General features: G+C 39.2%; 1 protein-coding gene across 2 annotated transcripts; it reads right to left on the bottom strand.

The window, feature by feature from the left end:
* Positions 1 to 60,369: 60,369 nt before the first annotated feature.
* Positions 60,370 to 261,024, bottom strand: LOC5570655 (homeobox protein B-H1). Of its 2 annotated transcripts, none has more exons than XM_021851348.1 (3): positions 260,271 to 261,024; positions 102,198 to 102,429; positions 60,370 to 62,460 (listed from the first exon to the last, which is right to left on the bottom strand). In XM_021851348.1, exons 1-3 carry the CDS (start codon positions 260,476 to 260,478, stop codon positions 61,857 to 61,859), a joined length of 1,044 nt encoding a protein of 347 aa, XP_021707040.1. In that variant the 5' UTR covers positions 260,479 to 261,024; the 3' UTR covers positions 60,370 to 61,856. The 2 variants fall into 2 exon arrangements, with proteins under 2 accessions (XP_021707040.1, XP_021706985.1); XM_021851293.1 differs by lacking the exon at positions 260,271 to 261,024 and adding an exon at positions 177,743 to 178,967.
* Positions 261,025 to 288,358: the final 27,334 nt, after the last annotated feature.

Below are 288,358 nucleotides of genomic sequence, written 5' to 3'. Positions count from 1 at the left end.
TGTCACTTGATTGCATCGTAATCAAGAATTCTTATGTGAATTCATTAATTTAGAGGCGTTTTGCAAAATCAGATACTCAAGGTTTATCCGATCAAATTGGCTGGAACCCATTATGGCGTTGTTTTGGTTTTGTTTTACGTAGGATTGGATTGATTTATTTTAGATAGGTGAGGAGGATGGGACGAATAATATTGCATTTTCTTTGAAGTTGAATTTTCGATGAAAATCCATCTAATTTTCGAATTAAGATATTTGTATTAGTTTATTGGTTGCTAAACCATCTGACAGTGAACAATCTGTTTTTCAAATCCCCTGAATGGAGTCATATAAAGCCAAGAGAACTCCTAAAATTATACAAGAGCTAATGTTTAAACTGTTGATAGTTTAAATCAAACATCAGGCTCACATTATCAACTGTTCATATTCTTCGACATCTTTTTATCTCGTATTATTAGGAAAATATATACAGGAACCAAAACAAATAGCAATAAGTAATATTCGATTGACGAATCATAATTAGTCATTATTAATTTATTGTTGAAAAATGTTAGTAATGTAATATGTCAGTATCATAGACACTTAAAACAGAGGTTAGAGCTGAACAAGCACAATATTATTCACTCCTATTCTTGTTTACGTTCGAAAACAGTTTTTCATTTACGCCAGCAAAACCAAGTAGGAATTCTTCCATCACATTTAATGAAAAAGGATATTCTGAAGTAGTGATCAACTGGAGAAAGCAATGAAATAATTTGAAAAACAAAAATACTGATTAACAGTGTATTAATAAATCAGTTGTAATTACAGTTAACTCTCCCTTACTCGATATTGAAGGGACCATCGAGTTGAAGAGGTATCGAGATACAGAACACATATTTTTGAAAATTTTAAACTTTTTATAATTTTGACAAAATACATTCAGAATAGTTATTTTCACGTAAAAAATAATACAATTTTACCACATTTACCTATGTGACACTTTTTACCGTTCAGCAAAAAATAAAAAAATAGCACCCACAAATTGGCAGTTAACTTTATTTTTACTATCAATTTAATCATAAAAATCAAATTCATGAAATTTATTTACGTTTGGAGGACATTTGGAACTTTTCATGAAAATATCGGGTTAGAGAGGTATCGACTTACAGAGGTATCAAAGCATGCTAGATTGAAGGAGAAGGATTAAAATTAAATTACAAAAATAAAAGTTACAAAAGTTAATACATCAACCATTAATTTTCCTATTTATGGATTTAATGCATTACCAAACGTTCTGATCCGTGCTCCATTCACGCCCAAAACGAGCGCAGTCATATCACATTCCTCTAGCGTTCACTAGCGTTCTTGCGCGTCGAAGCATCAAATGATCTTCACAGAACTCTTTGAACCTCTTCGCTTCTCCTTCAGTATACCAGGTAAGCGCGTTTTCCATATAGTTTGCATTGAGAGAGCTTTGACTCTTTTCTTTTCTCTCCTTTTATCCCTTCTCTACTCCTGCAATATGTCATCGCCCTAAGAGTATCCGATTACTCCAAAAAGGAGACGAAAACGGTGATCTTTAGTGCATACAAACTTGTTTGCCATTTATATCCAGCAGATCTCAAGTACTATGTTTCGTGTATGATGTGTTCAAATCTTATGAAAGCGCCAACTCGAACGACTTTTGATGCTAATGTTCCATCGAAAGAAGTTCAAGTTGGTGCTATAATTGAATAAGAAGAGTCACAGAATTTAAAATCATGACGTTTGTGCCGTCGCATTTTGGTACTAAAACCTAGTGGTCCCATATTACGGAGTTTCCGGTGGTCATTCCGGTGCTCCAAAAGGACCAAAAGGAATAACCATCCATTCATTTTTTTTTTTTTTGAAAAAATACACCCAAACATAATAAATTGTTAGTTGGACACAATTCATTTGGTTTTGGGGCATAAATTCGAGTAATTTCATCGAATTGTCCAGATTTACTACCTTCCGGGACTCCAGGAACCGGTTCCGCATGAACCATACTGGGCCGAAATTTTCAAGGGATGTGCGCTGGTATTTGATTCCTTATTACAGATAAATTTTATGCCAAAATGTCCATCAACCGAATAGTACCGATATGAATTACATATACAAAACTGCGATGGAAACTTACTCTTCGGATGTTCCGGGTTTCCAGAACCGGGTATGAATAAGTAAATGATGTGAGAATCTTTATTCATAGTTCACGTGAATACCTATTCAACAATATGAGGACGATTCAGATTACTTCTTTAGTTACGAAACTACACGTCGTCAAAGTAAGGGTCTCTTAAGGGGCTTTTTTCAGATGAATCAGGTTTCCGGTAACCAAAGCGACCCAATTCCGGATCTCCGGAAGGGTTTCTGAAACTAGATATGTGTACCTTTCATATAAGCTCAACAGAACTCAATTCGGTTAACACACTGATTTTTTCGAGCTGTTTAAATTTCCGTGTCGAAAATGACCCAAAGTCAGAGTTTGTACCTTTTTTATAGAAGCTCCCCTAGGAGTCATTCAAAACTTTTGTTTCCGCAAAAATAAAATCCCACAAAAAATAATTGTCATAAACCCTCACATTGCTAGGTTATTTCAATCAAAAATTACAATGATTTGAATTTTTAAATGGGTCAAAAAAGTCCCTAGGTGCTTACTAAGGTAAAGTTTTAACCCAAAGTCCGTAAAAAATATTGAAAAAAAAATTGCTCCAGACCCCCCGACCGATTATTTAACCCAAAGTCCGTAAAAAATATTGAAAAAAAAATTGATCCAGGCCCCCCGACCGATTATTTTTGTTTTAGTTGCAAATGAAAGGGGACAATTATGGCTTTCTTGTGTCAAAATTTCAGACATGCCGAATTTTTTGTTTTGAAATTGCTCTACGAAACACTCCGTGTTAGAAGACTGTTTGCATTTTGACTCCCATACAATTTTTATTGATTGCTAAAAATTGCTGAGAAAACTTTGAAGCATCGAAAAGAAAACTTCTTAAAATTGGATTTTTGTCGCTGTCACGGTCATCCTTTTGCTGTCGTTACCACAAGGCTTTTCGTCATTACAGAGGTGGTAGCGACTGAGTGCCTTAAAATGAGGAAATTAGAGACCTATTGCCTGAAAAGTGACCTAAAAAGAACCAACAAGAGGCCGGAAAGTGATTAAATAGGAAACAAGAAAACGAAACCTTATGAATCAATGCACGAGTTCATTATTTGAGCTGGTTGGTTTCCACTATCCGCTGTGCTGGCGTAGCCATCGCTTTCGCTGTCCTGACCTTTTGTGCCTATGTTCTCTGCGCCATTCAGGTGTTCATCGTAGTGCTGCTTCCACCATTTGATCATCTCGCGTCCGTCCGTCAAGATGCTCCCATCTTTATCCTGGCACATCTCAGCTCGCGGCACGAAGCCTTTACGGGATGTGTTGAGCCTCTGATAAAACTTTCGCATTTCTTGAGAACGGTACAGCAACTCCATCTCTTGGCATTTTACCTCTTCCAAGCAGCGCTTTTTGTCCCAGAATAGTCGGGTTTGCTGTTTCCGCTTCAGACAGTATCGTTTCACGTTTTGCCGCGTACCATGCTGCAGCATTGCAGCCCGCGCTGCATTCTTCTCCTCTAAAACCTCCTGACACTCTTCGTCGAACCAATCGTTTCTTGAACTCCGTTCCACATATCCGACAATGCTTTCGGCAGCGTCGTTAATGGCTGCTTTGACTGTCCTCCAGCAGTCCTCAAGAGGGGCCCTATCAAGCTCTCCCTTATCCGGCAACGCTGCCTCAAGATGCTGCGCGTACGCATTGGCGACATCCGATTGTTTCAGCCGCTCGAGATTGTACCGAGGCGGGCGTCGGTACCGTACATCGTTGATGACGGATAGTTTTGGGCGCAGTTTCACCATCACCAGGTGTGGCCATATTATTGGAGGCGGCAAAATCTATCAGTCGTAGGCCGTTCTCGTTCATCAGCCGGTGGGCGCTGAACTTTCCAATCGTCGGTCTGAACTCCTCCTCCTGGCCAACCTGAGCGTTCAAATCTCCTATGATGATCTTGACGTCGTGGCTTGGGCAGCGGTCGTACTCGCAATCGAGCTGCGTATAAAATGCGTCCTTGTCATCATCAGTAGTTCCGGAGTGTGGGTTATGCACGTTGATTATGCTGAAGTTAACGAATCGGTTTCAATCAACTCACCTGTAAAAAAATCTGAACTGCTACGGCAAATGAAATGTAATATGTTGTTAACACAATGTTAATAAAATCTTAAATTTGTTTCATCAAATTAGGATGATAGTGTTGTCTAACACAGAACACCAAGATATAAGAGATTGATGTAATGTTCACAATGATACTAATGAAGAAATTAAAAAAATAAATAATCGGCCCTGGATTCTTAACTTGCACATTCGTTCATTGATCGGTCATCACGCGTATTTGCTTATCACCCATCACTATGAAAGCTGTTCCTAGCTCACGTGTGTTGCCGCAGCTCTGGTAAAAAATCATAGACAAATGGGAAGATATCGAGATGTAGAACATCGAGATGTATTAGCAGCAAAAATATGAAAATTGTTGCAAATATGTAAAGATGCAATTTTCTCATCGAGATGATTTTACCAAAGAGACTCCGACTCTAGTTACTATGATTGATTTCTCAACGCAACGGAAAATCCCAATCACTTTATCCTATAATACATGCTCATCAACCTACCAATTATCACACATGTTTGAATAAAGGTAAACTGCAGTTGCGCCCACGATAAGCCACTTCCCGCAAGTCACAACTGCACCGCAGCCAATTTACTTTTCAGGTAAAACTAAAAATCATTTCCTTGTAGGAAATGATTAACCTACTAAATGAATTTGATTATCCGCAACAGTAGCTCTTCCATGTGGGTAGAGGTATATATATATTTTTTGATTGGACGTGGCCGCGCATCAGGCAGCAGAGGAACCCATTATTGTCGATGTTGGAACAAAACAACAACAATGCGTTATAGCCTTTCACAGAAAACGACGCGCACTGAAATGGAAAAACAGTGGAAAGAACTATGCTAATAGATTAATGTAACATTATCGCGAGTTGGCGCGTGAATAGTGCGAACCAAGCGAACGAAAAACAATGAATTTGCGCTTGCGGCTCAAACCGATGCGATGGGCGCACCAAGCCGAAACATTTTCATTAAATCATCCGGTTTTGTCGACGGGGTTTGGGACCCATAAAAGGGGGAAAGGGGCCTTGCAGAAAAAAAAAGATCGTCTTGGAAATTGCATAATCCATTTTTCAAAGCCTCCTACGTCCTACCCGGCCCCGCCGAAAGTCTAAATCAGTCAGTCAGTGGGTGGTTGTTTGTGGATTTATGCCTACTGCGTTTAACGGTGATCGCCATAAGGAAAAAGTGCTCATATTTATTTATAATGTTTTTCTCCGCATGTTTCGAGCGATGTTTATGATTTTCAGTTTAATTCATTTTTCCATTCATTGTTATGCTTCGACACGGAACAACTCGGTAGCTGAAGTGGTGCTTCCAATCAACACCTAGGAAATATGGGCGCAGCTTTGGAGAATAATCTACGATTGGCTCCGGGTTAAACATGTCTGTAATTTATAATGTAAATTAAGTGGAGATGTGTAACGTTTGAGTGGCGTATGTATAACATTTTTAATCAATAAAAAAGGACGTTCCTCTACATTAAACTGGCCCAACTCAGTATGGGAGAAAAATAGAGTTGTATGATTCCACGGGGCACCCCCCAGGATTATTTCTCGGAGTTAGAGGAAAACTTTCTGAAAAAATCAGCTCATTTGGTCGTGCCATGAGCTAGCGCATTTGATTAGAAGTTAATATGGGATTTTCAGCTCAAACATATGAGCAATAGCACATCATCTACTGTTTGGTTCAGGAAAATTGATGATCGCGTTCAATTGGACCCAGAATGTCGAAAACACTACTTGATGTAATAGCGAACAATATTGTAGAAGATTGTACCATGATCAAAATTAATAAAGTTGGTGTTTTAACCATCTGAAGTATATCATGCAATACTGCTTGTATTACTTCAACATAGCTTGGAGGTAGCCACTAAGCGCATCATAGCCACCTATGACACTGGCCGCGCTGAGGTACATGTCGCATGCATATAAGTGACTGTACGGGAGTGCTTCTAAGAATGGGGTACCGTTTCAAAGGAATGGAATAAGCTTGGAAAGCGTCTGACTTCAACGGAGGTTTATTAGCAAGTGAACAGTTATGAAAAATAACAAGCTCTTAGTTACTAGGGTCGGGCGTAGCCAGGGATATCTTGATTGTTTAGCTACTTAGATTACACCCCCTCTCAATCAGATAATCCAATCTTCATCTTCAGGGTCTTAAACCGGCTGAACTCCAGGGCCTTTGTAAAAATATCCGTCAATTGATTCTGCGTCTTGATGGGTTCAATCTTAAGCATCCCGGAAGCTACATGATCACGCACGAAATGATGCTTGACATCTATATGTTTGGTGCGTTTTGTCTCCAGGTTCTTCGCCATACAAATGCAACTACGGTTGTCCTTGTACAGGGTAACAGGTTTGGTGGATTCTTGAAGGCCTTCAAGTATTTCTTGCAGCCACAAGGATTCTGCAACCACTGCACTAAGCGCGATGTACTCCGCCTCGCTAGACGAAGTTGCAGCCGTGGTTTGCTTCTTACTGCACCAGGTCACCGTGGATCCAAATACATCAAACAGGTAACCGCTTACCGATTTCCGGTCTTCAGTATCTGACGCCCAGTCGGCGTCAACGTACCCAACCAATGGACTACTAGTTGGGTTACGCTTGAACTGTAACATCAGCTTCTTTGTTGCTTGCAAGTAACGGACAGTTCGTTTCAGGGCTTGCCAATGCTCGACGGTCGGCTGTTGCTGGAAACGCCCCAGGTAGCCAACAGGATAACAAATGTCCGGTCGAACGCTGAGCATCACGTACATCAGTGATCCCAGCAACTTACGATATGGTTGGTTTGCGTCCGGTACATTTCGATCGAGCACCAGGCCTTTTTCCATCGGTGTACGAACAGAATTGCACTCAGCCATTCCAAAACGGGTCACCAGCTTTTCGATGCTGGCATCTTCAGAAAAAAGAAAGCTTCAGCTGCCCATGAAGCCCATTGTGACTATCGCCTCGTTGAATCGCTCATTCCAACATCTGGGAGATTGCTTCAAACCGTACAAGGACTTCACCAACCGACAGACTTGACCTTGTTTCGCAGCTACGCCATCCGGGACTTCCATGAAGATGGTTTCTTTCAAGCGACCGGGGAGAAACGCGGTACGAACATCCATTTGGTGGATCGCCGATGTACGCCAACTGCCAATACGGTGCGGATGGTTGCCAGGCGAACCACCGGAGCATACGTCTCTTCGTAGTCGTGACCTTGATGCTGGAGATACCCCTTCGCCACCAGTCGGGCTTTGTAGCGAACCGGTCTACCGTTTTTGTCCTCCTTCAGTCGAAACACCCACTTGGATTTGAGCGGTTTCACGTCCTTGGGGCAGGTCACAAGTTGCCAGACATTGTTCTTCTTCAACGACTCCAACTCGTTTGCCACAGCACGCATCCAATCGTCTTTGTCATCTCGGCGGGCGATTTCACCAAGCGTTTAGGGTACATCTGAGGACAATGGGACAGCAGAAATTGCTCCGTAACCAACGAAATAGTCGAGCAACTTACCCGGAAGTGTGCGCTCCCGATCGCTGCGCCTCACCATCGCTTGTCCTTCGGACTCGTGGTGTTCTGGTTGCGATGGGAGCGCCGAAGCTGTTGCCTCGTCCATATCATCATCGGAATCATCAAGCTGGTCTAGCAGATCTTGCTGGTCTGGTTCTTCGAACTCTCTTGCCACTTCTGGTTCTTGCGTAACGGGTTCGGCTTCGGCTTCATCATCCCCCTCTTTTTCGTAGGAACATTGGACTACCAACGGTGAATCTGTTGTGGCTTAATTGTCAACTTCATACGGAAAACGACCTTCATCGAACTTCACGTCCCGAGCCACGATGATCTTCTGATGAGTTCGATTCCAGAGCCGATAGCCATTCGGCGCGTAGCCGACCATCACCGCTTCAAAACTATTTGCGTCCAGCTTCTTTTGTTGCTGACCAAGCGAAGGCTCTGCATCCGAAAATTCGAAGCTTCTCCAGATTGGATTTCACTCCTAGCCACAGTTCCGCGGGGGTCTTCTGGACCGACAGGGCTGCCGTCGGACTCCGGTTCATTAGGTACACACCAGTCAAGGCAGCTTCACACCACATTTTTTTCGGTAATCTGGAATCTGTAACATTTGTCAATGTCCCATTAATATAAATTAAAATAATTTAATAAAATTGTAATAGTATTGCGTATTTAGGAGTTAGGTTTTTGTATTATATAAACTTATTAAAAATAAAACCGCCCATTGACACGCCGTCCGCTACCAACGTCGCTGGTTACCAGCTGCCACAACCACGATATGGTTGGTATACGTGGTTAGCCGGAAATGCGAGAGAGCGGGAGAGAAAACGCCCATAGCTGGGGGTTTTGTTGGAGCTCGAGCTCGATGGATGGGGCAATTGAAATTCAGCTAGCAAGGTGTGCGGATCACATAAAATCAGTCGAAGTGTTATAAATCGTGTCCGAGACAAGTTCTCGCGTGTGCGGTCGATAACCGGGAGCATACTGGGTCCCCCGAGTGCAATAATCCTTCAGAGGAGTCGGATAGTGCGACGATTGCGTTAATTTAAAACTACCTCCGAAACCGAGATACGAAGTGGTGTGTTAAAACAGCCAAAACTCCGCCCCTTTAACTGTGACGCGAGTGACCCACGTTTCGCGCCAAGAATTTCCGCGAGTGCCCTAAGTGTGTGGTGGTCGCTGAGACCGCGTCCCGATGCCCGTATCCGACGCCCATTCATCCACCGGCGGCGGTGACATCACTGCAAGCGGAGCGGCGGCGCGGGCGCAACGTAAATTGCTCACGAGTGGCAGAGTAGGCAGCCCCTGAGGTTAAGGTAGGTTGCATGAACCTCTAATTTGTTATAAATCTATAAGCATAGCACGTACCTTTTCGATGAGCGTTCGATTGAACCGCTCGGCCACCCCATTTTGTTGCAGGGAATATGCAACTGTCGCCTCGATTTGAATTCCTTTGTTCTTGTACCATTTCTTCTGCTCATTGGATCCATACTCCTTGCCTTGATCCACCGTCAGCTTCGAAATTTTCTTGTCAAAAGCCGCAGTCACCATTGCTTCGTATTCTCGGAACCGCTCGAAAACTTGACTCTTTTTCTTCATCAGATAAACCACCGAAAAATGGCTGTAGTCATCGATGAAAGATACGAAATAGCGTGAGCCATCCCACGCCGGGGGGTCGATAGTTCCACATACGTCCGAATGGATTCTCTCCAGAACCCGAGTTGCACGTTGACGAATTCCGTCGAAGGGCTCACGGCACTGCTTGCCCTGCACACATGGTTCGCAAAATCCGATCTTCTGTGGCTTCGTTCTGATACCTTCAACCATATTGTGCTGGACCAGCTTCGAGATTGCTTGTTGGTTCAGGTGACCCAGCCGACGATGCCACAACTCACTCACCTCAGCGTGACATACATTCGCAGAAGACGCTTGAAGCTTGACATCCAACTCGTACAAACTTTCTTTCAAGTACGCTGTAGCAATAACTGTGTTGTTTTTCTGCAAGGTAGCACCGAGATTTCAGCCTTGGCCAATTTCTTGACATACATCAAGTTGTCTCTTAGCTCCGGCACAAACAGGACTTCGTTGATCGTTATCTGAACACCCTTGTTGCTCACACCTTCGATGGTTCCTTTCTTTCGAGCTTCCAAAGTTTCACCGTCCTTCGCGACGTTGATGATGATTGGACTTGATAGCTTGCTCAACGACGAGAACACGGCAGCATCGTTGTTACCGTTTGTAACAATAAGCCTGTTAGTTTGTAAGTTTTTGTTTTTTCTATTATTATTATTTATATGTCTCCGTGAAATTTTAAATTTAAATTCTATTGCATGCCATAAAAACACCCCTACACCTGATATAAATTTAGTACACTACACTACAATAAAAACTAGCTATAAATAAATGTATGACAGTTAGAGTTCAGTGGAGGAAAAGTAAGAGAAAAAGACTACCCAACGATAGAGGGATTAGACATCGGAGAAGGATAGATTCGGTCTATTTCCTATAAGGATCCAATTCGAAGTGGACGTTAGAAGGTAAAAGAAAGTTAAAAGGAAGTTAAGAGAGTTAAGAAAGAGAAGTGGGGAGCGAAGAAGCGAATCAGGTATGCCTGTGACTGCAGAAAAATTGTTAGACCCTAAAAGGTTATATTCGTGAATTTAGGACCCGTGGAGTTTAATCCTGGAAACTCCTTCCGGATTGAATCCCTCAGAGCCCACTATGGCATTTGAACCCAGGTTGGTAGCAGAACGAAGCCTGCTCCAAGACCATTTGGCTGAGAACGCAGAACTCCGTGGCCGACGACCCAGTTTCGAAGGACGCTAACCTCCAGGACAGGTCGTTCTCAGGAGTCGAAGCTAACGAGCGTCCATTCCCAGCACCCCGTTCAGCTTTTCCACGCTGTCAGCTCCGCCGAACAAGCTCCGCAGTCTACAGTGCCGCCACCCCTCCAGGAATTCCCGAGCATACCGGCCGGTTAAGTAGAATTAAATTTAATCAATTACACTACACTGCACACCCACCACACAGCTATGTACAAATAGGGCAATATCTATATAAATAAAAATGGAATGGTGTTTGTATGTCACGAAATGGCTTACGAACGGGCCAACGGATTTGAATGATTCTTTCTCAGTTTTGTTCGTCAAGGGTTCCGACGTGTTTGTGTGTATATAAATCCCAGGATATTCACCGGGAAAGTTGAAAACGAGCGCGAAAAAAACTGTCATTTTATATGGGACGATCAAAAGCGTTGTTCAACAGCCTACTTGATGGCAAGACGAAGTTTGCCGGGACCACTAGTACAGGATAAATTGTGAAACAGTAAATCTTTCAATTACACCCAACCCAATATCCGAGGCCTGATTAGCCTAATAGAGTACTCCAGCCGACCTTGAGACCAGAGAGGTGCTCCAGATCGTGCTAGCCAAGAAAAGAGGTCCTTGACGCACCCAACCTCAAAAGGCAGGCCGTTGCTTAGCCAAGCTTGCCGAGGTCTTTGTCCTGGTAACCCACGTGTTGGCCAACCTAGCAGTAACATCGTTCACTAGATGATCGCTTGATCCGCTGTCTAGCTTGAAGCTCAATCGTCCGCCACTATTTCGGGCTTCACCTGTGCGACCAGCCATAAAACTTACCGCCTTGCTTCCAGATCCGCCGAGTAGCCGAGTTCGCTTCACTGGGGTTCTTCTGCCGGCAGTCCTTCTTCATGTGCCCTTTCTTGCCGCACTTATGGCACTTTCCGATGAATTTCTTCGGTCGATCCTTATTCTTCTCACCTAAAACGCCGTAGATTTCTCGATCGTGCTGTCCTGTTGCCGTTCGAGCTGCTTGACTTCTTCACCCAGAAGCCGTTGCTTCACTACGTTCAAGGTCAGGTTATCGTCACCGAGGTTCTCCAGAGCAGTTATCAACGGGTCATACCTTTCCGGGAGCGTACCAAACAGCGTTAACATCATATCCGGTTCCTTCAGTTCCGCGCCTGATACTCGTAGTTGCCGGATCAGATCGTCGAACCGCACCAAATGGTTCCGCATGGTTTCGCCTTCATGTAGCTTCAAGCGCATGAGTTGCTTCCGGACCAGATTTTGCGTCGCTAACGATTTCGTGGCATGGCTCTTTTGCAATGCTTGCCACATATGCTTAGCCGTTTTTGCTTCGCGTACCGTCTCCAGGCACTCATCTCCCAGGAACCCGATCAACCACGACTTTGCCTTCTTGTCCGCCTCGTCGAACTTCGCTTTTTCAGCAGCTTCTTCCGGGGCATCCTTCGTCAGGGTATGTTCCACTCCCATAGCGTCCAGGTACGCACGTACATGAAAACTCCAGTTATGGAATCCAGGACCTCCTTGGTATTGAGGTATACCGTGCACCGAATCCTTTCCCGACGAGCCCATAACCTCTTAGAATGGGGTACCGTTTCAAAGGAATGGAATAAGCTTGGAAAGCGTCTGACTTTAACGGAGGTTTATTAGCAAGTGAACAGTTATGAAAAATAACAAACTCTTAGTTACTAGGGTCGGGGGCGTAGCCAGGGATATCTTGATTGTTTAGCTACTTATATTACATAATTTTTTTTTTTTTTTTAATCTTTATTTGAGTGTATTTTAACGCACGAGGGCTAGTTCTACACTTATATATTACATAAGCCAAACTCTCAAAAACTGAAAAAGTAATGTAAATGAGATTAAATCCAGATACAACCTTCTGCAATTATGTTCATTAGGGTATCAACTAGTGTATTTGTCATTCTGGGCTTATTTGAACGCGAACGATTAGTATACGGAACGAAACAATGACATAGGATCAATTTTCAATATATTTGAGACGAATATCCCATATAAACTTCAAATCGAATGCGCCAGCTGGTGGAGCAACCAATTGAGTTGAAATTTTGAGATGAGAGAGCGTTTTTCTTACCCTAAGGCATATCTAGGGGGTGCCCCGTTGAGTTTTACAACTTTTTTGTTTAAGGGCCAGTCTACTCTACATGAATATTGTAACTCTTCAGAGGGAAATAAGAATTCCACTACTTTGAAAGTTCTCTTAGAACACTCAGATGAGTAGCAATAGATATTCGTCATCTTCGTCATACTCTATGTAAAAAGGAAGGGTAAAACAATAATAAAAATGCAAATGATTCGTGTTAATACTCTTCATTTGTGTTATCATTGTCATCTACATGCTTCGTCATCCTCCTCCTCCTGCAGCATCCATCCCTTGAGCAGCAATTCCAGCGAATTTCAAACGAAAATATGCGCCGACAATCCCTCATAATCGCCTCGCCAAAGTTTATTAGTCAAGCACATAATTCGAGGGGTGTTTTCCTACGGTGGCGGTTGCCTCAAAAACCTACTTAATGCAGAGGACTTCATCACCATTCGCCGACCACCAACCGAAGCGCGCAACCACCAAAGAAATCAACTGCAAGCCGATGAACGAACAGACGAGGCGAGGAATAATGTTAGAATAATGCCATTATCCTGCTATAAGCTAATACATTCATTCGGTGGTGGTGTCCCACCCTCGTCATTAAGGTGGTCCATTTTTAAACGATAAAACAAATTAAGCTGTGAAACAAAATTCTTTATATGAAGAAACCAACTTTTGCGATATGTGATGCTTTGTACATACGATCCCGTAAAAGATGTCGTCAAAAGACCTTATACGCACAAACGTTCACAGTAACACAAACTTTCTAGGGGTTCAAATGACCATATTTGAGAGGAAGGGGGTTAAGTGGGTGGTGGTTGCTTCGTTACTCAAGATTTTCGTAGTTTAATAATTATGGACCACCCTAATTGTCATCCTTGCAACGTCATCATCGTCAGCATCCACCCTCTCTCTCTCATAAAGGACGACCGTGTTCTGGTAATTTGTGCGCCCGGGAGGGTGATGGAAATTAAATGAGATTGTTATTGTTATTTATTAGCACTTAATATAGGACGTATTAGATAGATTATCTGCGTGATATTTCCCCTTGTCAAAATGTCGCCGCCGAAAGCGCGCTGCTCTCTCTCCCGAAGGGGGAGGACAAAACCCATAATGGATTTGTCAGTTTTACGGATGTGCTTCAATTTGGCTTGTTCCACTGATTGATTGCGAGTCGAACGCGTTTCCTTCTTCCTGGCAGGGCTGGGTAGCCATGTGGCAAGTCGTCTCCATTGTTTGACGATTCTCTGGGTTTACTTTACGCCCCCAGAGCTATCTGCAGTGATGCCAGATTTTCACAACATTGATTGCGTAGATTTGACCCACACTATAGAGAAGTTTTGTTATAATTCTAAAGGACCAATGATCAAATTGTAAACCATTCGGTTTATGATAGCATTCAATAGCATCTCCCAACACCAACAAACTATGCACAACTATGTAATATTGTCATCATAATCATAGAACTTATCGTTTAAAACCCGATTTTCAAGACGGCCAATAACCGCTTTTTTCCAAAACATTATTTGGCCCCTGCTTAAAACGGCCAACGCTCTACTCAAGAGGGCCTACAATCGGAAAATTTCGTAAACAGTCATTGGCCTTAGCATGGTGAGGCCATAGACTCTCTCTTGCTCATTCGTTGTAAGCAAAAAGGGCCAAGCCTTGGGTCAATGCACGCTCAAAAAATCATGTTGTCTATTAAAAATTGTTGTTATCAAAAAAAAAAACATTGAAAATGTTTTGAATTATTACGCGAGAGATGTTCGGTTCTAGAATTATCGAACCCGACAGCCCAACCCGAATCTGAACCCGATGGGTTTGAGTTTGATAATTCGGGTTTCGGGTTCAGATCGAGTTTGGAAAGCTACTGAGTAGTGTTTGATCCTTTACTCGCGTCAATTGCGGGTGATGTGAGCAGGATCAATCGTGTTGCGCGTCGCTCGCGTGGCATGATTTATTAATTTATTAGTGGCGCGGATCGCGAAGCAGGTAGCAGTGTTTGATCTTTTGCTCGCGTCAAATTATTTATCATGGTCTAATCGCTTATCAGAGTGAATCCTGTGACCCAACGATCCTCCCCATTAACGAACATCCCTCCCAGTAACCTTTGTGGAGATGCAGAGGCAAACACGGTCTCCAAAGCAAAGGTTACACACTAACATTCCTTCCTCCAATCCCACCTGACTGCAAGGACGTGGTCGGCGCCGTTATTGACCATGTATAAATAGAGGCACTGAATTATGCACACAGAAGAAGATTATGGCCAATCCCAGCCGGAATTCTAGTTGATTCTTTGTGCATTTTCACTGACTTTGGTCAATCACGGAATAGCAACCATTGATATGTGTAGTCAGTCTAAGCTAAGCTAAGCTAAGCAGATCGAGTTTGGAAAGCTACTGAACTAACTGCTGTGGGAGTTCGGGTTTGTAAACTGTCGGAGTTCGGTCGAGTTTGAATCGGGTATGAACACAATCTAAAAGCGTCCTTAGTTGTCAGAAATGATTAATGTACTATTTTGAAAACTAGGGTTTAATTCTGGATCGGGTTTGGGTTTACATATCGAAAATTTTCCGAGTTCGGGACCGGGTTTGAAAATGAATAATTATCTCGGGTTTGGGTCGGATCCAGGTTTGAAAATATAACAAAATATGTCACGTACGGATCGGGTTCGGGTTTTGACGTTGTGAAACCTACGTTTATTTATTACACACTTCAGAAATATTACAAAAATATTACTCATAAGATTTACATTTGTTAATGAAGGCATTCACTGTCAAAAGAATCATACTAGGACAACTAAACTGATGGTCAACTTTTCAGGTAACTTCCAAACCAAACAGTAATAGGGCCTGAAAATTTTCGACAAAATCCATTTTTTATTAAATAATGTACGGAGATGAACCTGCCTTGGGCTGAATTTCTCCATATTAAAGAGTTAATCGATTAATTATTAAATAACACGATAGAGCTTGTTTTTGGTAAATTTTCTCGCTCAAATAACGGGTATATCGCAATATCGCCAGATCAGCTGCACTTACACAATGAACTAACCAGTTAACTGTTTTGAGACTAACAGACACCCACAGTGTATAAGTGCTGGTAATTTTCCATTCTCTGGCAACAATGGCACCCTCCACGTCAGAATGCTGACCAATGAGGGGAAGGGGGAGGAATTGGCAGGTTATACCTCTGCAAGGTGTAAGGTGTAGGTGTAAGGTGTAGGGATGGTTATTTTATGGCAAAGAGGCTCGCTGTTTGGTTGACAGACTGCCTATGTATCAGACGTAAGGAAAAACGTGCTATAATGATGGGGAAGAATGGAAGCGTAAGAGTCTTCCTTAGCCGAGTGGTTAGAGTCCACGGCTACAAGGCAAAGCCATGCTGAAGGTATCTGGATTCGATTCCCAGGATCTTTTCGTATAAAATTTACGATATACGAATGCGAAAATGGAAACTTTGGCAAAGAAAGCTCTCAGTTAATAACTGTGGAAGTGCTCATAAGAACACTAAGCTGAGAAGGCTCTGTCCCGGTTAGAACGTACTGCCAAGAGGAAGAAGTCAAAGAAGAAGCGAGTCAAAGATTCATCTACAAAGTCCGAGGAAAGGAACGCGCCTGGGATTGAACCCATGACTTTTTGCTTATGAAGCAGAAGCGGTAGCCATCACACCACTAACCGTCACAACCCGCTCAAATAACGGCTAAAGCATATCTAAACTTTAACTTTATAAATGGATCCCAATTTGAATCTTGATCACTTTTGATCATGATTGACGTTTACTAAGTCGATCAGAACACCACAGAGGTTTCACTTTTTACCCTGGGATTGTGCCTGTTCTTGACTACGAAGGTTATTACCACAGTTGACCCTGTGCGTGAAGCTCTGATTTTTTACATGTTTCAAAACACAATTTTATTGAATTCTGCTAAGTGCACGAAGTTAGACTTTTGATAAGGTATAAAATCAGCAGCATATTGAGAAAAAATATAAAACTCAGAAATGCCTATCATCAAACGTTCATCAACATATACTGAAGAGTTTTTAAATAACCATAGTAGTTATTTAATTTAAGCATTTGAAATTTCACTTCCTATACATTGCCAAGTAAAATTTTCGACGCTTCACGCATAGAGAAAACTTGGACCAAAGGTCGAAAATCTTGTTTCAAAGAAGCAAGAATTGCTCACCAAACGAATCATTTTCGGCCTTTTGTCCATAAACTAACCGAGGGGTGTGACAAAATCTCACAAACCGAAAAGAATGTTTTTTGGACTTAAACCAACCAAAAAAAAAAAGTAAATATGTTTTTTTTGGCTGAACCCGTTAACGCCCAAGGTATCTCACAATTGGAATTCAGCTCCGTTTTTGTTATTCATAGTCGTATTCCCATAAATTAAACCTTATTTTACCAACAAATTTGAAGTCTATGGTGGGGATCCGAAAAAAAATCTTGAAAGTGCGTCGTCCATATCTAGTTGTTCTATAAGTTTATTTTCGAAATTAATCAAATATATTTTCATGCTCTTCGACCCATTACAATGTATACAAGTAGAAAAAAAAACTGCAGGTGAGGAGTAATTCATAAATTACGCCACGTACAGAAGAGGAAGGAGGGGGTTACAAGGAAATGTGACTACTCATATCAAATTGAAATCCATACAAAAAGTATAGAGGAAAATTGAGGAGGATGAATATGGCACAACTTTGCGTGACGTAATTTATGGACGTACCCTGATAAGGAAATTGCAACATAAAGAATAAAAATTTCAGAGGCGAAAGATGCATGCCAGAACTAAAATATTTTTTCTAGGTCAAGTTATCAGTATACAATATGGCTCGGATCTGACAGCGATCGAAATATATATTTGGTGATATCAGAATTTCGTTAGTGCTAATCAAAAACTAGTCCTTCAGTACAATGACAGTCAAATATTGGACTCCAACTATTACATGCTTTACAGACGTCAATATTTGAAGCCAACATTATTCGTCTATAACGTAGAAGTTACTGCATCACAGATGCATATGGTCTTAACCTGGGAGGGAGGCACAGATACTACACACGAAATATGACACAACACTTTTCCAAATTGCAAGATAATTCCCGCTCATTAACGTCAATCAAGGCAGGCTTTCGAAGAATCGCTAGTTTTCTTTTGTTGTGTACCTTTCTGGACAAACTTGGGAAAAGGGCCATTGTTTTATGTGCATCCAGTTTTGATTTCGATTGGAAAAGCGTAAAAAGATGCGTGTTTCAATACTTTATATTCGATCAAATTAAAAGATGCTATCGTGGCATTGCTTTTGGGTGTGCAGGAATTGATTTTCAACCGATTGTTGTCAACTTTTTTGAAATTCATAAATATGTTTTGATCGATTACGCGCTTTTCTCATGTTTTTCCATTCTTTAAGATCTGGGCTCACAGTGACAGTTCGTGACAGCAGAATCTCGGCTCACTATGCCGTACATAAATTTTGTATCGATTTCTCCCTCCCAGGTCTTAATACGAAGTAGGCCGTCATTGAAATTTGTACGCGTCGTTGACGATTGTTGCTCATTCATCTCCAGATTTAGAATCGAAGAAAATCAGTTAGTTTTGCACAGACACAGCTGAAAAAGTATTTGCTTACTTTACGAATGATAGAGCGTACAGTGATACTTTTTCAAGTCAATATAAACTATCAAGACTGAGTATTATCAGTTTAGAATTGCAAGCTGTAAAGTCATCATTGCTGCCAAAACGAATGACGACCGATAGAACCGAATCCACGCGGTTCAAGATTTTTGACACTAGAGCGGGCCAGAATACCTGGAGAGAGCATACGGAAGCGTGCCCGCTCAAATGTCACAATTCTTGGACCAAGTGAGTTCAGCAAGGAAGGCTCTTTACTGCTATTTCAACGTGTCTCTGGTTCTAAAAAGTAAACAACCAAACAAAATCACGACCAAACAATGGTGAAGGCGTAATAAATTTTCTCGAAAACATTCATTTTGGGAATTGGCTTGTTTAGGGGTATCCTGTTTTTTACATATTCTGATTCTACGTCACAAACTGAGTCAGAATCCAAAGTTTCATAATTTTCCGTGCCCTGGAACTATTTTTAAAATACGTTTGAATTTAGTATGGAAATCGCGTTTGAATCACCCCTCGGCAAATTTTACTTCGGGACGAGCTGTCATTATGTAAATTGAAATGTCATTGAGTCGACGTAATGAAATATTTTTTAATCATTTGTTATATCAAAATAAAGATATTGAAGCGCAATAAAATCGTGTTACACTTAGAAAAATGTGCTTTTTCGATCAAGCTACAAAGAACTGTGAATTTTTCATCACTAAACAACCCAATTTAGCAGAATTTTCGGATTAAATTGGCAACAACGCACTGCAGTAGCGCGTAGTATATAACTGCTTGCAAACAATATCTTTCAAGCGCATTTGTTACCTGTAATTCTGCGAAATTTTTTTTTAACTTTTCCACATTAAGCCATAAAACTGGTTCTTGATTTAGGTTGGCGGCTATTCACTTTGACTCTGATTTGACAGCCGCCCTTCATTCTTGAGGACGATTCAAATATGACGTCCATCGTTTTTCGGGATTTCTAGAAACCCCCCACCCCCATGTTCCCCCTCTGTCACGCTTTTTCCAACACCTAATACACGCATTGTCACACTTTCTTAGACCCCCTCCCCTCCCCAAAATGATGGACGTCATTTTTGGATGACCCATTGGAGTTCAGTTCATAGATGGATAAGTCAATTTGTCGGTTTTTTCGTTCTTCACTCCCTTCAAAAGATCATCTTCTTCATTCGTCGACTAGAAAACATATGTTTTCTTTTTTTAGCCTTCAATAAATGGTGTCAAGGTTCAACTAAAAATGTAAGGAGCATTGCATCCGAAATAAGCGATTGTTGCTTGAATCGATAGTAGGTATCCATTGTTTTGATCTAAGCAGACCAATTTCTTATTGGTTGTTTCCTTGATGTTTTGCACATAAGAGCAATTCCCAGCTAATATGTTTTATTGCGAAAATATCATCTTTAGTTGATCATCATTTTCGAAGATACCAAATTTTTCATCAGTGGACTTCAATATAGGAGAGTAAAATATTTGCCGACTAGCGCCATCATGAGAATGACTTCCGAACTACAGTCGACATCTCGATATCTCTCCCTATGTCGATGATTTCATAAGTCCCTTCAGTCTGCATACATTTTCACTCTCTATATCTCGATATCCTCCTTATCTCGACATCTCCATATCTCGATGTGTTTCTGTTGATTTTTTGTTCTCAATTTTCTCTTCGTATGTCGATATGACCAATATCGAAGGTTACTAGACCAAAGTTTTGGGATTCCAAACAAATTAGGAGCGCACAATGACGTATGTTTGTGTATTACTTTCTTGACAACGGAGTGTTTTTCAATCTAGTATTCATCAAAAATGTGTTCTTTGTCTCGATCTCTCCCTATCTCGATGGTCCCTTCGATATCGAGATGTGGAGAGGTGACTTTAATAAGGTTTTAGGCGAATAGCTTTCTTTGGATTGTGCCTGGTAGTGCCATTTATGTGATTTCTGAAATAATAAGTTTCCAGGCGAATAGGTCCCATTAAGTTCTTCAACTTCGTCAAAAACACTAACTTTGCATCCAATCACTGGATTGAGATATAAGCAAATAATATGTTTGTCTACCAGCGCCACCTTGTGAGAGTTTTCCAAACTACTATATTTCTGGGCGAATAGATCCATTTAGTTGAACACTTTTGTCGAAGACACCAATTTCGAATCTCATCGCTGGACTGATATAAAAAAAAAAATATTCGACCGCTAGCACCACCTTGTGACTGTTTTCCAAACTAATAAGGTTTAAGGCAAATAGGATTAATTTAGTTGTTCAACATTGTCAAAGACACAAACTTTGTATCTAATACCTTGATTGAGATATTAGCAAATAAAATCTTTGCCCACTAGCGCCCTCTTGTGAGTGTTATAAGGTTGTATGTAACTAACAGTGCCGGATTTGGGCTTCGGGGGGCCCGGGTCAGATCACTTTAAGGGGGGCCCTTGGTATAAAATAAGCGGGGAACATTAAGCACTACACCTCGTGATTGTCGCGTAAAATGAATCATCTGTAAGCAGTGTATCGAAAAGTAGTCGCAAACATTCAAAACGTTATAAATCATAGCATATTTGATCTTTTTAAAACCTTTTTCAAGCAATTCTTCATCACGATATCAAGAATTGAAGAAACTGAAAAAAATTGAATTATATGCAAAAATGAAATATAAATACAAAAAGGTTTATAAAGCTTTAAAAACAAAATCTTTTACAAAATTCCAATTTTTAAGTGTTTTCTGAAGATTTGATGATTTGTATTGTACAAAATTTATAAAAAAAATAGGAAGAACATGTTCTTTTATTTTATCAAAGATATTATTGTTCTTTTATTTTATCAAAGATATTATACAGCACGTAGAACGAATTAAAAAAAATTGCTCTTAGAAAAAAGTCTTTAAAAATCCTTTTTTATTTTCGTTTTTTTATAATTTTATCTCAAATGCTGGTTGATCAATTTTTCAATATTTTTTACACCATGTCATGAGAATTGTAACACAAAATATATTAACAAAAACAAAAAAACACTTTAAATTTAACACATTATTTTTTTTAGAGGTTTGCAAGATTTTCTTCGATAATTGTTAGTAATTTATATAATATATTTAAATTCTGTTGTTTTTGGTCAAAATTTGAGTAATTTCCAAGCCTTTAGTTGAAATTGTAATATAAAAATTATAGTAAATGCTAAGCTTTTAGTGAAAATTGCAATATTTTAACAAAACTAAGAAAATATTAATGCCGAATTTCAAAAATCTGGCGCAAATAGAAAAACGTACAGCAGAATACGGAAATGTTTCCGGTAGAGCTTCAGATATATTTGATAGAATAGTAGTTGCAGTATCTTGATGGTAAAATCAAACAATAGTATGATTTAGTATCTTCGTCTTTTCAAGATCTTTCCAGGACATAGAGCACGTAAAGTTGACAGTTTATTTTCAGATTGCTGTTACAGTTGGCTATATATTAACCCTACTAATGTTTTTAAGTTATTATATCAATAACCCTGATGGTTTTCATTGACGAATAGAAAGATTTTCATCTTAACTGAAAAGTTTGGATAAAAATCGGAATTTACCACTAACTTCACACTCCCAAAAAATCATTGGATTTATGCCTTTTGGGAGCGAGCCGAATTACGTGAATTTGTGTTAAATCTTAAATACGTTTGTATGTGATTCGGGATATGTCGACCACAGTTCCATCGTTTTCGTGTCCTTTGACATGTAAAATTATATTTTTCGTTCAATACATCTTTAAGGGCCTAGTTTTGTGTCGTTCCATCAAGAATTACGTCCATAGTAATTTTAATTATTTTAAGAGTGTATAAAATGACATAATATCATGTCATAATATCTCTGTTAAATATCCGATCGGATTTGTATATTAAATTCAAAATCATCAACGTAAAGAAATAATTCATAAAATTGTGTTTTAATTTTTTTTTCACTTCTCGGGGGGGCCCCTTGATCGGGGGGCCCGGGGCATTTGCCCCCTCGGCACCCCCCCAAATCCGGACCTGGTGACTAAGAATCATTTAGTTGTTCAACATTGTCAAAGACGCCAATTTTGTATTTTTAACTGGACTGAGATACAAGCCAAAAAAATCTCTGCTCACTAGCGCACAATTCTAGTGAGTGTTTTTCGAACTAATAAGTTTTTTGGTGACTAGATCTCATTCAGTTAAACACATTTTTCGAAGACACTAACGTTGTATATCATCACTGAACTGAGCTATAAACAATCAAAATGTTCGACCATTAGCGCCATCTTTTGAGTGTTTTCCGAACTAATAAGGTTTTAGGCGAATAGGTCTCATTTAGTTGTTCAACTATGTCGAAGACACCAATTTTGTACCTCATTGCTGGACTGAGACATAAACGAAGCAAGTATTTGTACGCTGGAAAGTTGTTTAATATGTTGCTTATACACTCCAACCTCTTTTTACGACCGTTTTTTTTACCGACGGTTCGTTTTACGACCGAAATTCATATTAACTACCGTTTTTATAAATGATCAATATCTCAATAAGTAATCAAAATAGAGGATCATGATGTTCAGCAACATTGTTCAGTAGTTCAAGGGCTAACATATGGTGGTCATTGAATTGCGGAATTCTGCCACTAGGTGCCGCTAGCGAGCATCGAAATTTTGTTTTGCCGATATCTCAGGATCCTGACCACTTAGAAAGATGGCGTCTTCGACAAAGTTGTTCATTAGCTCAAGGACTATCAGTATTCTAGCCAAGAGATGTGAGATTTTGCCACCAGGTGGCGCTAGTGAGCATAGAACTTTTGTTTTGCGGATAGCTTAGGATCCTGACCACTTAGAAATATGGCGTCTTCGACAAAATTGTCCATTAGCTCAAGGACTATCATTATAAAAGTTATGAGATTCGAAATTTTGCCACCAGGCGGCACTAGTAAACATGAAACATTTGTTTTGCGGATAGCTCAGGATCCTGACCACTTAGAGAGATGGCGTCTTCGGCAAAGTTGTTCAGTAGCTCAAGGACTATCATTATTCTAACCAAGAGATTCGAGATTTTGCCACCAGGTGACGCTAGTGAGCATAGAAATTTTGTTATGCGGATAGCTCAGGATCCTGAGCACTTAGAAAGATGGAGCCTGGCGACAAAATCTTGAATCTCTTGGCTAGAACAACTTTGCCGAAGACGCCATCTTTCTAAGTGGTCAGGATCCTGAGATATCCGCAAAACAAAAGTTGCATGCTCACTTGGTGGTGCAATTTCACTTAAGCAGTGTTGCCATCTACGAAAAAAATTTTGAACCCTGCATGAAAAACTGGATTACAGTTGAAGAGTATTGCTATGTTGCTAAGCATTATATTTTTCTGTTCCGCTCAAGTTTGATGGTTTTGATCTTTACTTTATTCTTCTTAAATAGTGTTGCCAGCCACATGAACATTTGTGATTCGGCCAACTGTATGGCACGCAACACTTCCTTCAACTTTGGTATTGGTATCGTTATCTTGGTATTTGCATATCACACCCCCATAAAATTGGCTCTTTTGATAACAATCGAGCAGTGTTGCCATCTATTACCAAAATATGAAAATTTTGGAAAGTTCTCAACCCAATTATAACCCTGATTTGTTTTACGACCGATTTTTTTACTACCCCCCGATAGCGGTCGTAAAAAGAGAAATTTTCACTACTAATACTTCAAATCAAAATGCATGCAATTGCAACATTGTATATTGATTTAACAAGTAGTTTAAGTGAGGGTGCTGAGACAATTAAATTCTGTTAAATTAGTATTGGTACAACAACCATTCTGATATGTATGACATGACTTCCCAAAGTGTGGGAGGAACGACATAAAGTTGTGCTTGTATTTATTTTGAACATCAAAACAAGATATTCAACGACATTTCAGCATCTATATAAGGTAAATGATGGCTTCGGCACCCTGAGGATATTTTCGGCAACACTAACTTATCGTCCTTGTTATAATTTATCTACGGAACAATGGTTACCTTCAATGTACTCAACATGTATACGGCGCTAAAAATTAAACTGTGAGAATAAAAAATATTAAGAAGCATCAAAATATTACCAAACAATTCTTAAGCTATTTCTCAGTTGTAAATATTTGAAACTTAACGTTAATTACATTAAGTGACATGTTCGTTGTTTGGTTTTGGTAAAGATTTGATATGAAGATGGCATTATCAATAAATAAGTATTTCAAGTATGTATTTGGTATGTACATCTTTGGCACTTAGAAAAGTGTTCATTAGCTTTTTAGATCCACATACCAAAAGTACCCGCATAGCAAAATACAGTTTGCCTTACTTTAAGAACAATAAACATCTTGTAACGGTTACTGTTAATGTATCAGAAATAGTTGCTTTTATGTATAACCATATGGACTTCAAAGCTGTTCACCATTTCAAACAGTAAGATCAACCCATACCTATCAGTAACAATATATGATACTGCTCTGATATTGTTAAATTATATGGAAATGGATTCAAGCAAGATATGGTGGAAATATACCGCCACCATTCGGCAAATTGTTTTTGTTTAAATTTGTGCAACACACTCACACATTTGCATTTGACAATATTGAACAACATTTTAACAGTTCGACAAATAGTTACATTTTGTTGGTATTTGTAGGCGACATTTAATCTAGCGTTGAGTGTAGAAAAAAAATCGCCGTCGGATTGCCGTCGAAGGAAAACTGTCAAGCTGTATTGTTTACTTCTTATTCCACTGTTAAAACTGTTCAAAGCTTGCAATTAATTTATAAAAGTCGAGTTAGAGTGAAATTAAGTTTGCAGAACAGCAATGCACATAAAAAAGGACAACTTCGATGGACCCAGTAAGTACAAAGATATTTCGCCAATCTGTTGGATGTTTGGTTCAAACTCAATCCCCGTAGGAACTGCGCACCAAAATCGATACCGCTTGCCGGATGGAGGAGGAATTCATCAATCTTTACAACGAAAAAGTAGCCAAGAAGCGGCATCAGATGACCCGGCTCTACATGGACAACGGTTTGCTGATGTCATCAGCAACATCCAGAAGTACTTCCAGGAACTGCCCCGCTTTGAACACATTATGAACACCCTGGTCACTCAGCCGATCATTGGCGACGTTGTGTCCTCGCAGCTGACTCATCAAGGTTTCGGGAACGGTCATCTACCAGGACAATTCTACCAAACCCTTCCAGAAGACATTCACGGTTACAGCCCAGGGCGACAAGTGGAAGATTGCGAGTGATTGCAGCGCTGCTTCTGGTTGTTGGATGCTATCTTTTTAGGGAATCGAACAATACATGGATGCATTGGATAGCGATATTCCGCGAGTTTCAGAAAGAATGAAAGAATATCCTTGAGGTGATATTTAACTTTAATTGAATCATCACAGGGCTGGTAGCGGGTCTGGTTTTCTATTTTAATTCGAGTCTTTAAAAAGTGCAAAATTAAGAGTTTGATTACGTGACTATTCATCTGATTCATCAAGGATTCTTCTCAAATTCCTCGAGAAAAAGCCTCAGGAATTTTCCTAGTGCTTGCATTATATTACATAACAGAATAGGATAGGGTAAAAATACAATAAAGCACCGTAATCTAATAATTATGCATACGTTATTTATTTCCCTTAGAAACATATGGTTCAAATGTATCAACACTGTTTGGCGTACATTGATTTTGCCGAAAAATGGACAGTATATCTACCTTTTGGAAAACTGTTGATGAGAAATTTTGTTCGAGAAAATCGACGTTTTCAAATGGTTACATAACTTAACCGCCTATTCCCCACATTGTGATTTTCCTATTTACCGTTTGTCGAATTGTTAAAAACGTTTCAGGTAAGGTGGATATATTGTTATTTTTCATTGTAACCAAAATCATTCAGATATTGTTGCAAATGGTTGTGGACCTTTCGGGAAACTGTACTGATATAGTTTTTGTTTATGCGGGTAGGCTTATGGGAATGTGAAGCAACTCTGTGATGAGAATCTTCTCAAGTTGGACAATAAAAATTCTTATATATTGCTTTCAATCTATAGGTTCAATGATACTTATCAATAAAATATTAAATTCAATTGTTAATATTGGGCACGGAAAGAGATATAATTACAAGTCGGTTTGTGCACATATAATAATTCATATAACAGAGCATTCGCAATGATCTCCGCATCCTAATCAGAATTTTTGAAGTGATATCAATAACGAAATTAACCTCGATGGAGTTTAACAGTAACAAATAATTAATTTGGCAATTTCTAATGGTATTTGCCATCGGATATTGAGTAAAATGATTTATGACCGCTCCGTAGAACAAATGGAACCACTGCACTGTGTTTTATTTTCTCGATTTCATGCGCTTTTCGAATAGCGCCCAAACCATTGATTTTAGCGATATAGTTTGTTCGGAGAAGTTTCTTGGTATATTAAAGCGCAACTTTTGACGAAAAAAGTTTTGTGATCAATCCACCTAGCAGTGAGATAGAAAAACTATTTTTTCAAAACATTTAGATAGACATATGGTGTCTTCGGCAAAGTTCTGGAATTGGCTATTTGAAACAACTTTGTTGAAGACACAATTTTTCTATCTCTTATACTTTTTGAGATATATGCCGTTGTATGTGAATGGCCCCTAAAAATCATATTTTTTATCATTACTTTTTTCCAAGATTTTTAACATTTTTTGGGTTTTCTACAAAGTTTTTTGTCATGGAAAAACCCGTGTTTTTGCTGAACATATCATCACCCTATCTTTTGAAGTAACAAAGTTATTCATGAATTACTCTTTTTTCTAGGGGTAGTTTAGGCCTCTATAACTGGCTTCGGCGCAAAATGGCGCAGACAACTCTTACAAATCATGAAATAACCATATCTCCCCTTTCGGCATTTGATAAAAACTTTTGTCTATAAGCGTCTTTGCATGGGTTTTTACTATTAAACAAATAAGCCCTATTAAAACGAATTCGACTGATAATTCTTTTACTTTAAGAGATAGAGAGGTGCAATGTTCAGCGTTTTAAAATGTTTAACAACTTTGTAGAAGACATGAAAAATTTTAAAAATTTAAGTAAAAAGTTATGAACAAAAATGATTTTAAATGAGTTTTTTCATACAAATTTATGTAGTTTATGTTAAAAAAATCGTAACTCTTTTACAAGATTTTTAACATTTTTCATGTTTTGTACAAAGTTGTTGAAGATCTTAAAACGCGTGTTTTTGCTGAACATTGCACCTCTTTATCTCTTAAAGTAAAAGAATTATCAGACGAATTAATTTTAATAAGACTTATTTGTTTGATAGTAAAAACCCATGCAAAGACGCTTATAGACAAAAGTTTTTATCAAATGCCGAAAGGAGAGATATGGTACTTTCATGATTTGTAAGAGTTGTCTGCGCCATTTTGCGCCGAAGCCAGTTATAGGGGCCTAAACTACCTTTTAAAAAAAGAGTTATTTATGAATAACTTTGTTACTTCAAAAGATAGGGTGATGATATGTTCAGCAAAAACACGGGTTTTTCCATGACAAAAAACTTTGTAGAAAACCCAAAAAATTTTAAAAATCTTGGAAAAAAGTTATGATAAAAAATATGATTTTTAGGGGCCATTCACATACAACGGCATATATCTCAAAAAGTATAAGAGATAGAAAAATTGTGTCTTCAACAAAGTTGTTTCAAATAGCCAATTCCAGAACTTTGCCGAAGACACCATATGTCTATCTAAATGTTTTGAAAAAAATAGTTTTTCTATCTCACTGCTAGGTGGATTGATAACAAAACTTTTTTCGTCAAAAGTTGCGTTTTAATATACCAAGAAACTTCTCCGAACATACTATATCGCTAAAATCAATGGTTTGGGCGCTATTCGAAAAACGCATGGAATCGAGAAAATAAAACACAGTGCACTGTGCAGTGTAGCCATGTCGTGGGTTATGGCTGTGCATCGTTCCTCCAAGATTTTCGAAATATCTCAGAGACCAGATGATCAACGAAAAAAATCGGCACATCTTCTTATTACAGAAGAGTTTTTAGGGAACTTGTAAACTGTGTAACTAATAACAAAAAATAACAAATTAATAAATACATTGATTCATGTAGCACAAGAATCGATTCAAAATAGATTTCATCCACCAAATTCGTAGATCGGTAGAAACTCTTCAATTCCGCAGATCAACGGAAGTTTCCATAGATCTGGCATTGCTGGCTCTCTCACTACGGGCAGGGATTTTACTTGAAGGCGGAAGCATTAACCGCACTCGGATCCACCTCGACGAGTCCTGACGACGCTGATATATGCTCCGTTCGTCAGTTGTCGGAAAAAGCAATCGAAAGCCAACAAGCGTGTAGCATATGGTTCGATACTGGATGATGAAGGGTGGAATTTTCCTGTCCTCCTACTTACTTCTGATTGTGTAGGTATCTGCCTATTGTGTCCCACTAGGGCACAGTAAAAGGCTCCATGTGTTCATCATGTATGTATGCGAGTGAGCGGAAAGAGAAGGATAAAGCTAATTCACTTATCTGCCAAACGACATCAAAAGGAAGTTTAAAGTGATTTGTCCTTCTGTTACGATGATCAAATGGTGCTGATTAGCTGAGCTGCGTAAAAGTAGGGGGAAGCGAGAAGCACATGAATATGATAAGCTGTTGATGAAGAGATTTGGGTTGAAATATGAGAATTTTTATACTGAAGTTGTTTGCTTTAGGGATAGAGCCTGTATGGTAGTAAAGAATTTGAAAGGGGAAGTTTTTAAAAGGCTTGTTATGGACACTTCAATTGGGTCCTAAAATTTTTAATAAAATCTTGTTTTTTTTTAACAACCCGAAAGAGCATGTTACTTCAACTACTTTAGCATTTTTTCCCGCTCAAATAACGGCTATATCATATTTAAACTTTAATTTGAAAACTGGGTCCATAAATGAACCTTGACACTTGAGATCATGTTTGACGTTCGCTTAGTCGACAAAAACACCACAGGGGTTTTAGTTTTAACATTGAGGTTGTTCCTATCTGACATTCCGGAAGGGACACGGAAAACAAAATACACCCAAAATTTAAGGTTTAAGCTAAGGGGTGAGACAAAATCTAAAAAAATGTTTTTTCGACTTAAACCAACGGAAAACATTAGAAAATTGAGTAAACACGTATTTTTTGAATAAACTTAAGCGTTTGGCACTAAAATCGGGACAGGGCTTTAGGACCCTATTTGTATTTATTCGTTATGTTTTTATTACACTCATTTTTAGGTTAACGTTATACCCCGTTAAGCGCCTGAAGTTTCTGATCTTTCCATATATTAGACTAGTAACTGTGTGGTTTGTATATCTTAGTGGAACATATATTTAGAGTGTATAGTGTATGTCCCCCGATTCGTTACGGGTAACTGTCATGTACCCGAGCATAAGGTAATGCTCGAATCGTCGGGATGTCAATTGCCAACCAGTGCATGGCAGGCCATGACTTTTCCTCTTTCATCGGCTAACCATTGGAGGCATCGGACGCATCGTAATGATCGGAGCCATTCTCATCCGGAGCAGCAATCGGATTTCCCACAATGGCGATCCTTGCCAGGTTTATTGCTTAGACAATAAATTGAACAATAAACGGTATTGCTGAGAGTTGCCTTGCAGGGTAAGTGATAAATTCAGAAGTGTGCGGAAATTGAAAAGTTGTGAAAAATCCAAAACAGATATAATGAGAGTGAGAGGGGATCGATGATTTTGGCTCGCAGCTCATTTAAGATGTAAACCACCGAACTTTTTATTGAATTGGTCCTAAAATTTTTAATGAAATCTTGTTTTTATTTAACAACACAAATGAGCATGTTATTGCAACTACTTTAGCAATTTTTCCAGTTAAAATAACGGCTATATCATGTTTAAACTTTAATTTAAAAATAGGTTCCACATATGAATCTTGACACTTTTGATCATGTTTGACGTTCGCTTAGTCGACAAAAACACCACAGGGGTTTTAGTTTTGACACTGGGGTTGTTCCTAACTGACATTTCGGAAGGGACACGGAAAACAAATTTTGAGTTTAAGCCAAGGGGTGTGACAAAATCTATAGAAACATTAAAAAATGTTTTTTCGACTTAAACCAACGAAAAACATTTAAAAAAATAGTAAACATGTGTTTTTGACCTAAACTTAAGCGTTTAGCACTAAAATTGGGACAGGGCTTTAGGACCATATAGGATAATAGGTACTACAACAAAAACGGCGTGCTATTCGCACTGAATTGATTTTAGTTAAGAAACTGAAGGCGTGTCTAGAAGATCATCGGAATTCTTGATTTTTGCTGGTGTTGCAACAAAGAAGTGTTAGGATGGAACACATGAACACCAAAGGCGTGTCTAGAAGATCGCTGAAATCATGCTGCATTGATTTGAGATGCTGGGAAAGGTGAGTTTAGAAAACCACCGCCTTGAGTTGGTGTCGGTTCGGATGCCGTAGGCGTGTCTAAAAGATCGCCGGAGATATGTTGAGTTGGCTTATGGTGTATAAGCAAAGGTGTGTTTGGAATACCACCGCTCAATCGGTTTCGGCTCGGATGCCGAAGACGTGTCTGGAAGATCGTCGGAATACATGCTGAATTTGGCATACGGTGCCAAAATAGGTGAGTTTGGAAAACCACCGCTCTAAATTCTTTCTCCTAAGGCGCGTCTTGAAGACCGCTGTTATGAATGCTTATGATTGAAGGTACCAAAGTACAAATCATTATGTAAGTTTCTGTTTGGATGCTGAGTGCGTATATGAAAGGTCGCTGAAATTTTGGCGGAGCGCATTTGAAACGCCGAAAGAGGGGTCCCGCAGACAAATTGAATTTGTTTATGAGTTAATTCAGAAGGTGCGTCTATAAGCCGCAACTAAATTACATTCGCCTCTCCACATCTCGATATCGAAGAGACCATCGAGATAGGGAAAAATCAAGACAAATAACAAATTTTTGATAAATACTAGATTGAAAAACACTCCGTTGCCAAGAAAATAATACACAAACAGACGTCATTCTGCTCTCCTAATTTGTTTTGAATCCTGAAACTTTAGTCTAGTAACCTTCGATATTGGTCATATCGACATACGGAAAGAAAATTGACAACGAAAAATCAACAGAAACACATCGAGATATGGAGATATCGAGATAAGGAGGATATCGAGATATGGAGAGTGAAAATGCATGCAGACTGAAGGGACTTATGAAATCATCGACATAGGGAGAGATATCGAGATGTAGAACATCGAGATGTGGAGAGTCGACTGTATTACATTTAAGTTTTAAAAAGAGAAACAAATATCAGGAAAACAGCTCCACAGATACGTATACTCAAACTTCAAGAGCAATCTAGGATAAAACAGCCTTATAATACCAGCGAAGAATCAGTGAGAAAAAGAGCGACAATATAAACGCATAACGGCTGAATGTCTGGAGAAACTTCAATTTGAATGAGCTTTGGAATAATGTTATGTAACGATTAACCTTAATGACGGGTCAACGAATTTAGATGGGATTTACCTAAGACAAGGGTAATGGATTTAAAACAATAATTACTGTAGGGCAGTCACTAAATTGGCCGTACCAGAATCAACAAGTATGGAAGCGGATTTGTTTTTAAGAAGTTTTCCACCTCATTGAATTAAAATGGCAACTAAATGGTTAACATGTTTAAACGATTATTTTGATTCCAAGTAATTTGGCCAGATTTTGTATCGTGATTAAATTTGAATAGTTGATATAGCAATAGTGGAGCTCGTTAGTAGAGGTCTTTTTTTTCTTGTTTTTTGTTGAGAGAAGAAGGAGAATGTGTGGTGTGTATAACTTAGTGGAACATATATTTAGAATGTATAGTGTATTGTTCCCCGATGCGTTACGGGTAACTGTCATGTACCCGAGCATAAGGTAATAGGCCTTTCCATTTGACGTTAAAAATCAGCTGATCTCGAAGCACTTTGACAGTTTTTGTATGAAAATGACAGGCCCGTGTTAGCATCGGCCCTCCACCGATATAAACAAATGCATAGATGGACCTGTCAAATGAAAAGGCCTATGCTCGAATCATCGAGATGTCAATTGCCAACCAGTGCATGGCAGGCCATGACTTTTCCTCTTTCATTGGCTAGCCATTGGAGGCATCGGACGCATCGTAATGATTGGAGCCATCCTCATCCGGAGCAGCAATCGGATTGCCCACAGTAACCCTAATCAATACCCAAGATTTTTCGAATTAGCAAAGGATAGCATAGAATAGACTGCCTACATGTCAATGATTGCTACTTCGTGATTGATCGGAACTGGTAAAAATTGCACTTCGATGCAAACAAATAAGGAATGGGACTTTACGCTTATTCTCGAAGTGCACATTTTAGCAGAACTCATATTATTGGTCAATAATGGCGCTGGACAAGTCCTTACAGTCAATTCGGATGGGGAAGGAATGTTAGTATGCAATGATTGTTGCTGTTAGAGATCGAGAATACTTCTGTATCCCTACAATCACCAAAGGAAGGGTGTTTACTAGTGAGGGGAGAAACATATCTGGGAGTATCCTTTAGGCGGAGACGCGATCCATGGATAAAAAGGAAATATACGACTCCTAGTTATTGAAAGAAGATAAAAAAATACATCAACATTCAAAATGATGTTTTTAGTAGGAACGTAGAAACGTGTTTTAGTATCCCGCTCTCCTTTTGATCATTCGCCCTAACTAAAAAGTATTTTGTATGAACCATAATCTTTATGCAGCGCACAGACGCTCAGACCAACATCGACTCCGCCCCCCAAGTTAGTCAAACCGAGTTACGTTGATGCAACCGTTTGACCGACTGTCAAAGTTCGTTTGCAGACACACGATATTTCTTTGCATGTTTTGGACAGGGTGGGTGTACGGCTGTCAACTACAAACAAAGCTCACCTAACAATCATCTCTCAAGCGGACCGGCCCAAACAGCACAGGTCAAAAACGCGGGACGAGCCAGGCAGCAAGTGCCTGATGCTTTTCAACACTCAAACAGCGGGATGTCTAGCAGTGATGTGAGCCACGCGAACACACCCACAAAACATGAACGGTAGGCGGTGCGCCTTGCGTATAACCCCCCCCTGGTTTTGGATGATCCCGGCAAGTCTAGTGAGTTAGTGATTGTTATTTTTCTCGAATTCTGTGGCTACGATTTTGTTGGCAATAATCGTAGCAAGGAAGAGCTGAACTTTGAAAACTTAAGTAGCGGAAGACATGGATATTGATGAAGGATTGCAGTTATAATTCGCACGAAGTACACCGGGAAAACTCTGAAATTATGAGGGGTCTCTGTCGGAAATATTTTGGACAGTCATCGATATTGCTATGGGATTTTTTTCAAACATTCTATCCAGAATCTCTAAGTGGTTTTCTCTAGTTTTTCTACTTCAAAGAATCCATGGGTTATGTCAAGGATTCCATAAACAAATCTTCCTGAGATTCTACCAGGAATTTTAACAATAATTCCTCAAGAAATGTATCCACAGATTTAACCAGAAAATCATTCGTGAAAAATCCTTCAGGCATACCTTCAGGTGACATACTTCCAGAGATTCCTTCAAAAGATATTCTACAAAATATTGAGGATTTCTTCTACTGATTCCTCCAAAGATCAATCCGAAAAAATCCACAAGTAATTTATTCAGTAATTACCTACAAGAATTCCACCAGCGATTGCTATAACAATTTCTTCATAGATTCCTCCAGGAATTCCTCTAGCAGTTAGTTCCAAGGGTTCCATCACGCGTAACACAGGAATCACATCACGAATTCTTTCAGATACTTCTCAAGGGATTCTTCATCACCAGAAACTTCCCTAGAATTTCACCAGATTTTTTTTTCTCAGGGCTTCATCCTAGAATTTCTTTTTAAATTCCAGAAGGAGTTGCTTCAGAAATTCTACGAGGATTTTCTGCAGAGATTGTTCAAGACATTTCTTCCAAGAAACTAATACATGGATCAAAAATGCCACCAAAAACTTCCACCAGGGATTGTTGCTATCAAATTTCTTCCAGTGATTCTTCTAGTAATTTCCCTAGAAATTCCTCAACAGATTCCTCCAGATAACCCTTCACCAATTTTCTTCAGAAATTTCTTCTAAAATTCCTACAGAAATACATGAAGGGATTTTCTCCAGGAACTCTTACAATGATTCTACCCAGAATTTAACCGAGGATTCATCATAGAGTTCCTCCAGGGATTCCACTAGGAAGCCCTCAGGAATTCCACGAGAAATACTGCAAAAGAATTCATCACAAATTCCTACTCTGGACATCAGCAGGAATTCCTTAAGAGATTCCATTTACAATTTTTTGAGAGGTTTCCCCTTGGTTATCCTGTTGTATTCTTATAGGGAATCTTTAATAAAATATTTTATTAATTCCACTAGTGTTTTCTTCAAAAAATCTTCCTTGTGTCTCTGAAGCGACTCTGCGAGGTATTCATCCCTGTACTTGTGCAGAATTACCTCAATAATCTACCATAAATTTCTTCGAGGATTCCCAAAGGAATTTTCCATCACTTTCTTCCAATATTTCTTGAAGGAATTTTTCGAAAGAATCCACCAGGAATTACCATAGAGAATCCATTAGGAACTTCATCAAGGATTGCATTTTAAGTTCTTCCAGAATTATATTGAGGAATATCTTCAGGAAATTTTCTGGGAATTTCTTCAGTGATTACTATGGTTTTTCCTCTAAGGATTTCTCAATAAATTTCTCCAAGAATTTATTCAGAAATTTTCAAAAAAAAAAAACTTCCAGGTGTTTCTTCTGGGATTGACCCTGAAGGCATTCAGAGAAATGTTTTGTTCAATCCACTGAGTAAATATCAGCTCATTCGCTGGAGGAAATCCTAGTAAAACCTTTCAAGTATTTTACGGTAGAACTTCTGGCGAAACACAGGTAGAAATTCTTGCGGAACTCCGGTGATATTACCTGTGTTAACCCTAGGAGAACTCCTTGTGAAATTGCTTAGAAAACTTCTCTCGCGATAAATTGCAGGTGAAATAATTAGAGAAAATACTGGTAATGTCTCTGAAGGAATTAGTGGTGGAATCTTTATAGCAAATTGTGGTCGATTTTCAGAGTCACGGTAATATACTAGGGGATCATCAAATTACATGTGAAATTCTTATAAGAAATTTCTGGTAAAATCACTGGAGGAATTCCTGAAAATTCCTCAAGAACCCCTGGAGCTATTCCGCGAAAAAATTCTTGGAAAAATACGAGGGAATCCCTTGATGATTTCCGGGATTGATTCCTTAAAAAATTACGGGAGGAATCCCATGATGAATTCCACGAGGAATCCTTTGAGATTATCCGGAAGGAACCTCTTGAGTAATTCCAGTGATGAAATCCTTATATGGAAATTTCTGAAAAAAAACCCTGGAGGAATTCCTGATAAACCCTCGAGAATCCTTGGAAGTATTACTCAGGGATTAATTCCTTGAGGTATTTCAGGAGGCATCCTTTCATTCATTGCGGGAGAAATCTCTTTAGGAACTCCGGGAGGGATCCCTTAAAGAATTGATGGAGGACTACCTCCCTTAAGGAACTCCTGATGAAATTCCAACAAAAACTCCTGCTGAAAGACTCAGAGGAACTCCCAATGGAATTCCAACAGAAACTTTTGATGGAAACCCTGGAGAGATTCCAGGTGGAATATTTGAAGAAATGCTAATGAAATTCTTGAAGGAACTCTTCATGAAATCCCTAGAGAGACTCCTGATGAAATCCGGAGAAACTTTCGATGGAATCTTTGTAGGAATTCATAAAGATATTCTTGATGGAATCCCTGGAGAAATTGCTGATAAAATTCGTGATGGAACTCCTGATAGAATCCCTAGAGGAATTCATTGTGATATCCCTAGAAGGAATCCTAATGGAATTCTTCGAGGAAATCCTGAAATAATCTCTGAAGGAACTCCTGGTAAAATCATTGGATGATTTCCAGGTGGAATCTCTGAAGAAATTCTTGATGAAATCCCTGGTGGAGCTCCTGATGAAATCCCCAGAAGAACTCTGATGGAAGCCCTAAAGGTACTCTTGACAAAATCCCTATAGAAACTCATGATGGAATCCCTGGAGGAACTCCTGATAGAATCCCTATAGGAACTTCTGATGAAATCCCTGGAGGAATTCCTGATAAGATTCCTGATGGAAGAGGAATTCCTTTTCATATCCTTAGAAGGAATCCTGATGGAATTCCTCACGGAACTCCTGATATAATCTCTGGAGGAACTCCTGATAGAATCCTTAGAGGAATTCCAGGTGAAATCTCTGAAAGAATTCTTAATGGAATCCCTGGTGGGACTCCTGATGAAATCCCCAGGATAAAACATATTTTTTCAGCCGAAAACACAGATGAGAATCGAAAAAAAAATGTGGCAACACTGGTTGTTCGTGGATGACAGCCGTTTCAGTCCTGTGGTAGGACCACGTAGTTTATGGACGACACCTTTTCACAAACGTTACGTCCAATAAACAACAATTCAACACTACTGAAGCGTTCAATTCGTTTTGGGAGGCATCAGTTCTATTGATGTTATTATACAGCAATTGAAATAGATTTTGTCAAAGAATCCCATTTCCTTCCAAAATGACAACACGTGTTCGGGACGACGCTCCATCACATTGATACGTCAATTTGTCCATCCATAAACACGCGTCATTTGCTCTGTTTACTCTCACTATCGAAAGAGCAAACGCGCTTCCGCACAACAACCATTTCATTTTCCCCTTCATTCCAGGCTCGATAAGTAAAAACCATTTGCTTCATTCGTCGTTACAAATCTATTTGCAGTTGATTACACTATTTTCCATACCGGCAGTCCAACATACCTACATCCATCATATATTGATATAATACCGATGTTAACACTTCATGCTCGAACACCTCCTGCTCCTTCGGTTTGCCGCAATGTTGCGTAGAGGTACCTCCGCCGCCACCTAAGTGTACTCGGTTTCCTCTATTTTCCTTCAATTAATATTGCTGGGCCTCTTGCGAACCGACTCTCAACGGCGACCAAATGGCGAAAAATGGCTTCCTCCCGTTTCCGCCACCCATATTCGATCGCAGTAGCCCCGGAAATTTCCCTTTATTCCTCCACGTGGAAAGGCAGCCTCAAACGCCTGCTTTGCCTTTTCCGATTTGGCTCATTAATTTTTCGGCGTTTTACAACGTGTCCCAGTTCTCCAAGGCCTCCTGCTGCGATGTGGACTAACAAAACACTAATTTCCAACATGCCTGCATGGTAAAGTAGCTTTGAATATGAAACGCATTTGGGCCTCCCCGAGCTTGAGGCAAAATTATGCGCGCGTTATGAAGTCTAACGATCGGTAATTGATTTTTTTTCGGTCGTTGATGTTGTTATAATTTTTCCTTTCGCTTCCGTCTGTTATCGTCGTTTGACATGATCGAAAGTTTGGCTTCCAATTTTTCTTCCACTGTGCTGGGACTGTTTTCCGATGGCTCTGCCGATAAAACTCAAATGCCTGCGGAAAGCATTGGCACGGTGCTTTATTTGCCGTTATTTAAAAAAATTTCAATTTTTTTTTGATCTGGACCCGCTCTAGTGTCAAAATTCTTCGACCGAGACATTTTAGCACACCAGTGGATAAGACCATAGTAACTCTGGAGAACAGCTTTCAATTAAAAATGACAAAAAACCCTAATGGAAAAAATACCAGCTATAGTTCCAATAATTATTTTGTGGCATTAGTAGAAAAAACGGCAGTAATCCTAAAAAACAATATTGGATGCTTCAATGACGATGAGTGTGATTACAAGTAATTGTATGAAGAATATATATAATATTTAGTTATATGGAGAAAAATGTCCAGCCATCACCTTAAAAACCAATAACAGTACATGAGTAGCTGACATCCTGTTGTTTCCGAGTAAAGTGGGGCAAAAGTTGTATAATCAAAGTTTCTAGGAAAACAATAGCAGTTGAAACAAAACGAATACCATACAGTGAATCTTCAACATATTGGCTATAATTTTGCTGAACAAACTTGTGTCAAAATATTCACCCATTTTTAGTTATAATAGTTTCAAAATTGATTGCCTTAACCCGTATAGGCCTGAGTGAACGAAAAATTACTAAAACTCTCACTGCTCATCGAATACTTAACGGATTTCAATTATTTTTTGTCAGTATACTGGTACACATATCTAGTTTCTGAAAGTGATCATAGGATCTCGGGAATGTTCATGTGGCCGGAGTTATTGCGGTGGATCACTGGGTCAGGTCGGGTGACAAGGGTTTTGTGCTTCTATGCCCCTGGAGGTAGACAAGTTTCAAGTCACAAATAATTTCCAGAATCGGCTATAATGTGGTCACTATATCAAATAGTTCTAAGAAAAACGCATCAACGTAAACCTTCTGATAACACTGCGGAACACGTTTTTGTCTCAAGTACCAAAATATCGCTATTTACTTGATTAAGGGTTGCTGAATCCAGTGCCGTTTTCAAAAATATCATAGCACGTCTAGTTTTTGAGATATTGCCGGTTGAAAATACAAAAATTGCCTATTTGAGCCTATTTGCATGCAAGTTTGCCGGCTTGTAAGGCAAGTTATTTGCCTAATTTGCCACATAACTTAAACTTTATACAAAATATGAGGGACGTGTAAATTTAAATGTCGTTGAGTTTTACTAGCTTCGGACCACCACGTGTAAATCGCTTGCTTTGTTTTATTTCTTTTCCAGCTGATTCCCCGCCCTCTTCTTCTCTGAGTTTGAAGACTGCAGCAAAAAAAAAAAACACACAGATCAATAATAACATCATATTGCACATTTTATTTCCACAAATAAACTTGTTTCCACACATTAGGATGCGTACTATTACCATTCCCAGCCCTGACCGTGGGGCAATGCGCAAAAATAATTCCCTCACTTTCAAATCTTCATAAAATGGCCAGTAAATGCCAACCAAAATCAAAACAGTGATTGCCAGAGCGGTGGGTGAATCATTACTACATGGAAACCCACTTTATAATTATGGAAAGTAATCTATCTTAATGTCCTAAGTGATCTCCGGCAAAGTTGTAGCCTGAAATATTTCGCTTAAAAAGAGTTTGTTTATTTTTCTATAGAAAATTATGACACAGGAATGAAGATCAAAGGTTGACCTTTTCCATAGTAATTTTCATATAAATTTTAAATGGCGTGTGTACAGCCAATTTTATTTGGAATCACTTCAAACTTTGGGAGGATGCTGATCACCAAACTAATAATATTATAAGCATATGGGGATCCAAAACTTCAGAATTTACATCAGTATAATGGTGGTGTAGGATAATAACTACATTTGTATATAAACAATCTGGTGTTAAAAGTCTTGATGGCTATTTAATTTGCTAATAACGGTGAATGAAGCACCGTGATTCGTACCTGAATAGGACAGGTGACTTTGTTCCGCCACATAGCAGAGTGGAACCGAGCAAGCGGAGGACTAGGACTACTTAGCGGCCACTACGGCTTTATCGGGGGTGCTTAATGGAGTGGATTTGTAACCACAAAAGTCGAATGTTCGACGCTAACTTGATGCGAGTGCGTGTGAATGATCCGTTTACGTAATGACTTGGACGCTTGTTAGTCGCAAGTTAGGTTTGGAAAAGCGTCATGTCGTGTATTAGTAGGGTTTCCTGTTTGAGATCCTCCTCCCTTGCGCCCATTCCTTCTTAGAGTTTTCCAGGTAATTAGGTGGGGAAATAGCCATCGCACCGGCTAGAGTCCTTTCTGGGCAAATTATTTACCACTTGGTTGTGGGTTTACGGTGGTGGTTATTTATCGGATTTTCCAATGAATTTAATGCGATTTTGCCACTTCACGTTCGGGATTTCTTCAGCAGCCTTAATCAGTTTTGAAACAATTCAATTCAATACTCAAACTATACATTTGCGTGAACATGAATTCTCAATCAATTATGTATTTAAATAGGAGTCAATATTTTACGCCTCGACAAAACAGAAAGTTACATGGAGGCTCAAGAATCCATCATTCAGTCATCAGAAATCATCAAAATTGAAAAACCAGTTTGTTTGTTCAATATTTAAGATGTTCTAAAGAGAATTTATCACTGCATTACAAATAGCAAGTACAATGCATTGATAGATTTTGACACATTGCTTCGGTATTTACAAAAAAACTGGTTTTGAAAATTTGTAAAACGATGATGGTTATTTACCTCTTAAAAATACAGCCCTATTATTCTCTCATCGTGTATGTCAAAAGCCAAATACAATTATGGGGATCCTATTACAGATTTCAGAGATAATCATGAAAATGTGTGATTTTTAACGGAAATGCAAAATGGCGCGTTAAGGAATTTAAGTTTCATAAATAAAACAATACTTTGCCAACTACAAATCATAATCTTTTTGAGCAATAACTTTGACGTTTTCAATTAATTTCATAGGTTATATTCAACCTTAATCAGATAATACATCAATTTTATTGAACTTGGAACTCCTGCAAACGCAAACCGTTTTATTCTAACTGCTAAATCTTCCATAGTTATTTACCTTTTTTTAAAAGACACTACACGTTAATGCTTCCAGTGGGCTAGTTGCCCTTTGAAGGAAGCACCACACTAGATAACGGACTAGCATGCAACGCCCAGTGGCACAGTCGGAAAACATTCCTCTCGAAAAGTTTTTCGGCCTGAGGCGGGAATCGAACCCACACTCCTTAGCACGATGCGGCTAAATGCCTCGGTGACACTAACCGCACGGCTACGAAGCCCACCTTATTTGGGAACTATCAATACATCGTCAAATTCTCTTGAAATTATTTTTATACTTATATGCAACAGGATCATTACCTATATATTTGCAGTTTACGAACCCTAGAAGCTATGCAGAGGAACTTTGTGAATAACTCATCATATAAGCATAATTCCAACAAGCTTTTAGTTTTAATAGGATAAATTGCCAAATTGTCCTGTAAGTGAAACCCTATACTATTTAAAGTATTTGCTTGCAACATGTACTTGCATGGTCGGAAAAATACTGAAGAAAAGTAGCGCACACTCTTCAGCACAAAGCGCTTAGTGCCCGACGAGACCGCGAAGTTTCTCAAAAAGAGCTCAGAAATGACATGTTCATAGGATTACCACTTAAAGGATCAATGGCTTCAAGACTATTTCCAAATAAAATAATCATTTATACTTCCAAAAAGCTCACCAGTGTGATTGAACGAGTTTTGAAAAAAGTATCAAGCAAAATTATTTATCTATATACTATTACTTAAAAACGTTGTTCAAGATTTTCCTACCTGTTCTTCCAATTTTCGAGAATAGACATTTTCGGTGACATTTAGTAACTAACAAAACATACCCCTTAACTTTTACAATGCAGTTTTTCTTCACGGAACAAGCCAAAAGTATATTGGAAAGCTAATTCCTTAACACCCCACTTATTTTCAAAACAAGACTTTTTCCATAAACATTATTGGAAGTCGAAATCTAGATAAAATTTTCAAAAATTGTTGTCTGCGTTACGATCTTAATTAAATATACATTGGCGTAGGAATAGGGGGGGGGCAGGGGTGCCTGGCCTCCTCCAGATTCATCCAGATCCCTTCCCTCCCAGAATTTTTGATGACAAAAAATAAACAAAAACGATTTAAGATGACGCAAAATCTTCTGAAATTGTGTACATGACTCTTGTTATTAACAAAAAAAATCGCTTCAGTAGTTACGTTATGTAATGTTGTACAACTATATTGAGAAAACCTCGTTTACGTTACACAGCATCAGCGCGGCTGTTCTGACTTCGGTGAATCGTGCGACAATCGAAAGCTTAACCGTTCGGCTGTCGATCGATTGATTACTTTAGAACCAGTTTCTTGTTACATGCGAGAAGCGCAATTTTCCGACATGTCCTTTGCAAAAAATACCGTGGTACCAGAAAGCGACAATATCCTGGAAATCCGATTCTCAAAATTCATTTTTTTTTCTGTATAATCCAAATAATGCTGCTTCAACATAAAGCAGCATATTCACTGCATTCTTATTTATCATGTTTTTTTTTTCATGATACCCCAATCGAGGTGTCCGGTGATAATGATTTCCCTTATGAGAATTCACTAAAAAAAATCCATACATTAACATCAGAAAATAAATAATCAAAAAAACAGACACAAATTTTGTCACAAAATTACTAAAAATACTACTACGAAAATTAAAATTTAACTTTCAAGGAATTTCGGCATGAAAAGTTTTTCATCAGATTAGTTTCTAAAAACAATGTAACAAAATCGGCCATAATGTTATTCCAGCAATAAATGCTATCTTGATTTTGATACAATGTTCGAAGTATTCGCATGATAAAATTTATTGCTTAAACTATATTATTTCAAGAGAACTTAATGTTTCAAAAATTATTTGATCAATGTCCAAAAGATTTGTAGCAAATTTTTTTCAAATAACTTTTCGATATTATGCATAGACTTTTTGTATTATCAAATTCCTCAAGGAATATTGAAGGGTGGCTTCAGAACTTTTGCAAATCTCATGGAAATTAGTCAAATAGTATTGTGGGACTTGTTCATACCTTCAAAGCGAATTCCTCCTGGTGGACATACATTCCTTCTATGTCTACTTTTTATTAGCAAGTTGATTCCGGAATACGTTCCCGGATTTGCCAAAAAAAAATGTTACTTCTATCAAATCTAATGCTGGGATATTTCACTGATAGTTATACTAGAAATTCTTCTGTGAATTTGTTTCAATGATTTTCCCAAAAATTTTATTACAAATTCTTCTGCGTCGCTCATTAATGGTTCCAAAATACATCACAAGTTGCGTCAAATTCATCTTTGCTTTTTTTTTCTAGAAATTTTGCTTTAAATCCCCGGTGTATTCATGAATTGGAAAGAAAATGTACCTTCGAATCTTCAAAAGAAATTTTTTGAAAACTTTTACTTCCAAAATTAGCACAGCGGAAAAGTAATTTGTAGAGAAACATGCAGCAAAATAACTGAGAAGGGGGAAAGGATATTTTAAGATATTCATAAAGAGTTTTTTTATTGATCTTTCCTAAAAATTTCCTTAGAAATAATTTTACCAATAATTGTCTGATTCCAAATTCGCATATTTTGGTGCGATAGGAGGCCGGAATTTCTAGAGGCTTTCTGGCAGAATTCTAGAAAACCAGAAGTCAAGGAAGGATAGATTTCAAGGATAATTTCTAAAGATTGAAGTTATGAAAAATTTCAGAATTTTTTAACGTATGGTTCCTGATTTATGAAAGTTCATAAGGAATTCCTCAACAAAATTATAAAGTAATGCACTGTACAAAAATTTGTTGCTATATTTCCGGCAATATTTCCGCATTTAACTTCTACTGTACTACAAAATAATCGATAATAGACTATTCAAGTGAGTTTGTTTGATATTTCAAATAGAAAAAAATTGTTTTTTCCTACATCAATATGTTCACAATAAAGTATCATGACACTTCGGAGTTCATACAAAATATTTTCTAAGATTTTAATTTTATTTTATTTTCAGTAAAACATCCATGCGTTTTAACACCTATATTTTTTATTATAAAAGACGATTATGAATTTGTTAATTATTAAATGCAATTATTAAAAATAAATACCTACAAAGTTCTTTCAAACTTTTTTTGTGTGTGTTTCTCTAGAAATCTGATATGGAGTGACTCGTACAGGAATTTGTAAAGCAATTCCTAAAATTATTGAGATATTCAGGGAGTAGTTTTCGAACCAAAATATGGAGAGTGGATAATTTTTTAAATGTTATTAATGAAAGAATCATGAGATTACCAATAAATAAAAGGAATTATTTCTAGAACCTTAAATAATACTTGATGGAATTTCAGGAGAACTTTTTTGATAAGTTCAAGAATAAATTGCAAAATCTTAGAAAATCGATGAAAACATTTTTCAAAAAAATTCTTTCAAGAATTTTTGTAGGCTTTTCTTTTGGGAATTTCGTTAGTGTGGTTTGAAGAAAAAAAATATCTGGAAAGTACTAAGATGAATCTCTCGTATTTGGTTCGGGAGAATCTTAGGGAAACAATAATTCAATTCTCAAAGACATCCATGAAAAAATACTCGGGAAGTCTTTGAGTATTTTCGTGGAAGAGTTTTTAAGAAAACAGTTCAACGGTTTCCACTAGGAACTTTTTAGGAACGTTAGATTTTTTTAGACATTTCTTATTTAAGCAAAGCAAAAAGAAAATAAAACAAAAATGCTGAGGAGGTTGTGAAGGAATGGGGGATGTTGCTCCTTGATTTTAGAGATATATAAAAATGCAGGTAGATCTGCGTTGATGATAAATTGGCTTATCAGTCTTGACAAAATTAAAAAAAAAACTGTGCTTTTATTTTGTCCAACGTTTCGGTCCGTTTGGGACCTTTTTCAGAGACTCAATTTTAACAGTTCCAAACAGAGAAGTTTGGATATTTTTTATTGTGATTTTTTCAAACAGAACTGTAGAGCTTCAAATGCAAACTGTTCTGAGAAATTCGTGGAATGAATCCTTGCTTGGTGATCTTGAAGACATTTTTTTTTTTTATAAATACTCAGTAATTGAATAAAATCCTAAACAAATTAATAATGAGCAACTGGTACGCGTATTTCGACCTCAACTGTAAGGCCGTCTTCAGTGTCGTGTGTGCACACATTATATATTTAAACTAGGTGTAGCCCCTAGGGGTACGCGGACCACCGGTTGGGAAGCCCTGATCTAGAATGCCAATAAACATACACTGAGATTTGTGAAACTAGGGACCGAATGTAGTACTAGAACTATCACTGTATTCTAAATCCGACTACTACGTCATTACTTCCGTCTTTGATCATCACTCTTATCACCGATTTAGAATCAGAGGAAAACGTTCATCGAAAGTGATCGGCTTCTGAAACGAGAACAGATGGTTGCAGGCAAGCAGCGAACAGAGAAAACAGAAAAAGGAAACTCAATTAGAGAAGGTGAGTGCCGCGAACGGGAGAACGAACGAAAAATTCCTACAATTGATGGATGGGGGAGAAGATTCGAGAACTGGAAGGGGAGCGAATATTGAATTTAATTGAAAGAAAATTACGGAATGATTATGTTTAAATACGTTACAATGCATCCGAACATCAGAGAGGGTCGGGGGAATGGTGTGGACGGGGAAGCACAGGAAGTAGAGAAACACACACAGTGGAGGGTGAGTGATGCGTGTTTGGAAGGCAACATATGTCATAATTCATCAACGTTACGAGTCGATGCGATGGGGAAAGAAAGAGAGCTGAAGCTTTGATCAGAGTCGAAGAGGCTTGTTGAGAGCGGTTTTTGGGGGTTTGAAATGAAAAGAAGGCTTCCATGTGTGGGAATCGATATGGTTGGAGGTGGAAGGGTGAGCCAGAGCCATGGATCGCAAAATTGAGTGGAAGTTGGGTTTTACAAGGTGGGAAAATAATTTGGGAAAACTCGTAATCTAATTAGTCGTGTACCGTATGGGGTGTTGCTTTGTGCGGCATGTGTTCAAAGGGAAACTTAATTAACCTTAAGTAGGTGTAGTTCCATCAAGATTTCTGTATTGACCATGTGGTAGAGCTCATTACTTAAATTATATTGCGCTCGGATATATAATGCAGTTTCAATCCTTTTTTTTTATTATGGCGCTCAAAGCAAAATGTGGTTAGTAACGTCTGATTTACTTTTCAGCCATACTAAAAGTGAATCTTCTTTTTCTTCTTTGCATTACGTACCATTACTGGGACATAGCCTGCTTCTCAGTTTAGTGTTCTTATGAGCGCTTGCACAGTTATTAACTTGGAGCTTTCTTTGCCAATACAATTCTGCATAATATTGTTGTGTGGACAGAAAATGCAAGTTGCCTTTCATTGAACAATTAAAAAAAAATTAAAATTGTTTCAAATTAAGCTAGAAATCTTAAAAAAAAAATGTTTGCCTCACTTTACTCTACAATGAATGTTGTTACTTGCTTTGCGGATTAGTGTCTTCTTCAGAACCCAACTAACAACTCTTACCCCCATAAAGCATGCATATAATAATGGTGATGACTACTGAAAAAAAAATCTTGCCCTGCTTGAGGCTAATAAGATGCTCTTTGGATTTCAATTGAAGTCAATGAATGATTAACAGTTGTATCAAAACTTTTCGAGTTTCGAAAGATTTTCATTCGACCTGTCAGAAAAGTTTTACTAATGTGCTGAACAAGACATGCATTCTTCCATTAAAAACCAACATGCTACTGAACAAATGAATCTGTATAAAGTAGTTTTAAAAATTCGATCTAAAGTTTTAGCTTCGCCACAGTTTAGCTCATTTCAAATGTTCAGCATGAGCATGATAAAGAATTGAGTAAATGTTTTAGGCAATCCTTATTCAACAACGTTATATTGCTTGAACATTTGTTCAAATAGAGGCCAAAATTACGATAAATATTCACATCGTTGGGCAATAAGTAGTCCTCTGAAATGAATTCACAACACAACCAAAGTTTCTACAAATGGTCAGAGTATCTAAAAATTGTGCTGTGCTCATAATACATACAGGAAATAACCGATGCCTGAAGGGATCATCGAGTCATGATAATATCGAGTCATAGAACAGGAATGCTTTGGAAAGGTGTTTGAGGGGACCATCATAGTAACCATGAAGTTTTGTTCAAGTATGGTTCCATGAGTCGATATCGAGTCATAAAGATTCCACTGTATTGAATAAGTTATCAATCATTAACGATCAACGCTCCGTCATCGTAATCATCGTCATCATCGAAACTTCAAAAGCAGTTTTTTCTGTTCAAAACTAAAAATTATTCGATGAAAATGTGTTCACTGTGTTTCAGTTGGAGAATAGAATACAACGAACACATTTTCCTGTATATTTTCTTGATATTGAACGAAAAAACTGCTTTGGAAAATTCAAATATCAATGACGGATCCTGCCCCCTTAAAGAAAAAAAAAACATTTTCCATGTTATATAAATATGTAACATATAATCAGTGCAATTGCGATTCAAGGGACAATCGAGGTGGCCATGGAAACTAACTCTTACTATGGTTTATAATTCAACACCGAGATACAGAATACCAAAGTACGAAGAGTTTCTATTCCGCAATAAAAGTTTATCACAACTTTAACAGAATATGACAATGGTCCCTCACCGCGTGCCCAACGATTTTCAACGGCTTTGCATTGCAATTTTCGAGAACTTTCTTCGTGTTAGTAAACATTATCGAACAGCATTCATAAAACAAATTCGATTTTTTGTTTATCATAACTGATTGATCACGGCGTTGAAAAGGTTACAACAATTTTGCCTTCTGTGATTGTCATGACAATTTTTCTTTTGATTGCATCATAATCCGCAAAAGTTGGGACAAACTGTTGTGAGAGCGTTTATTTTATTGTTTGTTTTTCGTCTGTTTTGATGACAATTTGATTCACTGGTTGTTTCAAACATAGATAAATTTATTATGAAATATGGAATGTAATTTAATAAAATAACAAAATTAAAATAAGAAGCAGAATATAACTCCACTAGAAAAAAATTTATTTAATTCAGATAATTTATTGAATTAAGATATTTCATTTAATTCAGATTGATTTTACTCTGTGAAAACAAATTTTATTTTTGTAATGCGTTTGTTCAGACATTGTCGAATAAAAGCTCAAACATGATCAATATTGAGCTACACTATGGACTAGACTGTTCATTTTATAAAGTGAAAATTTTGTTTCTGTTATATATGTTTTTATTCATAAATGAAATCGTAAACGGTTTTCTGTGTGTCGTTCAAATACTGTTCTAAGAGGTAATGAAAATATAAGATCTGGAAAAATGCTACTGGTTGAAGAACAAAATAGTTTTTTTCCGAAAACTCCCAAGAAAAGCTGTTATTCAAAGTTATACATTATTCATCGCATGCAAAATTACTCATTTTTATGAGCAAATTGTATGTTGGTACAGTGGGATTCCGTTTTGGGAATGCTCCATTTTTGGCACCCCCTAATTTTGGCAACAAAATGGATCCGTTTTTGGCAACATTCTTGAAAACCATTAAAATTTGTAAACTTTTGTAAATATATGTGTGTATTTTGTATTAGTCATTTGAAAAGCAAGTCAGCTTCATGGTTCCTGCATTCCAGAGCTCAATTTTTGTTGATATATTCTCAAATTGCACCAACTGCTACCTAACGCCTATTTATTCCGTGTGTTTGCTACGTTCCATGAAGTCATTAATCTTTGATTTACATGCATAGCATATGTAAAAGCAGCGTCGGGTCTCTAAGCTTTTTATAGATTTTTTTTTTTTGACAAAACCTAGATAAATAAATGACTTACAACCTGCTTCTATAAGCTGTTTCGCCGCTATGACGCATGCAAACACAGTAGAAACTACACTTTATTTTCAATAAGGTAATTAAAGGGTGCGGTGAATACGAAAGAGACTCTGAATAATGTTAGACCGAACTACAATTTGCTTTACGTTGGTTTGTTATGTGTTTATCACCGACGCAGTTCCTAAAAACGAAAACGACATTAATGTCACAATCGATAACTAAGTTTGACAAACAGCAGTACAATTTTTTCAGCATTCTAGTAACGAGAACTGTTTTTGATATATTACCTCGTTCGCCATAAAAAAAAATCGGGTAATCATATGGAACAGTTACGGTAACCATTATATTTTGGACCCCCTGGGCCATTTTCCTGTAAATTTCCCAGTTTAAATCGAAAGACCAACTCAATTCGGATGCCATTTGGAAAGATAGGACTATTCCGCACTTGCATCAACCATTTGTACATAGAAAATGTGTTTATTTTATCTGAAATTATTTAATTTAATCGGTTCATCCATGCAACCGTTTCAACACGTTACACACAGAAATTGAAGCCGTCAGAAATTTTACAAATGTAAACAAAAACTTTTTTCAAATGAGTGATTCCAAGCAACAGCACCAAAATTTGGTAAATTTTTTAATTCATTTTTTTCTATTGAGCTGAAACTTTGTACAGTTTTCCAGTTCCATCTAAATCGTCATTTTCCGATATCAAATCTTCAAGTTGAGTCACGACTAACTTTTCAAAAGGGTGTATGTGAAAATGGTTCAAAAATATTCAAAAAGCTGCACAGCAAAAACGGTTCGTTCGATTGTTAGACAACTAAAGAAACAAAGTTAGACAACTAAATAAAGATTCCAAAAAAATACACACAGTAAAAATAATTTTTTTTTTGCATTAAAAAACATAATTTTTGACACAAAAACTCAAATATCTCTAAACCCTATCGGAATACCAACGTAATTTTTTGAGGGAAAACGGTCCATTATATTAGCTATCTACCATTTGGTGATGGTAAACCAATAAACAAAAAAGTTATGACATTTCAAAAATGTCACAATTTTCACATTAAGTAGAAAAAAAAAAATTTTTCGGTGTAAATTATTACGGGAACCGCAGTTTGTTGCTGATTTTATTGTTAAGGGCCTTGCGTGAATGAAACAAGTCGTTTTCATGTATTCATTAGTATTATGTATATTATATGTATAAATATTATGTATATGTATAAATATTATATGTATATGTATATATGTATAAATTAAAATGAATTAACAGATTACACGAAAATAATTTTTTTTTTTTAGAGTATGATCGATGAGTTTCTAAATGTTATATATAAACTTTAAAAGTTTTGGATTTGGGTATGCGTTATGAGATCATGAAAACATTTTATTAATACTTATTTATTTATTTATTGTTGATTTGTTGAAACAGATGTCGCTGATGGTACCGTGGCAAGACTATCTGCACTTGGTACTTCTGGTAACTCCTCAGCTGTTGTCGGTGCATCTAGTAATTCCTCAGTTGTTGTTGTTTTCGAACTTCCTGCAACCTGATCCACCGATGATGTACAGATTGCCCGTTTGTCAACGTTTAAACGGCAGGACGTACAAATGCGTAAATTTGTATTCAATGTAGACATTGGAGCATAACCAGCCGCTTTCAGTTTATCTATGGTGCTTTCGGTGAGATTTCGTAGCTCTTTCGAACACTTTTTTTCTGCAAACGGCCTGCAACAGTTGAGAAAGCGACTACTCATGTTGCTCGTTAGATTTTAATAAACAAAATCACTTTTAAGTTTTTACTGACTAGTTTGGTGTCGTTTGCTTGACTGAAGAAAAATTTTACAATTTAATCTTTTATAACCATAGTGGTAGTATATTTTTAGCTTTTTCGTGAGTATGTTCATGGTATGTACCTATCATGTTTTTGATGTTGTTGAAGTTACTCGCTTTCTCCCAAATATGATTAACAAAGTCTATTCTCTACCAAGGCGGGTCTATACCCAGGTGTAATCAGATTTTAACTTTGTGGAGAAAACCAGCGCCGAGAAAACCGACCTGCTTTACGTATACTAGATCACCTGGGTATAGACCCGCCTTGTTCTCTACGAGGTAAACTTTTTGCAGGTAAACTAGTCGTATACCTGTATAGAAAACTTTGTTTGTAGCTTTTTTCTTCAATATTAGATTTCTTATAGGTTTCTTTTATCAAAAGGTTTCAACACTATTGAGAGAATTTTTCTTCAGTTACGTACAATAAAAAATATGACACTATCAAGACTTTAGATCACAACACTGGATCGCGTCTAACTTTCTAATAGATGCTATAATAGTTATGAATAATTAAATAAAATATCATGAAAACAACTTGTTAACCTCATGTGGTACCCTTAACAAAAAATTCAGCAACAAACTGCGGTCCTAAAAAAAATTAACAATAAAAAATAAAAAAAAAATTCACTAAGTGTCAAATTTGTGAAATATTTGAAATGTCGTAACTTTTTTGTTTATTGGCTTACCATCATTTTTTTTTTTTTTTTGAATCTTTATTTAGTTGTCTAACTTTGTTTCTTTAGTTGTCTAACAATCGACCGAACCGTTTTTGCTGTGCAGCTTTTTGAATATTTTTGAACCATTTTCACTTACACCCTTTTGAAAAGTTAGTCGTGACTCAACTTGAAGATTTGATATCGGAAAATGACGATTTAGATGGAACTGAAAAACTGTGCAAAGTTTCAGATATTTTTGAAATGGTCGATCAGAATCGACTTGCATGCCTCCGTGGAATCCCTCAAATGCACTAAAAGCGTAGAATTTCTTCGGCTTTCCATTGTCAATCGATTGATTAGACTATGGGCAAGTATATTATACAACCAGTGTCGTCGACTTTGTCGCCAAACGATACAAAATGCTGGGGGTCCAAAATATATACTTTGAGGGTCCAAAATGTATTAGTGTCCAAAATAATGAAAAACAGTGCTTCACAATTCAATTATTTTCGACATTTTTTGGATCCTACATGATCGTAGGGGCATTTTTATCTCATAGGGGAAGTTTTTCTCTACATTTTGGCATGTTTTTTGACTTGGTTACGCTGTGCAATTAATTAATTGGGACAAAAAACATAAATCACTTCCTTAAGGGGTCCAAAATACTGCCGTTACCCTACGTCTTCATTTCGTCTTTGCTACAGAGTTGGTAGCGACTGAGTGTCTTTACAGGAAGAACTTTGGAGACCTCATGCTTGACTGGAAGTAGACCGATGTGGGACCAGGAAGAGACTAAACAGAGACCAAAAAGGTCAAACAGGAATCAAAAACGAGAAAAAACGGTCCTCTCGTTCTTTTGTAAGTAATTTTTCAGAAAATCAGTCCAGACATTTTTCTAATAATATTATTAGGAGCTTTGTTTCAAATATCGACAATATTACAATCCCTGTATTCCCTATGGTGTGTTTGAAAATATATTTCATGACATTTTCTAAGATTTTCATCAGACACTAATTCAGCTTTTCAAGTCCAAAGATTTCTTCAGATATCACTCCAAACATTTTTTTCATGAGTTTATTTAATGATACGTTTACGAACTTCCTAAGGAATTCTTCCAAAAAATAAGTTTAAGATACCTGCTTGATCCTGTTATTTTTTCTATGGATAATCGCAGAAATTAGTCTAGAGTTTCCACAAAGAATTCCTTCAACGAATATTCCTCAGGAATATTGTAAGTGTCCTAGAAGTTTATCATGTGGTACATCCACAGATTTCACTAGAGTTGTATCCAAGATTACTGACAAGAATATCTTTATTCTTAATTAATTCAAGCAGTCATTTCTCCGTAGATGCACCCACGGATTTTTTAGGATTTCCTCCAAAATAATCGCTCAGGATTTCTGTGAGATTCCAACCAGGAATCCTTCATAAATTACTCCAGAGATCCCTCCTGAGTTTCCTTAAGGGAGTCCTCCAGAAATACTTCAAGAGATTTCCCATGGAAGTATTCAAGGAATTTTTCCAGGAATGTTGCCAGAATATCGTACAGGAATATTTTCAGAATTTTCGGAGCAACCCCTTAAAAGAGATCAATCTCTGATTTAACTTCTGTATAATTTCCCGTAAAACTATAACAAGGATCGCTAATAGAACTCATGGACTTTTAAGGAAGTCTTCAAAGTTTTCCTAGATAAATTACTATGATAACAGTTGAAGAAATAATGAATCGAATCCTCGTATCTGCAGCACACTAGTTCAGGTATTCAAGTCCGTTTTTTCTATGCATAATCTCAAAAACTACTCCCAGGATTTTACTAGGGATTTCTTCAACGAATCATTTAAATATTTCTCAAGAATAACATAAGCCCCCTAAGAATTCATCCTATGATTTTCCAAAGTTTTTCACGAGATTTCTGATAAACATGTCTTTATAAACCCTCTAATACACAACCCCGCCTTTAGACGGGATATCTTTTGAAATTTTGTGTATTTTTTCTTAGCTCGGAGGTCAAAATGATATTATTTTTGGCATAAGGCTTGGGTCATAGTACGCATATTAGGAAAGTTATATACGACTTTTGGAAAACTGTATTTCTTTATAACCTACAAATGCCTGGGTCTAATTAGAGTCTAATATATAATATAATACAAAAATTTGTATATTTGATATTTTTCTACAATCAACAATCACAGAAGAAGAGCTTGGTGTAATTGAAATGATTTCGAATCGATTTTTCCGTAACTTACAAGGAAAATAAAATATGTCCCGAAAAAAAAAATATTTTCAAAAGTACTGCAAAAACTTAAATTTATATTATTGACAAAAATCGGTACTCATAAGAGGCTTTAAGAAAACATGAGAAAGGATAGGGATGCTCAAAAATAAAAATTAGTAAAATCAAAAACCAAAATTCATGTATTTGTGAGTAAAAATAAATCATTGTCCAAAACGTGTTGAGATCGATCTTAGATAGCGAAATATGATACCAAGATCGAAAATAAAATAAAATAAGAATATCTCCCCTTTCGCCAAAAATAATACTGACAGTCGGGATGGAACCCCAATATTAAAGCACTTAAATTGACCGATTTAGAGTTTTTTTTTTCTAACGGAAAAATTTGATGGATTTAAAGCATTTTCCCCAATCAACGTAGGGTGGTCCAATAAAAATACGTTTTTTAATCTAGATTTTCTGATATGAACTACTCGTCAAAGCAATCTTTGAACGACTGGTATAATTGGAGAGAACGCAAATTTCCATGCAAAAAGATTGTTTATATCTATTTTAGTTTAAAAGTTATTGAAGTTTTTCTGATCAAAAAATCATTATTTTTCGAGGTAAAACAACAAACGAGGTAAAACAACAAACGGAAAGCAGTAGCGAGTTTCTTTGCTCATCAACTTACGCGTTTTTCAATGCTTTAAAAGTGTTTGTTATGCTGCTTTGAAAATGAACCACTCGAGATGGGGGTAATATGAACAACATGGCACTACTACTACTACTGGATACTACTGGATTTTATTTCAGATGCTGAGAGTTTTCCAGAGAAAATACAAAGACAGACATGGACCACCATCTAAATGGTTGCGACTAAACGTTCCATCGATTCTGGAATGTCTGTGAGATCTTCATTGATCATGAACCAGATGCCCAGAATCATGCTGCAACCCGTTCAATTTGAATGGTGTTCATTTTACCCCCACTACATGTTCATTTTACCCCCAGCATGTATTCATTTTACCCCCATGTATATGTTCATATTACCCCCCTTACATGTTCATTTTACCCACATGTTTGAAACATGGACTCTGTGGAAAGAAATTTTCAAAATTATAGTAATGTTGATAAACTTCTATTACTGGTATAATTGGAGAGAACGCAAATTTCCATGCAAAAAGATTGTTTATATCTATTTTAGTTTAAAAGTTATTGAAGTTTTTCTGATCAAAAAATCATTATTTTTCGAGGTAAAACAACAAACGAGGTAAAACAACAAACGGAAAGCAGTAGCGAGTTTCTTTGCTCATCAACTTACGCGTTTTTCAATGCTTTAAAAGTGTTTGTTATGCTGCTTTGATGAATATTAGAATTTAAAACGCTGGAGCGAGAAAAACATTTTTCGTTGGACTACCCTATGTCACCATACGCAAAAATCTCTAAATCTGTCAATTTAAGAGCAACAAAAATCTTTTTTTAGCAAAATTGCTCGAAATTGAATGACTTACAACTTTGTTGAAGCATGTACTCTATGGTTTCTACAAATAAGAAAGTAAATTATACCATATACCACCTTAATTTTCAATAACACCAAACAAAGGTAGTAGGCCTTGTACAAGACTTTGTACAAGACCGTTTTCGTCTAATGTTTCATTTTAATGCTCAAAATGCATCTTTCCGCGTAAAGCTGCTTTCTGGACCACCAATCCTTACACCCCCTACGACCCCTCCCTCTTTTATATGTAACGGAAAAATGTGTAGACATGAAGAGTCCAACCTTGGCCTAAAACGGATCTAAATGAGCTAGAAGGTTGGTGATTTCAGCGGATCAAGCGTTATGTGGAGGTGAAGGGCCTGATCGGGAATTTCCCCGCTAGGTGGCGCTAGTGAGTCAATTGTTTGTATCTCAAGATCATCATCAGCTAGAAGGTTGGTGTCTTCGACAAATTTAGCAGATTTGAGACTATCTTCAATTGTCTGTATCTCTAGATCCTGATTAGCTAGAAGGTTAATGTTTTCTGCAAAGCTGTTCAGCAGATAAAGAACTATATGACAGTGAATAGTCTGATTAAGAATTTTATCGCTAGGTGGCGCTACTAAAAAACAAAAAATCTTCAATTGTCTGTATCTCAAGTTCCTTATCAGCTAGAAGGTTGATGTCTTCGGCAAAGACATTCGTCAGATAATGGCCATCTAGAGTTGTAAAATATTTGCCTCAATGTATAGCTGTTCAGACATTATTACCAATGCGATTCAAACTGTTATGTAGTGTGCCAAAGCCTAACAACCTTAAAACGCTAATCAGATTTGGAATGACCGTTCAAACCTGATTGGGCGTTGCAAATCAGCACCAATATGCAACCATATTGTTGCTCAATATAATTATCAACTAATGTTGGAGTCTTCGGCAAATATATTCAGCAATACTGGCTTCAATTTTTTTGTATCTCAAGATCCTTATCAGCTTATTAAGGGCTATCTGGCCATGAAAAGTTTGATTGAGAATTCAACGGTTTGAAAACGCTAGTAACAAATGTTATTCAATCTCCAGTATCTCGTCATTATTTTTCCCCTCCAGATAGCTCTTAAGGCGAAGTAGGCCGTCATTGAAATTTGTACGCGTCGTTGATGATTGTCGCTAATTCATCTCACAGTTTCGAATCAAAGATAATCAGTTGGTTTTGTACTGACACAGCTGAAAAAGTATCAGCAAACTTTATGCATGTTAGCGCGTACAGTGATACTTTTTAAGTCAATATAAACTATCAAGACTGAGTTTTATCACTTTCAAATGCAAGCTGAAAAGTCATCATTATTGCCAAAACGAATGACGGGCTACTTAGCTTTAATCTGCTGAATCTTTATCGAAAACACAAGCCTTTTAGCTGATTAGGATCTTGAGATACCTAAAATTGAATAAAAATTGTAACTAGCGCCACTTAGCGGATGAGTTCTCAATCTGATTTTTCATCGCCAGATAGCCCTTGATCTGTTTAATAACATTACCGAAGACATCGAACGTCTAGCTCATTTGGATGTTGAGATATTCGTTTGAGGCCAATTTTGGATGTCCACGTTGTTTCCTTTACCTATAAAAGGGGAAGGGCTCGGAGCGGATGACTGTGTCGCTCAACTGTGGCCATATAAAAATTCGAAGATCGTCTCGGGCTTTTAAGAGTTAAGCAAAATTCGAATTATTTCAAAGAACTGCAGGAATAATCCCTGGATAACATTGTGTAGAAATTCCTTGCGAAATTTGTGGAGAAACTTCATACGGAATTCCTGGAAGAATTTCAGGAAGAGCTTTAGGAACAATTCCTGGGAGTAAACTTGAATTAGTTTATAATGAAGTCCATATAAAATTGTCTGTAAAATGACTGAAAAAAATTGGGACGAGTCATAGAGGCATTGGAAAAATATCTGGAAATCATTGTACAGTTCCTGGAATTTATTTCAGAACAATAGCCGTGGAAATTACTGGAGGTAGTAACGCTGGTTTCCATAGAGGAGTTCTTCTAAGCAGGAAGGAATTTCTGGATGTAATCCTGGAAGAATTGTTGGGGAATCTTCAGAGAAAAAGAAATGGTGATAGGAGTTTGATCAAATGTTAAATAAAGACATATTAGTCGGGCTCAGAACGGGTACCACTTCTAAAACTACATTTGGTAGGGGAACTGTGGGTAAAATGAACAGGGGGGGGGGGTAAAATGAACAGGTTTGTGTTTTACGGTAATTATGCTACATTTCTATGTAAAATATAGCACCATCCTTAATCCTCAGACTAGGGAACTATTTTGACAACTCTAGTGCGATCTAGAACTGTCAAAAGATGTAAAAGTAAACAAAAACAAAGTACACCTCTCCGTTTTCTTATATGATGTAAATTTTTACTCGTGGAATTTAAGGTTTTTATGACTAAAACCATCAAAAATCTTTTGAACCTCGTAGCACATCATATCCTTAAAGTATTTATGATAAGTAGACGGAAATGTGAAGTATTCTTATCTTCTAAATTTCTAGAACAAATGATTTGAATATGTTGATTCTATGGGGGTAAAATGAACCACTCGAGATGGGGGTAATATGAACAACATGGCACTACTACTACTACTGGATACTACTGGATTTTATTTCAGATGCTGAGAGTTTTCCAGAGAAAATACAAAGACAGACATGGACCACCATCTAAATGGTTGCGACTAAACGTTCCATCGATTCTGGAATGTCTGTGAGATCTTCATTGATCATGAACCAGATGCCCAGAATCATGCTGCAACCCGTTCAATTTGAATGGTGTTCATTTTACCCCCACTACATGTTCATTTTACCCCCAGCATGTATTCATTTTACCCCCATGTATATGTTCATATTACCCCCCTTACATGTTCATTTTACCCACATGTTTGAAACATGGACTCTGTGGAAAGAAATTTTCAAAATTATAGTAATGTTGATAAACTTCTATTTCCATCACAATATTTCAACTTGTTACATTGCAATAAAATCCTTCTTCAATTCTGAGCAAATGAAAAAGTATCTGACAGCTTCATAAGCAAGAAAACATGAAAATTGCTTAGGGTGTTCATTTTACCCCCAGTTCCCCTACAGCAAAAGGAACCCAAGCTTAACAGATCACAGTACTTTTTTCACGGCATTCTAGATTTTGCTCTATTACCACTTTAGGGCAACTGCAAGGAACATGGAGGTCCTCATTTTGTCTTTGGTATCACACTCGGAACCAAAGTGGCATCACAGAGAAACAGACGTAACACTTAGAACAAATCGCGATCAAAATCATAGTCGCGAAAACATGTACGCCCAATGCTAAAAACACTGTTGGTTGGCGATGGACCAACAGGTGGCGGTAGTGTGCAAACGTCAAACACGAACAAAAACGACGCGAGCGCTGCGGGTGGACGATTGACCATGTATTCGAATCGATCGTTAAAAAGTTGGTCGATGGATAGCAGTGAGAGTGTGACGTCTGTTTGTCTGTGGTGGCATCGTCGCCATGGCGACGCGTAGCAAACTAGATGATTTCTTTCAAAACTTATTCTGCGATCTGTCAAACTTGGGTACCGAGTGTAGCGGGATTTGGGGCAAGTGTGCCACCTTAAGCAAATTGTTCTCTAACTTTGTCTAAAGCTTAAAAAACCCGCCAATTCAGCATCACGATGTTAGTTTCACATCTTTTCATAAGCACTGTGCCATTTAAAAAGAAAATAATTTCAAAAAGTATTAGTTTTGGAGCTCCTCAAATATCATCCAAAATACCCTGATTTTCAACACTATGGGGCAAGTGTGCCACCCTTATGGGGCAAGACGGCCATCGAATGAACATTCATGTAATTCTACTTGTAATGACATTTTCATTATTTCCTGTTAATATTGCTAACAAAGCAGAGCCTAATTGACAAATTTAAAAATATTTTTAGGTTTACCGTCATGAGGGGATGCTTTAAAACAAAGTTCATCACATGTGGAACTCTCTACTTGTCGATTCGAATAACTAAAATCGTTTTTTTTTGTCCATTTTTGTTTACCAAATAGGTGGCACACTTGCCCCAAAAAGTATAGATTTCAACCAAAATGGATTTTGTATGTAAAACTAAATATTTTTTTCGTTCAAATGCCACAATTACTTACACATTTGTATAGCTTCACAATGTACAGTACGTTTGAAAAATTCGTTATTAATTTTTCTCTCATCATGCTATTTAGAAACAACGAAATCTTATAAAAAATCACAGAATTTTCATGGTTTTCACAAAAGTCGTTGTAAATACGTGAAAAATAGAGCAATTTGCGTCATATTTTGGCCATTGTATTATGGACCATAAGAGAACATATTGTTAAGCTCAAATAAAAAATATAGTTTGTAAAAATCAGGGGTGGCACACTTGCCCCTATGACACACTTGCCCCAAATTCCGCTAGTACCAAGATACCAAATGTAATACTAGAAGTGGTACCCATTCTGAACCCAACTACTATGTCTATTAGAGTGGTTCAAAAAATCGATTTTGCTCCACACAATTCTCTCGAATCAAAATTGAATTCTGCGTGTTCTCCCAAAATTTGAGCCCATTCGGGAGAAAATTTAGACTGCACAACCCCTCTAAAGTTTATATGGGCATTACTATGGAAAAAACAAGAAATTTATTCAATCGGTCATAGTATTGGCCCATGTGCTCTTAGGGATTGGAGCTTTGTTGTAACTGTGAAATACAATTGTCAGCTACAACTTTGCCGAAGACCGTTTTTTAAACGGACCGGTCAGTAATTAGTTATTGATTTTTGTAAGAGTTGTAAGACTTTAGCTATAATAATTAGGCTGTTCTTCAGGCATCACTAAATATATGCAGTAGAACGTAGTAGCCATGATTTGTGTGTGCTATCCTTCGCTCCAGATGCAGCAATGTTGCCTCTTTAGAAGTTAAATGAGCACTGTAGAAAAAATTGTGATTGGATATAAATCATTAATTAATTACTAACCGGTCCGATTTGAAAACGGTCTTCGGCAAAGTTGTAGCTGATTATTGCATCTCACAGTATCAACAAAGTTCTAATCCCTAAGAGCACATGGACGAACACTATGACCGATTAAATGAATTGCTTGCTTTCCCCATAGTTATTCCCATATATACTTTGAAGGGCTTGTGCAGTCGCAGTTTTCATCCGAAAGAATTCAAATTTTGGGAGTACACTCAGAATTTGATCTAGAATCGAATGAACTGTGTGGAGCAAAAACGATTTTTTGAACCACTCTAATGGCTATATTTCGTCTTTGGTATCACACCCGGTATCCAAGCTCAGTGGATCACAAAACATTTTTCACATTTCTCAGCATTCTAGATCTTGATCTATTACCTCGTACGCCATAGAATGTTGGGTAATTGCAGGGGAAATGGGGACATCTTGCAGGGGATACGTCAAATGATTTTCAAGAAACGTCAGCATGAGATTTTCGCCATGGTGACGCGTTGCAAACTAGATGACAAGTGACAAGGCATTCTTTCAAATCCAGTAATTGTATCAAAAGTAACAAAATGCTTGATTTTCAATAAAATTTTCATATTTATTAGCCGGTAATGCTCCATTCGTCCATCATCGTCAGTTGTTGCCGATGACAGTTTTTCATATGTATAACACAAGAATTTCCCTTACGATAATCAATCGCCCGTTGCTCCCGTGTCGCACGTGAGCTCCGCACAATCATTACGTCTTGATGCGTAAAATTGTTCACCTTAAATACTTTTTCAAAGTTTTGGAATGTTCCTGGTGTTCCTACTAGCGGAGAATGTCTGTGTTTTGTTTGAGTTTCTGTTTTGTTTCAGTGTATGCGTGTGACAAAGAGGGAGGGAGAGCAGTCTCCTTCGATCAGCTTACAGTTAGACGGAATATTTTCATATTTATATGTATATATAGATCAGTATATGTACAAACTTTCAATAACTAACTATCCGTTGTCCAAAGCCATTTGTCCCCGCGCGCGCTGAGCCTTTTTACTTTCGGAGGTTAAAATCACGTCGAATTTCTTCGTTAGTTTTTAGTCGAGTGTAAAACCTAGGATGGAGTTCCGCACCGACGCGTTCCTTTAATACTGGTTCACCTGTACAAATGTGTGTTTGTGTGTCTGTGTTTCCGAGTGAATTTGGCAAATCTGTTGCTAGCGGGTTCTGTTCTGCGATTTCGCTTGTTAATTGGATTAGGCTTTTCTCCCGAATTCAGCGATGCACGGGATTGAGCAACCATGTTGAAGCGTATAAACAAATTTTACAACTGTCAAATTGAAAGTAAACAATGAAACTATTTTTCTGGGGAGAGGGGCACAAATTTTACACAGGAATTTTACACTTATAAAATAATTAAATAATTACTCTTTCGAACGCGCTAATGATCATAAATTAAAGGCTACAGTTAATAAACTTTCCGTTCTCATCACTGCGCCACCGTTGCTGCGCCATCGTTGCCGACTAAACCGCGTTTCACTGGGTTTTGATGATCCACACTTTACAAGACCATTATCTACACATTGTTTCAACAACAAACTAATCGATTCCGACAACGACGACCGACAACGAAGGTTGGCGATTTTCGGGGAGAAAATCAAAAAACAGAATAACTATTTAAGTAGGCTTTGCTTCGGCTGCTGTTGCTGTTGCTATTGTTACACGATTCCTTCTAACGGCTTGCTTTGATATATTTACACTCACCAACACGCGCTCAGTGAAGCGGAACGCGAGAACTGCCGACGGACGGTGACGTTTGTTCGGGCGGGTCGAGAAGCTAACTGGGCTAAAGATTTTGACAGTTCGGGCATCTCAGATACCACTCGTTTGTGCTTGCAAACGTCACCACCCGAAGGCCATCCGACGCCCCTTCGTTTTCGCTAGTTAACCCTCGTTTAAAAAATAATATCTGCTTTAAATAAATGCTATTAAAAATAATAATCACTATTTCCTTCCTTACACAGATAATATCCTATATATACGTATATGAGTGTTCCTCGTCTTCTTCGGTATCACACCTCAGGGTTCTCAGACCTGTATGTTTTCGTCCTCGTCGTCGCTGGGCGGGTTGCTCTCGGACCGTCCCGGTGGGCTTCCGGGGTTCAACGTCGGACTTGGCGACCGCCGGGGTTGACTACTTAGACTACTGGTGCTGCCGTGGATGTTGTTGCCGTTGCCGCCACCGTTGTTGGGATTGCCGGCGCTTCCGTTGCTACCGGCGCCGACCCCAGGGCTTCCGGGAGTGTTCTGAGAAGCAACCGCTGCTGCTGCAGCCGCTGCCGCCGCCTGTTGACTGCTCGCCTGGTAGTAGCTGCTCAGCGTGGACAGCGACGTGGAGGCCGAGAGGTGCGGGAAGGGCGCGCTTGGACCGGGAATGGTGTTCAGCGTGCCCAAGCCCGGAACGCCCGGATAGATTCGGTACGGAAGAGGTTTCTGAAGGGCAGCCGCCGCTGCCGCATGCCGATAGTACGCGTCCACCGCACTCTGAGGAGCCCCTGGAGGACCGGCCTGAGCCGGATATGGCCACCCTCCCAGGTACGGGGGCCCACCGTAAAGCCGCTGAAAAGCAGCGTAATTCCCGGCTTCCGCTAGCAGCTCCAGTCCCACGGCCGTTTGTCGCTTCCATTTGGTTCTGCAACAGAAGAGAAAGAGAGAACACCCGTTTAATTACTTCGCTCCTTTCGTTCGGTGAATTACGACTAAATTAATCCGACCCCGCAGGGCTTCCGCCCCCTCCCGCCCATTTAAATAAACGACCCAATTAACATTTTTTCGCATTTCTCCTGCGGACATGTTCCTGTTGCAAGTGTGCGAGGAGCGGCGATCTATATCCGCTGATAACGAGCATTTAAATGGCATATGCATGTTTCACTCATTTACTATGCACAGGTTCATAACTTATAACATTTACCGCACACAGAAACACCGGCCCTGGTCGGGCGATGCTCACGGTTGGATGCATTTCAGTGCAGTCAGCGCCCCTAGCGGTGGCGGCGGCGACGGCGGAGGTGCCGTGCGTGTTTCTCTCACTAGCTAGCAAAACTGCACTCCGTTCTGTGTTCTAGACCCAGCTGAGAACATGGAACTTGCTTTCGGAGTTCACTCGGGTGTGAATAGCTTCGCGCGCCCCGCTCCCCGCCTCACCGAAAAAGGCGACGCGCCGAGGGCGGAGGGGCGGGATAATTATTTCAGAACCATTTTCAGCTTAATTGTTACTGCTGTTGTTTGAATTGCTGTCGCGCCGCAAAGCGGTGCTGCGCGGCAAGAAACGGGGGGCTTGCGCTGCGGTTGTTGTCGGATAAATGGCTTGTTTAGTGTGTACGCGATTTGCGATGCGATTGATGATTGACAAATAGTTAACGGCAGCAACAGATGCATGCGAAGTGAGCGGTTTCGATAAGAGGTGGGAAGCGGGAGATCTAGTAGGCTGAATTGATGCGTTGCAAGTGAAAGCACTAAACGCGCCTCGAGATGTGCAAGTACTAAACGGTTCGAGTTTGTCAGTTTCGTTAACTTGACAGAATGATGATAAAGGGCTGATTTTGCATGGGATTTTGACGCTTACTGTTCTTGTTGTTAACAAATTTCATGAAAAACTAACGAAGCACGATTTACAGATACAGGCTTTTATTTCCTGAGATCCCAGTAAATTTGTTCGCCGACTAATCAGCTATGCGAATCTCGATTAAAATTAGAAGAGATTCGGCATTCTAAATTAAGTGTGTAGATATTCGCATCTAAAGAAGATAAATCTGAGAAGAGAATATATGCAACGTTTATCCGCAAATTGCATGCGAATCCATTTTTGTTCAAGCAAATGGTAACAATTTACCACACCTCTCTCCCACATCGCCTACTTCGTTCCCCAAATCGTTTCAGAACAAAGCAAAGCAAAATGATCCCAAAGTCACGCTTCCCTCCTCTTGTGATGAGTACCCAATTCGCGACTCTCACCCGATCTCAGTGTGAGTGTGCGAAGGCAGAACCTAAACGGCCTCCCTGACAGTCATCAGAGAACGTTGTTGATGGCTCTCACTTTGCTTTGGCGTTTGGTCGGTCATGCAACTGCAACCAAAAGTGCATCCTCGCGCGCTCGGTTAATTGGCCTGCTGAACCATCGCATCGGAGCAATTACCTGCCGCCGGTGTTGTTCGCCATTTAGAATACAACAATGATGCACGAACCTACAACTCGCACGTAAATGAGTTTTGTAGAGATCTGAAAACGAAAATTCCCCCGTGGTGAGTTGCTTGCCCCTCACGCTAGGGTTGGCGATGCATATAATCACCACCGCGTCTCACCCCCAAACTCACCACTCACTCGCTCATAACAATCCATGAATAATTGAAATATTCATTACTCATTATTCAATGTTTTCAGGTTATGTCTGCCCGGTGCACGTTTTTTCCCTCCTGTTTTTTGTTCCGCACTCTCCGTTTTCGACAAACTGCTGTCAGCAATTGATGCTCTTCGCTCGCACTCGGCCTGCTTGGATCAACGAGTGTGTAATGATATTATTCCGATGCAAATGACGCTCGTTCTCGCTCACGCGTGCAATACACTCAATCATGCTTGCGTTGCTACTCCTACGAAAACTCTACTCAACAAAGTTGTTGTAGCAACGCGAGATTATGAAGATTAAGACTGTGCGAGGTAATTTGTACTATTCAATGCACTGCAAAATGCTTTGCAATCGAAACCCCGTTCGACTAGATCGGCTGCAGCCTACTTCGTTCGGGTTACACCGAGGGGTCAATCGTGAGTCGTTGCTCGTTCGCCTACGATCGATCGCCATGATTGACCGTTAAATCGTTTTGTATAGCCGTCGTCGTTAGTTGCATGCTGCTCCGTTTGGTGCCCAATCAATAGAGACAATTCCCAACCTCAGCAGCCATTTTCAATTTCCGACCAGCTCGCGGTGTCGCCGCGATTCGTGCTCGTGTTGAGTTTATGTGCCATTTAAAAACCCGATGCCTCTCGCTCCCGCCTTCGAACATCATTATCCCTGCTGTCTCGCTTCTCTGTATACCTATTTGTACGTGCGACGGCGCCCCCATGCTCATTGGGCACGTTTCCAGTTCATCGGTTTCCGAACAACGGAAAGCCATAACCTATAAACATGGAACGGGTCTCGGTTTCCCCCGGACTGCGACGACTGACTGGTAGAGTAATAAATAAAATTTGTTTGTTCCCGCCCTCGCTCGTTCACGCCGACGCCACCCGACGACACGAAGCGAGAGGCGAAAATCAGCGGGGGAGAACGACAATCCATTGTCGCACCCCCCGTCGAGCTGTTTTTGCAGATGGTGTCAATTACCGGTTCTTTTTTTAATTTCCCTAGAGGGAAAATTGTCAAAAAAAAAAGGTACTTGAGCGTCTTCTTTTGTAACAAAAGAAAGCTTTCGCATCGAAAAAGGAAATTCTTCGTCCAAATTAAGATGCCTCTCCGTCCCTTGAATCGCGGAATAAAAAGGAAACTCGTTAACAGCTTCTTTTCGCTGATTTGTCACCCTCGGCTGGATGGCAGTTTTGCTGTAATCATAACTTTTTAATTAATCTTTCGGACCGCGTTGCGATCAACCTGAATTTGTCGTAAAAATGGCAAACGGCGACAACGATAACTGCTATGAAAACGAAGAAGTTGAAAATTTTAATCGGTTTTCTTGTTGCCATACAAATGCACCGTTCGGTCGTCCCGGCTTCAAAAGGGATCTCTCAAAACTTTCATTAATCACCCTGTCACAGCAAGCCGTTTTTATTGCATCGCTGCCTTTTGTGAGTACGATTCGCCCTGTGCGCGCGATCGCTCTCTCGCCGCTCTTCCTCTCGCTTCCCTTGCACGGACATCGAAGTCAACGACGCGAAGTCAAGAAAATATTGTCACCTTTAATTCGTTTCCCCGTCGATTCCCGGGCCGATATCCCTCTTCCCAACTCGACGAAAGCGATTAATTTATCATCCGTCGTAGTCGTCTTCGTCGTCGTAGAGACTTTCTTATCCTCGCGAACCCCTTGTCGAACTGTCATCGCTTCATCGCCGTTGTAATAAAGATCGAATTAAGCTACCAGGGTTGTGAGTGTGGCAGTTGCCCTCCGGTCCCACTGTTATGGTATCAATTAATTAATCCATTTCACAGCTTACCCAAAACCGATGATATTCGTTGAATTGTTAAGTTGAAACACTACGACTATGAGCCGATTCGCGCTTCCGAGTCATCTACTGTGCCTACTTTGTTATTAACACCTTACAAGTGATGAAGCTATCCATTAAAAGGCTGTTGGCGATAAGAGTAATATCAAAGGCGAAATAAATACCTCCATGGGCAGCGTCCATTTATTACGTAACGCTTAAATTTGAAATTTTTGACTCCCTCCCTCTACCTCCGTAACGCTTTTTGTATGAAAAATTTCAAATTTTGGTATGAGTCGTAACGCTTGAGCCCCTAGAGCGTTACGTGATTTGTGGATGCCGCCATGTTCCTTGCAGTAAACCAACTTACTTTATCAATCCTACGAAATTTCACACGTTCCGCTCTAAACCAACTTGATTTTTCCCTTTAAGATCGTTTAATTTAAGGATTTACAAAACGGCGTTAGTAGGATTTTCAACTTTCGCAACCTAACCTTGACTTTCACAGCTCCGTTGCATGGAGAGACAAAATGACTTAACCGCGAATCAAAACAAAACACTACTTGAGTCGATTTTACACTGGTACAACAACGTTGTAAGTAACTGAATGAAACGGCTTATCATTTTGTCATATAATTTTTGTGGGAAACGATAGAAACTTCCTAGTGTTTTAACGCGAGCTGATTGCATGCAAAATTTAAGCGATGTACATGGTAAAAAAATGTTAAATGGAGGTTTCGTTTTACAACAGTTTTAGAGGACAGGTTGTCATTCTTCTTGATTAACATTCTCAAAACCGTATGAAAGTTACTTACGTCGATTTGAAAAAGTATTCAAGAAATGGTGAATTGGCTTGTTTACGGGTATCCTGTGTTTAACATATTCTGATTCTTCGTTAAAAACTGAGCCAGAATCCAAAATTTCATATTTTTTCGTGCCTTGGAACTACTTTTAAAACACGTTTGAACTTAGCATGGAAATCGCGTTTGAATCACCCCTCGGCAATTTTTACTTCGGGGAGAGCTGTCATTATGTAAATAGGGTCCTAAAGTCCTGTCCCAATTTTAGTGCCAAACGCTTAAGTTTAGGCCAAGAACACATGTCTACTCAATTTTTTCAAAGTCTTAAAAACATTTATTTTAGATTTTGTCACACCCCTTGGGTTAAACTCAAATTTTTGAGTTTATTTTGTTTTCCGTGTCCCTTTCGAAATGTCAGATGGGAACAACCCCAGTGTTAAAACTGTGGTGGTTTTGTCGACTAAGCGAACGTCAAACATGATCAAAAGTGTCGAGATTCATTTATGGACCCAATTTTAAATTACAATTTAAATATTATAAATCGCTTATTTGAGCGGGAAAAATGCTAAAGTAATTGCAGCAGCATGTTCTTTCGTATTATTAAATAAAAACAAGATTTCATCAAACATTTTAGAACCCTATTGAAATGTCATTGAGTCTTCTTTAATCATTTACTATATCAAAATTAAGATATTAGAGCGCAATAAAATTGTGTTACACTCAGAAAAATGTGCTCTTTCGAACAAGCTTCAAGAAACCGTGAATTTTTCATCACTAAACAACCCAAATTGGGCAAAATTATCTATCAGTTATGTACTTAGAGAGTGCTCATGAGAATGCTTAGCATAGAATCAGGATTTATCCGTTTGACAGTAAGAAGAAAAAGAAGAAGAAGCTGCATGATCACAAAAAAGAATAGAATAAGTGTGGAAGCCTGAGATGAACTCCAGAGCACTTATCCAGTAAGACATTTTATGTTCCTTGTAGTTGCCCTAAGCTTTATGGCATAAAAGGTAATCGAGCTAAATCGAGAATGCCGTGTACTGCGTTCTGTCAAACTTTTATCTCAAGGGGTCAAATACAGAACCAGAACTGGTACCCATTCTGAACCCGACTACTATGTTTCCATTCGTCTCTGGTTATCCCATAGTTCTGAACAGAATTTTTGGAAAAAGCTCTGACAAAATTCTGGTACTGTTAGTTAAATTTGTGTCCAAGTATTGATATAAACTTCGGCAGAAGTTCATCGTCGGCATCTATGTTTAAAATTTCAAATGAGTTTTGGGCCGAATACGAAAAGAAGTTGGGGCCCAGACAGCCGTAGCGGTAAACGCACAGCTATTCAGCAAGACTAAGCTGAGGGTCGTGGGTTCGAATCCCACCGGTCGAGGATCTTTTCGGGTTGGAAATTTTCTCGTCTTCTCAGGGCATAGAGTATCTTCGTACCTGCCACACGATATACGCATGCAAAAATGGTCATGGCATAGTAAGCTCTCAGTTAATAACTGTGGAAGTGCTCATAAGCTGAGAAGCAGGCTCTGTACCAGTGGGGACGAAACGCCAGAAAGAAGAAGAACGAAAAGAAGTTGATAGCTGAATAACAGTTTATACAGCGGAAAATAGGCTATATAAACAATATTTTAGCTGTACAAACTGTTATTCAGCAACCAATGTTACTTGGGAATGTTTTGTGCAGTTTGAAACGTAATTTTTGGAGATATCCATGAATAAATCTGTATGCTGTTTCGCTCAAGAGAATTGAAGAGAATCCTTGACTGAATGGGTCAAGAAATTTCCTACAGAGAGCCCCTTTTGAAATGACATATTTTCTCGGCTGCGATCAAAGGAATGCGATTTTCTTGACCATATCTGGGAAGAAATTTGCCATGCATAGGGATAGGCGATTGATATTCTTGTCAACAGCAAACCAGCCTTAATCTTCTCCATCTTTTCAGGAGAGATTGCCATAAATTTTTGAATCACCCCCACATGACGTTTCTTGGCTACACCTAGGACGGATACACTATAGGGCTCTGCACAAAAATCATCACCTCTCTTTCACTCTTTCACGAAATTTGTAAACAGCAAGGCCAGTAAACGTCAAAATCCCATACAAAATCAAAACAATGCAGAGGCCAGCAAACTGTGACAAGTTTAAAAATATATTAGAACATGGAAATATCAGCAACGTTCAAAATCTTCAAAACATTCTCCAACAGTGACTTTGTTGAATGCATTTTTACCGAATAACTTATTAGTTTTTAAAATAATATTTCTTTTTCAGCGATGGAAGTGCTGCTTATTACGAGCTGTGAGATTCATCATGTGTTGACTTGGCATTTAGCCAAAACCTGGATTTGACTGTTGGGCTTGAAAAGTTTTTCACATGACACCGACTTGAATTTGTGCAGAATTTCTACATAAGATTATTAAATTTATTAAGGACTCGATTCATCTGTATTATTCTATGTGGATGTAAGCGACGTAGGTGATCAAATATGAATATGAAAATGCCTGAAATATGAATAGAAAAATTTGTGTCTTTGACCTACGGCTTCAAAGCCATCATCTCCGAAATGTCAAACTTTAACTCATTGGATAGATGAGATAAAATAGTGACCTGTTTGGAAACTTAACCTGAAGTTAATGTTCTGTTTATCATGAATGTGAAAGTTTTTGAAATTGAAATTTAGGTTGATTGAAAAGTCGGAGTAGTGCGCAAGAGGAAGTATACTGTATTGGGAACGCAACATCAATTTTTATTGGCCAGTGATCAATGAATAAAATGCAGAATTTGCCTTTATAATAGTTCGCAAAGTTCCATGAACCAAATCGACACTATCTACAGAACTGAATTCACGTGATATGCATGGAGCTACACATAATTGGCAAGCTGTTTTCGAATCATTATCATTTTACCTTTTCTCTGAGTTTTGCTAGAGTCGTACTTTCACCACTTGAATTGAAAAGCTAAAAATACAAATTACTTATTATTGAATGAAGAAAAAATGAAATTCTGAAGATACTTTGGGCCATGAATACAATACGGATGAAAAAATTTTACAATTGAACAAACAATCTTAGATAACAGCCCACTAAGATACAGCTATAAAATCGGTAGGCTAGAAATGTCAGCTATGCATTAACCCTCGTTGTTTTATAGCGAGCGTAAAAGCTGACTACATACAAACGCTTACCACGTGGTATATCCAGGGACGAATAGAGACAAAGTAGTCGGGTTCAGATTGGGTACCACTTCTAGACTGCATTTGGTCACTTGGTACTGCATAAGGTACCCAAGTTTAACAGATCGCAGTACACTGTTCACGGTATTCTAGATTTTGCTTTATTACCTTATGTGCCATAAAGTTTAGGGCAACTGCCAGGAACATGGAGGTCTTTATTTCGTCTTTGATACATCTGTCAGAATAGCATAATACAATGTCTTATATCCAGCTTTTTACGCTAGCTATAAAACAACAGAGGGTGATTAGATTTTGACATTTCATGCCTACAGATTTTATAGTTCAGTCTTAGTAGGCATTGAGTTGCGTTTGTTAATTCAACTGTCTGGAATTTTCACTTGATGAAGCATTTCTTCGTATTCAAATTCAGATTTATACATTGGCTATATGTAATTTAATAATTTTAGGGGCGCAGTTCAAGGAATTCCTCGTCCTCATTGACTGAACACCTAACAAATGGTAAATCACTGGTGCTGCCTTAATAATCCCAGCAATATGGATTCAGACCTCTCCAAGACAGATTTCTTTTAATTCAGCCTCCAGATCGTAATAATTGTCATAACTTTGGAACAATGGTGGACAAAGCTAAAAAAATTTTGGCAAGTTTCCTCAAAAAAAGGGATCATCAGTCCACTAGTTTCTTGTCCCAGCACAAAAAGTGAGGTAACTTGAGCAAATACAAATATGATTGACCATATTTATATTTATTTATTGTTGATTTGAAAAGGCGTTGGAAAATGAACGGATACTGGTGCACTAGTTATAATAATGAAATGAAAACAGCATTAGGTCAGTCCGTAGGTGCTTTGCGCCTCGATACACGGAGAACAAAATATAGTGTTCGTAATCATTTTTCCGGTCAATTTAACTATATTTTAAGGTTAATTTGGAGATAACTAAAAATATAGTTGAATTGACACTATTTTGTTAAACATAACTATACCATATAGTTGTTGACAACTATATTTTTGATTGAATTTACAAGCGTCAAACGTCAAAATTTAACTATATTTTAGTTGACTCAAAGTGAATTTTATTGAGTTTACAATATTTTGCAATGTTTACTCAGCATTTTGTTCTGCTTTATCAACATATCTGAAAAGAATCGGTGCTGCTTTATCGATCTAAAAAAACATTGCAAAAATGAAAACAAAGGGCGAGTCGACAAACTTGATATGTGGTCTCCTGCGTGAGAGGTAGTCATCTTAGCACCTACACTATTCCTTGCAAGTTAGAAATAAGTAGATTTGTGAGCATGACTTGAAGTCTAGGGAGGTGAATGTTTCCGAATAGTGATAATTATCAAAATTATAATTGTTATAAGTACCAGTGGATAGCTCAACCAAAGAAGTGTGTGTATTTGATTTGACGTTAATTTAGTGTTGGCGTTAGTTAATTTTATTTCGAAACAACTATTTGTGCGTAAGTAAAAGTAATTGACAGGATTGTAATCTTAACATACAGAAATTCTTCTGCGTGTATGCTATTTGAAATTGCTCGATTTTCATCCTAAAATAAAAGAAAAGCGTGAGACAATTAAAAAATAAATCTGGTTTGGATTGCTTTGAAGTGAAATTTTTTGACAACCATACCCACGAAGTTTGCTTTGATTGAAAAGTGTAGGCATAGTGTAGGCAAGAAATGTCAAATGGGGATGATTCAAACTTTATAGCAAGCTAGCGTAAGGAGCTGGATACGCATATAGAGCTAATGTAATGTTTATTAAATGCTTGCATCACGCTAAAACACTACTGATGCATTTCTAGGACTCCTCTGCGACTGAAATGCTGTTATTCGGCGATTCTACATTTACAATGCTTTTGTAATGTGAATGAGCATTTCATATACTGATTATTAATGCAAATGATACAAGTCACGTGTGAAATAAGAACTTCACAGTTTTTACTATTAGTGATTGGGCAGCACCCTTGAAAAAAAGGCTTTTACATTTCATGGAAACGTTCCGAATTCAGCTCTAATTAAGCTGAATTATTTCCCTCGCAGCCCCTTCCCAGTAAACGTCCTCAGATCAATTTCACTTCTTTTCAATCAAACTCAAGTAAACTTTTCCGGGTTTAGCCTCACTTCACCTCAAATGCCATTTTCTCGCAATAACACCTCCGTTCGATAAACTTTTAAAAACCATTACCGAAACCGTCAACTAATTGCATTATAACCTCGTCGAATCGTGCGCAAATCTTCATCCTTCTCCAAGCCGTGGCCAAAGTTCGTTACAGTTGTCGTCACCTCCTCAATCGATCCGTTCCCCTTCTCTCTGCTTCCCTAGGTTCACCACCGCAAAAACTAACTATACACCCGGAGAATAACGAGCCGAGCACAAATTGGATTAGATTTAAATTCATTTCCTTGGTTTTGGGCAGATGAAAAACCGCAAAAACTTTGTACTCTTTGTACCTACCCCTTTGTAGCTCCCTCGTCTCATGAAGTGTCCATTCGTATGCCTGGGCGGTTGGTCGTTTGTTCCTAGGAACCACGCTTGTCTCCCACTTCCATTACCATTACCGGTCGGTTTCTATACGAGCTCTATATGAGGTCAGGTTTAACTGCAGCGATGCCAGATTTACAGAGCAACAACAGTTTTAGTACCGAATGCTTCTGTTTAGGCCGAATTCGCATGTTTACGCAATTTAAAAATGTTTTTCGTTGGTTTAAGTAAAAATAAACATTTCTTTTTCGGGATTTTAGATTTTGTCTCACCCCTTGGCTTAAACTCAAATTTTGATTGCATTTTATTTTCCGTGTCGTTTCTAAAATGTCAGATAGGAACAACCCCAGTGTTAAAAAGTAAAACACCTGTGGCGTTTTTGCTGAGTGTCAAAAATCAATGATCAATAGGGCCGTAAGAAATTCTGTTTAAAATAAAAGCACAATATTGATTTTCGTAGATTTCATTCACGGAATCTGTAGATCCGTAGAAACTCTTCAATTTCCCAAGATTTACGGATATTTCCGAAGATCTGGCATCGCTGTTCCACTCTACTGATGAGCTTACCCTAAACCCAGAACCGGGACGAGTAAATTATCTCCAGTGATTTACATCTATTTGATTTTGTGGTTCCCTTTTCTTCTCGCCTACTTTTCCGCAGATGTCCATGAGGAGAGGAGGAGGAGCTGCAGAGATCTGGTTCGACTAGGTACTATGACGAGTAGACCGTTGTTCGTTCATTGATAGTTTTTCTCCGCTTGCTTTGACCTGGATCTGGAGTCCCTGGGTCCCAACGAGCGATGAGATGAGGGTCCATATTATAGCAAAGCATGTTATAATCTTGTTGATTTAATTTGATTCATTTAATGGCACATTGCCGCGCACAATTTGTGAATGAATCCCAAGTCTTCGCCTTAGCCGCCGCCGCCACCTTCTGAGGAATGGGATATCCGGCACCACGCTTGAATGGTTAGAGATCTACGTGTATGTCTCTAGTTTAGTTCCTTCTTCTCGACTCGAGTCAAATCGAGTTAATCAATTTGAGGCTTCATCACCGAGAGTCCCATGAGAGGAGCAAATATTTGTTCCTTGGTCGACTTGGTGTAAACAAGTGGAAATTTCACGGACGATACTCGATCATTCATGGGAATGGAAACTAGACCACCGTGAACACCGTAGTATCTATCCCAGCTTAGACGAAGGCAAGAGGTGTTCGGTGTCTTGTGTGCAATGGCTCGTTAACTACCGTTCGGATCGATGAATGGATGGATCGGATCATCACTTCTCAGGAGACACATGTCGGACGTGGAGATATGGGGATGAAGGATTTGCATCAGTGCCCTCTGATGCGTTCGGTACGCTTGTTTACCGTCAAACCCCGGACTGGAATGTGGTTGATCTTCTACTTACTGGGTGCGGTGGCATTTCATCTGCCATTCGTTGCGATTGCGATCTTTGGGAAAATGACGAAGAAATTCGATCGGGTTTGTTACAGCGATCCAAAGAAGGTTATGCAGTTACGTTGTGGAGTAAATCTCTGAGTAGCGCCATTCACAGTAGTGAAATGAGTTTCATTCAACAAAATGAATTGATTATCGTTTGTCGTAATAAAAGATAACCTCTAAAGGATAAATATTTCCAGGGTTTCATATAATAATTTTCCTATGTATATTCCTGAGTAATCCGTCAAGACGTTCGTTCAGAATGTCTTCAAGATTAAAACTTTCTTTTTTTACCCTTCTTACAACCATAAGAAGGGTATAAAGATCGCTTGAAAAACCGACTTTTGATCCGAGGCCCGGAGGGCCAAGTCTCATATACCAATCGATAGAGCTCGACGAACTGAGCACATGTCCGTGTGTGTTTTTTTTTTTTTTTTTCATGCATCTCTAGGAGTTTTTTAAAAAATCTTCTCAAGACTGGCCTGTATTTGTTCATGCTCATGCCACAGTGTATGGTTTGGCACTGTGTGGGATTCGCAATGGGGCGCCTACCCACTAAAAAACAGTCTCCTAGGTACACCGTCACCGTAAAGAATTCTTCTCCGGCACCACCTTGCGGTATTACTTCGAAGAATGTCCGTGTGTGTGTGTGTGTGTGTATGTGTGTGTATGTGTGTGTGTGTATATGTGTGTATGTGTTACAAAAAATGTCACTCAATTATCTCAGCCGTTTGTCAACCGATTTAAACACTTTTAGCTTTAAAAGAAAGCTACAACATTCCCATAGAACGCTATTGAATTTCATTGCGATCGGACATTTCGTTACAGAGTTATGATTCAAACAGTATCGTGAAGTACTAGAAAAAGCATATTCTAATATTTTCAACTGTCTGCATTTTGATCGATATCTCAGCCATTTTTGAACCGATTTAAGTTCTTTTATCGGCTAATGAAAGCTCTGACATTCAATCATAAGCCTTCAAATTTTCATTGAAATCGGATTACTAGTTTCAGAGATATCATTGGAAGAATTTTATAAAGTACTGGAAAAAAATTTCTCTGAAATATTCATTTTTTTACATTTTGATCAATTTCTCAGCTATTTTTAATCCAATTTAAGCTCTTTTTTCGTCGAATGAAAGCTCGGATATCATTCACAACCATATTGCAACGAATTATAAATTACAGAGATAAAAATCATTATTTTCAAAAATCTCTAAAATTCCCCTTCTTTTAATTTAAACATGCACATAAATCTTAAAAAAATCGCTGGCAAAATCATTTTAGGACATCAATTTTTCATTTTTCGATATTATTTTACAGGATGGCAACATGGGTTTATAGACCCTCTTAAACTATGATAATAAGCGTATGAAAACTAATAAAGTTCGATATCCGCCTTTTGACGTGCAGTTTCCTGGACTTTTACGCAAACCATTAAACTATTAAGGCAGATAGAACATAGTCACAACATCCTAAAGTTTAGTTATACACTGGGGATTCGCTGGTTGGAACACGACTGCCTTCCATCTAGCGAATCCAACCCGTTAGTAGGAAAGACTGACAGCTGGTGAAAATGCTCCACACGAACGCATCTGGACAGCAAATCGCCACAAAACGCACATATACACTACCCGTCATAAATACGGACTCACTAAAATAAGTATTGCAACACTCAGCTGAATATTGAATCACCCTGAAAAGTTTAGCATCACCTCAAAACAGGTAATTTCACATTGCTATATCTCGAGATCCTTACGACTTGCAAAGAAGCGATCTTCAGCAAAGTTGTTCAAGGGATCAAGGACATCCGGAAAGTGAACAGTTTAGTTCACGATTTTCCCGCTAGGTGGCGCTAGTGAGCATGCAACATTGAGCATTTCAAACTAGTTCTAGCATGTGATCCATAAGAGATAGAAAGTTCGGGTCTTCGGCAAAGTTGCTCAGGGGTTCAACGACATCCGGAAAGCGATCAGTTTAGTTCGCGATTTTGTCGCTAGGTGGCGCTAGTGAGCATGTAAAATTGAGCATTTTGAACTAGTTCTAGTTTGTGATTCATAAGAGATAGAAAGTTTGAGTATTCCGCAAAGTTGTTCAGAAGGTCAAGGACATCCGGAAGACAAACAGTTTGGTTTGGCGCTAGTGGGCTTTTCAAACTAGTTCAACATTAAGTGAATCAGACCTGAAATACTCAGACCTGCAGCACTTGAATATAAAGCGAATCAAACCTGATACACTTGAATATGGACCGATTCTGACATGAATAACTTGGATATGAAGCGAATCAAACATAAATCACTGGAAATAAATCCTACATCTCTTGAATATGAAATCAATCAGACCCGAACTTTCTATCTCTGATGGATCACAAACTAGAACTAGTTCAAAATGCTCAATTTAACATGATCACTAGCGCCACCTAGCGGCAAAATCGCGAACTAAACTGATCGCTCTCCGGATGTCCTTGAACCCCTGAGCAACTTTGCCGAAGACCCGAACTTTCTATCTCTTATGGATCACAAGCTAGAACTAGCTCAAAATGCTCAATTTTTCATGCTCACTAGCGTCACCTTGCGGCAAAATCGCGAACTAAACTGTACACTTTCCGGATTTCCTTGAACCCCTGAGCAACTTTGCCGAAGACCCGAACTTTCTATCTCTTATGGATCAAAAGCTAGAACTAGTTCAAAATGCTCAGCTTTACATGCTCACTAGCGCTACTTAGCGGCAAAATCGCGAACCAAACTGTTTGCTTTCCGGATGTCTTTGATCCCCTGAACAACTTTGCTGAAGATCGCTTCTTTGTAAGTCGTAAGGATCTCGAGATATAGCAATGTGAAATCACCTGTTTTGAGGTGATGCTATACTTTTTGGGGGTGATTCATTATTCAGCTGAGTGTTGCAATACTTATTTTAGTGTGTCCATATTTATGACGGGTAGTGTACATACGCGTTTGTTCTTTATATGGAGACTTCGAAGCTATGATACTCAGACGTCAAAGTCAGTTTGACATTTTCTGTTGACATTTGAGTGCTTTTAGTTGGAATATTTTCCAACCAGCGAACATCCAACCATCGAGTCATTCCATGTAGCGGAACCCCAACGAGCGAATCCTCACTGTACTGGTACAAGGTTCCAAATGAATGATGAATAATAATTATCTCATACCTGTATGGAAATGTAAGAAGGGTTCAGTCTCACCATCGGTGGATTAAGTCAGGTTTTTAAGGAAATCTCCAAAAATACTTCTTAGAACAATCCAAAGTATTCTTTTCGAATTACACCGGTAAGTATCCCAGAAATTTTAGGTGAAATTTCATGTTAAATTGGTCGGTGCTCATACATAAAAATACGTTAAGGACTCCGAAAATTTAAATTTTGCCGATGATATTTTGATACAGATGTATCATTACGACACGACAAATAACGCAAATATTTTGATATTTCAAATTGCTGAGAAATCCTTTAGAAATTTTAGAAGAGATTGCTCAAGCAATCCCTTCCAAGAAACTAATACAGGAATTCCATAAAAAAAAATCCACTAATAATTTCCACCAGGAATTGCTCCTTTCAAAAATGTTCCAGTATTTTTTCTAGTGATTTCCCTAACCATTCCTCCATAGGCCAGGGGAAGTGGTTCACCTAGAGTGAATTTCTGTCAGAGAAAAAGTAGATTTTGTATGAGATTTGACAGAAAAATGAATGACAAGTTCATCCACTTCTCCTGGCCTATAAACTCCTCCATAAATTCCTCCAGAAAATCCTTTACCGTTTTCCTCTAGAAACTCCTTCAAAAATTTCTGCAGAAATAAAGATTGGACTCGAAAAAAATGCGACAATTTTTTTGGGTGTAACTTTTTATCGCATGGGTGAAATTAAGTGCTTTTTATGATCGCAATACGCAGTTGAAAAGAAATGTCATTTAAAACGGGAGTCGCTGTAGAAAATTTCTGCAAGGAATCAGCGAGAAATTTCTTTGGTGATTCCTTTTTCAATAGCAAATCAGACTCATATATAAAAAGTGTAGGTGAATTCCACCATTTTAATATCCTTAATGTCCGCCACCAACAAGCTCGATTTCTGGTAGGGATTAAGCGTTCTGACGTTTGACTTGGGTCGTTTGGCAGAAAATCGATAAGATCGATCATCAAACTTATCGATCAGCTCTCAAACGACCCGAGCCATACGTCAAATCGTTTTGCCCTACCAGAAAGTGAGCTCACAAATGGCAGCCATTAGCGCTCGTAAAAAACTGGATACTTAAAGCCAAGCGCAGTGGTGCGTATGTTACCAAACACTGCCTCTAAACCCCAATTTCCTTCTGCAGTCAATCTTGACCATACGGCTAGAACTTTGCTTCTTTATTTGCGACCTTCTTCCTACGATTTCCATTACCATATCGCAGCAAGCAAGGCTCTGGAACTTCGAAAAAATTTGCATACTACAAATCGCGTTAATTTCTGCTGCCTTTATCTACAAGCGCCAATTGACATGCAATAGTTAAACGCCGTCTTCCTTGCACGCCGTTTACCTACTACAGTATTGGACCATACAGTTGCAGCTGATTTCGATTTTCCATACAAAATGGTCAAATGGTGGACGATTAGATCTAAGTTATTCATGTTCCATTATGGATGAAATTTCCAAAATACTTCAGGCATAACTTGGATTTCATAACACAATTTTCAATGTTTTTTTTTCTTTCACTAGTTCCGGTTTGAACAAGGTGATTTTTTTGACTAATTTCAATAATGAAGTCCTAAAATTTCAATTAAATTTTGTTCTTATTTGATCACACGAAGGAGCATATTCCTGTAACTACTTTGGCAATTTTTTTTCCCGCTCAAATGACAGCCAAATCATAAATCAAGCCTCTCTTCATCGATCCTCTCTTTTGGTAAATAAAGGTGACAAGACGCAAGTTTGTCAGCGTTTTTCCACCTCAGGACGCAAGATTGCATCGCTGCCAAACGATCTGAAGTGAAAAAATGCTAACAATCCCGCATTTTACCACTTTTATTCACAGAAGAGAGGAATGATGAAGAGAAATCGATCATACGTCCTTAGTCAAGCACACGCTTGAAAGGTGCTAATTGACATTTAGGAAGATGCACGGAAAACATAATTCACTGAAAATCTGAGTTAAAGTCAAGTCACATAAACAAGAGAATATTGTTTTTGAACTTAAACCAGTACAAAACACTGTAAAATTAAGTAAACGTGTGTTTCTGAAGTAAGCTCAAGCGTTTGGTTTAAAAATTGAGATATGGCCTTGCTGCCCATAAAAGCATTTTATATAAAAAACCTAAAATGTTGCGAATGTATTGTCTAATACTGTATGCATCACAAAGGGTATTCCTCCGTCTTGGATCGTTCCTTCCTAAAACAACAGAAGTTTACAGGGCACCCGGAGCCAACCCAAACACTTAATAAATAACAATCGCACCTGATGTGGCGAACATGTTGGTCGGTCGCGTTGCCTTTAGTAGCAATCGCAGTAACCGAGACGCGAACTTTGTGCGATTAAACTAACACACCGTATCGAAACGGAGGGTAAATTTCGCTTACTTTCGCAGCAACAGAGTGGTCTGTTATCTTAATAGGGTCGCTGTTGCTGCTGCGGTTATTCTGCGGTTACAATCGTAAGAACTTTTATGCAGGACAAATTTGTCCACCAATTTTGCCTTCATTAGAGCCCTGCTGCTGCTGTTTGCCGCAGATTGCCGATTCCAAGTGTAATATGTGTGTAAAAAGCGGCACATTTTCCCATCGATAAATGACGTTGTGATTGCAGTGCCAGAGTCACTCACACACGTATCACATGTCGGTTGGATCGGTTTGATGATGATGGTTCGTTGGGTTGCTTTGTTGGTTGGTTGGGTCGCTCTTATTTGTGAGCCAATTTGCTGTTTGCCGTCTGATGCCCGGTCCAATCCGATGGCCAATTGTGGCGACCGGGTAATTTAATCAGGTATTAAATCATGTTATTTTTTCTGGAGCCGTTTGCTTTTTAGTTTTTCCCTTCCAATCGGCAATCGAACTCCCTCCGTTCGGTATACAGCAATAATAAATAAATTGATATCGCAAAACCGCAAACAATAAATCAAAGCCGTAATGACAGGTGCGCGTATGTTGTGTTGCCCCGTATGGTGCGGAGGCATGCATAGCGCTGCGTGTCCCGGATCAAACCTCGTCTCCGGCGGTTTGCGGACAAAAATAACGATTTAACATTTTGATCGCAAAACGAAATGACATAATTTGCATAGCATTTGATGCGTTCAAATTATGGATGGGGCCTGTTTTGTGCGGTTGTGGCCACTCACCAGGCTCTGCAACTGGCTACCTCCGTTCCTACGACCACCGCCTTCGTCGCCACCTCGCCGGACTGGCATATGGCCAGCGCGCTGTGGCCGCTCGGTTGCATAGCATATTATTGAAATATGATGATGATATGGTTTAAACGCAAATGCACGGTGATTTTTCCATTAGTTTATTTGTTCTATCATCGCTATGGCAGCCGAGGCCGAATCAACGAGTGTGTGTGTCGGTGCTTTTTGCTCATTAGCCAAATGAACGGGTTCGGGTTGGTTGGGTGCAATTGTGCCAATCCGACAGATAGAGCTATAGCTATTTACCGTTGCCAATCTGGTTTTGTTTATTGGATAATTGACGATCAGTAGTGCGATCGCATACACACACGTGGACCGCTGGTTGGCGGATGTCGGCCATTTGTGACGTTTGTGGCTTTCCGGTGCGAAAGTAGCAGTTGTCATCGGTTTTATTAGAATAGGGCACTAAAGCTATGTCCATATTTATTTATTTTATTTATTTTATTTTATTCTTTCATCTTCGACCGACTGGGTCGCACAGACTACTGGATATGCCAATAAAATACAATACATACATCATCACAAACGAATTACATGACGAAATAGAGAAAATATTGATATACGAGAGTTAACAATCATAAAATGAAAATTACAGTCAAAGTGAGAACATTGTACTGAATATAACAAATCATATTGATAATTGAGCTGCACGTGTAGATGGTCGCCACACTGTATCGAAGAAATCTCTGAAAACTCGGCATCGTACTCCACTGGGCCAATTCGAAGTCCTTAAAGCGGCATCTCGTAACTGAGCATTGACAGTAACTTTGAACGAAACGTAGTTAAGTGTGCGCACGTTCCTCCACGAGGGTACCAAGCATTTCACGTCAAATACATCCTTTGCTCCTAAGGATTCGCAGACCATTTTCCGCACTTCATCCGTTGTAACGTCTGGTGCGATGTTGGAAACGTATAATTGGAGATTTGTTTGATCGGGTGCTGCCACTAGGCTATTGGTTCCAATTTTTGTTGAAGATAACGGAGAAATTCTTTCATCGGTAAAAGTATCAGATTGATGAAAAACGATGTTTGGGTTTAACGGAGATGACGATGGTTGATTTGTCACTGCGACGCTATTAGTCATCATTCGAGACATCATTTCGCTTAGCCGGTTCACTTCTGTCTTCAAACAGTCTACATCAGTTCTCGTTGCAAATTCGTTCTCCTTTTTTTCGTGTAAAGCCTTTCGAAAACGCGAATGTTCGATGGAATCTCTACAGGAGTCGCACATCCAGAAAATATTTCGATGTAAACATGCACACCCCTCGTCATACGACAATCCTACGCACCTTGCATGGAAATAACGCTGATCTTCGCATAGTCCCTCACATGAAACAACTATATCAGCCTTGCACGTATCGCAGTAGGTAATCATTTTCGGTTTGGTCAACCCTAACCGTGCAGTGCAATTACACTATTTCAAAACCAGATGGCAGAACGATGCGTTAAGTAGGTACGACGTGAAAATAGAAGAATGTGCAGGATGGCGATTGTGTTGCTCGTTGTTGTGATCGGTGGAGACTGCTCTGCCCGGATTACGGATCGTGAAAATAATGAAGGCTGCTACTGTTGAATTGTTCACTTCGATGGAAACATTTACTTTGCGGAATAGAGGTTCACATAGCACAGTAAATCACGCCAGAATCGGAGATTTCAAGGACGTATTTCACGCAAATTTCACAGCAAAACAGGCGGTACACGACAAAAGATACAATCGAAGCGATACGTGTGTTGCAATTTAAGAACCAAATATTTAACATTTGGCCACAACACATGTTTACTTTAAACATTTTTGTTCGTTTAAGCCCAAAAACATTTTTTCCGGTTTTTGAGATTTTGTCACACCCTTTGGTTTAAACTCAAATTTTGGGTGTATTTTGTTTTCCGTGTCTCTTCTGAAATGTCAGATAGAAACAACCCTAGTGTTGAAAAGTTGAACCCCTGTGGCATTTTTGTTGACTAAGTAAAGCGGAGAAATTCGACAAAAGTTTAAGGACCCTATTTTCATGACATTCGATGGTAGCTATGGATATTTGCACATAAAAATCGATCATTTCTTGTTGTAAAATGATGGGTCCAAACAAAAGATACGACTAAATCGTTTCCGGGCCCATAACTGATTTCCTAATGTCCAACAAAACTTGTTGAGATCACACAGTTCTATAAAGACTTCAATGGATCATTGAATGTAGTTTTTGTCAGTGCTCACCGCATCAAAACAAAGGCGCCACTGTATATGGGATTTAACATTGTGACAGCATTGCTGTTCTGTCAAACACACAAGGCTACGGTGGCGCTATCTATGCTTTCCATAGCGGCCGTTTTGGTTATTTTTATGATCCATTGTTAGTTGATCTCTCATAATTATATCTATACAATTTGAAGTGTTCATTCTTTCTTTTAAAAATATAAAAAATAGTTAAAAAAAGGCAAGGCAATGGCAATAATTTATTGCCTGAGGCAAAGGTCTTCGATTATACGTGTGCAATAAGTGACTATTTCAAAGATTGTTGATTCGGTGAAGTTCTTAAAAAAAAACTATCACAAGAGCTCTGCAATCTAAGTCATCCAAGAATTTTATTGAGTAAAGAATAATATGTAGTCCTTTTGGTGTTTATTCCATTAACCTCTTGGACTATCAAGAATCTCTTCAAAAACAGATGCTTTTCACAACTTCAAAGGTGCTACTAAGCACGTTTGCAGATCTGGTGGTTTTTGCCTCAACATTACCAACAATCATGATCTACAAAATCCTCAAAATTTAATGTTAAATAAACTTTTGTATTACGATTCATGTTGAGTATATGTAACGTACATGGAATGTATCAAGAAGACAGCCGTTCTTCGATATTTCATCACGACTTTATTCCAGCTTTCCAGGCATATCTTAACCAATGCAGCACTTACGGAAGTATCGCTATGTCCATGGGCTCTTAGTCAGTCGCGTACTTCATCTTCATTGGTGCTTCAACCTCGGTATTTCCTTCCCAAATCCCAAGCTAAAGTAAAAATAAGTGTGGCCTGGGAAGCGATAGTCATGCTTTATGTTTACTTGTTCATTATTGCTCAAGATTCCCTGCCTAGCCTTGTCTTCGAGGGCAGTCTGAATAGGATTACCAAAAGAAAAGGAACGTGGATGTTGCAAATATTCAATCTACTAAGTATCTCGTAACCAACCTAACGCTTACGCTAATTTTCAATCAATTCTGTTTTTAACAGACTTCAGCAATACAAATGACAATCTATCCAGCTTTTCACGAGCGCTAATGGCTTTCTGGTCACAATCAGGCTCGCTTTCTGGTAGGGATCAGCCGATCTGTCATTTGGGTTGGCTCGTTTGACAGCTAATCGATAAGTTTTTGATCGATCTTATCGATTGGCTTTCATACGACCCAAGCCAAATGTCAGATCGCCTAGTCCCTACCAGAAAGCGAGCTTCGTTGTGGCGGCCATTGGCGCTCGTAAGAAACTGGATTATCTACAGATCTCCTGTTGCAATTGTAAAACTTAATGCCTAAAATTGGAAGACTTCTTGAGAGACCAATAGTTTTGTAAATTTTATGGAAATTCCACAAAACCAACTCAGTAAATTCTCCACAACTCAATATTGAAGAGACCATCGAGTGTCGAGTTACTTAGTCATTTTCACACTAAAACTTGATGGCGACAACACGCACCATTTTGTTCAATGACTTACGCCTGTTTTATACCAGTTTGAGATTGACCTACTTGCGTTACAATACGGTTCATGGTTCGAGATTTTCCAGCAAAAGTAAAACCCCAGCGAGTTTTTTGTGTCGACGAAGTAAGCTTCAAGATTGTCCAAAGTGTCACTGTTGATATTTCGATATACAGTCAGTGACATAAATGCTGTTTTTCCATACAAAATGCCCAGGTTTGGGATGCTGTATCTCAGCTTCTGGTAGTCCGAATAGGCCAGGAGAAGTGGATGAACTTGTCATTCATTTTTCTGTCAAATCTCATACAAAATCTACTTTTTCTTTGACAGAAATTCACTCTAGGTGAACCACTTCCCCTGGCCTATTGGCTGAAACTTGGATGACAAACTACAAATAACTAGAACTTTACCTGTAAGGGAATATTTACATTGCATTCATTTTACATAGAGTTTCAGAAGGTTGTTCAAAGACAAAAGTAAGTAACCGAGAGACTTTTTAATGTAATTCGAAAACGGTAAGTCGTGGAAAGTTGGTGTGTTCTGCAAATTTGTGTGACTTCTGAAATTAAACAACTTTGTGGAACAGACCAACAACCCACAGCTTACCGTTTTAGAATTAAATTATAAAGTCTCTCGGTTACTTACTCTTGTCTTTCAACAGCCCTCTGAAACTCTATGTAAAATGAATGCAATGTAATAATTCCCTAACATGCAAAACTTCAAGTTATTTGTAGTTCGACATCCAAACTTAGGCATTTTGTATGGAAAAACAGCATTTGGTTATGTCACTGACTGTATGTTCTTAAATTTGAGCGGGTAACTTTGTCTAAGTCGCAACTTCAATTCGTGAATTTTGATTGAGAAGTGGAGCTTCAAATATGAATTATGATTTCGAGAAAAACATCGATTAGAAATAATCTCACACCTGACCAGGGATGGGAAAAGTACTGTAGCAAACATTTACCACCTCTACGTTTACATGCTTCTACACGACCATCAAAATCCAAAGCAAACCATGACCACTCAAAACAAAAAAAATAAAAAAATCATAAAGGTAGAATGAAATTGAACTTGTTTACATGTTTCGCATCGGAATGATTGTGCTCTTGCTGTTAGCGCTAATAGATTTCAATTAGTTGAAAACACAAGCGAAATATTAGCGTTTGAATTATTTAACGTTTTTTTTCAATCATTCACCTCGAGATGGCTGCCCAAAAACGATCACAGTGGAGAGACAAAAACATTCAGGCCGTGTGTGAACCGTTGGCAGCGCAACGCGTGATGGTATTGATGCTGCTGCTGCTTTGTGTTTTGGTTGACTGGCAGAATCGATGAACTGTGGTAAGTTGTGGTCACAGTTCCCAAGTCAGCACCTGTCAAATATAATTCTGCTATAGGTCTATTCACATGACGTTCTAAAACAGCTGATCGGGAAGCTCTTTGACAGTTCTTCTATGAATATGACAGCCTCGTGTATGCACCGTTCTTCCACCGATATAAACAAATGCATAGACGGACCTGTCACATGAAAAGGCCTATCCGAGATCGGTTACTTTTGACGTTTAAACTGTCACTTTTAAGTTAAAAATAATTCACCAATGGATCATTGTAGGTAGCTCTTTTGACATTCACCACATCAAAACAAAGACGCTTCCGTTTAAGAGGTTAAACATTGAGATAGCATTGCTGTTCCGTCAAACACTGTTAAGATTGGCAATATCCGAACCCTCTTGTTTCGGTCAAAGTGGCCGAACCCCCAGCTGCCGATCTGCCATCGAGATGCGAGCACGTGCAGAGAGCGCCCCTTTTTCGAGAAAAGTTTTGGAGATATGAATTGCAATAACGTTAGTAGATGCGAAAACATAGCAGGCGTAGGAATTTTGTTTTGTCCATCTGTGTTTCGTTTCTGGCCGAAGTCTAGGACAGGACGTGACAGCTCAACTAAGACTGCCCAGTTGTTTTTCGGTCGATATTCTTGACGATACAAAAGCCAGTGCTACCAGTATTCATTTTAAGCAAATCTTGTTAACATGGAATCAAAAAAGGATTCGAAACAAAAAGACTTCATGAAAAATTTTCAAACTTTTTATGAAACTTTAATTTACGATCTAGCAACACGGCCGGGCTAGCAACAAAGTGCCCTGTTGAAATCCAACTCAGCGATGTGAAAGTTGGCCTTTGCCAAAACGACCAATGAGAAGTGGTCTTTTTTGACAGGCAATTGTATTCATTTTTGTACTGTGACCTGTCACGTCTTGTCTTAGGCCGAAGTAATCGTCTAGGAGGAGGACGAAATGGATTTCTCGAAGCTGGGAATTAGGCGTTTATCGTACGACAACTATGAAACCTGGACGATTCGCGCCCGTCAGGTGTTGGCTCGAGAAGTTCTGTGGAGTTACATTTGCGCTGAAACAAGGGATAAGGGAAGAACGATTGAATGGAAGACGAAAGATGAGTGAATGGAAGACGCCCAGCTGGAGATCATCAAAGATACAGGCACAGCAAGAGAGGCATTGATGCTGCTTATGGAGTATTGTATTAGTGGGAAAGGTTGCTTTGATCAAAAAGGTTTCAAAACTGGAGCTTGCGGAAGGCAGTGACGTGCGGCAACATCTGGTTGACTTTGATGACCTATTTGAAAGGATGGAAAATATTGAAAATAGCTTCTATCTTGGCAAGTTTACCCCTATCATATGAAAGCATGGTGAATCGCAGCCTTGCTAGTAAGATCGGTCAAGGTAAGACACCGTACGAAGTTTGGGAGGGTCGCTGACCCAACGTTTGAGATCTGCGTGCATTCGATTCCGACATTTACGTCCACGTGGACGTACATTCCCAAGGAACGTAGGAAGAAGCTCGAAGGGTAGTCCTGGAGAGAAGTATTCGTAGGGTACGCTGCCTGTGGGTACTGAGTATGGGATCTTAAGCAGAGAAAAGATCGCCATTGCGCGTAACGTTGTCTTCATGGAGGACGAAAGGCTAACGAGCTTGGAAGGGGATGCGGAACCGAAGTGTTGTTCTGATGTGTTTCCAAATCGTTCGAGTCGGAGCGATTCCGATGAAAACAGTGATGCTGAAGAAGAAGTTTCCGCTGTTTCAGACGGGTTTCGAAATGATGGACATAGGCCTTGTGCGAAAAGTTCTTCGGATAAGCCAGAGAGGATTTCTGTAGAATAGGGTCCTAAAATTGTTAATGGAATCTTGTTTTTATTTAATATGACGAAAGAGCATGTTCTTGCAACCACTTTAGCAATTTTTCCTGTTAAAATAACGGTTATATAACATTTAAAATTTAATTTAAAAAATAGGTTCAAATTTGAACCTTGACACTTTAGATCATGTTTGACATTCACTAAGTTGGCAAAAACGCCACAGGGGCTCATCTTTTCAACACTGGGGTTGTTCATATTTGACATGACATTTCGGGAGGGACACGGAAAACAAAACACACTCTAAAAAAAATCTCAAAAATCAGAAATAAAATGTTTATTGACCTTAAACCAACGAAAATCATTCAAAAATTGAGTAAATATGTGTTTCTAGCCTAAACTTAATCGTTTGGTTCTAAAATTAAGATAGGGCTTTAGGCCCCTATTCACTTTGTCGTTTCACCATACACCAGTGCAAGGCTGTTTCAGTGCCGATCGAGTGCCGTCTGCGCCTGAAGAAGCGAGAGGAAGCCAAACATACCGAGAATCGGTTGTATCACGTACGTGACATTGACGTCCAGGCCGAACTTGTATGCGGCAGTAAGCTTCCTAAGCTGGGTGCACGCGATTCGAGCACTGCGGTACATTCAAGGAACACTGGATTTGGGGCTAGTGTTCTCGGTGAAGAATTCGGCACCGGTAATCGAAGCTTTTGACGGTGCGGATCGGGCGAATGACCCTGTCGATAGGCGTTCGCTCACAGGATATGTCATCCGGGTATGTGGTTCAACTGTTGGCTGACTGACCAGGAACCAATCAACCATCACACTCCTCTCATCGGAGACTGGCGCTGAGAATCGCTGTATACGAGTTATCCAAAAGGAGCGTAATGCCGGTCAACGTCAAGCACCGATTCATCCGGGAAGAGATTCAGCGGAGGCATGTGGGCGTCCATTACATCCCGTCTGATGAAAAGGTATCGGACATCATGACCAAGGGTTCACCGCTAAGTTCGTTCCAGAAGCATAGAGCCAACTTGGGATTGGCATGTTCCGGACATTGAGCGGGGGTGTTAGGATAAGGTAATCCATCAGGACTTTACGCGATAGGACTGATAGCTATAAGTTTACATGCAACTGAAACGATAGGGTAAACAAACCATGCTAGTGTTATCAGAGCTTAACACTTTCTTTTGTAATTGAACGGTCACTCCGATCGCGGAACGTCAAAAGCTCGATCGCAGCTGTATCATGGATAGCCTGATAGGCCTTTTCACAAGACGTTTCAAATCAGCTGATCGGGAAGCTCTTTGACAGTTCTTCAATGGAAATGTCAGCCTCGTGTTTGCACCGTTCCTCTACCGATGTAAATTTAAGTAGATAAAAAAAAAACGAATTTAGTACTATACCATTTAATTCCACTAGAGTTTGTATCTTTTGACAGATACGCGTATTTCGACCTCAATTGAAAGGCCGTCTTCAGTGTCGTGTACTAGACTCGGCTGAAAACATAAAACATTGACACTTTTGATCATGTTTGACGTTCACTCGGTTGACAAAAACACCACAGGAGTTCAACTTTTTAACACTGGGGTTGTTCCTATCTGACATTTCGGAAGGGAAACGGAAAACAAAATACACCCAAAATTTGAGTGCAAACCAAGGGGTAAGGTAACTTGTGTTTCTGATCTAAACTTAAGCGTTTGGTATTAAAATTGGGACAAGACTTTAAGACCCTATTTTAACTGTTATTCTTGTTTCAGTAGGAAGTTTTCATGGTTTTACTTGCAGATTGTTGAATAGATTGTAGAAATTGCAGAATTTATCAGAAATCGACAGAATTCCGTAACAATCCAAAGGGAAAATCGATCACTGTAGATACGCCTTTATTATACACGACGCAAGACAGAATGAACTGTCATCCTATGGACTGAAATGTCATTGGAACAAAAAATTGAAATAATTATACCAATACCAAAATTGAGATATAATAGCATTCTAATATTGTGCTATTTCATCGCAAATTAACCCAATCGAATGACTGGAATCGGTTGGAATCGAAATGCTGTGACTGGTCGAACAAAAAATACTTCTAAAAATGTTAATATTTATACCTAACACAAGAACCTCTTAACAATCTCAACCGTCCGTGACAAAGCTTCCATTATTGAGTACCCCACCAATATTAATTCGAAACCGAGCAATAACAGTTCCGTCGTTCCACTCAACTCTGTCTAATTGAGAGCCACTTTGGGAACGATTCGGTGATTTATGACCGCGACCAAAGGGAACGGGTCGTCCTCGAGATTCACCACAATTGATAGTCGTCAACCCATCGAATTACCATCTAAATGGCGAGCTAACAAATTAATTTCGGTAATCGTAAAAAAATTGTCGCCGCTAGCGAGAATTGTCACACACAGAAAAAAAAACCCTTCTCGTGTGGAGAAAGATCCTACGGAAGCGATCCCGAGGACTTCGGAACTGAATCGAAAATGGAAATCAGCTCAACTCAACGAGAATCATAAATCGTTAATGCGTGCGCCGGTCGTTACTAATTTGAATTTGATTTATTAGCGCCTGTTTTTTCGGGCCGCACAATTCAACAATTTCGCTCGGTGGCTCGTCAAAAATTCATTCCACAGTAGTAGGCCGCGAGTGGTTGACGTTTTATGGCCCGTTTCGACAATCGTAAAAAGCCTCGAGTGTCGTACCCCTCTTCAGAAAGAAATTAACACAAAACTAACAAATTTATTCATACGAGATCTCTCCAGAGTCGTTGTCTGACTCTGTTGGCGTACATGTGCCTGTTTGCATGTGCCAAATTTGCATATAAACTATAAATTACGACGGCGCGTATGATTCGCCCTTTGCGTTTTAGTTGTACGCGAGGAGAGGGTGATAGCACAGATTAACAGATGTAACACATAGAACGATTTCCTTTGAAATCCATCGCCCACTTCACATAATAGGGTCCTAAGGTCCTGTTCCAATGTTAGTACCAAATGTTTACTTTAGAAATACATGTTTACTCAATTTTTAAGTGTGTTTTGTTGGTTTAAGTCCAAGAAACATTTGTTCCGGTTTTTGTGATTTTGGCACACCCCTTGGTTTAATCTCAAATTTTAGGTGTATTCCATGTCCATTCCGTGTCCCTTCCAAAATATCAGATAAGAACAACCCCAGTGCAAAAAAGTTGAACCTATGAGGCGCTTTTGTCGACTTCATGGACGTCAAACATGATCAAAACTGTCAAAGTTCAAATTTGGATCCATTTTTAAGTTAAAGTTTAAATATGATATAGCGGCTGTTTGACCGGGTAAAAATGCCAAAGTAGTAGCAAAAACACGCTCTTTCGTGTTATTCAATAATAACAAGATTTTATCAAAAAATTTAGGACCGTATTGTCACTTGGTGCGCAACAATACCTGCAGATGGCTCTAGTGAAAAACGTCAAACACGAAGGAAAACATTGCGCACGTCTCTGGTTGTGAAATATGTAACAAAACGAATTTAAAAACAAACGAGTGGTTTGATGAATAAGGGTGTTTCACGTACGTCCGTTTGTCTGTGGTGATTGCGATTGTCCTGCTTCTGCACCCGCAAACCGTCGATTTATCAAAGCCAATCCTGGCTTAAGCGACTGACTGTCGTTAGCAAGGGTGGTAATTAGCTTCAGGACAAATCTCCTCGTTCAGTGTAACGAGCATAATAGCACACCGGTGATTAATTAGCAGCCCTGTAGGGTCCGGGGACTTGACTATCAGGAGGTATGACCTCTTCGCCCTAACCGATTTCTTATCCGTACCTTCTGCAGGGCTGTGGTTAGCTTAACATCGAATATAAAAATTAAAACAAACAAATTTCATGGAACAATTTCAAACTTGATAAAAACTCTAATTTATGAACTATTAACACCGCCGGGCGGTCAACAAAGTGCCCTGTTGCACTTCAACTCAGCGATGTAAAAGTAGGCCTTTGCTAAAAAGAAGTAGTCTTTTTTTTACAGACAATTGGTTTCGTTCTTGTAAGTAATTTGACCTGACACGTCTTGTCTTAGATCTAGCCAAAATAGATGGATTACTTGTTGATTATTTTAGATGAAAAAGTGGCATTTAAGCGATTTCTTCACGATCGCTTAAGTCCTAAACCTAGCTTAACTATGTATATGCGCTCTTAAAAATAATGAAAACTACTCTGGACGTAATTCTGGTTATGACTGAATGGCACATGATGTAAGTGATGGAACGACACAAAAACGTGTCCGTGAAGACGTATTGAACAAAAAATGTAATTTTACATGTTAAAGGATACAAAAATGATGGAACCGTGATCGACATTTCCCGAATCAGACACTAATGTATTTGAAATTGGACACAAATTCACGACATTCGGCTCGCTTCTTTTATGTGCATCCCAAAAGACGTAAATCACATTATTTTTTGGTACTGTGTGGTTAAACGTGGTTTACAGCTTAAACGAAGATGAAGAAATTGGTCCTTTTTGTCTTAAAAAAGTGACTTTAGTAGAAATGCTTCCAAAATGGGGCTTCATAATGACTGACTTCAATACAGTCATCCGCTACCAGCCCTGCTCCTCTCACATAATCCCATTTGTCATTTCACACTTGTGTGCAGCACCTTCTGAAATGAGGACAGCGCACTCTGTGACACTTCGGACCCCGTTTGCCAGCAGGAAGCTAGAGGATTATACATGCACTAGGCCCCGGATCATTGCAATTTGCCTGGCGTCGTCGCCAACCGCTTCTTCCATCCTCCTCCTTTTCACGCTCGATCATAATTGGATTTCGGTAAGAGCTCACCTCACCCGCCCGGTATTGCGGCGCTTCCCATTCCCTCTCATTAAAAAGGATCTCTCCTTAAAAACCTTTCCGGAGTTGGTGCCGATGCTGGCGCCACTTCAGCCGAGATCCTGCTGTTGCCGATGTGGCATGGTAGTCGTCGTCATCGGCGCCGGAAACTGACTCAGCAACTCCCTCCTTGACGGTGGATTCTTTCTCCTGCTTCGGTCGGGCTTTCCACTGTATCATCTTCTAATTATTACCCGCTCTCGGTAGACCGAGAGCCCAGAGTTCGAAAGACGAAGTAGGCGCGCAGGCACTACTCGAGAGCGACCCCAAAGAGTGCCAAATCACTTTGATGCCCCTACTTGGATGGATGGAGAGCGGTCGACGGCAAGAGGCGGAAATTTGTTTTAGAGCTGCCTAATTGAAAGTGTCTGCGAGCAATCATTGATATCACTGCTGGTGTGGTGATTTTGTTTTCTCCCTCTGTCTCAGATGTTCCGTCTTTGGTTGGAAGCTTCTGGCAGCCGACAAAGGGTGTCCGAGTTTTTCAAAACTGATTCGCCTATTTGCCCCTCTACTCTCGGTCTAGGAGCAAACGGAGACGACGATGTTGTCGCTTTAACGAGATATCGCTCTCCAAATTGGCCTAATTTGTTGCGCTCTTTGGCCGGCGGTCACCGCCACCGCCGCAAGTGACCGCTTTTGTTTTAATTGCCGTTGCTTTTGTTCCTTCGCCATCAAACAACGGCGGCCGTTTCGGTACTCGGAGCAGCTGAGTGTGGTGGAGCTGTCCGCAGTATAATCACTTTTATCAAATCAGACTTTTGATTCATTAGTGTCGGTGACGTTTTGCTGTGATTTTCTGTTTGCTTGAAGCTGGTGCAGAGGAAATGAGGAGATTTTGTCCCAATCAAGATCGTTTTTACCGTAAATATGAAATTACTTGGAAGGTTTGAAAATAAGTCACTGTTGTTCAAATATTGGATGTCACAAATTCTTCTGACAAACCTACTAACAACCCGTTTTTAATATGAAAGAAATAAATTCTAATACTCCGAGGTCAGTTGTCTTAATTGATTTGTACTCGTTCGAAAATGAAAGCACGATGAGTACTTTTCTAACGGATTAATTTTTTTGAGTTCTGTCGAGATACCTATTTGAGCATCTCTTACTTTCACTCTTTGCATTGTTGTCGAAAGAGTGAGGATCAAAGCAACCCAAAACGACTTCACCCGTTTACTCCTTGATGTTCGAGTGATGTCGTGCTATTTTCGTGAAACACGGGCTCTGCTCTAGGCTTGACAGAAGCTCTTCTGCGGTGCAAAAATAAGGCGATTTCGAGGCTTTTCTGAGGAGTAAAAATTAAACGCAAAATTCAGTGAGCGAATCCTCAAACGGTTCGAGTGAGAGTGCACCGAAATGCGAAGATTTTTTATGGTACTCTTTCTCTCTTGCTTCTATGCTGACCCTTACTCACACTTTAAGGCGACACGGGAGACCGTGTTATTTCGCCTATCTTTCATCACACTTTAGCAATAATCATCAAAACTTTGTGAAAGCAAATCTCGAGTTTTAGTGAACCGATGAAGCTGAAAATGTATTGAGTTGTGCACTACATATATAGAATCATAGTGATACATTTTCGCATCGATATATGGAGTGGTTCTTGGAATTTGCTTCTTGAAATGGATAGGGTGATTATGATGACGTCCCGTGCGGCCTTAATAGAACTGTTGAGTGACCCGTCCGAACAAAACAGGCCTCGCGGAGTTGTATGCTGCTTTAGAGTATGCTACCGAACTCTGGTAGTGTTGAGAAGTATTATCAATCCTGTCTTTATGTAGACCTATTAGGAGATATTTGTGAAGCATTCTGCAGTGCCTTCTGTGGAGACTTCTTTGGAGGCTCTATCATGATCTCTGAGGAGACCTTCATGAAGATTTTTGTGGAGAACTCTTCTCGTGACATTCACTGAAGAAACAACTGCATTTTTTTTATTTGGAAGGCGACTCATACGAAAGCCTCCATGAATTTCCAGGTCATGAGATCCCGAGAAAGAAATAAATAAAATCTAATTATGGGTAGTACGCTGCCCATAACTGCATATTTGTAACATTCGACAAAAGTAGGCATTGAGTAATGGAACATTAAGTGTGCATTTTATGGCAGTATGGGAGAAAACTAAAATTTCTAAAAATTACCAGGAACTCAAAAGAGCTTATTTGAGGCTGATGTGTTGTACAACTGATATCGCATACTAGGTGAATAGTCAGAAAATAATTCTGATAGAAATTTCATTGCTATTACATTACAAGGCTCATTTATAATCTCAGTGTGACTGTTATGCGGTTATTATTACCAATGTGACAAAACAACTTGGTATTTTTTTCGAATTTTTTAGAACAATCTCACAGATTTCAGTAAGTTGATCGAAAGTATTTATCATTTGATGACTCTCCATGGTATTAACTCCAATTTGTCAAAAATGTCGAATGTGACTGTTATGCAGTTATGGGCAGTACGCTGTTCACAAGTTCTGTGCAAAAGGATAGGACAAGAAACGGTCAAGGAATGATCCTGCATCGCTGCAGAGTACGTCGGTAACGCCTGCCACACAAATCAAATGGAGCTGTCCATGAGCATAGCCAGAGGGGGACAGGGAAGAGCCGTTGACCTCACCTCCACGTGGTTTAAGCGAAGGTGAAGAAATCGGTCCTAAGTGAATGTCAAACAAGAGCAAATGTGGCATGAACCCATTTTTAAAATTAATGTTTAAATATTATATAGCCGTTATTTGAGCGGGAACATTTGTCAAAGTAGCAGAATACGCTTCATCGTGTTATTTGATGAAACAAGATTTTATAAAAAATTTAAGAAAAGATAGAATATCTTGCAGAGTTCATATAAAGCTCTTTCTTGTACGACTTTTAAAACAATTCCTGGAGGAATTTTCACGATGTAAACCATCGCCAAAGAAACATGACAGAATTTACGAACAGGCTACTCACAGTTCGCACCCACCAGCTCGAAAGAAAATGCCAAAAGAAAAAGCAAAAATTCGCGAACATTTACTCGCGAGTAATCAAACAAGGTAAGATTAATTATGGCTTTGACATACAAATCTATTGTATATCCATCAAATCCAATGTAAACAACCAGTTTTTATTAAAAGCTCTTTGAAAACCATATATCTCAAAAGGGCATCAGCTTTGTTTTTTTTTTCCAAAAGCGCAATTAACTCTAAGGGATGGTACACAAATTATGTCATGCTAAATTTCAACTTTTTCGACCCCCTCCCCCCCCTTTGTCACACTTTTTGTATGAGTCCTCTGAAAATTTTGTAAGGCTTGTCACGCTTGGCTCAACCCCCTCCCCCCCCCCCCCTTGGAGCGTGACGTAATTTGTGCATGACCCCTAAACAGCACCGAACACGTTCACGAATCACTTACGCTTCGTTTACTCGCGAGAACGACAGATGTGACTGAATCAGCACTCTGATGCTCGCGAGCGTTTTGTTTTGATTCTGTTCAAAATCAGCAGATAAGTTCGGAACTTTCAATCAATGACAAGATTTCTAGTACAATGGTTGTAAAAAATTTGATTAAAACCCCAGTTGAACTCCTCACACTTTTAATCCACTTCTTCATGGGAGTTTTTTGTAAAACTGCTGGGTTCATAATTGACATAACTATGCAAAGTACACAAGTGTTTCTTATTGTCGAGTTTCTAGAAGCTCTTTACACTGCAGTAATTTTTTTTTCTACGCTTTGCCTTTACTGATATTAAGTTTTTTACCTCATTCTATGCACACTTTTGTAGAGACTTCTGTGTTGACTTATGTGGAGACTTCTTTAAAGACTTCTGTGAAAATTTCAAAGAAAACAAAGGAAAATTCGTGGAGACCTCTTTTCGGAAATATCTGTGAAGCGTTCTGCAGTGCCTGCTATGGAGACATTTGTGGAACCCTCGATCTTGATCTGTGAGAAGACCTCTATGAAGAATTGGGTGGAGGCTCTTATCGAGTCTGCTGTAGTCATCATTGGAGAAATAATTCAATTGGCTTGTTTAGTGATTTCCAGTTTCTTAAATATTTTGAAGCTACGTTTAAAATGGAACTAGAATCCAAAATTTCACAATTTTCCAGGATCTGGAACTATTTTTAAAACACGTTAGAAATTAGTATGGAAATCACTTTTGAATCACCCCTTGGCAAATTTTACTTCGGGACGAGCTGTATTATGTAAATTGAAATGTCATTGAGTCGATGGATTGATATATTTTTTTATTCATTTATAAAATAAACATCATGTATATAAAATCCCAGAGTTGTCTGTCTGTCAGTAACGCTTTGAAATGTTTCATCGAAAAGTTTCGATGAACACTACAACAATAATTTAAGAGCACTACAACGGTCAAATTTAATATAAGAACATTACAATTGCAAATTGTGGAGCACTACAATTGCTCTTTGACAGAATATTCTGGAGTTCTTTGGAACTTTGTTCATTCCTATTCGTAGAATATTCTCGAACCCTTCATCATCGTCGCCTGTTAAGGAGTTTGGTTAATGACTAAGACATGAACAAATCAACTTCAAGCAAATTGTAATTTGGTCAAACTTGATTCGGGTTGGTTCAAAATTGAGTTCGACGTACAGTCACCCCACAGTTATGGATAGCACACAGATATGGATCAAAGTTGGCTCAAACGGAATATCTCATCGAAAAGAGTTGCAATTACGCAGAACACATTTTATCTACGTGATCCATACATCTGTACAGCATCACAATCGATCATAACATCTTCTAGCATATTTTACACACTTAAACAGACTGTGAGTGTTCGGTAAATAAATTTACTGAATCTGGTCGGTAATTCGTCAAATTACCGATATTTCGGTAAACGACCACTTTTTGACAGATTACCATCATCGAAATTACTGAATTTCGGTGAACCATGGCCAATCTGTCAAATATATTACCGAAGGATCTGTAAATCTTCAGTATTACCGAAAACTGTAAATATTGTACTGAAATTTCGGTAATCGTGCTCATAGATCACCGACTTCGGTAGATGGCTTGTTGACAGCGTTGAATCGTTTTTTTCCCGTTGCCGCGGAATTCTTATCGGTGCACGTTTTTATGTTTATTAGAGTTAATTTAACTAAATTGAAAAGTAGTCCAAATGTTATAACGATGGAGGTAAGTCAACTAGTCTATATGCATGTATAACGTATTAACCATCAACATTATTCGCAGTCCAGATCGAGGCCATATATCAGCGACGGTAGTTCTTGTATGCATCTGAAGCCAATGTATCGGATCGTGCTTCCACCGGTATCGCTTCAAGTGAAAATCATCGGGATCATCGGGTGCTCCTCTCCCCTCATTTAAATGGAATCTACCTTCACTTTTCTTTTTGTATTCGACGGAGCAGGATGCACGCAATTGTATGATTTGTTTGATAAAATAAAGATGATATATTGTGCATAGTTTGGTTCTTTTTCTTAGTGAGAATGTGAGATTCCGAGAGAAAACGTGAGCACCGAGATTACCGTTCTTCGGTAAACGATCACCGAACATTCGGTTGTTTTTGACAGCTGAGCTGTAATTTTCGAATTACCGACCGTTCAGTAATTAATTCGTTTACCGAATGAATTACCGACCGTTCAGCTGTTGAGATTTCGGTAAACGAATTACCGACTTCGGTGATTTGAGCTGAGTGTGTATTCTTCCGTATGAAATAAAATATCATCAATATCCATAGAATCGTTGGTTTATAACTGTGGGGCATTGAAACCCATACCACAGTTATGAATCTACGATAAGACGATTTCGAAAGAGACGCCGAAACGTATGCTTTCATTATCGCACCATTCGTTTACTTCACGAATAAATTGCTTTTATAGTGTTCTGATCCATAATATGAGTCGATTTGATCCATAATAAGGACCCTCCTGTTCCACTGATCCACATCTGTGGGATGGACAAAGTTTTAAATTTCTATCGAAATCGACACTTTTTTGTAAATAACCGCGATTTTTTATGTGTATTCTCGAAAACAACTATATTTGGCATTGCCAGGCGGATAATTTTGTTTTGTACAAGGTCACCATGATTTGTAATCATATTTTATTCTAAAAAATGACTCTTAGTTGATCCATAACTGTAGGGTGACTGTATTTAATGCAAGATAAACATGAATGAGATGAATGTGCACCAAATATTCGAGTTTGATTTTTTATTTTAATTTAATTTACAGTGAAACTTCCATGAGTCGATGTTCAATGACTCGATATCGACTCATGGATGCACACTTGAACAAAATTTTATGCTTTATACAGTTAAAGCTCCATGAGTCGATATCTGAAGGGACCATGGACTCATGGAAATATCGTGTCGTGAAAATAGATTCCTTGGAAAGCTGTTTGAGGGACCATCATAGTAACCATGAAACTTTGGTTTTCGTATGGTTCCATGAGTCGATATCGAGTCATGGAACATCGACTCATGGAGGTTAAACTGTATGATGATCCCTTAAAACAGCTTTCCAAAACATTCCTGTTCAATGACTCTATATTTCCCTGAGTCGATGGTCTTTTCAACATAACTGTCATTTTGAAAAATGACAATGAATCATAGTACACTGCTACAGCTATTCGGGAGAATATGCTAGAATAATTGGTAAGATTCTACTGTCTAATTCAAAGAATCTTCTGGAACTTTTGAAATGTTTCATAACAGAAGAAACACTGCAACAGCATATGAGGTGATAATCAGATTAGAACACTACAACAGTATTGAGGCCACGTGCTCGAGGGAGTATGGCCAGAGCATAAATTTAGGTGATTTTGCGCTTATCAGTATCATGCGATTTAAAAGTTTATACCGGATACCCCCGTTGGTTTGACCACGTTTAATCTGAACACTTTTTAATCTGTACACCGCTAATTTGAACATCGTTCAGATTAAAAATGGTTCAAACGTCATTTAGCTCATGGAACGGAGTAAAGTGAAATGGAACGCTGTGGAACAGAACGCAGAATCAAAACAAAACAGTGAAAGAGGTAACCAGAAACACGTTTCTAGGGTGACTAGATGTTCAAATTAAAAATGAACCCCGATGGTTTGCATAAGGTGCCGGTCAAATTAGCGGGGGTGCTTTTCGTTTCGTTGGAACGTTAAGATATAGAAGTGCAATAAAATAGTGATATGCATAGAAAAAAGTGCTCTTTCAATCAAGCTAAAAGAAACTGCGAATATGTCTTCACTAAACAACCCATTTAGTGCTGCAGAGCATTTTTCTGAACATTTTTCTGATGTAAAGTTTTCTCACCTCATTCTATGCACACATTTGTAGAAATTTTGGTGTAGACTCATGTTTTAACATGTGCAGACTTCTGAATAGATTTCTGTGAAAACCTCAAAGGAGTCCTTTGTGTAGAGTTTTGTGGACAATGTTGTGGAGAAGCATACAGCGGACTTTTGTGGAGCCCTCTGGGAGACCATTTCTAGACTTCTCTGCATATAACTGTGAAGAACTTCTCTTGACTTTTGTGGAGACTTCTGTCTGGATTTTTAAGGAGACCTCTATAAAAAATTAAGTGAAGAATCCAGATAACTGAAAGAAGAACTACGTTTTTATTTTATATTTACAAGATAACTTAGATGTAGAAGTCTACATGAGTCATAAGATCTCAGGAAAAAAATCTTATAAGCAGACCCAAGCATAAAAACAGTCAGCTCGTAATCATATGGGCCTTTCACGAATCTTTAGATCTCTGTGATAGTTTTGTTATCCATCCAGGCGTGATTTCGTTGCGACATTTTTCCACGATTAGGCTCAACGATTATCACAGTCCGATTTATTGCACACAAATCACACAATTGCGTATAGCAAGGTCCGTTTATCTAGGTAGGCTAACTGGCCAACTGTCAAAAATCTGAAACAACCTTTCTTATGACAGACCTTGCTTGAATGTATACAAGCACTACGAAAACGTTTGCCTGATTCGACAGTGATAATAATTTATTTATGAGTCTAAATGGATGCAAAAGTCGCAATAGTAGTAGCTGAACATTAGTACTTTAATAACACCGAGCGCATTGCCTTAGTCGCTGACATCTAAGTTAAAACCGGAATGACGGAACATAAGAGCATAACTTGTGGGCTTCGTAGCCGTGCGGTTAGCGGCGTCAGTCGTTTAGGCGTATTGTGCTACAGAGTGTGGGTTCGATTCCCGCCCCAGTCGGAGAAAACTTTTCGTCAAACGAAAAATTCTTCATTGGTCTACTGGTCGTATCGTGTATCCGTTGTCTAATGTAAGTTATGTTCAGTCTGTGCAGCTTATGGCTGAAGACGGTGTAAATTGTCTTTTAAAGTATCCACCAAGCATTTAGCGTTACAAATCATTCTAATGCAGTTCTTATAAATATTCGTTTATTAACGTTTGGCGGAATATCCAGCTTTTTACGAGCTTTTGGCGATTTGACGTTTGGCATGGCGGGTTGTTTGACAGCAAATCGATAAGCCAGATCATCAAATTTATCGATTAGCTGTCAAACGACCCAAGTCAAATGTCTAACCATTGAATTCCTCCCAGAATGCGAGCTTGCTTGAAGCGGTCATTAACGCTCAAAAAACGCTGGATACGAACCTGGGAAGTTGCAATTAGTAACATTCTTAGAACTAACCTAAACAGTTCTGTGAGGGATGCTTATATTTGGAGAAAATTTGTTCCTGTTTTTGAAGCTTGGGTATGAGTAAATATAGTCTCATAAGAAAACTACCAAAATGTCATGCAATCGTAGTCTGTTTGTAAAGAACTTAAGCTAAATATATTTTGAGACTGAACGCACTCCGATTCAATGAGCTATTGCAAAATGTGTATTATGTTAATGGATTATAGACAGAGTATATGATACTGTAAAGCTTAAGTATCTTAAAACGATATAGGTACAATTGAAAACCAATATCGAATGATGATGACAGTATAGACTACCATCTATTGTAGCAAGGTATTCACCGGTAGCAAAGATCTTTGCTGATGAAACAATTCTGACTGTATGACTATTTGTATAGCGTCCTAAAGCCCTGTCCCAATTTTAGTGCCAAACGCTTAAATTTAGGTCAGAATCACATGTTCACTCAATTTTTAAATGATTTCCGATGGTTTACGAACGAAAAATATTTTTTTCTGATTTTTGAAATTTCGTTACACCCTTTGGTTTTAACTCAATTTTTGGATTTACTTTGTTTTTCGTGTTCCCTCCGAAATGTCAGATAGGAACAATCCTAGTGTTAAAAAGTTGAACCTCTGTGTTGTTTTTGACGACTAAGTGAACATCAAACGTGATCAAAAGTGTCAATGTTTAAATTTGAATCCATTTTTATATATAATGTTGTCGTTATTTAAGCGGGAAACTTTGCCAGTGTAGTAGCAAAACCATCCTCTGTCGTGCTATTTAAGAAAATCAAGTTTTATCCACAGTTTTTGGACCCTATTCGATCATAATCCTGCCTGAAGGGCCAAAGCCGATTGGCGGACCCGTATGCAGAGACACTTACGCAAAACCAGCAAGGGACGAAGAGTCTCCTTCCAGAAGTTGGTTCACACAAGCTGTCGTACAATCAAGCTTTTGCTGGATAGAAAGACCCAATAGATGGGGAGAAAAGCCCATCCTCTTTCCATGAAATGTCAGCGATAGTTAGTTGAAAGTTTCACTCTTCCTATCAATCGGCTGACTATCGTCACTCCAATCGGGTGCCCTGATGGGAAAAGCCAATTTCAAACCATAAGCTGAATAGTAGAAACTGCAATCCAATAACAGTTTCAAACAAAACGATTACACCACAATGAATGGTGTGAATACAACACAAATATTATATATTTGATAGTTTATCAGAAGTCTAGGTAAAGTTTGAGTACTGTTCTATTGTAAGCGATACAGCTGAAATGAGAACCCCCTTATTGTACCATTAAATGAATGGTAAAAACAACAATCAAGTTACAATTCATAATAATAATAGATTGAATGGCTTGAAAAACATTCAAATACTATATACCATATGGTACACATAGAACTGGGTATCAAAAGAAACAACTGTCTTTGAATGGTTACGATACAATCGCGAAAGAAGCTTCGGTTAACATTCGCTGTATGGTTCACTATGTTTAATGTTATGGTTTTCCTATTGCTATTTGTACCATCATTCGTATGGTCCACATATTGTTACAAATAGTACAGTCACAATAGAATGTATGGTTTTCCCCAGAAACTCACCTCCGATTCTGGTACCAGGTCTTGACTTGCGTATCACTCAGGCCCAGCTTGTTCGCCAGCTCCATCCGGTCCTGCACGCTCAGGTACTTCTGCCGCTCGAAGCTCTTCTCCAGCGTCTGCAGCTGGTGGTCGGTGAAGGCCGTGCGGGCTTTCCGCTGCTTTTTACTCAACCCGGACGATCCGCCCAGGCCCAGTCCGTTCTTTATGCTGTTTCCGTCCTCGTCTTTGCCACCTGGAAGAGACAGAGAAATACAGAATGTCGTCACTATATAGTTCGAGAAATCGATTAGGAGCTTCCTACCCCTCAAGAAATAAAGAGTGGAATATTGTGTAAAATCATTCAAATACTTAACTAGCTTTGACACATTTCATTCATTTTTAATAGACTCCCGGATTGTACCCGGCCGGGTGCAGAAAAACTGAGCAATTAATCATTCTAGTGACTCACTCCTCCGGGAGCCTGGTCGACCACTTCTTCAACTCGCTCGTTCGTTCGAACTCGCAGGGATATCAATTATTATTCGAGAGCGAACAGTGATGGTGCAGTTTTTGCCACCGCGCGCAGTCTTAATTATGCTTTTAAATATTTATAACAATAATAACAATCAAACACGATTTCGATACGACGGCGACAACGACGCAAAAGAAGGAGGAGGTAAAAAGCACGCCAGGAGGTAAGCGAGCTACCGTGCTGAACATTGTTGTTGATGGCAACAGCAGCACTCATTGTGACATTTAAAAATCTATTAGGCTGCATTACGTCAGCGTTTTTCGATCACAATTGCTCCTGCCGGGAAGCGAAGCAGGGCGGGATTGGATGGTTCTTTTGAGGAACGGCGAACCGGGGAACCGGTTCAGGATGATGTGAGGATCAAAGTTTACGGGATGACAGAGGAATTATTGTTCAATGATGACAATTCTGTAGTATTGGCAACGCTGCATGGTACAAATAGGGTCCTAAAACCATTGGGCCACTGATTTGCAAAAATTGACTCGAAAAAAGTCAAAAAAATTGTCACCAATTTAATGACAATCATCGCTCATGGAATAATTCGCAAAGCATTTCCAACTGCAGAATTCTAATTGATGAGTACTCTTCAGGATATTTCTCAATTTAATGCTCTGATAGCCCTGCTTGTTTTTTTTCTCTTCTAGAAACCCTTTTACGATTGATTAGGTCTTAACCGACTCTAGCCACTTTTGTAGCCAACTGGTTACTCATATTAACTTAAATGTAGGAATTTTTTATCCTAGGAAGACGATGATTCTCTGATTTTGGCAACACTGCTTCGGATTTGTTTATTTTTTTTTGCCAACCGGAAAGTAGACTACAATTCGATGTACCGTATTTTGAGGCTCGATCGCGTTCCACGCTTTACGGAGCCGAAACTCATATTTTGTATTGTTAACATTCTATTGACTTTTTTACTAGTGATGAGACATCGTAGAGTCAAAAGTTTCGCAATGTTGATTATATACATGGTCATCATCCGATCTATTGGACCGAATTTGGCATAATTTGTTCGATTGAGATTGGTTGGATTGTATCAATCATAGCCTGACGTCAAATTGATCAAAAATATCGCAAAAATGCATTCCAATCCTAGCAATCCAAGCCATTCTAATCCGCGATCCATCCATAATGACGTCATAATGACGCACGCGCCAAGGGGTGCTGCAATCGGATGGTGATCATCGGTTCCAATCTTCCCGCCATCTCCGCCAAATGGTTAATCATATCGTCACCGCTTGATCCATCGTCATCCGCTTGGCCAAGATCAACACTGGACGTAATTTGCAATCGAAAATTGCCGAGTGTCGGCACATTAGTGCCAATATTAACTGCAAACTTAGGCAGCTGCTAATGGATCTGTAAACAGAGAGATAGGGAACGAGAGAGAGAGGAAAACAATCCCGGCCTACTGTGTTTGCCGTCGGCGGATTTGTGCTCGGTGATTAGGTCGGTAATTTTCGCACATACAGTTCTCTAGCAACGCAGCATGCGTTGCTTCTAGTTGATTCCACCGACAAACAGGGCTGGTAGCAGCAGTCGTTAAAACCAGAGAGGAATTAAAAAAGACCGGAGAGGAACTAAGAAAATAATTAGAAACAAAATGGTAATAAGGGAATAAAAGTTTTCTTACCAATGGGGTCCTCAAGCCCGGTTCCCATTTTAGTAAGATTGGGCCAGAAACACATGTTTACTCAATTTTTGAACGTTTTCCGTTGGATTTAAACCAAACAACAGATTTTTTTTCGGTTTCTGAGATTTTGTCACACACCTTGGTTTAAACTCAAATTTTTGGTGGTCTTCGTTTTTCGTGTCCCTTCCGAAATGCCAGATAGGAACAGGTAGTCCGATAGATTTGGCTCACGGTTTCGCGCATGTTTTCGTCGCCGGAGATTTTTTTTTTCCTGTTTTGGAGCGTCTTGCTTCGTAAAGCCCAAGCAGGACAGTTTTTACATTCAGAAATGGAATAGTGAAAAATGAAAAAGTGATTTGTTTGATTTGTGTCCTCAGTACTGTTGGTTTTTGGCTGCCCTAAGTTCACTGAACCATCCGGAAGTGACAGGCAGCACATAAATTTAGAGAATCAATCCGGTGAGTTTGTTCCAGTATGATACTTTTTCTTTTGTGAGCCTTCCGGATCGTTTTTGTCCGCGTCGTGGAACTTCTGATCGTTTCTTGAAAGGAAAATGTTATTTTCGGAGTTTGATAATTATGTTCAGATTGCGCATTCTGTCCGGGCGGGTGTTACGCAACTAACAATCGGTTGTGGATGCTTTTTAACCGTTCGATGACCCTGGAGGGATCAATTCTGCTTTTCGTATAATTTTGAGCAGAAAAACCGACTGTGTTATCCCAGGGTGTTTAGTTCGAACGCGCTTCCTTTCGTTTTTCGATTATCTAAAAATACAGTACCACCCAGTACAGTTTTTCAATGGGCACAGTACAGTTTTTCAATAGGCGTGATTTTTTACGCGTATCGGTATTTTATACAATCTGATGACCCTGGAGGGATCGGTTTTGCTTTTTACTGGTTATTGAGCAAAAATATTACTGCACAATCGACAAGCATTTCGCGAAATACTATTTATACTATAAATAAGCTATTGTTTTCTCTTTTGATTGCCGGCATTCAAAAGATTAATTTGAAAACGCTTAAACAACAAATATATATGGTCTATCGCCAGCTTTCTAGGCGAATCCTGACAATATACCTTCTCCAACCTCCAACTCCGTAGCACTTATGAGGGTGTCGCTGAGTCGGTGGCCTCTCATTAAGTAAGTGCTACATCAACATTTCCATCCCCTATCCCAAGTTACGGTAAAGATGGGCGTGGCCGGGAATAGCGATATTCATGCTTTTAGTATTCTTGTTTATGATTTGAACAAGGTATACTCCCCTGCCTTGTTCTTGAAAGTAGTCAGGATGAGATTATTAAAAAGAAACATGAATGTTGCTAGTATCCAATCTACGAAGTATACCGTAACTACGCTAACGCTAACGCTTCCGAAATGCCAGATAGGAACAACCCCAATGTTAACAAGTTAAGCACCAGTTTTTGTCGACTAAGTGAACGTCAAACATGATCATAAGTGTTGTTAAGGTTCAAATTTTGACCCATTTTTTATATTTAAGTTTAAATATGTTATAACAGTTATTTGAGTAGAAAAAAATGTCAAAACAGTTGCAAGAACACGCTCTATTGTGTTATCCAATAAAATCAAAAGATACCCTCTACCAGCCCTGCCCAAACGACATCGCATTCGTCGTCGATGATTACTGCGCGGCGAGATGACGGTAATGCAGACTGACATTAGTGCGCCGATGAAGCCGAACAAGCGGGCTTGCTCGCGCTCATGTTCGAATTAACGAGATTGGCCCGGTTCCAAAACGTGGGGGAAGGGGGGCTGCTGCGCCAATAATGTTGTTGGTCCATGATTTTCAGATTATGCGCTCCGATCGGGCTTTGGCGAAATAACGGGCGAACGATTTGAGAGAGCGCGCGTGCGAGCGCGGGGATCTTTAAGTATTGCCCATTCAATTAAAATTCATTCCAGACGGAGGTGGTTTTGTTGTTTTTGCCCCCCGATGATTGGCCGCCGCCGCCGCCGCTGTGGTGAAGAAATACAATTAATAAGCTGTTCGAGTCAGTGACTGCTGCTGCTGCAAAGGCAACGGCGACAGCTGCAGCGAAATCCTTGGCTGTGCACAGAAAGAATCTAAATGATTATTATGTGTATGGTTGCGAATCAATAAAACTATAATTACTCCGACATGACATGACAAAATGATGATAATTTTTAGCTTTTAAGTGATTTTCCTCGCTGGGGATGCTGAGATGATATCGCGACGAGCCCGAGTAAAAATTAACAGTTAATTTAATGGCTGAACATATTCAAATACTACACAGTTAATGGTTTACAATATAGTCTACAAGTATTGTTGAATGTTTCAGCGCATTTGAAACAAACAATATCTTTTTTTTTTTTTTTTGAAAAATAGGGTCCTAGAACTGTTGATACAATTTCGTTGTTTTCTCGATAGAGCGTGTTCTTGCTACAACTTTGTCAATTTTTTCCGCTGAATTAACAGCGATATCATATTTGAATTTTCAACTTGACACGTTTGATCATGTTTGACGTTTACCTAGCTGACAAAAACACCACATGGGTTCAACTTTTTAACACTAGGGTTGTTTCTATCTGACATTTCAGAGGGTACATGGAAAACAGAATATGCCCAAATTTTGAGTTTAAACCAAGAGGTGTGACAAAATCTCAGAAATCAGAAAAATGCTTTTTTGGACTCATACCAACGGAAAGTATCTGAAAATTGAGTAATAATGTATTTCTGGCCTAAACTTAAGCGTACCAAAATTGGAACAGAGGTTTTAGGACCCTATTTGCAATTGTTGTTTTGTATGAATAAATTAAATAATGTTTCCATTATTTATCTCGAGCCTTGCATTGTTGGGTGAGAGCACAATCTTGTTTTGAGTAAATTAGGCATGTTACAACGGAATTCCGTTTTTGGCATCTCGTGATTATGGCAACTCTTTAGTTTACGATAAAAATGAATTGCATGGATGACATATAGTTCAAATCTTCCAAAGGATGGGCCCAGCCCACCTAAGTCTTCCGGAAATCGATACAATTAAAATGTAAATTTTCTAGAAATTTTCTAAGGAGTTTATTATTGATCTACAAGAATTACCACAGATTTTGAACAAGCTACCCAAAGACCATGGATGGCCTTAAAGACTTGATGTCTGCTCTGAAGGATTTATCAAACAACACAAGTTGTTCCTGGAATGGTCATTCTAGAAAAAAGTTCCCCATAAGAGTGGCCGCTCTTCAAAGAAACTGTAGAAAATTCCACTTGAAATCAGGATGTGACATTCGAACCCACTTTATGATACTGCTTTTGTAAGAGTCATTAGAAGAGCAGTAGTGAAATATTTGGCACCATCGTCACGTAGTTGGGTATGTTTCTTGAATTTGCAGACGATATTGATGTAATTTAAACCATCATGTAAGACCATGATATGACAAAGTATTCTTTCAGTTACTGCTCGAGGGATATCACCAAACATAAGATAAGAAATCAAGATCGGATTTTTGAAGAAATCCTTCAAGAAATTACTCAAGCATTTTGAAAGTATTCATCTTTGAGTGCTTCTAACAATTCCTTCATTGATTTTACCACAATAATCTTCAAATTTCTCGCTAGTAATCCCTTTGGAAATATTTTAGCCATCAAGACATTACTCCACTGATCTTCCTTGGTATCTTCCGTTTTCTAGATAGAAATGGTTACCCTGGCCTTCTGACAGGACTTCATCTAACCTTCTTCTTCTTTCTGGCGTTACGTCCCAACTGGGACAAAGCCTGCTTCTCAGATTAGTGTTCTTATGAGCACTTCCACAGTTGTTAAGTGAGAGCTTTCTTTGCCGATTGACCATTTTTGCATGTGTATATCGTGTGGCAGGTACGAAGATACTTCTATGCCCTGGGAATCGAGAAAATTTCCTTTACGAAAAGATCCTCGACCAGTGGGATTCGAACTCACGACCCTCAGCATGGTCATGCTGAATAGCTGCGCGTTTACCGCTACGGCTATCTGGGCCCCATCATTATTCATAATTTGACTGATTTAATTATTCTTTATGCATTTACTTAAACGTTTCTCCACCAATTTTGATAAATCTTATTTTGGATTTCTCCTGAAGTTCCTTTACAAATTTCTCCATTGTTTTTTTTTACAGGTATTTCCTCTGGATTCCAAACAAAATTTTCTTCTAGTAATGCTTTGTGTATTAACTGTCATTCTTCTAGGTATATGCTTTAGTAATCTTACCACCTAGCAGTACATAAACATCGCACCTACAGTACTGCACAGGCTAAAGTACGCGTTAGCCGTTTTATCATACAAAATGTTCAAGATTGAAAGTGTGGATCTAAGCTTATAGTGATCTGAATGATCTTAAATTCAACACACTGGTTCAGAGCCCGAAATAAGCACGTTTTTTAGTTTTCGATGTCTTAATAGAATTTTAGAAGAGTTGGAGGGTATCCCTTAAGATTTATTTTAAGATAGATATATTTGTGATTTATCCACCTAGCACTGCAGAGCGAAAATATTTGTTTCTATATTTGCTTAAATCGAGTAGCTGTCTTCAGCAAAGTTGTAAATAATGATAATTAAAAAGTTTTTTCTCAGACACCAACTTTGTATGTTTGTTCACGAGTTACCGTGCATTTTATATAAAATACTCCAGTTTTTTTGGAATAACTTTTTCTAAAACAGTTTTAGCAAAAATGTTTTTTTTTCTAGAAAGTTGTCAACAATCAATAAATCATTGTTATTATCGAAGACACTAACTTTATATCTAATCGTCTTTTGAAGTTATTAACGATTCTAGTTTAAAAAATAGTAACTTTTTGTTTCAAAATATTTCAAAATAATCACTAGTTCATGGAAAGCTGCACCATAATGAAACTCTTTTCAGACAGGAGAGAAGAGACCAACCAAACTGTCAACACTAATTTTCAGCATGTGCGCTAGTATACAACTTGAGGCAGGCAATCATTGCAGTTATTCATTTTGTAGCTCAACAGAATACAATTTCATTCAACAAATTGCATTACGCTACAATAAATTGTAACAGAAGACCCAAAGGTAAGGTTTTGAAATCGTTCATTAGATATATAATGTATAATTTTGAAGTAACTGACAATCTTAAAACTAAAGAATCACTTAATGAAATTAAATGTAAATTTAATGCTTTTTTTGATCGCAGTTCGCAGTTGATAAGAAATGTCAGTCCAAACGGGAGTCGCTTTAAAACATTTCTGCAGGGAATCGGGTAGAAATTTCTTTAGCGATTCGTTTTCAGCAGCAAATCAGACTTATGTCGATGCGAGTTCATTATAGGGACCACATTCTGATATTTTGACACTTTTGGTCGTAGTAGGCTGTTTCTCAACACACTTGTCACTGAATAATGCAGTATGATAAAAGTTGCAACGGTGTACAGTTTTATAATGACTTTTACGAAAGGTTTTTTCATTATGCAATTGTTTTGATGTGCCTAATAAATCATGCTTATAAAAATGCGATGCTTGATTTTTATATGATAGGCCATGGCATCTCCGTTGGTTTGCTAACTTTTAATATTAACACTATTTTATTAGAACCTCGCTGATTTGTACATCATTAAAACTGATAATAGTTCAAACTTAATTTTGCGAATGGAACTGACTAAACCGAAATCGAACACAACAAAAAGAAACGAAAAATCGAAACAAATCAATCGAAGAGGTAACTACAAACATGTCCCTCTGCTGTTCGTAGGGTGACTAGAAGTTCAAATTAAAAAAGAATCCCGATGGTTTGCATGAGGTATCGTGCAGATTAGCGGGGGTGCACGGTATACTTTAAAATTGTCTTTTTAAACCGAACAACAGAAAATCGTTACTCTGGCTACCTCTTTGGTTGTTTTGCTTCTGTTCTGCGTTCCGTTCCACATCGTTCCATTTCACTTTTCTTCGTTCCATGAGATCATTGACGTTTTAACCATTTTTGATCTGAAAGACGTGCAGGACCTGGGAGGGAGAAACCGATACGAAATTTATGTACGTCACTGTGAGCCGAGATTCTGCTGTCACGAACTGTCACTGTGAGCCCAGATCTTAAAGAATGGACAAACATGAAAAAAGCGCGTAATTGATCAAAACATATTTTTGCATTTCAACAAAGTTGACAACAATCGGTTGAAAATTAATTCCTGCACACCCACAAGCAACGCCACGATAGCACCTTCTAATTTGATCGAATATAAAGTATTGAACCACGCATCTTTTTACTCGTTTCCAATCAAAATTAATATTAAATGCACATCAAACTATGGCCCATTTCCCAAATTTGTCCAGAAATATCGAAGGTACACAACAAAATAAAACTAGCGATTTTTCCCAAGCCTGCCTTGATTGTCGTTGGTGAGCGGGAGTTATCTTGCAATTTGGAAAAGTGTTGTTCAATATTTCGTGTGTAGTATCTGTGCCTCTCTCCCAGACTAGGGCCAAATAGGGTTGTTTAGTGATGAAAAATTCGCAGTTTTTTGTAGCTTGATAACACGATTTTATTGCGCTTCAATATATTAATTTTGATATAGTAAATGATTAAAATAGATTTAATTCCGTCGACTCAATGAAATTCCACATAATGACAGCTTGTCCCGGAGTAAAATTTGCCGAGGGGTGATTCAAACGCGATTTCCATACGAAATTCAAACGTGTTTTAAAAATAGTTCCAGGGCACGGAAAATTATGAAACTTTGGATTCTGGATCAGTTTTTAACGTAGAGTCAGAATATGTAAAAAACAGGATACCTCTAAACAAGCCAATTAAGAAGCATTCATATCTGAGGGGTGCGGATTCAAACATTTAGGTCGTTCAAATTGAACACAATCTTTTCCACGAGTGCTAACCGTTGTTTGTTTGCTTGTCTCGCACTAAAACAAGACGTGTCAGGTCAAAGCACAAAACTGAAACCAGTTGCCTGTCAAAAAAGACCACTTCTCATTGGTCGTTTTGGCAAAGGCCTACTTTCACATCGTTGACTTGCATTGCAACAGGGCGCTCTGTTGCCAGCCAAGCAATGTTGCTAGTTTGAAAATGAGAGTTTTTATCAAAAGTTTTGAAATTTTTCACGAAATATTTTTGTATTAAATCCATTTCTATTCGATTTCAAGTTTCTCGCATGTGCTCTTTCCATGCTTAAATAATAAAAAAATGATCTGAAAGCAATATGATGGGAATTATGTCAATTTTCTTAAAAATATCGCTAGTTTTGTATGTAAACCTGATCTTTAAATAATCCTCTATTGCACGGTATGAATGAAGCGTACAAGAAACGACAAAATTATGAGTCTTGATATTTGTATTTGTTCACAAGATTTGTTATAAAAAAATAGAATGCTGGTAGTACTGGCGCTTGTATCGTCAAAGTTATCGACTGAAAAACAATGGGTCTTGTCTTAGTTGAGCTGTCACGTTCTGTCCTAGGTCACGCAGGGAATCACATTTAAAATGCGCACTTAAAATACTTTACACAAAGCTTCATCAGTTTAATGCAGGAAACGAACTTAATAAATAGACTTAATCAGAAGGTTTCTAGTTGTATGTTAGTTTCAAACATATATCCACAGATAACAGACGTTGAAGTCTGTTTGTAAGACTGTGTAAGACAATTAACGGTCATTTTGAATGATAACACAAGCAGCAATATCGTGGTGGCGCTGTCATCGCTAAGTTTCCATGACGATGTCAGTGGTGAATATGAAATATTTCAAGATACCGATATTCACCACTGATTGACGCAATTCGCTCTGTGGCAGCACTAGTGATTGCAAGGAGTTTCAATTTGAATATTTACACAGGTTTTCAGAAAAAAAATTCTAGCATAAACATCTGTTATCTGTGATATATCGAACAGTTGTATTAGATTTTTGAATAATTTCGTCCAATCACAATTTTTTTTTAACAGTCGGTGGTCTTTGTGTTACATAAATTGTACAACAAGTTTTAGCGTGACGAAATCCTGACCGTACATTTCTAGGCATACTCTGATCATTTTTACGAAAATTTTAGTTTGACAGCAGCCTGGTTGCTTGTTAATTTTCAGTTCGCATCTCCCAGGTTCATATACATTCACAGACTAGCTGAAATCTGCTTGGAAAAGACCGTTCTACGTCTATTCCTTGGGTTTACAGACTTCTAATGGATAAGCTTCAGCAATATTTATAGTGATTCACCTACACTACCCGTCATAAATACGGACTCACTAAAATAAGTATTGCAACACTCAGCTGAATATTGAATCACCCTGAAAAGTTTAGCATCACCTCAAAACAGGTAATTTCACATTGCTATATCTCGAGATCCATACGACTTGCAAAGAAGCGATCTTCAGCAAAGTTATTCAGGGGATCAAGGACATCCGGGAAGCGATCAGTTTAGTTCGCGATTTTGCCGCTAGGTGGCGCTAGTGAGCATGCAAAATTGAGCATTTTGAACTAGTTCTAGCTTGTGATCCATAAGAGATAGAAAGTTCGGGTCTTCGGCAAAGTTGCTCAGGGGTTCAAGGACATTCGGAAAGCGAACAGTTTAGTTTGCGATTTTGCCGCTAGGTGGCGCTAGTGAGCACTTCAAACTAGTTCTAGCTTGTGATCCACAAGAGATAGAAAGTTCGGGTCTTCGGCAAAGTTGCTCAGGGGTTCAAGTACATCCGAAAAGGGATCAGTTTAGTTCGCAATTTTGCCGCTAGGTGGCGCTAGTGAGCATGTAAAATTGAGCATTTTAAACTAGGTCTAGCTTGTGATCCATAAGAGATAGAATGTTCGGGTCTTCGGCAAAGTTACTCAGGGGTTCAAGGACATTCGGAAAGCGATCAGTTTAGTTCGCGATTTTGCCGCTAGGTGGCGCTAGTGAGCATGTAAAATTGAGCATTTTGAACTAGTTCTAGCTTGTGATCCATAAGAGATAGAAAGTTCGGGTCTTCGGCAAAGTTGCTCAGGGGTTCAAGGACATTCGGAAAGCGAACAGTTTAGTTCGCGATTTTGCCGCTAGTGAGCATGCATTCAAAAATGAAGTGTCACATGACATGAATCATTTGGATATAAAGCGAATCATATCTGAATTAATTGAACAAGAGTGTAATCGGTCCTGAATTACTTGAACATGAAGTGAATATTACCTTGAACACTTGACTATGAAGTGAATCAGACATGAATCACATGAAGTGATTCTCACCTGAAACACTTGAATATAAAGTGAATTGGACATGAGTCTCTTGGATATGGAGCTAGTCAAATCTGAAACACTTGAATATAAAGTGAATGAGACCTGAATGCCTTGAATTTGCTTCAAAAATCAAACATCAATCACTTGGATATTGAACTTATCAAATCTGAAAAACGTACATAAAGTGATTCAAATCACTTCAACTTCCAAATGTCAAAGGATTTCTGAACAGCATTCTGGAAATTCTATCTTATCAAATTCATAATGTTTAGGTACAGTCATCCCTCCAGAGTAAACTGTTTCCTGAATGCCCTTGACTTTCCGAACAACTTTGCCGAAGACTCAAACTTTCTATCTCATCTGGCTCGAAAGATAGTATTTGTTTCATTTATTTAATTAAAAATGCGTACTGGCAAAATTAGGAACTAAAAAATTAGCAATGTGAATTAACCTGTTTTGAGGTGATGCTAAACTTTTGGGGGTGATTCATTATTCAGCTGAGTGTTGCAATATTTATTTCAGTGAGTCCGTATTTATGACGGGTAGTGTACACCTACAACTACAGGATCCCTCCAGAAATTGTTATGAAGATTTCTCTAGCGATTCTCCCAGGGATTCAGTATGGAAATGTTTAAATAATTTCTCAAGCTATGCTGAATGAAATCCCTAGAAAGATTCTTGTAAAAATTTTTCTACCGATTCATTCAGTTTTTTTTAGAGTAATAGGTGGGAAAATACTCCTACAGGAGTGCTTTCAGGAAATTTACAAAGATTAATTCTAGGGTTGAAAATGTGTAGAAATTTTTCGGAGAAATCGTACAAGTATTCTTCTTAAAGTTTCATGTTATTTTTTTTTCAGTAATATTTTAGGTCATTTTTGAACCACTCCTTCAAGAATTATTCCAAAGTTTATAACAGCAATCGCTCGATAAATTCTTCCAGACATTATTTAACTAAATTTCAAAGGAACTCTTTCAAAAATTTTACAAAAAAATCCGCCGGAACACTGCTTATAACATTTGGAGTTCTTTTAAATATTTCATGAAAAGTTATTGACCAAAATTCTCAATGGATTCTTTACTTTAAAGGTTTATTTAGGGCTCACGACCACTAAATACTACAGCAAGACTTTTTTAAGAGTCCAGAAGCAATTCGGAGATCTTCAGAAGTATTATCTCTTGTATGTATGTAATATATAATTTTTTTCAGGAATTCTCACCAATAATATCTGAAAAGTTCCTTAGCATTTCCTTGGAGACGTTCTTGAAGGAATCCTGGGAGAATTCTTTGAGAACTTCTTTTGGGAAATTTTTGGAAGAATATGTTGAAGAATCCCTAGAGGAATCTTTGGAGTAATCTCCTAAGTTATTTTTAAATGAACTTCTAGTTGTAATATTTGAGAAATTTTGATCAAAAGTAAAAGAAAATTCGAAACAACCCTCTAATGAATATTTTGAGTTCTTTGGAAGAATCGCTTGGATGAGTTCCTTTAGAAATGAATCTTTAAATGAACCCTGGAAATATTTTTTACGATATCTTTTGAAATTTTTTGGGTGATTTTCTTAAAGTATCCTAAACGAAAATCTTGGAGGAATTTTTTGGGAAGTTTTTTGAAGGAATCGCTCAATGAACTTCTGAAGAAATCCTCAAATGAATAACTGAAGGAAATTTCAAGCGAATACTTGAATTGCTTTATCGGAATGTCATCAAAAACATGTAGTAATATTTGACGAGATATGCCCACAGAAATTTGTAGAAAGGCCTTTAAACAAATGACTGGTTGAATTCTCTAAGGAATCCTTATTCAAGCGTGGTTCCTGTTCAGCTTCTCATCTGTCACGCTTTTAAGGCATGAGGTCTGCAAAGTTCATATTTCACACCAGCTCTAAAGTGGTCATATGAGCATATTACTCTTCATTAACATCTTGATTCCTAAATAAATACCTAGTTAAAAACTACTTCAAAAGTTCCATTAATTTCAATCACAAATCTTAATGTTGACAGATAGGAATGTATGATTTCGATTACTTGAGAATAGTCACATGTTAATTGAATGTTAGCTTAGCGGCGCACACTCCTATTTTAAAGGGCTCCCGAATATGACTACGCCACTGCTTCACACCATCATCATCTGATATCCATGTAGCACGAAATAGTATTATGTGCAACAAGAAGACGCTAGTGTGAAACGTTAAATACAAAAGAAAACGGCAGGCACGCCTCCTTTCGTGAGATATATATTGCAATTTTATGAAAATCTTTCCGTTTTACGGTTCAACGAAAAGCTACCGCAGCTGTCACATCCCTGATTTGCATTGGTAAATCATCAGTAGGCTTCAATGATACCTTGGATACCGTCTTGATGATTGTTGTTTGTTGCTATTTTTCATAGCATTTGCACTTTCAAGCATACTGTGATTAAATTGTTTGCTTCAATGATAGAATGATTTCCGAGCCTGCGGTAGACCTTTGACAGCTGCGGTAGAACTCTGCGGCTACCGTAAACCTGAAAATTTTCTTAACAACCGCAATACCAAAAGACATTTTTATTAACCGTTTAAAGCATGGCTGATTAAAATTTCGTCAGTGTTACGTCTGTTTGTCTGTGGCTCCGTTTTTGAATGCTTATAGAAACGCGATAGAAAAACAATAGATTTTATTATTATGTATAAAAAAAAATGCTGAAACCCATTCCATAAACGCAACATTAATTTTATCGCTTCGTTTTGAACTCAGTATGGATAATTTTCATAAATTTTATTTTTGAAATTTTATATTTGCTTTTGTAAAAATGCCATTTAAAATTAACTCAATGATACAAAACAATAATGGTAGGCGATTCATCTATATTACATTTCATATTATAGTTATCCTATTGGAAAGTAAGGTATAATGATAATAAAACCTATTGTATTTCAATAATATTTTTTATCAGGGATGCCAGAATTCATCAGTCGACCAATCCAAGCGAACGACGGAATGAAAGAAATTGTGTTCGCGCACCCCTCGTCGATGTCACCGCCTTGCCTGGTCCGTCACCATGGCAACTCGGGTTGATCAAGCAACCCAGGAGCTGCTTCGGTAGCAGCAGCTGCAGCACCAGGGTTGATTGGGTCGAGAGTCATGATAAATATTTTTTCGTCGGAATGCAAAATCGCGATTTCATGCAATTTGTATTAATTAAATGAAAACTTGGACTCGGATGGAGTAACGGTCAAACGTCAAGATGGCGACCGACGACGTTGTCGTCGTTGTCGGTGCTGCGGTGGTGCAGCTGCACCCAAGCTCTGAATCGAAACGTCAATTAGACTTATGTACTGGCAGTGCTAAATGGCTTGTTTCACAAGCACTCGGCAATCTGCATAACTCCGTTACGAAAGATTAACTCCGCAGCCTTTACCACAGAGGCGAGTGCGCGATACGTGTGTGGTGGGTGATCGACTCCTTTAACCATACAAAAACGGTGGGGTTAGGGGGAAGCGGAAGGGACGCCAAGCAGCTCGCATTAAACAGCATAAACAGGTGTTGAATTTAGCGTTAGATTAGAGTGCTATGATAATTTGATGGCTGTTAGCCTTTTAGATTAGATGTTAATTCGGCGCTCTCCCTCTCTCTGTCTCTCTTCCGCTTAATTTTTTTTATTCGAAGTCAGCGCCTACTAAATATATTCGTGACTACATGTTTAGCGATCCGACCGACCTAAGTGCACTGAAGCCTATTATTGCGGGCTTTTCGTCATTCAGCGGCGTCAGGGGAACGTATTTCACCCGATGAGTTATGACCGAGTGAGAGGTGAGCAGAACTTTCCACGCTAGGGGTTTAATCCTCTCCAAATGCGAATATGGTGATGGATGATTTGAATAAACTTCAAATTTATAGTTCAAGCCTACAAATCTTTTCTCTCATTCGAACGGTCAGGGCACTCTTTGATCGACGGTTGGAGGCCGTTGGTTTTCGGTAGTCACATTCTCTTCTGTCGACTCAATTAGTACGGGCGCATGGAAATGTGTCATTTGAGCATCGCAATTTGCATACTGACTCCGATTAGTGGAGCATTTACCGTGAAAGTAGATGAGAAAAAGGTCCTAAAGTCCTGTCCCAATTTGGGTACCAAATGCTTAAGCTTAGGCCAAAAAAAAAGTTTACTTAATTTTTAATTGTTTTTCGTTGATTTATTTAAGTCCAAAAAAAAAAACATTTTTCCGGTTTGTGAGATTCTGTCACATCTCTTGATTTAAACTCAATCAACTTAAACACTTTATGTTAAGTGAAGTTCGATTAACTATTTTAAAAGGAGCTGATTAATCTAAAATATGCCCTTTCATCCGAACGTTTGATTACTGAGTGGCTACTTCCACCAATTCCGTTTAGGGCTTATCTTTCGTATTTGCAATTTATTACGCCTAGCGATAAACCAGGTCCGTCCCACTCGGGCTCAGATTGGGTACCACTTCTAGTACTGCATTTGGTCTCTCAGTAGTACAAAAGGTACCCAAGTTTGACAGATCGCAGTATACTTTGAACGGCATTCTAGATTACCTTATGAGCCATAAAATTTTGGGCAACTGCAATGGACATGGGGGTCTTTAATTTGTCTTTGGATAAACATCGCCATGGTGAAGACATTTCTCCGGCGAATGTCGTAGGAAGTTGCTCCGGCCACGTCCTAACGAGGAAGTATAAGGCAGCAAAATTATGTCGTTCTAGTGCTTCTTGAACTTCTTATGATAGCTGTTTCTTACGAACTACAGAGAAATGTCAGAAAACTCGATTCGCATGGCTCAAATCAAGACTCTTCTTGCCACAATTGTCCAAAATTCCACCGAAATGCAACCCAACCGCGGTAATCGTCGCCATTTACCCGTCGGGTCTCAGGAATCCATAAGGCATAGTTTCACGAAGGTCCAGGATTTTTCCCACGCCAAAACTCTTAAGAAAACGACCATTTTTCCTCCTTTTTCAGAGGAAGATTCGACCCCACGAAATCCTAATAAAAAGCACCTTTTCATCATGCAAAACGCTTACCCCTTCGTCGTCAATGTTTCCTCTCCATGCAAGAACTCGAAAAAAGCGAGCAAAAAGAGCAAATCACCCTCTGCTGCACCTCAGTCCACACAATAATTCCAAAGATGGTTTGCATGGGTTGAAATTGAAACGAATTTGCTCATTATAGTGATTTCCCGTCGTCCGCCGCTAAACTCCGAGGCCGAGCCCGAACTCTGGGAAGCTGCCTCGTCCCAGCAGAAATTATACACTCCCGACACCGGGCCGTCGATTTTCCTCCTTGCAACAAGAAACAGAATTAAGTACATTCATTATTGTGTAAATCACGAATTTCCCCGCAGTTTGCACGTCCGGGGCATTCAGGCAGAGGCCCTATTGTGTTGCGAATGTTGAGAACTTGGTCGACGTTAATAGCGAAGGCGACAGGAGGAGTAGGAGAGCGAGCAAACATGGAAGCAGTCGCAGCATCCGAAAGGATCAACGCGACGCGCGTGATGAAAAGTCGATAAAGAGGTTCGGACGAGGGGTCGCCGCCGTGCGAGGGGTATAGGACAACAACAACGGCGCACAACACACCAAGTATCATTGTCGATAAGTGTGTGTGAGATTGGTGGCATGGAAGGAAGCGAGGCGAAGGCGAACCACTCAACGAGAAGAGCCCTTTTCTCGAGAGTGCGGAAAATTACGGATTATGAACGGTTGGGTTGGGTTCTCTGTGTACGGGGATTGCCCTTTTTTGCCCGAGGAGGACGATGATGCTGTCGTGTTGCAAACAATGTTATACAGTTGTTAAGAGGTTGGGTCGTTCAGGGAGAGAGTGGTACTTGACTTTTCGACTCACGACTCGACGACGAGTGGGTATAGAATTGCAATTTTATGGAGTCGTCATCTGGTTTTCGTATAGCTGCACGGAGAATAGCCACTACAGCAATTGGAGTGGCCGTTGTTTGCCGATTGTGATTGCGTCGTGATTGCCTGGCCCTGGCCCGGTGTCAATTGGGTTCCACGCGCGAGCACCCAGGGTTGGACTCCGGCTGCGAAGGTCAACGCGGAGTCGGATTTCCCGGGCAACGGGAGTCGAAATTGATTTTTATTTCTCGAAAAGCAGCGGTAATGGGGCAATCACTGACTGCTAAGAGAGATTTATTGCTCCGTGAAGGTGTTTGTCTGTGTGTGAATGCAAGCGAAGAAGATGGGGTGGCAATTTTCCGGTTTTATGTAAATATATGTACACAAACAAAGTGAAGAAATCGATTCGAGCAAACACGGCACATTCGGGCGATGAGCGAGCAATCTCAGCAGGCGGGCGAGAGTGAGACAGTCTGGCCGCCGGAATCTAGTTGGCCGTGCGACTCAAGCATCGAGCGTGTGTGTGCGTGTGAGATGTGATTTTACATTACTGGCGACGAAGAGAAATAAATAGTTTGCGGGAGAGAAAGCACCGAGAGAGAGCGAGCGAGATCGAACGAGACCGTGCAGCATCCCAAGATTTCGGCTGCCGACACGGATGACGGGATAAATAAAAATATGCCACGCCTCTGCCGGCGTGAATGTGTGTGCGCTCGCGATGCACATCGTGACGAGATGCGAAGCGTTGTGTATTCAATTAGCCGAAGATGGACCCATTCGTCCGACGGCAAAAGAATTTCCAATGGAGAATCAGAGCCCCGTCGGTAAAGTAGACTCAAATTGCCGTATCAAATATTCCATTAATCAAGCGTTGACGTGATGTGGTGCACTCGCTACTCCCGCTCCGGATCTAATTCCAAACCACACATCAATCACTGCCCAAACGAGGCTCAAGCTGTCATAACTAGACGGAGCCCGAGCGACGAAAAAACCGAAAGGGGAAACAAAAGTCAAAGAACAAAACAGAGTAAACACTGATCAACCACCACCACCAGTGACGAGGAGGGAACCGACTCGACGGTCGGACGTTCAAAAAATGATTTACTCTAATTACATACCGTGTGCACTCCTCCTCGATTCCAGCTCCGTCCGAGGAGCATTGTTGTACACCCACGACACGAAGAATGACAGCGCCTCGCAACCTGCTCTATGAATTATTGAACCTGTGGTGACCGCCTTGTGTTCGACCGCAAAATAAGTTAAAAGAGGTAATTGAAAAACTATAGGCGAAGGAGGATTGCGTTGCGTGTGTGTGAGTAGATGGGACCGCGCTTTGTCGCTCGCTCGCCACCTGCGATTAATCGATCCCGACTCACACCTCGCCGCATCGCCTGCTACTGACTCGGCTGATTCATGGCCTGCTTAGGACGAGTGGTGATTAGAAGCGATGGCTTTGTGACTTCGGGAAAGCACGGAGCTTGGGCGGCGTTGAAAACGACGATAAAGGGTTAGTCGATGATTATTGTGACATTTTCAAACTTGCGTGATTTTTTTTCCAATTTACCAATATCAACCAAATTTTGGTCAGCTTCTCTTTAAAGTGTATTGTTTATAGCTGCTCACTTGTAGAGTTGTCAGTGAAATTTCGGTCAAAATGGAAGATAAACCGTCAAAGGTTCAAGGAACGGATAAAAGTAGACCGCAATTCGGGAACTGGACGAAAAACCGCACAAAAACTAGACATAGAGCTATAAATCATCATTTCAAACAAAAGCCAAACTATTTAGAGCGGGACTTGTCCTAGAAACGATGTTTCGCAAAGTTTCATCCAGAGGTCCAAGAAACGATCCAGAAAACTTGCTAGATGGAGAGCTTCCCAAATTGGAACAAACATCAGCCAAATGAATTACCAGAATGCGTGACCGGGAACTCTACACGATACTGCTAACAAAATACGGTGCTGTGTCACCTAGGTTAAGAATTACATAATAGAATCAGACCTACAATTCAAACGGAAGAAGCTTTCAAGATGTGCTTCGAAGTACCTAAATTAAACAGGGACTCCTAGAGGCAGTGTGAACGAATCCCAAAGGGAGTCCGCAAATAACCCAAACATAGTCCGGAAGCATCGAAACTGGATTCCCGAGGCATACCAGTGAAAGTCTATAAGAATCCCTGAAGAAATCCGGAAGAATACCGAATGGGGTACGAAAGAGTCCCAGATGATGACCGAAAGAATGCTAGATAGAGTTCAAAAGCATTCCAAAGTGACACCGAAAGAAACTCAGAGAGAATTGCGAAGAAACTAAGAGGGAGAACAGAAGAATTTCAGGGAGAGCCTAACAGAATTCTAGAGGGAGTCTGGAAGTATCCCAGATAAATAAGTTGACCGACCATACGTCCCGTATTTAACGGGACAGTACCGTTTTCATCGCCTTGACGAGCTGTACCGTCGTTTTATTGAAAATGTTCAAATTGTTTTGTTAAAATAAAAAGCAACAGTATAGAATTCTTATTTATTTTGAGAGTTTTATATCTTATTCATATTACATTTTTAGTTGCTATCGGTTTCTCATTCAAGTTGAACTAAATTTGTAAGCAGCATATGCTTCTAATCAACTTTTTGTTGTGTGCATAGTCAAATTTCTTCCAAATAACTTTAAACTTTGGTAGGACGCTATTTACAATAATGACAATAGGGTCCTAAAGCCCTATGCCAATTTTAGTGCCAAACACTTATGTTTAGGTCAAAAACATATGTTTACTCAATTTTCTAATGTTTTCCGATGGTTTAAGTCCAAAAAACATTTTTTTAAGATTTTTTAAATTTTGTCACACTCCTTGGTTTAAACTCAAATTTTGGGTGTATTTTGTTTTCCGTGTCCCTTCCGAAATGTCAGAAAGGAACAACCCCGGTGTTAAAAAGTTGAACCCCTGTGGTAATTTTGTCGACTAAGCGAACGTCAAACATGATCTCAAGTGTCAAGGTTCAGAAATAGTTTTGGTATATTGTAAAAATTCAAATGAAATAGCAACATTTTTCAAACTCTAGCAGAAAATTGAGATTAAGAAGACTAATTTTGAATATGGGTCCAGAATTCGAACCTTAAAAAACTCAATCTCCTTCCTGCCAAGCACCGACTCCAGCTTTTCTCTTCGCTCTAGGTTTTTCGATTCTACTTCACATGCTGCACCGAATCCTTTAAGAACAGGTGCTCCGTTAGGCAAGAAATGGCACAGTGTGAAACCAGCCTTGGAGTGAACCAATTTGCCTTCGTTGACGACCTCGATCGCCTCCTGGATTGTCATAAAACTGTCAAGGTAATCGTCCACATAATGCTTGTTCTGGATAGCTGCAGCTGCTGCTCGAGGGTATTCGTTGGAGAACTCCTCCGCGTCCAGGTTCTTGATGAACTGTGCGGAGGCTGGGATTTTCTAGTGGATCGTGATCGGCAGGTAGTTCCTTCCGTTGGAATCCTGAATTGAACTGCTTCTGCTACTCGTCGAGGGCCTGCCGTTTTTCAAGCGGTTTCTTTCTGATTTGCATCTTGTTTCGTTTTAGCTTCAACTCTTCTTAGTCTGATACCAACGATCTCGTTTTTCCTCCAGCCAACGTTCCTCTTCGGCTAGCTGCCGCCGTCTTATGTACTCATGCTCCCGTAGAGCATCTTCTTGCAGCTGCTGCTCTTCTGCGACGAGCTTCAACTCTTCGTCCAACAGCTTCGAAGCTGTTTTAGAACCTCCCTTCGAGGTTTTCTTCTTATGTTTATCGTTATGTTCATCATCACTTGCAACTTGCGGTAATCAAAATATTAATTTTGAATAGGGTGATGTACTAGTATCCATCGTATTAAGCATTGATCAGTGAGAACTGCAATTTTCCCAGTATTGCAGTGAATGATGCTGATACAAACCGATGCCAAACAATTATTTCTCAAAACGGCTTTAGCATTGTACAATAACATTTTGATAAATCTTGATCTCTTTTTGGAAATAATGCAAAGAAAATGCATCTTACCATATTCTCAGTCCGTCGTATCGTTTTTAACTCCGTCGCAATCAGTTTCCAGATTCGTCTCACAACTAACAGCTCACTGTGTGTATTGAATGGTTAAAACACAACATATCAACGCTATAATAAAATGTTTTACTAGAATGTATAGATCAGCGGGCATCTCCCTCCATTCCTTCAGCATGATGGAGTATACTAATTTCCTTGAAATTAATTGTTCGTCATCAAAATTCAGCCCAAACATATGAACACAATTCATTTTGACCGTACAATTATGGCATTTGCTCACAGTACAGCGAAAACAACACAATCAAAGGAACCGTATTTTTACGTCGAGCATCACGCACACATTGATGCGCACAAGCTTTTTTTTCTCAGTACGACGGATTAAACTTTGTTTACATTCTCAACTATACGCGGCGGTTGAGGAAATTTCGATAATTTTGGTGATTTATTGAAGTTTTACGGCGTGTGATTGGAATGAAATCCTTCAGTGAAGAAGTACGAAGGTTTTCCATAGTGAAAATAAGTGCCCGGCGAAGTAAGTCACCCACGGGGGCGGGAAAAAACTTGTGTTGGAAAGTGGTGTGGCTCAGTGGATCGCTAAGCATTTCTCTCAAATCGTGTTCGTCCATGCGATTTCGGTGAAAAAGTGCAGAGTGGATAATTGAACTGAAGTTATTTACCGAAATACAGTACTTTTATTGCATTTTTGGTGTACAAGTGTACAAACCATAACAGCTTTAAGGTGATTATAAAACGAAGCCAAACTTTGAATTTTCAAGTGCACAAGACGAGAGTATCTGACAACAGTTCGCGTTGAAAACTAGAGATGGTCGGGTCTCGGGTTTTCAAACCCGAAACCCGACCCGAACCCGAACCCGACGGGTTCGGGTCGGGTTCGGGTTTGAAACTTTTTATTTTTTCGGGTTCGGGTTCGGGTCGGGTTTGAAGGTTAAAAAAATATCGGGTACGGGTCGGGTTCGGGCTTGAAAAAAATCGGGTTTTGGCGGGTTTGGGTCGGGTTTGGGGATAATTGTTCACAAAGTAACAACCGGAAAGCTTCCCTATGCATCAGAACCGATGAATTTATCATCTTTTCGAACTCGGGTTCTATTCGGGTTTTTCTTAGAAAACTTTCTCGGGTTTCGGGTCGGGTTCGGGTTTGAACAGCGAAAATTTTTCGGGTTCGGGTCGGGTCCGGGTTTGCTTTTAAATTTTTGTCTCGGGTTCGGGTCGGGTCCGGGTTTAAAGGAATAAATTAAGTCGGGTACGGGTCGGGTTCGGGTTTGAAAAATGTGAAACCCGACCATCTCTATTGAAAACCAATCAAATTGCTTGCTTGCTGGTGGTGACCAATGGGATAGATTTTCTACGCGGAGCGCTGTTTGGTTCTCAAGTCTTGTGCTCTTGAAAATTTGAGATGTGGCTTCGTTCTATAATCACCTTAACAAAATTACACTTGGATAATGAATCTATGTTGCAGGTAAGTTTGAATATCGCCGCCGTAGTTGGTTAAAGTTTGATACGACGAACTGTAGCGCTTACGACGAAGTAGAATAAAACCCTAGGTTAACGTGGCATTCGAATACCGCTAATTGTAGATAGTGTTCAACGATAAACTGCAATCACATCAAAGACAAACATCACATGCTATAAAGTTGTGTTGTCATTGATTAAAGTTAAGCCCAAGGTATATTGAAAGTACAGGTACAACAATCTAAGCAGTCACTGGATGCGGCGAGTGGTAAACCGAGAGGGGGTAAAAAGTGACAGCTGGCGAGTCAGCGAGCTGGTCAATTTGTTTTTGTATTCATCCATAAGTTTCTTTCGTATCCGCAGAGATGTTTATCGCAAGATCGTTGCGTGTCTCATAAGTGAAGGCAAGCAGGATAAAGTTTCATTGTCTCTAAGATTAAATCAAATTATTTTATTTAGACGCCATCATTTTTTTCCGATAGAGATTGCGGGAATATGGTTGCCAACACTAAAAACCGTAGTGTGGTTCTTCATCAATCTCCGAACGGTTGATAGCGAATCCAATTGTGATTATCGTCATGTGACCAATACGATGGTCGGTCATCACGGAACAAGCAAGCAATATGGAAATATACAACCCATTCTGCTAAGCGAAAAGAGTCACAATTCAATTGTATTATAATTAAGTTTTCTGTGTGGATTTAGATATAGTTTCAATTAATTCATTAAAGGCGTTGTTGCAGCTCCTTTTTTGCCTGGATAAAAATCCTAAAACAGGATGAAACACTTTAAGACTAACCGTGTTGAAACAAATTTATTTTATTGTTGAACCAATTGAATTATCCAAACAGTATTCAATTGATCGTGTCGTTTTTTGGCATTCATCTTTCGCAATCGCTTCTCGGTGAAATTTGCCAACATTCTAGTTTTTCAGATTATCTCTGTCCGATGCAACTTCTTCGATTTAAGGAATCCAAAGCATTAGTTTGACAAAGCCAATTTAGGGTGCTCTGAAAGATTCCGAATACAGATGATTAATATCTGCATAAAGGCGTCAGATTATCATTTACCTTTTTGCCAATATATCGTGAAGTATGCGCTTGATTTTACTATGTTACCTATAAAAGAACTTCATTATCCTAGAAAGCTTCCAACTGATTTCTGTACAATAGTAAAATATTGATGTTTGAGTTGGTACAAAAAACAAAACAAACTGTGAACAGAAAAAAGTAGGCTAGATTTCATGGCATGCTGGACTATTCCATGAAAACAAAAAGGCCAGCTGTCGTATGTTTTTCCAATATGGCGGTTTCAGCAATTTGACAAATCGTATTACCTCCCTTTTAGATACCTTGGTTAGGCCTTAAGCCTTCAATTAAGGCAGAGAGAAGAGACAGCTGGCTTCGATTGCGTGCTCCCAAAAGTCAAGAGAACTTGTCACCAACTGTCACTGGAAAATCCGCAACATTCAAAGGGCAGAGCGTGAAAAACCGTCAAAATTCAAGTAAAAGTAACTAAAATGTCTAGCCAAGTATAGTTGTGTGTTGCCAAACTGCTACTGATTTTGCATGATCATATCCTTTTTCATAATAAACAACAAGAAGTGAATATAGTTTTCACCTGAGACGAGACTGGCGAAGACGGTCTTCTTTTTCTGTGATTGCTGAGTTTTTTTTCTTATTCCACTTTGTGTTTATACCGAGTTCTGTTTGATCTTTCGACCTTGACACTTGCTTTTGCCGGGGCGAGCGACGAGGGCAGGATCAAGCATGTCGCGCGTCGATCTCGTAAGTGAAAAAGTGGCGTGATCGGTGAGTTCTGTTTGATCCTTCGACCTTGACGCTTGCTCCTGGGCAGTGCGTCAAGAAAGCCCGAACAGTTTTTTTTTTATTCTTTTTGGGTCGCGCGCTTATATTTTTTTTCCTGAGTGCTTTTTTAAAGCCGAGCAAACGAGTGAAGCCGAAAGTGGATTGTGGCTGCTCAGTCAAGGATAACGGATCAATTGGTGAGCTCGTTTCATGCTACTATTTCTAATCTATAAAATATGTATGACGGCACATTCAATCGTTACAATGGTGGGATGTAAATATGATGTTTCAACAAACTATGGATGGTTCGTCACTGTGAGTGTCGACACAAACTCTGATTCATGATTTATTTATGTTTAACATTTTTTTTTCAGAACACCTCTTATATACCTTTATTTTTGTAATTAAAAAAAACTTTGAATGGTTCGACACTACAAGTGTAGACTTGCGAAAGGTTCACTTTATTCAACAAACTTTGGATGGTTCGCCACAGTAAGTGTCGGCATAAGAATAAGAGTGTTCTATGATGTCCCAACCAATCGAGTTTTTTGTTTCTTTTCAAATAAGTAAAATATAATAACACATGCTTTCGTCCTGACAGCTGTAGGAATGTTACATTTAGGTATTTGTTCAACAAACTTTGAATGGTTCGTCACCTCAAGTGTCGGCATAATTTTCCTCTACATAGAAATTATTCATATCAAATGAAAATATTATATTTATGTATAAGCATGTATATATCTCACAAATCATTTTTTATCATGGTCTAATCGCTTATCAAAGTGAATTCTGTGACCCAACGATCCTCCCCATTAACAAAAATCCCTCCCAGTAACCTTTGTGGAGATGCAGAGGCAAACACGGTCTCCAAAAAGCAAAGGTTACACACTAACATTCCTTTCCCCAATCCCACCTGACTGCAAGGACGTAGCCGGCACCGTTATTGACCCTGTATAAATAGAGGCACTGAATTATGCACACTGAAGAAGATTATGGCCAATCTCAGCCGAACTTCTAGTTGATTCTTTGTGCATTTTCACTGACTTCGGTTAATCACGGAATAGCAACCATTGATATGTGTAGTCAGTCTAAGCTAAGCTAAGCTAAGCTATTCCACTTTGTGTTTATACCAATTATGCGCAAGCCGTTCAAATCCTCACATGAACCTCTCAGCAAAAAATGATTGAGTTTGCATCACATCGAATCAAAAATAACCGTTTGAGTGAAATTTCATGCCAGCAAACGTAGCAGACATTAGAAATAATTAATCTTCTGCTTAGATTTATCAGCAACTTTGGAAAAAACTGCTCCGCTGACTGAGGTTTTCAATAACAATTTACTTTGAATACAATACTTTACACTTTTTCAGCCATAAAAACTGTGGGCTGCATTTGACGTTTCGTGAGAGGGGAATCTGGGCTGCATATGACGTTGATATTTTTCCTCTTTGCGAGTCTCTCTCAGGTTTTCACCAAAAGAATTTCATCTGACCATTGTGCACAACCCAAGCATTAAAGAAAGTAGTCAAAGAAGGCTAGAAAACATGCACTGTCAGTGAGCTGTCTCCTTTCTCTGAGGTCATCACATATTCAAAATTTTTCTGATAGCAACGGTCTGGTGAGCACCGTGGATACATTAGTTGGTTTGTTTGACTGAGTGGAACAATCATTACTTATTTTAATATGACGACGACACTGTTCCGACCGCGAGTTTTATTGATCGATATTTCCCAAAAATGTTTAAAAGAATATCTAAATAACTTCCAACGCATTTTTATTGAATCAGTGTAGGTACCGTGCACCCCCGCTAATTTGAACGGTACCTCATGCAAACCATCGGGGTTCATTTTTAATTTGAACATCTAGTCACCTTAGAAACGTGTTTCTGGTTACCGTTCTACAGCGTTCCATCTCACTTCACTCCGTTCCATGAGCTAAATGACGTTTGAACCATTTTTAATCTGAACGATGAGCAAATTAGCGGGGTACAGATTAAAAAGTGTTCAGATTAAATGTGGTCAAACCAACGGGGGTACCCGGTACATCGCACACTCTGCAGTGAAGATGTCTATTAGAGGTTAAGGTTGAGCGGTATTAGTGAATGAAATTGTAATATATTCCCAGACATAAATAAAAGAGAGGTGATGTAGCTCAGAGAATATGATTATACTAGAGAAACGCGGAGATGATTTTGACTTTGTTTATAAACAACATTTGCAATGACTATCAATAATTGAGGTCATTCAAACAATATTTTAGTGTGCGTGTCATCTTGTCAGTCGCCATAAGAAACCAAGCTTATCAATGACGTCACTTACGTATCGCTTCTCACCAACACACATCCATCGTCTCTTTTGCATAACATCTTTTTGAGTCTCATTGATTTTGCTCGATTGGAACCACGTTTGACGGTTCAATTGGAACCTTTGGTTTCAGAATTCTCTATAATTAACAAATTCTCTGATGTAGCTGTGAGCGATATCGGTCAGTAGTATGTAGTGTGAATAATGGAAGCCTTTCAATGTTTGGTTTATATCAGCAGATTATGGGCCCAGGGACGGCCTAGAGGAGATGCTGTGGCTGATTCGTTGAGAAACCACGAGCAAGCAGAACCTGAAAAAGACAACAGGGCCTGGCCGCCTGTGAAGCAGAACCTCCACGAAAAGCCATGATCTGGACGCTGAGTTGTAGTCTTGACGAGAAGGAAGCTCAAGAGCTAAGAATCAAGAGTCAGAGGCCAATATATGGTGCGTAAGACTGGAGAGATGCGATTGTTGCTTGCTCGAAGGAGTATCTTGGAAGTGCTGGAGGAAACTCGTGTGGGCCATTCAGGCAGAGGCCCTATTGTGTAGAATTTTGAGAACTAAGTCAACGTTAACGGTGACGGTAAGAGAAGGAGAATTAGAGCGCTAACATGGAAGCAGTCGCAGCATCCGAGTCTGTAACCCAAATAGTCCGGAAGCATAATAGATAGAGTCTAGAAGAATTCCAGAGGAAATCCAGAAGAATATCAGATGGAGTCCAAAAGAATATCACATATTGTGCGAAAGAATGTCAAATGGAGTTCAAAAGAATTCCAAAGAGAGTTCAGAAGAATTTCAGAGGGAAACCCAAAAAATTCTAGAGAAATTCTGGGAGAATTCCACAGCGAAACCCTGCTAGTCAAGATAGAGCGCTATGAGTGAAAAATAGTAATATATACCCTAACATGAATAAAAGAGAGATTGCCGGTAGCGAAATCAGTCAGTAGTTGGTAGTGTGAAGAATGGAAGCTTTTCATCGCTCAAATAACTGAGCAGGTTCTGACCCCAGTTACGCTCTAGAGAAGATGCTGAGGCTGAATGGATGAGGGACCACGAAGACACGAGAAGACAAGACCTGTACAATGAAGCAGAACCTCGACGAGAAGGTTCAATCGGAACGCTGAAGTGTAGTCGGGACGAGAAAAAAAGCTCAAGAGCTAGGAATCAAGAGTCAGAGAATGGAGAGATGCAAGAGATGTTGGGTGATCGAAGGATGAGCTCGGAAGTGCTAGAAGAAACTCAATAGTCAGGAGGAGCATGGACATGTGAATAACAGAGTGAGTCCGCCAGGTCCAGTCCAGCGGTTCATCCAACGATTTCTTTAGGACTTCCTACAAGGTTCTCATTTAGAACACTTTTTTCTCCAGATATTGCTCCAGGGATGTCTTAGGATTTCCTACAATATTGTTTTCTAGGACTGCCTTAAGATTTCAACCCGGAGTTTTTCTATTGATATTTTCAGGAACTGCTCCAGAGCTTCCTCCAAAAACTTCCCAAGGATGTCTCCAAAGATTTTTTTCAGGCATGTTTCCGGGTCTCAAGGATAAGTTATATTTAAAAAATATTCTTAAAGTAAACTCTGATGAGCCTTTCGAGGGTGCTGGATAACCATTGATAAGCTCCTACAACGATCTCTTACCGAATTCTTGGACTATCGATAATTTTTGGGGATTTTCAGATAAAATACGCTAAGATAAAAGAACAAAACTATCAACCGAATATCCTGCAGAGCTTTCTGAAGAAATTACTTCAAAAACATCGGACGGATCTCAGAAAAAATTGTGTTGAAATGATTGGTTGAATAACTGTAAAACATGCTGTGGTAATAATTGGTGTAATGCCCTAAATAAGCTCTTGAAGAATCAAGGGAGATTTTACTTGAGAAACTCTTCGAAAAACGTTTGAAGAACTGCTGGAGTAATTCTTGGATAAAATTCTGAAGGAATTCCTAGAGAAATTTCAGGAGAAACTTCTTGAGGAATTCCTGGAAGATTTTTCAATATGGAATGGAGAAAATTGAGAAGCAATGAGTTTTTAAAGGAATGTTTAAAAGAATAACTGAAAAAACTCAGCATTAGAATTCTTCCAAGATTCATTGAGAAAATCCCTAAACGAAGCTGTTTTAAACTTTGTATTTTCAGCCCTGAATTTGGCCTCATGTCAATAGGGTCCTAAAGCCCTGTCCCAATTTTAGTATCAAACGCTTAAGTTTAGGCCAGAAACACATGTCTACACAATTTTTGAATGTTTTTCTCTTGTTTGAGTCCATCAACATTTTCACGGTTTTTCAAGATTTTGTCACACCCCTTGGCTTAAACTCAAATTGTGGGTGTATTATGTTTTCCGTGTTCTTTTTGAAATGCCAGAAAGAAACAACACCAAGGAGGAGCTGAACCCGCCTTGGTTAAAAGTAAACCTGTTAAAGTGGCGTTTTTGCCGGCAAAGTGAACGTTAAACATGATCAAATGTGTCAAGATTCAAATTTTGACCTTTTTTTAAGATTGAAGTTATAATGTGGTATAGCCGTTATTTGAGCGAAAACATAAATTAAACAATATAAGGTTTTATCTTGATAACTATATTCGATTTACCAATCAATCTAAAGTGTCGCAACAACAATCGACTCACCCTTTAGTAGCTAACAGGTAAGGGGTTTGAAGAGTCGCTCTTTGTCTACAATTACGGTTACCGATGACAGATGCCAGATAAGTCATTGACCATCTGTTCAGAATCTGCGGGTATTTTGATTTTAAAGAACGCTACTATTCAAGAGGGAAATAATTAGACAAAAGTTGTTGTTCTATCCAGTGAAAACTTATAATCCAAATTTTCTTATTTTTTCAATTTCAAGCATCTTTTATACTTTTCGACACACTGCATATGACCCGCTTGACGAAATGTCAAATTCAAACAGAGCTACCACTGAACATCATTGCACCGCCTACTGTGCAGCGAATGTGTGAAAACGCTTTGCGCAATCGAAACCATAAAGGCCATCTCACGTGAAATCGACCATCAATCACACCAAATTAAAATCGGCCCAAGCAGTCTCGAAATCGCTCGCTTGAATGTCATAATCGTAATTACGACCGAGAGATTTTATTCGATCGATGCGGCTACCCGTCCTGCTGCGCCCCTCAAATTAATTTAAACTGAAGCAAACTTGACAAAAAAAAAAACGGGCGAGAAAATTTCTCATTTCACCTTGGTTGACGCGCGCAATGCGTGTTGGCGCCCAACAGCCCCGCATCGACTTCGGTCAGTCACAGTTTTAATGAAATTAAAAGAAAAACCGGTACCCGGTGGTCACAGCTAGCAGCCAAATTAGCTCGCGAAAATAACCGTACTTTCCATGCAAATTTCGCTGCTTTACCGATTATCATGCGCATCTGTCAAAATCGTAGCAGGCGGCCCGGGGTGCGAAGCGCCCAATGGCCGCCATATTGGTTCAACCGCTGGCCGCTGTGTGTGACAGCGTCGCCGCACCGCAAACATGGGAATTAGCGAAAACATGCAAGTGTTAGCCTCGGGCTCCCGAAAAAAAAAACTGTTTCCCTAATTGGTCACTCTCTCACGTTTAATTACCTTCTCACGCTTGGCTGAGCACTGGCAAAACAAAACACTTGAACGACGACGCGAACGCGTCAAGCGAAGCGGATCGTTTCCAGAGCATTGTCACCACCGTTGTCACCACGCTAGAATATTTTACAACAGAGATCAAAATCTCCGCACTGACTGCGATCTACTTTATCGATCAGGCCGGAAGACGGAACCGACCGACGACGACGCTAGCTAATTTGTTTCCATTCTCGTCTATTTTACTACCGTTTTATGGTAATTTAGCTAGAATAATACAACAAAGCACCGGGACGTGGCCGAACCATCATCATGCGAGTGAGAGCTCTGTGTTCTGTTTCATTATTCTGTGTATGAAAATTTATTAACCGCTTCAGCTGACGCACAAACACCACCGACGCGAACGACAAAGCCTACTGGCACAGACAAACAGACGTAACACTGACGAAATTTCCATCGACCACTCATTTATCGATCATTTTAAATTTACTAATTTACAAATCTCACAACCAGAGGCGTGCGCATCGTTTCTCTTCGTGTTTGACGAATCACACTACCGACATCTACAGGTCTTGTTGCACGAAACAGCATTTCGTGCAACATGCTCACTAGATGATGATGGTGTAAACTGGGCGATGTATTTTGAAGAAATTCGTTCTAAGTGTTACGTCTGTTTGTCTGTGCTACTGGGTTCCAGTTTTTTTTTTGGCGTTCTGTCAGAAATGAACACACGTTATTCAACCCGACAAGCAAGCTGTGGGGGGAAAATGTATTTTAAATTATATGCCTTTATAAATGTGCCTGGACATGGCCGAGATAAATATCGGCGTAGAACGAACGAGCTCTGGCCTAGTAGGCCGGGAGGAGGAGGTTGGAATCAGTGCCATGCCGTTGGAAACGTTTGTCCGCGCTTGGGCGGTTTCATGTGAGTGCTAATGGGTCCGAATGGGACGAGGGGTCCCTCACGAACGAATGCACGTGTGGCACCGGGGGGCGCTGCAAAGTAAATAATTGTAATGAAAATCCGCCGCGTCGTTTCGGGGCACTAGAATTTTGCGTTTAAACGTTTGATGTGGACGCTTCCGGTTTCCCCGCCCATCCCTTCTTCGCTTCTTTAGGTGATTTGACGAGTGAACGATAGAATAGGTCAGAACGGTGATTGCGACCCCCAGGAAGTCATTAAAAGCTGGTTAGCGTCACTTTGCGGCTAGCTAGGCGATTGCCATCGTTATAGGTGAGTGAAACGGTTTAAAAAAAGAAACGAATGCAAATTGACAGCTGCTTTATCGACCTTCGAGGTGGTTGGGGATTTTTGTTTATCGAATTAGTGGATTTAGAATCTAGATAATCGATAGAATCGAATGTCGACTTTGACAGTGACTTTTACTGAACAAAACGATCAAATTTGACCGTTTAAATGTCAAAATCGTACGACTGATTGTTTTCAATCTACGTAAGAGAATTGTAGTAATACTTAGATCTTTCCACTGGAAAATTTATGGCTATCTCGGAAGCTGTAAAATCTAGTAGAAGACTTCGATTCATAAGAAGTAATTACCCAGCTTTTAACAAAAGCTAATGGTCATCGCAAACAATCCCACTTTCTGATAGGGATCAGGCGATTCGACGTTTGGCTTGTGTAGTTTTACAGCAAATCGATAAGATCGGTCATCAAACTTATCGACTGCCTTATTTCACGAATTTGATGATCTTCAGATATGCAATTGTGTCAGAAGCTGTAGAATTTTAGTCTATTCTCAGCAAATTTCCCTTAGAAATTTTCGATTTAATCAGAAACATCCATATGAACCTTGAAGTTCTCAGATTCAGCTCGCTTTCCGGTAGGACATAAACAATTTGACATTAGACTTATTACGGTTCTTTCGAAAATTTTCCGTTCTGCGGTAGTCGCCAAGTTCTACCGCAGCTGTCAAAGTTCTACCGCAGGTTTGAAAATCATTGTATCATTGAACGAGGCCATCTAATCGAAGTGTGCTAGTAGAGTGCAAAGCTTAGGAAAACAGCAGAAAACAACAGTCATTAGCGTGGTTTCCAAGGTATCATCGCAGCCGATCGATGATGCTTTGTGCAAATCAGTAATATGACTGCTGCGGTAGCTTTCTGTTCAACCGTAGAACGGAAAGTTATCCCTAAAATTGCAATATATGCTTGTATCATTGAAAGGGTATGGGCCCAATTCTATCTGTCAAATGACACAGTCCCAACTCCAATTAGTGTGATTCTTGAAAAGTTTTTCTTTTCTGACAGAGTCTGAAATATTCACCTTAAACCCCACATTGGACGAGTATTAAAATTCAATCAAAATATTCGCACCTTTCTTCTCCTTCTCCCGCTTTGACCTCTTTCTAATCAATCTTTTCAATTCACCGCCATTGCCGCGCGTCCAAAGTCGCTCCTTCGGCCGCACTGTCACCCAAAACTAAATATTCCATTAGCACATAATCAATCTCCGCTTGTCCCGCGTCCTTACCCCTCGTCATCCACCACAAAAAGAAATCAATAATCACAAAACCATAACAACTATCACAACTTTTATCTGTTCTTCATCCTCTTTCCCATTCCTACAGCTTCGCTTCCCATCGCCGCTCAAATCGAATGGCCTTGATGTTTTCACCCCTCTCTCTGCTTGCAGCAGCTTAATTTCTCTCATTTCGTAAAACGAGTCCGATTCTCGACCGGTGTGGTGGACATCGCAGCAAGCCACTTTCCTTGCGTCAGGCTCACCGTGTCCCCGCCGCTCTACGGAGCCGCCTTCTCTGACCCGCTCTTTCACCGTTATAATCCTATCAAAATGTCAACCGAGAAAGACCATTTAACGATTACCTAATAAGCGAGCATCGCTCAAAGCTCACTCACAGTGTACCCTTCACGTTCGGGTTCGGATCCGTGCGTCTCATTCGCACATTCAGTCAGTCTCAAACATCTCAATCAAAGTGATGAACCGCCGCCGCCGCTTGCCGCTTCCTGCCGCCGCCCGTTGAATCGCGCTTGTTTGTTTAGGAAATCGTCGATTTCGGTCGATCGGTCGTCGGATTCGTCAAACTGCGCGCTGCTTTCGGGGGACTAACAAAAGTCCCAATAAGTAAGCTGATTAAGTGATTACTGTCTCGGAAATGTGACTTTATCACAGCAATCTATTAATCTCGCACTCACTCTCGATTCGGTTCTTTTTAGAGGCATTCGAGCAAGATTTGGTCTCCGGATTTGAATTCGCCGCCGTAGCCGTCGTTTCGTACGTCAAAAGCGGCGAACGGATTAGAAGTTCATTATCCATCTCACCTCGATTTGGGGTTTTAACTGATCCGAGATGAACATCTCTAAATGATTTTTGTATGGGTTAAGCAGTAATCTAAACCGCCATTTGGACCACGTGGAAAAATGCGAGTGAATTTAACTAGACGGCCGCCGCCTCCTCGGATCGGAGGCGGCTTTCGGCAAGGCCGAACAGAAACAAAAGGGCACGAATCGGAACGTTTTAGGGCGAATGGGTTAGGCGACGATCCAGAAATACGCGCTGGAGCTTACCGCCAAGCACCTTCAAAATATTTAGGGCTACAAAAGACTTAAACGTCCGACTAGAACCGAAGGAAGATAACAAGTGGGAAAGGGGTGCCAGCAAAGCGCACATGATGTGTGTGTTGGATAATTATATCATGCGAGGGCTGCCAAGAATGGACTGGGCACAGTAGGCTACCGCAGCGTTCCCTTTTCGTTCGTCATCCATCGCCTACTGTGCTCTGTGGTCAAAACAGCAGCAGCAGCAACGCGTCCGACGGTCATCGGCAGTGATGTGTGAGGTTAATGAGAGAATGCGGTCTTGCTTCTCGGCCGCCGACAACAATGTGCATGTTCTGTGCGTTAATTTGAGGGGGTTCCTCAAATACACGACGTGTTTTCCGAGGAAACGTTTAGCCGTATCAGGTGATGAGTGCGGGCAGATTGGGTCGGATGGGTAAAGGGGGAAGCTTCAGTTAGAATTCAGTTGTTTAGCTTACGAAAGATTGGCATCACTGCCAATCAGAAGATTTTGACAGATCGTTGTGAAAAGAGGGGTAAATCACTGATTCGCTTTCTCCAAGCCGAGACCCCTCGATCTGCAGGTGCATCCGGTCCAGAATTAAAACCCCAAAAAACCCTAACAAAGCATTTAATAAACCACCTTTTAACAACGTTAATTAAATACAAATAACAATAAATTTCACCCGAAATAAAGCCAACGAACCGAAATTCTGAAGCGCGCACCGTTGAACGAATCGGCCGCGCAGAAGCGAGGGTGCCCAGACTGTGGAGCGCTTAACCCAAGCAAAATCCCACAGGAAATCCCTCGCTAGAGGTTTCGCTGCGCCACGTCTTTCTCTATCTCCCTCTTCGCGCATCGCTGCCGCCACATCGTTTGACGGATATGTGAATTGTATGTACATATTAAAACCACTTTTTCACGGTTCGTTAAGTAAGCGTTCTTTCGCGCCGTCGTCGCTCCCGGGCCCAGAATGCACAACCACAACAACAACACATTGCGCTTCGAATTAACATTTTATAATCATAATTTTATTTTCGTTAATAAACACGGCGAACACGGCTGCACTCGCTGCTGCACTGGCCTGGATGGCTGACGTTCGTTAAGCGCTTCGTCAAGTGCAGTAGGCTGTGCGGTGCCTCGCAGCCGCCCAAGTGACGGATTACCGTGCGCGGTGCGGCTGTCGCTCTTATTACTGTGGCAGAGCGGTTAATTTGGAGTGCGATCGCGGCCACGATAGCCGTCATTAGCGGGTGATTTTTCCCGGTTGTTCATTTCGCGTTTATTAAACATTGTGTCGATAAAATTCCTGGTTCGCGTCGCTTAATTTGTTTGCTTGGACAGGCTAATTGTGGCCATCGGCGATAGGGGGAATCTTGATAGCGACGACGGCCATCGATCGTTGAAGGAATGTGACCGTGCGATTGTTTCGGTAACACTTTTGAGTTTTTGAATGTTTTAAGCGATGTTTAAACTTTTCACAAACTCTGATAATTGATAATTTATAGAATGCTTTGACTAGCTCAAAATAAATTAGAGTGGCACTCCCTGCCTTGATAGTTTTTAACAAGCGTGTGCAGAATAGACATCGAACTGTCGAAAAATGGCAGCAAATCGATAAGATCGATCATCAAACTTATCGATCAGCTGTTGAACGATTCAAGTTAACTGTCAGATAGGCCTTTTCATTTGACGGGTCCGTCTATGCATTCGTTTCCATCGGTGGAGGACCGGCGCTAACACGGGGCTGTCATCTCCTTAGAAGAACTGTCAAAAACCTTCTTGATCAGCTGATTTGAAACGTCTTGGGGATGGTACACAAATCATGTCACGCTAAATTTCAACTTTTTTGACCCCTCCCCCCCCCTTTGTCACGTTTTTTGTATGAGTGCTTCGAAAATTTTGTAAGGCTTGTCACGCTTGGCTTGACCCCCTCCCCCCCTTGGAGCGTGACGTAATTTGTGCATGACCCCTGTGAATAGGCCTATAGTTTTGCATGCTAGTGGCGGCTTTTGGAACTCGTATATAGAGCTGAATTCGACATTGGTTTTACATAATGCACCCCACATATAGTCAGACGGTTTGACCAACATTGACTTCGCCTTCAAGTTAGTCAAACCACTCTGTGTTGCTACAACCGCTTCACAAACTTGCCAAATCAAATCATAAAATTTCCCGAACGGAATATTAACAGTACTTTCGATGTAAATAGGGTGCAGAACCACTTGGGCACTTCCATGATTCACTTTGGCATGGGGGGTTTTTCTCGACGGAATTGTCTGAAACTTTGCAATAAGAAGCGCTTTAGTACGACGCATATTCTGACTGGCATTCCTCCAGCAATTTACCAGTTATTTTCAAGAAATTACTTTAAGCATTCCTCTAAGAATTTTTCTAATGATTTTTTTCAGGAATTTATCCAGGAATTCTCAAGGATTTTTCGAAAATAAGCCTAGGAGGAAATATTGGGAAAATCTCTAGAGGAGTTTATAAATGGATTCCATGTGGAACATCTATGTAATTCAATTATGTCGACAAAATGAGCACTCCGGTACAAATTTCCATGATGAATTCACTTTTGGGGATATAAGCGTCATCGTAAACTTCCGCCATGTTTTAAACCTACTCCGGAATCTGAAGTTTCTAGATATTTGTCATGAGGCATTTCATGAGAACTTTCAGCGATACGACTGACAACTAAAAGTGTACACGCAACCGAAACGGAAGGGTGAACAAAACATGCAAGTGTTACCATAGCTTAACATTTCCCTACACGGAGAAAATGAAGTACTCAAAAGTGAGTTCATTCCACTCAATTCCGGGGGTTCGTGCGTTAACCTAATTTTGGGTTGACGGGGTAGAAGTTGTTTTCATTTGCAGCCGTGCGAACAGATACCTACTGGCTAAGTTCTTTTCACTCAACCGGCAGATCAAATAACTCAACTTCCAGTACTGTGCCACTTACTCAAATTTGAGGTAACGCACTTAGGTTCGATTTTTGGGTTGTTTTGCTCTTCGCTCTCTGACAACAATAGAAGGAGCGAATGAAATGGGGAGAGAAAAATAACTCAAAAGTAAGTTGAAAAATACTCAAATATGGGTTTTCCGTTTTCTCCGTGTAGGTAATCGAATGGCCACTCCGATCGTGAAACGTTTAAAAGCTCAACAATAGTTAACCCTTACAGTCCCGGAAAAACCAGTATTTTTTAAATGGCCACAATTCCTGGTCTCCGAATAATACATCAAATACATCAAATAATTTGGAATAAATTTTAAACTGCATGCGTTTAGGTGGTCTTACCATCATTGGGTGAAATATTCCCCTTGACTTCTCCCCTTTTTCTTGGTAATGAAAAAGGCATGGACACGAAGAGAGGTCCAAAATTGGCCTCAAACGGATATCTCAACATCCAGATGAGCTAGAAGGCTATTGTTTTCGGCAAAGCTGTTCAGCAGATCAAGGGCTATTTCTATTTTCAGATCGTGTGTGCTTCTTTGGTAAACAGAAGGGACACTTGAGAAATTACTGTCCAGTGCTGCAGGAGCAAAGGAAGCGTAAAAGTGAAAGGAAGGAGAAGAAGAATGAGCCATCGGCCGCTAAGCAGGCTGTGACCGAGAACAAAAGTGCTGTGTTGTTCCTTGTGATTGGAATTCGGTCTAGTGGTTGGATTATGGACCAATGCACGAGTTCACTATTTGACGTTTGAGCGGTGCCGTGCTATTTACGTGACCATGGCAACGAGTGAATTCGGCACCGCTCAAACGTCAAATTAGTGAACTCGTGCATTGATCCATAGACAGTGGTGCAAGCGTTCACGTGTCAAACGACAAGCGATTTTTCGACTCGATTGATGAAACAGATGTGTATGATGTGATTCTGGCTGATGGTCCGTTAAGTCAGTCGGATGTGGAACAGTGAAGGTGTTTGGTGTGAACGGCTTCGGTGGTACGGTCGATGTAATCGTGTTCCGTGAGGATGATTGCGATATCACGGATGCCTCCGGCAAGGTAGTAACTAAGGCAGATCGCTTTGGCAGTTTGTATCAGCTGAGAATGGCCGAAGAAGTACTGAAGGTGCACCATAACGAATCCTATCAACATCAGTGGTATCGTAAACTTGGCCAAAGAGACCCGGCAGTTGTAGGCCAACTGTGCTCGAAGCAGCTTGCTGAAGGAGTGGTAGTGAAGGATTGTGGAATTCGGAATGCTTGCAAGACCTGTATGGAAGGAAAGCTATCTCGTGCTCCGATTCCGCACCAGGCTGAGTGGAAGTCAACCCATGTGCTCGACCTGGTACACACAGACAGCCTAACGTCCACTACACACTACAGCCTACACGTCCCAGCATCATGGTGTCGCTGAAAGACGAATTAGCTACCTGCAAGAGATGGCGACAACGATGCTGCTGGATGCAAAGCTCGAGAAGAAGCACTGGGGTGAAGCAGTCGTTACGGCAGCGTACCTCCAAAATCGACTGCCTTCCAGGGCTGTTGACGTTACTCCGTTCGAGTTGTGGTACGGTAGGAAGCCAAACCTGGGACATTAGCGCGTGAATGGCTGCAAGGCGTGGGTACATCAACCTGATGTCAAGCGAGGCCAATTCGACAGCAAGGCACGAAAGCTGACCTTCATTGGCTACTCCAAACAGCACAAAGCATACCGTTTTGTTGATTTGGCTACGGAGAAGTTTACCATCAGCAGGGATGCCAGGTTCCTGGAAATGGATGACGTTCAATGACTTGGCTTCGTGGCGTGTCATGCTGATCCGTGTATGTATGTTGCATCGAGAAATGGCAGGAAGATATTCCTGATCGTTTATTTATTATTTAAGATATTTCTGATCTGCTTGTCGGATGCTCGTCTGAGGAGGAGGCGGTAGCTAAAGTGTACGAGAAACTTCGCAAAGAGATTGAAATTTGTTGGCTAGGCGATGCGAAGTATGTTTTTGGGCAGGAGCTGCAAAAGGAAGACGACGGATTCTACAGCATGAGTGTCAAGGCATACAATGAGAAACTAATCGAAAAGCTAGGACTGCAAGATGCGATGGTTGCAAAGACGCCGATGGATCAAGGGTATGTGAAGGACAAGACAACAAGCGAGAACCTGAAGGATGTATTTGAGTACCGGAGCGTGATTGATGCTGTGAAGGAAGTTCAGTGCTCCAACAGAAATTGACTGGACTACAGCAAAGCGTGTAGTGTGCTACCTCAAGGCAACAAAGGATTGGAAATTGAAGTTGGGTTGCGAAGGCGGAAAGCTGTTAGAAGCATATTCGGACTCTGACTGAGCAGGTGACTCGGACACACGCAAGTCTACGACGGGCTTCGTAGTATTCTACGCAGAAGGAGCTGTGTCGTGGGCTAGTAGGCGCCAAGATTGCGTGAGTCTATCGTTCATGGAGGCCGAGTATGTAGCACTGGGCAGACTTATCAAGATGTGCTATGGTTGCTAAGTGACATGGGTGAGAGTGTGCTACTACTGTGCACGAAGACAACCAGGGTTGCTTGTGTTTCGTCAGGTCTGAGCGGACAAGCAAGAGGACCAAGCATATCGAGACCAATGAGAGTTTCATCAAAGATCTATGCGATCGTGGTATAGTGAAACTTCAGTACTGTCCCACAGATGAAATGAAGGCACACATTTTAACGAAGGCGCTTGGAAATATAAAGCACGACCGCTTCACCGAACTACTTGTTAACCTTCCAGTCGTCGCGCGGTTTGACACCATCAGAACGACTACGCTGCTGTTGTGAACGACAAGCGAAGTTTTTTCAAAAGTGTGTACGAAATACCATAGCGCGACGACTGAAGTATTAAGGGCTAAGGGCAAACCGTTGAGGAGGAGTGTTGGCAGAATGCAACGGTTACCCCTATTATGAACAGTATGCCGAACTACCAATAAGTTAAGTCGGCATCACTGGCGTCCCAGTAAACACACCATCGTAAATGATGAGATATAAGAGTACAAATGTGGAGGCGGTATACGCACATCATGCATGCAGCCTTATGGCGCATGTACGTATATCGCCTCCACATTTGTACTCTTATGCGCTATCTTATACGATTTTGTGTATACTGGGGTGTTTGACATTTATGTTTTATGTAAGAATAACAAGAAGAATTATGTTTGTTTATTTAATTAGTTTACAACAATGTACGTCTGTGTAACAAAAATGCTCTCAAAAGGTCTCTTCTTTTCCTTATTCTGCTTACAATGAATCCTGATGCAAAATTGTACAGACTTCAAAGAAACCTCTAAAGAATATATGGATTCAAGAGGCTCTTCAAGTATTTCGTTTCAGATTTCCCGAGGAAAAGCTTCAGGAATTATCATAGTAATTTTATTTAGAATACTTTCAGGGTCTCCTACAAGAATTTTTCTACAGATTTTTCTACCAATTCTCCCAGAAATTCTTAGAAGAATTTCTTCTGAATTCGCTCCTGGAAATCCTTGAGAATTCGAAGCTACTACCCCCAGTAATTTCCTCAGGTATTACTTTATTTTATTCCGAAACTGTCTAAAAATTTCTTCCAGACATTTTTTTACTAATTCTCCAACTGTGTTCTCCAGTTGTTACTTAAGGAGATCTTTCAAAGATTTTTATAGATTTTTTCCCAGGAAATCCTCAAAGTTTTATTCCAGAGTGTTTGAAAAAAAAAAGATTAAGGGTTATTTTTTAAGAAGCTCTACAAAAATTCTTTCACCTATTCGTGTGGACTGCTTCAAGAGTTCATCCACGTTTCCTCCCAGAAATCCAAAATTTTTTGAGGTGTATTTTTTTCTAGGATTTTCCCAGCATTTCATTCAAGTATTACTTCTCTAGTTTTACCAAATATTTCATAAGAAATTTTTCAAAGAAATCCCATGCAGTCTTCAAAAGTTACTTGCTTGAGAAAATCTCAAAGAAATAATGTAGATATTTCTGTAGAAATCATGAAAGGAATCTCAAGAACAATTGCTATAGGTTTTATTAGATGAATCACTAGTTGAAATCATATATAAATACTAAATGATAATTTTACAGGAAATCCCTAGACATTTATGGATACGTTATTGATTGAATTTAAGAAGATGTTTTGATCGGAAATCTTGGAGGATGTTCTAGGGCAGCGGTTTTCATATCGTGCTCCCCGGAGCACTTGGTTCTCTGCAAAGCCTTGGCAGGTGCTCCACGACAGTTTTGAAAACTTGTACCAATACCTTGAAATATTTCAACTTTTTGCTTTAAAATAAGCTTTTACCATACCTAGAATAATCAGAAGGACTAATTAAGAGAACAAAACAACCGACTGCGCTCGTTGGTTGCGACCCATATATCGATTTTTTTTTAAGACCCCTTTTTTGTTTTTTTGATTTGTCATCTGGAAAATTCATAGTCAAAAACCAATCAAACTTTTTACGAGTTTTTTTTTCGCGGTTTGGAAATTTCAATCATTATTGATCTTTCATGTACCACGGATACTTTTAGGACAACATTCAACATTTGGGCTTAGATTTTGTAATTTCGAAGTGAAATATATTCTATCAGACAAAAATTTCCCATACATTCTGTATGAAACAGTTGCAGATGCAAAATTGGGTTTTCTTAAATTTAGTACGAAAAACAACTTCCCCGACAGAATATCTCGAAACGTTCAGGGTCAGATAGTTTTGTCGAAAATAAAACTAGGAAACAAGCAACTTTGATAATAATCGAAATTTTGTTACTGTGATACAAAATTACAAATATTTCGCGAGTTTTCCCAAAATTATGCATACATTAATTAGTGCCAAATTTGTGGTTATTCCATTTAAACACATTGATGAAGGCCTCAGTTGTTCGAACTGAGAACACAAGGTTAGAAAATTTCCAAAACAAAGCAATTTTTCCGTTTCAATTCAATTTTGAACGATTTGACGAAAAACCAAATAAATTTTTATTTAGATGCTGAGTTATTTTAGTTTAAGCCTAAAATATAACCAAATAAAATTAATTGTTTTAATTATAATCGAAAGATCTAAATGAAATCAAAATAAGGTGAAGATGAATCGAAAAATCTGGTGGACCGAACATTTGTTAGAGTGGAAAACTTGATCGGTTAGCCACCAACAGCAAGTATCCAATCGATCAAGTTTTCAGCTTAAACCAATATTTGGTTCTCCAGATTTGTGTTCTTGAAAAATACAGGTTTGGCTTCGATTCATGAATGATTGATCATATTTTGACACTTTGATTGACCACTTCACAATTTAAAGCGTGTAAAACGTCCAGATTTCAAACGGTGTGGTGTTGAAGAACAGGTGCTCCGCACAACAATTTTATTTAAAAAAATGCTCGGCGTGCCTTAAAGGCTGAAAACCACTGTTCTAGGGAAATTAATGGATGAATCACTAGATAAAATCTTGGAGGAGTTAGCACTTTCTTGAAAAACATCTCTAAGAATTGTTGATGGAATTAAGATGATTTCTGAAATAGTATTTAAAGAAATTCAATTTATGTGGTTCTCGTAGGGAAAACCTAGGTTGGATTCTTGAGTTGTCCTGAATGAATTTCTTGGAGAAATTTCCTAGGACATGAGCTGACAAAATCGACTGCCAATATCATCAGCACGCTAGGAAATAGTGGAATTTCCTCAACTCAAAACCGACCAAAATGTCACTTACACCTCTTCGCGTTTGAGCCCCTCAAATAAAGTCACTTTCATTTTTCACTTCATGGTTAAAACTTTTCTTAGCTTCACTGAGCACAAAACATTTGCCAACGTTTGTCCTACCCTAGATTTCGAACGTAGACGCGCCTCTGGTCTCTATGGTACTCTTATCGTTACAAATGTATATGTTGCCGTAGAATGTACGGTTTTTCTAATGTTATGCTTTGTTTTTCTTTCGATTGGCCCCTCGGTACCCAATTTTGACAGATCGCGATACTTTTCTAACTTTCTAAAACTTCCTCGCTTTCATCATGATCCATGAAATTTCGTCATTAACACATCAAGTTTACTCATACTGTTCGGTTTCAATATCAAAACCTAGCTCGCTAAACATGATGCATAGAACAGAAATCTCCGCATGCGGCCCCTTATCCCCCCTGATTTGTTCATCTAGATGTGTACCGTCGTCGTCGGCCCCGCAGCTTCGCAATCCTTGACACAATCAATTGCCAGTTCGCACGCCACCCCATTAATTGACAACTAATTGCCGAGGAGCGATGCAAACGCCATAAAACTATACACTGGGAAACCACAAAACGTTAAACGATAGCTTTGCCTACATGATCGTCACCCCTCGATCCGAGAACCCCCTCCGCCCGCCCCGAAGAGGAGATTAAACGTTCGCTTTAGCTTTTGATTTATCTAATGAGAGCTGCAATACCACACTGCGTATTTATACTCGCAAAGGAACGGGATTAGAGCCCACCGCAAACGCTCTGAAACCGGGTTGCTTCGACTTCGCAAGTTGACGTTTTTCGTTTGACAGAGGCGCGCAGCGCCAAGAAACGAGGGGTATGCCTTATGGATGCAGAATGCAGATACTAAATGCAACAAATTACATTTCCAGCTTAATTGCAATCAAGAAACGTTTCGTGTGTGTGTGTGTGTGTGTGCGCGCGCGGGCATCCGTCAGAGTGCGGTGTCTCGATGGTTGATTTTTATCGGCCTTTAATTGGCACCAACATCATAGTAGTTGGCGCTGCAGGAGGACTGGGACGCGCGGTTGCGAGGCAACTGATCGCAAATTGTTGCTAGACTGGAAATTACGCTTGCGTTTGTGTGGTGGCTGCTGCGGCAGTTACTATCGATTGTATTGTTTACATTTCAGCAGAATCATTAGCCCCGATTAAAAGGGACTAGAAACGAACAAAACTGTTCCGATGGGGCGTCGTACCGAGAATCAGTGTGGACAGGAAATTCTAATGGACGCAATTTGCCAGGCCAAGAAGAGGGCATAGCATCGCAGTAGGCGCTCCCGCTGACGGAGCAAATTGGCTAGTAAAAATGTAAATTACAGATCCACTTTGCGCGCTGCCACCCAACCGAGGGGTCCGCAAATAGAGGACCCCCCGCCGTCAAGGGCGTATCGCCTAGTTCCGCACAAAGTTCTGGACTGGAAGCAACCTTTTCCCCTGGTCCGGCAATGTGGAGCGAAGCGGCAAAAGGAAGTTTTACACTCTCCTCCTAGAGGCAGCCAGCCGTGCTGCTCGAACATTTGCTGCCCGATGCTTCCAAAGAGCCAACTTAATGAGTTTAATAATGTGCGGTTTATGTTTATGTAAATGCATCCCAAGCATGTATCATACTTCATCATGTGTGTGCAGTGCGAAAAGTTTCCCCCCTTCGTTTGCCAGAGCAATCCGATCAGGGTTGCCGTCCGCTGCGAGCTGTCAGTTTACATGACAGCCGTCGTGCCTCGGCTACAGCCCTGCGAATTGCTCGGATCACTTCCGACAAACTGCACAAAATTGTGCTCAAACATTTAAGTGCGGTTTAACGACTGTTTCCCACTAAACGCTTGCCGGCCGAGCTCAGGCGGTACAAATTTACAGCAATTAGGCAGCAAATACCGCATTATGTCGCGTTGTAGTTGCTCTCCCCCTGATGCTTTCGTGGTCAGGGCTGCTCATGTGTCACTCGTTCGCCCCTCGTCGCCTACGGTAGCTTGATTATCTCGCTCTTATCTGTATCAGGAAAGTGCACAAACGAAGCAACCCTGCGGTCATTGTTAACTCCGCACCACGTCACAATCGATAGACAAGGTAGGCGTTGCGTTTGGTTCGACCAACGGACCACCTCTTATCAGCCACCTTCGATCGCGATTCGTTTCCTTTTTTCTCCGGATCCCAGGAAATGTCCTATCCTGCGGCCGGTGTTTGCGACACTTCCGGTTCCAGCCATGGGAACCGTTTCAATTTTTATTGCCGTAATTGCATGTCCCGCTAGAACGAACCGAGCAAAAACCGCACAATCGGCCGCCGCTGACTGATCACGAAGGGGCTCATTACCGTGCTAACATTTTATTTACATACCAAAGTGGCTCGGACACCCCCAACTCCCTTCGGGCCACGGCCGACCTTTGCCTTCTCCCCAAATCCCGAAACACCAACTCGAATCAGAACCCAACAACGGCGGATAGACCCGAAAATGTTTGACCGCTCCGTGCTACAAATTCCGGTCGGCCTTCCGGTTTTCGGGCATCAATCAAAACGCCCCTCGCGGGCAAATTGGCTAGGCCCCCCCGCTTGCCGTCCCCTAGAGAGTGAGGGAATAGAAAATTGCCCCGAAAATTCAGAAGGAGAAACGCTCCGACACGCAAAGGTTACCGTCCCGACCCGATGGACATTCCTGGTGCGATCGTGCAGCAATTAACGTTTAACGCAAACAAAAGATTAATAATTTCTCTTGAGAGTGCAAGAACAGCGCGGGTTGCTTGGATCGACGACGACTTTTGGAAGCGAGTAATCGCAGTAGCCAGAGTAGCCTTCGTGCGTTCTTCATGCTGTGTCAAAGCAGGTTCGAAAGCGAAAACGCACACCAACACAATGGGAACCGAACAAATTATAATCTTTTAGTTTTAGAGGTAAATTTATAAATTCGTTACTTCCTTCCTTCCTTCCCACATGGATGTTTTGTGTTTTCGGTTGAGAATGATAATTGGAAAGGACTACCGGTTGGCTGTGGTCAGCAGAAGACCGGTGGGTGGGGAAGAACTGCGGTGAGCAGCTCATTAATGTGGTCAAGTTCTGCACTTTGTTGTTTTGTTTTCAGTGTATATAAATGAGCTTGGCGGTGGGGTTTCTTGGGTTTCTGTTCGGTTTCTGAGGCGATGGTAAACTGAGGATGAGTGGGGTTTTTCTCTGAAACATAATTATGTTATTGGAAGTAATGATTCTTTAGACTTCTTCACTTAACCTATGCACGAGGCATTCCAAATACTTTTCAAGAGTATTTCTCAAACTTGAGAAGATGATTTGGATCAATAGAATTTACTGATTAATAGGCTTTTACTGGAAATGATCCGAAATTCTCCTGGAAATTGTCTGAACTATCCCTGGAAGTTGCTACGGTCGAACTTCTTCTGAAAGGTGGTCTAAGTTCCCCTAGAGGTTGTCCGAACATCTTCTGAAAGTAGCTCTTACTTCCCCTGGAAGTTGCTTGAACTTCCCCTGGAAGTTGCTTGAACTTTCCCTGGAAGTTGCTTGAACTTCCCCTGGAAGTTGCTTGAACTTCCCCTGGAAGTTGCTTGAACTTCCCCTGGAAGTTGCTTGAACTTCCCCTGGAAGTTGCTTGAACTTCCCCTGGAAGTTGCTTGAACTTCCCCTGGAAGTTGCTTGAACTTCCCCTGGAAGTTGCTTGAACTTCCCCTGGAAGTTGCTTGAACTTCCCCTGGAAGTTGCTCGAAGTTCCCCCGGACGTTGTCTAAACTTCCACCGGAAGTTGTCCTAGCTTCTGCTGGAATTTGTCCAAACTACTTCTGAAAGGTGTCCAAACTTTCACTGAAAGTTGTCCAAACTTCTCCAGAAAGTTGTCGAAACTTCCTCTGGAACTTGTCCAAACTTCTTCTGAAAGTTTTCTAAACTTCTTCTGGAAGTTGTCCAAACTTCTTCTGGAAGTTGTCCAAACTTCTTCTGGAAGTTGTCCAAACTTCTTCTGGAAGTTGTCCAAACTTTTCCAGGAAGTTTTCCAAACTTCCTTAACTTCCGTGGAAGTTGCTCAAACTGGTTTTGGAAGTTTTCCTAACTGCTCCAGGAAATTGTCCAAACTTACCAAGGAGGTTGTCCAAACTTCCACAGGAAGTTGTTCAATCTTCTTCTGGAAGTTGTCCAAACTTTCCCTGAAAGTTGGCTAAACTTCCCCTGGAAATTGTATAAACTTCTTCTGAAACTTGTCCTGACTTCCCCAAGAAGTTGTCCAATTTTTTTCCTGGAAGTTGTCCAAATTTCGTCAGGAAATTGTCCAAACTTCTCCTGGAAGTTGTCCAAGCTTCCTCATAAAGTTGTCCAAACTTCTCCTGGAATTTGTCCAAAACTGAAAGTTATCTAAACTTCCCCAGGTTGTCTTAACTTCCTTGTCCAAACTTTTCTTCAAAGTTGTCCTAACTTCTCCTGGAATTTGTCCAAAATTCTACTGAATATTGTCCAAACTTCCCTTGGAAATTGTTCAAACTTCCCATGAAAGTTGTCCAAACTTCCTCAGGAAGTTGTCCAAACTTATTCTGGAAGTTGTCCAAACTTCTCCTGAAAGTTGTATAAACTTCCCCAGGAAGTTGTCCAAACTTCTCTTGGAAGTTGTCCAAACTTCTCTTGGAAGTTGTCCTAACTTCTCCTGGAATTTGTCCAAAATTCTCCTGGAAGTTGTTCAAACTTCCCCCGGCAGCTGCACGAACTTCCCCTGGAAGATGGAACTTCCCCTGACCAAACTTACCTTTGTTCGATACTCGAATTTCCCTCTACTCAAACTTCCTTTTGAGAGCTACTTGAACTTTCTTGTGTAACATCAGTTTAACTAGAATCAGAAGAAAATTGGGCTTCAAAATAATCACCTAACACAAATACCCTTCAATCAACGGTGGACTCATCTCTCCCGCTGACTCACTTGACCGACTCATTTCACGGAGCACAAAACAAATAAAGTCACCCTCGGATTAATCCCGCAGCAGTCACAGAGCCATAAAAAAACAGGTGCCTCATATTTCTTCGCCTGCTTTGCTCGCTCGTTGAAATTTATTGCAACCAAGCAAGCGTTGACTTGACGCGCTGACGAAGCCGCAAAGTAGGCAACTACTACAATGACCGCACGCACAACTTTCTTCCCAAAAGAGAGGAAAAAAACTGAACGTCCGAAAAAAATATGATATTTATGACTTTTATTGCCACTGCTCGGGCAATTTTGCTTCGACTACGACGAAGAGGGCCCGCGGGATGAAAGTATATTCGCCGCAATAACATAACACGACGAAGGCGAACCTCCCCCGGTCTCGCGTCCCATCACGGTTGAAGGGTTCCGAACAAAACGAACTGACTCGGTAAAACGGTACTCGTCTCATCACGATCAAAAGTCGGAAGAAGTTCTTCTTGTTGTTGCGCTGCGCGTTAATAACGTGAGCAAACTTGCGAAGCACAAGTCGGTCGTCATCATAATCATCATCATCATGATCGTCATAACAGAATGGTAGAATTCATTAGATCGCACGCATCGGTCGCCCCCTCGTTCATTCCCGTACTGTCAAAACAATCGCAGGGTTGCCAAATTGGCGATTTGGGCGAATGGTTCCAACATGGATTCGTGTGCTATAAAATTGGCAGCACTGACACTTATACATGTCAGATTGTTCCACCTCGTCGCAAAATCAGAACGAACGCGCTAATAAGATCGCGATGATTAGGCAATTCGGTGCGATTTATGAAATTTCAATCACGCTTAGTTTATCGATCGTAGGAAGCTTGGAAAACACGTGGCCCGAACTTCCTGTTCTCGTTTTGTTGGGCAGAAAACTGCTTCTAGATCGTTAAAAGGCAGCTGTTGTTGGTTGCTTGGATGCGATTTAGTCGGTCCAAAGCAAAACCCCCGATGGAAAAAAGTAGATCACAATCTATTTAATGCGCCGTTCCTATGGAAACGTGGCTTGAAAAAGCAGCTCCGGCGCTAATTAATCATCATTAATAAAATAATATCTTCCTTTCGGCTGGCCGTAATTTCTCACGACCAAGACGGCGGCGGCGTCTCGATGAGCTCCAGAACCTCCATCGCCGGGGAAAAGAGCGGAAATATTCAATTGAATTATGTTCTCGTCTTATACCTAGATGGAACGGAACATCATCACTCTCGAATGGGAGAAATTTTAGCTCGGCCAACTGCGATCGGCAACGAGATGCGACGCGCGCGCGGGCATCATAATTTAATTAACTTGTACAGCGCAAGCAGCAATACCTTTTCTGCAAAGCTGGATGAATGCGGCGGCGGCGGTGAAAAGTTGTTGAAAAACCGTTTCATTGATTCGCAGCTACAATAAAACACGGCCGTCTTGGACGAAGCGGTTGGCGTTGGTGTCTAGGCGAGAGAAAGATTATGGTTATGATGGACAACAGGGCGCAAGCAGGCGTCGTGAACCGTAGCGAGACCATAGATATTCCACGGTGAGTTGACGAAGAAACGCCGTCGTAGTAGGCCGTGAGTTTACGCCGCGCCGAACTAAACACGTGGAAGAACTGGATGGCGGTCGAGCCGTGAAATAAATAATTTTGCGTTTTGTCTCACAACTGCCTCTTGTCAGGTAGTTGGCACTTTCGGAGATTTGGCGTTATCTGTGGGGAAGGTGAACTACCTGGTAGGAGTTTAGCGCTTTGATAGAGCGGTGGAATTACCGGGTTGAGTTGTTTATGAAAATGGAGCGATTAGTTTATCTTGATCAGAATTATCAACATTATCATAAGCGTTGATGCAGTCAATTACACACGGCTCCGTAGAGATTTGGAAACTCCTGAGCCTTGAAAACTATTTGATTATTCCTACAAACTCAAGACATTTGCATAGAAATGAAGGAAAGTCTCCTTAGATTTTCAGTCTCCCAAGAAATTCCTTAGAAATTCAGAGGGCAAAATAACATTCCGGAGAAGTTCTACGTGAACTCGGATAATTTTCCAGGAAAACTCGATGAGCTCCCCCAGAGAATCTCTGGTACAGGAAAAGTTCGAAAAACTTCCAGTGGAAGTTTGGACAACTTTCATAGGAAGTTTGGATAATTTCCAAGGGAAGTTTGGACAACTTCCTGAAGAAGTTTGGACAACTTCCTGGAAAAATTTGGACAACTTCCAGGAGAAGTTTGGACAACTTTCATGGGAAGTTTGGACATTTTTCAGGGTTAGTTTGGACAACTTGCTGGGGAAGTTTGAACAACTTCCAGGAGAAGTTGGGACAACTTCCACGAGAAGTTTAAACATCTTCCAGGGGAAGTTCAGACAACTTTCTGGAGAAATTTGGACAATTTCCTGGGGAAGTTTAGACAACTTTCAGGAGAATTTTGGACAACTTCCAGGGGAATTTTCGGCAACTTTCATGGGAAGTTTGGACAACTTCCAGAAGAAGTTTGGACAATTTCCAGAAGAAATTTGGACAACTTCCAGAAGAGGTTTGGACAACTTCCAGAGGGAGATTAGACAACATTCAGTACAAGTTGGGACAATTTCTAGGGGAAGTTTGGATCCAAATTCCTGGGAAAGTTTGAACACCCTTCTGGGAAAGTTTGGACAACTTTCTTGGAAAGTTTGGACATCTTCCAGGAGAATTTTGGATAACTTCTTGGGGAAGTTTGGACAACTTTCAGAAGGAGTTTGGACAAATTCCAACAGAAGCTAGGACAACGTCCGGGGGAAGTTCAACCAACTTCCATAGGAAGCTCAAACAACTTCCAGGGGAAGTTCAAGCATCTTCCAGAGGAAGTACCTCATAGTTTTCGTGAATGACTTCGTAGATTCAATTGAAGCACCCTCATTATTTCGTACGAGATTGTTTTCAATTTGTTCGCTTCCGTCATCCTAGCATTCAATCCACGCCTCGAGATGGATTCTTCCATTCGTCGATGGAAAGTGATTCCTAAGATTTCCGTGTCATTATCTCGATCATCTCACCGCGAGGGCCCTTTTCTCTCGACAGCGCCTCTTTTTTTGATGAATAATGGAAATAAATTTCGTTAATTGCAGGGATCTCAAGGTTTACGCGATCGTCCAATGAAAGCCAGTCAGACCTTCAGATGCATCCCTGAAGAAAGAAGCTCCAACCCCAGAAAACCCGTTCCCCAAAGTTGTTGTTTAGAACGGAAGTAAGTTCAGTTTTACTAGCCATTAATTGTGGATTCTGGGCCCATAACCGGTCGGAGATGATCTCCCCCCGCCAGCGAGCGCACGCATTGATCGGCAATTGATTTCTTCCTCCGCGAAGAAACAGCCGGCGCAGCGCCTCACACAGACCGGTGCGTGGAAGATTATTGAAATTTATCGAAGATGGCAATTATCGAATCGAGCAAGAGCGGGAGGGAGATCGAGCAGCGGCATCGCCGCCTGATAGAGGACGGGGGGAGGGGGAGCCTTTGCGCAGGCTCCCCATAAAGAGGAAAAATTTAAGCGAACAATTAGCGCCGGCCGTTTGAAGAAGCTTTTTCTTCCTGGTTCGGAGTTCTTTTTGCTGTGTGATGGTGCTCGAATGATGATCAATGCATGATCGGGAAATTGAAGGTCATGAGCAATATCCGCTTAAGGTTTTTTTCCTCCTTTGTGTCTACTTATACGGGTGAGTACCGGGATTCATCATCTAGGCAAAGGGGGCGCAGAAAACTGGAAATTTGCCTCATTTGGCACTGCTACGAAGCGATAATCGTGCTCATACAGAGGCCTGATTGTACGTTTTGAGTGTTCTAAATTAGCTTAAATGCTTCCCAACCCCCAGTTTTGCACCGGGGGGAGAAGGCGCCGACGAAGAGGTGGAAGCATCGAATTACGGCCAAATTTAGCAGCGATCGGTTTGAACTTTTTGGCTCGAATAATGACGGTGACAGGTGGGATTTCTGTTGATTGAATTGAGCGTGTAATAGAGCATTGTAAGCATATATGGTTGTTGAAGCCATAGAAAGGTCATACTGTCATACTGGAATGTCGAATAGCATTGAATCACCCCTCGGTAACCGATGAACTGTCAAAGCCGAACAATGCTGCCAACTGCAAGGAATAGGGTGCTAAATTGTTTGATGAAATTTTGGTTTTATTCAACAACAACAGATATGAATAGAGACATAGTAGTCGGGTTTAGAATGGGTACCATTTCTAGAACTGCATTTGGTCCCTTGGTACTAGTAGTAGTATTAGTACCCAAGTATGACAGATCGCAGTTCACTTTTTACAACTCTCTAGATTTTGCTCTATTATCTTATGGCCATAAAATTTTGGGCATCTGCAAGGAATTTGGAAATCTTTATTTCATCTTTGATAACACGATAGGGAATGTTTATGCAACTATTTTGGCAACAATTTCTGCTTGAATATGTAACAGCTTATTCGTAGTTAAACTTTAATATTAGGAATGCATTGAAATTTAAACCTTGACACTTTTGATCATCTTAGACGTTCACTTCGTCGACGAAAACATTGTGGTTTTGCCTTCTGACTCTGGGGTTGTTGCTGTCTGACATATCGGAAGGTACACGGAAAACATAATTCACCCAATATATGAGTTCAATCTAGGACCGAAAATTTGAGTTGAATCTTGGCCTTGAGCCAAAACAATACATTGGCAAATTGAGTAAACGTGTATTGCTGACGTAAGCTCAAGCGTTTGGTACAAAAATTGAGCTAAACCTCTAGGACCCTAATAAGTCTGGTTTCAATGTTGATTTGAATGTGACATCCGAAAAACAGCCTGAAATTCAATCCAGAATCTAATGAAATCGTTCGTTCCAGCTCGAGACAGATTTCCACACTTCACTGAATCGCAAAACAAGCTCTCAATTGCCTGGCCGTGGTCAGGTTCAGCTTGGAATCCACCAATGTTCCACCCATATCCCATGTGAGAACCCGGATAGAAATAAATAGCCGGATAAAGTGTGCTGAAAACATTTATTAAGGTCGAAACATTACCCAGCAATGGTCGGAAGTACCATTCAAGATATGGTTGAAACTAGTACATACAGTGCACTTGATGATGTTCTTCTACTGTTAGGCGATGGAGTTTCCAAGGTCCTTTAAGCAAACACAATTTTGCGTTTATCTTGCGTGAGCTTAAAGCTATTAACTTCTTATTAACATATTCGTTTTACATGAGGAATTTCCTACTTACATCGATATTGGCTAGTCTCCTAATTGCCCAATCAAATCGATTCAATCAGAAGCGTTTCAAAATTCTTCAGATTGAGCCAAAAAGGCTGGAAGTGATATTTAAATTTAGTATAAAGAGCATATTCAATGTTTCAATCCAGTCTACTCACGATATTTCAACCTCAAACTATTTCTCGAGTTCAACTGAAGGATTGGGAACAGTTGTTCTCTGGCTATTTGTTATCTAATTTAGATTTTTTACATTATTTAAAAAAAAATCACAAGAACTACAATAAACTTGCCGATTTTTATCAAATAAAGGAAATAATTCACTAAACTATCTAATTTTGGAAAAAAATGTGTGCAGCTTCAGTTCCTTCCGATTTCATTTTATGTTTCTCCGTTTTCTTTCGATGTCCCGTAGTTACATGACAATTCGTTTTCAGTTGTCATTTATCGATCTCCTTCCGAGGGATATTCAATCGCGGATTAACCGCACGAGATCGGTGCGAAATGCCGTAACAGTTCCCCTACCCGTAAGGCTGGTCCAGTATCTCCGGTTCGGCTCTGCTCACTATCCTCGTATCTTCTCCTCAACTGTAACGACATAGTCCCCGATTTCGGTTAGTTTAGCCTTCCCAAAACAACTTTGTCCGACGGGCGATGGTCGGAAGGTATTCTCTTACCCATCGGCGTCAGAACTTATCTACCACCGTTCTGCACAGGTCCCAGTCATTCCTGCAAGTTTGTTTCGGGTCTGTCAACTTTCGTGGAGTCTGCATCATTCCATTCGAACTTAGAAGTAAGAAGTGGGTCGGTGGAGAGCTTCTTGTTGCGCCGTCTCCAGAGTCTCTCAGCCTCTATCAGTATTGTTGTCAACGTCTCCTCTTTCGGTGTTTGTGAAGTATCCATTGCGGCAAATTCTGCACATTACGATGAATGTACGCTACTGATCACTGCAATCGCGTCTACTTTGAGAATCTATCCCATTTAAAAAGTTGTGGCGCTAATGCTTTACCGCTTTACGGTGTACCATACACGATCTGATCTCTTTCATCCGTCGTCTGATAGGCAGGAAGCACTTTAGTTATCCACTGTTCTTCCGGAAGATACAAGCCTTCCTCTCCACGAAACCATCGACCCTATTGGTCGCCTCATCTGCAACGTTCTTTTTTGTAGATATCCATCGCCATTGTCTGCTCTCGACTTTGACAGGATCTCTCCCACTCTGCATGCGAGAAACTACCGGCAGTTGCAATGGTCCGAGTTTATCCAGGCGAGTACCGTCTTTGAGTCACTCCAATAGAACACGTTATCGAGTTTTAGCGAGGGCCCATTGAGCTTATAGTCTTGACCAAGCGCACGCCGATAACCGCGGCCATCAACGCCAGCCGTGGAATAGAATGTGCCTAAAGCGGTGCCACCGTTGATTTCCACCAATTAGCGCTTCTCGAATCCCGTCGGGGAACAGTGCACGCAAATATCCAACGCACGCGTAGACTTCCTCGGTTACTCGGTGTCTTCGCCCGCCACAAATCCTGTATCAGAATCTTGCCGTGTATGAGGAAGTAACTCAACAGTCAGGCTGGATCGAATGGACTCATGACTACTCGTAGCGCTTGCCGTTTTGTTGAGTGATCTGCATCGCTGAACACGTCTTCCTCCGGCTTCCAAAACATCCCAAGTACGCGTTCAGTGGAGTTTTGCTTGTCCAGCTGTAAGCATTTCTCCGTGATGAGGTTTTGGGCTGGCTCGCCCTCTCCGACTCGTGCGTGAACATCTTTGGAGTGAAGAAGCCAGTTCCGTAGATTAAATCCTCCGAGTGAGTGAACATGTTTAACATCTTGTGCTAGTTTCACAGCCTCTTTTTCGTCGTCAGCACTGTCTAAATAGTCATCCGCATGATGCTTTCGAATGGGTGCCTCTGCTGCGGCCGGGTACGACTTGGCGTGTTCTTTTGCATTCCTGTTCTTTATCAATTGTGCTGAACACGGTGAGCATGTAGCTTCGAATGTAGCGACGTCCGTTAAATATACATCGGGTGCTTCAGCGGGATCCTCACGCCAAAGCAGGCGTTGCGCGTGTCATTCATGTGCAACATTTCCTTCAGATCTGCGCACAGAGCAACACGCTTTTCTCGGAAGGCGAAGAGTACATCTAGTAGCGTGTTAAGATTCATCGAACTCATTGCTGGGCGCTTCGTGATTCTCCTGATACTCGGACATTTGTTTCCGAACACTCTCTCCGATGACTGTTTCGTTCTGCATGCATCGGAACAGTCAAACTTCCAGAGAAGCACGGTCTCAAATCGCTGACCAATCCGTTTGGTTGTTCCTTTAAGAATTTGCTCGGACCGTTGAATTTCAGCCGACTCTACAGGCGGCGTCTCGGATATTCCCAGGCTTTCCACCGAGAAAAATTGCTCCACCAGTCCGTGTAATGTCTGATTGTCTTCCTGACATTCGCAAATATGAAAGCTGTGAACTCTGTCCACTATTTTCTCTAGGCTGCATCCATAAACCGTCTGCCCTAATCGTGATTTGGCGGCAATCGGTTCGCCCGGCTGTCCATCCCATAACTTCAATGTTGAGGTGACATGCACATTATCGTTGCCAATGAGGATAGCAGGTTGCGCGTAATCTTCGATCGGTTGATCCTTCGGTATGGGAATTCTTCCGCTAATTCAGCAAATCGTAGCGACTGCAGTGGTAGTTCCAGCATGCTTACAGAGCCGCACATCGGACACGGAATGCTTGGCGCCCCGCGATTTCTAAAGCGACGCGTCCTTCAACGCCGAGTTGCTGCACCCCTTCTTCGTCCACCAATGTTTTCTCCGATCCGTCGTCTAACAAATGCGAATACAGTCACGGAACGGTTGTTCCCGTGGAGTGTTATAGGGATTATCCGGAACAGCATCGTTTTTCTGCTGAAATGGTGGTTAGTTCGCTTCAGATGGTTCATGCACGGAATTGTTTCGTTCTATCTTGATGCCCGCTGCTTTTGGGATGTTGTCTCGTTTGCTGTTCTTGCTATCTTCCCTGCTTCGTTCGCCTCCTTGTTTCTGCTCAGAATGCAGCAACGGATGATGACGCAATTGGAACCCAGACATGTCACAATGCTTACGAATATAGCAGGGTCCGTGTGCTCTCAGACAAAGACGCCACAGGCTTAACAACGGTTTCTTGCTGAACTCTAAAAAATCCTGAACTCGATGGAGTAGTGCTTCGTGAAGCCCAAGAAGGACAGTTCGGTTTTGCGTCGTCCGATAGATTTTGCTCACGGTTTCGCGCGTGTTTTCGTCGCCGGAGAATTTTTTTTTATTTTTATTTTTTTTTCCTGTTTGGGAGCGTCTTGTTGGGTTAGGTATTTGGGAAGGCCCAAGCAAGACGGTTCTTGAAAGCGTAACTTTTATGTAATAGTAAAACAAAATATGTATGGTTCGTCACTACAAGTGTCGGCATTATGCTTTTTTCTTATACAATTTCAATATACATATATTTTTCTCTTCTTGACATTATTAAAAAATATCTTTAGAATCGTTCGACATTGTGAATGTTGACGTATTTTCTAAAACTTCTACCATATCGAGACAAAATGCACAGTAATACTCATATGTAATTTTCAAACAAACTATGTATGGTTCGTCACTACAAGTGTCGGCATTATTCCTGTTTCATATAATTTAAAATATATACATTTAATTTTCAGTTTTCGTCATTAATAAAAACGTCTTTTGAATTGTTCGACATTATAGATGTTGACGTATTTTTTGAAGCTTCTACCAAAAACTTCTTGAGACAAAAATACCCAACTCGCTTCAAATATAAGTCGTATATTTCCCCTTGTCCATGGATCGCATCATCGACCAGAGGTGACTCCCAGATCTTTTCCTCCCTCACTAATAAACACCCTTCCCGTGGTGATTGTGGAGATGCAGAGGTATTCTCGGGCTCTAGAAGCAACAATCATTACACCCTAACATTCCTTCCCCATCCCAACTGACTGTAAGGACTTGGCCTGCGCCGTTATTGATCAATAATATTAGATCTGCTAAAATTGCACTTCGAGAGTAAGCGGAAACTCCCATCCCTTATTCATTTGAATCGTAGTGCAATTCTTACTAGTTCCGATCAATCACGGAGTAGCAACCATTGACATGTACAGTCAGTCTATGCTATGCTATGCTATGCTATGCTAAAATCCTCAACTCGATGATCCGGATTGTTGCAGATCAGACAAGCTCCTTTGATGAGTGCGTCGCATCTTCAAATGCTTCCGTTTCCAAAATAAATTTCAAAGGAAATTCCGAAGAAAATTTCAAAGTTCCGAAATAAATTCCAAAGGAAATTTTGAAAGCAAATTCCAAAGGAAACTCCAAAGCATATTTTGGAGAAAATTCCAAAGAAAATCCTCAAAGAAAATTCCGAAGAAAAAAACGAAGGAAATTCGAAAAACTAAATGCCAATCGAGTTTCCGAACGAAATTTCGAAGGAAACTCATACACGGAGAAAATGACGTACTCAAAAGTGAGTTCATTCCACTCAATTCCGGGGCTACGTGCGTTAACCTAGTTTTGAGTTGATGGGGTACACTCAGAAACACGGGTAGTCACAAAATTACTAAATTTTATGCGTTAATGACTATTTTCTGTCTGCCTCTCTTTCACTCTGCAGGGAATTTTATTCCTATTTGTCGATTCGCCTGGGTTGAAGCATCGCTGAGCTTCAACCCAGGCGAAATGACATTTAGTGTAGAAATTCACAGTAGAATGAAAGAGAGGCAGATAGAAAATAGTCATTAATGCATAAACTTTAGTAATTCTGTGACTATTATTATTTCTGAGTGTAGAAGTTGTTTTCATTTGCAGCCATACGAAAAAATACCTACTGGCTAAGTTCTTTTCACTCAACCGGCAGATCAAATTACTCAACTTCGAGTACTAAGCCACTTACTTAAATAGGGTCCTAAAATGTTTAATGAAATCTGGTTTTTATTCAAAAACACGAAAGAGCATGTGACTGCAACTATTTTAGCAATTTTTTCCGCTCTAATAACGGCTATATCAAATTCAAACTTTAATTTGAAAATTGGGTCCATAAATGAACCTTGACACTTCTGATCATGTTTGACGTTCGCTTAGTCGACAAAAACACCACAGGGGTTTTATTTTTCACACTGGGGTTGTTCCTATCTGACATTTGGGAAGGGACACGGAAAACAAAATACACCCAAAATTTGAGTTTAAGCAAAGGGGTGTGACAAAATTTAAAAAAATGTTTTTTGCGCTCAAACAAACGAAAAACATTTAAAATTGAGTAAACATGTGTTTTTAGCCTTAACTTAGGGGTTTGGCACTAAAATGGGGATAGGGCTTTAGGACCCTATTTGAGGTAACGCACAAAGTTTCGGTTTTTGGGTTGTTTTGCTCTTCGCTCTCTGACAACAATAGAAGGAGCGAATTAAATAGGGAGTGAAAAATAACTCAAAAGCACGTTAAAAATACTCAAATGTGGGTTTTCCATTTTCTTCGTGTTTGTTAATTTTAAACGAAATTCGAGAGGCAATTCTGCACGAAATTACAATAGAAATTCCGAAACAAGTAAAGGAAATAGTGTCCTAGAGCCCAGTCCCAATTTAAGTACCAAACGCTTAAGGCCGGAAAACATGTTTACTAAATTTTAAAACGTTTTTCGTTGGTCTTAGTCCTAAAAACATTTTTTTTTTCTGTCTTTATTCACGAGATTTTTAGCCCTGGGCTAGTTCATCTCGGGACCAACGGCTTTACTTCCCTTCCGAAGGAAGTCGTCACTGAAATTTTGAGTGACTATCTCGGGGATGGAATTCGATCCCAGATCCTTGGCGTGAGAGGCGTGTAAAAACATGTTTTACGCGTTTTTGAGATTTCGTCACACTCCTTGTTTTAAACTCAAATTTTGGGTATATTTTGTTTTTCGTGTCGCTTCCGAAAAGTCAGGTAGAAACAACCCCAGTGTTAAAACTAAAGGCCCTGTGGCATTTTTGTCGTCAAAGTGGACATCAAACATGAAAAAATTGTTGCAAGATGTTGCAAAAGTTGCAAGAACATTTTTGGACTTAATTCCTATGAAAATTTTACGGAAATTCAAATGGAAATTCCTAAAGAAATTTCAATGTAAATTATAAAGAAATTCCAAAGCAAGTAAATTCCAGAAGTAATTCGAAAGGAATTCCAAAGGGAATTCCGAAGAAAATACAGAGAGGAATTCCAAAGGAAATTTCGATAGAAATTTCAAAGGGAATTCCAAAAAAATTCCGATGGAGATTCCAATGAAAATTGCGTTAGATTATTCTTTACAACTCTGAAGGAATCTCCAATGCAAACATTGGAGGAAATTCCAAAGGAAATCCTCAAAGAAAATACCGAAGAAAAATCCGAAGCAAATTCAAAAAAAAAAATTCCATGCCTATTTCCGAACGAAATTTCAAAAAAAAACTCTTAAATATGTTAGTTTCCAAAGGAAATTCCGAAAAAAATTCGAGAGGATATTTTGCAAGAAATTCCAAAGCATATACCGAAAAAAAAACGAAAGGAAATTACGAAGATAATCCTTAAGGAAATTTCATTGAAAATTCCAAAGGAAATTTCATTGAAAATTCCAAAGGAAATTTCATTGAAAATTCCAAAGGAAATTTCAATGGAAACTCTAAAGAAAAATCCGGAGAAATTCCAAACGGAATTCTGTAGGAAATACCAAAGTTAACACCAAAGCCAATTTTTAAGTAAATTCCAAAATAAATTCGGAAGAAATTCCAAAAGGAATCCCGAATTCCAAAGGAATTTACAAAAGAAAATCCAAAAGTAATTCCAAAAAAATCCTATGGAGATTCCAATGAAAATTGCGAAATTCAAATGAAGATCGAAAGGAATTTCCTAAGGAAGTGGAGGAATGTCCTGAAGAATTCCTGAAATATTTTATGAAGGAATTTCCAGAAGAATCATGTGGAAATGCTTGGCAAAACTTCCTAAAGTGTCCTGGAAAGTGTTTATGGAAAAATAATCCATTCAAGCACACTCAGAAGGAATTTTTAGCGCGATGCCATAAGAAATTTCTGGACGATTATTCCGAGAAACATTTGAAGAATCTTCCGCAGTGAACTCCTGTGCAAATTCTGTCCATTAACCGAGATCATTTTTTAGGATTTTCACCCTTCTTCCCTCATGGTAATTTGCCCATACACAAATTTCAAAATTTAAATAGACCGTGGTCATTGGACAGATCCTTCCCCCCATAAATTGCCACGTGGTTTATGGACGGACCCCTAAAGGAACTCCTTAAAGCATGTCAAAAGCCGCACATAATTTGATGTACATGACGTCATCTGTCCAAAACAAATCTCTACAAAAACAAATAAATTTTGAATGGAAATGAAATGAAATGAATAAAAACCTTTCAAAAGCATTGACAGCCATTGCATTCGGCTTTTATGCATAGGATTTAAAAGCACCTTATTATAGCTCTAAATAATAATATACGGATTTTACCAGGACTTGAAGGTCCCAGTGCCTAAAAGCACTTTAAAATGTTTTATGATGCTAGTTTACACTGAGAAACCTTTCTATAGCTTATATACTGCTTATAAATGTGCTTAGAGGTTACTTGGGTACTCAAAAACCTATGCGAAACCTTGTACAATTCACTGTAAAGTTCATAACGTTTCATTCTATGGTTTTTCTATCAGAATTTTCTACCATTATCCTTATGGTATGTATATGGTTACGAATAGTACTGTTATAGTGAAATACATAGTTTTTCTTGAGCTCATCAACTTTTACGTGTAACAAATTTGATCCGTTCCAACAAATCTGAAGGCTATTCTACTGGTCTTGCTCTTCTAGACATAGAAAAAGCATTCGACAGTGTTTGGCATGAAGGTTTGATCGTAAAATTAAAAAAACTTTAATTTTCCAACATACATACAATACTTCAAAGTTATCTGTCAAATCGTACACTTCAGGTTAATTATCAGAACTCCAGATCTGAAAGACTTCCTGTAAGAGCTGGTGTTCCCCAAGGCAGCATTTTGGGACCAATATTATACAATATTTTCACATCTGACTTACCTGTGTTACCTCAGGGATGTCAAAAATCTTTGTTTGCGGATGACACAGGCCTCTCCGCCAAAGGACGAAGCCTGCGTGTCATCTGTAGTCGATTGCAAAAAAGTTTGGATATTTTTTCTTCATACTTGCAAAAATGGAAGATTTCTCCTAATGCTTCCAAAACTCAACTAATAATATTCCCACATAAACCAAAAGCTCTTTATTTGAAACCTTTAAGTAGACATGTTGTCACGATGAGAGGGGTTCCAATAAATTGGTCAGATGAAGTTAAGTATCTAGGGCTCATGCTAGATAAGAATTTAACTTTCAAAAATCACATTGAGGGCATTCAAGCCAAATGTAATAAATATGTAAAATGTCTCTATCCCCTTATTAATAGAAAATCAAAACTTTGTCTTAAGAACAAGCTTTTGATATTCAAACAAATTTTCAGGCCAGCCATGTTGTATGCTGTACCAATATGGACTAGCTGTTGTAATACCAAGAAAAAAGCTCTGCAGAGAATTCAAAATAAAATTTTGAAAATGATTCTGAGACTTCCTCCCTGATATAGTACCAATGAGTTACATAGAATATCCAATGTTGAAACATTGGAACAAATGTCAAATAAAATAATAAATAATTTCAGGCAAAAATCGTTACAATCTTCTATTGCCACGATTAATGCGTTATATGTTTAGGTTAAGTTAGGTTAAGTATATTCAAAGCGTTTTTTTTCTTATAAACAGGTGAAATCTACTCACCTGTAAAAAATCTGAACTGCTACGGCAAATGAAATGTAATATGTTGTTAACAAAATGTTAATTAAATCTTAAATTTGTTTTACCAAATTAGGATGATAGTGTTGTCGAATAACACAGAACACCTAGATATAAGAAATGAATGTAATGTTTGGAATAATACTAAAAAAAAAAAGTTTTTTTTTGAGTTTTCTTACTCGGGTAATTCAGCGCGCAGATTTACGGCTACTTGGCAGCCCCCAAATTGGTTGATGTTTTCAACTTTGTTTCAATCCACTCGTCGTGGACCAATCGATCATTGGCTCGATCGATCGATCGGCTTGGCGTCCATCTGTGTGTAGGTATTTACCAAATTGATTATCTCAATTCCAGCGCAATTCACCTCGCGATAGAATCTGTGTGAGCGCGTTCGCGCTCTGAACTGATGTAATACACACTAAATCCGAGCCCAATTATCGTGACTAACAAGTTTTGCCAACATTGTAAGAAAAAAGGCGTACTAGGTCGTTAGGTTGCTGTATATGCTGCAACGTGGCACCACCGACGCCGGTGGCGGCGTTGATCGAGCGAGGTGTCATTATGTGTAAATCGCATCAGAAGCAGCCGCGCACTTTCTTTGCACCGTTCGTTCGTTCGTTCGTTCGTTCGCCTATAGCTCGCTGGCATGGTTTCCAATTCAGCGGGGGTGCGCGGGAGTGAGCCGTTTAATTCCTAACCTACAACCGCATGTTAGGGCCTCTAGGCAGCCAGTCAGTAGGCTTTGCTCCACTATGAGACGGATGGGTAATTTTCTTCACCTACAATTTTTAATAAGCACCCAATCTGGAACCATTGTTATCAAGTCGTTCGTTCCGAGGCGCACATTATGCGATGTTTTTCCGTGAGCATAAAAAGTAGGAAGCTTTCGGCTTCTCCGGTGCATGCGAAATGCATTATGCAATCCGGTCGGGAAATGATTATTAACTATCAAAACGAGCAACATGGTAAGAGAGAGAGAGAGAGAGATACGCCACTTTATGCATTCGGTCTTCTTCCCACGCACATGCTGCAGCACACATGCCGGGGTGTCGATTCAGAAAATGTCTGTGTCAGTGTGTGAAGTCGAACATGTACAGGAAGCATAGCAAAAAAAAAATTGCAATGATGATCGTAGTAGGCGTCATCGTGTACTTGGATTATTTCTTTTTCGACACGAAACGGCTCGCTCGCCGGGCGCATCTTCCGATGGTTTGTGCCTGTGATTTACATGTGTGCACTGTGCAGCACTGCGCAGGTTTCGGAAGAGGTGTTTGCGCGGCGATTAGCTCCGTACGTAACATTGGGAATGTACAATTTAGACCCAGTATACGGTGTAGGTAGGTGTTTAATTGAGGGATGATGCGTGGGTAAGTGCCAGGGCTTTTGTTTGAACATAATTAGTATATTAGTCGCATAGTTGGCGTGGTTTGTTCGCTGATATAGGAAACGGCACAGTTGTGTTGTATAATCTGCTCGCGCGGAGAACATGACAATCTAAACATTATTGCCTATTAATGCTAAATGGGACCGTGCGCGGGGTAGTGGCAAGACATCGACACACTGTGCCCGAGTTGGTTCCGTGATCGTTAGGCATGAGAACTGTAACGGAAGGTGCTGTTGGATTGGCATTGTCTTTTTTAATGGAAGAAAGTGATTTACAGTTCAAAGAGCGGTTATAGAATGAACAGTACATCAAGCTTGAACGTCAGTCGGAAGCGTTGGTTTTTGAAGCTCAATATGTACAGTAATCAACAAACTAAATCAAACTAATTCAGAATCTTGATGAGTCTGGCAGCACTTGCCACCATTCTTATTGACAGTTCCCCCGAGGACGAAATTAGAATTAGAGTGTACTCATAAAATTTGTCACAGTAATCAACTTGAATCTTTTTAGCGTGCTGGAATCTTGACTCAAACTAGCTGAGAGTAGAATGGCAAAATTTTTTAACAATCTGTCACGGGGTTACAAGCTGGCGCAGTCCTATTCACAAGACGTTCCAAGCCAGCTGATCGGGAAGCTCTTTGTCAGTAGTTCATCTATGGAAATGACAGCAGTACCAAGGGACTAAATGCAGTACTAGAAGTGAACTCGACTACTATGTCTCTATTCATCGCTGGTAAGGCCCCTGCTCCTTCGTTTGTTTTGACAAGAAAAATAGGAAACAATTTTTAACCAAGATATTTCTAATAAATCAAAACTTCAACGAACCGTTGACTGACATCTGCTGGCGCGGCCACTCAATTTTGCACAGGCCAGTTGCAATTGTGGACCGACTTCGAACTGACTTTGCTTTGTCCAAAAAAAACTCATCACATCTCTGTCCGATTTGACGAGGAAGCACTCTGACACTGACAGTCGGCAAAAACAGCCACCAGTGAGTTCGTGCCAATAAAATGACACGCAACGATGAACTACCGCTATACCTTTGCTGTGAAGTGTAGAGCAATTCGGCAGATAGCTACGTGTTCCTCCTAACGGGTACAGTTTTCTTCAATTTCATTTCTAACGCCATAACTGCCATGTCTCGTTAATAAATGTGATCAAAATTGCAAAAAAAAGCTTCGCCCCAAACCGAAGCGGGCACAAAAACGCGTACCCCGTAGATGCGCGCTAGCAAAATTTAACAGGGTTTAACCATCCGCGAAAGCTGACAGCTCGCCACCACACCGCCGACGCTTGCTTGGATTTCGCGGGTCCGTAGATCAGGTTTCTGAAAAATCGAAATCCGCGCAAAAAGTTGTTATCGTATCAAGCGGCGCACTTCTAGTGACTTGGCGAATAGCACACACGGTTTAGTAAATCATAGCAATCCAGTAGTGCGTGATGCGACGAGAAACTCATCAACTCGACGGACCAATTTAGCACCCCTTGGATTTAACGAGCGTATCATTGCTCGTCCGAAATACGAGGGGCTCATACATTAATGGGTGATAAATAATGGTGCGGCCAAATCACTAAACTGAATCAAAATTGCTTAGATGTGTATCAGTTGAGTATGTGTCTGTGCGTGCCGCAACACTGTTTGGCCCAAACTTGTGGTCTCTGTTTTTGCCACAAGTTCATTTAGCACTATTTCGCTAAAAAAAAAACAGCATTCGAGATGGATTTTTAGTTGCATCATTAATAATAGTTGTAATTTGATAAATTTGATTAAAGCAATTAAGCAGGGAAACGGATTCTATTTTCGGCTCGTCTGATTCGCTTCGGCAGGGCCCAAATAACATCAGTAGCTGAATAACACTTTATTAAGCTGAAATACACTGGAGACAAATTTGTTCAACTGTTATTCCGCAAAACGGTTTGTTGGAGGATTTTATTGTTCGAAATTTACTGAGCTCATAACATGTACTCAGCGGAATGAAAATACCACCACTCTGTTTTCGTTCCTTTAAGGTATTCACGAGTTGCACGGTATTAAAATGCGTATGCAAAGCTTGATTACAAAAGTATATGCTTGTGGCACATAGAACCTAATGTAAAAATTGTCTTTTAAACTGTTCAAAGCTCACAACTGCGTTCTATTTGACCTTATTTGTCATTATTGGCCCTTCAATAAAAAAAAACCACACATCTCATATCTCAATGCGTTTCCATGGGAACCCGAATTATCGATCGGCTTTCGTCGGAAAAGTCAATCAATACCGACATGCTTTGATTCCGAGGGGCGTGAGAAAGCAATTAGCCCTTCTTTCGAAGCGATGTTGTGGCCCGATCAAGACGTCACTTCTCCCGTCGTCGTCGTCGTCACCGTCGATCGTCATTTTATAATCTGTCAAACGCGCGCGCCCCGAGGTTAATGGCTTTCGCTCCTAATCAGCTTAAATAAATATCGAATTCGAATAAAAAAAAAAAAAAACTTTTACTTCTTAAATTGAGTGAAAAAAATCTATCTGCTCTCTGTCGCTGCTCCCGTTGACACTTTAATCCCCGATACAAAACGATCAGAGTGCGCATTTTGCTTCACTTTTCGTTCGTTTAAAACCATACCTCTCCGTCAGTACTTTTCCATCTACATCCATCAATCGCGCAGCAACTTGCGATCAACTAACTGTCAATTTTCGAACGGGGGGCGTCTCAACGGCTCCTATTTTCACCGGCGCGTTAAAATCTCCTAAATAACCTATAAAACGTTTAAAATTCACTGAAATAAAGCGCAGTTGGCTGGGGCCGAGAAAAAAAAAATCGCAGCTACCCATCGTTGAGAAATTAATTAAGAGCGTCGCAGTCCGCACATCCAGCAGCGGAGATAACATTGTCTTTGGGGAAATTAATTGGACCACGAACGAGGGGTTCCGGCGTGCGCTTCGAGGTGCCGGGAACGAAACGGTTCAAAATTTAGCGATTTAGCTATCAGTTTTATGGCTTTTCGGTCCCCGCGCTCCGCGCTCGACTGCCCACCGAATAGCCAGTGCAAGTGCGTGCGGAAACCCATAAATATTGTATAAATAAAAGCCCCTCGTTCCTGTACGTGACGAGGGGTCCATCGCGTGGGCGCGGTTCGCGGGGTAAAAATCAGAATTAGTTATCTTTAACTTTGTGTTTCATATTTTTTCTCGCTGTTACCGCCATTATCGTTATGATATTAGTTCGGGCTTCGCCAGCGCGCTTCCCGCTACTAAAAACGCATTAAAAGTTTAATTACAAATAAAAAGTGTAAAAGCGTTTGACTGGGCCCGGCTGCGGAAATGTGTTAAAAGAAAATTGACTAATTATACTACCCTTCCTCGTTTAATAAAAGGTAGATCGTTAGGTTCGCTCCAGTCGTCAGGTCCAGGTCCGGATTTGACAACAAAGACCTCCTCCGACCCTCCCCCTCTTGAAACGAGCACCGAGCACGATTGCTGGTGGGGGTTCTCACATTAGGCCTCAAAACAAAGGAAAGGTGTCACTAATCTTCTAAAATCTAGGCGTTAATGGTCGAAGCACCCCGCTCTAGGGTTGCCAGGTAATGGCTACCGGTGTACACTAGCTCGCTGTCACTCTTCCTACGATTCTGTCCGAGCGTAGTAGGCGTGGGAGGGTCGTGGGTGCCCAAGGGGAAGACACAACAAGTGATGCTTGATAATTGCTCGGCAGATTATATTGCTTTACGGTTTTGTCCGGGCGAAAACTGATGAAGACACGGTGTTAGGCGGTGGGTAATTGAGCTTTTAACTAGCATTTTTTTGTCTTCCGATTTCTACTCACACTGGATTCGGCGGTCGAGATAGAAACGAGGTTTTTCTTTTCGTTCGGGAAAAAAAAGCTGACGAAGTGACCGTTGAAAAAGTGATTATTTTGACAGGCACTTAGGTGCCTGCAAACGATAAGAAAATTGCAATGAAAATGGCATTTTGGTAATGGTGATAGTTACGCTGTTCGACTTTTTTTGGAGTGGCCTACGATGCTTGTTTTGATCAAAATTGCTTATTAATTCGATGGTCCAATCTACAATCACTGAGAGCTTGTCATTTATGACTCATGAGAGTTACATATCTACTGTTTCTTGATTGATGGAAATTTATCTAATATAGCTTCGAGTGCTTTTCCAGTACATTGACAGTTGATAAAAATTGGAAGCCAACGTCGTTCCGCAGTTGTTATCTATTTCATGCATTTAGTAATGAAGATGTATGCTTCATGTAAAACTACCTATTTTTGATTTTTCATTGTGATAAAATTAAGGCATAGTAGGTACTACCTATGGTACTGGATTCGGCCTAGAAAAGGACATGGCAGCTCTACTGCTATTGCCCTGTTGTTTTTCAGCCGATAACCCTGACGATATGAAAGCCAGTGTTACCAATTTATTTTTTGAAAAAATATTCTAAACAAATTCAAATATCAAGACTTAGTTGGGTGTTTCTAGTTAGAAACATTCAATCAGGCAATAGAGAATGTGAAATAGTTCACACCAAACCACATTTGTGAAAGTAGGCCTTTGTCGAAACGACCAATAGAAAGTTGTCTTCTTTGCGATTGGTTTTGTTTTTGTACCTTGACCTGTCAAGTCATGTCTTAGGTCTACCCTAGAGAGGATTTGCACATCACCTATTTGTAAAGTGGACTAAAGACATTTTTGTTTTCAAATGAGTAAAGGTAATTTGATACAAATTCATGTTTTCTGACAAACATTTTCTAATCGAAAGCATTTCATTCTTTATACAATCGAAGTAAATTAAATGGATACGTGATCTTTGCTATTTTATGTGTTGAATTTGGATGATATTAATTACAATTTTTTTTTGCTTAAAGGACTTTAAGAATAATTATTGCTAATCAGAGAAGTTTTGTTCTCTTGGTTTCTATTTTTTTTATAATAATAGTTTCCTCCAAACATAACTCCAACTTTTTATTAATGTGATAATCTATACCGAAATTTTGTTTTGATGGCCTTACATAGAGGCTTAAACAAAACAGATGCTCAAATTTTGAATTTGAATAATCTTTGTTACCAGGACTTTCGTATGATTACTTAACAAATAAGTTTTGAAATGTTGGGAGAAAGCAATTACTCAGAGGGAAAAATAAAAGCCAGAAGACAAGAACACCACTATCAGTAACAAACTTTATAAGTTTGCTACAATATTTGAAAACTTCTTGAAGTAGGTATCGATGATTGTAAAAAAATCAAATGGCGTCACGCAGTACAACAACTCTCAAAGACGAGCAAGCAATGTTGCCATCTGCACGTAATGCGATGTGCAGGGCTACTCTTATTATGTATTTTTTTTTTAAGTTTTGTTTGGAATAAAACTTATACAAATTTAAATCCTGACAATCCTAACAAAAAAAAAAACCAAAAAAAAATATAGTGAAATTATGAGTACAAATGTATTTCAATATATTTATCTCCCACAGTAAAAAAAACAAGAGGATAATTTGGCATCAATACATGTTTTCTTGTCTTCTTCGATATTTTTTTTTTTCTATTTTGGGATGTGCACGACGGTTAGATAAACAAAATCTGGGTCAAAATTAGTTTCACATTTCATTCACTTTTTAAAATGACATAGGGTAACACGGGATTGAGGCTTTTTTTACCCGTAAATATGATTACATATAATACACATTCGCGAAAAAATGATGTTGCGCATTTATGTTATTTGAGAAGTATAAACAATCAATAGAAATTCTAAAAATATCGAAAATCAGGTTTTTGGTTTAACATTTTGCTTCTGATAAGCAGGCTTCAGGGTAAATGAAACCCATTCTTCATGATTGTACTTATTACAAAAACTTTTACCGGAAGATTTATGCTAATGGACTTTTTTAAGCTTAGCAGGTGGTGGAATGATCCTTGGAAACATTTCTACAACGCTGTGGACCTTTTTTTCTATGGGAGGGGCATATTGCCCGGGTTGTTTTGAAACAAAAGAACATCTTGTACACTTTTTTGGAAAGAAAAAATACATGTAGAGCATGACCAACTAAATAAGGAACAACTTGACATAAAAAGCTTTAGAAGTAATGCGTTTGCTACTGCGCAGTGAATAAATTGTCACCCAACACTCACCAACTAAGACATTGTCATCTCCTATTCTTGTTGCAACAAAGTTATTCCGCAGCATCAGTTTATCACCACTTGAACAGAATATGACAAAGATCAATCACCATGTGCGAAGCGATTTTCTGGGCTTCGCATTGTAATTTTCGAGAACTGTGTGTTGGTAAACATTAGCACACTATCGAACAGCATGCATAAAACAAATTTGGTTTTGTGTTTTAAATAACTGATTAATCGCGTGTTGAAAAGGTTGCAACAATGTTGTGCCCTGTGATTGTCATGTCAATTTTGCTTCTGATTGTATCCCTATCCGCAACAGTATGGATAAACGGGTTGTGAGCGACTTGCTTTGTTGTTTGTTTTTCGTCTCCTTTGATGACAAATTGATTCACTGCTACTGCGATAGAGCAGTATTTCCTTAAGCCTTTTTACCTTAGGGGCGATCCATTAATTACGTAAGACAATTTTTGCGATTTTTCAACCCCCCACTCCCCCCCTGGTAAGATTTTTTGTATGGAAATAAAAAATAAATTGTATGGCTCGTAAGAAATCTGAAACCTACCCTCCCCCCATAAACCTTTACGTAATAAATAGACGGCCCCTTACATATAAAAAAATTAAATGTCAGTTTGAGCCACTTCTCTCAGCTTCAATTTCCAACTTCATTTGAAGATCGAAACATTTCATGTTTCCGATAATGAACATAATGAAACATAATGAAACATTTCATGTTTCCATAATGAACATAATGAAGAAATAGGGGCCCAGATAGCCGTAGTGGTAAACGCGCAGCTATTCAGCATGACCATGTTGAGGGTCGTGGGTTCGAATCCCGCTGGTCGAGTATCTTATCGTAAAGGAAATTTTCTCGATTCCCAGGGCATAGAATATCATCGTACCTGCCACACAATATGCAAAAATGGTCAATCGGCAAAGAAAGCTCTCAGTTAATAACTGTGGAAGTGCTCATAAGAACACTAATCTGAGAAGCAGGCTTTGTCCCAGTTGGAACGTAACGCCAGAAAGAAGAAACAGGACCGCACTTATGGGGAGCCCCACTTATTAGGGGCCCCACAAATTACGTTTAAAACTATTTTTATAAGAGATTGAAAAACTATTACAAATCAATAAAGCTATACCGTGAATAGGAAGCCAATGTCTCAATTTTGGAACGTTCTGTAATATTATCCTTATCCAGTTATTGTTTAATAATTTCGAGAAAATCGGTACTTCACTGAGCTCTGTCGGGCTACGTCATTGATTTTTGATAAAACAAAATAGAAGAATATATAAAATAAGCTCAAAAATCTGGGTTGAAATTGATGATTATATAACCAAACATATTTAGGAGTAAACAATCATCTTACACAATGAATTAGGGTCTCCTAAATCTGGAGAATATGTCAAATCTTTTACAACTAATAAATTGTACCATTTAATTGCTAAAATAGAGTTTGAAAATTCGTGTAACATGCCTGTAGGTATGCAATTTCTTTAGAAATCACGGTTTACGGTTTTAGGGAGTAAACGGTTTTCTGGTCGAAAAACAAAGATTCTGAGTCTGTATGTTTTTGAAGAGAAGATGAAAAGGTCATAGGTACTTTAGCTATAACAAGATTTCTAACCCTTCATCTAGGCTAAATTTCAGTGTATTGTTTAGTACTCACTTTGTCAACGATGCTGTTTGCACATTAGAAAATTTTTCATAATTTTATACAAATTAACCTTTTTGAAAATCATAACTACGTACTTGAAGGGACAGGATCCATCATTGATTAAACAATTTTCAGAAGCAGGTTTTTCACTCATAATCAATAAAATTTACAGGAACATGTGTTCACTGTATTCTGTTCTTCAACCGAAACACATTTTTATAGACAAATTTTCACTTTTGAACAGAAAAACTGCTTTTTTAGTTTCGATGATGACGATAATTACGATGACGGAACGTTAACAGGAAAATAACCATCAGCGTATTACAAATTTTCAAAACCATTATAAAAATCTATCGCTGCATTGCACTTGCTATCTATAATGCAATGCAATATTTGTATGAGGATATCTTTAAAAATGACCCCCCCCCCTTTTTGTATGTTTTGCTCGCTACTGGTATCTATCAAGCCTATTACAACCTTGGACAGGACGTGACAGCTCAACTAAGACTGCCCAGTAGTTTTAACCCGATAACTTTGACAATACAACAACCAGTGCTACCAGCATATTTTTATGCAAATCTTATGAACAAATTCAACTATCAAAGCTCATAATTTGGTTATTTCTTGCACATTTGATTTGCTTATTTTTAAATTCATGTTTGTATTCAAAACCGACGATATATTGAAAAAAATGTTACGATTTCAATTTTATTGCTCTCAATTAAGTATTTTCCTTTTATTTTAGTTTTATAGGACCACGTGCGGTAAACTTAACATTGAATATAAAAAGATTTAGAACAACAAGCTTTCATGAATTATGAACTTTTGATGAAAACTCTAATTTATGATCTAACACGGCCGGGATAGCAACAACGTACACCTCTTCTTCTTGGCATTACGTCCTCGCTGGGACAAAGCCAGCTTCTCAGCTTAGTTTTCTTATTAGCACTTCCACAGTTATTAACTGAGCGCTTTCTTTGCCAAAGTTGCCATTTTCGCATTCGTATATCGTGTGGTAGGTACGATTATACTCTATGCCCAGGGAAGTCAAGGAAATTTCCATTACGAAAAGATCCTGGACCGACCGGGAATCGAACCCAGCCACCTTCAGCATCATATTTACACTTAAATTTATAAAATTGGTTCAAATTTGAAACTTGACACTTTTGATCATGTTTGACGTTCACTTTGCCGACAAATTTCCACTGGGGTTGCACTTTAAAAAGTGCTAAAACTAAGGTTGTTCCTATTTGACGATTCGGGAGGGACATTAAAAACAAAATACACCCAAAATTTGAGTTTAAACCAAGGGCTGACAAAACATCAAAAACCAGAAAAATGTAATTTTGAACTTAAACAAACGAAAAACACTTTAATTTGAGTAAACATGGATTTCTGAATTTAGTACTATACCATTTAATTCCACTAGAGTTTGTATCCTTTGACAGATACGCGTATTTCGACCTCAACTGTAAGGCCGTCTTCAGTGTCGTGTACTAGACTCGAGTCTAGTACACGACACTGAAGACGGCCTTACAGTTGAGGTCGAAATACGCGTATCTGTCAAAGGATACAAACTCTAGTGGAATTAAATGTCGTGTACTAGACTCGAGTCTAGTACACGACACTGAAGACGGCCTTACAGTTGAGGTCGAAATACGCGTATCTGTCAAAGGATACAAACTCTAGTGGAATTAAATGGTATAGTACTAAATTCGGTTTTTTCATCTACTTATAGGTATTCTACTAAACAGCTCGAAGATTTATTATCATGGATTTCTGGCCTAAACTTACGCATTTGGTACTAAAATTGGAATAGGGTTTTACGACCCTAATCCGCTACAAATTTTAACGCACTTTAATGTTTTCAGATTTTCAAATCCTGTTTTGGATACTTGATTAACATTATTTTGTTTATAACCTTCTGAAATTTGCATGTTGCGATTTTGAGAAAATTAGGAAATAAGTTTCCACCGCAGAATCCATAGATGTCGATCAACTCGAGCCCCTACCCGCGTTTTCAAAGTCTAATTAAATAATTTCATATCCACTGCGAAAGCTCCTTTATAAATTTGAATTTGCGAGTGACTTAAGCTAATTTGAGCTTCCAAAATATTGACGAACTTATTTGCGTTGCATTGGATTTACTTGTATAATATACTTATGACGTGATAATGTAGTTATGCAGTTATGCAGTGAATACTCAATGCCTATGGAAAGGTTCAGAAATGCTCTCAATAGACATCTTCGTTTGTGATATTGATACATATAGGCTGGAGGGCCGATGCATACTTTGACTGTTATTTTCATAGAAAAAGTAAAGAAGTACTAGCATATTAAGATTACTCAGTTTTCCACCTAAAATTTCTCATGGTTTTTAAACGCCCAGGATAACAAGCGTTATAATTTAAACGAAAAATATGTGACATCACTGGCTTGACATCTCTTTCGAAGACCAATTTCTTGTAAAATTTTAGGCAAAACTGTTGAAACATAGAGCTTTTTATTGTTGTAGAACTGATTGGCTGTGGCAAAGTTCAGCGGAAGAGTGCAACTTCATACAAATGTGTGCCTGTTTGAAGTGTCAGATACAGTCAGAAACAGCAAAAGTTACAGAAATACTAATTTTAACTAAATTTTGACTGTTTTCCTAGTGCTTCTCTTTTTGCTAAAAAAAATCTGGTCATTTCACCTGGGTTGAAGCAGCTTTGGGTCCAAGTTACAATTACAAGAATTAAAATTTTTTATAAAACAATCTCTCTTTTCACTTTATCGTTCCAGAGAGCGAGTAGTGGCGCTTAAGCCTAGGCTATAATAAGAGCCATAACACTAGGAGGAAAATCCGGACCATCGGATAGGTATGGAGTACAAATAACCATTCTTTGCAATACCTCCTACCCAGATCCTTGATATCTATGAGGGCGTCGGTGAGTTGCTGGTCCCTTGCTAAGTAGATATCATAGCATCATAATCCTTTCCTATCCCAGTAATGGAGAAGATGGGCGTGGCCGGCAATGGAAGTTTTCATGACTTCTCAACTCTGAACTCTGATCGGATGACTATTCACTCCAAAATAGTCCTCCATAAGCAATGGGAATAAGATTGAGAAAGCAAAAACATGAAAGCTCTCAGTATGCAATCTACAATACTCAATTACTAAGCAACGCAACGCATGACAATTGACCATCAAACATATGAACAGAATGAGCCCAAATGAACTGCCTTATTGATTGAATGCTGATATCAACATCTTAATAGTTTACAAAAGCGGTTTTCAGATCGTACTCTCTAGAGCACTTGGTGCGACACTTTAAAAAATCTGATGTTCTTAAAAATCTTTTTGAGATTTTCATTAGAAAATACCATATCAGTTATTTTCAAAAATGCGTATTGAACCAAGCCACATCTTGAATTCTCTAGAACATAAGATAACAAGTCACGCTGAGAAACTGATCGAATGTTTTCTCGTTGATATGATAAATCCATCAATTTTTCTAACCAGAGCATTGTTAAGTTCTTTAGATTTAAAATTTCTTCATTTCAAGATATTATGGTTGATGATAAAACAGTTTAATATACAAATTAAAATGTTGAAACCAACTGAATTCCAAGCTAATTTTCGTTAAAGTTGTCGGATCCACTAACAATTCTGGATTTCTAACGGAGTCGCAATAAGGATTCATGTACAAATTTCATAGTGCTGAAAAATAACCATTTAAGACGCTCACCCCTTCCCTTTCGTTCCCTTTCGATTTTTGCGTGATTATCCTCCAAATTTTGTATGAGCTGTAACATGCTGAACAACCCATTCAGCGTTATGAAATCTATCGGTCAACCCTATTGGACAGGTGTTGCGCCCAACAGTTTGATTATAAAAATTGCTCCGCGAGCAAAAAAGACTCAAAACTCCTGGTATACAACACTGATTTAACGACAGTTGACGGTTCATTCACGTCCATATGATGTTGCAGTTGATTAATTTCATTAGCAGGACCCGATTTCAATTTATAAGGGCCTGGAGCCACAAGCTCGTGGGGGCCTTTTTCCCAGAAACCTAATTTGATAGGTAATTTGAAATAAAGTAAAAGATAACTTTTCTAATAACACTTTTGGCAAGAATTATTATAGGTTCTTATTACCAGAAGTCCGATTAACGCGTTATAACGCTGCCTTGAAACTCCTATAAATGTAACTTTTGTTCCAAATACTGTCAGATATGAGCTTTGATTCGATTATAATGCTTCTCATTGGCGTTTGAATTATGCTAAATTATTAGACTGTCATGACGGCAACATAATTACATCCATGAAAATAAGAAAATTTTGTTTCAATATATAACTTAGAGTTTGTTTTGTTTAAATTTCGCCTATCATTTTGAATCGCTTTGAATACTTTTGAATTGTTGGAATCACCATGAGTTTTTTAATTTATTAAATATACATACTCCAAAATGTTCACTGCATCGCTTCCTAATTGTTCCTAAAAGTTCAATTATATAGTCAACTTTCCCTTACTCGATATCCCGTATGTCGATATTGAGTTAGAGAACCATACTTATAGTTGGTTTTCATGGCTACATTGATGGTCCTTTTGATCGCAGTTGCACTGGTTTTGTGTTCTGTAACTCGATACCTCCCAAACTCGATAGTCCCTTCAATTTCGAGTTATGGAGAGTACACTGTTTGTGGGGACCCCTCGATCCCCCTGCTAGATCGATAAGACGTTCGCATGTTGAACTCATAGCACGTTGACCGTTCGACACATGTAGTCTTGCATCGCAGCCACGAACTTTTCCGCAAAGCCGACACCTCAATACCTCACTATTTTGACACTTATTAGCGACTTATTCAAAATAAACAAACCCCCGCCTCCCCCATTGACCACTCACCGTTACTGCACACGCTGGAGCTGTCCAGGGGCCCGCTGTCGTCGCTGTCGCTTTCGCTCTTGACATCGTCGTCCACCATGTGATGATTATGGTGGTGATGGTGATGATGATGATGCAGGCCTAGGTGATGCTGTGCTCCCGGCGTCAACCCGCCGGCTCCCGGATGATGCCCCAGATGGTGTCCCCCCGGCACTATGCTCAGGTCCCTCGGACCCGGGCTGGGCGTTCGGCCCTCGCTACTGCTGCCGTTGATACTGTCCGCACCGCCTCCTACGCCCCCACCGCCGGAACCTCCGTTCCCATTCTGACCCTGGTGGTGGTGATGGCTCTGTTGGCTTCCGGCCAGGATATCGTTGATCATGAACCGGGACCGTGGCGGCTGCAACACGGCCATCGAGTTACGCTGCACCGGTACCGTCATGCCGCCGCCTCCGCCGGTGATATCCGATAGGCTACTAATCTTGGTGAGCTCGAATGGGCTTTCGCCCGGAATATGCCACTGGAGCACGATTTTGACTGCTTTTTGCGAACGTGGTCCCGAAAAAATAGGTACTGGGGCTTTCACTGACTGCTGGCCACGACGGTCACTGTCACTGTATTGATTTTTCTCTCTGTCAGATGGTTTCACTCACTGGATCGTAAATTTTGTTTTCACAAATCGGTCACTTCTTGCTATCACAATTTTGTCGTATCACGAGAATGTATGCTTCTTTATACGTTAATCCATGAACCGTCACTATCACCGTCGCATCTCCGTTTTTATCGTGATCTTCAATCTTCAACACTTTCCCAACGTTTGACAAATTCACGTGTCACTGATCACTGTTGCTCATTCACTATCAATTGAGAATCATCATTTGCTTAATCACTCATTCAGCACTCAGCGACGGTGATTCTTCACTTGATCTCAGTTGCTGACACAAAGCAAGCGTTGACAACGCATTGGCTGCAACATCAACCCTTCCGAAACGCGACTACCCAAAGCAACAACAACGATAACAATCGCGACGGCTCCACGCACTGTACGCATCCACACGTAGAATGTTCACGGATCGAAGCAGGCGACGAGCACAGGTCGAACCCGAATCCGAGCAAGCGAGATGGATCAAAGAGCGTTTAGGGTTAGATTAGGTAAACTGCTAAAACTTGCCGCCGCCGACGACGTTCAGGACAAAAACGCACATGTTCTATCGATCAGCGTTAAACGTACACTAAAAAGCAAGCATTTTCCAAGCGTCAACACAGCCAGACCCCAGGACCGGAGAAACCGGATCCGGCAGCACGCAACCTAGCGAAGAAGCGTGCCCGTACACAAGGGAGGGACGCAACACATGCAACACTCACACTCCCGAAGTGCGATTCGAGAGAAGGAGAGACGGCTCTCTTGCGCCAGTGTTGCACAGGCCAAAAATGGTGCTGCCGTTTGCGGAGAACAAGAATGAAACGCCGATAAATAAGCCCGACAAAGCAATCACACGCACACATCCACGCAGTTTTGGTTCGGCTTGCTTTGCCCTCTTTCTTCGCATTCACTCGGAGAGAGCGTCCACCATTCAAATAGGCCACGCCTCCCCGGCCGAAGCCAATCCAACCACCGACGGCAGCAGGCCGAGAAAAGCAAACACACAAAGCGGTGATTAGAAACTTCGCTCGCAGCGAACGTTAGAGAGCGAGCGAACGAAAGAAACGCGAAAAGAGGCGGAGCTTGCAGAACCAACACCAACACTGGCTCTAATCTCCCGCAATTTACCATACGAAACTTGATGCTTAGAGCCACTTAACGCATATTTACTCGCCGTTTGTACCCTTGTTCCGTGCGAGCAGTTTCCTTCATCCCCCTGTGCAGGATGCCAGGAACAAGAAAAAAGAAGTAAAACGACTCACATCACACTGCCGGAAGAGTATGAGTGAGAGATCTATTGCTGCTTCTTCGCCTCCTCCTGCTCCTCCACCACGTTTCGCCCACAAAACAAGCGGAATTTAATGGCCCCAGGGATACATGGGATGGGATGGGAGTGAGTATACGAACGAGACCACGAAGCTCTTTGCACGCTTAAATATCCTTATTCTTTTTCCTAAGCCATCGAGTTTTCCCTCAATTTGCGCTATTAACTCCCTCCCACCGTCCGCCCAACTCTCCTCGTCGCAATCGTGGTGGCTCCCTTCATTCGTTATTTTTATGTAGCTCCGATGCGAGCGAGGGAATAGACGAGCTTAGAAGTTTTTCCGTTGCCGAAAAAAAGACTAGACGACATGCTTTTAAACTTTTGCGTAACATAACCTCGTTCGTACGAAAAAAAACATCGTTACGGTGCTTCATTATTCGTGATTATGGAAAAATATTAGACTTCAAATGTTTGAACGCCAATTTATTTACACCTCATGACCCTTTTTTTAAAAAAACCTCATTTGACAAAATTTAAAGTTACGCCTTTTCGAAGGTGGATCCGTCAAAATCGTTGATTTTTAGCATTTCAACATTGCACTTAAAGACCGAAAATCGTCTCTGATGGTTTTCAAATACACAAAATAGTTTATTCTTATTAAAGATAACCATAATCGATTGTTCATTTGCAGGCTCAAATGCTATAGAGCATTATGGAGCCGATTTCACTTAGTAAATATGTCCGTATATAATTTTAAAACATAAAAACTTTAATAATTATATGTACTTTAAATAACAAATTGAATTGGAGTCTATTATTAGTTATAAAACTTTTGCTGTTCTTTTGTTGTTCCGTTTCAAGTTTTTCCTTGGGAAAACTGTCCATAACTAAGCAAATGGATGCTGTGAGTGGAGCACTTTACTAGGTTTATAACGAAATAAAGCTTTGTTTCCATTTAGAACTAATTATTAACTTGCTAGAGGAACTTTCAGAAGAACTCTAAGAAAAAAAATCCGGAATACCTACCGGAGGCACTCTTTGTGCAACGTCCGGAGAAACTTTTAGGGAAACTTCTACAAAAGCTTCTAGAGGATCTCTTAGAAGGGATTCCAGAGAAACTTTGGAAAGAACTCCTAGTGGAATTTTCGGTGAAAATCTTGGAGGAATATCTGAAAAGGTCTTTGGGAAACTTCTGGAAGAACACTTTGTGGAATTTCTGGAGGAACTCTTAATGAAATTTCTGGAGGAACTCTCAATGGAATTTCCGGAGTAACTCCTGGAAAAACTTGTGGAGAAACTTCTAGAAGGTCTTGCGAAGAAATCTTAAAAAGCTTGGGGAGGAACTTCTAGTGGAGCTCCATGAGTGAAGAAACTTCTGTAGGAACTTCAAAAGTGGAGAAATTTCTGAAAGAACTCCTAGCAAAACTTCCGTAATGAACTTATGAAGGAACTCCAAGCGGGTCTTCCTGGAATAACTCCTAACGAAACTTCCAGAGTATCTCATAGGGAAGAAATTTCCTGAGCAACTCCTTGGTGAACTTCCGGAGGAATTTCTGGGCAACTTGCGGAGTATTTCGTTTCAAAAACCATTCGATTTTACAAAGGAACTTCTAGAGGTATTTTCAGAGGAACTTCCATATGAACTCCCACGGAAACTTCCGAAGGTACTTCTAGAAAGTCTTCCGGAGAAATACCTAGAAGAAATTTAAGAGGAACTTCCAGGTGAAATCCTGGAGAAAGTTCCGGAAGAACTTCTAAAAGGTTTGCTGGAAGAACTCCTCCACTGCCCACACTATTATGGGTCACCTTGTCACGATTATTAGTCACTCTATTCTACAAGCAATTCAAATGGAAATGACCCATAATAGTGGGTGACCCATGATATACAAGAATTTCTGGAAGATTCCAGAAGAAGTTTCGCGATAAACTTTACAGCAACTTCCAGAGGAGTTCTCTAGATGAAATCCAAGGAGAACTTCCGAAAGATCGCTTGAAGAAACTTCCACAAGAACTTCCGATGAAACTTTTACAGGAGTATCCGGAAGAACTCCTGCAAGAACTTTCGGAGGAACACTTTCAGAAACTTCCGGAGAACTCTTACAGAAACTTCTGGAGGAACTCTTTTAGGAACTCCCTCAGGAGCTCCCGGAGGAACTCTCTTAGGAGCTTCTGGAGGAAATCCCTTAGGAGCTTCCGGAGGAACTCCCTGAGAAGCTTCCGGAGGAACTTTTACAGGAGCTTCCGGAGGAACTCCCTCAGGAGCTTCCGGAGGAACTCCCTCAGGAGCTTCCGGAGGAACTCCCTCAGGAGCTTCCGGAGGAACTCCCTCAGGAGCTTCCGGAGGAACTCCCTCAGGAGCTTCCGGAGGAACTCCCTCAGGAGCTTCCGGAGGAACTCCCTCAGGAGCTTCCGGAGGAACTCCCTCAGGAGCTTCCGGAGGAACTTCCTCAGGAGCTTCCGGAGGAACTCCCACAGGAGCTACCGGAAGAACTCCTTTCAGGAAAAACTTCTATAAGAACTTTCAGGAGGAATCTTTGAGAAACTTCTGGAGACGTTGCCGGAGAAAGTTTCGGGTTAAATCCTACAGCGACGTCCATATGAACTTTTAGATGAAATCTTAGAAGAACATCCACAAGGTCACCCAGAGGAACGTCTGAAAGAAATCCGAGGAGCTTTCGGAAAAAACTTTTACCTGACCATATGAAGTAGTTTCTAGAAGAATTCCAAGGGGATTTTTCAGATGAAATACTACAGGAATGTCTAGAGGAACTCCTGCAATAGCTTGCGAACGCATAGGAACTTTCGAAGGAGCTCCTATAGGAAGAATTGCAAAAGGAAATTCCGGAGGAAATTCTAAAGTAACTTACAGATAAACTCATGTTGGAACTCCCAGAAGAACTTGTAGTGCAACGTCCAGACAAACTCCTACAAGAACTTCTGGTGGAATGTCCGAAAATTCTGGAGAAACTTCCGGAGAGACTCCTTGCGGAGCTCCAAGCATAATTTACGGAGCTATCCCAAGGGGGCTTCCGGACAATTTTCACAATATACTCTCGGAGGAATTCCAGGAGAAACTGCTTTTTGTTAATGGGTTTTCAAATTCGCACGACACAATTCCAGACACATCCCTAGATTCAGATTTCCATTCAGATTTTGGGTGAATCATGTTTTCCGTGCACCTTCCGAAATGTCAGATAGGAACAACTCCAGTGCTTCTAAAGTAGCTGTTCTTTGAGCGAAAAAGTGTGTCAAAGTAGTTGCAAGAACATGCTCTTTCGTGTTATTAATTGTTGTGTAGCGTTATGAGAAAGCGTTGCATTATGAATCATTACAGCACTGGTTTCAGTTGCGTAATATTTTTTTCTGCACTGCATACTTCAGTGCAGAAAAGTAGGCCGTTTCATGACAGATTGGCGTGATTAAAAACAGCCTATTACGATGAGAAATTGCCCAAAGACTCTATTATTCTTTTTCATTTTATTCCAGGATCGTTTGTATCAAATAGTTCCGGGATACAAACTAATAACATTTTCACGAATATAGTAATATTTTGTCGAAATAAACGCATAAAGTTCTCAGAGAATTCTCATATGAACAGGTTCCGGGTCATTTGGCAAAATGCCAGTTGGCCGAATACCGTTCGGTCGAAATTGTGAACATTAGTCAACTACAGTTAACATGCATTTGTAATTAATTACAAAGCTGAATTTTAAATAACAGTTTATTTTTAACCATCATTGAAATACAGCTCTTAAGTATTAGTTCAAGAAACAGTCAATGCTGAAAGAAGAACATCCTAAACTCTGCTAGCGGTAATAGCTGCCAGCAGAGATTTTCGCATTACGTTTGTTGTCAACTTTTGACAGTAACCAAAACGGTTTACGAATTATTCGTCTTAGTAAATCAATTCATATATTTAGCAACCACGAATTTTGTCTTCTTCTTTTCACAACGAAAAACGGCAAGCCGGTTTGACATAAGTGTTCACCAAGTCGTTTACGGATATGCGCAAACAACGGTGCTGAGTTAATCTTGGAGGAATATGACATTTCACCTAAGTTAACCCCTGTGCTAAAAATATGTCTTCAACAAGACTCTTTATGAGCGCATTATAAACAGGTCCGTCGCACTCGGGCTGAAATCGGGTACCACTTCTAGTACTGCAGTGCAAAAGGTACCCAAGTTTGACAGATCGCAGTACACTTTTCACGGCATTCTAGATTACCTTATGAGCCATAAAATTTTGAGCAACTGCAAGGGACATGGAGGTCTTTGTTATAAACCTTAATTCCAATAAACTGTGGAAAATATTAATGCGTAGTATGCACCTGAAACGTAAGGCGCTCAAGTAAAATTTCTCTTTTTACCAAAGTAATTTTGACAGCCAATCCAGTATGAGCGAAGTGTCACTTTTACTTGCGGAATAATTAAGCGGCACATTTTTCCGTACGGAAAAGTGACAGCTCCATTTGATTTGTACAGCAGGCGTTACCGACGTTATGAAATCAGCTCTACTTCTCAGCAGCGTACAGCTCAAGTTATTTTGGTATAGGAATTAGAGATGGGCAAAATCGTTAAATTCTGGGAGTGAATCGTAGGTGACACACTCACAAAAGTGAATCGACTCTTTTGATCGATTCGCTGACTCATTTCATAAAATCAAAAATGAATCATGTATTTCACATAATAAATGAAAAATATAACAATTTTTGAATGAGAACATTTTTAGTAGAAGTACTTTAAATTTTCAAACATGTCCGAATTGTTTGGCTACGATAAGTTGAAATTGAAAACATTATTCCTAGTAAATTTTAAAGTCCTCTTCCAAAATTGTCGATAAATATGAATCGTGACTCTTTTCAAAAGAACCATAATTCGTTCACTCATTTTCGAGAGCCGACTCTTTTGAATGATTCGTGAGTGAGTCACCCATCTCTAATAGGAATCATTCCTTGACCGTTCCTTGTCCTATCCTTTTGCACAGTACTTATGATCAGCGTACCGCCCATAAAGTATGAATAAACAGCCTATGATCAAAAGAAGAAAAAATCTCTTATAAAAAATCAAGCCAGTGTAATTCAAATAATTATTATATCAGCATAACTACAGAGAACTACCGAAGATTTAAAGAAGGTAAATTTCCCAATTATTATGTAAGCTTAGTTATTGCCAATAGTTATGGAACCAGTAAAAATCGAAAGAATAGCCTACGTTTAGAGAAGGAAAAATTTCTGATGAAAATCGCTCTAACCCAGAAACGAACTAACCATCAGCTTAGAGCCTTCACGCGAGTTCACAACTTCGTACTGAATTAACAGATCGTTTTAACACAGACAAACAGACGTAACACTTAGAACAAATCTCGATCAAAATCATAGTCACGAGGACATGTACGCCCAATGCTAAAATTAGTGTGTTTGGCCGACGGACCAACAGAAGGCGGTAGTGTGTAAACGTCAAACGCGAACAAAAACGATGTGAGCGCTGCGGGTGGTGGATTGGCCACCTACCATATTTTTGAATCGACCGTTAAAAGGGTGGTCGATGGACAATGATGAGAGTGTGACGTCTGTTTGTCTGTGGTTTTAATTAGCACTAATATAGCGCAAACATGACGCTCGACTACATCATAAAATCAACAAATAAGGCGGCGTCCATTTATTACGTAACGTTAAAACTGGAAATTTTTGACCCCTCCCCCCCTACGTAACGCTTTTTGTATGAAAATTTTTAAATTTTTGTATGAGCCTTAACGCTTGAGCCTAATCCCCCCTCCCCCTAGAGCGTTACATAATTTGTGGATGCCGCCTAATTAGTTGATCAGTTATTGGAGCGCACTTATGAATACTACTCATCAGTGTTGAAGCATATATTGCTGTTTGCATTTGAGATGCAAATCTCGACTAAACGTCCTTCGAATGCGGTAACACAAAACAATCAAAGGAAACCTAGCAACGATTATATAAATCACCGCCGTCCTAGCAAGAAAAACCTATCTTTGACATCGCATCACTTGTGAAAAATCTTACCGCGTTTGGTGCTCCCGCATTTGATATTTGCATTTCAAACGCACACAGCAATATTTTTGGTTCATAATTCGGCCAAACGGCGTTGTGCCAAACGACCCATTCGGCCAAATTGCATTTGACTAAATGGCGTTCGGCCAAATAACCAAACACCTATGAACATGACTCTTATGGGGTTCTAACATGATTCTCAAAATATTTCCACCGGATTCTTTCAGGAAGACTAACTGTTATCCATACTCTCACATGATTCCCTAAACTCACACTGGATCCTCTCAGGATTTCCACAGAACATTCACAAGAGTCCCAGCATTTCCGCAAGATTCCGAATGAATTTTCAAACTATTTGCCTATGTCCGCAGTATTTACACTGACTAAACTGACGTGACTCTCGATTGCAGACGGTAACCGAAAATATGCAACGGTCAATTCAAATGATGAGTGGTCGCAAATGTCAAACTGATGCAACGTCAATAGTACGAAGGTGACATTTATACAACGAGCATCTTCATCAGTCAAACCAAACACACTGGTTTCAAACTAGTAAGGTATGAGTAAAATACTAAATCTAAAATAAACTAAATCTCGAAAACTTATTCAAACAGACTCAAGTCAAAAAAGTATATAAACTTGCTTTATCGATTCTACGTGTTTCGCAGACGAAATTCTACACATTTTGCACTAAACCAACTCGATTTTTCACTTTTAGAACGTTTACTTTCCGGATTTACAAAACGACGAAAGTAAGATTTTCAACTTTTGCTACCTAACCACTACTTTCGCCGCTCCGCTGTATGGAGAGACAAAGTGACTTAACCACGAATCGAAACAAAACATTACTTGAGCCGATTTTACACTGGTAGAAAAACGTCGAAAGTAACTGAATAAATCGGCTTATCATTTTGTAATAAAATTTTTGTGGGAAATAACAGGATCTCCCTAGTTTTTGAATGCGAGCTTATTGTATGCAAAATTTAAGCAATGTACACGGCGAAAAAATGTCAAAAAGGTGATTCATTTTAAAACAGTTTTAGAATACAGGTTGTGATTCTTCTGAATTAATTTTCTCAAAACCGTATGGAAGTTACTTACGTCGATTTGAAAAAGTAATCGAGAAATCAATTTCGCATGATGCATTTTAGTTTTGTCAAAACTATCGACAATCATGTGAGTCTGATTCTAAAGCAATATATTTGAGTCAAGAAAATTTTATTTCGTAAAGGAAAGCTTAGATTTTTGTATTCTCTATTTCCCAAATATGATTAAATATATTCCTCGTAATTTTACCCGAACATGTGTAGTTTTTCCTCGGAGTGCTAAAGATTTGTCCGTCAAAGTGTTTCTTTACAAAAACCACCAGGTGGAGTTAGTGTTCCAACGTATTTTCATTCAAATATTTGGCTATTATTCATGAAGCAAAATGCTCTAGCCACCACGTCAGTTTAGTCAGTGGTATTTACACCACATTTGCACAGTATTTCAACATTGCTCTCATAGGAATCCCACAGTATTGCTACTAAAAGCCCCAGATTCTCACAGGAATCCTAGGATTCCCATTTGACCATTCCCACTGGAATGTTAGAATCCTTACTGGAAAACTAGCATCCACACTGGATTCCCACGATCCATACTGAAACCCAACGATCACCAATGGAATTCAAGGATCCCAGAATTTTTACTAGAATCCCAGGATCCACTTGTGAATCCCAGAATTCACACTGGATTCATAGGAGCTATACTGAAATCCTAGGATCCACACTTGATTATCATTATCCATATTGGAATATAAAGATCTACACTGGAATCTCCGCATTCAAACTGGACTCCAAGTTGAAATGCCAGGACACGTACTAGAATACCAGGCTTTACACTGGAACACTACAATTCAAACCAGAATCTCAAGAAATACGAGAATATAACACTAGAAATCTGGGATCTGGAATCTCTGATTTGGAAACCATGCTTATTATAACATAAGACAAGCGTGGTGATGCCGACAATAGCTGCTGACAAAACAGTTCAAAAAATTGAAATATTTTATACTTACAGCGCAACCTAGTTGAGCTGTTTCACAACTTTACCGAAAATACCATCCTACCAATTGTCCATAAAATCATCTGTATTCATAAACGTAACTGATCTCAGAATAGATCACTGGGCGTTAATGGGTTAACAGATTTCAAATTCGCACGCAAAAAATAAGTTTAATAAAAAGGACATTGCTGGACTTTCAAAAATTGATTACATATGCCTGTCCTAACAATAGTGTCCTGAAGCTATATCTCAATTTTTGTACCAAACATTCGAGCATATGTCAGAAATACATGTTTACTCAATTTTCGACGGTTTTGTATTGGTTAAAAAAAGTCTTTTGTTTTCTAAGTTTATGACACACCACTTGATTTCAATTCAGATTTTAGGTGTATTATGTTTTCCGTGCACCTTCCGAAATGTCAGACAGATAGGAACAACTCCAGTGTTAGAAAGCAAAATCCCAGCATTATTTTTGTCGGCGAAGAAAACGTCAAACATAATCTTAATTGTTGATGTTCAAAGTTCGACGTATTTTTAACTCTAATGCAGTTTATGAATTAGCTGTTCTTTGAGCGAGGGAATTTGCCAAAGTGGTTGGAAGAATATGCTCTTTCGTGTTATTAATTAAAAACAAAATTATTCATTCACAACAAGAAGTAGAAGCATTAGTCGTAGAATGCTAATGTCGCGACTGTTCGTGTGACCAACATCTAGTTTGCCACGCTCTGACAGCTTGAGTACTGGGTCTATAAGCGTCAAATCAATTTTTTCTACCACAATAAAACTTTCTCTACAACATGACACTAAACAAACAATCAAAATCTTCAATAGTAAGTATTATTAAAATAATTCTGTTTTGTGATAACAGCGCCACTAGCGTTCTACAACTTACATTTCGATTCAACAAGAAGAAGGGTTTTAACTTTCAGTCAGGTTGTGCAATCAAAGAAGCAAAATTTTCAAGGATTTATCAAATTTGAAAAATCATATGAAGAAACACGCAAGAAAACAGTTGACAACTACTGCACAGACAAACAGGAGTAACACTTACAAAATTTCCATCGACCACACATTTAATGAACATTTCATATTTGCTATGTGTCAAACTTCACAATTTTAGGCGCGCACATCATTTTTCTTCATGTTTGACGTTTCACACTATCGCCATCAACAGGTCTTGTTGCACAAAATAGCATTTCGTGCAACATAGGGTAACGGTCGTATTTTGGACCCCCTAAGGAAGTGATTTTAGTGTTTTGTCCCAATTAATTAATTGCACAGCGTTACCAAGTCAAAGAACATGCCAACATGAAGGAAAAAACTTCCTCTACGAGATAAAAATGCCCAAACGGTCATGCAGGATCCAAAAAACGTCGAAAATAATTGAATTGTGAAGCACTGTTTTTCATTATTTTGGACACACCAATACATTTTGGACCCTCAAAGTATATATTTTGGACCCCGGCATTTTTTATCGTTTGGCGACAAAGTCCACGACACTGTTTGTATAATTTGCTTGCCCATAGTCTAATCAATCGATTGACAATGGAAAACCGAAGATATTCTACGCATTTAGTTCTGAAATTTGAAAAAAGTTTTTGTTTACATTTGAAAAATTTCTGACAGCTTCAATTTCTGTGTGAAACGTGTTGTAACGGTTGCATGTATGAACCGATTAATTAAATTAATTACAGATAAAATAAACACGTTTTCTATGTACAAACAGTTGATGCAAGTGCGGAATAGTGCTATCTTTCCAAAGGGCATGCGAATTGAGTTGGTCTTTCGATTTAAACTGGGAAATTGGCAGGAAAATGGCCCAGGGGGTCCAAAATATATAGGGGTCCAAAATATATTGGTTACCCTACTCACCAGATGATGATGGTGTAAGCTGGGTGATGGATTCAAAAAATGTACTAAGTATTACGTCTGTTTGTCTGTGACTACTGGGTCTACGTAAACTAAAATCCGGGAAATTAGATTTCTGGGATTCCTGAGACGTTTGATATCAACGAAGAATTAACTATCAATATTCAAATAATAGTATAGTTAAATTTACTTTTCATGTCAATAAATTATAAAGAATCTATCGCGGAATATATTTAATTATTGTCACATGTGCACTCATTTTTTTCATGGAGGCACTCAGATATTAATTTCCAACTCTCAAAAAGAATTGAAAAGTACTACTTTTCAGCACCCCGAAGAAGGACTACACTTATCGGTACATTTATTGTTGTTGGGAGAAGTAGGCCGTTGTGGTGATCATTCGTTTGATAAAGAGTAGGCCAATATACGCTGGGGTATACCACATATTGTATTTTTTGCTTCCAATCTGAGAGAGAGGAGACAGCTGGCTTTGATTGAAAGCTCCCAAAAGTCAAGGGAACCTGTCACCAACTGTCACTGGAAAACCGTACATTCGGAGGGCAGAACGTGAAAAACCGTCAAAATCCAAGTAACCGTAATTGAAAAATCAAGGTGTTCATCGATGATTTCACATTTCAAAAAGTTGAATACCTTAATATAGTTGAGTGTTGGCAAACTGCTATAGATTTGTTTATATTAATAGTTCATCTGACCGTTGTGCACAACCGAAGAATTAAAGAAAATAGTCAAAAAAAAGGCAAGAAAACATGCCAACTGTCAGTGTGCTGTCTCCTCTCTCTCTCAGCTTCCAATGAGCTTCGTATAGCTCTTAAAAATTAACAATTACATATGAGCAATTCTCGCTGAAACCAGGCCGCCATCGGCACCCATATGCTAAAACTTAAGGGTGGTCCTTTGGGTTTTCTCAAATTGGTAGACCCCTCGTACGCCAGCTAGTTAAACAGTTTGCAAAACAAAAACTTTTTTTTTTTGATAAATCTTAGGTATTTGTTCACGTGATATGTCTCATATTTCCTTTGGAACACATAGCAAACTTAGTGGCATTGTAAAGAGGAACGATATAGCTTTAATTTAAGACTAAACAAATTTAGCGGTTATTTTGAATTTGGCCGCCATCTTGAATTTTGTAAGAAAACCCATTTTTTCACTATTAGCGCACCGCTCGTTTAGAATTTTGTGGTCACTATCAGAAAGCTGAGAAAAAACAGAGTAAGATAGGCTACAAAAACTAGGTGAGCAATAGTATTCACTCTATGAAATGAACGATTTTCTAAATCATGTTCTACGATTTTGGCATATATAGCGAGTGAAATCAATGAAAACATCCTTTGTTTTCTTCGAGTCGAGTGAAGAATAATAGCATTAATTTGTGTGAAAAATCCGGCGGCCTTCTTGTATTTTGACGACATCTTGATTTCAAGTAGTAGAATGAGTTTTTTGCCTTGTAAGCACTTGTTGAATTTTAAGGCTACCGTATCGCTTACTATTCTTGTTCTTGTTTGTCTGTCGTTACTTCCTTACTGCGCTTCAGAACGGCTCATCCGATTTGTACCGGATCTATATTAGACTGGCCCACCTTAGTATGGAAGAAAAATAAAGTTGTATAATTCCGCGGGCACCCGCCAGGATTATTCTTTAGGGTTAGAAGAAGACTTCCTGAAAGTTTCAGCTCATTTGGTCGTTCCACGAGCTGGCGCAATTGAATTGAAGTTAATATGGGATTTTCAGCTCCATCATATAGAAAACAGCACATCATCTCCTGTTTGAGTCAGGAAAATTGTTGATCGCGTTCAATTGAACCCAGAATGTCAAAAACACTAGTTGATACTATAGCAAACAATATTGTAGAAGGTTGTATGATGATTAAAATTGATAAAGTTGGTGTTTTAACTATGTGAAGTAGATTTGCAATATTGCTTAGTATTCCTTCAACTTAGCTGGGTGGTAGCCACTAAGCGCATCATAGCCACCTATGACGCTGGGCGAGCTGCGGCACAAGATGCATGCACATGTGTGATTGTACGGGAGTGCTGATCTTAGCCCAACTTTCGGCAACTGAAAGCTTAATGAAAATGAGCTTAAATCCAGATACAACCTTCGACAAATATGTTCATTAGCGTATCAACTAGTGAATTTGTCATTCTGGGCTCAATTGAACGCGATTAACTAGTGTACGAGACGAAACAGTGACATAGGGTCAATTTTCAATATATTTGAGACGAATATTCCATACAAACTTTGAATTGAATGCGCCAGCTGGGGGAGCAACCAAATGAGTTGAAATTTTGAGAGAGCTTTTTTCTTACCCTAAGGCACATATCTAGGGGGTGCCCCGTTGAATTTTACAAATTTTTTGTTTAAGGGCCAGTCTAATCTATATAGAGTAGTTAGTTTTCACGCAAAGAAAGGTAAACAATATTTTTACGATAATAATGTTTTTCGAAGCACCGCGACCGCTTGTCCTGAACTTTTAGCTCTATGACGAAACGAAACTCACACACACTGACAGTAGTCGAGTGATGGTAATTTGAAATTTAAATTGTCCAAAAACAGCACAAAATTAATGGCGAGAGTCGTTGTCGTTGGCTTGCTTTGCTAATGGCACTTTTTCCCGAGCTGTCACTTCCTCGGCTCGAGCCGCTCGAGCTCTTTGTCTAGTTAGGTGTTCGTTTTTTTCTCGGTTCGAGGGGACCAAAAGGAAGTGTCGAGATGCTTTAGCACTACCAACCGGCAATGGCAGTGCCATTATATGGTAAGAATTATTCTCGAGTCATGTAAACGTGAACCGAGCAGCAGCCGTCAACCCAGGAGAGAGTGAGAGAAAAGTGAGATCGGAGGGTTGGACGAGGAAACTAATTATTGCTCGGTGATATTTTTAGCACATGGTTTAATTTGTCCGAGCCGGATGAAGGGCAATGGTTAATTTCTGGCGTTTTGCCTCGAAACGTGCAATGCTGGACCCGACTAGAAGGGACTTGAGTTGGGTTGGATTGCCCTGGAGGAGGGAGGACAACAAATGGCTTTCTAATGGATGCGTCTCCGTTGTTCGTTTAATGGAAGCAGGTGCGAAACGGAAATGCTACACGGCGAGGCACACGTAGTTGAGTCAAAGGGATCTTTGATCGATGTAGCTCATTGACCATTTTAAGAATGATCGGGATCGTAGTCGGCCATGATTTTGATTCCCTCACGGTTGAAGACACATGATTAAGGCGAAGTAAGCCCTCATCGAAATTTGTTCGTTTCATTGATGATTGTTGCTAAATCATGCCACAATTTCAAATTAAAGAAAATCAGTTAGTAGGGCAAACGCTCCCTTAGTGGAGGTAGCTCCAATAGTGGAGGTAGTGTGTTTTGGCATGTTTCGCGCTAATAAATGATTATGTGATATTTTTGTATTATGTACGATGCGAAAATGATACAAGTAATCGAATAATATTCATGAAATTTAACCGTAAAACTATTTAAAACAATTATTTTGCTTAATTTTTTTGCTCCTTTGTACCTATAGTGGTGCATCAGTACCCATAGTGGAGGGTCCCATAAGAAATCAATGGTTTGCGCCACTAAAGGAACCATCCTTAAAATATACCTCCACTAAAGGAACAGTGTTCCTATTATTGGTGCAAGGCTTTTTGCAGGGAAATTTCAAATGATTTTTATACATTTGAATGATAGAAGGATTTGAGATCTATCGAATGATACGTTAAAATCATATATTTCATGACCTTAACACCGTGTTTTAGCAGTTTTCCCTTAGGTGCACCACTAATGGTACACTTGCCCTATTGCACTGATGCATATGAAAAAGTATCAGCATACTTTCTGCATGTCAGCGCATATAGTGATGCTTTTCCGGATCAATATGATCTATAAGGACTGAGATTTATCACTTTGAAATTGCGAGCTGTTATGTCATCATGGCTGCTAAAACGAATGACGGGCTACTTAGCCTTACCATGAAAGATAAAATTAATCTGAAATGAGCATGATCATAGATGATCGTACAATTCCACGATTGATTAGAATAATCAAAATTGTACAAGGAGCCAACTGACGAATAAAAAAAAAAGAAATCAAAAATAAAGTATTTCAAACCAGAAGCCTTTTTTATCATGTTGCGACCTATTGTACTTTATTTTCAAAATTTGGTATAAAGCAATTGAGGTTCATTAATTATTTCTTCTGAATAATTGGCATTGCAAAGTCTTAGTATGAAACAAGTAGAAAGTTTAATGCCTATCAATTAACCAGAAGGCGAAACACACATTGAGACCAAGGTAGCCAATCATTCTGGCCATCTACAGAAAATGGTTGAATTTTTGTGCAAAACCCGTGTACTCCATGGTATTCTTCTACACTCGCACAAGTACAGTTAATGACGCATTCACACGCACGTACAGTACAGCGCTCACGATGAATTACAATTTGTTTCTTAAACCACAATTTCGCATCCATATAAATTATCCGCCATCATCAATGGTAATCATTGTGGGGGCAATTTCAACTGAAAATAATCCAATAATTACCCACACTGTTCGATCTTGATTCAGACAATGAGCGACGTTTTTGCTCAGAGCTCCGCCGCAGTTTGACTCGGGACGAGAGGGAGTTTCCTCAAAATCCCTCCTCACCTCATCGCAAGCTGGGTGTAGCCGATCAGAAATGCGGAATAGAAATATGACTGATTTTGATCAAAATTATTTTTTCTAACAACCATTTGTTGTATTAAGTACACCTGTTTGCACGTTTTTTAAATGTTTTTCGTTTTTTTAAGTCCAAAAAATTTTGTTTTCCGTGTCCCTTCCTAAATGACGCAACTTCCAAACATAGGAATAACCCCAGCGTTAAAAATTTTAACGACTCATGTTCAAAATCATGTTAAAATATCATATATATATATTTATCCTGATCGGGTTATTGATCCTGCATGTAAAAAGCAGTACAACTTTTTCGCTTGGTTTTTCCACATTTTTCCATCCCACCCAGCAAGTTGATCGTAGCAACCTTCATTTTTGCACACAAACTCTGCAATGACCGTCCTAGCCTTTTATTGTAGGAGTCCATTTTCATGGCATTCTTTGACTACACAAATCGAGTACCTCCAATAATGGTAGCCCTTTTCCATCATAAATCTACGGTGAGCATTCGTACATATGTACAAACGAATATGGCGAGGTTGTGCATGGGCTGAGGGAGACAGCTCGAATCTAAAATATTTATTCAAGTAATTAAGCGGTAATTACTTCCCCATTGCATATACATCTGCTTGCTCCCTGAGCAAGGGGGCGATTGTTTCCCGAGGCATCATGAGTTTGATTTTCCATTTTGAAAGTGTTCCCTCCGGTGTCAGCAAGCAAATGAATAAATTTAGCCAAATTGCTTCGCACAGTGTAATTTATGTATGTGGTATTGTCGTCAAAATTTAATGCAACTCCATACTTCGGCCTTCAACTGTTCAGAGAAGTATGATGCTCTTTAAGTTTTTAAATGTTCTATCTTCTATCTTCCCATCTTCTATCTTCCCATCTTCATATCTTGCTGTCTTCCTATCTTCATATCTTCTAATCTTTAAATCTGCATATCTTCCTATTCTCCTATCTTCCTATCTTCCTAGCTTTCTACCTTCCTATCTTCCTGCAGGCAGAAGAATTTCTGTATGTTGAGATTACTATCCTGTTAGTTAATTCTACTTACGCACAAATAGTTGTTTCGAAGTCAAATTAACTTACGCCAACGCTAAATTAACGTCAAATCAATAACGCATACATCTTTGATTCAGCTATCCACTTGTACTTATATTAATTATAATTTTGATAATTATCAATATACAATAATATTGAAGCTGACTTCAAGTCATGCTTAAATATCTACTTACTTCTAACTTGCAAAGAATAGTGTAGGTGCAAAGATGAACACCTCTCAGCGTAGGTGCAGGAGATCACGTATCAAGTTTACCGATGCGCCCTTTGTTTTGATTTTTGCAATTGTTTTTAGATCGATAAAGCAGCAACGAATCTTTTCAGGTACGTTGATAAAGCAGAGCATAATGCTGAGTAAACGTTGCAAAATATTGTTACCTCAATTTCAATTTACGTTGAGTCAACTGAAATATAGTTAAATTTTGACGTTTAACGTTTGTAAATTCAATAACAACTATAAGGTATAATTATTTTTAACTACCCAAGTAACCATAAGCCCTAATAATAGCCCATAATCAGCATTATAGATGCATACATGCATTATAATAGCACCACAAATGCTTACATGCTTAATAACAGCACTTCTACTGCATATAAACCCTATTACTGCATCATTGATGCTTCTCAGCCTGATGCGTAGAGGCATTAAATAATCACTATATTGACTCTATATTCGCATATAGGGCATGTTTAAATTTCCTCCAGTGTTTTGACAGATATATTACGGTTGTTAAGAAAATTTTCCAGTTTGCGGTAGCCGCAGATTTCTACCGCAGCTGTCAAAGATCTACCGCAGGCTTCGGAATCATTCTATCATTGATGCAAAAAAATCAATCATAGTATGCTTGAGAGGGAAAACGCTATGGAAAATAGCAACAAACAACAATCATCAAGAGGGTATCCAAGGTATCATAGGAGCCTACTGATGACTGACCAGCACAAATCAGTGATGTGATTGCTGCGGTAGCTTTGCGTTGAACCGTAAAACGGAAAGTTTTGATTAAAATAGCAATACCACGTGCTTTGTGTTTGCACGTAGTGGTGAGAGAGAGTCAAAAATAAATCTTCTCGCTACTACACAGGTTTTATGACGGGGTAAAGTGATGGTTTAAATTGGTCACTTTTCTTCCCAACAATATTCATCTTATGTGGCCGAAGGAGCAAAGGAGCAGGACTTCAACAACTCAACAATACGGGTGTCGCAGGTTCGAGACGCAAAATGAGAAGTTTTCATCATCATAAAACATGGATCAAAATGTGGCAATGGCAAACCCTCAAAATTTATCGTTACCACCAAAATGAATAAGTCTGATACAGAGAAGTACTATCTGAATCATTTTATTATATTTTTGCATACTATTCGAGGTATCCATTTCCATTCATTCATTTATTTACCTTGTGTACCAGCTGCTTGGCCGCATACGCGAAAGCTTTCTGGCTGCGTACACGAAAGCACAAGATATTCACTCTAAAAACCTGTCGAAAACAAATGACTTTTCTCACGTGGTCTTTTATTAGCATTAGTGATGCAGAGAAGCACGGTTATATCTTTGCATTATAGTGGCACGCTATTTCGCCTTCTCTGGCATTATAACAGCATTATATGCGTATATAAAACAGACATGCATCAAATGATTACCCTATATGCGCATATAATGCTGTTACCGTGCCGCATTATCGTGCTTACTGGTTACTTGGGTATATATATATAGTCAAATCAACTACAGTATGGCCCAAAAAAAATGCGAAAATTATTTGAACGTGAATATAGCATCCACAAGCGTTATTTTCATTGTTATTGAGAGTGAATGTAATTTCTGATTATTTCCAGGGCAATTTTTGTCATATTTTTCTTACTGTCCTATATAATGTAATAAAGGAAATAAGTTCAAAGGTTTTGTCCGCCTAAAGCAAGAAACAGCGTCTGATTGTCGTATACTCTGCTGATAAACTTTCCACCTTCAAAAATCACACTTTATTGTTGAAAATTCTAGTTCGTTTGGTATCAGAGGATGGAGGAGTTCTTAGAGAACGTGTTTTTCATGATCACAAAAAATATTTTGCCAGGGTCATAGTTTTGAGGGCATTTGCGTCTTATAGGTTTAAAATGGCTTTATGTTTTGTTAAAATTGAATATAAAATAAATACGGAGGCCTATAACAGATTTTTGAGGATGGAATTTGTTCCTTCAGTTAGAGACAACTGTATCAATACTAGCTCTTAGGTTTTGAGCAAAACGGAGCCGCTTATCACACTTATATGAAGGTTCAATCAAAGCTCTCCATAATGAGCCGTTTTCTCGAAAATATGTGTAAGTCTCCAATTACCCAGGTATGATCAAATTCTATCGTTTGATATAAGCGTATGCTGGAGAAAAAGCCTGGGAAGAATCTCACGCCATTGTTGATGTTTTAGAAGCTTTCATTACACAGATATTGAACTCGACGTCCGCATGATAAAATTTGAAGGTATCATTCCAATTCTTCTCTGGTAAGGTGAAAGTAACAGATAAAAATCATGTCCAAAGCAAAAAACTGAGTATAAATAGATTAAACAATACAAATAAAAAATAATATTTATGTTTCATTCACATTTTCTATGTAAAAACTACCATGAAACATGATATAACGATTTTCGCATTTTTTTTATGGGCCATACTGTAAATATAGTAAAAAAATAGTTTTCTCCTAATTAACCATAAAATATAGTTAACTTGACCGGAAAAATGAATGCGAACATTATATTTTGTTCTCCGTGTGTCTTCCTAGCTTTCTATATTCCTACCTTCCTATCTTCCCATCTTCTTATCTTCATATAGTTCTATCTTCTATCTTCATATTTTCTTATAGTTCTATCTTCCTAGCTTACTACTTTCCTATCTTCCTATCTTCATATCTTCTTATCTTCTTATCTTCCTTTCTTCCTATCATCCTATCTTCCTTTCTTCCTGTTTTCCTATCTAACTATCTTACTATCTTCCTATCTGCCTATCTTACTCTCTTCCTATTTTCCTATCTTCCCATCTTTCTATTTTCCTATCTTCCTAGCTTCCTCTATTTCTATCTTCTTATCTTCCTATTTTCCTCCCTTCCTATCTGTTGTAGCCAATCTAATGGCTGGATCAACCGAATTGCACCAGGAGCAATTCCAGCACCAACTCAACGCTCGAAACACTTAATAAGACTGACGCGTCATTCGTCTCTTCCCGTTTGTTTAGTTTTTCATTGTTACAGGAACTATATGCTCTCAGTCCCTACATTCTCCTCCTGATCTTCTCTTATAATTGTAAGATTGTTTCTTATACAGTGCCTTCCCGATTTTGGCAACACCCGCTTTTGTCTACCTCCGATTTTGGCAACACCCGATTTTGGCAACATTTTCTTCCCGATTTTGGCAACACATTGAAACATATTTTCAATTGATTATTAAGTACAGAAACCTAATATTGTGAGTTAAAACAAAATGAAAATAAGTCAAAATGAAAATGTTTGTGACCATTGCGAGCTAATGTTGAAGGTACTTATAAGTAAAATGCGCATTGAAATATGCGTTTAACGTATAGGAGAATTTCCATAAAGCAAACATGCTGTATAAATAATTGCAACATTGTTTAAAAGGTATAATAATTTGGTGGAATAGGATGGTAATCGATAGTAAAAACAAGTGTAATAAAAGCATCAAATGTTAAGATGATCAGCTTTACTGTGTTGATCTCTGATGCTTTGTTATTATTATGCTTGTAATTTTTTTTTTCAACGTATCAATAGGATTATGTGTGGCAGTATGAAGATCTTGAAAATGTTTTCAAATTATCTCGTGATCATTGATTAGTTAATCCATAAAAGATTTTATTGAATAATTGATGAGTGATATTATTTGGGTATTTCTGTAGGCATTTCAGTAACAGTTTTGCCAAACACTAGATGACAATTTGGGCAAATTGTAGAAAATGGGTTTTGAAGTATTCATTGAAAAACTTTTGTAGAAGGATTCAAAAAGTGAGTAAAAGAAGAGCCCATGATCAAAATTCCTTGAACAATGTTAACATTTATATGGTTCTTCTTCTTGTCGTATTTATCAAATACATACATTTGGAATTCAACTCTAGCAATCTAGATCAGATTGACGCTTCTTCAACAGTCAAAAGTTTTACTGAACACATCCTTGCGATAATTGATGAGTGGTATAGAAGAATATTTGGCTGCACACTTTAGACACCTCTACAGTTAAAAAGAAGAAATAATTAATGAGGAATACAATTTTTTCGCTTGACTCCGCATCTAAGCTACTAAGTTTGCTCTCCGTTTTCATTTTCACAGATGTTATAGAAATCAAATCGAAACATTAGGAATACATGTAGCGATTGTATCTCTACCAATAGCATCAATTGGTGAAATCCTCGAGTAAATCCATATGTGCCAAAGAGATTCTGCAAGCAGTTTCTTAACGAGTTCGTAAAAAAATCTAATTGAAAAAAAATCTCTTGAAAATGAACCGCAATGAAAAGAATGAAATTTGAAATTTCGGCTACAAAACTTTCAATAATTTTCGGTTTGAATATGACTTCTCGCGTTGCACATTTCTTCTTTAACATGATTATTTTTCAAGAAATATCTTCCAATCCTTCTTATTCTTGGCATTACGTCCTCACTGGAATAGAGCCTGCTTCTCAGCTTAGTTTCAATTAGCACTTCAACAGTTATTAACTGAGAGCTTTCTTTGCCAAAGTTGCCATTTTCGCATGCGTATACCGTGTGGCATGTACGATGATACTCTGTTTCCCAGGGAAGTCAAGAAAACTTCCCTTATGAAAAGATTCTGGACCGACCGGGAATCGAACCCACGCCTTCAGCATGGCTTTGCTTTGCAGCTGCGGACTCTAACCACTCGGCTCAGGAAGGCCCCAATCCTCTAATAATTAATTTTGCAAATCTCAGCTTGATTATTCCCGAATCTCATGCTGCAGCAAATGAGCATAATGCTTAAAAAGAACTCGTCATTAACTCTATTTCTATGTGCATGGCGGTGCCAGTCTCGACAAAAAAGCTGACATTACATTTCAACCGTGATAACATTGATAGTAATAGTAAGAAGTAATTTAGAAGAACTTCCACTTAGAACCTTGTTCACTAGTAAGACGTGTGGTCACCAAAAATGCGCTCTAAGTTCAAGAAATCCCTCAAATAAACCCACCCGAAAGGATCCTCAAATCAACCTGCATTCATAATCTGCTACTTTCAATATGGTCTGGCTTTAAAGCTGCACATTTGCGCTCTAGAACAGTCGCAAATGGTCACTGAAAGTAATACCATGCTTGTACTGTGCACAGCAAGCGTGCTTAATAGATGGTGCATATAATCAGTACATGATGTTTCTGCTTTTGAATCAAAAGCTCAACTGAAGAATGCTTTCAGACATTTTTCACATCATTCGTAGTAATTACCATGCATTTTCTGATACTTTTAGAGATTTAGAATGATAAAAACATAAGCTTTTTAAAATTCCCGAATTTGGCAACATCCCCATTTTGGCAACATAAAAATCGAGCCTTGTTGCCAAAATCGGTAAAGCACTGTATTACCTTTCAATGAAAAATAAATAATCATATTGCCTTTCATCCATTCCATGTTGTCCTTGAGTTCTTTCATACTGAAGAAAACAAACATATATTCCAAAAACATGAGAACATTTTGTTTATACACAACCCTCATGATCATCATCATCATGCCTCATTCCTCAACCCTATCCTATTATTTATTCTTCATTCTTCATTCCTCACTCCTCACTCCTCACTTTACTCCTCATTCCTTATATCTCACTCCACATTCCTCAATCGTCACACCTCATTCTTCATTCCTCACTTCTCATTCCTCGTTCCTCACATGTCACTTCTCACTCTCCACTCCTCAATTCTCATTTCTCATTCCTCATTTCTTACTATTCACTCCTTATTGTTCACACTTCATTCCTCATTCGTCAGTTCTCACCCCTCATTCCTCCATTCTCATTCTTCATTCCTTACTCATCAATCTTCACTCGTCATTTCTTATTCATCAGTCCTCACTTTGCACTTCTCAATCCTCACTCCTCACTTTTCGCTCTTCATTCCTGACTCCTTATTCTTCACTCACTTCTCACTACTCATTCATCAATCCTCATTCTTCACTCCTCAATCCTCATTCCTCTCTTCTCACTCCTCATATTTCATTCCTCACTCCTCATTTCTTATTTGTCATTCCTTATTGCTCACTCCTCACTTCTTAAGCTAAGTATGCTGTTTCGCTCAAGAAAAGTATAGAAATTCCTTGACTGAATGGGTCAAAAAATTTCCTACATAGAGTCCCATTTGAAATGACATTGCTTCTCAACTGCGTACTGCGATCAGAAAATTGTGATTTTCTGGACCATTTCTGGGAAGAAATTTTCCACGCATCGGGATAGGCGATTCCTTTTCTTGCCAGCAGCAAACCAGCCTTTACTCACAACTCATTCTCACTCCTCATTCATCACTCAATTCTCACTCCTCATTCCTCATTTCTCGTTCCCCACTCATCATTTCTCATTTCTCATTCCTACATGCTCATTCTTCATTTCTCATTCTGCATCCCTCACTCATAATTCCTCACTCCTCATTCCTCATGCCTCATTCCTCAATCCTCAATCCTCATTCCTTACTCCTTATTTCTTATATAATATTCCTCACTCCTCACTCCTCATTCCTCATTTCTTACTAACCATTCCCCATTACTAACTCATTCATCTTCATCACTCCTTATTCCTTGCTACTCATTCCTCACACTTAATTTCACGTTCGTCACTCCTCATCCCACACACATTCCTCATTCCTCAATCCTTGCATCATATTTAGCATTCCACACTCCTCTCCCCTCATTCCTGATTCCTCATTCCTCGTTCTTTGTTCCACATTCCTCATAATTTACTTCTCCTTCCTCAATCCTCATTCCTTATTCTTCACTCCACATTTTTCAATTCTCAATCCTCATATCCCATTCATTACTCCTCATTCCTCATTTCTCATTCTTTACTACTCTGTCTTCATCCCTCACTCCTCAATCCTCTTTCCTTACTCCTCACTTCTTACTTATCACTCATTATTACTCACTCCTCATTCCACACTTCACAATACTCACTCCTAACTTCTCATTCCTCACTTCTCACTTCTCATTCCTTGCTCCTCATTCCTCATTTCTCACGTCTCCATCTTCCCTCATCACTCATCACATGACTCCTCATTCCTCTCTCTTCCAACACACAATTCAATCCGTATAGTACCGAAAATATGACGTCACTATTTCTGCTTCCATACTAACACAAATAATTCCAATATCAACCTCATTTTCATAACACCAGAGAAAACATTTCAACTCACACCGCTTGCGCATTTATATTTTTTTCTCATCCAGCATCCGACTCAAATCGAACGGAAAAAATATCCTCTCTTCCTACCTTTCTAGCTTCCTATATTCCTATCTTCTTATCGTTCTGTCTTCCTATCTTCCTATCTTTCTACCTTCCTATTTTCCTATATTTCATACATTTCATCTTTCCTATATGTCCATATCTTCCTATCGTCATATCCTCCTATCTTCCTATCTTCATATCTTCGTATCTTCGTATCTTTCTATCTTCTTATCTTCCTATCTTCCTTTCTTCCTATCTTCCTATCTTCCTATCTTCCTATCTTCTATCTAATTTCTTCTATATTCTACCCCGAAATTTGCCAACAATCCAGAAAAAAATAAGCTTCCAACTATCCAGAAAAGTAAGATGCTCTTCAAATTTTATTCCGATTACGACTCCGATTACGCCAACCAACCAAATTAAGAAAGGTTTAACTCATTCATAGGCATACTAAAGATTGGACTCGGAGAAAACGCGACACTTTGTTTCGGGTGTAACTTTTTATCGCGTGGGTAAAAATCAATGAATTTTTAGGTAATACTAGTTTAGAGTGTTATGTTTATGTTTATCGCGATCTGTCAAGTAGTTTTCAAAATGTATTCGAAACAAGAAAAGACCAATCCAGTTGCCTGCGTAGTAGTGCAATGTTGACAAAATTTTCTTTGTTTGCTGTGAGAACTGTCACAACATTGCTTTTGTTTGCTGTGAGAATCCAAATATAAACAGAATTGCTGCAAAACAACCACTTCCTTGTTGACCTGCTGTTGACCGAAAGCTCAATAACGTCAAACAAACATCGATACGTTTTCATTCTGAGGAAATCAACTTGTGTAAGATTGATTGTGCGTTGGTGTTCGTGGCAGTTTGCTTGGGGACCTCTATAGCGACGCCAGTAAATCTTGGGCGTGGTGATCGATAACCCTAATCAGTCGCAATGATGGATCGGAATCCACCATTCCACCTTGTCTCGCGTTGTGAAGATGTTGCAGGAGACGAAGACCACCGAGCATCGAAAACGGAATAGCCAGAAAAGGCGCAGAAGATAAGGCATTACCTTAAGAATAGCCCGAACCTTTCCACCGTGGTCAAAAAGGTCAATTCGTCGAAGCTACGTGTTTTTAAGGTCAGGAAGGCACCAAACCGGACTGACAAGCAAAACACGGTGACAAAATTGCGTGCGCGGAAGCTGTACCGTGAGTGGCTAGTCAAGCCGGGCTGTCTTGTCATGGATGAAGAGACATACATCAAGGCAGACACCAATCAAATCCCCGGGCTCGAGTTTTTTTTATCGATACGTCTCGAATGGAGGTTCCGGAAAAGTTCCAGAAGAAAAAGATGGACAAATTTGCAAAGAAGTACCTGTTAAGACCAGCCCACTGCTAAGTAGCTTAGTTTTTGTAGTGAGCATCTAACTCAAGAGTAATTACTCACTTTGGCCATTTTCTATTTGAAATTTTCATCAAACTGTTTTCGAGGCTCACCATAAACAAGCGTTTTCATTCAGAATCAAATATTCCAAGCATTTGCAACTGCGTATCTGTTTAAATCAGCAAAGAGTAGTATTAAACACATTTTCCCCACATAATTTGTTTCTCCATTCTAGATTGTTTGTCCCGAAACGACTATTTGTTTACTAACATTGAACTGTTATGGGGAAACACTTCCCAGTGGGAACCGAAGATGGTGGCTCGTTTTTCCTCATGGGGTAGTATTGTGGTCCCACGATATTCTGGCCGGATCTCGCTTCGTGCCATTACGCCAAGCCTGTAGAGTAAGGTGGGGCAAAAGTTCGACCTTAGTGGTATAATTAAAGTTTCCAGGTAAACAATAGCAGCTAGAACAAAACAAATACCATACAGTGAACCTTCAACATATTGGCTATAATTTTGCTAAACGAACTTGTGTCAAAATATTTACCCATTATTAGTTATATCAGTTTCAAAATTGATTGTCTTATTCGAACTTTTGCCCCACCGGTGGGGCAAGAGTTCGAATCTAGTGTGGGGCAAAAGTTCACTGGCTAAAACACAAAATATCGATCATTTTATGACAGGCATACTTGACAACAGCCGTAAACTTAAGTTTGACGAAAAATACACACTAAATTTTCATCAAAAAATTGCCCAAAACCGGGTTGATTGTAATATACTCAAAAATAGCAGTTTTTCGCAAAACAAAGTGAAAATGTAAAATTTTAATGACAGTTTTCACACGATCAGACAAATTTAACTAAATTTGAAGATAATATGTGGATTTTTGTGGCAAATTTTTCCGTGATTTTATACATGGGTCGAACTTTTGCCCCGTTGATTCGAACTTTTGCCCCACTATGGGCCAGAAATGGTTTTTAAGCATTTATGCAAAAACTAGTACACATCAAAGCAACCTTATGGTAGGCCTAGAAACGCCCTTACATAAAATATTGAAAAAGATTTTATCTTCAGTTGGTTCCATGCAACGAAAGTTTGACCAAAAATTACAATATTCACGTTGAAAAACAACAAATAGCCATAACTTTTTCAAATCTCAATCGATTTTTATGATATTTGGATTGAAAGTCTCTTACTTGAATAGCATTCGAACCACCATGACATTTATATGATTTGTTTTGAATTGAGCTAGAAATCTTAAAAAGAAACTCTTACCCCACTCGAACTTTTGCCCCACTTTACTCTAATGGATTGGTACGAAGCGAAGAGCGTTAATGTGGTACCGAAGGAGCCGAACCTGCCAAATAGCCGAACCTGCCAAATGCCAAAGTTTTGGACGATAATACAGAAAAATTTGAAAAAAAAGTGGAAAAACATTCAAAACCGATGAAGTTTTGAAGAAAAATTGGGAGAAATTGTGTTAGAAAGTTGGGCAAAGTCTCGCCCAAGATCTCATGAGCAGTGTTAAGAGAAATGTACGAGCATTCAGCATGGGGAGAAAATTCAATAAATAAAATGTGCCAAAACATAGCTAGTTATTTAACCCCTGAAAATTTGAGAAGTATCCGATTTAAAATGAATTTTTGGCGATTATTTTTGTGTGTCTCATTTTTCCCGAGTCCAGATTTTCTATCTTCTAGCTTTTGCTAGCTTCCAGCTTTTTGCTTCTAGCTTCTATCTATTTTTTAGCTGGCTCTAAGCTTCTAGCTTCTGGCTACCATGATCTAGCTGTATCTAGCTTCCAGCTTCTAGCTTCTATCTTCTATCTTGTATCTTCTAGATTCTAGCTGCCAGCTTCTAGTTTCTAGCTTTTAACTAATTGATACTAGATTCTAGCTGGGCCCAAATAGCCGTAGCGGTAAACGCGCAGCTATTCAGCAAGACCAAGCTGAGGGTCGTGGGTTCGAATCCCACCGGTCGAGGATCTTTTCGGGTTGGAAATTTTCTCGACTTCCCAGGGCATAGAGTATCATCGTACCTGCCACACGATATACACATGCAAAAATGGTCATTGGCATAGTAAGCTCTCAGTCAATAACTGTGGAAGTGCTCATTAGAACACTAAGCTGAGAAGCAGGCTCTGTCCCAGTGGGGACGTAACTCCAGAAAGAAGAAGAAGATTCTAGCTAAAAGTTTCAAGCCTCTAGCATCCAGTTTCTAGCTTTTAGCTTCTCACTTCTAGCTTTTAGGTTCAAGCTTCTTGCTTATAGCTCCTAGTTTCAAGCTTTAAGCTTCTTAGTTCTTGCTTGTAACTTCTAATTTCTCGCTTTTTCTTCTTGCTTCTAGCTTTTATCTTCTATCTTCTAGATTCTATCTTCTAGCTTCTAACTTCTAGCTTCCAGCTTCTAGTTCTAGTTTCTTGCTTCTAGCTTCTAGATTCTAGCTTCAAGCTTCAAGCTTCTAGCTTCCAGCTTCTAACTTCTAATTTTTAGCTATAATCTTCCAGCTTCTATCTTATATCTTTTATCTTCTGATCACCGACATCTAGCTTCTAATTTCTATCTTCTAGCTTCTAGTTTCTAGCTCCTGGCTTAAAGCTCTTAGATTCTTGCTTCTAGATTCTAGCTTCTTTCTTCTAGCTTCTAACTCCTCGCTTCTTTCTTTTTGCTTCTAGCTTCTAATTACTAACTTAAAGATTTAAGCTTCGAGTTTCTACCTTCTAGTTTTCAGCTTCACGCTTCTAGTTCTAGTATATATATATATATATATATATATATATATATATATATATATATATATATATATATATATATATATATATATATATATATATATATAAATATATATATATATATATATATATATATATATATATATATATATATATATATATATATATATATATATATATATATATATATATATATATATATATATATACTATAGCTTCTAGCTTCTAGATTCAAGCTTCAAGCATGTAGCTTCTTAGTTCCAGCTTCTAACATCTAAATTCTAGCTTCTGGCTTCAAGCTTCTAGCATCCAGTTTCTAGCTTCTATTTTCCAGCTATTAGCTTCCAGCTTTCAGCTTCTGGCTTCTAGCTTCTATCTTCTAGTATCCGGCTTCTAGCTTCTAGTTCGATCTTCTTGCTTCTAGCTTCTTGCTTCTAGAATCTAGCTTCTGACTTCTTGGTTATCTGTCTCTTAGCTTCTAGTTCCTATCTTCTAGCTTCCAACATCTATCTTCTAGCTTCTAGCTTCAAGCATCTAACTTCCAGCTTCTAGCTTCTATCTTCTGGCTTCTAACTCAAAGCTTCTAGTTTCTAGCTTCTAGCTATGGCTTCTGGCTTCTAACTTCTATCTTCTAGAATCCAGCTTCAAGCTTATATCTTCTAGTTTCTTCTATTTTTTAGTTTTCGGCTTCTAGCGTCTGGCTTCTAGTCTAGCTTCTAGCTTCTGGTTTCTAGCTTCTAACTTCTATCTTCTAGCATCTAGTTTCTAGCTTCTAGCTTCCAACATCTATCTTCTAGCTTCTGGCTTAAAGCATCTAACTTCCAGTTTCTAGCTTCTATCTTCTGGCTTCTAACTCAAAGCTTCTAGTTTCTAGCTTCTAGCTATGGCTTCTGACTTCTAACTTCTATCTTCTAGAATCCAGCTTCTAGCTTATATCTTCTAGTTTCTTCTATTTTTTAGTTTTCGGCTTCTAGCGTCTGGCTTCTAGTCTAGCTTCTAGCTTCTAACTTCTATCTTCTAGCTTCTAGTTTCTAGCATCTAGCTTCCAACTTCTATATTCTAGCTTAAAGATTCCAGCTTCAAGATTCTAACTTTAAGCTTCTAACTTATAGTTTCCAGCTTCCAACATCTAGTTTCTGGCTTCAAGCTTCTAACTTCCAGCTTCTAGCTTCATTCTTCTGGCTTCTAGCTTCTGACTTCTATCCTATAGCTTCCAGCTTCTAACTTCTGGCTTCTAGCTTATATCTTCTAGATTTTAGATTCAAGATTCTAGATTCTAGCTTTAAGCTTCTAGTTTCTTGCTTCGAGCTTCTAACTTCTATCTTCTAGCTTCTAGCTTCCATCATCTACCTTCTATCTACTGGCTTCAAGCTTCTAACTTAAAGCTTCTAGCTTCTAGCCTCCAGCCTCTTTCTATCTTCTCTCTTCTAGCTCCAAGCTTTTTACTCCTAGCTTATAGTTTCTAATTACTAACTTAAAGATTTTAGCTTCGAGTTTCTACCTTCTAGTTTTCAGCTTCACGCTTCTAGTTCTAGTATATAGCTTCTAGCTCTAGATTCAAGCTTCAAGCATGTAGCTTCTTGGTTCCAGCTTCTAACATCTAAATTCTAGCTTCTGGCATCAAGCTTCTAGCATCCAGCTTCTAGCTTCTATTTTCCAGCTATTAGCTTCCAGCTTTCAGCTTCTGGCTTCTAGCTTCTATCTTCTAGTATCCGGCTTCTAGCTTCTAGTTCGATCTTCTTGCTTCTTGCTTCTAGAATCTAGCTTCTGATTTCTTGGTTATCTGTCTCTTAGCTTCTAGTTTCTAGCTTCTAGCTTTTAACATCTATCTTCTAGCTTTTAGCTTCAAGCATCTAACTTCCAGCTTCTAGCTTCTAGCTTCTAGCATCTAGTTTCTAGCTTCTAGCTTCCAACATCTATCTTCTAGCTTCTGGCCTAAAGCATCTAACTTCCAGTTTCTAGCTTCTATCTTCTGGCTTCTAACTCAAAGCTTCTAGTTTCTAGCTTCTAGCTATGGCTTCTGGCTTCTAACTTCTATCTTCTAGAATCCAGCTTCAAGCTTATATCTTCTAGTTTCTTCTAATTTTTAAATTTCGGCTTCTAGCGTCTGGCTTCTAGCTTCTAACTTCTATCTTCTAGCTTCTATCATCTATCTTCTAACTACTGGCTTCAAGCTTCTAACTTAAAGCTTCTAGCTTCTAGCCTCCAGCCTCTAGCTATCTTCTGGCTTCTAGCTCCAAGCTTCTTACTCCTAGCGTATAGTTTCTAGCTTATGGCTACTCGCTTCTAACTTCTATCTTCTAGCTTCCAGCCTCTAGTTTCTAGCTTCTAGCTTCTAGATTTTAGATTCAAGATTCAAGATTCTAGCTTTAAGCTTCTAGCTTCTTGCTTCTAGCTTCTGGCTTCAATCTTCTGACTTCTATCTGCTATCTTCTAGCTTCTAGTTTCCTGCTTCCAACATCTAGCTTCTGGCTTCAAGCTTCTGGCTTCAAGCTTCTAACTTACAGCTTCTAGCTTCAATCTTCAGGCTTCTAGCTTCTAATTCCTAGCTTCTAGTTTCAATCTAAATTTTTATAAATTCTGGCTTCTAATTTCTGTCTAATCTAACTTCCAGCTTCTAGCTTTTAGCTTCTAGCTTTTAGCTTCTAGCTTTTAGTTTCTAGCTTCCAACAACTATCTTCCAGATTCAAGCTTCTTGCTCCTTCTTCTATCGTCTATCTTCTGGCTTCTAGCTTTTTACTCCTAGCTTCCAGTTTCTAGCTTCTATATTCTGTTTTCTAGCTTCCAAGTTGTATCTACTTTTTAGCTTATAGCTCAGCACTTCTAGCTTTAAGTTTCTAGCTCTTAGCTTCAAGCTTCTAACTTCTATCTTCATATTGGCCTAACGGGTTGGTCATTGTTTCCCTCAGAAGATCCACTGTGCCAAGTTCGTTTGTTTCTTTCATCAATCGCTTTTCACTCACACACATTCGAAAAATAGGTGAAGTGAAGCTGAAAGGAATCCATTTCCTTCCAACCCACTTAAATTGAGAAAACCTAATCCTCCCTCCCTTACCGTCCTCTCCATCCCACCAGCAACCGAGCACGATCTGGAAATTCGCTTTGTTCAAATTAAAAGCAAAATTGTGCGAACGCAAACATGAGCTGTGGTGGGGCTGGAGCACACATACATACAGTGTTGGACATGGATACATTATGGCCAACTTTGGTAAGTCATATCTAGGTTAGTTTTTTGATTAATTTGAATGAAATTTTTACATCACTTCAAACATAACTTGAACGGAATGCTTTTATATGTTAAACGATTTTTCTTATCTGAAATTTAAAAGAAAATAAAGTATTTTTTTTTAGAAAAAAAAAAGAATAAGTGATTAATTGCCATAACTTGAGAAAACAAGAAATTACTTTATAGTACTTTCAGCAAGACTGACTGTACATGTCAATAATTGCTACTCCTTGATTGATCGGGATTGGTAAGAATGGCCCTTAGATCCAAATGAATAAGGGATGGGACTTTTCTTTTATTCTACTAGTCCACACTTTAGCAGATTTCGTACCATTGATCAATAACGGCGCCAGCGCCACTAAGTCGTTACGGTCAGTTGAGATGGGAAGGAATGTTAGTGAGTCACGATTGCTTATAAAGACCGTGAATACCACTGCATCTCCACAAAAACTACGGCAAGGGAGATTATTGGTGAGGTAGACAAAATATCTTTACATTACCTTTGATCGGTAATGCGATCCATGGATAAGGAAGAAAAATAAGCATGAAACGAGCTCACCAGTTGGTATTTTACCCACGACCGAACCTTCTCGTACAGCGCAAACCGGCCACGGTGGATCTTAATTCCTCGCTCATTCTTTAAGAATAGTTGTACATTTAGATGAGATGAACAAGTTTCTAGACGGCATTTTTGGTGTAGGTCTTTTATATTTTGAAATGAATTGTTTACAAAAAAATCAGGTTGGTCAAACCGTTATTACTTTTGAACTTGTTAATGGAAAAAAAGTATTCAAAACTATATATTAATATTCGAGTTACAGTCGATTTTCCACATCTTGAAATCGAGGCAATCATAGAGATAGGGAGAGATCGAGACAAATGACAAACTTTAAATGAATACTAGATTGACCTCTCCGTTGTCTGGAAAGTAAAGAAAATGATATAATAAAAAGTAATAAATGATATCGAGATATGGAGAGCAAATTGTATGCAAAATGAACGCAAAAGACGAGCTCATCGACATAGGCAGAGATATCGAGATGTAGAACATCGAGATGTGAAGAGCCGACTGTATATTTGATTTCATTCAAACCGATGTATATATAACATTAGATTAGATATCCATTAAAGTTGAGCAATTTGTATGGAAAATCGGAAAAGTTGCAAACTTATTTCCCAACACTGTAGTTTCGTATGGAAAGGGCAACCGAGAACTCAAACTCGAAAGCCCACGGGGGGGAAATGACATAAAAGGAATAAAAGGAACAATCAACCGGACCCGGGGCTCCGCCTTTTCGCAATCGAGCCACTTTTTTCCTCTCGATTCTGTTGCCGGGGATACCGGCCAGAACCAGAAGGCGCGACGGCGGAGGAAGGTACTTGACTAAAGGTATAAGTCTCCGGCATAATTATCACTCACTCTGGCGCGGTTGATGATGGCGAGCTGCTCTCGGTTGATCTCGCCAATTGCCCCCGAAAGCCAGCCATCGCAAGGGTCTACCAGCTCCGATGAGGACTGTGTCGACACGGAAATAGCAAAATTCAAAATGTTTGTTTTCCAAGCTTAATGCAAATTTTTTGTTACAATTTTTTTGGAAAATTTCCTCGAAGGTCCCTAGGATCACAGTTGCACTGGTTTTGTGTTCTGTAACTCGAAAGCTCCCCAACTCGATGGTCCCTCCAATATCGAGTTATGGAGAGCTGACTGTAATTAATTTCCAACACAGTCCTCACCAACCACACCACCAGAGCTCATGATTGCGCGGGGAATTTGCGTCCCGTGGTCCACACGCGGTGTGGGCAAACCGGCTGGCTACGACTCCTCCTGCCAGAGGCAGTGTTGCCCCCAGGCCGACGGAAGAAGGGCGTCCATCGACACTCGTCGACACGCCATCGGGTTTTTTTTTCTTGCTTGATTGGGGTCCGAAGCGGGAAGGAAGCGGATTCTCGCGAAGAAAATGGCTGACGGGTACTTACGGGGCAATTATCCCGACTTTTGTTGGTAAGGCTTTTCGTGAGCCTTCGGCGTATCGTATCAGCAGATGTGAATTCGACGAGTTGATAAGACTAACCGATGAACCAATCTAGAAAGGTTGAATTTATTCGTTCAACCAAGTAGGCTTAATTTTTCCTGACCCTAGTTGCAAAGTTGATGGAGTGCACCACAATGACCAACGACAAATCATGGCAATCCTAGATGGCTGGTATATAGCTAGGGCAAAATAGTTCAAAATGTACTAATGAGGTAAAATGGCCTACTCAAATAAAATTTTTACAGTACTTACTTCAACAACTTATAATAACTCCATTTGTCATTCCTAGAACTATAATCTCTTATTATTTTACTTGAACAGAAAAGTATTACATAGGTACCTATATTTGTATCTTTTTGTTCTTAGTAAAACTTTACTAAAAAATTCTCCATCATGAAGCTTTGTCCCAAACATCTGTCTCCTATCAAGTTTCTATGGTAAAAATTTAAAACATATTAAAAATGTTGGTTTTGTGTAATTAAAATTTTAGTTTAAATTTTTGAAGTTGATAATGAAATGAAATGAAATAAAATATGTTTTCACTACTTTTTTTTCTTGTAGTCCAAACCAAGGTATCTTGAAGAAAGGTACATAAATCTAAGCAGTCAGTGGGTGCGGGATGAAGTGAACTACATAGTAGATGGAAATGAAAGCTGGCGAGCTGGCTAACTTGCAGGTTTAAGCTGGGAGATGCGAACAGAAAACCAACAAGCAGCCAGGCTGCTGTCAAACTAAAATTTTCATAAAAACGATCAGAGTACGCCTAGAAATGTACGGTCGTGATTTCGACACGCTAAAAATTGTTGTACAGTTAATGTAAAACAAAGACTGCCAACTGTTAAAGAATTGTTGTGCTTGGTCCAAATCATGCATAAGTCTCCAATAACTGCTCAAAATATGTTCCTAACTAACATACGGCCAGAAACTTTTTGATTTAGTCTATTCATTGGGTTCATTTCCTGCATTGAGCTGATGGAGCTTTGTGTGAAGTATTTTAAGTGTGCATTTTGAATATGGTTTCCTACGAGACAAGCAAAAACACAACGGTTAGCACTCGTGGAAAAGATTGTGTTCAATTTGAATAACCTAAATCTTCGAGTCCGGACCCCCTAGGGTTTAAGTACATTGTTTTTCAACTACCGTTCCTGTGATATTTTTGTGTTTTTTTTTATTGAAAAAACAGCAGCTGAGTGAAAATTTTCTCGCGCTTCCGTAAGCTTTTCTGTAGTGGTTTCATCTTCAAGGTTGGTTTGCTACTGACAAGAAAAGGAATCGCCTATCTCGATGCGTGGGAAATTTCTTCCAAGAAATGCTCCAGAAAATCACATTTTTCTGATCGCAGTACGCAATTGACAAGAAATGTCATTTCAAATGGGACTCTCTGTAGGAAATTTCTTGACCCATTCAATCAAGAAATTTCATTTCTTTTCTTGAGCTAAACAGCATACTTAGCTTCAAGCCTGATTTGCTACTGAAAAGGAATCGCTAATCGCTTTCTCGCCGATTCCTTGCAGAAATTCTCTACAGCGACTCCCATTTGAACTGTCAATTCTTTTCATCTGCGTACTGCGATTATAAAAAAGCTCATTCTTGATCGATTCCTTGTAGAAATTTTCCATGCATCAAGATAAACCGAGAAATTACTTGTCAGCAGCGAATCAGGCTTTAATGTAAAACAAAATTACACGAGTTTGAAAAATGAAATTTTAATACTTAATACAAACTATTAAAATTATAGTAGAGAATCATTGCTTATGAGCCTTTCAACCAAGACCAAAACAATGTCGCTAGCAGTAACTTGATGTTCTAAAATGACGGAATGAGAAATCTGACATATTGCATTACCTCCCTTCAAGATACGTTGGTCCAAAAGGTTCACTGCAATTTTTCTCAAAAGTCAACGGTTTCGCAACTAGAATTTTTCAAATAAATTGCATGCAAAACTCACAGGTCATAATGATAAGATTCACTATAGTGCGAAGAAAATGTTTAGACTTTGAGATGATCAGTGTTGTGAAAAACTCAATTTCTCACAACTCACGCTTGAGATTTTTCATGCGTGAGTTGTCAATCACGCAACTCAGCAGTCAAAAAATCGCGGATGAGTTGGCTCACCTTTTTGACTCATTGTCTCGTATTTCCACAGTTTACTCACACACGGCAATAATTTCTTGTTAGTCTGGTAAAATTATAGTAATCCTTTCTAACGTAAACAACAATATTCGGGTTTCACGAGTTTTGGCCCGGTTTTGCGACTGAATCATTTTTTACGGTTTGAGATGATTGAGTTGATTTTGCATGAAAATCTCGAGCGTGAGATTTGCGAAGCAGATCTCTAATGAATTTGCTCTCTCGGGAGAGCGTATTGATTGACATTTGAGTGCAAGTCTATCAACACTGGAGATGATCAGTTATCAAGTCGACATTTTCAGTTGCCAAAAACGGAACCGTGTCAAAATCGGAACCCAATTTTGAAATTTCAAGAATATCATTTGGAAATTTTTCCATCAACATTATGAAACCAGATGATGGCCAGACCCATGCGTCAAATATGACAATATTCGGTCAACAGCTGTACGAAATACTGCACCGTACTCTGTTAAGGATATGGGAAGAAGAAGAATTGACTGCTAGCTGGCTGGAGGGCCTCATCTGCCCTCTGTATAAGAAGGACCACAGATTGGAGTGCGCCAATTACCGAGGAATAACGCTCCTCAATTCGGCGTACAAAATAATGTCGCGTGTTCTGTTCAACAGATTGAGACCGCTGGAGGAGTCCTTCGTCGGCGAATACCAAGCTGGTTTTCGTGAGGGCCGATCAACGACGGATCAAATGTTTACCTTGCGACAAATTCTTGATAAGTTCCGGGAGTACAACTTGCAGACTCATCATCTGTTCATTGATTTCAAGGCGGCGTACGATTCAGTAAAGAGAAATGAGTTATGGCAGATAATGGTAGAACACGGTTTTCCGGCGAAACTGATTAGACTGATTCGTGCAACGTTGGATGGATCGAAATCAAGTGTGCGGGTTGCGGATGAGACTTCAACCTCCTTCGTAACCTTAGATGGATTGAAGCAAGGAGACGCGCTTTCGAATCTTTTGTTCAACATTGCTCTCGAAGGAGCTATAAGGAGAGCGGGCGTGCAAAGAAGCGGTACCATCGTCATCCGGTCGCATATGCTCCTGGGTTTTGCGGACGATATCGATATAATCGGAATTGATCGTCGAGCCGTAGAAGAGGCATTCGTGCCTTTTCAAAGGGAGACAGCGAGGATTGGACTTACCGTCAACACCAGCAAAACTAAGTACATGATCGCTGGTAGACAGCGTGGTTCCAATCGTGACGTTGCACAGAGGAGCACCTAGAACAAATGCATGGCCATAATTTCGATTTTGAAAAATTGAGATTTTTGACCCTGCTATATTTTTTAAACATAGCAAATAGTATGCCGCATGTTGTGGTTACATTGAAAAGACGTCAAATGACTTTGAAAAAATGTTATAAGAGTTCAAATAAGCAGGTTTTTTATGGTGTTTTCTTTTTTTATATTATATGATCAGAATAATTATTTCCATGTGGACATTTTTTTGAAAATAAACATATATTTTTTACTGAACTTCATGTTTATGAATACAAAAAGAGCTTCTGCATAAACTTTTCCAAAAAATATGTTTTATCTGTTTATTTTCAAGGCAATTTTGCACAACCAACTTTTAGTCATTTTTCGTAAACTTCAGTATTGAAAAAGTTACCTTATATGGCAATATCCGGCAAAGTTTCGATCACAGTGTGAAACTTACATATGTTATCTATCAGTTACAGCATAAAACTCTTCCGCATATTTCCGCACTTGAAATTTTAAGCCTTTTGAAAATATAATTTTGTATCGCTTTTTCAAATATTTGAGCCCGCTTTTCAATAACCTTCTATCCCTAATCAATTAGAGTGCATGTTCTTAATGCGTTGGTTCAATGTGGTGTCCGAGAAAATAATAATTTATACATTTTCTTTTATTTACATAACTGACTTAAGTAAAATTGTTAATTTTATAAATCACGTATATCACAGTTTTTACACATGACCTCGCCAAATCAGATTTTGCAAATTTTTAAATAAACAGAAATGCTTTGTAAGAGAAACAATGGTGCCAGTGTTTAAGACTCCTTATCTTTTGAACTTATTATTCTTCTTGAAATTACGTCCTCACTGGGACAGAGCTTACTCCTCAGCTTAGTGTTCAATGAGTACTTCCACAGTTATTAACTGAGAGCTTTCTTTGCCTAAGTTGCAATTTTCGCATTCGTGTATCGTGAGACAAGTACGATGATACTCTATGCCCAGGAAAGTAAAGGAAATTTCCATTACGAAAAGATCCTGAACCGTCCGCGAATTGAACTCAGACACCTTCAACATGGCTTTGCTCTGTAGCCGCGCACTATAATCACTCGGCTAAGAAAGGTCTATAAAACTATGCAATTTAAATATGGGAGAGTTTTAAGTAACATCACATTAATAGGTTTTCAGAAATATCGTAATTTCGATCGAAATGGATCACTCACTGGCTCATGTACAGAAATTTTCTAACAATTGTGGTTTTAGTGCTTAAAATAATCTCTAAGATAAAAACTGGGGGACCCATTTCGGGGTGAAACTGATCACTTATCAATGCGATTATTGTGAGTTTTTGAAATTACTCTACATTCTGAATTCCAGCTTCCTGAATACGAATATGCTTTCTAAATTTTAAAAAGAAAACTATATTTCTGAAAATAATGAAAAAATATCAAGAATTTCGCGGAAAATGCATCAATGTAGGCAATTTAGAAAGAAATTTCCTGGTGTCTAACAGATACTAAATTATTTCAACAAAATTAGCTCATTGGTACGAGTTTTGTTGGTGAAATCTGGCTTGGAGATGTAATTTAAGCATCCTTACAAACTTTCAGGCTGTTTTTGAATGTTTGTCAATATCGTACCGTACATTATTCTTGAATTCTACATTATTTTCATAGAAATAAACATTCTTCAACGCAAAAAAAAATCTTCACAACACTCGATCCAAAAATAGTCAACAACGTTCGTTCACACCATTGATTGAAAAAAAATCGACAGTATTATACGAAAAAAAGTCATTTTCATCGAGTTTTATGGCCCCAAATTTCAGAAATGACGGGTATCTCAAGGATTCTCAATGCATTTGAATGTTGTATGTGAAAATTGGATGAATTAACCAATAAATAACATGATTTTATATTCATGGGAATGGGAGTTTTTCCAGATATAATTTTTTTACCTAATTATGCTGTCAAACTTTCACCTAATTATGCAGGAATTCTTTTGAATATTTGTCTTTCAAATTCATTAAAATTTTAAGACTGATGGGCTTATGCTGACTCCTAGATTTGTTGATGCGATTCACATTTACAAAATATCGAATGTCAAAATAATCCATTTGTGATATGTTGAAGTTTTTGAATCAGATTTTTTGTACAAATGAAGCATACATAAATTTTTGCAATAGGCATGGAGAAAGCGTTTCAGATAAAACATACCAGTCAATTTCATTATTCCATTAAAAAGATATTTTATTTTATGAATTCCAAATGCAATATTGCATTGTATTCATTTAGAAGAAAAAGAATATCTGAAAATGAATTTCTGAGCATACTTACAAAAAAATGTTTGAGCTGGAATATTCAATAACTGTTTAAATTCTAATTATTAATTGATTGCTTACCCTCTTGGTGCGGTAGAGGCGCATCAACTTATGTCGTACAAATCTATTTTCCATATGTTGCTAGAATATTCAAACGATTGGTCATCAAAAATGAACTCATAAACTGTTTGTCTTCATCGGCTTTTTTCGATACGAATACTCACTGATATGTGGATAATTGTCCTGAAACGGTTCGATATCAATCCTAATTGAGTTATAACAGTTTTTTAGTCAATATTAAAGCATGAGCAGATCATTTAGGGGAAAAAATAATTTTGGCCATGATTTACTCAAATTACTCTTGTGTGCGTTGGTAGTGAAGTGGTGCTAGGTGGTGAAAAATTTGAAGTAGTGGAAGAATTTGTGTATCTTGGTACTTTAGTGACTTGCGATAATGATGTTACCCGCGAGGTGAAAAGGCGTCTTGCAGCTGCGAATAGGGCTTTTTACGGGCTCCGTAACCAGCTTAAGTCCCGTAGCCTGCAGACGAAAACAAAATTCGCGCTATATAAGACTCTTATCCTTCCGATTGCTCTATACGGCCATGAATCCTAGACGTTAAAAGAGGTCGACCGGAAAGCGTTTGGAGTTTTTGAGCGTAATGTGCTGCGAACAATACTCGGCGGTAAACAAGAAAATGGCATCTAGCGGCGTCGCGTGAATCATGAGTTGTACCAAGTATATAAAGAAGTGGATATTATCAAGCTCATAAAACACGGCAGGCTGCGTTGGGCTGGTCACGTGGTACGAATGCCGGAAGAACGACAAGCAAAAATAATATTCAGTAGAGAACCCGGACGAGGCCGTCGGCTTCGTGGTAGGCCGCGCACACGTTGGCTTTTTGCAGTTTAAGAGGACTTAAGGGCACTTAACGTTCAGGGCGACTGGAAGCGATTGGCTCAGGACCGAGCCCAGTGGAGAAGAATTATCCATTCGGCGTAGATTCAACGTAGCGGATTGCAGCCCATCAAGTAAGTAAGTTCGGTCATTAGAAAATGGCTCATTATAATTATAGTTTTTGAATAGTAAGGCATCTCATACCAAATGATTGACTACAGTCAAGAGGGTCCACAGAAACATCTGATTGTGGGGAAGTTATTTCATTTTTTCATTTCATTTCATTTCATTTATTTTTTAGGAGTAGGGAAAAACCCGTTTGAGTAGAGACCAACATTTGAACCTCTTTCTCAAATAGGCACAAAACCTACCCGTCTTTTCATATCAACAGAACACAATTCCAAATGATACAAAGACGTAGCTTAATCTAATACTTAATTTTACATACACTTTTTAAACATCGAATCTTATCCTAGACACCTAACACTACAGCAAAGCGAGTCTTCAAAACTGCACGAGATAGATTATAATCAAAGACATTACAGTACTGATTAAACAAACGACACATACTATTTACAACTTCATTTCTACCGTAATTGGTTCTACACAAAGGTAGCCGAAAAAAATGTGTGAGAACGGAGTGTGCGACGATGAATATCAAAATTAAACTTTTCTAACAGTTCAGGACAATCAACTCTAGACTGTATCACATCACAGGTGAACAAAAGTTTGGCAAGGTTTCGACGAGTGGAGAGTAAATTAAGGTTAATTAACTGACACCTGTCTTTGTACTCTGGTAAATTTGAAGGATCTGTCCACGGTAGGTTTCGTAACGTAAATCGAATAAACTTTCTTTGGATTCGTTCAATACGTAAAATACTGTTCTGATATTGTGGGGACCAAACAATAGCTGCATATTCGAGATTAGATCGTACCAAAGAACAATATAAAGTTTTAAGGCAATAAACATCAGAAAAATGTTTACCGGCACGAAAAATGAAACCTAGACTCTTGGAAGCTTTACCAACAACATATGAGACATGATCACGGAATGACAGGTTGCTGTCCACGATGACACCACTTTGATTGAACTTACGCGTTCCAATGTGTGGTCAGAAACATGGTAATCCGACATTATAGTTCTATGTTTACGAGTGAATGAAATGATTGAACATTTAGTCGCATTCATGACCATCCTGTTCGTCTTACACCAATCAACAAAAACATCCAGCTGACATTGCAAAAAATCAGCGTCGTTGTGGTCGTTGATGACGTAGTATAATTTAAAATCATCAGCATAAGATAACTTGAAACATTTGAGAGACAGGTTTACATCGTTAAGATAAAGAAGAAAAATTACAGGTCCTAAATGGCTTCCTTGAGGAACCCCTGATGTTACTTGAAATGGTGATGATAAGCATTCTCCGATTTTAACAGACATAGAACGTCCGATCAAATATGACTGTAACCAGGAAAGGAAGGAACCAGTGAAGCCCAATCTCTCTAGTTTGGCTCCTGCAATTTTGTGGTTAATTTTGTCGAAGGCCGCTGAGAGATCGATGTAAATTGCATCAACTTGAAGTCCCTTTTCAATGCAGCGGGTTATAAAGGATGTATACGATACCAGGTTCGTTGTGGTTGATCGGTGCGGCATGAATCCGTGTTGAGTTTCCGAAATGTAACTTGAACAGTTGTGAGTAATGAAGACCATGACAACCAATTCGAATAGCTTGGAAGTGGCACACAAGGCGGCAATCCCACGATAGTTTGAGATGACACGTCTGCATCCCTTTTTGAAGACAGGAAATAAATACGATGACTTCCAGATTTCTGGAAACGATCCACAACGTAAAGTTATGAAGTGCAATTGAGTTATCTCTTCAGGCAACATAGAATGAAAGGTAGGCTTAGAAAAATATGAGTATGGAAACCAAGAAACAACATTGTGTCAGTTATTGGTCTAATCTTGGCTCGCAAAGACGCTTTGAGGAAAACGATTTCGAATTACTACAATGGCGCAGCCACTTGGTAAGGCTTCTCTAAGATAGAATTCTTATGAAATAATAATAGAATAAATAGTAGTCTCCCCGATGGATATGGGTGGAGATGAAAGACAGATGATTTCTGATGGAAATAGGCAGAAATCTGAGAGAGAAAAAGGCCTCCGATGGACAAAGATGGAGACCCGGAAAGTAGATTCTGATGGAAATGGGTAGGAATCATGAGCAATACTGGTTTCTTAAATATCTTTTTTATCACAATACACCCGATTCTGTTTTTGCACGGGGGATGCGTACCGTGCAAAAAAAGTTTTCAGTTCAAAATTTCAAAAACCGTGCAAAAAAGTAACACCATTTCTCAACGTTTCATGCAAAAAAAGGTTGTGGCGGAAAAAAATGTATGGAAACTTTTTTGCACGGCCGTGTAAAAAAAAATCCGTGCAAAAACAGAATCGGGTGTACTTCCCACCGTTTCAAGCACTCTCTACCTGTCGTGTTTGATAAGCCATTTCATGAGACGTTTTGAATCATATATTTTTTTGTTTATTGACCTGCTTTGAAATTTGCTAGCTTGCCCATTTATTTACGTTTATTCAAGCGCCACATTTAGAAGGAGTTTTTTACGCTAGCTAGCGGGGGGTGATTCGATTTTAACATTTCTTGCCCACAGATTTTATGGTTTGATCTTAGTAGGCAGTGGTTTTAGATTGACCATTAAACTGTCAAGAATTTTCATTGTTTTCATTATCGACCACCATTTCTTTGTTCTGCAAATCCTAACAGCATATCGAATAATTATTAGTAATTTGTTTCTTATAGATACATTGTTACCGTATTCCTAGAATTAAAATCGATAATAGTTCATCGTTGAGAACATTTGTTGACATGACTGATACGCATTTTCGATTACGACTAGAATGTATATTCAATGCAAATTTTCTGTAAAGAAAGAAGTGATATGAGATTTCCTCGCAAAGGTCTACGCCATTAACGACCAGCATCATGCTGAAATATTGGTTAAACCATTTCCATTTGCGGATTCCTGGGGCATGAGTTTCCTGAAATACACGTGCAACATATGTGGGGTGACAATTCATGTTTTGGGAGTAGGTGATTTTATTATGTTCTGTCGGCACGTCTCAATGGAGCACCAACGTAACAAACCGCCATGGGCCTGTTTATTTTTCTTAAAAGATCCTCTAAAAGTTCAGTTCATCTACTGATTCATTTAGTTCTTCCAGAAAAACTTAAATAGAGATAATGACACATATATGATCTATGAAGAAATCATTTGCACATATATTTCAACTCCATATCACTGAAGGTTATGTTACTGTTTCTCCAGTATAATTCCGAACAATTTTGCTTCATTTTTGCCAACCTAAAATAATCAGATCATTGGAACAAAATAGGAAATATTTTATCGATATGCATTTAATAAAATCACGACTGGCTGGTTTGCTACTGACAAAAAATAGGAATCGCCTATCTCGATGCGTAGAAAATTTCATCCTAGAAATGGTCCAGAAAATCATTTTTTTTGTGATCGCAGTACGAAATTAAGAAGAAATGTAATTTCAAAGGGGGCTCTCTGTAGGAAATTTCTTGACTCTTTCAGTCAAGGAATTTCTTTACTTTTCTTAAGCGAAACAGCATACTTAGCTTAAAACTTTTGACATTGCTTGAAAAACAAATGAAAAAAAAAAATCAGCTTCAAGAAGCTTACTTAGATTTGACCATAAAAAGTAGAGTGTAGGCAAGAGATGTCAGAAAGGGGTGATTCAAAGTTTATAGCAAGTCAGTGTCAGCAAGCGGGGCCCAGATAGCCGTAGCGGTAAACGCGCAGCTATTCAGCATGACCATGCTGAGGGTCGTGGGTTCGAATCCCGCTGGTCGAGGATCTTTTCGTAAAGGAAATTCGGCAAAGAAAGCTCTCAGTTAATAACTCTGGCAGTACTCATAAGAACACTAATCTGAGAAGCAGGTTTTGTCGCAGTTGAGACGTAACGCCAGAAAGAAGAAGAAGAAGAGTAGCAGCGAAAGCTTTCTGGCTGCGTATAATACGTGAAAGCACAACATATTAGCCCCAAAATTCGCACGAAAACACCTGATGTTTTTCACATCCCGGACAACCCATTAAGTGCTTTCCAATAGCGATGTTGATATTGTAATGCGTATGAAAAGCTGTCAAGCACTAAACGATTACAGCCTATGCGAATAAAATGCTGTTATTATGCTGCCTTATCGTGTTTACTGATTACTTGGGTTCTCCTATCCATCGTATTGTTTTATTTTGTTCAACAACTCTCGAAAACGTATTCAAATAGTCTCAAGTCAGAAAAGTGAACAAACTTACTTTATCGATCCTACGTGTTTCGCAGACGAAATTCCACAAGTTCCGCTCTCACCCAACTAGATTTTTCACTTTTAGAACGTTTATTTCCGAAATTACAAAACGACGAAAGTAAGATTTTCAACTTTCGCAACCCAACCACTACTTTCGCCGCTCCGTTGTATGGAGAGACAAAGTGACTTAACCACGAATCAAAACAAAACACTACTTGAGCCGATTTTACACTGATAGAAAAACGACGAAAGTAACTGAATGAAACGGCTTATCATTTTGTTATAATTATTTTTGTGGGAAATAATAGAAACTACCTAGTTTTTGAACGCGAGCTGAATTTATGCAAAATTTAAGCGATGTACACGGCGAAAAAATGTTTAAAAGGTGATTCATTTTAAAACAGTTTTAAAAGACATGTTGTGATTCTTATGAATTAATTTTCTCAAAACCGTATGGAAGTTACTTACGTCGATTTGAAAAAGTAATCGAGAACTATCTTTCTAATAGTGTGGAGAGTTCAGTTTTTTACAAGCGCTAATGAATCCCGCAAACAAACTCGCTTTCTGATAGTGATCAGTAGAAGTCAAACGTTTTATAGCATGCATAGGCTGATATAGGACTTTTCATGTGACAGCTTTCTGTATGCATTTGATTACATCTGCCGAAGAGCAGTGCATACACGGGCCATTTCCGAAGAAGAACTGTCAAACAGCTTCCGAATCAATCTGATTTGTAACGTTCCGTGAAAAGGCCAATTGAACGGATCCAAGCCAAACGTCAAATAGGTTGATCCCTACCAGAAAACGACCCGTTTGCGGCAGCCGTCACCGCTCGTAAAAATGGTGGAAGTGTAGACTTAGAGATGATCAGTTCAATCGTGTGTTATAATAAGGGCGTAAGTGGCAAGACGCAAGTTTGTCAGTGTTTTTCTCACCTTAGAACGCAAGATTGCAATGCTGTCAAGCGTTCTGAAGTGCAAAAATACTAACTAACTTGCGTCTTGTCGCCTTTATTCACAGAAGAGAGGATCGATGAAGAGAAAGCGATCATGCGACTTATGCACTTACTCTAACACACGCTTGAGTTGGTACTTACACTGGAGTACCATAGATAAAGAGACGTAACACCCGAATTATTTTCATCGTTCAGCGAAATAACACTCAATTCGATATTTTGTAGTTGGCAAACGGCTCACTTATAATGCTAAGTTCAGACTAGAGATGATATTACGAAATATGGGCTCTCTTGATATCAGAATTCTTACATCTAATTTTCACTGGAAATAAGAAGTATGACGTTTGATATCAAGATTGCCTATATTACCCCTGTTCGAGTTTGACGTTTGTGCATTACCGCCATCTGGTTTCCGGTTTGCCCAAATACAGTTTTTTTTAGTATTGGGCGCAAAATTTTTGAGAGCAGTCCGTTATGCCGAATGTCATCAAGTCGATGGTCATTAGGTCCTTAGGCTCATCAGGGCCCAAAGAGTCGTCGAGTCAAAATAACATTCGACTTTTTAAGGTGAAAAATACATACTACTGTTTCAATTCGCTAATATTATTAGAAATACTTTTATCACTAGAATCCATATTCTGGGATTGAGTTCTTGTGAAATTCCAGGGTGGAATTTCTAGAAGCTTTCTGGTAGAATCCTAGGGAATCCATCAATCAGGGAATTCTTCTTCTTCTTCTCCTTTCTGGCATTACGTCCCCACTGGGACAGAGCCTGCTTCTCAGCTTAGTGTTCTTATGAGCACTTCCGCAGTTATTAACTGAGAGCTTACTGTGCCAATGACCATTTTTGCATGCGTATATCGTGTGGCAGGTACGAAGATACTCTATGCCCTGGGAAGTCGAGAAAATTTCCAACCTGAAAAGATCCTCGACCGGTGGGATTCGAACCCACGACCCTCAGCTTGGTCTTGCTGAATAGCTGCGCGTTTACCGCTACGGCTATCTGGGTTCCCAATCAGGGAATTAATTCTGCTTAATTCCTAGGATATATTCTTAACAACATTCTGATGAAACTTTTTGAAAAATTTGGTTGTTTTTTTTTAATATTCAAGAGAGGTTTAATTATCCTGTTATCTTTCATCTCTACAGAATTGATTATAAATCAACACTTTTCCATCTGTTGTTTCTACCTGTTTCAAGAATTTGTTATTTCTCTTTCATTTGCATGACACTTTCTTGAGGAACTCCACATAAAAATCATTTCATACTCAGAGCCGTTGCGTGGCCCCCTAGCGCCCTTGGCGAACAGCCATTTGAACGCCCCTTATTCGAGGATCGATTGTTTTCATTTCACCAAAGATGTATCATAATAAAGATTCTATTCGAAATTTTAGCGCGGCTTCTCCGAAAAATTGTCATTAACATGCTTAAGGGTTATGATAAAACTATTTATTACTAATTCGAAAACTTAATGGAATAATTGTTCAAAATTCTTTAGGGACAAAATGTTTCAAATTTGATCTGCAGGAGAATTTATAAATTTCAGTGGAGAGCTAATTCTTAAATACATGCTTGTTGCTTAATCGTTTATTCAGCAAAGGTTTCTTAGATTTAATTTAATATTTCTAAATAAAGATTCAGTTAATACCTTCAATGCACATTGGTCCCAAAGCCATATCCAGGAAGACGAAAATGATTTGAATGATGTGATGTGAAATTAGGGTGGCCCGCATTTTGTTGAAGCTTTTAAGCCTACACAATGTTCTACAATGTTTTAGTATAATCGATTTGGAGCAGCTTTGCCGAAGAATCCAACTTTTTATCTTTTATGGTTCGCGAGTTATGATTTTTTAAACAAATAAGTTAGGATGGTCTTATAAAATCTTTTATTATAACTTTTCATACGATATTTTTTCGCAAACTTGTTGTTCAGAGCGCTTTAAGAACTTTTGATTGCGCAACATTTTGCCGAAGAAACAATCATTCTATCTCTTATGGTTGCCGAGTTATCAGAGATTCTCTTCGAATAAGTAGTTGTGTTAAAATGCCGATATCTCTGAAAGGCGCAAACGGATTCCTAATATTTTGTTGCCATTAGAAAGATAATATTTCTCTCTATTATCTGATGAAAAAAATATGACGACGTTTTCTGTTCTGTTTTTAACGCTAGCTTAAAATTATGTCCAAAACTCGCCTGGAACTTCATCAGAATCAAAATCTTTTTTTTTTGTAGAATTTACACAATTTGTGTATGAATCGTCCAAAGAAATAATACATATGTTAACAAATTTAATTGCCTTATTTTGAGCACTTTGCTAGTACACAAAGCAAAGCTGATATTGGGTTATTCAGTTGATCTAAAGAGTACCCTTTTCTAAGAAAAACACCATTTTATGGAGCTTCAATATTTGAGGTTTGGTTTTGGAAGTTCAAGAATGAATTACAAAAATTTTGAGCAAATGTATTGAAAAATTATTAAATGAAAAACCCCAGAAGAATCGCTAGTGTTGTTTAAGTAATGGAATTTGTTGAAATTTTCAGAATTTCTCGGAAGAATGCTTGAACGATATGGAAACATTAAGAAGAATATTAGAGGAATCATTTAATGTTTTTTTGCATGCAGTCCTGGATAATTCTCGCTGCGATTTTTTGCAAGCAATCCTTGAAAAATTTCCAAGAGATTTTCTGAAAGATTTGTCGAAGGAATCTGAAGATAAACTTTTGGAAGAACCTCAAAGGCAAAATTGGAAAACCTCTTGGCAAACTCTCTGAAGAATTTGGGTTTGTCGTGAAAAAGTCGTGGAAAAATCTTACTTTTTTAAGGAATAGGCAAAGAGTAAAAAATAAACTCCAAAGGGGGGAGCTAGCTGGTTTTTAATTGTTATGTTGCCTTTTAACGTTTCTAGTGTTGTTCGCCGCAACAGCCCGTTGTAGTGGAAACCCCTGTCGATAGACATCATGAGCCACTACCTATGCCCACTGGATCGCTTGAATGCCTGTCGTGTCCGAACCGGCACATAGCCAGGAAGCGATACTTCGGGTACGTAGAGTGCCCCTAGATCCCCAATAGAACGTGAACTGCAGCGTCTGGAACAAGAGCGGAAATTGATCGTAGGGTGATGGTAGTGGATCGGAAAGAATGCGAGGCGCTTCAACTACAACTGGCAGAGCTGGAGAGTGAATTCCAGTGTCTGCGTGACAGCGAACAACTGCTGAAATACCAACTAGAAGCAGCAGATAAACGCGAAAATTAATCATATCGTCTACGGAACGAAGCGATGAAGCATTATTGGGACCTGAAACTTGATATTGACAATGCTCTTGAAACTTTAACAATTTCCATTGTTCGAGCCAGGAACATTACAATTCCAAAACGTGAAGTTAATTTGAATCCGTGATTAAACTCTTGATCCGTCTTAAAAACGTGAGGAGAAGGCAATTTCAACGCACTCGCGATCCCGCATATGAAAATTATATGGCAGGATTTGCAGAAAGAAATCAAAAAACATTTTCACAACTAAGAAATAAAAATTTTGAAAATAAAATTCTCAATTTTAATTTAGGACTTACCAGTCCAATTGAAAATCAAGTTACTCAGGACTCCGAAAATATTCTCAATCAAGAGAACATTTTCGAAAATTCCTGGGAGACTGATTTGGAAGAAGTAAGAACTATTATTATTATATTAATCAAAAATAAGAAAGCTCCTGGCGATGATGGAACTTTGAAGCTTGTCATTCTTAGTTGATATATTTAACAAATGTTTTCAATAAGATAATGACTGTTTATTTTGTTCTCAAACGCTAACAGTTGGCGCCAGCGGCAAAAAGTACAGGCAACAACCTTTCGAACATTCAGTTTCTTTCACTGGCCGCCGAGCGACGACACTGTTGTTTGTATTCCACCCACTGATCGCGCTACGCTGGATTCTCAATTTTTTCAAACTTTCAACACAAGCGCATGCAATAATGGTATTCGGAGAACTGTCAAAACGTATGGAAAATAATGAAAATCGTAAATTGCTGGCAATTAGGAAACTGAATCAAAAAGTAATGATTAGATATCAAGTGTAAAAGGAATACATAACTTTCTGTGTTTACTTCATCTTCCGTGGTGCTTTCTTTGCTTCAGGATTTCGTTTTCACTACCATTGAAAAAGAGCCATCTATTGCCTTTCCAGTTTTGAATATCGCCCTATTAGCATATTTTCCCGACACATGTAAAAATGCTAAGGTTGTACCAATTTTAAAACCAGACAAAAATCCTGCAGAAGCTTCTAGCTATCGTCCAATTAGTTTGCTTTCCTCCATCTGTAAACTCTTTGAAAAGGTCATTTTGAACAGAACGATGGTCCACATCAACGAAAATTCAATTTTTGCCAATGAACATCATCATCATCCACTTTTACGTGTAACAAATTTGATCCGTTCCAACAAATCTGAAATCTGGTCTTGCTCTTCTAGACATAGAAAAAAGCATTCGATAGTGTTTGGCACGAAGGCTTGATAGTAAAATTTAAAAAAAATAATTTTCCTACATACCTACATTGTCAGAATAATTCAAAGTTATCTGTCAAACCGCAAACTTCAGGTTAATTATCAGAGCTCCAGGTCTGAAAGACTTCCTGTAAGAGCTGGTGTTCCCCAAGGCAGCATTTTGGGACCAATATTATACAATATTTTCACATCTGATTTACCTGAGTTATCTTAGGGATGTCAAAAATCTTTGTTTGCGGATGACACATGCTTCTCCGCCAAAGGTCGAAGCCTGCGTGTCATCTGTAGTCGATTGCAAAAAAGTTTGGATATTTTTTCGTCATACTTGCAAAAATGGAATACTTCTCCTAATGCTTCCAAAACTCAACTAATAATATTCCCACATAAACCAAAAGCTCTTTACTTTAAGGTTTCAATTAAAGTAGACATGTTGTCACGATGAGAGGGGTTCCAATAAATTGATCTCTCTGGTATCTAGGGCTCATGCTAGATAAGAATTTAACTTTCAAAAATCACATTGAGGGCATTCAAGCCAAATGTAACAAATATGTAAAATGTCTCTATCCCCTTATTAATAGAAAATCAAAACTTTGTCTTAAGAACAAGCTTTTGATATTCAAACACATTTTCAGGCCAGCCATGTTGTATGCTGTACCAATATGGACTAGCTGTTGTAATACCAGGAAGAAAGCTCTGCAGAGAGTTCAAAATAAAATTTTGAAAATGATTCTGAAGCTTCCTCCCTGGTATAGTACCAATGAGTTACATAGAATATCCAATGTTGAAACAAATAATTTCAGGCAAAAATCGTTACAATCTTCTATTGCCACGATTAATGCGTTATATATTTAGGTTGAGTAAATTGAAAACGAGTCTTTTTTTCTCTTATAAACAGGTGAAATCAACTGACCTGTAACAAATCTGAACTGCTACGGCAAATGAAATGTAATATGTTATTAACAAAATGTTAATAAAATCTTAAATTTGTTTTACCTAATTGAGATGATAGTGTTGTCTAATAACACAGAACATCTTGATATAATTTGGCATAATACCGTTTGGCATAAAGTCGTTTGGCATAATGAGTCTGAAACCAAGAATGTGTTAAGATGACATTCGTTTTTACGTTTCTATTGAATCTTTCTGATGACATCAGGATTGTTGTGAAGTCAATTGATACAAAATGTCACTTTATTCTACAATCATATGCTCTTGATTAAACTAAAGCATATTAGAAAAGTTGGGGCCCAGATAGCCGTAGCGGTAAACGCGCAGCTATTCAGCAAGACCAAGCTGAGGGTCGTGGGTTCGAATCCCACCGGTCGAGCATCTTTTCGGGTTGGAAATTTTCTCGACTTCCCAGGGCATAGAGTATCTTCGTACCTGCCACACGATATACACATGCAAAAATGGTCATTGGCATAGTAAACTCTCAGTTAATAACTGTGGAAGTGCTCATAAGAACACTAAGCTGAGAAGAAGGCTCTGTCCCAGTGGGGACGTAACGCCAGAAAGAAGAAGAAGATATTAGAAAAGTTGTTACCAATAGAATTTTATTATTTATCCAGAAACTACCCTTCTTTCAAATATTAATTCTTCATTTGAGTTCCGCTATTGGAATAAAATTGTGGTACTCATAAATGCCGTAACTTTATACATTTCAGGGTGGTGGACGAACTAGCCATCTAATATGCACCCTTCTCTATTTAGTTGGCGGTTCTTTCGAATTTTACCGTCCTCAGCATTTTTGCCAACATGTGTTTATCCGAGAATAACAGAACACCTGCTTCTTTTGATTGCTTATCATTCTTTCTCGTTCACTATCCAGCCACTGAAGACTATTATAGCACCTATTTAAACTGCACCACTTTTCGGGGAAACCGGTCATTTCGGGAATTAGCATTCGGAGAAAAAAGTACCTCTAGGAACTGGCATTCGGGGAACCGACATTCGGGGAAAAGTAGTACAATCCCTTCGATGATTCTGGACGCAATTGTTGATGTATTTTCGTTTTATTATTTCGCAATAGTTTTCGGCGTCCAATCTTCTATTGGTTCAATCATAAATTTTGCCTTCTTTTAAAAATAGTCTATTCTTTATAGGGGGAGATCCCCCAGTACCGGACACTTAAGCCACTAAATTCATAATTTGAAAAATATTGATTTTATGGGCTCGTGTTACCCATTTATGATAAATATTATCATTTTTATAGTGTACAAAAATAAATTTGAAAATATAAATATGAATTTTGATATTGCATTTTGATGATGAGTTTTAGTACCAAATTGATCGATCTCGAAAGGTGGCACCCAATACCGGACAAGATCTGGAAATGCCTCGAGTTCTGTAAATTTGAACATCATCGAATGTGTACACTATAGGAATAGTTTATAATTACCAATTCAATGCATTTGCTACATTTACAAGAATAATTTGAGTTTTTCTTAGTTGGCAAGATGCCTATCAAAAACCTCTTTCATATATGATGAAAAATAGCACATTTTACGATGTTGTTCTGAATGTTCATTATTCTTAATTTTATTGCATATTTGATACCATGATCGACGGAACCCATGAAAAATGAAAGTATTCTGAGACACTGATGCAATAATTACAAAGATATCATATAATAAATCAAGCTGTCCGAAACTGAGGGACAGGAGGTGCTTAACCAAAATTGTAATTTGTCCATATTTATTTCAATTAAGGTACAAAATACATTCATACTATCAAATTAGGATTATGTTCGATCATGCTTGCGGGATCCAAATTATTTTTTCATATTGAAAATATTTACTAAATAGGCTCAAAATTAAGTGGATACGTCAATTTTTTAAAGATTTTCAAACTTTTCTACTTTTTTAAAAAGGCATGCATATTTTAAGGATGTGTTATTCTACGCAATCATTAGTCTACAAAATAGCTTTCTTTTCTACTAATACACCATCTTGATTGGACCATGAGTTCTCAATGTTTCGGCTTTGTCCGGTATTGGGTGCTGTCCGGCACTGGGGGATCTCCCCCTATTTATACTGTTTTAAATTTTAATATTTAGTAAAGCTAAATGTTAACCGTTTTAATATTTTGCTGTTTTATCATTTCTTGCAAGATGTGCTGTTATAATGATAATTACTTTAGAACCGGCCAATATTCAACATATATTTTTGTGCAATCGTATGATCTCCTTTCGAGAAATGATGGAAACAATATTATCTCAATCACAAATTTTCCCTTCTTTCGATAATAAACGGTGTTTTTGACGTACACTTCCAAAATTAAAAATTATATTGAATCGTTGAAAAGTTTTGCTTCGAATATTTTCTTTTAAAAATGTGTTGTTCATTTGATTCATGCTGTGAAAAGATTTTTTTGCGTTAGAGCCAAACATTTTAAACGAAAAATAATCTGCTCTCGTATAAAGGCTTTTTTTTGCATAATGCTGCAGTAATAGTGCTTATAATATTTTGCAAAAAAATTTCCCTTTTTTTATCAAGTAATTTTCATCAAGTGTTACGTCTAAACCAGGGTTGTTAACGTTAATCAACGATTAACGCCGTTAACGTTGATTTATTTTTTGATTAACGTTAACGCCGTTGCGTTGAATTTCATAGCTGTTAGCGTCAACGTCAACGGGTTGCGTTGAATTAACGTCAACGGGTATCGCTAATCAAACGTTGATTATGCGACTTATGGAGCTTTGCAAAATTCTTGTTATTCTCATAAACCATTCGTTTCTATGCAGGTGCGTTTCTAAGCAAAATGTATCATTCTGCATTCAACAGTCAGCCAGATTAGACCGATCGGTCAAACATTTTCGCGTTTTTCCTTTGTCCATTTTTAAATTTTACAAATGAGACCTTCAACAATCGCTGCATGCCCATCAGAAAGTGGCTTCCGTCGCGGATATCCAGCAATCAAGCATTTCCAAGTACCGGGATGACGCCGATCCATCAAATTTCAGCGCCAATATATTGGAACGGGATCATTTAATGACTCATCCAGCAAGAACCCAAGTTTCACCATGATGAAATAACTTTTCGCTTTTCATTCATTTAAGCGCCCCTGCTGTAGCAAGACCGTTAGTGAATAAACCGAGTGCTCAATTGGATTCACGACGACGTCGATCTCAAGTAGGCACCTGAATTTCCCAGACGGTGTCTCCTGTTGACGAACAGGAACGAGATCTGATAGAAAGCATCTCCAAAAAACAACGCTGAATAATGGCACACACTCTTCAAGATTGGAGTTTTTCAAATCGAGAATATTTGTTGAACACTTCGGCATGCATACACTAACTGTTATTTACAATGTATTCCACAATAAATAATCATATTTTTTCAAGTTGTATTCCCTAAACTGTTTTATTCTATGCATTTCCCATTTAATCAGTTGAGAGGGTTAGAAGCAAAGTGGTGAAAGTGACAACCCCTACTTTTGAGAATAACGGGCTTTGAAGTTTTTCAGCAGTTATTGCAATTTTAGAGATAACTTTCCGTTTTACGGTTGAACAGAAAGCTACCGAAGCAGTCACATTACTGATTTTCACAAACCATCATCTTTCGATTGCGATGATACCTTGGAAACCACGCTGATGACTGTTGTTTTCGGCTGTTTTTTCAAAACTTTGGACTCAACTAGCATACTTTGATAAGATGCTTTCGTTCAATGATACAATGATTCTGAAGCCTGCGGTAGAACTTTGACAGCTGCGGTAGAACTTGGCGGCTACCGCAGAACGGAAAATTTTCAAATTAACCGTAATATTTGCCCCATTCAAAATGTAAGGAAGTAAAAAAATAAGTCAAATTTGTACGAATTAGGTATGATATTTTTACTGTTCGAGAGATTCATCTAAAGCTTAAAAACAGTAAAAATGTCACTTATAAAATCTGGTTAAAAACTAATCTAATCTTCCTCAGGTTAGGTATCACGATACTCAATTAACAAATAGTTAACGTAGAAAATAACGATGCCGTTACCGTTAAATCAACGCCAAACGTTAACGTTATCGTTAATCTACTATATTAAACGAGTCAACGGAAGATTCGTTAATCGTTACAATCAACGTCAACGAATCAACGAAACGGCGTTAATCGTTAATTAACGTTAACAACCCTGGTCTAAACTGGGACAGAGTTTTTATCTGCAGCGAAATATTCTACGAGCGTTTCCTTTCGTTAAAAAACATGTTTTTTTTCTCTTATAAGCAGGTGAAATCAACTTTGCTGTTAACAAAATGTTAATAAAATCTTAAATTTGTTTTACCAAATAAGGATGATAGTGTTGTCTAATAGCACAGAGCACCTGAATGTAATGTTTAGAATGATACCAATAAAAAAACTAAAAAAAAAGGCGTGTCGCGTTACAATTTTTCAATTAAATTTTATTATTTCTCAGTTAAATGCGAAAGACTTTAAATTGAGAGTGCGTCGAGAACGCCCGAGAAGTCGTCAGTTTTTTTTTTTTTCTTGGGTTGCGCTTTCTTTGGAGTGCATGGAGAAAGCCCGAGCAATTTTGGTTTGTTTTTCCTCGGGTCACGCGCCCTTATTTTTTCTGAGTGCTTTTATATGGCCGATCAAACGAGTGAAGCTGAAAGTGGATTGTGGCTGCTCAATCAAGGATGAAGGATCAATTGGTGAGCTCGTTTCATGCTTTTTTTCAAATCTGTAAAATATGTATGACCGCACATTTAATCGTTACATAAATATGATTTTTCAACAAACTATGAATGGTTCGTCACTGTAAGTGTCGGCATAAACTCTTATTCATAACTTTTTTGTTTTATATTTTTTTATATAAAATCCCTTACCTATATTTTTATAAATAAAAAAAAGGCTTTGAAAGGTTCGGTCTGTTTGTCTGTGCTAGAAGTGTAGACTTGCAAAACTTCCATTTTATTCAAAAGACTTTGAATGAATTAATTAACTCATTACGCGTGGTAAAGGGCCCAAATAGCCGTAGCGGTAAACGCGCAGCTATTCAGCAAGACCAAGCTGAGGGTCGTGGGTTCGAATCCCACCGGTCGAGGATCTTTTCGGGTTGGAAATTTTCTCGACTTCCCAGGGCATAAAGTATCATCGTACCTGCCACACGATATACGCATGCAAACATGGTCGTTGGCATAGTAAGCTCTCAGTTAATAACTGTGAAAGTGCTCATAAGAACACTAAGCTGAGAAGCAGGCTCTGTCCCAGTGGGGACGTAACGCCAGAAAGAAGAAGAACGTGGTAAAGATGGACAAATTATGGGTGAAATTATGAAAAAAAAATCCACGTGCTCGGCTGGGATTTAAACCCAGGTCTCTTGTATGCCAGACGAGCGCTTTTATCAACTAAGCTACCGAGCCACTTGGTGACCCAATAACTGAGTTGGTTACAAGTTAAGAAATCAAATCCCTACAGACCACGCGAACCCCTTTCATTTTTTTTGACTTTGAATGGTTCGCCACTGTAAGTGTCGGCATAAGAATATTATGTGATGGTCAAGCCAATCGATTTTTTTTTTCAAATTTGAGTAAAATATCCTAACAGCTGTAGGAATGTTGCTTCTTAGCTATTTAATCAACAAACTTTGAATGGTTCGTCACTTCAAGTAACGACGTTATTTTCTCATATTTGAAAATTTTTCATGTCAATTGAAAATATTGTATTCCTAAGTATGTTTATATCTAACAAATAATCGTTTATCATGGTCTAATCGCTTATCAAAGTGAATCCTGTGACCCAACGATCCTCCCCATTAACAATCATCCCTCCCAGTAACCTTTGTGGAGATGCAGAGGAAAACACGGTGTCCAAATAGCAAAGTTTACACACTTACATTCCTTCCCTCAATCCCACCTGACTGCAAGGACGTGGCCAGTGCCGTTATTAACCATGTATAAATAGAGGCACTGAATTATGCACACTGAAGAAGATTATGGCCAATCCCAGCCGAACTTCTAGTTGATTCTTTGTGCATTTTCACTGACTTCGGTCAATCACGGAATAGCAACCATTGATATGTGTAGTGTTTAGCTACACTTAAGCTAAATGCGAAAGACTTTAAATTGACAGTTTGACCCATCTTCCTCTACTCACAAGCATCCCATGCTGATTACTTACACTGCCCGACGGCGACAACGTGGACAGGCGGAAAATGTAATTTTGAACGATGTCGTTATGCACTTTGCTACCGATGCGATGCAATTACCAACTCGATACATACATAAGTACATAAATGGGATGGGGGAGTGCACCATAAAGTGCATTTTGTTCCTTGATATATTTGCATTCTGACCGACCAGAAGCAAATGGGCTCCAATATGATATTGTTTGCCACTGCATATGGTGAATGCATAGAATGCAAATTGCATGTGCAAGTGGACGCTAACAGCATGGCATAGAATGTCGAAAGCGACAGAGTATGGTGGAGTTGCTTGGTTATCCATATTTGATAAACATTTACATAGTTGCTTTATCTGGTTGGACAAAGGGATACCTACTCATGATTGTTTGCTCTTTAGCAAAATGATCGAATGCACATTATTTATTAGCAAAATAATGCTTAGACTAGATGAAATAAAGAGAATCTTTGTATAGGTTTTGAAAAGATAACCAATTCATTTGTTTTATTCGTATCAGTTAACTTTTATTATTCCTTGATGGCACAATACAGGTATCGGTACTATGTACTTGAGAAAGTTCATTTAAAAGGCAAAAAAGGTTAACTGCATTATTACCAAATCTTTCGAATTCTTCTTTCTACTACTTGAAATTACAATGCAGCTTGGATAGAGCTGCTTTTCAGTGCAATGTTCTATGAGTTTTGCCATTGGAATTACTTTGGTAATTGTTCATTAAACGGTGTATTACATCTTTAATCCAATGGGTAACATTTAGAGTCCAATCTGAAGTTCGAATAGACTTCGGATTAAAAATTGAAGTTCACATTAAAATTCACGGTGTTTCACCCTCAGTATGGTCATCTGATTTGCCACACTAACAAAAAAATGGCTAAATAAGTCTTATTTGTTGATTTTATTTTAGTGTTCGCAAAGCAAACATCATAGGAAACGCATTTTTTACTTTTGATAAATTTGGTCACGGTTTCAATCTTCTTTTTAGCAAGTCCACGGACATTTTTAAATGATTGAAATAACGACCTGTTGGCAAGCTCCCTCGAAGCGTAACATGGCGTTGACATTGCGAAATTAATGTCACGTTGGATGAGTTGTTGGGAGCCGATCGTTAATCAACCAATCTTGGAAAATTACCTCAAATTTCTGAAGCTAATTAGGAAATTCGCGATGGGCAGTTGCATGTGACGGAAGATAAGATTGTATCTTGATATTTTTTGGTGGAACGAATGCCAACAGGAACTGGTACCTTAGCTTAGCTTAGCTTAGCTTAGACTGACTACACATATCAATGGTTGCTATTCCGTGATTGACCGAAGTCAGTGAAAATGCACAAAGAATCAACTAGAAGTTCGGCTGGGATTGGCCATAATCTTCTTCAGTGTGCATAATTCAGTGCCTCTATTTATACAGGGTCAATAACGGCGCCGGCCACGTCCTTGCAGTCAGGTGGGATTGGGGGAAGGAATGTTAGTGTGTAACCTTTGCTTTTTGGAGACCGTGTTTGCCTCTGCATCTCCACAAAGGTTACTGGGAGGGATGTTTGTTAATGGGGAGGATCGTTGGGTCATAGGATTCACTTTGATAAGCGATTAGACCATGATAAACAATGATTTGTGAGATATATACATGCTTATACGTAAATATAATATTTTCATTTGATATGAACAATTTCTATGTAGAGGAAAATTATGCCGACACTTGAGGTGACGAACCATTCAAAGTTTGTTGAACAAATACCTAAATGTAACATTATCACAGCTGTCAGGACGAAAGCATTTATTATATTTTACTCATTTGAAAAGAAACAAAAAACTCGATTGGTTGGGACATCATAGAACACTCTTATGCCGACACTTACAGTGGCGAACCATCCAAAGTTTGTTGAATAAAGTGAACCTTTCGCAAGTCTACACTTGTAGTGTCGAACCATTCAAAGCTTTTTTAATTACAAAAATAAAGGTATATAAGAGGTGTTCTGAAAAAAAAAATGTTAAACATAAATAAATCATGAATCAGAGTTTGTGTCGACACTCACAGTGACGAACCATCCATAGTTTGTTGAAAAATCATATTTACATCCCACCATTGTAACGATTAAATGTGCAGTCATACATATTTTATACATTAGAAATAGTAGCATGAAACGAGCTCACCAATTGATCCGTTATCCTTGACTGAGCAGCCAAAATCCACTTTCAGCTTCACTCGTTTGCTCGGCTATAAAAAAGCACTTAGGAAAAAAAAAATAAGCGCGCGACCCAAAAAGAATTAAAAAAAAAAACTGTTCGGGCTTTCTTGACGCACTGCCCAGGAGCAAGCGTCAAGGTCGAAGGATCAAACAGAACTAACCGATCGCGGCACTTTTTCAGTTACTCCAACCGAACTCACCGATCATGCCACTTTTTCACTTACTAGACCAACGCGCGACATGTTTGATCCTGCCCTCGTCGCTCGCCACGGCAAAAGCAAGTGTCAAGGTCGAAAGATCAAACAGAACTCCGAATGCCAACAGGAACTGGTACCTTCATGATTAACTAATCCATAAATCAATATCGCCAATGAAATTGCGCCAGAGTTCCATATTATCAGTCATATACTATTTTATATGATGATTGATTCACAAATTCTGTGAATATCTGTACCCTTAACTATCAATATCGTTTCGTTAGAATCAACAGCTCTGATCTGACTCCGTAATCTATTCAACTCTCTCTTACTCGATACTTTGTATCTCGATATCGGGTTAGAGAACCATAGTAAAAGTTGGTTTTCATGGTTACCTAGATGGTCTCTTGGATTGCGATTGCACTGGTTTTGTGTTCTGTTACTAGATGCCTCCCTAACATCGTGGTCTTCTTCAATATGCCACAGTAGGCCTGTTAGTAACCGGAAAAAATTGTAGCGCAACATAGCAAGCAACTCTGAATCAAACTAAAACAAAATTTCCTGGTTACTATGATAATCTGGTAACTATCATCAATTTCCAAGTAATGAATTTTTGCTTTTTAACTCGATAATCAGACATTGCACAGATTTAACGACTCAACTTTCTAGTGCTCACAACACATCTGAACAAATCCCACAAAATCAAAATCATTCCCAAATTAACTGTATTTTGAAATTCACTACACTAATCATTTCAGAAAAGCGCGAAGATGTTCGAAATGATATAATTTACGACAAAAGCCCTCCGGCATTTCCTGATCAACTATCACCTCTAATGATGATCCACGTCCAGCTCGTCCAGAAATGATCGTAAAAAAGTCACTCATAATAATCGTTGTCACCGTCTCATTCGGAGAGGGGTCAGCGCTTTCATTAGTGCCTTATAAGCTGGTGTCGTTTGTTGTCTCAACTTTTAATTGTCCCATTTGATACGATCAACACGAGGTTTCACCGGCCGGCCGGCGGCAGCCCGTAATGACTCCTTTACCAAAATGACCATATCAACGAACGTAAATGAGAGAAAATGGCCGCTGGACAAATATCAGATCCCGTCCATTGTCAACAGAAATTAACCATCTGTCTGTACCAAGAAAAAGTTCTTTGTCTCGAAATTCTTAGACTTGCAATCAAATTTAGTATCATGGTGGTTTCATTATTTGAAAATCAATATTTTTATTAGCAATTTATTGGTTGTTGTTTGTTGAAACATAAGCTTTTAACGCTTACGAGCACAACAAGGTGGATGTGGAAGCGACACAAAACCAATCAGTTTGAAACTTTTTTGATTTAAAATTTTAACAATTTATTATAGTGTGGGCCTTTTGGACTAAACAAAGTTTTATTCAAGGTTTATTAAAGTTGTTAAGGCTAATGAGTTTATCGATGATAGTAACATCAGCTTGTAGTAAGTGAAATAAACTAAAAATGTTGCTTGTGAAGAAAATCAAGATAAATGCAAGAAAATAATTTACAAATCGGTTTACTAACAAAAACTTTCCAGCACTTCAGAGTGGTCTGGATTCATATTGATCCCAGAACACAGACAAAGTGTGACCAAAATAGAACCACAAAGTGAGCATCAAGGTATTTTACTAGTAAAAAGGTTTCATTTTGAGTTTGTCATGATTCACCCTGTATTTATGATTAGCTATCTTGCCTCCTACACACCATATGTCCATATCGCGTGCTCCTTCCGCGAAACTTTTTAGGTTAGGTTTGTATTTTGTCTTTCCAGCAATCGAAACGCGCAGGCGGCAATCGACGACGCGGAAAGCGACGTAAAAGACTTACAAATTAATGAAAATTAAGCCTATCAAGATTGGCTTCCCTTCGGCTGGAAGCATGGACAAATTTTCCACGCAAAGCCAACTTTGGTGACAAAAGTCAACTTCAAATGTGAGCACACAAACACACAGCCACAATCATCAACAAAAGAGTGGTAAAAACGAAAATTATGTTTCAATTCCCCGTTTTAATTTCCAGACTTCCTCACTAATTTCGGTCGAGATAGAGCGCAAAAAAGCTTTTCATGAGTCTTAATTCGTCAGTCACTCAGTCGTCGTCGTCGTCGACGATTTTTGCCTCCATGACACTATGGGTAGGTTCCATATAACCTGGCGGCCAAAAACTATTCTGTTCCTTCCCATGATGTCATACCACATACCACTTGTGCGATTAACATTGTGTAACTACCACTAAATACAAGTTTTAGCCTGGGACAAAAAGCCGATCAGAACAAGCCATTCCTTCGATTTCTGGCCACCTGATCCCCCACAGTGCATGATAATGGCGGCGATGGCGCGACAATTTCGACCAACGACAAATCCAGGGAGGATGAGGTTCGCGAGGGGTCCCCCTCCTGTGCTTTTTGTGTTATAAAAGCAAATTAAAGATGAATATTGCCACTGATGCCAGTAAAATTTTTCGGGTAATTCGACTGGAACGAAATTGTGTGTTCTGACCCGTTCGGCAGGGAGACGATTAACTGCTTTTAATCGTTGGTCGGGGTAAAATGTGAGTTGGTTGGTTGGTTTGACTTTATTAACGAGATTTTTAGCCCTGGGCTAGTTCATCTCGGGACCAACGGCTTTACTTCCCTTCCGAAGGAAGTCGTCACTATAACTTTTTACGTCATAAGTGACTATGTCGGGGATGGGATTCGATCCCAGGTCCTCGGCGTGAGAGGCGAGTGTTCTAACCACTACACCAGGTCCGTCCCCTAAAATGTGAGTGGTTTCTACCGAAAAGCAACGACCACCACCGACCGGTGCAATGTATTCAAAAGTATATACACATAACAGTCAGCCAGTCGGTGGTCTGATGGGTTTTGACAGTCTGAAATTAGTTGGCGAGCGATCATTTTTTGCCGGTTGCCATGGGAGACCCGAATTAGGTTGATGGCTGAAAAGATTTTTGTTTTTTGATTCGTCAGTTTTACTGCCAACACTCAATTTTTCATATCAATTTCGATAATGACTGCTTGGGGGATTTCGAGTGACAGACTGCCAATTATTGGAAAACGGGGACAAGTTGAGCCGAAGCGTGGGGTGTTATTATTCTCGATGTAATGTAAAGATAATGGTCGACTTTGAGTTTCGTCCATTGCAAATTAGTAGATGTATGAAAAATCAAGGATTTGTATTCTATCTTGAGCAGGCGAAAACACTTTAGTAATACCAAATTTTTAACGAGTGTGATTTGATTTATTTGGCTTTACATCAATTATCTTGATAAAGCCTCGCCAACAATATTTCGCCAATTCCCTCGGTTCATGGCCGCTTCTCTCCATCCTCGACTGTGACCCACGCTCTCCAGGTCCTGGTGTACCTGGTCAATCCACCTAGCTCGCTGCGCCCCACGCCTTCTTGTTCCGACCGGATTCGTGGCGAACACCATCTTTACAGGGTTGTTGTCCGGCATTCTTGCAACATGCCCTGCCCAGCGTATCCTTCCAGCTTTAGCTACCTTCACGATACTGGGTTCGCCGTAGAGTTGAGCGAGCTCGTGGTTCATCCTTCGCCGCCACACGCCGTTCTCCTGCACGCCGCCGAAGATCGTCCTTAGCACTCGGCGTTCGAAAACCCCAAGAGCTTGCAAGTCCTCCTCGAGCATAGTCCACGCCTCATGCCCATAGAGGACTACCGGTCTTATGAGCGTTTTGTACATCGTGCATTTGGTGCGGGGGTGAATCTTTCTTGACCGCAGTTTCTTCTGGAGCCCATAGTAGGCACGACTTCCGCTGATGATGCGCCTTCGTATTTCCCGACTAACATTGTTGTCAGCCGTCAGCAAGGATCCAAGGTAGACGAACTCGTCCACCACCTCGAAGGTATCCCCGTCTATCGTAACACTGCTTCCTAGGCGGGCCCTGTCGCGCTCAGTTCCGCCAACCAGCATGTACTTTGTTTTCGACGCATTCACCATTAGCCCGACTCTTGTTGCTTCGCGTTTCAGGCGGGTGAACAAATCTGCCACCGTTTCAAATTTTCTCCCAATAATATCCATGTCGTCCGCGAAGCAAACAAATTGTCCGGATCTCGTAAAAATCGTGCCTCGACTGTTAAGTCCGGCTCTCCGCATGACACCTTCAAGCGCAATATTGAACAACAGGCACGAAAGTCCGTCGCCCTGTCGTAGTCCCCGCCGAGACTCGAACGAACTGGAGTGTTCGCCAGAGATCTTCACGCAGTTTTGCACACCGTTCATCGTTGCTCTGATCAATCTTGTGAGCTTCCCGGGAAAGCTGTTCTCGTCCATGATTTTCCATAGCTCTATGCGGTCGATACTATCGTATGCCGCCTTGAAATCGATGAACAAATGGTGCGTAGGGACCTGGTACTCACGGCATTTCTGGAGGATTTGCCGCACGGAAAAGATCTGGTCCGTTGTCGAGCGGCCGTCGATGAAACCTGCTTGATAACTTCCCACGAACTCGTTTGCTATAGGTGATAGACGACGGAAGAGAATCTGGGATAGCACTTTATAGGCGGCGTTTAGGATGGTGATTGCACGATAATTTTCACACTCCAGTTTGTCGCCCTTTTTGTAGATAGGGCATATAACGCCTTGCTTCCACTCCTCCGGTAGCTGTTCCGTTTCCCAGATTCTGACTATCAGCCGATGCAGACAAGCGGCCAACCTGTCCGGGCCCATCTTGATGAGTTCGGCTCCGATACCATCCTTGCCAGCGGCTTTGTTGTTCTTGAGCTGTTGAATGGCATCCTTAACTTCCCCCATCGTGGGAGCTGGTTGATTTCCGCTGTCCGCTGTGCTGACGTAGCCATCGCCTTCGCTGTCCTGACCTTCTGTGCCTGTGTTCTCTGCGCCATTCAGGTGTTCATCGTAGTGCTGCTTCCACCTTTCGATCACCTCGCGTCCGTCCGTCAAGATGCTCCCATCCTTATCCCGGCACATCTCAGCTCGCGGCACGAAGCCTTTGCGGGATGTGTTGAGCTTCTGATAGAACTTCCGCGTTTCTTGAGAACGGTACAGCAACTCCATCTCTTGGCATTCCACCTCTTCCAGGCGGCGCTTTTTGTCCCGGAATAGGCGGGTTTGCTGTTTCCGCTTCTGTCTGTATCGTTCCACGTTTTGCCGCGTACCATGCTGCAGCATTGCAGCCCGCGCTGCATTCTTCTCCTCTAAAACCTCCTGGCACTCCTCGTCGAACCAATCGTTTCTTGAGCTCCGTTCCACATATCCGACAACGCTTTCGGCAGCGTCGTTAATGGCTGCTTTGACTGTCCTCCAGCAGTCCTCAAGAGGGGCCCTATCGAGCTCGCCCTCATCCGGCAACGCTGCCTCAAGATGCTGCGCGTACGCATTGGCGACATCCGGTTGTTTCAGCCGCTCGAGATTGTACCGGGGCGGGCGTCGGTACCGTACATTGTTGATGACGGATAGTTTTGGGCGCAGTTTCACCATCACCAGGTAGTGGTCGGAGTCAATGTTGGCGCCACGATAGGTTCTGACGTCGGTTATGTCGGAGAAGTGCCGTCCATCGATCAAAACGTGGTCGATTTGCGATTCTGTCTGCTGAGGTGATCTCCAGGTGTACCGATACGGGAGGCTGTGCTGGAAATAGGTGCTACGAATGGCCATGTTCTTGGAGGCGGCAAAATCTATCAGTCGTAGGCCGTTCTCGTTCGTCAGCCGGTGGGCGCTGAACTTTCCAATCGTCGGTCTGAACTCCTCCTCCTGGCCAACCTGAGCGTTCAAATCTCCTATGATGATCTTGACGTCGTGGCTTGGGCAGCGGTCGTACTCGCGTTCGAGCTGCGCGTAAAATGCGTCCTTGTCATCATCAGTGCTTCCGGAGTGTGGGCTATGCACGTTGATTATGCTGAAGTTAAAGAATCGGCCTTTGATTCTTAACTTGCACATTCGTTCATTGATCGGCCACCACCCGATCACGCGCCTTTGCATATCACCCATCACTATGAAAGCTGTTCCCAGCTCGCGTGTGTTGCCGCAGCTCTGGTAGATGGTATGATTACCTCTAAACGTTCGCACCAATGCTCCTGTCCAGCACACCTCCTGCAGCGCTACGATGTCGAAACCGCGGGTCTTCAGTACATCGGAGAGTATGCGAGTACTTCCAATGAAGTTGAGAGATTTGCAGTTCCACGTACCGAGTTTCCAATCGCTAGTCCATTTTCGTCGCTGTGGTCTTTGCCGATTGTTCCGGTCCGTATTCTCTCGTTGACGTTCCTGTGCTGATGTGTTTTTACGGTTGGCTTGCAGGGCCTGACACCAACCCCCTAGATTTCCGGAGGACCATTCCCCCTAAATGTTCGGAGGGCCATAGTGCGCAGTTTAGCTTAGAGTCCTTCTCTGGCACTCGGACGATGATCAGCCGATAACGAGTGTATAGATCTTATTTCCAACTTGGTAATCTTTCAGCAAAAAAACAATTGTAATACCTCGTCATTTTAGCAGCTCATCAGTCCTGTCGAAAATTTGATGTACAATTACATCATTCAAATGTATAAAACCAGCCAGCTACTGCTGAAAATCGAAGTCAAGCAAAAAAAAATACAGTGACTCAATCTCATATTCGTACGGGGCACTGTTTTCATATCAAGTTGGTATAAATCTATTAATCATGCACCATGGACTTCGATATACTTTATCAATAATGAAGGTTATAGGTTGTTTGGCAATGACAAACTGTATTCATTTGCTTAAATCTTTGGAATAATGGAAAAGTATTGAGATTGTGTCTATAATTGACCCAATTCCATATTCGTACACCTAACAAAAAAGAAATATACAGCATTCAAAACTAATTTTTAATGGACTAGATGATTACTTAAGCTCTTCGTTGTGTTGTTCAGATGCAGTAGAATACATTTGGAAAATTTAAGAGCGGACATATTTGAAACTTAAGTAAATTTAAGAAAAATACCAGTTTTCCCATGTTTTTTTGCTAAAATATTCGGTAAGTCGAACAATAAATTGCATTTTTTTTTCAACATCACTTCTTTAAGAATTAAAACTGCGAATATTGCACAAGTTTCAAAAAATTATAATCAGTTTTAGAGTAGCTAGGAGTGGATATCGACAACTTATACTTTTGAATCTTAGGTAGTATAACATTTATAACAAATCCAAAACCAAAAATTTTAGTCAATTTCTTTATGTTTGGCTCCTAAATGTATATACATAATCCATAGTTAATGTTCCTATCAAAACATTGCGTAATTATCATTTATGATTTACATTTTACTACCAAACATGATTATAGAGATTTAAAAAATAAATATTATTGCCATAATCGCAACACAAACGTTTTTTAAAATGATGAAAACAACAGGATATATTCTATTAAATAGTATATCAATGCTCTCTGCTCATTCAAGTTATTTTGTATTTTTCTTATAAAATCAATAAATTGCAAAATAGGGTGCTATTTTGAATATAATTTGAATATTATATCAAAGATAATTGAATATTACGATGACCAGCCCTGTCGTCCTGCTTAGTCGCGCTTAGTCGACGACTAAGAAGCTTTTCTCAGATTTTTTTCTTAACGCCCTTTGGGACATCAGTTAAAAATTTAAGCTGTATCATCGACTTGAATTAATTTAACTTTGTTGCATTTGGATCAGGTGCAACTAAACGCCCTGTGTAACATCAATCGAAATTGTCAAGCTGTATCAACGCCCTGGAGTAAAATGACCTTGTCATAATAAGATCAGTTGCATTTAACGCCCTGAAGGATATCATTTAATTATTACAAGCTAAATTAACGCCCTGGAGTAGTTTCACTATATTCTATGTTGATCAGGTGCATCTTAACGGTCTGAAGTTATCAATTCTTAGTTGTATCAACGCCCTGGAGTATTTTGACTTTGCTCTATGTAGATCAGGTGCAACTCAACGCCCTGTATGACATAAATCGATCCATCCGTGTCGATGCTCTGGAGTAGCTTGATTTTATTTCACATAAATATTTGCGAGATCTAAAACAACGTCCTGCAGAAAATCAATCGAAATTTTCATGCTGTATTAACGTCCTGGAGTAATTTGATCTTATTCCATGTAGATCAGGTGCATCTTTGCACTCTGTAGGACATCAATTGAAAATTCCTAGCTTTATGACCGCCCTGGAAAAATTTGGCTTTATTCCACACAGATTTTTGCGAGGTCTAGAGCATCTGAACGCTCTTAAGAAAATCAATCGAAACCTTCGTGCTCCAGGGCGTTGATACACCTTAGAGTAATTTTAGCTTATTCCATGTACCTATATTAGATACGACTTAACATCCTGTAGGACATTTATTGTATACTCTAAGCTGGATCAACGCCCTGGATTAATTTCACCTTTTTCCATGTAGATCAGGTACATATGACCGCCCTTTAGGACTTAATTTGATAATTCCAAGCTGTATCAACGCCCTGGAGTAAGAGCCCACAAAGATTTTGGTGAGATCTGAAGCATCTTTACGCCCTATAGCAAGTTTTGCTTGTATCAAACCCCTACGGTTATTTGACTTTATTCTATGTAGATCATGCGCACCTCATAGCCCTGTATAACATCAATCGACATATTCAACGCTCTGGAGTAATTTGATTTTGCCTCAAATAGATGAGCTGTATCTTAACGCCCTGTAGGACATCATTTAATGAATTCATTGCTGTATCAACGCCCTTGAGTAATTTGTCCTTATTCTATGTCGATTAGGTGCATCTCAACGCCCTGTATAACGTCAAATGACCCAGGAGAAATTTGACAGTATTCCAAATAGCTCAGGTGTATTTGAACGTCCTGTAACAAATTGAAATTGGTAAGCTATATCAACGCCCTGGAGTTATTTGACTGTATTTCACCTATATCTTTGCAAGATCTGAAGGATCTAAAAACCGCTTTGGAAAATCAATCGAAATTTCCATGGTGCTTCAACACAGTGAAATTATTTGATATTGTGTTATGTGGATCAGCTGCATCTTAACGCCCTGATTAAGATCAATTTCAAACTATAAGTGGTACCTACGACAAATTTGACCATATCCTATGTAGATAAAATGCGCCTTAACGCCCCAAATCAATTAAAAATTCCAAGCTGTATCAACGCCCTGAAGGATTAAATTGTAAAATACAAGCTTCTAAAACGCATTAGAGTAATCTGACATTGTCTTATGTAGATCATTTGCATCTAAACACCCTGTATTATTTGAAAATTTCAAGCTGTATCAAGGCCCTGGAGTAATGTGATCTTATCCTACATAGATCAGCTGCATATAAACGCCCTTTATGGCATCAATCAAAATTGTTAAGCTTCATTAACGTCATGGAGTTTGTCCATGTCTCATTTAGGTCATACCTGTAGGACATAAGCTGAAAATTCCAAGCAGTATCAACGTTCTGGAGTAATTTAACTTTATTATACGTAGATCGGCTGCATCTCATCGTCCTTTATGGCATCAATTAAAAATTCCAAACTTTTTCAACGCTTTGAAGTATATTGACCTGATTCACAAAGATCATATGCATATCAACGCTCTGTATGGTATTAATCAAGATTGTCAAGCTGTATAAATGCCTTGGAGTAAATTTCAGTTCAGCTGCATCTTAACGCCCTCTATGACATCAATCGAAATTAACCCGAGCTGTATTAACGCACTGGAGTAATTTGATATTGTCTCAGATAGCTCATCTTAATTCCCTGTAGAACAATCATTTAAAATTCAAAGCTTCATCAACGCCCTGCAGAAATTTGACCTTAATCCACATTGATCAGGCACAACTTTACACACTGTAGGACACCAATCGATATTGTCAAGCTGTATAAACACTCTGAAGTAATCAGGCGCAAATTAACGCCTTGTAGAAAATCAATTGAAATTTCCGAGCTGTACGACCCCTTGTCACCACTGAATCTGAAATTTTGATATTCCTTTGGTGTGCAAACTAAAATGTTTTTCGTGTGAAAAGAAAAATTATGTTGAAATTATTAATACGACAGCATGAAACAATATCGATCGAATCATCTCTAGTAACTCTTAAAGTTTGATGAGATACATGGAGTTTTGCAGCAGAAAAAAAATCATCATTTCGTATTCTTGTTCATTTTGGGCCAATAGTTTTCATGCGATAGTGACGAAAATTCGTTATAACGTACTCATCAAAAACGGTATTTGCTGAAATGAGTTTGAAAACCTGCTGTAATGAATAATAAATAATTCTTAAATCCACTAATAGATCCAACGCCAGACTATTATAATAAACAATAGCGTAATATTTTGAGATCCAGGGCAATTGTTAAATTTTTTGCACTTTGGTATCACTTTAAGAGCGATATATTTGGCTGAAGCTCGAACCTCTTGTTTAATCCAATATTAAGGTTCAAACTTTCTAGATGTCCTGCTTTAAGACACCTTGAGCATTTGTTCGTGAACCTAATTTTTCGATTCTATAAAGTAATATAAGGGAATTTACGTGTTCAGCAGTCTAAGCCGATGTCGCGATTCATTTGCAATTTTTTTGACATACGCAGACAAACTAAATGTTTGTTACATTTATGCGCTGCTCAATACTGTCTAATATCACACCGGCAGGCTTGTTGAGTACTTTTGAGAAACGTTTTTGCAATATTTCAAATATCTCATGTAATTGTGACTATTGCCTGCATCCTCATTTTCTTTGCCAGCCTTTCCCATAAGAACTGCAGGCAAATCTTTTCGGCAACTCGACATGAGCCGCATTTTGAGGCGTATTTATTTCAATCAATGACATCTCTGGCGAAATTGTTTGTTCGGAAATCTCGTCAGGGGGAAGCAGGCATATTAGTGGATCTCTCTTACGCAAGCTAGAATTTCATATGCATTAATTTTGGTCATTTTAAATTTGGTCATCTTGTATTTCATCGTAAAAAAAATCACCATTCATGCACCATTCGTTGTTAATTTTGTGGTCACCATCAAAAAGCTTACTAAGGTGTCACTTAAAAATGACATCCATCATTTGAGGGAAAGGGGTGGTCTACGAAAGTGTGACAGTGCATGTATTAGGTATTGGAAACAAACACGCTTCGAAACGAAATTCCGCAAAATCCCACGGAACTCATACAAGCGGAATTTTTATTTTACGATTTCATTTCGTTTCGCCAAATTGAATAAAACGGAATTTCGCGAAATTCAAAATGGCAACTTTGGCAAATAAAGCTCTTAGCTAATAACTGTGGAAGTGCTCACAAGAACACTGAGCTGAGAAGTGGGCTCTGTCCCAGTGAGAACGTAATGCTAATAAGAAAAAGAATCCACTGCACACAAATGTAAAAAAAGCCTTTTCGCAATATTCTCGCGTGGCAGAAGTTCTCAATGTTGGGCATAGAATGAGCATACAATTCGTAGTTGCAAATCCGTGATTGACCAGAATAATAGGAGTTGCACACAGATTTAATGAACGTGGGTTGGGATTAGCTTACCATTCTCAATGTCGCACAAATTGAGAGCACAACATTTTAAAGTCAATAACGGCGCCGGCCACGTCCTTACGGTCATCGGGAAAGGGAAGGAATGTTAGTTATACAACCATTGATACTAAAGACCTGGGAGGGAGGCACCGATACTACACACGAAATATAGAACAATGTTTGTTTGAACTGCAAGATAACTCCAGCTTGCCAACAACAATCAAGGCAGGCTTGGGGAAAATCGCTAGTTTTCTTTTGTTGTGTACTTTCGATTTTTCCTGACAAACATGGAAAAAGGGCCACAGTTTTCTATGCACTAAATATTCATTTATAATGGTAAAAGTAAATCGATGCGTTTTTCAATGCTTTATATTCAATCCGATTGAAAGGTGCTCACGTGACATTACTTGCATTGTGTGCATGAATTGATTTTCTTTCGATTTTTGTCACTTTTGATGAAATGCGAAAATGTGTTTTAATCAATTACGCGCTTTTTCCATGTTAGTCCAATGTTTGAGATCTGGGCTCACAGTGACAGTTCGTGACAGCGGAATCCCGGCTCACTATGACGTACAGAAATTTTGTATTGGTTTCTCCCTCCCAGCTAAAGACCAAAGAATCGTCTGCGTTTCCACAGTTGTCATGGAAAGGATATTGGGTTATTGGGATAATGTAAGGATCTGAGAGTCACCTTTGATAGTTCATCCTCCTACTCTCCCGCTGTTTTTATCAAGAAAAACAAAATGAAATGGGATAGTATTAAATTCGGTTTTCATTTATTTATTAAAATAAAGTTATTCAAAATCCCGTGCGGTGATCGCGATCAACTGACGACGATATGATGGAGCCGTTAGTTTGCAGCCAACTAATGGACGAAACGGAAAAGATGAAGGTTGATTTTCACATGGTGGTATCGAGGTTAAGTTGAAAGTGAATCAATGCCACACATCCGATATAAAAGTTTCAAAATTTGAATTGATTAATTCGATCGATTCTGACGACCCTTTTTCTTATAAAAAATCACAAAAAAGTTGTATTATGATTAATTGAATATTTTCAATTCGATCCACACCTTAGTTGCACACATCACCTTGAGCAATATTGAATTTGTGAATGGGCCTTTATCTAACAAAACATACGACATGTAGGCTTGTCCTTGAAAGTCAGAAAGTTTTCCAAAACGAAAAAATCCCAAACCGGATTGGGATACAAACCTGTCACCCTCAGCATGGTTTGCAATATTATCTTCGTTTGAATTTTTCATAGTTACTTACGACCCTTTTTAGTTCTGCTATGAAATTAAACATTCTCACAAGATTTAAAAAAAATGTTCAAAGTTAGGCCCTAGGGGTGCAATGTATGATGAGTATACTGTGATTGACGGAAAAGTAGGGTGTTAATTGCAGATAAGGGACCTTGTTTATTTTTGGCATCGGATATATTTGCACCCAATTCTACTAAATTTTAGCAGTTGGATGCACGTAAAAAAATAAAAATAAAATATTTTGAGCACGATGGATCATAAAAAGACCACCCTCTCCTGACCAATTGAATGAACCTGTCAAAAATATTAGAAACCGCCTTATGTGTATGTTTATCAAAATTATCACCAAAAAAAAAAAAAAAAATCGCGGAATATTTAGAAAAATTTCGTTTCGTTTCGAAAAATTTCGTGCGGAATTTCGTATCGGTTTTACGGAATATTTCAATTATTCGTTTCGTTTCGCATCGAACAGTATTGAATATTCCGCGTATCGTTTCGTTTCGTATCGCCATGGAAAATTCTCATATCGCATACCCTTACGTGACAGAGGGTGTGGGGGTCTAGAAATCCTGAAAAATGATGGACGTCATATTTGAAACTTTCCTAAGAAAAAACTGAGTTTGAAAAGCTGCAAAAACTAGTTGAGTAATGGTATTAGCCTTTTGGAAATGAACAATTTTCTAAATTTATGAAAACAACATATTTCGTACAACAAAGTAATAAGTAATCTTAATCAATCGCTAGTACTTTCCTCGAGTTAACTGTAAAATGAGATTAAATTTTGGGCCTGGTGGTTATACTGACGCCATCTTGATTTTAAGCGAAAGTATGAGTTATTTAGTATGACGATGCATATCATGTTGAAATGAAATAAAAATTGCCTTGAAGCAAATACTCTCTATTTTGAGAATCTGTGTGAACTTTGATCATTCGTCTCTGGTTTTAAAGATATTCCGATATATCTAGAGGGCTCGACATTATCCATATATTAAAAAAAAATTATAGTTGTTTCTCCGTTTCACATTTTCATTGGAATGAGCATTGAACACAAACTAAACACGTGCAAATGCATATTAGTTCTCATATGTTTGGAATTTGATATAATTTTCTTGTGAGACTCCCTCATTAACGCCTGGGAGTACAACCGCCTTCTGGGCTATAGCAACGCCCTCCTCAAAAGGGGATGACTAAGAAGCTAAAATTTTACGACGACAGGGCTGATGATGACATCAATTATGTAGAGGTATGTACAGCGTAGTTTAGGGTACTTTATTGTAAAACGAAGTTCGTAGTTCAAATTATTTTTTCAGACAAATTCAAAATGAACATTTACCTGTTGTTTAGAATGAAAATTTGGTTTACATTGATTGAAAATATAATTTTGAAAGAGTTTTGAACTTATGGCACAACAATTTTCTGAACTCAAAAGGGATAAAAACTGTTTATGATTTCTGTAAACTATATATATTTCAACTAAATTTCTATCAGAGCTTACGAGTATAATCTATAGATTGGATCCAATGACAAAAATGAACGTTATTGTTCGAATTATAGGATTTAATAGCAAAAATCATTGAAAAACTGGCATTTCTCATAACTTTACCTAAATTTCATATATGTTCACTAATAAATTGTCCAAATGTATTTCACTACATCTGAACATCATGATAAAGCATTTCAGTAATCAAATAGAGCTTCTAAATTTAGTTTTGAACGTTGTGCGTATGAATTTTGGTAGGTGTACGAATATGGAATTGGGTGAATTTTAGACATCAATTCAATACTTTTCTATTAATCCAAAGATGAATGTAAATGGAAACATTTTGTGATTGGCAAACAATAGATGACACCTGTTACCTTCAATGTGGATAAAGTATTTGTAGCTCAATACTTCATTTAATAGTTTTTTACTAACTTGATGTCGAAACAGTATCGTGTACGAATATGAAATTGGGCCACTGTACTTAAAACTATGATGGCGGTGATTTGCACTTGCTGAGACATAGTTGTATTTATTGTTCAAAATTTCCAACATTTTTTTCTGTTGGAGTAATTATCAGCTTGGGAAAAGCATGGAAACCTGATACTCATACCTTTGTGGGTTTCGTGGCCGTGCGGTTAAAGGCGTCAGTCGTTTCGGCGTATTGTGCCAAAAGGTGTGGGTTCGATTCCCGCTCGAGTCGGTGAAAACTTTTCGTCAAACGAAAAATTCATCACTGGAGTGTTCCGTGTTGTCCGTTGCCTAATGTACGTGATCGTTCAGTCTGTGCAGCCTTTGGCTGAAGACGGTGTAAATTGTCTTTTTTATTTGTTTGCCATTGTCTCAAACTGCAGAAGCCATCTCCACGAAGCATAAAACCATACCAAGAACTTAGTAATTAGACCACCCAAAATAATGACAAGCACCACAGTACGATGCGTCGCGACGCCTCTACCGTGTGTGCACAATCACCGCGAGCGTCGAACGCAGTGATGTCAGGGTTGCGATAGGTAAAATCATAGCATTTAAGAATTCGTTATCAATTTGAAAATTTTCAAGAGCAATTTTCTCATTCAAAATCTTGAAGGTTTACATGAAAATACATTCACTGTATTCTATTCTTCTACCGAAACACAGTGAACGCATTTTCGACGAATAATTTTTAGTATGGAACAGAAAAACTACTTTTGAATTTTCGATGACGGAACGTTGAACGTTTATGTGAATTGATCGAAAAAGTCATTAAAATTTTATTAAATCAGTGATCAGGGATCAATGTAGAAAAACTTTCTGCAAAATTAAAAGTTTTTATAATATGTAGGAAATGTTCCGTAAACAAACATTCCACTTGACAACACCGTCATCTCTTGCAAACATAAACAGTGCCGGTGCATAACAAGAATATGCGATAAATCCAACATAAAACATACAACATCCGTTGATTTTTATGTAGTCAAAATGTGTTCTTTTGATGAGTAAAATTAAAGAACATATTTTGATTTTCATCTACTGAATTTACTGCGTTTTCATAAAAAGATGCCTAACACAAATGTTTTATTTTTTATTTGTTTGTTTTGGAAATACATATAGAAATGCGACACTACTACTATTACATCAATGATGATTTTAATTATTCGTTCATGCTGGCAACACTGTTAAAATGGTACACTGAAACAAGCGCTGAAGTAATGAGAACCATGAACAAGTTTTTAAATTTACTATTCCAATCACGATTGAGCTATCAAGAACGCTTTTTATTTGCGGTTTGGTCCCTCTCAATCCAACCGCATCGATAGCCGAGCGGTAAGCGTTCGCGCTTGACAATTGCAAGATCCTCGGTTTGATTCTGGCTTGCTGCAAGTTTTTAACCATGATATAGTAATTTTTACTGTCGAAATGGTACCATGGTAAAATTGAATGCACAACATATTTGAAATGAATGCAAATTTAGTCTGCACAAATCAAGTGGCGTTGTGTATTTAATTTAACCCTCTAATATAGTATTTTCAACTGCAACGCTGTTCTCAGATAGCCGTAGCGGTAAACGCGCAGCTATTCAGCATGACCAAGCTGAGGGTCGTGGGTTCGAATCCCACCGGTCGAGGATCTTTTCGGGTTGGAAATTTTCTCGACTTCCCAGGGCATAGTGTATCTTCGTACCTGCCACACGATATACACATGCAAAAATGGTCATTGGCATAGTAAGCTCTCAGTTAATAACTGTGGAAGTGCTCATAAGAACACTAAGCTGAGAAGCAGGCTCTGTCCCAGTGGGGACGTAACGCCAGAAAGGAGGAGGAGGAGGCTGTTCTCAGTGTACGAATGAGCCATTTTACGAAGCTGGTGAAATAACAAGAGACCTGCACGCTAGCTTTCAAGTACCCATTGAATGGGTATCATGTACCCATCTCTATGACCAATATGGAAATGTCAGGAAAAGGGTATTTTCCGATGACATAAAAAAGGGTACTTTAATCTCATTTCGAAGATGCTTCCATAACGATAAAAATGGGTAGATAGTGCACGTAATAATTCGGAAAGCAAAAAATCGCCATTATATAAATCTTTTGTTGCCGCAAGGAACTAACAAAACTAGAAGGTAAAATTACGTGATTCATCGAAACAAACTGTTGGAGATCAGTATTGTACTACTTTAGGAAGAAAACATCCTTTATTTTTTGCCAAAAAAAGGCAAGTTGCATTCTATATTAACACGTAGGTACTAGACACCTTATGCTAAGACCATGATTTTCACAAATTGGTTTTCTTATTGACGGATTTCACGCCAACTCGACAAAGCGATTGGCAGCACCCCTTCAGAATTCAATGAAACTTTCTGGGTGTGAAGACTATGTGAAACTAAGATACTTTGCATACTTTGTTTTTTCAAAATCGATCTAGACTAACATTTGGAAAGGGTCAAAGTTTTTTTTAACTTTTTTTATAAACCCGTATAACTCGAAAACGTTAAGACCTACAAAAAAGTGTTGTATGAGGGACTGTCGTGAAATTTCCTGACGTTTTAGTAAAAAATATTGAAAAAATAAAAACACATTTTCTACACTGAAAAACAAAAATTATTCAAAACTTCAAAGTCGATTTAAAAAAAACGGCCAGATTTTGATCATCCTTAAGCAAAAAGTTTCGTAATTAAATTTACTAAAAGTCGTCCATACATTGCAAATTGGGCATATTTTAGAGAAAAAAGTTTTTCCAACATCGAAATTTTCAAGTCCCAAAGATTTTTTTTTTTTACTTTTTTTATAAATCCGTATAACTCGAAAACGGCAAGACCTACAAAAAAGTGTTGTATGGGGGACTGTCGTGAAATTTCCTGACGTTTTAGAAAAAAATATTTAAGAAATAAAAACACATTTTCTACACTGAAAAAAAATATTCAAAACTTTAAAGTCGATTAAAAAAAACGGCCATTTCTGATTTTGATCATCCTTAAGCAAAAAGTTACGTAATTAAATTTACTAAAAGTCGTCCATACATTGCAAATTGGGCATATTTTAGGGAAAAAAGTTTTTCTAACATCGAATTTTTTAAGTCTCAAAGTTTTTTTTTACTATTTTTATAAACCCGTATAACTCGAAAGCGGTAAGACCTACAAAAGTGTTGTATGGGGGACTGTCGTGAAATTGTTCTTAGTTTTTCTAACATCGTTTTTCTAACATCGAATTTTTTAAGTCCAAAATGAACTTTTTATTTAATTTTTATTTCGCTTCAAATCGTCTAGTATGATCATATTTTCAAGTGATAAATGAGTTTTAATCACAAAATAGATTATATTTGTTTTATTGGGAGTAGTTAAAAGAAATAAAACGGAATTATACTTTTTTTTTTTAATTAAATTTAATTGATCTCGCACCATTCCGCTTATGAGAAAATCAACTAACAATCCGATGGTTTTTTTATGGTTGGAAAGATATCACAATAATATTTAATTTCTTATTTGGTCAAAGCCAATCTTAACAGGTGTCTGGAAAAGGTCAATTTTATGCTTATGAAAAAAGTCGTGGTTTGTTTTTATTTTTATTATTGCTATATATCCTAAAACGTAGTATCTGCACATGAATATTTACATTATTTTTGGTCTTTACTGAATAAATTGAACATTTTTGGTTCATCCTCTGAATTGGTATACCGTTTGGCTGCAATTTGTGTATCACTAGTAGGCATAAAACAATGATATTTTTGGGTATCAGGGACAGTTTTAACCTTATCAAACAATTCCACCAATTCCTCTGACATTTTAACATATTGTTCATTAGATATATAACAGAAATTTAATTTGGTGATACATGTATCAGTTTGTTTCACTGCCCAGTCGAATAGTTCTCGCGGAGTTGCGATTGTGTTTCCATAGTATTTTGCAAGACTTGCTTTTTTTGCCATTCGCTTGAGAGTGCCACCAAAAGCGTCACAGGGGCCTTTGCCATGTATTTTCTTGAAATTACATAAGCTGGCAATTTTTTTTCTATTTTTATAATGAGCTGCAGCTCCATCTGACTTAAAAATAACTTTTGATTTGTTTAACAAAATTTATCAATTTTGAAATAAATAGCTGAACTGCTACTGTGTCATGGGTCTGATATTATAATAAAACTAACATTTTCCAATTTATTATCTTTTTTATGATAAATTTAGAATTGTTAATTATTCCAGTGATATCCTTGAGCAGCGTTATAATTTTCAGAAAAGTCGCTAATTACCAGTATTTAACCTTGTTTTAAGGAGTCTTTTTTGTTTCATGAAAAAGAAGACTGTTATTTGCAAATAAAATCATGAACTATGAGCTTATCAACTTTTTTTAGGTAGATAACAATACAAACATATTCATTATTTCTTGTTCATCTGGTGTTTAACGCAGGTACGTTTAGTAAGTTATTTTCCACAAAACTTTTTCTAGAAGAGAATTAAATGGGATATGGATAAGGTTGTAACTTTTCAATGTTTGCAATACTGTTGTGATACCTTTAGAACCATAAAAATCCGTCGGATTGTTAGACGGAGTTGATTTCCTCATAGGCAGAGGCGAAGTACATTGATTGCCTTCATTTAAAAAACATAATCACTGTATAATTCCGTTTTTTAACTATTCTCAATAAAAAATACAATCTATTTTCTGATTCAAACTCATTTATCACTTGAAAACACGATCATATTTGACGGTTTAAAACAAAATCTTTGAAAAAAATTTCAGTTTTGGACTTAAAAAATTCAAAACTTTTTTCCCTAAAATTTGCCCAATTGCAATGTATGGACGACTTTAAGTAAATTTATTTACGAAACTTTTTGCTTAAGGATAATCAAAATCTGAAATAGCTGTTTTTTTTAAATCGACTTTAAAGTTTTGAATATTTTTTTTTTTCAGTGTAGAAAATGTGTTTTTATTTTTTCAATATTTTTTTCTCAAACTTCAGGAAATTTCACGACAGTCCCCCATACAACACTTTTTTGTAGGTCTTGCCATTTTCGAGTTATACGGGTTTATAAAAAAAGTAAAAAAAACTTTGACCCTTTCCAAATATTAGTCTAGATCGATTTTGAAAAAAACAAAGTATGCAAAGTATCTTAGTTTCACATACTTTTGACATCCAGAAAGTTTCATTGAATTCTGAAGGGGTGCTGCCAATCGCGTGTCGAGTTGGCGTGAAATCCGTCTATTTCGTCATTTTCTCCATGTCCCCGTTTGGTAAAATGAGGCGTTGGTAAAAATCATGCTGGATTTAATCCCAGGTCTCCTGTCAATTGACCCCATTGCGGCGATCAGCTGTTCTGAAACGTCTCGTAAAATGACTTATAAGCTGGAAACTGTCAAGTCTCCTATAACACACATGGTTAGGGAACATTATAAGAAAACGCGTTAAGAGGAAAATAACCAACATCAAAACAAAAATGTTCAAAACTAGTTTTTTTGCTCAATGTTCATGAAAATCTATCATTGTATTGTCCTTTCTATCTGTTTTGCGATTGATAGATTTTCATAAGGCGATTTCTAAATTAGAGGAGCTTCAGGGCTTATGGGATTTCAACATTTTGGGGGTGTTGTTGAATATCTCGTATGCTTTAAGAGATAGCACAGTAGGGGAAGACGGGGTAAAAGTGCCCGCCGGGATAAAATGACCACCTTCAGGTTAGCATGAAAATGGCGGTTTTCTTGAAAGTTCACCAAGCACTTTGCATAAACACAACATTTTTGACGTTCCAAAGCATTCAGGCTAATATTTACATTAATTTTTTCATATCAAAAACAAATTTTCTGCTCGTCGATATTGAATTCGATCTAAATTGAGGCGATGCTTACTTTAGGATTTCGGAAGGGATTTTTATGTAAATGCATAACAAATTGCCATTTCATGCTTTAACAGAAATGTGAAATATACTTCAGTGAGGTGGAATGTGAAATCAAAGCTTCAAGAAATATATAAACTTTTACAAATACAACACCTGTGACATTTTTTGATCATGCCCAAGGCTTTATAAAACAACATGCTGCGTCGGAAAAATATGTCATCCCCTGCTGAAAAAAATGGTTTTATGTATGATCTACCATTAGAAGTTGATGGTCATCCTTTACGTTGAAAATTTGACCCATTGGAGCGGTTTTTCGAACTTGCACTGTATAGAACCTTGAGAATTCAACCTAACATATGATGTATCTATATCCTGATGATTTGGATGGTTGGCGAGTTTAGAAGAGTTTTTTAGTTAAAGTGGTTGGAGTGTTTTACAATAGTTAGTTCATGTACAATGTTAAGGCAAAATATTGATTTCCTGTTTTTAAGTGAGTAAAAAAATAGTTTAATTGTCAAATTTAGCTTGAATGACCTCATTGTTAAGGATTTTTTAATCATTTTCATGGTCTATCTGGAAAATAATAAAAATACATACCATAAAAATCTTCTGAATAGTTTTTTGTAATATCTTTTTCATTCCATATTTCTGATCAAAGCAGTCTATGGACAATAGAAGTTGCTAAATGCTCTAAAAGTGTTTGGTAGACTACTTTGATGCGATATTGAAATTGAAAACGCTGGGGCCATAAAACCAGTTTTCGTTGGACCAACCTAATGCTTAATTAGTTCTGCTTTGTTGAAAAGCATTATATCAATGATTTGAAATATGTGCGGCTTTGTGCCATTCATTTTTATACTTTCTCAACATCCGTCTAATGAATGAGAAATTATATCTAATCAGTGTCGGAAACAAGCGATTTCCAAAGCATATCGATATCCGTCAAATTATCGCATTTCGCCATGTTCGCGATATCTAGTGCCCCGCCAAGTGTCAATGATCAACACCAGATCGCGACAACAACCCGAGCAAAAACATGTGTCGCCCTTGCGGGGAACTTATCGTATATCTACTGCTGCTCCTCATTAACAGATCGTAATCAAACCCTGCGGGCTAATTGATTATTTCGGAACTTCTCCTCTCCAATTAACGCATGTAGTGGTGGCGAAAGAAAGCTTGTTAAGAGACTGACTCTGATCGACACACACAAATGGTAATTTATGTATCGCAAGCTCGTTTTTTTTTTGCAAATTAGTCTGAAGCGACGAACTCGCGTTTTTTTCTGCAGCGAACTTACCGGCAGGCTGGTTAATGCACAAATAGAAAAGTGAAAAAGCTACATGTGCAATTGGAAACAGTTCCAAAATAACATAAACTTCCACCACGTACATAAAACACTTTGAAAATGTATTTGATGCACGCAGCGAACTGTACCAACGAAATTCATACATTTCGCCTTATGAAAAATGGAACATTTTTTGCAATACGAATGCTTTATGTATCGTTCTAGCATCACTCCTCATCAAGGCTATCGATCGCAAGGTTCTTGGTTTGATTCCAGGTGGTCACGAAACCTTTTTAATTTTAAAATTTTGGTTTCATACGGCAAATTTTATGAATTTGAAGTTTTAATTAGGAGTTTCTATGTTATTCGATAGTCCATTTGCCTGAGTGTAGCCTACTGGGCAATACAACGTTTGCCGGATAAACTAATATAATAAAAATAAAACTAATAATAATAAGGAAGAGTAATAGTAAATAGCTTCATTTAACATGAAGCATGTTTACTTTCTTACAGTCGCAAAACCCTTTTGCCGAACTTACCCAATCTCCTGTGGTCCATTCCTTGTCCCACCTCGATGCTGTTGCCACTTCTGCTGTTGTGGTACTGCGACATCATACTAGTCGGTAATGATGGCGACGGCAAAGATGGTGACGAAGTCAGGGGCGCCACTATTTTACGCAACCAATTTACCCCACTCTGGTCACCACCATCTCCGCCATCAAACCCTCCGCTGGCCAAAACATTCATTGAAGGGGCGATCTTTTTCCACTTCTTCTTCAGGTGACACAAACTAGCTCCCCAACTATCACTCTACCTAACTCTTCAACACTCCGGTATCGGATAATTATCGCACTTTAGCGGCGCACCCTCGAAGGCACCTTGCATAACCTCACTTTTTTCTTCTAATGATCTCAATCTTTCGATTGGATATCGGCACTTTTTGCTCAACTCTTTCCGATTGAAGTAGGCTAGCTATCACTCTCAATCAGCGGGAGTGACTCAACACCGATCACGATAATCAAAGGCTACTTGGATTGGAATGATAATTTCACTAATAAATCACTTCCTGGAAATGGGTAACTAGATCCACCGTCACGTGATCGTTTGAATCGATTTCCGGCGAATGTGATTTCGACACCGATCGATACCGACTGAACTTGATCCTGAATTGTCCGATCCTGGCGACCTTACTCCGGGTTTACTCTGAAGGACCTCGAAAAATCAACCAAACAATTTTAGCGCGCCGGTGATCGCGAAAAATTTTCGTCCGTGATCGTGATCCGTGAGACAATCGACCAACAACGCACAGCTCACCAGAATGGTCCGGATCGGGGGGCCGAAATTGGACGAACGCCAGAAGACCAACGCCACACGTAAACAGTACAAGGAAAAAAAAACAATACCGAGAGCACGTCCGCGCGCTGAAGCCGGGTGCTGCTGGATCGAGTTCGGAGATCGAGATCGGACCGCAGATTGCAGCCCAAGAAGATTACCCCCGAGCTCCGTGTATTTGAATATAATTATTAATTGAAATATTAATAGTTTAGACGCGGTCCGGAAGGCGATTCGATTGCAGGAAAACACATATCGCCGTCACGCACACACACGCGCTCATGCAACGGAAGGTGCTTTACATAAATTTGATCTAGGTCTTGATCGGAATCGGAGTGAGAATCGATTGTAGGTGGGTGGTTCGAGGAACACCTTCTTCGTTTCCTTCTTTCCTTACTTGCTGATGTTTTCCGGATTTTCTCTTTACCGAAATTTTGAACTTGAACCAAACGATTCGGTATTGCACAAAATGGGATCGATCGATTCGTGGGCGTTTTTTATCGACGACTGTGGCATTATAGTAGCGATAAAAATACATTATTGGACAGTGACATTTCCTAAGTACTGCAATATACATATGACAAATCAATCTGATCTTGCGTGGCCCAAGTATCATGCCTGTGGAGAATATTCGTTGACATCTCTCGATGTTGGAGCTGATTGATTACATTTGTCCAGTGTATGAATTTAGTCATTTACCCCGCTGTCCTGATCACTGCGTCATCCAGGTGTTATCCGTGTTCCTGCTTCCACTTTTCAATAACCACAAGTCTGTAGCTCGTTACAATCTTGGGACCAGATCGAAGCCTTACACAACTTCTGTGCTTTCTGACTTTCTGTGCTCCACTTCATTGTCCATTGTGCTTTTCGAGTCGGGCCGGTCGGCTGAAACCGAAGGATGTCTTCCGGTTTTATGGCGCCCCAATAACTCTAATCTGACGGTTCACCAGGATCGATGCTACTCGACATAGCCCCTGACAGTTCAGCTAGTTTGCTCGGCCGGGAGCTTCCCGACAAAGGAGTAGCTCCCCGAAACCGATAACGTTACACGTTGTTCATAATTCGTTACTGGCTGGTAGAGTGTAGAAATCGGTTCAGCTATAACGGTTTGACATTATTTCCATATAACTGGCGCCTGAAGGATCCAAACCGATAATATGCTTTGTACTACTCGGAATAGTTCCCGGCGGAAGATGTATCGTATGCCGATGGAGAACTCCCCAGCGGAGGACGACCCGTTGCTGAAGGTGGTCCTGCGATTCCATTGGAGCGTTAGTTCTGGATTACAACCATTTGCCGGTGCTACTTTGCGATTAGTCCGCAGCGGTGAATCTGTTCTACTCCGACAGAAACTCTCCCAAAACTCGTTACTGGTCGGTCAATCCTGCGATTGCGATGTAGAGAGACTTCTTGTACGCACCACCATCTTTCACCATCTTTCTCACTCTTAGATGCTTCCGATGATAGTCATTGGCGTAGCTAGGATTTTTTCCTGGAGGGGGCCTATTGGGGGCCGAGCAAATTTGTTTACTTACCGAAGTAATGTCGCTCGCAATAATCATGATTTTCACAAATTTCGTAGTTTGCATAAATTTTATATGTTTGTGAGTTTGTCTCACATCCTGTATTATTACTTTAAATTTCAATTTTCATTACGAAAAATATTCAATCTATGTCTAATCCAGTAAAACATCCTTCAAGAATTCTTCCAAAGAACTCACGATGAATATCTTTTTGTAATTCTTGCAGGAACTTTTCAGATTTCGGGGATCTCTTCATGAATTATTTCCGAGCATTTCCAGTACATTCTCCCAGAACGCGTTTAGGGGATAGTTCTGTATGGCCGGACAGCCTCTATACCCGGAAACTAGCCTTTTTCAGATATCAAGAGTAATATTAAAAGTTTACCACCATAATACAATACCTATTGAGAAGTTATTAGGTTACAAAGAATATCACGTTTCTATCTTCACAGATTATGAAACTAGAGACATGTGTTTTAAGGGCCGGATACTTATAAGGAAGTCTTAAGCTTAATTTTGGACCCCTGAAAAACACTGATTTTCTCGATAAAAGTGCATAAAACAACAATCAATTTATATGAAGCAGAAAAAAACAAATGTTATATCTTCAGTCTATGGTATTGGTTTGAATTTTCATCAACTGGCTCACTTGTACTTTTTTTTTGCAAATTTTTACAAAAAGTGTGACAGCATTCAAAAACATATTGTGACGGTTTAATGAACCACACATATTTTATTCCTCTTGTTCAATTGTAGATCTTTCAATTAGTAACAAAATTCACGCCAAAAGTAATGTGCTTTTAGAATTATGAATTTTCAACGAAAAGTGTCGGAGCATTCTGGACTTACCCCTACTACCCAGACAACCAAAATGCACGTATAACGAAATCACCTGGAGGCTTTGTATGTGCAAAATTTCACTTATAACATGTCGCGAATAGGCCTTTTACGTACAAGAGTAGAGGCGATATGCGTGCATATATTATGTGATGAATAATAACATATATTGCGAGTGTATAAATATTCTACCGAACTAACCTGTGATCTTATGCGACTTAACTTATGATAATAAATGTTGATTAGACAGCTGCTACGGATTGATACGACTTACTTTGTACGAGTGTGCGGGACGACGCAAAATGTACAAATAAACTCAGAAAAGAAGTGTTTTATGCGAGGAAACTCATCAACCTGAGAGTTTATCCACGGTGTTTTGCGAGTTTGATGTAATTAGTATGAATAAACGAGTTATAACGTGAACTTTGATGCGATTTCTGGTTGTCTGGGTAGTTTTCACTAAGTTCCTGCTGGAACTCCCACGGAAAATCATTTCCGCGATTAGAAGTTATTATTTAACAGATTTTTTCTTGGAGTTTCTTTAGGCTTTCTAATCTTATCATAATTTTTTTCTCGAAGAATCTGTATCAATTTGCTCTTGGAGAATTCCAAATTTTGAACATTTCTCCATGAAGGTAAACTACGTGCTTATTACACAAAAAAAAAGATTTTTTGGTTTAAAATATAATCCAGTTGTTCACTAATAATTTGTTGAGGATTTTCTGGATATATTGAGGATTTCTCCAGAAAATAGTTCAATAAATACTACCAAAACTGTCTTCAAGATCACCAATACTCGACTCTTTCCACAAGCTCATCGGAGAGTGCAGTTAAAGGTTTTTCCAACTTTGCCTTCGTGATTCTTCCTAAAGTTTCTATTCAGATTCATTCACCAAATCATTCAGAGAATCCCTCATAAAATCCCTCTTAAATTCTTAAAGGTTTGCTTGAAAAATTCGCAGCATATATTATCCAGGACTTCCTGCAAAAAAAAAGTTGGATGATTAATTCAAGATTATAATATACCACCAGATTTTCATAAGATTCAATTGGGAAAATGTCCTTAGTGATTTGTCAGAGAAGTTTTCCACAAATCTATCTGCTTTATTTTCACAGAAAATTTAAGATTTGTCCAAAAATCAATTTGATATTGATCCCCGAATTCCTTCAAAATTCTCTCTCGCAGAGTCCTCTCTAATATTTTAAAATTACTTCAATCACGCCAACCTATTATTTTTAATTCAATCTTTCCAATTTTTTTAGCGGAATACGTTAAGCTATTCTTTCATAAACTCTTCCGTAAAAATACTCAAACAATTCCCGGGAAATTTGTTTAGAGATTTCTTTAGAAAATTATAGTATTGGTTCCCCTGGGATGTCGTCGATTATTACGAAAAATTCACCAGAGCCACCCAAGAATTTTCCAAAGATTTTCTATTTTAAACAGCATTATCGATTCTACATTTTCATTTATTTATTTATTTATTTCGTCAATCAATAGTAGACTACACATTTGCTTAATTCTATGTTGTATTATATCTTAAGGAATTAAAATATTGTCTTAGCTTTGTTCGCGACATGGTCAGATCAATTTCTGTGCAATGCTGATTATAAAGAGACATCATTCGATTCATTGGGCCGAATTTTGCATAGTTAGTTCGATGATTATTTGATGCAAACAAATTCCGATTTCTTAACTGTCTAGCGGGCGTGTAGAAATTCAAACATGATAAAAGATTGGTGGAATCAATACGCTGCGATACAATATCATTGATAAATGAAATCATGGCTATTTCGCGACGCTCATTTAAGGTTTGAATATCGATAAGCTTGCATCGAGCCTCGTATGATGGCAGTGGAAACGTTGTCCAGCCTAATTTGCGTAAGGCATATAAAAAAATTGCTTCTGTACTGATTCGATTCTATCACCATGTATTTTTATATGCGGAGACCACACAATACTACAATATTCTAGAACTGATCTTACATAAGCAATGTACAAGGTTTTAATCGTATATGGATCCCGAAAATTGTAGCTAAAACGCTTAATAAAGCTCAACATATTGGTTGCTTTATGGATAATCGTATTATAATAATCAGTAAAGGTAAGTTTAGAATCTAATATGACACCTAAATCTCTAATCTTATCGCACTTTTGAACAATTTGATTTCCTAAAGAGACAGTAATCTGTGGTGTATTCCGTTTTCTGCTATATGTGATTAAATTACATTTTTTGACGTTTAATTGAAGTAAGCTTTTGCTACACCATTTATCAAATATACTTATTTCATTCAGATAAATATCGCTATCTTTGTTGCTATTAATTTCCATATAAAGTTTCATATCGTCGGCATAAATCAGAATTTTAAGATGTTTAAGCACATATGAAATATCGTTAACAAATAATATAAATAACAATGGACCTAAATGCGAACCTTGGGGAACTCCTGATGTAAAGTGAACAGGTTTAGACATTTTTCCCTCAAATCTAACTATTTGTTGGCGATCTGTTAAATAAGATTCAATCCAGTTGAGGAGTCTCATCGCAATTCCCATTTTATTGAGCTTGAAAATCAACATAGGAATGTCTAGTCTGTCAAATGCCTTACTAAAATCGGTGTAAAGTGCTTCGACGTGGTTACCTCTATCCATTGCATTCAAAGTGTAATTTACAAATTCCAAAAGGTTTGTTGTAGTAGAACGACCTTTATAGAAACCGTGTTGTGTATTCGTTATTCTATGTTTTGTTTGGCTGAACACATTTTTATTTATAATTGATTCAAATAGTTTTGGAATGGATGAAATAATAGCAATTCCACGATAATTTCGAACATCAGATTTTCTACCAGACTTGTAAATGGGTATGAGATACGATCTTTTCCATTCTTTTGGAAATCTGCTCATTTCAAGTGACTTGTTGAATAGCCAAAATAATGGTGCTGTAAATTCATTAGCTAAGTTTTTCAGTAAAATAGGTGGGATTCCATCTGGCCCTGATCCTTTGGTGGAATCTAAATTCTTCAGTCCTGTTAAAATGTCCTGTAAAAGTATTTGACTTACACCGATATCGCTTGTAGAATCAGGAAAACTAGAAAAATATTCAAAGTCACGATCTTTATCCGAAAAGTTAGTAAAAGTCTCTTGGAAAAAATTTAAAAAAAAATTTTTTGACAGATTAACAAAAGGATTTTAATTTTCATTCTTGAACATCTCAAAAAATATTCTCCAGAAATTCCATAGGTATATATATATGAAAATATATTTTCATTTTTCAAAAATAACTCCATATTTTTCTCTGAATGTGTATTCAAGGATTATTCTATAAAGAATATCTAGAAATCCATCCACTTTCCATATCTGGCTCAAAAACTTCTCCAAAAATGCCTCAAAATCCTTACAAATTGCTCTACGAATCTTTTCATTGACTTCTAATTTTTTTAATTGAAGTTCAAGTTGAATTTGGAAAAAATACTGAATTCTTGTCTGGAATTTCATGAGTTTTTGATACTTTTTGGTGAAAGTACCTCACAGAAAAAGCATGTGTGGTTTCTTGTGTAAGATTAACTACAACAAATCTTACTCATTTTAATCGTCTTTTGTAATGGGCAATGATGTTAAAACGGATGGAATTTTTACTGAAAGTGTTTGTTTCTAACATGTTAGAAAATGTTTTGCATCAACTCCGAAACATCATGGTAGTATGGCTAACTGATTAATCTAAAAACTATATTTTTTTTTTTTTACTTGCAGAAATTCCAAACAAACTTTTTTGAGGGAATATTTTTGAATTAAGAGGAAATTTTTGCGTTACTTTGGAAATTCGTTGAGGAATTCCTGATGGACTTACAGAAATCAGGAACCATACGTTTAAAAATCCTGATTTTATTCAATATTCCTAGAATTATTTTTTTACCTTTGGATTCTTTAAAATGTTGGTTTTGGAGAAAGATTTTTAACGAAGTTTCTTGAGAGAGCGTCATGCCAAAGAAGGAGAAACAACAAAATGTTAAAGCAGATAGAAACAACAGATGGATAACGAAACAACCATAGATAAATGATTATCTATATTTCTTTTTCTGGAGATGAATAACTGCAGGATAATTGAAATCTCTCTAATGAATTAAAACATAAATTTCTCTAGGAGCTCCATCAGATTCTTTTTTAGAAATCATCCTTGAAATCAAGAAGAATTCCTTCTTTGACTTCTGGATTCCCAATATTCCTACCAAAAAGCCTTTAAGAATTCCGCCTTGGAATTGCACAAGATTTCAATTCAAGAATATGGATTTTTTGCAGAATTATAATGGCATTTCTAAAGTAATGTTTTAAGGAATATCTTTAAAAATTTATTAATTTTTCCCTGCCTAGTTATTATTCTGCATGTTTTTCCACAGATTTACTTTACCGCTATGCTTATTTTTTAAGCAAAATATTCCTGGGAGTTTTCAATAAATTTTCTCTTAAGTTTCGAAGCAGAAAGGCATTCCAAAAATACTTTTTGTAGATAATTCCTATATAATTCGGGGATTTGAAGAACAATTTACAAAAAGGGAGAATTTGTGACGCAATTTACTATATATTTTTTAAATATTCCTGAAAAACTTTTGATGAACTTTGCTATAAAGTTTTTAATATCATTTTTGGGAAAACTACATGAAGAAATTTGACAGAACCAATGATTTTTTTTTTTTTTTTTTTGGAAAATTGGCTAAGGCAAAGTTTGAACTTTTGAAAGGTTATAAGTATTTTAGTTGAACCCAGGAACATATTTCGGGATCAACTTGAATATGAAAAAATTTCACAATATTATTTGACTAATTTCTAAGAGATTTGTAGCGAAAGGTCTAAAGCCACTCTTTGATATACCTTAACGAATTTGATTAAACCAACATTCTTGAGACTGTACTTTTTTTTTGTAGGTAAAACGTAGTATAGAAATTAAGCAATTGAATTAAATACAAGAAATTATTTAAAAAAATCAAAGCGAAAACAAAGAAGGAACATATTGTTGGATTAAAAAACTATGGCCGATTTTTTTTAAACTTTTGGTACAAGCCTTTACCAGGTTGAAATTCCTTGAAGATATGTGTTATGAATAAGCTCTTGTTTTTCGTCAATAATTCCAGCTGTCTTATGTCTAAGAAGTTCCTTTAGTAATTTTGCCTATTTGTTTACTTGCCGACAGCTTTGATATCTAATAATTTTGTTGAGTTATATTAATATTATACGAGTTGTAATTATTGTATGGACCCTCCAAGTTGTAATTATTCAGGGTACTCCAAGAACATAAGAAATCATATTGCAGGTCAAATACTGCTCTATGCTAAAACATTTGAAATAGTATTTTTTGTACTATTCAAAAAATACGAATTAAAGGGACTGCATTTCCTGGATACTGACGGTCTTTAGTATTACAGTATTTTTTTTCAACGAAGTTATCGAGCGACAGCCGTACGATTAATCTTTCGATGGTCACACGTTTCACCGAAGACAGAACCGTTACACCGATGCTGTGGTTTCCCACTATTGTTTAACAGAATAAAAGAACGTTACTACTGAATATTTGTCAATTGTTTCAGAAGATTTTTCTTCACTCTAGAATTATGTAAATATTTTTTTTTATTTTAATATATATTATCCAAAATTCTGGAGGGGGCCTGGATGACTCTTGGGGGGCCTGGCCCCCCTGCCCCCCTGTTCCTACGCCAATGATTATAGTGTTTAGCATACGTTCGCGACTCACACTGCCATCAGTCGGAACGGCCTGTTCAACTTTTCACGGTTTCGCTTGGTTTTCAGAAACGTATCCCAATTTCCCCTTAATACACTACCGATGATTGCATGCACTGCCTTTACAGACTTTTTCGGTGTTTGGTGTGGTAGTTGTAGTTTGACTCCGTTCATCCAGTTTCCCGTTGAGTCCATTGTGCCTGTCACCGACATATCCAGTTTTTTTAGCGTCTTACTTATTACGGTTAGTGACACGTCGTTCGCATGACCAACAACCTTTATTTTAACCAGTAACCACAGTACCATGACTCCATCATACATTCAGTTCAGTCCAGGCGCCTGAAAGTGCCTTAGCCCCCTGGAGTGCCAACCGGCACATCAGGATGGATGCCAGTAAAATCCTGATTATGGTATACTGGTCACGGCGTTCAAACAGGAAAAGGCAAGGATTTTGGATTGGACAGTGATATTGGGCTGACAGTCGTGTCATTCTACTCCCCGAGTAAGGAAGAGTGACACCAACTTGAAATGACGAGTAGACTCATGGCGCGACTGCCTCCGTCCCGTTAAAACCTTGGCAGTTCAGAACCCGTCCATCTTAAGTGATGAGTACTAGGCTCGGATGACCATTCCCGACCTAAGCCGGCTCTGAACACGATCCTCATAAAGGATCGTGTCAACCCTCATAAAGAATCGTGGCCTCCCTGCTCGCATAGATAACCATGGGATCATGAAAGGCGGCTATGTACGGCGGTTGACGATAGCGGTCTGGAGGGGGGACCCTGAAGAATGGAGAATATAAATAACATCGGAGAAGGCGCGGCAAATCCGTTTGCCAGAAGCGGGTTGGTAAGATCACCAACGCTTCAAACCCAACAAGCGCATCAGCAGCACGAGGGCGAGCAGGAGCAAATTAACGTACAGCAACAGCAGCAGTTTAGTATGTGGTCGAAAGTACCAAAACTACCGAAGGTAGTTACAGCGAAGAAATTTGTGGAGGAGCTGCACGAGTATGTCGACAAAAGAAGCAATGTGCACAAAGACATCAAACTGTTGGTGACGAAGATCCAAGGAGCCCTTGGAGCGGCCGTCAAAGAATGGAAAACCCTGGAGGCGAGGGCTGATACAGCCGAAAAAGAGCTTGCGGTGACCAAGTCCGCGTTAGAAGCAATGCGAGCCTCTGCATCGCGAAAAGTGGAAACGAGTACGGTAACGGGGGAAGCGCCAGTGCCGAACAAAAATGTCAGTAGCGTGCAAACAACGCCCTTCTTCACGCCGAAGAGGGCAAGAGCGTTACCAGAAGATGTTAGACCAGATGGCCCAAAAAAGCACAAGGACACCCCCGGTACTGGGGTATATCCAACAACCGAGGAAGCTACTGAGGAAACCAACCAAACTCCGTGGCAAGTGGTCGGAAAGAAGAAAGAGAAGACGAGTAAAAAGAACCCATCCGAAAATCGTGTGTCCATTAAGGGGCGGAACAAGGGCAAAGCGCTCATTCTTAAAGCAAGTGACGATTCGTACATGGAGGTTTTGCGTGCTATGCGGTCGAATCCAGATCTCAAAGAGCTAAGAGAAGACGTTCAAAAAGTCAGGCGTACCCTGAATGGTGAGATGATCCTCGAGTTAAGAAAGGAGTCAAAGGCAAGCAGCTCCTTCTATAAAAAGCTAGCCGAAAAAGCCATGGGGGATAAGGTGGAAGTAAGAGCTGTGTGTCCGGAAGCGACTGTCGAATGTAAAAATATGGACGAGTTATCAACGGAAGAAGATCTGAGGTTAGCCAGGCAGCAGCAGTGCGCATTGGGTAACGTTCCAATGTCAATTCACATTAGAAAAGGCCCCAGAGGGATGAAAGTAGCCTCGGTCAGGCTGCTTGTTGACGCAGCGAAAAAGGCCCTCAAAACCGGCAAGATCAAAGTCGGCTGGTCGGTTTGTCCGATTAGTGTGTCTGAGCGCTATCAGCTGGTAGCGTGCTTTAAGTGTCTCGGGTTTGGTCATATTGCACGGTTCTGCAATGGGCCAGACAGAAGCAAACTGTGTAGAAGGTGTGGAGAAGAAGGCCATAAAGCGCAAGACTGCCAGAAATCACCGAAATGTCTGATCTGTGCCAACAACGGAGACAACAAACACGTTACAGGAGGCCCAAGATGTCCGGCCTTTAAACAAGCGTCTGCAAACATGTCACAGTGGAGATAGCGCAAATAAACTTGAACCACTGTGAGGTTGCTCAGCATTTGCTGGGGCAGTCCGTAGCGGAAATGAAATGTGACGTAGCTATCATCTCTGAGCCATATCGAATCCCACCTAGAGATGGGAATTGGGTAGCAGATACAAGTAAAACAGCGGCAATTTGGACGGTTGGAAGATACCCCTCAGGAAGTGGTGGAATGCGCAGAAGAAGGCTTCGTAATCGCCAAAGCTGATGGTGTGTACATCTGTAGTTGCTACGCACCTCCGCGATGGCCGTTAGAAGAATTCAACCGTATGCTAGACAGATTAACGGAAGAGCTTACCGATCGTAGACCATTCGTCATAGCCGGCGACTTCAATGCTTGGGCGATCGAGTGGGGAAGCCGCCTCACTAACGCAAGAGAATGCAGTCTTTTAGAAGCATTAGCAAAGCTAGATGTTCATCTAGCCAACGAAGGTACCATCAGCACATTTCGTCGGGAAGGCAGAGAGTCCATCATCGATATCACTTTTTGCAGCCCGGGGCTAGCAAGACACATGAACTGGAGAGTGTGCGAAGAGTATACAGGTAGCGCATTGGGGGCAGGTTCCAGCCAGTATATTGCGAAAGTCAGACAGACGTACGAAGGTGGAAAACGGCGGACTTCAAGAAGGCCGTGTTCGTCGAAGCGCTTAGACTTGAACACATCACTTTGAACCTCAGGGCAGACGAGTTAACGGCAGCACTAACTCGTGCGTGCGATGTAACCATGCCAAGAGTTGGGAAACATGCTAACGGTCGCCGTCCAGCCTACTGGTGGACCTCGACCATTGCCGATCTATGTGGGAGCTGCCTACGAGCCAGAAGGAGGATGCAGCGGGCTTACAACAACGCTGAAAGAGAGGAATGGAGGTTAATCTACAGAGCGGCAAGATCCGCACTTAAAAGCAAAATCAGGCTTAGCAAAAAAGCTTGTCTTCAAGAACTCTGCGACAAAGCAAACGCAAATTCGTGGGGCGACGCGTACAGAGTAGCCATGGCGAGGTTAAAAGGACCAACCATGCCACCGGGAAAGTGTCCGGAGAGAATGAAAGTTATTATTGACGGACTGTTCCCGCAACACGATGCCACAACCTGGCCGCCCACTCCTTACGGAGTGCAGGATGGAGACTACGAAGAATCTCGAGTAACAAATGAGGAGTTGATCGCTGTGGCGAAAGCCTTGGACACAAAGAAGGCCCCAGGACCAGACGGAATCCCAAATCTGGCTCTGAAAACAGCGATCCTCGAGAACCCCGATATGTTCAGGATCACACTACAGAACTGCATTGACGATGGCAGCTTTCCAGACTCCTGGAAGCGACAAAAGTTGGTGTTGCTGCCAAAGCCGGGTAAACCGCTTGGCGAATCTTCAGCGTATAGGCCGATATGCTTGCTGGATACGTCCAGCAAACTGCTCGAGAGAGTAATCCTGAACAGGCTTACGAAGCATGCGGAGAACGAGAACGAGCTGTCGAATATGCAGTTCGGCTTCCGGAAAGGAAAGTCTACTGTGGACGCCATCCAAACTGTTGTGGAAACCATGGAGGCAGCTCAGAAGCAGAAAAGGAGAGGAAACCGTTATTGTGCGGTGATCACACTAGACGTGAAGAACGCCTTCAACTGCGCTAGCTGGAATGCAATCGCCGATTCGTTGCATAGCATGAGAATACCTGAGTACATATGCCGGATTCTGAAGAGCTATTTTCAGAACCGGTTACTGATATACGAAACAGACCAAGGAGTAAAAAGTATTCAAATTACGGCGGGCGTTCCTCAGGGCTCTATTCTCGACCCGACTCTGTGGAATATTATGTAGGATGGTGTCTTGAAATTGAATCATCCCAGGGGCGTGAAGATTGTTGGCTTCGCGGGCGACGTGGTGCTATTGGTAGTCGGTGAATCAAGAGAGAAGGTGGAGGTACTCGCCACCGAGACGATCGAGACTGTAGAAGATTGGATGCTGGACAAAAAGCTGGCGATAGCTCACCACAAAACTGAAGTGGTTATGATAAGCAATCGTAAGGTTTTGCAGCAGGCAAAAATCACGGTTGGTAATTGCATCATCGACTCGAAGCGAGAAGTTAAGCATCTGGGGGTGATGATTGATGATCGACTTAACTTCAACAAACATATTGACTATGTATGTGAAAAAGCAGCGAAGGCGATAGGGGCGTTATCCCGGATCATGGCAAATGACTCTGCGATTAAAAGCAGCAAGAAGCGGCTGCTAGCGAGCGTCACAACATCGATCATCACATATGCAGGTCCAGCATGGGTGACTGCACTGAAGACCGAAAGGAATCGATCGCGTCTGAGCAGTACATATAGGTTGATGGCTATGCGGGTTTCAAGTTCGTACCGCACCATTTCATCGGAGGCAGTCTGTGTGATAGCAGGGATGATACCTATCAGCCTTCTTCTCGAGGAAGATCGCGAGTGCTACACGGACCGCCACACAAGAGGAGTCCGAGAAAGAGAACGTGATGACATCATCAAAAAATGGCAACATCAGTGGGATCAAGCTACGACTGGCAGATGGATACATCGTCTTATCCCAAGTCTGTCGATGTAGGTAAGAAGACCATATGGTGAAGTAAATTTTCACCTGACGCAGTTTTTGTCTGGACATGGTTGTTTCAGACAATATCTGCACAGATTCGGTCACACAAGTTCGGCATCCTGTCCCGAATGCAGCAACACGGAGGAAACTGCGGAACATATATTTTTTCATGCTCGCGGTTCGGCCTGGAACGAGAGGAGATGAAAGCCATTCTTGGTGAAGATGTAAACGTTGACAATGTCATCCAACGGATGTGCAACTACGCGGATAAATGGAATGCGGTGAACAGGATAGTAACGCAGATAATGTCAGCACTACAGCGGAAGTGGAGAGTAGAGCAGCGACATGAAGCGTAAAGATCAGTGCTTGGCTTCGGGTCGTCGGAGCGCCAACGAACCGGAAGCCATTCTCCAACCGGAATCGTCGGACTGACTTTGGCACTTGAATGCCAGCCTGACGAAGAAAGAAGAAGAAGAAGAAGAAATTAGTGCTGTATGGCCTTGGGTCGTCGGGGCGCCGATGAACCGGAAGTTATCCCCCAACCGGAATCGTCGGACCGACCTCGGCACCTGACAAGCCAGCCGACGAAGAATGAAGAGGTGCTTCGGGTATGTAGGGCACCCACAGTGCGGACGTCATCCCCAAACCGGAACTGTCGGACCACCTCTGCAACCCGGAGACGAAGACTGTGCGTGAAATTTCCCCTGCGATATCCACCGGTAGACGGGGCCCCACAGTGCGGCAGTTTTCCCCCACCGGAACTAGTGGACAACCTCCGTCGCCGGGGGGAGACAGGGGGACCAAAGAGAGCGAGAGGGAGTCAGCCTAAGAAAGCAAGATACAGAAGCGGAGAGCTTAAAGTATGGCGGCGTTAAAAATTTGAAGCCCCTGTTTCCCGAAGTAATACCATGAGGTAGTCCCGGGGGACACATAGGCTTCTTTCCAAAAGCCGATTATATGTGGTGTGATTGAGTTTTTTCACCTTTTTTTCCTCTTTCACAACAACTCAAGCGAGCCGGAGTAGTTATAGAAGACATACGAATGAGAACCACAGAGCCAAATCCCAATCGGCGCCAAGACAGCCGTGGATGGTGAGTGTTTCTAGCTTTTGCTAGAAGTGCGAGAAAAAAAAAGCGCCTGTGAACCGGAAGTCACCCTCCAACCGGAATTGCAGAACTGACCCTGACACTTGGCCGACAACCATCGTGTCGGAGTAGGCTAGATCCACCGTCGGGGACTAGCTGAGTAGATCGCGTTGTTGCACCGGCAAATGATCGTCGGGGCGCCTGTGACCTGGAAGTTTCCTTCCGCCGGAGTCGTAGGATCGACCTCAGCATCTGCCCGGATAGCATCGGTGCAGTAGATCGCCGTCGACGGAATCTTCGTCGGAGTAGGATAAATCCACCATCGTGGACTATTCTGAGTAGTCCGTAGTGAGTCACTGGCTTGAGTTGTCGAAGCACCAGTGAACCAGAAGCCATCATCCAACCGAAATTGCTGGGTCGACTTCGGCACTCTACCGGCCAAAAACGGAGTAAGAACAACGCGTAATGTTACCGGTTTTGGGAAATATTTCTTGGAAGGGTAAGTCTCCATTAGAGTAGGCTACCTGACGCAGCGCAGTGGAGAACAGAGAATCAACCAGCACAGGAGCATCTATCATAAAAAGTCTCACATGGCCCAGGCGTGTGGCTGGCCCCAAAATGTAAACGACGTGGCAGAGACAAATCGCAGCCAGAGCGAATAGAGCAAGAAGTGACGAAAAGACGTAGAGGCATCAACAAGTCCTCAGCCCTCTGAGGTAATACCATGAGATAGTTCCGGGGGACATCGGACTTGTAGCCTAAGCCAATATCAGTGGCGTGGTACAGAATCGTTTTCCCTTTTTTTTCTCTATACCACACTCGAGACGTGCATTTGTAACCGTTAAATATTGAGAGTTAAAATGAGCAATTCTCGCTGAAACCAGGCCGCCATCGGCACCCATCGTTAAAATTTCAATTTTATGTCACTGATCGCTAGTTTTCGATTAAACTTAAGGGTGGTCCTTTCGCTCGTTTTGAATTCTGAGATCACCATCAGAAAGCTGAGGAAAAATTGCGTAAGATAGGCTACAGAAACTAGGTGAGCAATGGTATTTACCCTATGAAATGAACGATTATCTAAAACATGTTCTACGATTTTGACGTATATGGCGAGTGCAATCAATGCAAACATCACTGTCTAAACAACAAAGATACAAGTTTTCAATCGTTGGTGTTTTATTGGAGTCGAGTGAAGAATAGGAGTATTATTTTGAGTGATAAAATCTGGCAGCCATCTAGGATTTTGACGCCATCTTGATTTTGACTAGTAGAATGAATTTTTTACCTTGATAGCACTCAGCATGTCGAATTTAGAGGCTACCAATAAAAACAAGGCTACGTATACTCTTCTTATTATTATTCTTCATTTTCCTGACGTTACGACTCTAGTGGAACCGAGCCTGATACTCAGCTTTATTAGTTATAAGTACAGGTTAATTAATGGGAATTTTATTTTGTAATGCGATTTTTATTAACAGAATAATTCTTCGACATTTGAATTCAGTTATTATGAATAAATAAATTTAATTAATAAAAACCGTCCAAAAACATTGATTGAAATAAACAATTTTTTTTTTACCATATGCATTTTTTGTCATTAAATGAAGTTTATAAATTGCGCGTTGGGACATTAGTAAGTTTTGTGGTAATATCTGTAATTTTAACGTAAAACATTTCCAAAAGTGCATTAATTTAGAATGAAAATCTTAAATTTGATTTTCTGAATAATAAAGTATTGTTTTTACTACCACCCAACATGCATGTGAAAAATAGCTAAATTGAAAGATGAGAAGCAGACTTAGTTCTAATGTGAACGTAATGCCGAAACGCAGGTGAATCATTTTGAGGTTGGAAAATCTGGTAGCCATCTTGGATTTCGATGCCTACCGATCTTAGTTTTTAGCAGTAGAATTATTTTTTACCATCTCAGCGCTCTTCGTGTTTAATTATAAGATCTCCGTTAGAAAAACAAACAGTTTCTTTATTTCTTATCTTATCTTAGCTGTTCAACAGATTGTTCATTCATATCAATGGTTTTAGACAAAAGAAATGAAAGAATTAATGTTATTTTCCAACTCGCAGATATGCAGAACAATCATTCAGGTGGCAAATAAGCGTTAAAAAATTCTACTTGATAATTTGTTTTTGAAGCTGAAGGGCTGGCTCTATTCCAATAGGGACGTAACGTCAGGAAAAAGAACAAGAAGAATAGTAAGTGTAACGTTACCATTAAAATTCAACATGTTGAGTGCTATCAAGGTGAAAACTCATTCTACTACTTAAAACCAAATGGCGTCAAAATCCAAGATGGCCGCCAGATTTTTTCACTCAAAATAATACTCCTGTTCTTCATATGACTCGAAAAATACACCAAGCATAGCATAGCATAGCAGCATAGCATAGACTGACTGTACATGTCAATGGTTGCTACTCCGTGATTGATCGGACCTGGTAAGAATTGCACTACGATCCAAATGAATAAGGGATGGGAGTTTCCGCTTATGCTCGAAATACAATTTTAGCAGATCTAATATTATTGATCAATAACGGCGCCGACCAAGTCCTTACAGTCAGTTGGGATGGGAAAGGAATGTAAGGGTGTAATGATTGTTGCTTCTAGAGACCGAGAATACCTCCGCATCTCCACAATCACCACGGGAAGGGTGTTTATTAGTGAGGGAGGAAAAGATCTTGGAGTAACCATTGGTCAGTGATGCGATATATGGATAAGGAGGAAAAATACGACTCAAACATAAAGCTAGTTTTGCATTTTGTCTCCAGAAGTTTTTGGTAAAAGATTTTAAAAATACGTCAATATCCATTATGTCGAACCATTCAGAAGATGTTTTTAGTAATGGCGAAAAGAGAAAAAATATATGTATATATTTCAAATAATATGAAACAGGAATGATGCCGACACTTGTGGTGACGAACCATACATAGTTTTTATGAAAATTACAGAAGAGTAACGCTGTACATTTTTGTCTCGAGATGAAAAGTTTTTGGTAGGAGTTTTAAAATATACGTCAACATCCATAATGTCGAACCATTCAAAAGATGTTTTTAGTAATGTTAAAGAGAAAAAAAACATATGTATTAAGGAATTATATAAAACAGACATAATACCGACATTCCATTACAAGTGTGCCAAAATATCGGAATCGTTTTAAAAAGAAATTTGCGGAAACTCGGCCGTTTTTTTGGATGTGCAAGGGATGTTGCGATATGATGAAGAACTATCGATTCAAAAATGCAATGATATCGACAAACGCCGCTACTTTGGAACTCAAAGACGCTTATCAAAAAGTCGTCGAGGATCTTAAAACTGAGATAAAGGATAGTTTGAACGCCGAGCTGAAGCAAGATATCCAAGGTGGTTTCAACAAATTGTCCCCTGCTGTGCTTTCACCAGTTCCACGTCATTTCCAGTTCAGGGGTCGCAACACTCCTAAGCGCATCCTTGACGAAGACGCCTCTGAACCTACGGAACAACCAACAAAAATCTTCTGCGGTACCAGCCAGTCAGCAAGCAACGCACTGGAAGCTAGATCTGACGAAACCTTCTGGGTGTATTTAACTAAAATATCACCTGAAGTCTCGGAGAACGACGTGCTCAATCTAGCTAAGGAGCGCTTGCAGACTGAAGATGTGGTAGTAAGATCCCTGGTTCCTAGAGGTAAGCCGCTATCAATGTTGTCGTTTGTGTCCTTTAAGGTAGGGGTCCACAACGATTACAAATCGAAAGCAATAGATCCAGCAACATGGCCTAAGGGAATACAGTTTCGTGAGTTTGTTGACAACGATTCCAATGCTCGACATTTTTGGAAACCTCCGCAACGCATCGATCCAGGAGCAACCCCTTTGATCCAATTGCAGCAACTGTCGAGTCATACAGTCCAAGAGCCACTTCCAACGTAGATGAATCGCGCAGCCACCTCAAGTACCCATCCAACTTCTCTTCAACCTTCCTGACAGTCTACTATCAAAACGTTAGAGGCATCCGAACAAAAACGCAAGAACTGCTCTTGAATTTATGCTCTTGTGACTATGACATCGTAGTACTCACCGATACTTGGCTACGCCCGGATATTTCTAATGACGAATTCGCCTCAAGCTACAACGTATTTCGATGCGATCGGAGCTCGGCTACTAGCAGCCTTCAACGTGGTGGAGGAGTGTTAATTGCAGTTAAGGCGGAATTGAATTGCAGATCGGTGGAACTAGAAAACTGCGAATCCCTCGAACAAGCCGTCGTTCAGATCAAGCTTCAAAAGTTTTCAGTTTACGTTTGTGGGATATATCTACGACTAAACTCGCAGCCCGAGCTTTATTACTCACATTCCATGACAGTGCAACAATTATGTGAACGAACTGCGAGTGCCGACAAGGTTATCGTCATGGGAGACTTCAATCTTCCCCAGTTGATCTGGCAGAACGACGAAGATATTGACGGTCTACTGCCTTGTAATGCTTCATCCGAACAAGAAATCGCCTTGGTCGAAACAATTATTATCATATCTTTATTATAGAGACTTTCAGCTCTTGGCTGGTCGAAACAATGGTTGCTTCAGGACTGCGTCAAATCAAATGCCTACGAATCTTGAACGGCCGCTTACTGGACCTTGTTTTTGTCAATGAAGCAAGGGACATTGAGGTAATCGAACCACCGTCACCGCTCCTCAAAATTGATTATCACCATAAGCCGCTGGTTCTTCGTATGGACTTAAACAATGCTCGTATGCAGTTTTCCGAGGATTCGAGCCAACAGCATGACTTCGATTTTCAGCGCTGTGATTTTGCGGAGTTGAACGATGCTATTTCAGCCATTGCCTGGGAGATAGCGTTTGACGGCAGGGGCACCGACGAGACGGTATGTATTTTTTACGACATTCTGTACAGAATTTTGGACGAGCACGTCCCTCGTAGACGACGCACGCGTTTGTCGTATTCGTAGCCGTTATTCAAATTTTCTTAGCAAAATACCGAACTGTAACTCCGAATCACACATCGAAATTTTCGCAGAGATTTAAAACGCGTCCGTTTTCGCCAAAATTGGAACACTGAATGACCTTAGCTTTTTACTTCCTCTATTGCCCTGATTCGCTGCCCCTCGATGCTGCAATTCACTTCCGCAGCAGCTTTTTTGCGTTTCCCCTGATTCTACACATTTCACCTTTTGCGTTTTTCAAACGACTCTCCACTCATCACCATTATTGTTTTTCCAGTGTATATTCGAACCCTTATTCGAAGCACGGTTCGAACCTACTTTACCGACTGGGTAATATTAAACTATTTTCGAACATTTTACTGTGCAGTGTTATTCTTCTATATACTTCCTGTCAAATCCGATTCCGTTATATCTTTTATTTACATTCTCAGTTTCTCTTGGTTTGACCGGTTTGATCAGTTTTTCCCGTTTACTGTTAGCCCATTTACTACAGCGTGGTTCTTACAAACATCCTTGGTGGACATCCGAGCTGCAACATCTTCGCAATGTTGTTCGCAAATCTCGAAGACGTTATTTTCGAGCGCGAACTGATGAAAATCGAAACAATTTACGTCTTATCGAAACCAGTTATAATGAGTGTCAAACTGCTGCATTTTGAAGCTACGTCGCTCGTTTGGAGACGACCGCTAAGCACGATCCCACAGCCTTTTGGAATTTTATTCGAAATCGCAAACACTCAACTCGATTTCCTGCTGAAATGACTTACAAAAAAACTATCGCTAGCTGCCCTGAAGATGTTGCTAATATGTTTGCCGACTGCTTTAAGAACGTGTACAGTTCGAATTCACCAACGTTTTCATCGGACAACCCACAAGACAAGAAATTGCCCAACTTACGATCTGAATCTCGCGCATTTCGATATTTCGCGGCAAGATGTATATTCAGCTTTGAAAAATCTGGACGTAACCAAAGGGGCTGGTACTGACAATTTGCCGCCGTTAGTCTTAAAAAAATGTGCAGAATCGCTGCAAATGCCGCTGGAGATTATCTATAATAAGTCGCTTCGTAATAGCACTTTTCCGTCGATATGGAAGAAAGCCTCAATCACTCCTATCTTCAAAGCTGGTTCTTCTCATGCTGTCGAAAACTACCGTGGCGTTTCAATTTTATGCTCCATAGCTAAAGTTTTTGAAGGTTTAGTTCACAATGTTCTCTACGCGGCATCTACCCCAATAATTTCGGAACTCCAGTACGGCTTCGTCAAAAAGCGATCAACGACAACTAACCTTATGATGTTCACTAACTCCTATCGACAGAAATCGAAAAAAGGAGCCAAGTAGATGCCATATACTTCGATTTCTCCAAAGCGTTCGACAAAGTGCCACACGAACTATCAATGGCGAAGCTAAGACACTTTGGCTTTCCGGATTAGATAACGGAGTGGTTGCGATCGTATCTGACGCAACGCGTAGCATTCGTCAACATTAATGGCACACACTCTAGCGTTTTCTCTATTGCTTCTGGTGTTCCTCAGGGAAGCGTTCTGGGGCCACTGATTTTCATATTGTTTATAAACGACCTGTGCTTCCGACTGAAATCGGGAAAGCTGTTCTACGCTGACGATTTAAAAATATACAGATCTATAGCAATTCATCTGGACTGCTGTGCGCTACAAGCTGATATAAAGGAACTCGAGCTGTGGTGCATGGAAAACGGCATGGAGTTGAACATTAAAAAGTGTAAGTCCGTTGTATTTTCCCGTCGACAATCGTGCATCGAATTTGGATATTCGATTGGATCAGAACCATTGGAACGCGTTGAGTCAATCCGAGACTTATGTGTTATTCTGGACAGTAAACTGCGGTTTAATGAACACGTCAATGCTACAACTGCGAAGGCGTTTGCAGCCTTAGGATTTGTTCGTCGAAATGCTAGCTGCTTCAAGGACATCTTTGCTCTCAAGGCGTTATATTGCTCGCTTGTTCGTAGTATTTTGGAGTATGCTGTATGTGTATGGCCTCCACAACATACTACCCACATTATCCGGATTGAAAAGGTCCAGCGTAGCTTCATCCGCTTCGCCCTTCGGCAGCTGCCATGGTCGGATCCGTTTAACTTGCCTGATTACACGTCTCGCTGCAGACTCATTGCTTTGCAAACACTTTCTTCGAGACGCAGTAACCTACAAAGGCTTTTTATGTTTGACTTGATCAGAGGAAATCTTGACTGTCCATCGCTCCTGCAAAATGTTTCGTTCTACGCACCAAACCGACATCTGCGACAACGTGATTTGCTGCTCATCAGACGGCATAGAACTTCCTATGACTTCAACAATCCGTTTTGTGTATGTTCTCAATTATTAAATAGTGTGAGTGACTTGTTTGACTTTAATGTATCCAAATCTGTGTTTAAAAATAGAATTAGAGTTTTAGAGTAAGAGACAGTCTGGGGAATCGTACTAGATTCAAGACAGTGGATAAATAAATAAAAATAAAGTTTGACACTTGTAGGGACGAACCATACAAAGTTTGTTTGAATATTACATAAAATTAACGCTGTCATGAAAAAATTGTGTCATTATAAGCATGAAACGAACTCACCAGTTGGTAATCCATCCTCGACTGAACACGGATATCTTTTCGCACTCACACAATGCGAACCGTAAAACTACTCGGCGTCCCGAAAACAAACCGTCTTGCTTGGGCTCTCCGAAGCACTGCCCAGCAAAACGCGCGAAAGCGAAATACAAACTCCCGGCGTCCCGAAAACAAACCGTCTAGTTTGGGCTTTCCGAAGCACTGCCCAGCAAAACGCGCGAAAGCGAAATACAAACTCCCGGCGTCCCGAAAACAAAGCGTCTAGTTTGGGCTCTCCGAAGCACTGCCCAGCAAAACACGCGAAAGCGAAACAAACTCCCGGCGTCACGAAAACAAAGCGTCTTGCTTGGGTTCTCCAAAGCACTCTCATATGACTCGAAAAATACACCAACTATTAAAAACTTGTATCTTTGTTGTACAAAAAATGATGTTTGCAATGATTGCACTCGCCATATAGGTCAAAATCGTAAAACATGTTTTAGAAAATCGTTCATTTCATAGGGTAAATACCATTGCTCACCTAGTTTCTGTAGCCTATCTTACGCAATTTTTCCTCAGCTTTCTAATGGTGATCTCAGAATTTCAAACGAGCGGTGCGCTAATGGTGAAAAAACGATTTTTCTGACAAAATACAAGATGGCGGCCAAATTAAAAATGGCCGCCGAATTTTTTTAACTATAAATGAAAGCTATATCCTTTCTCTATACGATGCCATTAAGTTTGCTGTGTATTGCAAGGGAAATATGAGACATATCACGTGAAGAAATACCCAAGATTTATCAAAAAATGGGCTTTTTTGCAAACTGTTTAGCTAGCTGGCGTACGAGGGGTCCACCAATTTGAGAAAACAAAAAGGACCACCCTTAAGTTTTATCGAAAACTGGCGATCAGGGTCATAAAATTTGAATTCTAACGATGGGTGCCGATGGCGGCCAATAAATAAACCCATACAAGTAACGAAATTGACGAAAATTGCGCATCTATTGACGAATGGATACGAAACATCTGAAACCAGAACACACAATGCCAAATAGTGATCAATGGGGAATATGGAGTGAGTTTCAGAATCTGTATAAAGTTCAATCAGCCCACATTAAATTTCATAAGGGTTTATCTGCGATGATCGATTTCTGTACATCGTTGCTGTTTTTATATCATTACAGAAAATTGATTCAATTTTTACTACATGTATTTCGGCTGTACGACATAGGATCACTATTTACGCTTCATAAGCAAAATGGTTAAAAAGAGAATCGATGAACAAAAATCGATCATGTGAGATAAGCCCTTTTGAAGTAACAGTGGCGAAGTGTAGGTATTTTATACTTCATTTTCATATTGGAGAACTGATCGTTGCCTCCCTATTTATATCTACAATGGATGAATCTTGATTTAGAATCTTACATCGAACTGAAACCCAAACATTTGGCTAGTAGATCTATCTACGATCAGCAAAAGTGCGAATAAGTATAATTAGAAAGTTAGTTGTAATTTATGTAATTAATAGCATATGTATTATTAATTAGGGAATTGGAAATTTTTGGAATCGCAATAGAATTGATATTTCCTCTTCCGATTCCACTAGCTTTGGTAGTCCATTTAGCTATCCATCAGCAAAAAGTAGCGATTCACCCGGTGAAGCGCAGTAGGTATGAATCAAATTGTTCGGGTGGTTCAAGCAATGACCGCAAACGGTGTTTGGTGGGGTGGGTAAGGCTAATCAAACATCAGTTGCTTCACTCAGAAGTTGGTTCGAGCCCCCACAAAACCGGGGAGGCCTGTTGCTTTGAATAATTCCGCGCCACATTTATGATCTAATTTCATCAGTTCTTATTCGGCTTCTTCTGGCGATTGTATTAGCTCGAACTCCAAAAAAAGAACAAACTGTATGCTTTCGATGTGGGAAAAATATTTGCATCCGGAACCGGGACATAGGTAGTTTGTGTTGAGGTAGGTAATTATAATCATTGAACATGCTGCACGCATCTAAATCTTGTTCAGAATTGAAGCTACTATACAGCCACACATGAATTGTAATATAAATCACGATATTTTCGTTCTACTTCACTCGCGTCTTGAATCCAGCATTTAATTTTAATTCTAACCTAAAGCATAGAGATTGATTGCTATTAGAAAGAAGTACTTTTGTGGAGGACCCAACGTTTCGACATAGGGAAAATGTCTTCTTCAGAGGAAATTTTGTTTTCTCATTCTTTTTTGGGGGTAGTCGTCAATCCCAAAACTAAGGAATTCTTTGGGATATCCACACAAATCAAGTATTTGGAATTTGACCAAAATCAATCAATTGATCTACAGTTAAAACAATAATAAAGGGGAAGAGCACCAATTTTCGACCCAGTACTAGTTTTCGACCCATTCATACGATTTTGGTCTACTTTGAATGACAATCCGAAAATTAGCACAGAATTCTTGTAGGTCGAAAATTAGCCCGATTTAGTCTGCCCCTTTTTCAAAAAAAAATTCAGCTCTATTGGAGATTTGACTATAGCTCGTGATGGCCCAAGTGACCAATGGTTTTAACCATGAGCTCCAAAAACTAACCAATAACACAAAAAACGGTGAGATCTTTCCTATCATCCTAGTTAACTTTCCCTTTCTCGATATTCCGCATCACGATATTGAATTAGATAACCTTAGTGAAGACTGATTTCCATGGCTACCTCGATTGTCCTTTGAATAGCATTGGTACTGATTTATGGTCAATAAACCCAAATGGATAAAGCTTATTTTCAAAATTCATGTAGCCTCGTAGAGTACATCTAAATGACTAACTTTTGGCATGCAAACTTATTTTGAACGAATGAGAATAAGATAAATAGGGTTTTGTTCTACTTTGTCGTAAGCGCTACTATTCGTCGTATCAAACTTTAAATGTTCCACTACGGCGGATATTCAAACTTACCTGCAACATAGATTCATTATCCAAGTGTAAGTTTGTGAAAGCTGTTATGGTTTGTACACTTGTACACCAAAAATGCAATAAAACTACTGTATTTCGGTAAATAACATCAGTTCAATTATCAACTTTGCACTTTTTCACCGAAATCGCATGGACGAACACGATTTGAGAGAAATGCTTAGCGATCGACGGAGCCACACCACTTTCCAACACAAGTTTCTTCCCGCCCCCGTGGGTGACTTACTTCGCCGGGCACTTATTTTCACTATGGAAAACCTTCGTACCTCTTCACTGAAGGATTTCATTCCAATCACACGCCGTAAAACTTCAATAAATAACCAATTTTACGAATTTTCCTCAACCGCCGCGTATAATTGAAAATGTAAACTAAGTTCAATCCGTCGTACTGAGAAAAAAAAGCTTGTGCGCTTCAATGTGTGCGCGACGCTCGACGTAAAAATACGGTTCCTTTGACTGTGTTGTTTTCGCTGTACTGTGAGCAAATGCCATTATTGTATGGTCAAAAGGAATTGTGTTCATATGTTTGGGCTGAATTTTGATGACGAACAATTAATTTTAAAGGAAATTAGTATATTCCATCATGGTGAAGGAATGGAGGGAGATGCCCGTAGATCTAGGGAGTCGATGCCGGTTATGGACCCTTTGCGTATTATGGACCCCCTACAGAAAAACATAAAATTAACACTCAAAGCAACTTTATTCCTATGAAAATCCACCGGGGGAACTTCGATTACATTGTAAGTCAGCAGTTTCAGGCAAAATATTTGGTTTGAGACGCATAAATACAGATATTTGAACAGTTTTGTAAATGAAACCACACAAGAGGGTCCATAATACGCATTTCCAGGTGGGTCCATAATAGGCTCGTCGGCAGCGAGCCGGATTACATGGGAATCAAATGGAGGGTCCATAATACGCAACGTCAAATTTGTAAACAATCCTATTATGGACCCCGGGAGGGTCCATAATAGGCATTCGGACAACAGTTTTTCAAATGCATATTTCGCTGGAAAAATCGAATGATTTTGTATGTTTCATAGACGTACTTTGAAGTAAAGACATTGAATTTGTTGTTGTTAGCATCATTCACTGCAATACTGGGAAAATTGCAGTTCTCACTGACCAATGCTTAATACGATGGATACTAGCACATCACCCTACGAACATTTCTTCTGGAAGGGGATTCTCTTTCCCGTGCCGTGGGTTTCATGCAAGTGTTTCTACTTACAGGTACGCACAACCATGGTTTCAAAATCTTCAGGAGCATTTCAGTAGCACGGGTCTGGAGCCGGACAGCAGATCGGTCACTTGCTGGTAGTGTCCAATCGATCAGGTTTTCAGCTTAAACCGCTGTCTGGTTCTCTAGATTTGTGCTCTTGTGGGTTTGAGTTTTGGCTGCGTTCCATCTTCACTAGAAAAATCGTTTTTTTTTTTTTTGCGTCATCTCGTTTTAGTTAGCACGCGTTCTGAGTGCAATCGAGTTCAGGTACTCGCGTCGTCGTCGTGTTTTGCCTTTGTGAATTGAGCTGCTGATTAAAGTAGCTACAGCTGCTCAATTAAGGATGGATGATGATTGATTTGGTGAGCTCATTTCATGCTTTCATATTAAATGTACAATATGCAATGAAAAATATTTTTATCATGACAACGGTGGGAATGTAACTTAAATGAATTGATTTACCAAAATATGAACAGTTCGTCACTGCAAGTGTCGACATAAACTCTTGTACATATTATATATTAGAAACACCATACCTTTCCTTTTACCTGATGTTTATCATTTTTAAAAATAATCTTTGAATGGTTCGACACTAAAAGTGTCGACTTACCGTAGGGCTACGTTGTTTTTAGAGTACTGATAGGTGATTTTCAACTCAGGTTGCATGAATCCCATCACTCACTAAGGTGAATCCTGATCATGCAGCTATGATCCTTCCCCACGAACAAAACTCCTTCCCATGACTACCATGGAGATGCAAAGGTGATCTTGGTCTTCAGTAACAACGGATGTTACACTAACATTCCTTCCCTTCCCCGAGAACCGTGAGGACGTCAAGAAAACAAATATTCAAATTATTCTAGAAATTGAAATTGTAAATTTGAAATTAAATTCACAGAATAAAAATCTTTAAAACAAAATACAGAATAAATCTCAAAATTGATATGAAAAAATCGAGCTTTTGAATTCGAAATTTCGACAAATAGATCTTAACATCGAAATATCTAAATCCGAAACTCGAAAACTGATATAACAAAATCGAAACTTAAACCGGTTTTTATTCGTTTTGAGCGATTTAAAGCATTTTAAAGCCGTTACAAGCCGTTTGTAACCGTTTCAAACCATTCTTAGCCATTTGAAGCCGTTCAAGGCCATTTTTACTATTTTCAGCTATTTTATGTAATTTTAAGCAATTTCAAGCCATTTTGAGCCGTTTAAAGTCGTTTTAAGCTTATTGCCAAAGCCCAAAGTCAAATATTGAAATCGAAATCGAAATATCAACATTAGAATCGTAATATGAAAATATCTAAATCAAATCTCCAAATCGAAACCTCAAAATCGGAATAAATATCTTGAAACTGAAGACTCAAAATCAAATTCTCGAATCGAATCTCAATCGAAATCAAGAATTTACCGTTTAAATTCGTTTTTAACCGTTTTGAGCTGCATTAAGCCGTTTTAATCCATTTTAAGCCATTTTTAGCCATTTTGAGCCATTTTTAGCCGTTTTAAGCTGTTTTTAGCTTTTTTAACCGTTTAATTCGTGTTTAGCCGTTTTAAGCTGAATCTAAATCATTTTCCTATGGGAAGCGTGCGGGTGGTCATCGGTTTTCAGTTCTGTCGCCTACACGGTAAAAGATAC

The sequence above is a fragment of the Aedes aegypti genome, chromosome 1 (genome assembly GCF_002204515.2).
Source record: "Aedes aegypti strain LVP_AGWG chromosome 1, AaegL5.0 Primary Assembly, whole genome shotgun sequence".
Taxonomy (NCBI): domain Eukaryota; kingdom Metazoa; phylum Arthropoda; class Insecta; order Diptera; family Culicidae; genus Aedes; species Aedes aegypti.
Note: the sequence above shows the minus strand (reverse complement) of the source record. Positions and strands in the feature narration are given on the sequence as shown.

Bases quoted from the DNA above. Each gene is read 5' to 3' on its own strand.
- LOC5570655 (XM_021851293.1), bottom strand. From the start codon at position 178,163: ATGACGGTACCGGTGCAGCGTAACTCGATGGCCGTGTTGCAGCCGCCA. The intron at 102,430-177,742 runs GTGAGTGGTCAA...TGTCTCTTCCAG, and splicing joins CTCCAGCGTGTGCAGTAACG to GTGGCAAAGACGAGGACGGA. The intron at 62,461-102,197 runs GTGAGTTTCTGG...CTTCTGTTGCAG, and splicing joins ACCTGGTACCAGAATCGGAG to AACCAAATGGAAGCGACAAA.